This window comes from Lemur catta, chromosome 4, assembly GCF_020740605.2.
Source record: "Lemur catta isolate mLemCat1 chromosome 4, mLemCat1.pri, whole genome shotgun sequence".
In the NCBI taxonomy this organism is placed as follows: Eukaryota; Metazoa; Chordata; class Mammalia; order Primates; family Lemuridae; genus Lemur; species Lemur catta.
The window spans coordinates 19,365,588-19,622,500 of record NC_059131.1 but is presented as its reverse complement, the minus strand read 5'-3'; the positions used below and the strand labels follow the sequence as shown (position 1 = coordinate 19,622,500).

Genomic DNA, 256,913 nt, shown 5'->3' with positions numbered 1-256,913 from the left:
ATAAGAGAATATTACACTAAAAGTCCACATGCAATTATTTAACTTTTTGAAGTGGACTACAAGTGAATGCCAAGGTTGTCAGGAAGACCCAGAATATTTCAGGTTGAGGATGGAGCAGGTTGGGCAAAGGGACTAAAAAGTCAAAGTGAAAAGTATTTTAGGAGACTCCAGTAGCCTCTCTGTTTGAAGCAGAGTGTTAGTGTAACAGAGCACTGGAAGATGAGTCAAAGGTAATTTGAGATCTGATTGTACAAGGCCTTGCATGCCCAGGTGAGGACTCTGGACTATAATAGAAATTGGAGCTATTGAAGGTTTTGGAGCAGTGAGATTCTAGCAAAGGAAGATTTATCTGATGTGGGTATTGAGGGTTCTTTAAATAGAGAAGATACCAGAGGCAGAGACAATGGTAAAAAGCTATGATATTAGTATGTGCAAGAAGCAATGCATTATCCTATTACTATTCACTGTAACCCTGGAAGGTAAGTATTATCATCTCCGGTATGCAGATAAAGTAGCTGCAGTTTGGTGAAGCTAATTAATTTAGCCAAGGTCACAGGTGCAGTCAATGATAGAGCTGGGATTTGAAAGTAAGTCTGGCTGGTTCCAAAGCTCTGTAGAGGAGTAGAGTGGCAGTAATTCCTGGGGATAGGGCTCAGGATGAAGTACATAATTTGCAGGGCCCAGTACAAAAATGATTGAGAGTTTCAAGACAGTGATAGCAGAGCATTAGACTAAGCATCGAACCCCTCTGAGAGAAGGACCCTGTGTGACATCTATGAATCCAGCCCTTGCAGGGTTGGCCTTCCAGTTACTATGGCAACTTAACAAACCACCTGAAAACGTAGTTGCATAAAAGGATAACGTTGACTTTGCTCGTGAGAGCAGTCTGGGCAGGGCTATGGAGACAAGTACAATTTCTGCCCCATTCAGTGATGGCTGGGGTAGCTCGGAGGCTGGGGTTGAAGTCACCTGAAGGTTTGCTCCCTCAGTTGTCTGGTCATTGGCCTGGGAAGATTTGAGCAGCTGGAGTCTCCAAAGGCATCTCTGTCTCTGTGTTCCTCCACATGGTCTCTCCAGCACGGTGGCTTCAGGGATGTCAGACTCCTTCCATGGTGGCTCAAGGCTCCAGAGATGTATGTTGGCATGTCAAGAGAGGGAGAGGGGAAGGTGCGTGTGCGCACACACACACACACACACACACAGAGAGAGAGAGAGAGAGAGAGAGAGAGAGAGAGAGAGAATGAGCCAGAACCAGGCATAAGCTATGTCACTTTTATGACCCGGCTTGGAAGTCATGTAGCATCACTTGAGCAATTCATTAGGAGTCACTAAGTCCAGGTCATATACCAGGGAAGGTGAATTAGACTCCAGATTTTGTGGGAAGGAATGCCAAAGAATTTGTAGACAGGTTTTTAAAACCACCACAATTGGCCTAATGGTGAGTAGATGGGCAGGACCCAAGGGTGCTTGCCCTTTTTGCCAGAACTGCTTCCACCAGAGATTTATTTAAAAAAATTTTTTTTCTTTTCTTTTTGTGGCAGGGTCTTGCTCTGTCACCCCAGGTTGCAGTGCAGTGGCCTGATCATAGCTCACTGCAGTCTTGACTTCCTGGCTCCAGTGAGCCTCCTGCCTCAGCATCCCAAGTAGCTGGGACTACAGGTGTGCGCCGCCACACCCGGCTAATTTTTTCTTATTTTTTGTAGAGACGGAGTCTTGCTATGTTGCCCAGGCTGGTCTCGAACTCCTGAACTCCTCTGCCTTAGACTCCCAAAGTGCTGAGATTACAGGTGTGAGTCACCCACCACACCCTGCCTCATTCTTTGGAATTCACAAATGTCCTTGTTTTAAAGGCAACTGCTAGTGGATGATAACACATTAATCCAGGATGATATGTTTTGACAGCTCTGAGGGATTTCAATTACTGCATTGCCTCCTGTTGGCCTAGGTCCTGGCAGTGAACAGATGGGGAGGAGAAAGCTATTTGAGGAGATCCAGGTGGGAAGACGGGCGATGGGGGTGTGTGTGAAGCCACTGCAGAGTGGTCCAGGACAACTTTTGGAAGGAAAAAGGCCTTATTGTATACCAGGCCTTGCACTTTACATATCTCGTCTCACTAAGCCCTCACCACAGTCCTGCAAGAGGTGTTCTCCTCAGCCCCATGTTACAGATGGAAAACCTGAAGCACAAATAGTCACACAGCTAGTGAGTTGCACAGCCTGGCTTTGAACTTAGACAGCCTGAGTTTAGGGCCCATACCCTTAAACTTTGGCCTATACCAGCTATTTCTTAGCAATCCTGTGTTTCTGTGTTTTTCTCTTAATTGTTTTAACTTTGTATCTTTTCCTACTTATATATTTGCAAGCTTTAGGGGGAACAAGAATAAGTAAATCTGCCTTAAGCTATCAGCTTATTGATAAGATAGTGCCTTACATATAGTAGATGCTCAATAAATATTAAGGAAATGAGTAATGTTTATCCCTATTCTACAAACTTATGTTTGTAGAGTTTTTTCATCATTTTTGTATTGATTTCTAGTCTACTTTCATTTTGGTCATATAACATAGCATGAGACTGATTCTTTGATATTCATTGAGCCATGTTCTCTGGTCTATTAGCTACCAATTTTTACAAATATTCTGTGTGTGCCAGGTTTGGTGGCATCTGCCTGTAGTCCTAGCTACTCGGGAAGCTGGGGAGGGAGGATCACTTGAGCGGAGGAGTTCAAGTCTGCAGTGAGCTATGGTCATGCCACTGTACTCCAGCCTGGGCAACCCTGTCTCTAAAAAAACAAAAAAAACAAGAAGAAGAAGAATATGTATGTAATTGCTAAGGGATTTAAGTAGGGTTCTATACAGGTTCATTAGCTCAAGGTTAGCTCAACCTTATTAAATGTTTATTCAAATTTTCTACATTCCTACAAATTTTTTTTTGGTCTGCTTAATCTTTCAAATACTGAATGAAATATATTAAATTTTCTTGCCATAAAGGGAAGATTAGGTTTTTCCTTCTTGTAGTTGTGCCAGTTTTTTTCCAGGTATTTTGAGGCTATGTATTAGGTGCACATGAATTCAGAATTACTGTATCTTCCTAGATTAAATTTTTGCCATTTGTAATGGCCCTCTTTTACCTATAATAAAGTTTTTCACCTTAAAGTCTATTTTATCCGGTATCAATAAAACTATACCAGCTTTCTTTGACTAGGATTGCCTTATATATCTTTTTTCCATCCTTTTACTTTCAATCTTTCTGGATCTTTACTCTTCAGTTAATCTCTTAAAAACTGGATATAACTGTATTTTGTGTTGTGTACCCTTTGATTCTTAACTGATGAGTTTATACTATTTATATTTATTATCATTACTGATATACTTGGATATATTGCTACCATTTTATTTTACACTTTCTATTGTTTTTTTGTTTCTTTTTTTCTCTTTTCTTGCCTTCCTTTGGGTTGATTTTTAAAAATCCATTCTTTTTTTGGCTACTGATTTGAGGTTATACATTCCATTTCTTTTTTTTTTTTTTTTGAGACAGAGTCTTGCTCTGTTGCCTGGGCTAGAGTGAGTGCCGTGGCATCAGCCTAGCTCACAGCAACCTCAAACTCCTGGGCTTAAGCGATCCCACTGCCTCAGCCTCCCAGGGAACTACAGACATGCGCCACCATGCCCAGCTAATTTTTTTCTATATATATATTTTAGTTGGCCAGATAATTTCTTTCTATTTTTTTTTTTTTAGTAGAGACAGGGTCTTGCTCTTGCTCAGGCTGGTCTCGAACTCCTGACCTCAAGCGATCCACCCGCCTCGACCTCCCAGAGTGCTAGGATTACAGGCGTGAGCCACCGCGCCCGGCCTGTACATTCCATTTCTATGTTTTAGTGGTTATCCTTAAAATTTTAACATGCATGTTTAACAAAGTTAATCAATATGTCTATTCTCTTTCCAAACAACCATCTTTGCCTTATATGTTGTTGTTTTGCAATATTGTAGTTCAGGCCACCTTTTTTGCCCCATGTATTAACATAGTTATCATTGTTTTAACAGTCTATATTTGTTTAGATTTATTTACCCACATATTTTCTGATTTCTTTGTTTAACATTTTTTCTTGCATTTCAAACCTTCCTTCTAGGATCCCTTTCCTAAAATATATTCCTTAGAATTTCCTTTAATTACGGTATTCTGGTGGTAAATTCTCTAAGTTGATTATCTAAAGATTTTTTTACTTCGCCTCATTCTTGAAAGATAATTTTGTTGAGAATGTAATTCTGGAATAGCAATTTACCCTCCTCTTTGAACACCTTAAAATACTATATTACTGGATTCTGGCATTACTGTTGATGTTGAGGAATCAGCTGTCAGTCTAATTACTTTTCCTCTGAGATGATTTGTTTTTTCTTTCTGACTGCTTTTATGATCTTTTCTTTTTCTTTTTCTATGATTTCAGAGCAATAGGTCTAGGTGATTATTTCTGTTTGTTTAATCTGCATTGTTGTTTATTTAATCTGCATTCTGTTTATTTAATCTGGGTTGTTGGGCTTTCTGGATCAGCATATTAGTGTTTTGTGACCTGCTGGGAACAATTCACCTATTATTTCTTCAAATACTGTTTCTAGCCAGTTTTATCTATTATCTCCTCCATCCTCCATGGAGATCACTTTTGTTTTATATTTAACCTTAATTTGATATTTTCTATGTCTTTGACCAAATGAACTAATTCTGGATAATTTATTCAGATCTATTTTCCAGTTCACTAATTCTCATATCAGCTGTATCTAACCTACTTAACTCACCCATTGCATTTTTTGAATCAATCTTTTATTTCTAAAAGTTGTATTAAATCTATATTATTAGGTGCATATGAATTCAGAATTATAATTCCGAATCTTCAAATCTACTTGGTAATTTTTATGCCTCCTTGTTTCTTTCTCATAATTTCAAACTTCCCTTAAATTTCTTAAAGCATATTAAATATACCTACTTTATATTCTGTGTGTTATAATTCCAACATTTTTAGTTTTTCCAAGTTTAGCTTTGTATGCAGTTGTTTTGCTGGCTCTTACTCACAGTGTCTTATTTCTTTATATGTTTATAACTTTTTTGCCTGAGTTCATGTTCCTTGAAACTTTACCTATGGAAATTCTTTGAGGCCTAATTTGGAGTTGAGTGAGAGGATGTATGTTTTCCTCTGTCAGTCATCTGAAGATTTTTTTTCTCCCTTCTACGCAGGACCAAGGTCAAGATAGGCAAGATTCTTTGCTGCCCTTCTTCATAACAAATTTACTTTTTGTTCACCCTAATATTGAGAATATGTTGCTTGGAATCCCAACTTTATCTAGGGAATCTCCTATTAGTCTCTTCACACTGGGTGGGCCCAGGCTTTATCTCTGGTCTTCTTCACTGCACAAGCGCTCAAACGATAGCTCAAGTTCACCTGGGTTTGGTTTGGCAGATACTCTTAAGGCGAAAGCTGACGGCACCCTCACTTTTTCCCCGGATTACCATTTTCACTGTGCTTTTGTACTTTTGAGAATTTCTTGCCAATTCAATGCTTTTGAAAAAATACTATTTTTATCCAGCTTTGTAGTTACCTTCACTGGGACATGTCGCTGTATGTTGCCCAGACATACAGGGAGGTCTGGATGTCTTTCTAGTCCACTCTTTTACTGGGCTGTGTCCCTTTGAGGGTTGATATTGAGATCTCAGTTCCAGCTGTCTGCCTTGAATGGGCCCAAGACCTTGTCCTTTCTCCTGGGCACAGCTAAAACCCAAGGGTCTATGTTGCTAGCCAATGTTGGTGAACATCTTCAGGGCAGCTATGACTTCAGCATCCTTTTGGCCACTGGGGCTATAGATACCAACAAACTGTGTGTATTCACTATACCTGTTGGGGCCAGATGTATGCACAGAAAAATGAAGACAGGCTCTATGATTCTAGGTAGCTTCATCTTCTTGTGGACTTCCATGTTCCATTGCTGCTTCTTCCTCAAGGCAGCTCAAAAAGGCAGAATTTTTGTTTATCTTCTTATTAGTCAGTTGCTCACCTGCTCTACCCCCTCATCCCTTAGGAAACTGATGTCCACCCTGGTAATGTTCTGAATCTTGTTAGGGTCATGTAACTCTTAGACAACCTATTGAAAGCTATGGACCTTCCTCTAGGAAAATTCAGCGTCAGCAGAATGTAGGGTACCATGTTCTCTGCTTAGACCAAGCATCTGATGATTTTTCTTCTGAGAGATGGGTTTGGGGTCTCAGGCCTCAGCTTTGGTGGGATTCTGCTCCCTCAGGAACTCCTATTATCTGTATACTCCCCAGGACTAGGCACAGCTTCATGCTCTGTGTTTTGATTGATTTATTCTATATTTGACTGTTTTCATATAATTGAATGAATGTTTTTGACAATGGGCGTGTATGATGTAGGTCTAAGGGGAAGTTTCTGTTTCTTCCTTTATATTTCAATCTGATTTTCCTAATTGCATTTAGTGAACAGCAATTCCTGGGGCCACTGTTGTTCTGACCCTGATTTGTTGTGTTTTCTTTTTTTAATTTTTCTTTTTAAATTTTTTATTTGAGAATATTATGGGGGTACAAAGGTTTTGGTTACATGAATTACTTTTGTACACTTTGAATCAAAGTTATAAGTGTGTCCGTCACCCAGATAGTGTTCACTGTATATGTTAGGTGTGAATTTACCCTTTATCCCCTCCTTCCCCCTCCCACCTGCTTGATTTCTGTTGAATTTTACTACCATATGTACACATGAGTGTTGATCATTTAGTTCTAATTTAAAGATGAGCGCCCATGGTGTTTGTTTTTCCATTTATTTTTGTTGTTGCTGTGATTACCTTTGGGGTCTTCTTCATAAATTCTTTGCCTAGGCCAATTCTATAAGAGTTTTTCTATCCTCTTCATCTAGAATTCTTATAGTTTCATACCTTGGGTTTAAGTCTTGTTATCCATTGTGAATTAATTTTTGTGAGTGGTGAGAAGTGCAGATCCTGTTTTAGTCTTCTACATGTGGCTATCCAATTTTCCCAGCACCATTTATTGAATAGGGATCGTTTCCCCCATTGTATGTTTTTGTCTGCTTTGTCAAAGATTAGATGGCAATATTAGGATGGTTTTATATCTGGGTTCTCTGTTCTGATATATTGGTCTATGTCTCTGTTCTTGTGCCAGTACCATGCTGTTTTGGTTACTGTAACCTTGTAGTATAGCTTGAAGTCTGGTAAAATGATGCCTCCTGATTTGTTCTTTTTGGTTAAGGTTGCTTTGGCTATTTGGGGCCTTTCTGGTTATTTTTTCTAGATCTGCAAAAAATGACATTGGTATTTTAATGGGGATTACATTGAATCTATAAATCACTTTGAGTAGTATAGACATTTTAATAATGTTGATTCTGCCCATCCATGAGCATGATATATTTTTCCATTTGTTTACACCCTCTGAGATTTCCTTCCTCAGTGTTTCATAGTTCTCCCTGTAGAGGTCTTTCCCCTCTTTGGTTAAATATATTCCTACGTATTTTATTTTCTTTGTTGCTATTGTGAAAGGTATTGAGTCTTTAATTTGATTCTCAGCTTGACTGTTGGTGTATAGGAATGCTACTGATTTGTGTACATTGATTTTGTAACCTGAGACTTTTCTGAATTTATTTATCAATTCCAGGAATCTCTTGGCAGAATCTTTAGGATTTTGTAAATATAAAATCATATCATCAGCAAAGAGTGATAGTTTGACTTCTTTCCCCATTTGGATACCCTTGATTTCCTTCTCTTGCTCAATTGCTTTGGCTAGGACTTCTGGCACTATGTTGAACAGAAGTGGTGACAGTGGGCAACCTTATCTGGCTCCAGTTATAAGCAGGAATGCTTTCAATTTTTCCCCATTCAGTATGATGTTGGCTGTAGGTTTGTCATATATGACCTTTATAATATTGAGGTATGTTTCATCTACGCCTATTTTGTTAAGAGTTTTTATCACAAAAGGGTGCTGAATTTTGTCAAATGTTTTTTCTGTGTCTATTGAGAGGATCATATGGTCTTTGTTTTCGCTTCTATTTATGTGATGAATCATGTTTATAGATTTGCATATGTTGAACTATTCTTGCATCTCTGGGATGAAGCCCACTTGATCATGGTGGATTATTTTTTTTTGGTGGGCAGCTGAATTCAGTTTGCTAGGATTTTATTGAGAATTTTTACATCTACATTCATAAGGATATTGGTCTATTTTTTTGTTGTGGCTTTTCCAGGCTTTGGTATCTAGGTAACATTGGCTTTGTAGAATGAGTTGGGGAGTATTCCTTACTTCTCTATGTTATGAAATAATTTCTGTAGTATAGGTACCAGTTCTTCTTTGTAGGCCTGGTAAAATTTGACTGTGAAACCATCTGGTCCAGGATTTTTTTTTGTTGAGAGATTTTTTATTGCTGCTTCAATTTTGTTACTTGATATTGATCTGCTCAGGAATTTTATTTCTTACTGACTGAGGCTACTGAGGTTGTGTGTTTCCAAGAATTTGTCCATTTCCTTGACATTTTCAAGTTTATGTACACAGACATTTTTATAGTATTCAGAGGTGATATTTTGTATTTCTGTTATATCAGTTGTAATATCTCTTTTTTTGTCTCTGATTGAGCTTATTAGGGTCCTTTCTTTTTTGTTTCTGGTTAATCTACTGAGAGTCCTGTGGATTTTATTCATCTTTTCAAAGAACCAACTCTTTGTTTCATTAATCTTCTGTATAATTCTTTTATTATAGATTTAATTTAGTTCTGCTCTGACCTTAGTTATTTCTTTTCTTCTGCTGGGTTTGGGATTGGTTTGCTTTTCCTTTTCCAATATCTTGAGATGATTCATTAGATTGTTGATTTGTGATTTTTCTGTCTTTTGGATGTAGGCATTTAAGGCTATGAATTTGCCTCTTAGGATTGCTTTTGCTGTATCCCACAGATTTTGATAACTTGTGTTCCCTTTGTCATTTAGTTCAAAGAATCTTTTTATTTCTGCTTTAATTTCCTCCTTGACCCAATAACTATTCAGCAGTAGGTTGTTTAATTTCCATGACTTTATGTAGAGTTGAGTGTTTCTGTTGGAATTGATTTCGAATTTTATTCCACTGTGGTCTGAGAAGATGCATGGTATAATTTCTATTTTTGTAATTTGTTGAGACATGTTTTGTGGCCTAGGATGTGATCAATCTTAGAAAATGTTCCATGAACTGATGAGAAGAACATACATTCAGTGGTTTTTGGGTAGAATGGTCTGTAAATGTCTGTTAAGCCCATTTGTTGTAGAGTTCAGTTTAAGTCCCCCATTTCTTTGCTTATTTTCTGCTTGGAGGATCTGTCTCCTTCTGCCAGTGGGGTGTTGAAGTCCCTAGCTATTATGATGCTGCTTTTTGTCATTTTATTTAGATCAAGTAGGGTTTGCTTTATGAATCTGGGTGCATCTGTGTTAGGTGCATAAACATTTGGGATTGTTATGTCTTGTTGAATTGTTCCCTTCACCATTATCTTTGTCTTTCTTTACTTTTGCTGATTTGAAGCCTATGTTATCTGACATAAGAATGGCTACACCAGCTTTCTTTTGGTTTCTATTTGCATGGAATATTATTTTCCATCCCTTTACCTTGAGTCTGAATGAGTCCTTGTGACTTAGATGTTTCCTGGAGACAGTAGGTATTTGGCTTGTATTTTTTTTTTTTATCCATTCAGCCATCCTACATCTCTTGAGTAGGGCATTCAAGCCATTCACATTTATTGAAAGAATTGATAAGTAGGGTGGATTTTTGTTCATCCTGTTTAATAGAACTTTATTGCTTTGTTTTTCTTCTTGAGCCATTGTGGTATCTGGACTCTGACCTTTAGCTTTTGGGTTATTTTACACTGGTGGATGTCTATTGTCCTGATCCGTGCATAAGGCAGTTCTGAGTACTTCCTGCAGGACAGGTCTGGTTTTAACAAATTCCCTCAGTGTTTGCTTGTCTGAGAAAATCTTTATTTCTCCCTCATATAAAAAACTTAGTTTTGCAGGGTACAAAATTCTAGGCTGGCTATTGTTCTGTTTGAGAAGACTGAGAACGAGGCCCCAATCCCCTCTGGCTTATAAGGTCTCAGTTGAAAAGTCTGCAGTTAGTCTGATGGGTTTTTCTTTGTAAGTTACCTTTTGCTGCTTTAGGAGTGCCTCTGTCATGTTTACTTTGGCCAGTCTGATGGCTATGTGTTCTGATGATTGCCTTTTCACAGTGAATCTCCCAACGGTCCTTTGAGCTTCTCATATGTGGATGTATAGATTTCTAGCAAGGCCAGGGAAATTTTCCTCAGTTATTCCTTCAAATAGGTGTTCCAACCCTTGTGTATTTTCTTCTTTGCCCTCAGGGATGGCTATGATTCTTATGTTAGGCCTCTTTACTTAATCCCACGTTTCTTGTAGGTTTTGTTCATTTTTCTTGTTTCTCAGAACTTTTTCTTTGACTGGCTTGTTTAACTCAAAGTTCTTGTCTTCAAGCTCTGAGATTCTTTCCGATGCCTAATCTGGCCTATTCTGAAGGCTTTCCACTGTGTTTTGTATTTCTTGAATGAATTTTCATTTCCAGAAGTTCCGTTTGATTTTTTTAAAGATAATTAGATTTCCTTAGTAAATTTTTCATTCATTTCCTACATTGTTTTTGTGGTTTCTTTGTGTTGGGTTTCTATTTCCTCTTGTATTTCATTGAGCTTCCTTACAATCCATATTCAGAATTCTTCATCTGTCATTTCAATATTTTCATCTTGGTTGGAGTCCATTGGTAAGGAGTTACTGTTTTCTTTTGGGGGTGTCCTTTTGCTCTGATTCTTAACGTTTCCAGAGTTCTTTCACTGGTTCCTTCTCATCTGGCCTCTTGGTTGAGACCTGGGGGTGTTAGGCCTGGCTTACAGACCTGTCTCTGGGGCCCCTAAGATCAATCCCTGAGCATGCCAGGGAAAGGAGTGCTGGTCCTGAGTTGCCTATGGGGTGTCCTAGCAGGTTTGGTGTACCTCTTGGGTTACCTCTGACCTGCTTTCATCACCTCTTCCCAACAGTGTGTAGTGAGTTAAGTCCCCCAGCTTACTCTTGGTGATGGTGGGTGGTACTTGTGAGTATAAATTAGCCACACCCTGTTTGCTTGAGTTGGAAGATGCTATGATGAGCTATATCATTGTTCTCCCTGTGATTGGTGGATGTTTGTGTGATAGAGCTAGCTGCTGAGATGTTCTTTTGTGTCTGTGGCAGACTCTGGGGCCCCAGGTGGAGTACTTGAGTGCTGCAAGCTTTAGGAGGGACCCTATAGTTCCTAGGGGGTTTCTCGATCTCCACCACCAGAGGTGGGGGAGGAGCAAGGCAGTTTGTGGCTAGGCTGTGGAGCCTGAAAGGCTTTGCAAAGCCTCCGTAGGGCTCAGAGGTTGCTTTTTTGTGTGTTTTCAGTCTGTACCTGAGTTTAGACCTATTTCAAGGAGTCTGAGCCTCTTTTGATTTATTCTTCAGTGGGTGTTTAGTAAATACAGACTAACCATCTGTTTCCCTCTTTGCCTCTCTATTTCAGTCTTAGTCTTTTTGTGACTCCTTGCATTTCAAATCTAGCCTTTCTCTTAAACTCACTGAGCTCCTTTCCATCTGTTAAATGAATGGGCTGAATATGATCAGACATTCCAAAGCTGCACTTCTCTGAGCACTTTGGGGGCTGGCAGGGACAAGGGAGGGCAGGGACAAGGGAAATGGGGGGGGGACCCACCCCAGCACTGCTTCCACCACAGGGGGTCTGCTTTTATGTGCTTTATATACTAGAGCTGGAGTAAGATTCATTCTGAACCAAGTTCCATGGGGGATCGCTGATGTCCATGTGTGAGTCCTCCCTGAGCAGGAGTCCTGTCACCTGGGCCACAGGCAGAGTCAGGGAGAGAAGCTGTTTCTGTCTAACCCAACCCATCCCCAACACTCAGCAGATTCCCCTTCCCCCTGACTCCCTAATTCTGTCCTAGTTCCAGCTTCCGGAAGGATGTTACCTCTGATGATGAGAGTGTTAATGCTGCTGCTGCTGCCCCTGGGTCAGGCTGCTCCCAAGGATGGAGCCACGAGGTAACAGGATTATGCAGACAGGGCGGTAGGGTGGGAGCAGAGCCAGTCTCTAGAGAATCTGAGGGTGTGGTGGGCCCCTCTGGGAGGCAGGAGACTGGGGTGTGGCTCCCTGATATCTGCATCCCCCAACTTCAACCTGGTGCCTTGTGCCTGTCAGAATGCCACAAAGTGGGCATTCAGTGCATGCTTCTGCACCCACTTGGGAGCAGGGAGCTCAGCTCCAGTGTGGTGTGAAACAGGGAGAAGAAGAAGCTATGGGCCAGGAAAGGGGCTGCAGTCCTCTTACCAAGACTTTATAATGGGAATGCCAAAGAAATAGAGATGATTAGCACACTGTTTCTATTTTATGTGGACACCTTTCTAAAGATTTTATGTATTAATACATATCGTGGGTGTGCTGGGTAGGAGGGGAGACAGATACAGGAACAGCCGCAAGGACTGTTTGCAGTGACAAAAGTTGCTGCAGCAACCCCTGTCAGCTCTCTGGCATCACAGGTCTGGACTAATTTGGGCAAACAGGTAGCCCCATCCAGACCTGGGAGCAGTTTGGGCCAGAAAGGCTGACAAAGAAATCCTGAACAGATTGAAACCCCAAAACCAACATATATGCCCTTTGCTTGAACAAGTAAGAGTCAATCTTGTCATGGAGCAAACTGGGTCTGTATAAAACTGGGCAGTACCACTGGGCTCAGCCAGGGACCTGCCCCTTGGCTCCCAGCATTGAAGAAGAGGGGAGCTGCGGCCTGTGTTGTCCTGCCACTCCCTGGCCTGCTTTCTTGGGACTCCAATTTGTGTCTACTAGGTGTGGCCTCGTCTGGCCTCTATCAAACTAGATATTTTATTTGGGTCTTCACTTAAAGTCTAAGGCAGCTGCAAAAACAGGGCCCGAGGAGTAAGGTTTTGCTTTCAAGGAGGCCAGAAGGGACTCTTCCCCACAAGGTTTTTGGGACTTTTGTGGGAGCAACTCCCTTTGGGTCTGGGGAGAGAACTCTGTCGGGAGATCGGGGGTGGAAGACTGGCAGGCTGGGCCCTTAGGGAGGCTCTTTGCAAAGCTGCTCCTCCCTCCCTCCTCCAGGCTGGACTCTGAAGTGCAGCACCAGCTCCTGCCCAACCCCTTCCAGCCGGGCCAGGAGCAGCTCCGGTGAGTAGGTTGGGCTGGGCCCTTCCCTGCGTAGATCAGGCCCCCTGGGCTGTACACTCGCCTCTCTCGGACTGATTTTCCACTTTTCTGACAGACTTCTGCAGGGCTACCTAAAGGGACTAGAGAAGATGGAAGAGGAGCCAGAGCACCTGAGCCGGGAGCAGGGTGAGGGGCTGGGCTGAAGGGGCTGGTGCATGGGAGGCCCGGGCAGCGGGGGGGGGGGACACTGACCTCTGGCTGCCCATCGACTCCTGCCTTCTCCACTCGCCCCTGGACGCCTCTTCTAACCCAGCTTCTCTTTCCTAGTTCTCCTCTACCTCTTTGCCCTTCATGACTATGACCAGAGTGGACAGCTGGATGGCTTGGAGCTGTTGTCCATGTTGACAGCCGCCCTGGCCCCTGGAGCTGCTGACTCTCCTACCACCAACCCGGTGAGCTCTGCTGGGTGAGAACCCCGTCCTCCTCCTCGGGGCTTTGGTCTTTTGCATCATGACTCTTTTGGTGAATCTCCTGTAAAAGGAGGACTCAGAACCTGCATGGCAGGGATGCCGGGGTGTGCTGGGAAGGGACAGGGCTCCTGGGGACATCTCTGGCCACTGGAGACCCCACAGTGACTCTGTGCTTCCACAGGTGGTCCTGGTAGTGGACAAGGTGCTCGAGACCCAGGACCTGAATGGGGATGGACTCATGACCCCTGCAGAGCTCGTCAACTTCCCAGGAGAGGCCCCCAGGCAGGCAGAGCCCAGAGAGCCCCTTGCTCCATCTCCCCGGGAGCCACAAGCTGTTGGGAGGCAGTCCCTGTTAGTGAAAAGCCCATTAAGGCAAGAAACACAGGAAGCCCTGGATCCCAGAGAAGCAGCTGGGGGCCACGTAGAGACCAGAAGGGAGTCCTTGGAGCCTGTCCAGGAGGCTGGGGCCCAGGCAGAGGCTGAAGGAGATGCCCCAGGTCTTGGAGGGGAAGCTGGGGCCCAGGCAGAGGCTGAAGGAGATGCCCCGCATCTTGGAGGGGAGGCTGGGGGCCAGGCAGAGGCTGAAGGAGATGCCCCAGGTCCTGGAGGGGAGGCTGGGGGCCAGACAGAGGCCAGGGACAATGGGGAGGAAGCCAAAGAGCTTCCAGGGGGAACACTGGAGTTGAAGAACACCCCAAATGAGTTTGAGGTTCACAGTATTCAACTGGAGAATGATGAGATATAAACCTTGAGGATACAGGCTTGCAGTCCTCGAAGTCTCAGTGCCAGGACACAAGCCACTAAAGGAGGCACATGTGTTGGGACCACTTCTGTGTCCCCTTTTTGGCCCCAGTAGGTGTCAGGTCTTCTGTGCAGCTCAGGGAGACCCTAAGTTAAGTGGCAGCTTTAGGGCCCAGACAACCAATAAATGACTGAATTAATTTATCCCCCCAGGCCATCTATCTGCTGGTCCAGTCTGCCCAGACCCCCCCAGGGGCACAGGGGGTTGGGGACTGAACAGGCCCTTGGAGGGACAGGGGTTCAGCTTTCCCAGTGTGTCCAGCCCAGGGTGCTAAGACAGCGGAGTCTATAGCACCAGCCACAGCGAGCTGCAGACAGCCCTGTGAGGAAAGCTCGGTCTATCCCCGGGGCCCCGATACTCTCCTTTTCCCCCTTCACCTGGTGTTCAGACATCCTGTGCCCTCCGGATGCTCAGGGCAGATGGTCCCCATCAACCTGTATCTGCCCACCACCCCCAGAAATATTAACTACCATATTTTGAGAGTTTAGTACACATCAGGCACCATGTTGGGCATTTTATATATTATATGATTTTCTATGATCAGGCAGAATTGGCTCCATTTGACAATGAGGACATTGAGAAAGCCTGAGCTCAGTACTGTACCCTAAGGTGACACACAGCTAATTAAATGGCAGATTTGAATCCAGGTCCATCCGACTCTAAAGCCCGTGCCTTCATCGCATCATAAGGCCTTCCCCACCCTTCCCCAACTCCCACGTTGGAGTTGGCCCTCAGTTCCAATATGCCTTTGCGACCTGATCTCCCCGAGAGACAGCAACACTCAGTATCTGGGTCACTGTTGTGGCCGAGGCACCACCTTAACTACAAGGCAGTCTACAAGGGTGGGGCTTTCAGGCTCCGGGGCAGTCCACGGGGAAATATTTCTGGACTGCAGTTGAGGTAGCCACGTGGGCTCCCAGCTCCTGGGGCCATGGGAGTGGAGTCCACAGAGCACGGGGGCCCAGAGGAGCTTTCTCGTGCTGCTGGTTATGTGGAAGGTTCGCTGGGATGTGGGGAGCTGAGTGTCCTCCCCAGCCAGGAAGGCTCAAGGCCCACCTCCCGCCAGTGGCTGCACTTCCCCAGGAAGAGCTGAGCCTCCTGCACTCTGAGAACAGAGCTGGCGGCAAGCCTGGGGCACTTCCTGCTGCTCTGGCCCAGGCAGCTTCTCCTCTGGGCCTGGGTGGGAAGGTTAATTTGGGGAATGGACAAAAAGAAGGAGGACTACAGTGTCAAAGCCTTAGGAATCCCCAAGCAGAGAAGTTCAGATCTCAAGAAGGCCAAACAGAATGCCAGGGGAAGCTGACTCGGGGATAGATTTATTTGCTCTGAGGCTTCACAGGGAGAGATGTGTGGGAGACACAGGACACAAGCAGAGTCCTCCCCACACCCTGCATCTGCCCGAGGAGCAGGGCAGCCCAGATGCCAGGCTGGACGGAGGGGAGAAGGCAACGGCAGCAGTGCTGCCAGCCTCTGAGGGGCTGATGACCTGGTGCCTCCTGCACACACCTCTCACACGATGCCATCGAAGCCCTGCAGGCCACACTTCTTGCCGGCCACCTGGCAGCCAAACGTCAGTGCCTCCTGTATGCTCTTCCCTGGAGGAGGGACAAGTAGCTGTGTCAGCCAGGTGTTTGGGGCAGGGGCAGTCTCAGCCCTGTCCCATTCTGCTGGGGTACTCACCCTGGGAGAGGCTGAAGATGACAGAGGCATTGAAGGTGTCTCCAGCCCCCAGAGTATCTACCACGCGGGGTGGCGAGAAAGCATCCGAGTGGAGCAATTTGCCATCAGGGCACAGGGCGTCGGCACCCTCCTCAGCCCAGGCACAGATAAGCACAGCCCTGCAAGACAGCTCCCCTCAGCTGGGTGTCACCCGACTCACTCGCTCCCCAAGACCATGCCCTGCCAGGGCAGACCCCCGAATCCAGCTCGCCTCCCACCCCCAGGGCCCCTTCTTGGCGTCCCGGGCTCACCCTTTCCTCACACGACTGTACAAGCTCCTCAGGGCTTCCTTTGCCGACTGGAACCCCAAGTGCTTGGCCACGTCTTTGCTGACAAACACCTGTGGGCAGTGGAAGAGAGGGTGGCAGTCACCTCTAACTCTAGTCACTGACCAAGGGCAGCCTGGCGTTGCCCTCATGTTATGACCCCCTAACATATAACATGGCCACATAAATCCCCAACATAGCATCTTGCCGTCCCACGGGAAGATGTGTTTATATGTGCTTAAGATATGCGAGAATACAGCCTTGTAAATTGTGACACAAAAGCCCTGATCCATTCGTTCTAGGATCAATGGAATTAAAGCCCCAGAGAAAGCCTTGAGCGCCATCTTGGGGTAGACGCCATCCCCGCCAGGTCGCGCTGCGCGGGCTCTCAGGAACACGTTTCATTTTGTTTTTTCCCCACACAACTATGCTCTCTAGGTCTGATTTTTTTCATTTATAAAAAAAGCAGGGGGAGGGGGAGTGGTTCTAGAACTCCCTCAACACTAGCTACACATTAGAATCTCTAGAGCTAGTTTTAGTAAAAAATACCGAAGCCCTGGCTCTACTTCTACCAATCATGAAAACTGAGAGGGTGGGGCTCAGGCATCCATATTTTCCAATGAGCTGCCAAGGTTGAGGACCAACGGGCCAGTGATCTCCCACCAGCTCCAGCTCTGATGCTGGGATTATCTCCCAGATTCCATTTGCATCCCATTCTTGCTCAAATTTACCTCCTGCAAGTCTCCTTCCCACCCTCCCCTCACCCCTCTTGGCTCCCACAACCTGCCACCCACCCTAGAGTTGGAAGAAACCTCAGAGAACAGTTCTGTGCCCTCATTTTGCAGAGGAAAAGACTGAGGAGGCCCAGAGAAGAGATGCCTCCACGCAGGCTTGCCCTGCGGGTGTCTTGGCCCTGTCCAAGCCCTCTGGGTACCCCATACCTATGCACCCACCTGGGATGGAGACATTCTACTCCTTGGATACTGCTGAAGCCTGCACTGGAGCCCAGAGCTGGGGGTCTGTGTCTTTGCTTTCCCCCACCTTCCAACACCACCAAGCCAGAAACGGCCATTCCAAACATGGTAGGCAGGACAAGGGGACTCCCTGGATCCCTTTAAGAAGCAATTAGGGGCTGGGTGCGGTGGCTCACGCCTGTAATCCTAGCACTCTGGGAGGCTGAGGCGGGTGGATTGCTCGAGGTCAGGAGTTCGAGACCAACCTGAGCAAGACCAGCCTGAGCAAGAGTGAGACCCCATCTCTACTAACAAATAGAAACAAATTATCTAGACAACTAAAATATATATAGAAAAAATTAGCCGGGCATGGTGGCGCATGCCTGTAGTCCCAGCTACTCGGGAGGCTGAGGCAGTAGGATCGCTTAAGCCCAGGAGTTTGAGGTTGCTGTGAGCTAGGCTGACGCCACGGCACTCACTCTAGCCAGGGCAACAAAGCAACACTCTGTCTCAAAAAAAAAAAAAAAAAAAAAGAAGCAATTAGGCCAGGCTCAGCAGCTCATGCCTGTAATCCTAGCACTGTGGGAGGCCGAGCCAGGAGAATGGTTTGAGGCCAGGAGTTTGAGACCAGCCTGAGCAACATAGTGAGAACCCATCTCTACAAAAAATAGAAAAATTAGCAGGGCATGGTGTGGAGCACCTGTAGTCCCAGCTACTCAGGAGGTTGAGGCAGGAGGATCGCTTGAGCTCAGGAGTGTGTGGTTGCAGTGAACTATTATGGCACTACTGCACTCTAGCCTGGGCAACAGAGCAAGACCCTGTCTCAAAAAGCAAAACAAAACAAAAAAACAAACACATTAGCGGGATGTGGTGAGGAGAGGCTGCATGGGGCACTCACCACATCTCCATAGCCAAACAGCTGGAACAGCTCCTCTCGGGGCTTTTCCACCTCCACGGATACCCGGATCCTCTGCTCTGGAGGCAGCCTGGCATTGTGCTCGTCTATCCGCTGTAGCATCTTCACCTGCTCTGAGGCGTTCCGGCCCTGGGGCAGGACAGGGCAGCTCAGGACTGCTGGCCACTGCCTAGCTGATCCAGCTCATTTTTCCCTCCCTGCTGGAATTCTGGGCGAGGGGGGAGAGGGGCAGAGGGAGGCTGGGCTGGAAGTTATAAAATTTTAGAGCTGTCATGGACCTTGGAGACCTTATCAACCAGCTCCCTTATTTCATAGAAGAGGAGACTAAAGAATAAAAGATTTTTCCAAAGGACCTACAATAACTTAAATGACAGGACTAGGATTAAAACGCAGGACTTCTCAGCATTTCCTCCTACCCAGACCCCAGAACCTCTCTTGGAGTGAAGGTCCTAGTTCCCTCTATTTGGGAGCTGGGTCAGGCCCTCTCCTTCCTGCTCCCCCAGAGGTAATGGGTCAGGCCCTAAGCAGCCAGCTTCCTGTCAAGGCAGAGTTGGAGGAGATGGGGCAGCCCATAACACAGGAGGCACCAGACTTTGCTTGGAGCCAGCTGTGCCTACATCCTGCTGTGTGACCTTGAGTAAGTCACCCAATCTTAGTTTCCTCACCTGAAAACATAACGAAGAATGGAGAGAGAATGAGGGGGGTAGGATTCACTTATCTCTAAGGTACTTGATGGTTCAAAGAAACCAAGAAGGCAGAACATGTGAAGGGGGCTGGCAGGTTGAGCCCCTCCAAACACAGGTAGGGCGGGGCTTGCCTCAATGTGGATCCACTTGAACCGGGTCAGATCAACCTTCTCAAAATCCTTAGCTGAGACATCTGGCAGGTTCCTAGGTCACAAGATGGAAAGGACAGAGAAGAAGGGGCATGATAGGGTCAGGATTTCTAACTGGCTGCTGGGGACCTGTGCTTGGCATTGCCAGCAGCATGACAGGAAGCTGGATCCACAGTGCAGGATTCTCAGGCTCAGCTCCAGGATGGGCCCTGTCCCAGTTTGTTGGGGTGCCCCTGCCCGAGTTTGAGGGTGTGCTATTACCTAAGGGTAAACTCAACTGCAGTATGGGGTCAAGGGGCCAGCACTGTGCATCTTGGAGATCACATCTCCCAGAATGCACCAAGAGCCTGGGACTACATTTCCCAGAATCCCCCTTGCCAGCAGCACACAGCTCCCAGGATGCAGTGCCTGGCAAAGGCGAATCCTGTGCTGCGATGCTTGGTCTGGTCCCACTCTCTTTTGGCACCCCCGTGTCGGGAGCTTTCCTCTGGCACCCATGGCACTCCTGTCCTGAGTTTGGCAGCTCCCTGTCACAACCCTGAGGTCAAAAAGTAGCTGGCCCTTGAGGAAGAGTTTATGTTTGGCTGGCTTGGGCGTGGAGACCCAAGAAGGGGTCTGCCTCCTTGGCGGGTAACCTACACTCTATGTTCTGTAGTCGAATCCTTCATCCACCTAACTAGTTGCGTGACCTTGGCCTTTCTGAGGCTGCTTCCCCATTGGTAAATGAGGCGGAATATGCCTGGACTGGGGCCAGCAGACAATAAACGTATGTCCTGAAAGCTTCTCTCCCTCTCTCCCTATGAATACCCATGTTGTGTCCTTGATCAAAGTTGCTACAGATTGTTACTTAATGGGCAGATGACTAAGATTGCCCAATGTGAAGGTTGTGTCTAGCACATATCCCCACCCACTCACTGCTTGGCACATACACAGAGCCCAGGACTGTAAAGCTTGTCCTGGATGACCACCCTGCTCCCCAGGGGTCCAGTGGTCATGCTGGGCAGAAGGGATGGCCCGAACCCCAGGGCAGCTGGGCTTGGGCTCTCTGAGCCCTAACATAGTACCTGGCACATATGGGGTTCACAGTAAACTAAACCTCTGAGATCTTTCAGGAGGGAGTCTGCAAGGCATGAGAGGGGTCTAGGCCCACAGGGCCTCTACCAAGTAGCTTGTGACCCTGAAGGGATGGCCCATCCCTCCAGTTCACACCACGTGAGATGGCCCTGATCTGCTGACCCAGTGTTCCCCTTCCCTCTCCTTCAGCAAAGGCTGGAAATGGCTGTGGCATGTTTGGTCTGGCACCTTTGGGGGCACATCTCCTTTGAACACCCAAACCCGAGCTCCTTGGTGTCATGCTGCAGGCTGGCAACTCTGGGGCTGACCTTGGAAATCCCAGTGCCTCGCCCTCCCGCCCTTCAGCGCTTAAGAAGGGTTCAGTCACATCTCCCAGCCCTCTGTCCTAGGGACAATTTCTCCACATCCACACCCAAGCTGCTGATTGACTAATTATGGAGGAATCACATCATAAATTACATTTTATATAGGCCTGCCTGCCCATCCTTGGTGTTGACCAAGGCCAAGTCACCAGGCAGAGCAAGGCCCATCCCTTCCCACCTCACTTCTCCCCTAATTGGAAGCAATTCAGAAATCACTGAACAACTTGGGGGCAATTTCTGGTACAGAGGGCAGCAGTTAAGATGCCCACAGCGGCGAGTGAGGGAACTGATTGGTGGGTTGTGTCAGGGTGAGGCCAGGGGGCCTTACGTGTCGTAGAGCACAATGGTACGGTTGCCATTGGAGTTGTTGACGATGCAACAAGAGCTGGGGGTATCCCCCTTGCTCTGCCAGGCCACCTGAGACACATCCACGCCCCGCCGCCTGAAGTCAGCCACCAGGAAGCTTGGGGTGAAGCCCGAGCCAGGGAAAGGGGAAGGAGATACAGATTAGAGCCTACAAGTGACCTAGACCTCCCATGGGAGTGAGGAGGCAGCGCTGGAACACGCGGCCTCTGAGAGAAGGGTCCTGTTCTGGGAGTTTGGTGACAGCGATAGCAGCTGGCAAAGTGTAGACAGGTGTACAAACCTGTTGGAGTATAGGATGGTGCGGCTACCACTGGCCTCGTTGATGATGACCGTGGCGACGGGGACGGAGCCTGTGGTCTGAAAGACTGTGTAGCGTAGGTCCACAGAATAACGACGGAGGTCATCCAGGACAAAACTGCCAGGGCGGAGTAACCCGCGAGAGGTGCCGTTCAACAAGGATTTGGGGGACTGGAGGGTAGCTGGCAGGTCCACTAAGGACCTTGAAAGGCAGGGTACAAGCAGATGGGGCTAGGAGAGAACTGGGAATTGCAGTCTTGCCACAGACTGTGCACAGGGGCAGGAGAAGCAGGAGTGCAGAGAGAGAGACACTAAGGGACATGCTTTTCGGTCTCGACTGAAGCATGCTCCAACCCTAACTCTGTCTTTCAGTCCAATTCAAGCTGGAAAGGATTTACCCCTGCTCATAAGCTAACAAGGGTAGATTTAGGGCCTAGAACCTGTATGCTGTTTGAACCGGGCAGGTGGGGGCACCTGGCCTGCTTCATGCAATGCCCAGGCAGAATTAATCATTAATCACCAAGGCAACACTTTGCCCCCCAGCTGCCCTCTACGTGCTCATGCCATGGTGCTCTCCTCTCTGGAGTCCCTTCCAATCCTAATGCTGTGATTCCGCTCACTCTCCGCCTGCCTCCAGGATGCCCAGCCAGGAGAGGGTACTGCCTTGGTGGGCCTGCTCACCGCCCTGTCCTCTCCCAGCCAGGTGAACTCTGCCAACAATGAGCTGGCTCCCAGTGCCTGATGCCACTCAGTATGGGCTGGTGCCAGACTCTTTCCCAGAATGCGCTCCAAGCAGAGTGAGCCCAGGTGCGTCTTCTCAGGAAGACTGCCCCAGCAGGAGGCCAGCCCCACCCCTCCCAGCCCTCTCTGCAAATGTAGTTCTGTGCTCAAGAGCTGACAGTTATGCCCAGCAGCCCAGCCACCACCCTGTCCTTTCTCACTATGGCCAGACCCCACTTTCAGCAACACCAAAGCTGGACAATACAGATTTGTATAAAGGTACCAAGTCATGGCCCCATTCCTTGACTTACAACTCAAGGATCCTTTAAATAGTAGCTTTCCCAAAGAATCAGAAATATGGTTTGGTTTGCTAAATAACTGTGCACCCACAGTACCTGGCACATGGTAGGTGCTCATTAAGTTTGTTGAACACATGGGGAGAAATCTGAATGGCCCAGCCATCAGCATCATTGCTACGTAAAGGAGAGTCTGCCACTGTGAGCAAGAGCCACAGTCTTGCCTCCAGCTTGGAGGAAAGGAGCTATTGAAGCGGGTTAAGCACAGCCCTTGGCTTGGAGTCTCTCTGTCTCATCTCACAGGGCAGATTCTATTTGCTTCGTGCCAGTTCATCAAGGCAGGGAGTTTGGCTGTGGCTCGGGTGGTTGGGCTCTGGCAACAGCTCCTCTCAAACCAGGGTTCAAAGGGCTGCGCTTCACAAGCCAGCAACCTGGCAGCCTGCCCCAGTGCCCACAGTGGGCAAAGTGTGGGCCTCACCTCCTGATAAGCGCTTGCTGAGTCGGCAGCACCAGAGGTCAAAGGACTCTTGGGTTCCCTGCACCAGCCAACATGGAGAAGACACATGGGCCACTTACGGGCTATAGCCTTGACAGCTAGTGAGCTGGAGGCATGGGTTCTGCGCCCAGCGTTAGCATGTGGCTTCATGGTGTCCTTGGGCTGGGTACTCTTGCTGCTTCAGTGAATAACAGGGACATGAGCCCTGCCTCTCAACTCAGAAATAAACTTGTGGGCCTGGACCCGGGGACCATGAATGCTGGAGGATGGTACAGAGTGTCCCTAATTGCCTTTTGCCTCAGGCACAGCCAGGTTAAGGGACTTAAGAAGGGCAAAGGCAAATCCACCGCAGAGAGCCTGTAGGAAGCAAGGAGGGAGAGGTGGGGAAGCTTAAGCAGGCTCCAGAGAGCAGCCAGGAAGCAAGCTGTGGAAATGAAACCTTTGCCAGTGCAGCATTAACACCTGAACAGCAGATAAGCCGCCTGGGAGCCTGGTGCTCCACCGCACCCCTCCCACCCATTTCTGGTGGCCACAAACCATTTCTTATACCCTGCCCCACCCCCGGGGGTTGAGACATCCTTCTTCTCCCCCCACCATACAGGAAAACCTCCCCCTGGGCGCTCCCTCCTGCACTCACTCAGCAACATGGCCGGGGGCCAACGAGCCCATGAAGGCGCAGGGGGCTCCGAGCAGGGAGAGAACAGTGCAGGAGTTGGATGCGTTGCCTCCACGCTGCCATCTCTGGGATATGCATCTGCAAAGCACAGGACGTCCCTGCAGCCTTGGCAGGGTACTGGTCCCAGGATAAGCAGGGCCAACCACGGTCGTCTGTGTAGGGGCCCACAGAATGTAAGGGCCGGGGGGTCCCCTCAGAAAGCGCCTAGGCTGCTGTCCCATTTTCTACATGGGATAGCTGAGGCTCAGCCCAGGGAAGGGGCTTGGCCACAGCCAGGTCTGTCTCCCCAGCCCAGACTAAATTCAAGCTCACAGCAATTACTTTCAACACTTCCACCTGTTCTTAGGACAGCGGGATGCCACTCACTTGGGTCCATCACAATCTGAGGGCCACACTAACTCTGGGTCATCTCCTCAATGTCACCAACCCAGCTTTCCCCCATCAGAGCTGCTCCTGGAGGGCTGCACCTTCCTCCTCCTCCTTGAGAGCTGCATCTCCAAGGACCTCAAAGACGAAGTGCCTCCTCCCAAAGGTACACATTTACACCTGCTTCTGTCAGGAGCACCTACTTTGGTGATAACTGCAGAGTCATTAAATATTAATAAAGTGAGATAGGAGAGCAGACCCAGACACTGTCAGTTAAGAAGCGGTGGAGGTGAGAGGAGCTAACTTTTATGTCAAAAGTTAAAAAGATTACTAGCTTTTCTCCATCTTTACTGAAAATCTATCAAAAGGAAACTAACAAGATAAACCTGTAGGGCTTCACTGTGATCAAGAACAAAAATGATAACTTATGCACACAGAGTCAAAGCACTTAAATGACCTCTTATTTGTGCTCCAGTAATACTGTTAACAGTGTTATTACCTGCAAGATAAGAACAGTGGTGTTATATCTATTGTGCCAGTTCCCCCAAATAAAGATAATAGTAATTGCAGCGGCTTATAATAAAAGGAACAAGTACCAAAGAACCATAAATTCAGAGAAATAACTGAACTAGAATTTTTATGCTCAGGTCTAGTTGTACACAGATCTTAATCCTGAAGTTCCCATCAGCCTTGGGAAAAGGGTAGCATGATCTCATTAGGAAAAAAGATACTAATTTGTAAAGGGTCAAAGATTTTTCAAGCTGTGTGCTTTAGAGAAATTTTCATGGAAAGAAAGAAGGAGTCTTGAAGGCTCTGACTTAGTCAAGATCACACCAATAGTTAATGACAAAGCTGGGATCAGAACCCAGGTTTCCCGACCCCAAAGCCATTGCTATTGACTCTGCATTTTTAAATGAAAAGTTGTTAGGCCCAAGCTTTGATGAGGTTTCTAAGAAAGTGTATGGCATTTTACTCTGTGGAAGCCCTTCCAGATCACACTGATACTTCCTGTGCAGAAATGCTCAGCTGAGCATGGGGATGCTTTCTGGAAGGTTCTCCTCGGCATGAACTCTGGGAGGCACAGGCCGTTGCCTCCAAATGGCAGCTCCTGAGAGTGCCCAACTGCCCATCGAGCACAGAGACCCTGGGACGGGGGTGCTGAGACACCCAGCAAGGACAGGGTCCCCAAACGGGTGTGCTCTTCTGGGAGGCATACTAGAGTCCAGGAGCTGGGCTGCAGAGAAGCAGAGCCATGGGGCTGGGAGCATGGCAAACGTGGGAAGGGGCTCTTTAGAGAGGTGTCTCACTTAGCACCCACCTTCCTAACCTGCTCGGCAGCATGGGAGCTAGCAGGACCTCCTCCTAACCTCCTGTAATTAAGCTGAAAGGAAATGGGACATCAGCACTGGTAGAAAGGGGCACTCCAGCCCTTCCCCAGGCCCTCCACAGGCCTTGGAGAAACTGTCACCCCAAAATCTGCACTGCTTTCCTGAGAGTAAGCCCGACTCCTCACCTTCCTACCGTGTCCTGGGAAGTAGGTTAGGTCTACACAGCAGCACACCCTGTGCCCCTTCCACTGTCCCTGCTCCCCTGGCAAGGGGCTCTAACCTCTGGCAAACCAAAGCAAAGGGTCAACTCCATGAGATGGGAAGCAAAGGGACAGGGTGCAAAAGAGATGACAGAGGGCCAAAGAACTAAACTCTGAGTTAGGAGACTTGACTTACAGTTGCTGCTCTGCCACTAATTAACTCTGTGGCCTTATAAAACTCATCTGATTTTTCCAACTACTCAGCTTCCTCATCTATGAAAAGGATTTGACTGCTCCCTACACAGTTCCCATGCGCTGCTGGGAGGAGAGTATGGATAATACTTGGACTGTGCTTTGAGGGCCCAAAGCCTGGGGTATGCCCAGCTATCTCCTCTCAGTCAGCCTCAGGGCTGTCAGTGCTGCAGTGTCCTGCCACAGTTTAGTCTTGAACTGCTGCTTATCCAGTTTTGCTGAAACACCTGATAAATAAGGAGCAATTCTCAGTGTCCTGGGCACTCAATTGTGCCAAGGGCAAGCCAGTATCCTGCCCCACAGAAATGCCTTCATGGCATTACAATGTGATGGTGGGGCCCTTATCAAGAGTAAATGCAAGAACCAACAAATGACTCTTCAATTTCTATTAGAGAAATGAGAACGATGTTCTACCCTACTGCATATTGTTCATTGCAAAAAAGACTTCAGTTAGATTCCTTCTGGAATTTAGCACCAGGGAAAAGTTTGCCGTGGCTAATGGGCCAGCTGTCTCCATACCCTGTGGCATCTCCACATTTGCCTCCAGTGCCACTAAGCCCTGAGCTACAAAGCTCAAACCCCACGGTTGTGTATGTTCCTGAACAGTGTAGCTGTACATACCTCTTACCACAAGCTACCTCAAGTCTTTTTCAGAAATAGGTGAAAGATACATGTGGTAAGTAAATGTTGGTGAGAGGCAAGTAGATAGTCTTGAAGGTAAAAAAAAAAAAAAAACAAAACAAAACAAAAGAAAACTGGCTGGCACCTTACTAGCTGCGTGCCCTTGGGTCAATCACTTCATCTCTGAGTCTCTACTTGCTTATCAGTAATATGAGTATCCTGACTCCTGACACAGTCCCAGGGTTGAAACTGAACTTGGCCAACACGGTGCCATCCAAGTCCTGGGGCGTCTTATTAAAGGCCTCAATTCTTTCCTCTCCTGCTGAGAGCCCCCCAGCCTTCCCAGGCAGGGGGCGCCGGCACAAACGTTGGGCTGCAGGAGCCCTTGGGGTGTCCAAGGGGCCCGGGCGCCTCTACCTTATCTCCATGTCCTCCTTAGGGTACTTGTCCACCAGACTGATGACGTCCAGCACCACTAGCCCCACGCACAGGATCTGCTTGTCTTCCATGAGGCTGCTCCCGAAGCTTTCTGCCCGCCCGGCTGACGGGGTTCCTCCCGGGCTCTGCTTCTAATCCCACAGGATTGTGTCCCCGCTCCTAGGGGCTGCCCTGGCTCCTCCTACGCGTGCGGAGCTCCTCCTCTAGGGAGCCTCTCGCAGCGGCGAGGGGTGCGACGGGGCGGAGGGTGCAGGAAACGGTGTGGGGCCCTTGCTCCCGACGCCCACCGACCCAAGCTGGGCTAGGAAAACCGACCCCTAAGTCTTGGTGCCCAGCCTCCCCGGAGCAGGTTGCCTGACCCTGCAGATGGTAGCGCCTCCCACTTCTCGGCCTCAGTTTGCTCACTTATCAGATGGGCACAGAGCTGAGGCAAACCTCTCCAAAGCGCGGCTCGGCAATCTCGCGAAGGCAGAGAGAACATGCACTTAGAAACGTGCCCCTTGCCCTGCCCTCTCCTGCACCTGAGGTTCCGACTCCCCACCCTGGACCCGCGGGGTAGAGCCAAGCCTCTCAGCCGCAGCCCTGCCCCACCAGCCAAGCCGCGGTTTGAGCCGTCGCGGCTGCCCCGCCCCGAGAGGCCCGGCGGTTCCCAGCCAGGCCCTGCCTCCACCGCGGAGCCGCGGGTCCCGCTAAGTGGGCGGCGGCCGTCACGTGACGGGAGGCGCCCCGAGCGCCCCCTGGCGGACGCCGGCGGAACGAGCGCGGCCCGGAGGAGTTGCCGCGGGCCGCGCCTCCGAGCAGGGGCGGGCAGAGCGCCCGGAGCGCAGCCGGGCCCGGCTGCCGAGCGCAGCACGGAAGTCGGGGTCCCCTCCGTAGGTCGCCGTCTCTCCCCGCCCTGCCCCCTGTGTCCTGCTGCTGCCTACCCCTGACCACGTACTGGAGCAGAACTTTTTTTCTTTTTCTTAGAAAAAACCGAGTGTCTTTATTCCTGAATAGTTTAGTATGGCGGTGCGGGGCCGGCGCCCGCTGGGGAAGCCCGGCGGCCCGGGGACTCGGCCCAGAGCGCCGGCTGAGGGAGCAAAAGGTGCGAAGATCGGCTCCCCCGCAACCCGGGTCCCGGAGGGGATCCGGAGGGGACGGCGGTCAGACCAAAGTCTGGACGCGGACCTGGGAGTCCCCGAGCTGGCGCGCTCCGGGCGCCTGCGCTGCGGCGGGTCCCGGCGCGGCGGCTCGCCCAGGCTGGGTGTCCCGGATGGCGCCCCGTCCTGGGCGGGTCCCTGGGGAGCCCCGCCCCTGCTGGCTCTTTCGCCGGTATAGATAATTCGGGCGGGCCGGACTGGCGCCCTGTCTACACTTGTTCAAGCTCCAGGTCCCCGTAGAGCAGGGCTCCGCTGAAGATGGTGAGCGGCTCTTCCGAGTGCGCCAGCTGCCCCATGACCAGGTCGATGCAGACCGTGTCCCCGGCCTGCAGCGGCAGGATGAGGCTGAAGACGCCCAGTGCGCCCGGGCTGGGCTGGCTCTCGGCCACCGGCTTATTCTCCAGACCCTCGGGCTCATAGCCACCGGAGTCTATGCGGGCCACGCCCAGGTTGGAGCGGGACAGCACGGCCTCCACTTTCTCGTGCCGGTGCCCAGTCAGCACCGCGCTTAGCAAGTAGCGTCCGGCTAGTGGAGCTGTGAACACGCCTAGGGACAAGGATGGCAATCAGGAAGGGAGACAGTGACCGGGGCCAGGAAGGCCTCGGGGAGCCCGCCCAGAACTCCTGGAACAGAGAGGGACCTGCTGGGTCTCTTCACCTCTGTTCCACTAGAACGTGAGCGGCGGGGAATTTAGTATTTTGTTCGCTGCTGCACTTAAAACAGTGCCTGGGCAAGAGCAGGCCCAACAAAGATCTGTTGAATGAATGACTCTTCACCCTCCCCACCCCCCGCCCCAGCCCAAGCTGTGGTAAGAGTAAATAAACGAAGGAAAGAGTAGGGTCTCCTCAAATCAGAGAATGAAGATTCACATTGTCTGAAGAGGCTGTCTGCACAGCCTCATTCGTTTCCTCAATCGTTCAACCCAGCCCCCTCTCAGGTTTACCTGTCTCCGGATCATAGTAGCCTCCATCATTGAGCAGGACTCTGTCGAAGGGGACTGTGCCTGGCTCAGACCGGGGCAAACTCAGGGCAGCTGAAAATGCCACGCGGGGCACAGAGACTGCTGGTGCCCCCTCCACTCCTGGGTGGGGGAGGGTGGATGTTAGAGTGGATGCTCAGGGCAGAGCTGCCAGCCCATTTCCCCTCTGCATCTCTCCCCCCAGGGCTACCTGAGGACTTCCATCCTACAACCCCTAGTTCAGTTCTCCTCCCTCAAGAGAATCAAATGAGAGGAACTTACCCTGTTCACCCTGGGGACCTGTAGGAAGAGGAAAGGGTGCAGTGAGAAGTAGGGCAGCTCTCACTAAGTCACTCAGCAAACATCTGCTGAATCTCTCTTGCTGTGCTGAGTGCTATATGGACTTCAAAGCAGGAATGGGTGTGTCAAGAAAAGGAGGAATAGGTGGGGTCCATTCTGTTCAACTACTGGGCTCTGAGCCCTAGCCCCTTACACCCCAGGCAGCCCTTCTAGGCTCAGCTTTAGTCTGCAATATGACAGTGGCACCAGTATACCCAATCAGGCAAACACAGTGACTGTCCTGGCTCCTAGTCACTTTCCTCTGTCTTCCCATTACCAGCCACGTAGGACCCCAATTCCTCACCCCTTCCCCCTTCTCTGTTAAATACAGAGTGGAATGTCTAGCCTGGGGCTGCCCGGGGTGGGTGGGAGGTGGTGGCAACCCTGGCCACAGCAAGGATCTGAGCCCACATACCTGGTGGCCCAATGGGCCCCTTTTGTCCATCCTTGCCTGGAGATCCTGGAGGTCCAGCAGGGCCTGGGGGCCCCTGCATCCCAGGAGGCCCTGGGGGCCCAGTTTCTCCTGCAGGCCCTAGAGTGACAAAATTAAGTTTTTGAGAGCCATAAAAGGAGTTCCCAACAGACAAGGAAGGTGACAGCTCTGTGGGCAGGAGATGGATAAAACAAGTGGGGCTTTGCAGGTTGAGGGGGAAATGGGGACCCTTGCTGCCCATGCTGGACACCTGGCTGGCAGTGCAACATCCCACCTCCACCCACAGGCCTATGTGAGCAGCCAGAGGGAGGGCAGGGAGCTGAGAACTTGCATCATCTCTTTCAGACAAACTAATGTTTGGGGCTACAACTCATGCTGTGCTGAGCAAGGAGAAAGTAGATGAGATCGAGGTTAGGCTGTTGCGGGGGAGGGGGGAAAGAAGGGGCTTGAAAGGGGTCCCTCCATGCCTCCTCTTGTCCCCTTACCGGTGAGGTCCCTCAGGCTGAGCTGCTGTAGACGGTCCTCCAGGAGCACCAAGGAGCTGTTAAGGGCACCGAGCCGCCTGCCCAGGCCCGCCTGTGCCCCCAGCACCTTCTCCAGCAAGGCTGCCTGTGTCTGGCTGGTGCTGTTGGTTTCCCGAAGCCCAGCCCAGAGCCCAGCCACATGTCTGGAAAGGCCCTCACGCAGGCCCTGTAGTCCTCCGGCTACAGTGTCCAACCGCTCGCAGACTCCCTCAAGACGGCCCAGTCGTCCCTCTAGGCTGGGGCACTGGCCAGCCTGTGTGTGTCCCTCCTCCAGGCCTCGGAAGCGCTCCTCACTCTCTGTAGCATGCTCTGTGGCCTCTTGCTGCAGCCTATTAATCTCAGAAATGATGCGGTCCTTGGTGGCCCCCAGGTCAGCCAGATCAGCACCCTGGCCCTCCACGGTGGCCTGGAGCTCATGCAGTGAGTCATTGAGGGAGCTGAAGGTGAGAATAACCTCAGAGAGCTCTCCTTGCAGGGCCTGTAGGGCTGAGCCTGAGCTGCCCCCAAACACGCTGAAGCCATCCAATGGCCCACGGCTTGGCCCCCCAACACCTGGACCAGCCCCAGGGCCCCGTGGAGGTAACAGGGGGCAGGAGCAGCGCTCCACACCATCCCGAAGGCGGCCCAGTTCCTCTTGGACACCACCGCAGGCCCCACAGCCTTCGTCCCCCCGGGCCTGCAGCAGACCCTCCAGTTGGCCTAGGCGGGCCGCTGTGAGATTTAGCCGCAGTGTGAACTCTGCAGCTGTCTCATCCTGAGCATCCACGCGGTCCTGGAGCCGGCCCACGACCCCTTGCAGTCCCTCCAGCGTGGCCTGCTGGGCCTCCCCAGCTGCTCCCACCTTGTGCAGGCCTGAGCCCACCAGCTGCAGCTGCCCCTCACTGTCTAGCACCCTGCGCTCCAAGGCACTGAGGATCTCACTGACCTGAGAGTTCTGCTCCCCAGGGGCTCCAGAGCAGAGCTGCCCACATGCCTGCACAGCTCCTGCCACCTGCTCTTCCAGCAGATCCAGCCGCCCCCCCAGCTCCCCGCTAACATTGGCCAGCAGCCCCCCCAGCTGCTCCAGTCGGCCCCGGGCAGCAGGCAGCCACAGCCCACCAGGACGCCCAGGCCAACCCTCCTCCTGCTCCTCTGAGGGTCCCAGGGTGGAGTTGAAGCGGTCCTCCAGGCGAGATAGGCGGGAAGCTAAACTGGTGTAGCCTGGGGGATGGCCCCCCTGCCCGGCAGCTCCTCCCAGCTCTGTGCCTCTCCGTCCGCTGAGAACTGTCACCGAGCCAGCCACTACGTCCAGCCTGCGCTCCAGCTCTGCCAGTCGCCGGCCCAGCTCTGGAGGGCAGCATTCCTGAGGAGGCCTGCGGCTCATAGCCGACCCGGCGAGCTGCCGCTGCCGCTCCTCCACGGAGGCCAGTAGCTTCTCCAGCACTCGAAGCCGTTCCCTGTCCTCCTGCTGCTGCCGGCGGAAGCCATCCAGCCCTGCCAGGCACACAGAGCAGGACTCCTGCAGCCGCCGCTCCAGCTGCCGCAGAAGTTCCTCGCTGTGGCCAGGAGGGGCTGGGGCTGGGGCTGGGGTCCTGCTGCCACCTCCGCTGCCACTGCCACCACCACCACTGTGATGGTTGTTGAGGTGGCCCAGCTCCTGGTCGTGGGTGGAGACGCGATTGTCCAGGAGCTGCAGCTGGTGCTGGATCTCGTTGAGGGTTTCGTGCACTCCAGGGCGGGCAGCTGCATCTGCTGGCTGCTGCCTCCCATTGAAGGCTGTCTCCACAGCCCTCTGCACATCTTCTGCCAGGCGCCCACTCAGTCCCTGCAGGACCCCCCGAAGGCCTTGCAGCTCCTTCGTCAGGCTCTGCACTTGCTCCTCCAGCTGCTGCACCTTCTCTGACTCCCCAGGACCTGAGTAGAACAGGAGGCAGAGGGCAAAGGGGCTAGACCTGAGAGCTTAGGACCTACCTCCTAGACCCTGCTCACCCCAGCTCACCCCAGGCCTGCTCTGCCTCTCCTTTGGATAAGTTAGGCAAGAAAAGGAGACAGGACACTCCATTCATTTAACACTTTTAGGCCAGATTTGAACCATGAGTCTATTGTCCTTACGACAACTCCCCTGGGCAGATACCGCTAACTCTTCCCATTTTATACAGTGGGAAACAGAGGACCAGAAACGTTAGGTTACTGGCCATGGATTATAAGTTTAAATAAGTGGCAACGCCTACTTTGAAACCCAGACTGTCTGGCCACCAGGCCTGTGTCCTTTCCACCTGTCCAATGCCTCTTAACTTCTTGGAAACTGTTTCCTCCTCTGTGAAAGGAGAATGACATTATGTGTCTTCTGTCATAGGGCTGTCAAGAGTAGTAAAATGGGAATGTGGGGGAGACACGTTGGACAACTCAACAGCAGCTATTACTGGGCAGCACTTTCCTACAACACCACAGGGACAAACAGGGGTCTGTGGATCGTCAGAGAGTCAGCCAGAAGTTCCTGTTTCCATAATTACAGTTTGGCTATCTTGCTGGCAGGGAAACACAGCACATCCGGTGTGCCCAGCACACACGAGGGAAAACAAGCAACGGGGACTGCTGCATTCTGGGACCTGCAGTCTCCAGAGCCACAGAGGGGCCTGGGACCTGTAGTCAGGCGCAGTGCATGCTAGGACTTGTAGTCTCTACTGTCTATCCCCCTAGGACCACGGACCAGACTTCTCAAAGGAATTCCCCTTCCTCCCGCAGCTGCTCCCAGCTGGGCAGGATCTTGGCCACACGTGGGCATCTGTGAGCATGTTCTTGCTCTCCGCTTTCTTTTTCTCTCAGTCTGTCTTTTGGTCTCTCTCTGTCTCTGTCTCTCTCTCTCTCTCTGTCTCTGTCTCTCTCTCTCTCACTCACTCATTCACACACACACACACACACACACACACACACACACACACACACACACACACGGGGAATCTCATGGATCTCACCACCTCCCTTCTGTCCGTCTCTTCCCTGGCCCCCGACTGCCTCCCCTTCCCGCCCTACCCTACATGGCCAGTGCTCACCTTCTCCCCCCAGCCCGCTGAGGTGGCTGCCTGCACTGGAGCCAGAGAGGTTGGGGCGGGCAGGCCGGGGCGGGGGGCGTGGGGTGGAAGGTGTGGGGCCCAGCACTGGTGCAGGACCCTCGACACAGTCGTCACCTCCATAACCCTGACAACATCTCCACTCCATATCCGTCACCGTCTTGTAGGCCACACGGTAGCGAGGGCGGAGGAAGCTGCGGTACCTGGCAGAGGCAGAGGGAGGCTTTCTGATTCCTCCCTGCACTGTCAGTGGTCCTGGCCCCTCAGAGATGGGCAGCCACTGGTGGGCAAGGCCTGTCCCTCAGGCTGGGTCCCCCTTACTGTCCAACATGTGGCCTTGCTCAGTTGACAGCTGTCAGCTTTTTGGCCAAGGGCCAAATCCCTGTTCTTCCTCCCCTTGCCCAGTGCTGGAACCTTGAGCTTCTCTCCCAGAGGTGACCCATCCCAGAGAAGGCATTTGGGGGCTGGCAGGTAAGGTGAGTTTGCCCTCAGTATCCCATCAGCCAAATTGTTGCCTCAGCATCTGCTCAAAATGGCTCTGACAGCAGCCCCTGCCCTGCCTCTGCTACCTGCTGTGTACAAATTCCCTGAGTCTGCCACCCACCTTCCTTCGGCCCTGGCCTAGCTCCCACCAAGTGCCCATCCCCCGGCCCTGGGGACTCACATGATGCTTCGTGGACACTGGGGCTGGCCCCAGCCACAGGGCTGATAGTCCGGCTTGATGAAGGTCTCCACTCCATCCTCAAGGACACAGCTCACTGTCCGGGTCACCACATAGGCACACCAGTTCCTGTAGGTACAACCCAATCTGGACCCAAGGACGACCAGAGATACATGTCCCAGAGGGGGGCCCAAGGGCTACCAGAAGGGCTGAGGAAGGGTCAAAAGATGAAGGGCCCTTGGGGATCAGTGAGAAGGCTTTGGCAGGGGCACTCCCCTCCGCGCTTTCCTGTGTAGCAGGAGCAGATAAAGACTTTCAAGATGGGCAGAGGTGCAGAATGGAAAGCCACAGCCACATAGAAGTCAGTCCTCACGGCTATGGGGTCCTGGGGAGCCTCTGAATTCACACAATCATTTGAGTCCCTTTCTGGCTCTGTCTCAACCCTCAGCTTGGGCTGCCATGTGCAAGCCAGCCAGCAGGTCCCTGTGGGTAGTCCCCTGGATGTTGGCTTCCACCCACTCATCAGGGGAGAGGACAGGGCAGGCTGAGGTCCAGCTGAGGGTTAAGTAGAGAATAAGCCATTGATGAGCCCTGACCCCCTCAGGGCTTTCAGTTCTATGCTCTTGGCCCCATTCATGCCGGCCTCTGATCTGTGTCCGGCTGGAGAGGGGATGGGAGCAGAGCAGGAATGGTGTCAGAGTTGCGGATTACTGGATGGGGCCAAGGAAGCCCCAGAAAGGGACAAAAGGTCTGCCTAGCATCCAGGGCTGCTATAGAGCTGGCAGGGAGGCCTGGCCCATGACCCTCAGGGCACATTCCCTGGGATATCTGAAAGCAGGGAACTGTGGGGAGGATGTAGGAGCTGATCCCTTTAGGTTACCTAGGCCATGTATCTGTGCAGGGCACCCTGGAAAAGGCCCTGCAGGAAGGTGGGCATGTGAGGAGCCACCTGATGGCTGGGTTTCATCTCCCCATCTTCCCTGCAGTAGGGGACACAGCCAGGGAAGGGTAGCCAAGGCAGTGGCCAGCATACCCACCTTCCCAGCGCCCTTCTCACCCACCCCAGCCTCAGGCTGGGACCCAGACTCTTACCTGTGGCGACTGGCAGGCCGGGGGGCGCTTTGGGCCTGGGGGCCCCCAGGGCTGAGGGCCCCGCCACCACCCCCAGTGTAGAGGCTGTAGCCCCGAGGAGGATAGCTAGCTGCTCCCGCAGCTGCGGCCAGCAGGCAGCAGAGGTAGCAGCTCCAGAGGGTGCTGGGGGCCATGGTGAGGCGCTCGGCAGTAGCCCTCAGAGACACATCCCGGCCTGACCACTGGCGCCTCTGCCCGGCCCCGGGGGATGCCGCTCCGCGGGACAGCACGAGCCGTCCAGTCCTGTCCCCAGCTTCCTGCCGGCAGCCCCCAGCCACACGCCTCCTCCTTGGCTGCCTGGCCTGACCCCTCTCCCCCTCCTCTTTCCTCCTCAGGCTCCCGTCTGTCCCTCCCTCGGTTCCTTCCGCTCTCCTCTTCTCCACTTCTGAGGGGAGTTTGTTCTCTGTGCCCCTGGCCTCCTGCGCCTGGTCCCTGCCCCACTCAGATGCTGCTTCCTGGGCGTCCACCCCCTCGCCCCAGCTGGCCCTCTTCTGGCCTGCCTGTCCTTTTTTCCTGATGACCGGATCCTGGGGGTGACAGGGCTTTGCCCCTGTGGCTGTTCAGAGGCGCAAGAGTGGCTGCGGGGCGGGCCCAGTCCTCCTCCCTCCCTCGCTCACTCCCCTCCCCTCCCCCCTGTCTGGCTGGCGGTCCAGCCTCCCCCTTCCTCCCCCTACCTCTCCAACCATAGTGCGCCACATCTGCTTCTTGTTAACTCCGGGAAAGAGAGGGAAAAAAAGGAAAAACAGAGAAATGTGGAGTTGCCGCCGGGCTTGGGGCCAGCCTCTCAGATGGGCCACATGGAGCCTGGGCCAAAGCTGGGGAGGAGGCCCAGGGCTGGTCCCTTAGACAGGGAACGGGAGCCAGAGCCACAGCTCTCCTGGGGCTGGGGCAGGCCTCCCCTGGGAGAGAGGACCTGAGGGAGCCCAGAGAGGAGAGCAGGACGGCAGGACGGTGCAAGGGAGAGTGAACTTGGGCTCAGCAGGACATCACTCACCATCTAGCCCAGCTGCCTCCTTTTAGAAATTTGGAAATTGAGTTATTTCCCACTCTAGGAAAGTAACTTGTCCAAGGTAACACAGCAAGGTCAATGGTAAGGCTGAGCTCACACCCAGGTTGTGACTTGGGAGAAAGAAGAAGAGAACAGGCTCTTTCTTGGGAGAAAGAAGAAAAGGAAAAGGACTCCGTTGAGGCAGGCAGGAAATCCAGAGAAAAAAGAAGAGGAAGAAAAGGATCTGGAAATAGAGAGTAGTCTTCTATCAAGCAGTGGAGGGGACATGGGCAAGAAGAGAAAGAATGTTTCTTAAAGGACCAAATAAATAGGGGTCCCAGGCTGGTCTTAGTGAAGGTCGGCAATAACTGGGCGGGGTGTGTGGGGGTAAATTGGGACCTATCTGTACAGCACCAAAGGAAGTCACTCCCTAACCTGGAGGCAAGTCTGATGTCCTCTTTGTAGCAGGGCAAAGAACCATCAGGCTGACCTGAAAGCTTCTCCTGAGCTGTCCGGACCTGTCAGCATGGCCCCCTTTGCCATCTGGCCCTCAGCACTGTGTTTTGCACCAGAGTCTCCCACGTGGTGAGATGCTTGGGAGAGAGAAGCAGAGGAGACAGGGGGATGCTGTGTGCCAGGCACCGTGGAGGTGTCCAGGTAGCAAAGGCACTGTCCACTAAGGAGCAGCTGAGGCTGTTGGGGAATGGGACACAAGCCCCCAAACAGAGAACTGCCACAGGCACAGCAGACCAAGTGCCAAGGGGACAGGACAGGGGAATGATGCATGTTCTGGCTAAGAGGAGGGAAAAGATGGTTGACTGCTGCAGGTGCTCAAAGGAGAGCTGAAGGAAAAGATAGAACCTAAACCGGATTGGCGGGGAGGCAAGTGAAGAACAAAGATAAGGGAGAGATTTTAAGCTCAGGAAAAGTGGTCTGTCTTGGTTTCCTCATCTGTAATATAGGAATAATAGTAGTACTCTCCATCCTAGGTTTGTGAGGATTAAGTAAATTAATGTATGTAAAGCATTCCAGAACAGTGCCTGGCAAATGGTAAATACTCAATAAATGTTACCTCTTTTTTCTGACAGGAAGAAGTGGGACAGAGTCAGAGAGGTAAATTGTGGACAAATGAGGGAGAGGCCCAAATGACTGGTTAGGAGGTTGCATTACAAGTTTTTGAGGAGAAGAATATACACATATAAAGAAAGAAGAAGATATTGTTAGTAAGAACAATGAATAGGGTGTCGGAGCATATGAATCTAGTCCTGGTTCCGCCACTAACTAGTGTTATAACTAGTTAGTGAATCCCATGACAGCACTGGGAGTCTGTGTGTAGTCCAGGGTCCCTTCCAAATTCTGCACTGCAAAGTGATGCAAACTTGGGCTCTGGTGGTATCAGTGACCATGGAAAGGAAGGGAAAGTTGTGACTGCTTGGCCACTGCCTGGGTCATGAGGGACCAGATGAAAGGAGACACCAGAGAAAATTCCAGGGTTTGAGCCAGGATGGGGAAGTTGAGAAGAGAACAGGTTTCAGAAAGAAAGGTGACCTTAGTTTGGATACACTGAATTTAAGATAAGAATAACACATTCCAGTGGACATAAATGTCCAGGAGATGGTTAGAAATGTAGACCTTGATTCTGGGAACTATTTGCAGGGCAATAACTGGAAGGTGTGAGAATGGATGCCACCAAATCTTCAATGTGACTCTGAGTGATCTGCCTCTGATGTCCTATGGCCCAGAATGTGACCTGGATGGCTGGGAGAGATGTGGGTGAAAAGAAAGAGTGGTGAAAGTAAATTCTGGAATCAACAGAAATGGAAATTTGTGGCTGGCCCTTAGAAGCTTGAGGATCAGCAGACAGGTACACTTGAAGGAAATGATCACAGGAGATCCTGCTTTCAAAGAAGTTGTCAGTGGAAGGTTACAGCTTTGTCCCTGGTCTCTGTATCAGTTCTGGGCCCTAGTCTGGCTCTGGCAGAAAGCCAACCCGCTTCCCTCCAGATTGCCCCAGCTGCTGCTATAGGCTTGCTTTCTCTTCTCTTTCCCCTCTCCTCTCCCTTCAGGGGGCCTCTGGCAACCTAAAAAGTCATCCTAGCCATCTTATCACTGCCCAGTCATCACCCATTCCCTCGCCTGCCCCCTGAAGTTTAAAAATCTGTTGTACAATTCAAGTGTGTCGAGTAAAAAATGTTGGCTTTGAACTATGCTTGCAGTAGGTTGCATTTCATTTAGTCTTGTCATTAGGAGCCAAAACCTAGGAGCTGACATGAATGTTTGTGAGGTCACAAAGCAATCAGTGGCTCTGGGTTCACTGGGGAGGAACATTCCCATTGCTGGCTTGAAAGTGGGCAAGCAGGCTGCAATGGAGGTGAAGGCTGAGTAGACTGCAGTGGTGGCAGTGGTGGCGGTGGTAGTGGTATTGGCAGGCAGCCACAAATATCCAAAGCAGTTGGCAAGAGTTCCTGACACCAAAAAAGGCTAAGTTCCTGGGGCACCAGGACAGGATTTTATTTTACAACCTCTCCAAGATGGGGGATTTCCAAGGATAGAGTGCCAGTGGGAAATCTTGGCCATACTAGGCAACTTACTCATTCATTCAACGATCACTGACAGAGCAATGAGCTCATGTTTCCAGAGCCAGAACAGCCAGGGGTCAATAAGGAGCATTTTATGTGTAACCTCTCTGTCAGAGGACTGAATATTGGGAGGGGGAAAAAAGGTGGAATAATGTGAATTGGACCTTGGGTCATGTCAACCCAGATGGGAATCTGGGAAGCTTGTGGGGAGTTTTGAGCAAAAGCCCACCCTTCCCCAAATGCATTCACTTCCCTTTTCTTTCCAACCCTTCCTCCAGCTATAATACTTTAGAGGGTGACCTCCCTGGACTCAGTCCCCCCTTTCCCAGGTCTTGTTGGTTTCTCACTCCTGAGCCTAATCCTAGCCTCATGTCCTTTCCTTGAAAATGTCACACTAATCAGAGATTCAGCTCTACAAGTGCTACCTCCATCATCACCACAAGTGCCCCCAGGGTAAAGCTTCGCCCATCTCACTTCCCACACACTATTCTGTCCAAGCTTTTTTCAAGATTTGTCAGTTCTTAGTTGAGTCTAGTTCAGCCCCCGGAGACCATTTTTATTTCAGTTCTTCCAGGCACTAGGCCAAATGACCCATTCAAGGCTGATATAGACTCGCTGACCTAGGCACAGGAAGTTCTGGGAGATGAAGGACATTTCTGGGTGGTTCTAAAACAAATCCGTTTCCTCTTGTCACTGATCCTAGGACAGCCTATTGAGTCAACAGTCTGACATGGAATGTGGAATGGAGGCAAGAGGAATAGGTGAAACTGTCTTTAACCAATTGTGGAAACTTGGTCAAATCAATTACCTTTTGGGCCTCAGTTTCGTTCTTTATAAAATGATTTTGAAGGCCCCCTTCAGCTCTGACAGTCTAGGATACTATGCACCTGGGTCAGTTGGTTTTAGGACAGCCTTGGAAATCTGAAACACTTTCAAGGCCTTCTCTCATGTTCATTTGCAGTCTAGAATGTTTAACTTCCAGGGTCAGCCTAGGGGTAGAGCTTATTTTAAAAAGGGAGGTCTAGTTCTGATTCAACAGTAGACCTAAGTGTTTGGTTGGGCTTGGACCACTTCAAATTTCCAGGAGACATGAAGCATATTGATGTGTAATCCTTAAAATTTAGACCCTCACTCTCCCAGAACAAAGTTGGGAGCAGACTGCTCACTGAGGCATGCATAAGGGAGTACCTGTATGGGGTTTCATCAGTGTTATGTGTGTGTGGGGGGGGATGTGGGCTTGGGATTCTAAATATGAAACTTGGCCGGGCACAGTGGCTCACGCCTATAATCCTAGCACTCTGGGAGGCCAAGGCGGGAAGATTGCTTGAGCTCAGGAGTTCAAGACCAGCCTGAGCAAGAGTGAGACCCCATCTCTAGTAAAAATAGAAAAAATTAGCCGAGTGTGGTGGCTTGAGCCTGTATTCCCAGCTACTTGGGAGACTGAGGCAGGAGGATCTCTTGAGCCCAGGAGTTTGAGGTTGCTGTGAGCTAGGCTGATGCCACAGCACTCAAGCCAGGGCGACAGAGCAAGACTGTCTCAAAAAAAAAAAAAAAAGAAAAAGAAAAAGAAAAGAAAGAAAATAACCACCCCCCCTAAAAAAACAAACAAAAACCCCCAAATAAATAAATAAGGAACGTTTGGGAAACACTGGGTGGGGGCTAGGAATTAGATGGGGGAGGCCAGGAGAACTATAGACTACTAAAGGCAGAGAACGTGCTTAGGAGCCACTGGGCTCAAGCATGAGGACAAACTGCTAATGGTCCAGGCCACGCCAGAGAAGCCCATTTCCGGCTAGTGCATCCCCAGCTCAGAGCACACAGACAGCAAGTTGGTCCCCTGTCCCAGCCCCATGGCAGCTCCTGTAGAGTTTTCTTTGGCTCAGAGAAGCAGAGGCCTCCCCTGAGCCCCGGCCCCCCTTACCGCAAAGCAACTGGCTTCCATTACCCCTGACAGCTCCAGAGCAACAGCCCAGCCCCCGGCCCCAGCCTGGCTCTGTGCCGTTCCCTTTTATGGTGAAGCTGAGAGAAAGCAAGGAGCGAGGGGGGAAGAAGGTTCTGGCTGGGCATATGGTTGTACAGTTCCAGGGTGCCTCCTTCCTCGCCAGAGACCCTTGGTCCTGTACCTGCCGCCATCTATCTTTTTTCTCCTCGGCGACCCACTCTGCCCCGAACCCACGACCCCTCTTGCTTGGCCCAACCCTCCTTCTCCTTCTCCATTCCCCTCTTCCCCCTCCCTCACATCCGGGGGGTGATTTCCCACTTGGCCGAAGTCCTACGGTTTGAGTTTTGATTCCAGGAGGGTCCACCCTATTTCGACGCCCACCTCAGAGGGCGGGGTGGAGGGAGGGAGCCCGGGTAAAGCAGGCACCGGTCAGACCGCAGGCAGGGTCGTTCTGCTTGGTTGCTGTGGGTCAGAAAGGCTGGCGCCGGAGAGAGGAGCACTCGGCAGCCCCAGGCCTGTCCCCATTCTACACCGCCTCCCACCTCCCACCCCCGTCCTCGCTGCCCGAGCCAGGGCGGGAACACTGAGGGCAGGACCCAAAGGAAGCACCTGGCTGGGCCGGGCCGGGAAACGACGGGTGGGCAGCGGTTCGGGGGGCCGGGGCAGGAAGGAGGAGTTGGAGCCGAGTATCCCGCCCGGCCCCGCCGCCGCACCCTCGCCCTAGCCCACTCCTGCGCTCGGGGAAAACGGCCACCGCAGCGTCGCTAACCCGGTCCGCGGCCGCGCCAGCTACGGCCAGCTGCGGCCAGCTGTGCGGTCCCGAACCCCGCCCCACCCCTGGGTCCGGCCCTCCCACCGCAGCCCCGCCCGAGACCCCGCCCTAGACCCGGCCCCCGGCGAGGGCGGGCGCGACGCGCGGAGCAGGCGAGACGGCGGGCTAGAGAGGCCGTTCGACAGCGCCGTCCGGCCGGAAGAGGCTGGTTTGGGACTGAGCTGGCGCTACGAAGTTCCGGCCCGGGTCTCCTACCTCGGGCTTGTGCGCAGACGGCGTTGGAGCCCAGTGGAGCTGATCAGGTGAGAGGCACGCAGGCGCCGTCCCAGGGCCAGCGCTGCTGTGGCTGGCCCGTGGGGGCGAGGACGGGTCCTTGGGAGGGCGGGGAGTGTGCCGGTCCAAGGCTCAGTCCCTCCTCTTCTCCGCAGGATGATCACGGACGTGCAGCTCGCCATCTTCGCCAACATGCTGGGCGTGTCGCTCTTCTTGCTTGTCGTTCTCTATCACTATGTGGCCGTCAACAATCCCAAGAAGCAGGAATGAAAGTGGCGCTTTTTCCGCCCCAGGTAATGGTCCGGGGCTGTAGCGCCCAGCCCCCAGAGAGCCGAGTGGTGAGGCCACAGAGTTCGAAACTTCAAATCAGAACTTATCGGGCCAAGCATGATATAGTCCAGAAGAACTGGGCCCTTTATCCACGTAGAGAGTGCCTTGCAATGCCTCGCCCCCTCCTCCTAAATTGCTCCCTGCTAGAATGGGAGTGGATTTCCTAATCCTCCGCAGTACCCATCTTCTTGTAGTCCCCAGTAGGTAGATGCCCAAGTTCGGGGTAGGGTTACAAGGAGGCACTGACACCGGTAGGAACAAAAGTACTGAGGATACCCTCCAAATTGAGGATTTGGGCTCTTCACTTAAATAGCCCTCATTTTCCCAGGTTGTTTAAGCCTTATTTAGGCAGAATTTTTTGGTGAGGGGGTGAAAGATGTAGAATTGTATTTCCGTGTTGAGGCCAGGGTGACTGATTGAGGGTTTGGCTACTGTAGACCTAAGCCATATGAGAAAGGGGTGGGGGGGACCTGGGAACCAACTTTAAGCGTGGGTCAAAAATGTAAAGGGGAACAGGCTGAATGGGAGTTGACTCCCGAAGGATTCCCCAGAGGAAAGCTGCAGCATTTTCCTTACCTCAGGTCTTTCCCCCTCTTTTCTAGGGTTCCAGGACATAGTCTGAGGCAAGATGGAGGGTGTGAGGGGCCTTCACACTTCACCTCATCCCTTCTGCCCATCACAGCATACAAAGCAACTACACCTGGATTTTTCCAAACAACTTTTATTTCCTCAAAGTCTTCTTGAACCCTATGGAACAAGAAGCTGCCACTGAATAGGGCCCAGCATAGGGGCTGATTTCTTTTCTACTCCCTCCCCCCAATACAAAAATATAGATAATACTTTTTTGTGGTCCCAAAATCTTGTGCTGTGGAGGGAGGGAAGGGGTGGCAGGTTCCTGTTTTGTCCTGTCTCAAGGTGATGCTCTGCAATGCCTCAGACAGTGTGGCTGACATTCCAAGGAGTTATGGTTGTCACATGGAATCAGCAGCTGAGGGAGGGGACTGGCATATTTCTCACTGTGTTTCCCCATCTTAGGGCTATATCCTGGGCATGAATGTAAAGGCATTATCAGACCCGGGGAGAAACAGTCAGTAGGGGAGATTTAGGGACAAAACAAACCTCAGGTTGGCCCAAGGGCCCCCCACTGTAACAAATCCGGGATGGGGAGTCAGACAGACTACAGGAAATAGGAGAAAAGGCAGGGGCAGAGCGGGGCCGTGGGGGCCTGGCCTGAGGCAGCCTGCAACAGAGAAGAGAGAGGAATCAGGGTAGTGAAAACTCTGCCCCTCTTCTGGTCTGTTAGCCAGGGGCTGTCAGGGGAAAGGTGGAGAGAGGTTAACAAGGGTAGGGATAGCCAGGGTGGTTACTGCACAGTGGTCTGCTGCTGGAACCAGCCAGCTCCTAGGCCTTAGGCCCTAACTAGAAGTTGCTTTTTTGTCTTTTGGAGTGAAGACTGAGGCCATGGTGGGAAAAAAAATCAGGGACTAAATTCTTAATGAAAGTATATTTAGTCTTTGGGGTCAAAGGGAGTAGAGAAGGAAGAAAATTATCTGAGTGGCAGAAATGGGAATGAAGGGCTAGAAGTGAGGGGCTGAGTGAGGGACTGGACCCTGATGCTCACCCTGGTGTAGCAGAGCGGGGTCCCGGCTCCGGCTCACTGCTCTCCCTGGTCCGGGGGGTAGGGGATGTGGGGCCTGAAGAGCCTCTCATCCCTCTGCAAGTCGGCGGTGAGCCCCGGCCCAACCTGGGCCTAGCCTGTGAGGACAGGGGGTGGGCTAAGCGCCTGGATTTTTCCATGAACTTTTTGCTTCTAGGTTTGCTTCTAGAGTTTCCATGCACAAGAATGTAGTATAGGAATCAACAGAAGTACTAGGACCTTGAATTCCTGAGTACTGTCTGATGGGGTGAGGTAGGATAATAGCCAGAGGACTCCTAGATTCAATTCACAACTGTGCACTCCGAGTCTTAACTAGGGGTGGCAAAAGGATCCAGCATTTAACCTCTGTGGCTATCTCCATTTAATCTCCAAGGTCTGGCTGAGTACAGAAGCAATGTGTAGAAAGATGGTAGAGGGTTGGTAGATGTTCCTCAGAGCTGCCTATGCCTCAGCCCCTGCCAGAACAGCTTAAGCTTCACCCATGCAGTCAGCTTCTGCCTATATTCAACTTTAGCTAACCTAGCATGGGGATCTGGACTGAAGTGGAGTTGGTGACTGTTCCTAGGAGCAGCAACCAGATATGTTACCTGGGGAATCCGGGACCCCTCCTGGCGGAAACTCTCCTCGGGCAGGTCTGGGCAGAAAGAGAGGAGAAGCTAAGGGCAGGGGCAGGGAAAGCCAAAGCTAGCAGGCTGAGGTTGGGGTGCATCTGGCAGGGACACGGGTTGGAAGCAAGCAAGAGACCTGGCTGGTGGGGATGGTGGGAGGAGGGGGCACTGGACAGGCATGCACTCAGGCACCAGAGCAGCTGATATGGCTGGGGGTAGAGCCTGTAGAGAAGTGCTTAGCATTGCCCCCCACCACTACCCAGAGGAACAGCGCCTTGCTGGGTTCTGTCAGAGTTGTTATGCTAGGGACTGGGGAAGATCCAAAAATGTTACCTGCAATCGAGTCCTGATGCAGGGGATTCGAGCTCCAGTCCCTAGCAGACCTTTCCCAATCACCATGACAGCCTCTGGCTTGTCCCCTGAGGACAAGAGTGAGCGGCTGCTCCCTAGACAACAGAGGAAAGTGGTCATCAGGGTAGGGGCCACAGAGAAGAGGTAATTTCCTTTAGATCAGGGTTTCTCAACCTTGGCACTGCTGACATTTTGGGTTGGATAATTCTTTGTTGTAGGGAGCTGTCTTGTGCATTATAGGATGTTTAGCAGCATCCCTAGCCTCTAACCAATATATACTATTTCCTCTGCCACCTCCCCAGTGTAACTACCAGAAATGTCCCCTGTGGTGCAAAATTGACCCTGGTTGAGGCTCTAGTCTGGTCCAAGGGGTGGAGCAGCAACTTGGGACTAGAATCAGAACCCACCCAAGCTTAACTACCGTGTAAATTTACAGACTTTAGGGCCTACCCCAATCGTACATTTAGCATTTAAGGATCACGTCAGTTCTATGCAAGACTGGTGGATTGATTACACCCATTGAGAGTCAACAGGTTGGGAATAGCGGGGTCAGAGTGAGGTGGAAGATGTTGGACTGGAGTCTTAGAATCATTCCCATCCAGTCCTTTACATGGCTGGGTGTATAACTTAAAAGGAGAGTAGACAGCTTAAGTTTTGTGTGAATGATATGGTTACACACAACATTCGCAGTGATGACAGATGGAAGGCCTATGCTTTTTTTCATTCTCCAGTTTTGCTGCCCAGCTCCTGGAGTCAGGGAACTTGGGTAAATAGCACTTTGCAGGTAGAAAAAGTCCTCAGGTTCCTCAACTGTAAAAATGAGGATCAAATGAGATCAAGTGCATAGAGCAGTGCCTGGCACATAGTAAACGCTCAATAAATGTAACTATTATTTTATTATACAAAGACATTCATTAAATTCCAGCTTCCTGTACAAAAGCACCAGTGTTAGGGGTTTAGGATACCAGGAGGATAACTGACGCCCCTGGTCTGAAGTGGCCTGCATTATATCAAATCAAGAAGGAAGTCCAGGTCAGGTGGCAGTGTGGCTGGGGGTTGTTCTTCAAGCCTAGTCAGGAGCCTGGTCTATGCCCTGGGAGGTAGGTAAGGGAAGAGATAGGCTAGTGGGTACAGACCTGATAAGCTGAGTGGATTGGGGAGTAGGCAGGAGCCCAGGCTGCGTGAGGGGGCTGGGCCAGAACTAGCAGGACCTGGGGATGGGGCCAGGCTGCTTGCAGTAGGGTGATGGTTCAGTGGCTGTTGCCGTCGTCTCCTGTCCTGGCTTCGGGGCTCTGAGTGGAAGGGATACAAGCAGATAAAAAGGCAAATAAGTGGGGCACTGAGAAAGCATTCACTGACCCACTGGCTCCCCTTGCTGAGAAGGTACCTGTTTTCAAGCTTGTCATCAGACCAGCATTCCTCTTCTGAAGTAACTGTAAGATGGGTGGAAAGACCTAATTATCCAGTTCTCAGCCAGCCATCATCCTACCAGTTCATTCTTTTGGCAAAGAAGTTACTGAGCTTGGCTTCTAAAACACAGCTTTCTTAGGTTCTCCTCTTACCTCTTACTGCTCCTCTTAACTCCCAAATCTCTCTCTAGCCCTCTTCTGAAATCCAGCTATAATTGTCTACTGGACATTTCTCTCGGAAAGTCCCCCACAACCAAAACAACTCATTCTCTCCCTTCCTTTCATTCTTCCTTCTTGGTGGAATACCTAGCTGCTGGAAACTTTTGTTTCATCTTTCTACTCCCTTACATTTAGATTTGTGTTTAATCAAATCCTGACAATTCTACCTGTGCATTCACCCGAGTTCTTCCTTTATTCTCCCGCTCCCTTGTCATTGCCAGTGTCCAGATACAGGTATTTAACTCATTCAGACTTTTGAAGAAAATTCCCTACTGGTCTCCCTAGCTTGAATCTCTTCCCTCTTACCAGCTATCTTTTTCACACAGGTGCCAGAAATTAGTATTCTAACAAAGAAACCTGATCAAAAATCACTGTGGCTTAGGCAAGGGGGAAATACTGAAGATCTTTTAAAGGATAAAGTCTAAACCTTTTAACATGGCACCTTCAGAGCCCTTCCCACTGTGGTTCCAGACTACACATCCTTTGTAGGATGCCGAGAGAAAGAACAAACAAGAAAGTGAGTGAAAGCCTGTGGGACATTTGCAGGTTCTAGTCAGAAACAGTGATAAGAAAGAAGGTATGAAGCAAAACAGGCAAATGATATAAAAAATGTCAATGCAATATGGAGAAGGGAAAGATACTAAGGGACTAACCCAGGAGTCTTGCCCCTAATGAGAGTTTCAGGATAGGAGACAAAGTCTGATTGAGGAGAGAGGCCTGATAGGGAAGGCATACGGCCTTTAAAGATGGCATTTCTCTGAAAAAAAAAAAAAAAGGCATTTCAATCATCACTTAAAAAGACCATCTTAAGACCTGGACAGGCCTGCCTGTAAATTTGTGAATGTGAGTACACAGCTTCGTTTCTCATGTTTTGACTTTTGTCCCCTGGTATAATCTAGGCCTTCTCAGTCCCCATTGAGATAAAAAGTAAAAGGAGGAGCCCCAACGCTGTATTTCTTGGTTCTGAGCTATAGAAACAGCAGCTTAAGGCTGAGTGCAGAAGTGGTATGTGATCAGTTCTGCTCCCAAAGGTTACGAGATGGTATTTTATGGTAGTCACCTATAGGTTCCATTTTGAGGGAGGCAGGATAGTATTGGGGTAAAGATCTGAGAATGTGAGCCATACTGACCTCTCCTTGAATGAGTTAGAATGAATACTCCAAGGTCTTACAATTTAGAGGAGCAGTTATTTGACTCATGCCTAGGTCCTGTATCATACCCCCTAAACATCTCTGGAGCTGTCCCTACATGTAGTGCCCCAGATCTTATTGAATCCCTGGGAGGATCACAGATCTGATTTATGCCCTTTAAGGGGTAGAAAGGTGAGACAAGTATTTGCCTTCTAACTTCTTGCCTTTTATTCATTCAGTACATATTTGCTGATCACTTAATACATGCCAAGTACAGTGCTAGGTGCTAGGGGAGTAAGATGTGTTAGGAGACACTTGGAGCTTTTGTTTGCAGTGGAAAAAGTAAATGTGGTGATGGTGATAGAGGCACTCCTCCTGTGTCCTGGTGACCCCACGGGAACCTCCACTCACCACTAGACGTTGTCTGCTCTATCTAAAGTTATCTGTCAGCTGAGCCAAGGCATTGCAGAGGCCAGGAAAGAGTTTTAGTAACCTCAAGTTTAAGTGACAAGAGCTGGGAAGGATAAGAGCAGTGGTGATACGGTGACAGCTGAAGGCTCCTGCTTTTATACTTTAAGTACCTTGTCTTTTGTATCAGTACTCTACTGGGTAGGCTGGAGGGCCAGGGAATAAGTTCCAGTTACTGAGTAAGGACTAGGATGACACAAGTGAGGCACCTAGGGTGCAAAATTGAAGGAGGCACTTGTATGACCCCGACAGTGAGTACTTTCTTAAATTGTGTGTCCTAGGTGCCTCCTGTGCCTCCCCTACTCCTTACTTTGCTTTAATCAATATATAACTGCAAAAAGGAGTTGCTGGTTTACCTATCACCCTCTCCCCAGCAGGCCCTTCTGTTAGCTGTTTGCATCTGTTGTTGCACAGTATCTTGCAGGCTTTTGACTTCCCTCACTCCATCACTGGATTAGCTATTCTCCAATGCCCTCTTCCTCCTCTGCAGCAACAGCAGCTACTGATAGTACTGTCTGCCCTTCTGAGCCAGGTAGATGGGAACATAACTATGGGCCTGGGAAGGGGATATTTAGAACATGTTTTGGAGCTGGGGAGAACGAGGTAGAGAAGATCCTGGCACCAAGGTCAGGGGGTGCTAGGAGTGAAGACTTACTCTGAGCTCTTCTAGTCTCCTGTTGGCCTTCTAAAGTGCCATCCTCCCAGCCTTTTGGGATAGAACCCATCAGACTGGTTCCCTGAATCTCTGCCTTAAGCTTCTGGCCAGGCTGCTTATATCTTTTCTGAAATTCCCTGGATAACCCAATATCATGTTTTGTTCTAGCCAATAAAGGATAGTCATTAATTAAATGTATAGTTAAATGTGATATATTTTTATACATTACTGGAAAATTTCTTGTAAATAAATTCACAAGTAAAAAAAAAATCCTTTGACGAATCATAATCCCTATTTTGGATTTGAAAAGTACAGCTGGTTTACAGTTCGATTTCTGAGATATGGGGATCATGTTCTTCCTAGCTTGGAAAACAAAGTATGCCTAGATGTGGCAGAGGCCAAAAAGCCAGATGTGTAGAACCAGGAAATGTCACAAAACAACAGTATAGGCCAGATCACACTAGACAAAGTGTTTTCCCAAGTGTTGGTTGAAGATACCAAGTCCAAATGCCAGTCTGCATTATGGCCCCTATCCCAAACCAGGGCCGATTTCCCATCCTGGGGTCAACAGGGATTTTAAGAGATGAAGCTGCAAAAATCAGCACCAGCAAATGCCCAGGGGAACATAGGAGTCAAGATTACTTGGATCTCACCTTTCAACCCCTTATAGTGTTCCTGTTTGGTATTATTAGTAACCCTTGTCTTGACCCCTAGACTTTAGAGACAGAGTTTCCTAGTCCTTACAAATATTTATGCAAGTCCCTGGGGTGTCTCTGTACTCAAGCCAGCTCTCTTTTTCTGCTTCTAAACTCATTCACCTGGGGACCATACCTTCTCTCAGTAAGTTTTACCTGGCTCCCCCATATGTGGATGACTCCTAGATCTCTAACCCTGTCATCTTGCCTTTTCTATAGTTCTATCCCTTTTTGCCTGCAGGGAATCTCCTTATAGATAGTCCATGGCATCCACGCATGTCTGAAATAGATAACTCATCACTTCTTCTTCCAACAAATATCTTAATGTCACTGTGACTTTTTCCTTTAGCTTGTAGACTTGAAGCCCTCTTAGTTCCTCTCCTGTCACCGAATCCTGCTGTTTCTGTTTCTAATACTTGTATTTCTCTCTCCTTTCCAGGCCCCAGTACAGCCTGTTGTCATCTCATGTGTAAACTGCTGCAAGGTTCCTACCTCCCTTTCCTGTCCAATATGTATATTTCACAGAAAGTCTATTACTTTTGTTCCCATTACTCCTAGAAGCACACAATTGTTATCATATGTCTCAGTTAATTCTTTATCCTTGTTCTCAAAATATTTCAACAACTTTTCACCTCTCTTCACCTAATTTCCTTGGTAAAGGGCTTGGTCTTTTGCATACCACCTAGTATATATGCTTTTTGTCTTCTCTACCCACCAGCTCTGTTCCTGTTCTGGCTGTCATTTCTCATTTCTGGAATGTTTTTGTCAAACCATATACTACCCATTCTTCAAAACTGTTTCTTAGCTGAACATTCTTTGGCTAGTCACCCTTGTGTTTACCTACCACAATAGCTCCCGAAGTCCCCTGGATGTTTATAATATGTGTGCTTTTATGTCATATTTACTGTCCTGTTTCCCCTATTAAGTGTCAAGTCAATCAACCAGGAAGTACTCAATATTGACTATGTATATTTTCTATTATTTATCTGGGGAAATAACAGAGAAACAATACATACCCCTCACCTCAAGGAGCTCAGTGCAGCGTTTTGTATTGGGAGAGGGGCAAGGAGGATGTCAATAAAATACTAATTAAGAACTGCCTAGAATCTTCCAGTGACAACCTAGAAAAGGCTCTTTACTATTTCCCTTTTTAGTCAGGGAAGGAGAATTTGTGGTGCTGATGAAGGAGTTCCAGAAACTACAAGTTAAGAGCTAGGAGAGGATGACCAAAAAGGAAAGAAAGGAAAAGAAATAGAAAAACTTTATCCAGATTTAACATGAGAAACTAGGTATACTGGAGCATGAAAGGACATAAATTTGAATAACTTAACAGCTGTGCAATCTTGGACAAGCCACTCTTAAACAGCCTCAGTTTCTTCATCAGAAAAATGGAAACACCATCCATCTCATAGAGTCCTTGTGAGGATTAAATGAAATTGTATATGTAATACTGTCTTGTTAATTGTTAAATGCTATTTAAATGTGAGCCATTATTACTGCTTTACTACTCTCTTTCAAATGCAGTAAACGAAAGTGTCCTTTCCAAGTGAAGATAGAATCTCAAAGAATGGGGCTTGGAATATAACAGAGATAATCAGGTTGCATAATAGTAAAAACCATTGCTTTCTCCTCTGTGGCTTCTGTAACTAGTTGAGCAACTGTGCCCACTGCTGGAAAGGGCTAGACTGTTGCATTCTATGCCTAGAATAGGAGCTGTCTGCAGTTCCATTTTTCTCTGGAAGAGTTGGATTCCTTCTGGTATCATATTCTGAATAAGCTCTGAAGCCAGGAACAATTTCATCCCATGGAGACTACAGATAAGATTCCCCATCATTCTACAGTGCTGCAAGTTGGATTCCAAGAACATTCTCTTACACCGTCCCCACCTTAAACTGCTCCCAAGCAGACAGACATTGTCCGTCATGTGGAGGCTGGCTCCACGTCTCTGTTTGGCACTGCATTGACTGATGTTTTATCCCCAGAAACTTCCCTGGCTCCTACCATGCGCTGAAACCCAAGATACCCAGGACTCCCACCTGAGGCCACAGACTGCTCTGGAGTCATGCCGCAAGGAACACCAAGGTCGCAGGAGAGGCTGCAGATTCTGCTACAAACTAATTTTATTGATTCACCCCTTGGTCCCAGGCCAAGTGTATATCTTCAAGCTCTCACTTCCCCCAGCAGTGCCCCAAACAACCGAACACATGTTGCAGGGGCTCCCAGACTGGCTTACCTCTGACAGGGCCCAGCACCTGATGGTTGACCTTTTGGGTGCTAGAGCCCAGGCCTGGCAGCCCTGCAGGCCGACTGCCATGAAAAGGAAAGCTGGGGGAGTTCTTCATCTGTGGAGAATTTTGTTGGCTGCTGCTGCTACCACCAGCACTTGTGCCAGTGCTAAAACTTCGTGCCCGGCTCAAGGTATTTTCAGAGCAGGAAACAGGCAATCCACTGCAAAGAAGCAGATGCCAGTTAGCCCTGGGCCAGGAAGGTTGTGTCCCAAGGCTTTCCCCAGGGGCTGATGCTCAGTGAAGCTTCACCTCTGGGGTAAAAAGGCACAGGGACCCATTCTAAGTGAGAAGTAAGGAATTCATGTCCGTGAGTGAGGTATCTAACCTGGGGCTTACCAGCTAATCTCAGAATGTCATAAGGGCCATCCCTTAGCAGCTTTATCTCCCAATGAATTGCCCTCTTACTGCCTTGGCACTGGCCCTTAAACTCCCCTCAGTCATTCACAACCACTGGAAGCTGAGGCCTGCCCTACCCCGACCAGTTATATTTGATCTTGTGCAGGGCTCTGGAGCAAGGAGTTCCCTAGCCTACTTTTCAGATATCTTAGAAGTATGTAGCTTCAGGAAAAAGAGAAGAGGATCTCATTCTCAAAATATGAACGAATCTTACTAATTTTAGTTTACCCTGAAAATATTCACCACATGGTACTTTTAGGAGGAGGGAAAGGATACAAAAATCCCTTGAAACTCCTAGCTCTAGAGCCCTGTCCCACTTTCCTACCCTTTCTCCCTTCCATCCTGCTGGTCTTACTTGTGACTTTTGGGTGGAGTTCGAGAGCCCCTCTTCTTGTTGACACCCACATTCATAGTGCTGCTTAGGCCTCGGCTGTTGCGCACATGTTTTAGCATCCAGGCCCGCAGGTTAGTGAGGCTGCTGTGCTCTGACAGCACAATCCGAGGCCATGGATTACAATCTGCCATGTCCAGAGCTGCGATGGCCATAGCTCGTCCCACCTGTGGGGAAGTCCAGTCTGGCTCAGCATCTTGGTCCTCCAGTCTAGGCTGCTGTGTGGGAGTGGGGTGCACAGCACAGTGGAAGGGAAGGAGAGGCCAGACCTAAAATTTGCTCAATGGGAACCCTAACCTTTATGCCCAGGCTGTTTATCTCAAGTGGATTTAGAACTGTTCCCTAAGCCATTGCCCATTTTAAGTCCCTCATCCTTTATGAACAGGGGTGGGTATGCTTTCTGTCTGGCACCATGAAGGAATTCTCCCAGCAGAAGGGGTTTGGCTGTCTTCTGTAACCTGCATCTCTTTTTACTCCTCTGATGTGTCCTAGGATAATGGAAATTATTGAGACCATGCTAGTGTGGGTGCTTTTGAGCCCAGGACTGAATAAACCTGATAGGATGAGGAAGACAAGCTCAGAGGCAAAGAATCTGACTTAGATGTGCTAGGGGATTTTCTGTGGTGTGGAGTCAGAAATAGTGCCTATTCATCCTCTTAATACTATTAGAGTCAGAGGCATACTCCTGTTACTGAGGAAAGTAACCAGAGTGGTGAGCCATCTCTTCACAATATCTTAGAGTCAGGCAGAGGAGTGAAGACCTTTCTAGACTTGGAGGTTCCCCCTTTTCCACTTATCCCATGTATTCATACCTGCTCAAATAGTTCCACAGTGTATCTGGAGGGGAAAGCCGGCGGGGGAGGAGGGCTGGCACGCCCATTGTCATGGCAGGCAGCAGGGATGCTGTTTACTGAGCGTCCAGTGTTGTAGTTGCATTCAAGTGTGTAGCTAAGACACAGAGACCTTTATCAGTGTCCTGCCTGAACAGACATCAGGACACAACCACAGTGGACAGCTTAGATAGTCTAAGAAGGTAATCACTTGGAAAAAAGAGAATGCAAATAGAAAGTGCTAATAACCCCCAGCAACTTAGCAACTACCTTGGCAATATACCATATACCCAGGAAGTCCCCCAAAAATAGAGTCCTAGACAAAACACAATAATGGTAATCGTGAGGTTCTCTTTTGAGAGGACTTAGGCAGTCCCCTGCCTCTTTAACATCCTGGACTGGGTATTGTTTTCTTTAGGGAAGCTACTTAATCAACTATATCCCAGTTTCCACCCAACCTGTGAATTATCCCTGAGGCTTTGTAGATTGCAACACGGCCGCTTCCCTCTTTAGACTGGCCATCTCTACGGTCTCGGGCATACATGTTCTTCTCTGAGAAATTACAGCCCTGGAAGTCGAAGTGGGCTGAGTTCAAGGAGATGAGCTTTGGATATAGCATGTTTTCCACCTATTTGGGGAGGAAAAAGCCAACTCAGAAGGAGAGACAGAGAGAAAGAAGGGACAAAGGTCAAGGAAGAGATGGCAAGCATGGGACACAACAGATACCATCACAACCATCTAGTAGTTAACGTTTCTTGAATTCTCACTCTTGGACACTATTTCTAGGTGTTTGGAAGCAATTCCACTTTCTTTTAAGTTCTTAGCTTCTTCCTTTCAACAATGCAAAATTTTCCTTCTCCCCTGGATTTCCAAACTCTCACAAAGACTATGATACAGACAGCTTGACCCTCACTGAAAGATCATGATGTAATGACTGGGACACAAGTCCCTATGCCATCTCTTCTTGGCCCTTCAAAGCTCATTCAGGAAGGTAGGCCTTCCTGCTGTAAGGCTACCTTCCCTCTGTTCATGCCCTAACCCTTATCTCCCAACCTGCAACACTTCCCACACTCACATGACATTTGTAGCCCTCCTACCTGGGTGTTCTCATCACTAAAGCTGTTTCCATACATGAAGCAGCCCCTTTTGGAAGCATGTCCATGCAGGTCCACATAGTAAGCAACCCCACTCTCTTTGGGGGGAATGGTATCAGGGGCTGGCCCCTCAAGTTCAGTAGACTGTTGTGGCATAATCCACATACTGCTGGGCTTCTGTTCTGCTGGCTCTGTCTGGGTCCAAGCCTCAGGGTTATCCCCATCAGATAAGCACCCATGGTGAGTTTCATTTTGGAGATTGTTGGCTTTCTCAAGGTCAGAAAGAGGACCATCACAAGGGATATGGGGACTGAGGTGGTGCTCAGAGGGACTCTGGGAGTTCAGACGAGAATGCACATGGTGGTAGAGAAGCACAGCTTTAGCCCCATAGATGGCTGGGTGCAGGACGGCATCAGGCTTCAAGTACTGACGGTTCAGATTCACTCCACGTGAGTCCGTGCTGTAGGAAAACAAGGACTGAAGCAGAGTCTAGAAGACTGGGCAGTGAAGAGACATTAGAGTAGATGAAAAGGAGACAGAGGGAGACCGACTTAGCAAATCAGAGGCTGAAGTTGCATTAGGAAAGAAAGAATTGAAGACAGGCCCCCTGCTTGATCTGCTGTCACCGTTACCATAGAAACCTACAGATAGCTTCCTCTACTCAGATGGGCCTACATTCATCCTAGTTTTGCTCCTTCCCAGGAGTGCCGGTAGGTGGGATCTGCCTTCTCAGGTCACTGGAAGATGAGATGGGTTTGCCCTTGTTAGGATGCAAAAGGATTGGGAACACAGGAGAAGCTAGAAGGCTGACAGTGTTTCACTGAGATGCAGTACGTGAGGGGGACTGGGAACAGTCCAGACGGGTCGGGGAGGCCACTTACCGGTAGTGGCCCCGGACCACACCATCAGGGTTCAACATGGGAATCAGCTTAAAGACAAAGAGGCGACGTAGGGTTTGGGCCCGTGGGTCATCAGGTCGAAGGATGAAGTCCAGAAAGCCATTGAAGACGAAGCTAGATGGAGTCTCCCCAGGGTGTACCCTACTGCTTAAGAAGAATATCTGAGGTGGAAAGGAGAGCAGACATTAAGTTAGTTATTCTATAGTCCTACTCTGACAGTATATTGGGGGAGGGGGACATGGATGAGGCAGAAATAGCCATTGGATTTCCAGCTGGCTGAGTCTGCAAGTAGAGCAAGAGCCATCACCCTTGCCTCGGGTTGCAGGCCAAGGCTGTGTCCAAGATGCCTAGAGATAAGATAGCCGTAAGCTATCAACAGTGCTTGGAACCAGAGAAAAGCCAAAGAACTACCTTTATGCTATTCCCACTCACCCTCTTGCCTGTGAAACGGAATGGTCGGGGGGTGCTGGTGTCAGGAAATAGCTGCTCTAGACGGGGCTCTCGATCTTCTCGAAGCCCATGGCAGGAAGTAATTGTTAGCAGATCCACACGAAGTCCATCCAGAGAATAGCAAAGGAGCTCCCGGTGGTAATAGATGGTATCTAGGGGACTGTAGGGATAAAAATCATTAAGCCAGAAGTCCCTAAAATATCCAGCAAGAGGTGAGCTTTGCCATGACCTCAGAATTTATAAAATCTGATCCTTCATCCTAACCTTTGGGGCCTTACAGTCCCCTACAATGGTAAATGAGGCTAATGATTTGGGTGGGTTTGCATTGCCAGAATGCAGAGTACAAGACAGGATAAACTTACTGTTTTTTCTTCAGTTTGTGGTTCCCTAGCATAGATTACTTTGTGTAGACAAAGAGAATGGCCCTCTGTGGAGGCAGGTAAAACAGTTGTGCTGAGCAATGGCAGTGCTGGCTAAATTCTGAATAACTGATGGGAGCTGAGATAGTAAAAGGCATGAACTTGGCAAATGAAAGAGTGGAGTGTAGGTGGATGTACGCTGAGAACATGGTTACACAGAAATATATTTTTCAAAGGCACCCTAATACCCACATTCTGTATGGAGAAAAGACCGAGGAAGTGTTGGTTCAGAGCTCTTAGGGCAAATTCCAGAAGTAGCAGAGGTGCTGTCTGATCCAGGACTATGTGGCAGGAGTAAGAATGGGGATGGTACCTGCTGTGGGTAGGGTGGTTCTCCGGAAAGCGCTGGTCTAGCTGGTTTAGCAAATCCTGGCAGTCACTGTAGGAGAAGGGGTAGCAGAAGGCGAAGAAGGTGGTGGCCCCACGGCCCTCCACAAAACGGTGAACAAAGGATAACACAAACTGTGTCTCTGTCATCTGAGGAGCAGAGGAGGAAGAAGGAGGCAACATGCCATCGGTGTCAGAATGGAGCTTCTACTGGGGCCACCGGAACTAACCTCACGCCCTTATCACCTTTGCCAACTTCCCTCCCTCTGATACTTTCCATCTGACAACCAGCTCCTTCTAGGCTTCCTGAGGCAGGGGCTCATCTTGGACTCTGGCTAGCACTCAGGGAAAGCTAAAACCAAAACCTGGTGTTCTGCCTGCCTCTGTATCAAAGGCAAACTCCTCTTTACTTTCTTCTCCACTTTCAGCACCCAGGTCTTTCTTTCCTCCTCGGGGAAAACTTACTTCAAAGGTAGGCCGGTCTCGAATGCGTTCCCACCGTGGCCGGGTCGGCAGTGTGCGCACGAAGGGGGCCATGCCCTGGGAATACAGCTTGCTTTGCTTGTTCATGTTCATAATGTTGATCTTGATGAGTTTTCCTGGAGTTCCTCCCCGGACACTGAAGTAGAACCATGACCTGAGGGCCAGAGTGGAAGAGCTAGGTATATATGGGAGGGCTGGCAATAGGATCTGTGGAAGAGCTGGAGCAAGCCAAATTGGGAAAGGACTATTTAGCAAGGAGGGAAAGAGGCAGGAGGGGTTGCAAGAGGAAAAGTAGTTTGCTGGTATGAACAGGCAAGTCAAAGGGCTAACTGAGGCATGGGTTTGGGGTCTTGGACATTCCCTCTCTTTTCCTCCTTCCACCCTCCATTTCTTCCCTCATACCTGTTCCCATTCTCAAATTCTGTTTCAGCACAGTCTGGTCGCGTCCACACGTTGAATTCATAGTCAGGGGACGAGGCAATGCCACCAGTAGGGGCTGATGCCCCACCTCCTATCCCTTCCCCATCACTAGACACAGATTCCACCTTCTCCACATGGGCTAGGTTCCCCGAATCAAAGCGCGAACTGAACAGCAATCCTCCACAGCGCAGCTCCATGGTGGGGCTGGGAAAGCATCCTCCCGCTCCACGCTGGCCCTGAGAGCTGGGGAAAAATGAGGGTGGGGGTAGGGAGGAAAGAGAAGAAAAATGGAAATGAGTTTTTTGGGTATCTGGATAATTGAAAGCTATTCTTATGGAGTGTCCCACGAAGCAAAAGGCGCTCTCTCCCATAGAAAACCGAGTGGCCTTCCAGCAAAGGTAGAGAAATCAGCACTTTGTCCCCCACACTAAGGGATATAACTGACTTAAAGGGACACCTTTAACTACATCTTGGCTGTTCCCAAATCAAATACTCAGTGACTTAACTATGTTGAGAAACACAAGACTCTAATAAGCTTCTTTGCAGCCCAAAGATTAGAGGATATAATCAGAGAGGTCAGATTTCCCAAACCTAGCCAAGATACACCCACAACACATGGCCACCTTTAGAGATGGGCCATTCTGGATCTCTGTTTCCTAGATTCGCTCTGTGCTTTCCAGCGCAGGGTAAAGAGAAGAACCAAGTTTTTAAGTTTAAATCGGTAGCTTCCTGTCTTTACCCCTGTCCTCACAAGTACTGACCAGACGTTCTTTTGATCCTCCCCCCAGGAGCCCTGGAAGGGCTGGTTCTTCCTTTTTTTGTTCCTACCCTATGCCGACTAGAAAAGCGTGGCCTTCGCCAAGCCAAAGGAAACTGGGCAGATGCCACCTGCTCACCTAGCTACTGAATTCCAGTTAGGGCACCGGTCTATACAACCCCCTCCCGCCCTGAAAGCACTGGACCCCTGCAAAAGCTACCCTGGTAGTTGTGGGTGAGCAGTGGGTGTTATAGGCACCCCTAAAAAAGGTGGGGTGGTAGAGTCCCATTCGGGGGCAGGGGGGTGGCTTCTCGACCCTCCATTGGAGGGCTCTCACACTGACCGGGCTTGCCCTGGGTAGGGTGGGGTTGGGAGGCAGGGGAGGGTCGAGACAGACTCACGCGGAGGGGGGCAGGAAGGCAGGGCCTGGGGGTCAGAGGTGAGGCCACAGGAGTGGGGGTGAGGCCGGGGAAGCGCGCTGAGGGGCAGGGAGGGCGGGTTGGCGTTCGAGAGGGTCTCGGGCTGAAGGGGCTGAGAGAAGGGGGCGGGGCCGGGGCTGGCGGGGCCCGCAGTAACGCAGAGCCCCTCACCTCTCTCCGGGCCGGTGGTCCCGCTCCCTTTCCCGCTAGCGAGGCGGCACCTCGGGCCCCGGCACCCGGGCCCTCCACCCGGGACCCAAACAAAACCCGAGCTCCTCGGTGCCGGGACCCCGCTCTGCCAGGAAACAAGAAGTCTCATGCCTATTGGCCGCGGTTGCAGCTGGCTACCCGCCCAGTAAAGCTCACTACCATTGGTCAGCACGCAAGGTTCCTCGCACGTTAGTGGGTACCAGAGCTAGGGCCTTTTGGGGCCCCTGGCGGGCTGGCCCAGCCGGAGGATTCTAGCAGCCGCTTCTCCTAAGACGGTTAACGGCCTGCCGGGAGGCGGAAAAGACAAGGTGACCGAGGGAGAAACTGGAAAAGACTCACCTGTGAAATAAAAGGACATCGTGTGATGCAATTCATTGCTTAACACCATCCCTGGGTACATAATGAAACATTGTAACTGTGGTTCAGGCGATTTCACTCGCACTGTTCAGTGATTTCGTGAGAGGGCAAAAACCGAGTGGAGGATGCGGGCATCGATCCCGCTACCTCTCGCATGCTAAGCGAGCGCTCTACCATTTGAGCTAATCCCCCAGCTGGTGTGCCTTCTCTTCCCTTTACCTTACGGTTGTTTTGCGATGTCTGCAGACTGGGGATCAACAGTAATTTAGGGTATTTATTTAGCAGAGAATACTATAAGCAAGATGTTTTAAATAGGCATATAATAATACACCTAAGCAATAGCAATAAAGGCTAATTTTGGGACACATGTTACTGTATCTTTGCATCTAACGCACAAGAGAGCTTTACTGTACACTACTCAGTATACGTGTCTTACTATCAGTACTACGCAAAGTCAACAGGCAGCCTCTAAGCGCACCTCCCCATGGGATAATTGGATTAAATTGAGACAAAAATGTCGCACGAAGTCCTTCGAGCCGGAATCGAACCAGCGACCTAAGGATTGCCGCAAACTCACCCACTACAGTCCTCCGCTCTACCAACTGAGCTATCGAAGGCTCCGCTGTTCTCGGGCCCTCCTGATTGCCCTCTAATGCTTATCGAGGCGCATTCTTCCAGGGATTAAGGGGTTTTAAATTTGACTCCCACTTTTTCTAGTTATAGGAGCCTGCCAGGGCCGGAGCCCCTTTTATCTCACAGAGCAGAGAAAGCTGGAGACGGAAAGGCGAGGAAAGGACGCTACCAAAAGACCCGGTTCCCAGCTCGGAACGAAGGAAACAGGGCTTGCGCTTCTCGGACATTTCCCTGCTTTTTACAAAGCGCTGCCAGCGCGCGGGCCGTTTCCACAGGCTGGCGAACGCCCAGCGAGTCGCCCGCGTCCCGGAGCCCCAAGGCGGCTTTCCCCCGGGCGTGCCCGCGCACACTGGCTTTGCGGCCGCAACGCGCAAACCCCGTTTGCAAAGCCGATGGATCACTTTTGCTGTCCTGACGTGAAGGACATTCCTTCAACTAACGACCGTTTCATCGGCATCTATTCATCTCGACTAGAGCGAGAAAGACACAGGCCACCGAGCGCTCGAGGCAGCAGGGCAGCGCGGAATCCGGCAAGTGGCCCCGGGATTCCGGGAGCGGCCGGCGTGGCCGCGAGGCCCGGGAGGTGAGGCGGCGGCCCGGCGGCTGCTATGCGCCGGGCGTGGGACCGCGGGGCTGGAGGACAGGTTTTCCCGCCCTCGGAAGTGCTTACAAGCCAAAGGGATTCCTCTGCAGCAGGCCTCGGGATGGACACCCACGTAGGGTCGGGGTCGGGGCGGCCCTGCAGTGCTGGGCACAGGCCACTGGTCTCCCGTGGGAGTTTATGCACAGGTCCGCTTGCCCTCGGGCAGTCGTGGGTTCCCCAGGGCCAGGGAAGGGTCTTCTGCCTCGTTTGAGGCCCCTCCCCTGCCGCTGTGGATATCTAGATGTCTTCCGTGGGGTCATGGACTGACCCCATATGGGTCTTCCCCCACCTCTGTCCCTATCCCGCTCACACCTTCACCTCTGTTCCACGGGCCTGCAGTGTCAGTCCACAGCCCTTTCCCCACCGCAGCTACTGGGTTTTTAAAACAAAGAAGCAAACCTAAACCCAAGTCCACTGTGAAGCCTTGCTTCGTAGTCTGGCGGGGTGGGAGTGCGGGGAGATCTGGCCTAGGTTTCCAGCTCTTGGCCAACTGCCTGTGCTACCTCGAGCCACCTTTGCCTGGGCAAATCCAGGTCGGGTGATGGTTTCGCACCTTGCAGCTCCAACGTTTATTGGTTTCTCTCAGTCTGAGCTTGAAATCCAAAGCTTTCTGCTAACACAGAGCACAACGCGGCTTTCTCCCTTGTGACCATGCACAAAGCAAGAAGTTAACATCTTCCCGTTGATTTCTTGGTTTAACTTCATTCTGCTGGTGCAAATGCTGCCACGGTGTCAGAGCTGTAGCCTGGGGCGGTATTTCTTGGCACGGCATTTACTACTGTAAGTGATATATTCATTCTCTCTCTTTCTCTCTTTCTCGAGCTGGGAAGCAGAACATATTTTATTATTTTGCCTTTTTAAAAATTAAGGTGAAATTCACATAACATACAATTAACCATTTTAAAGTGAACAATTCAGTGGTATTTCGTACAAGGACAGTGTTGCTCAAATATTACCTCTCTCTAGTTTCAAAACTTTTTTTTTTTTTTTTTTACCACCCCAGAACACCCTGGACCCTTTAAGTAATCACTCCCCATCATCACTTCCCCTTATCCCCTGGCCACCACTAATCTGCTTTCTGTCCCTATGGATTTGCCTATTCTGAGATCTCATATAAAAGAAATCATAAAATATGTGACCTTTTGTGTCTGATTTCTTTCACTTAATATGATGTTTTTGAGACTCATCCAAGTTGTAACATGCATTAATACTTTGTTCCTTTTTATGGCTGAATAATATTCCATTATATGTCAGTCCATGACCCCACCGAAGACACCTCGACATCCACAGTATGTACAATATTCCCTTGTAGTATGGATGTTCTACAATTTGTTCATTCATTCATCTATTGGTGAACATTTGAGCTGTTTCCACCATTTGGCTGTTATGAATAATGGTGCTGTGAACATTCATGTACAAGTTTCTGTTTGGACATATGTTTCATTTCTCTTGGGTATATACCTAGGAGTGGAATTGCTGGGTCAAACGGTAATTATATGTTTAACTTTTTGAGGAACCACTGAACTGTTTTCCACAGTAGCTGTGCCATTTTACATTCCCACCAGCAATGTATGAAGATTCCAGTTTCTCCACATCCTTGCCAACACTTGCTTTCTGGGTTTTTTAAAAATTATAGCCAATATTTCAGTAAACTGAGCTCAACTAATTATAAGCATTTTCTATGTAATTTAAGATACTTTAAAATCACTATTTTTTTCCCTTTATGGCCATCATTTACTAAAACTAATCATTGAGACATTCTTATTGAAAGAGCTAAAACATTTTTCCCTGTAGCTTGTAGCTGACCCTCTGATAAAGGTACGTATATGCTACACGAACACAGAGAAGCTATCTGGGAAAGGGGAAGAGAGAGAGCGAGAGAGGAAATCAGTTTCTCAGTGGAGGTAGTGACAGAGCAGAGCTGAATTTTGAAAGATAGGTAGGATTTACGTTGAGTAGAGTGGACATCAGGCAACAATCGCTGGGAGATGGAAATGTAGGATCCTGGTCATGGTGACAGGACAAAAGATGAAAACTGAGCAGAGACCAGGGCAAGATGGAACTTTCATGCAGAAATAATTTGAACAGCAATTTCTTATGTGTTGGAGTCCTCGCAATTCTAACAATTCTGTTATTAATAGCAGTTGTATGAAAATCTGGGAAAATCACCACGTGATGGAGAAAGTTTAGCTAAACAATAATTTAGTAAAGACTGATTTGGCACCAAGGTAGGGGCTAACACTCATGAATTAAAGTGTGGACTTTAATACTTTGGTTATCAGTTAAAATCCCTTTTTAAAAATAGGAGATGTTGCAAGTGAGTTTGAACGAATAGGTATTTGCAAGATTGAATAAGATCATACAGCTTCAGGGTCTAATTTAACTGATAAGTGATCCACTCTTGATCATTTGGGCTTCAGTATTAGAGAGAAAAGTCCATTCTTCCATCATAATTCACTTACTTGGTTCACATGAAATCTTTTAATCATCTTTGAGTTGTCATATGCAATTGAATTTGGCCATGACTGCCATCTTCATAATGTGAAAAATGGTAGAAAAACCCGTAGAAGTGTTTAAGAATTTATTCTAATATTTGAGAGGATTTCAGTATTCTACCTTTACTTAAAAGTTTTGTATTGAAGTTGCAAGTCTGGCCAGATGATGAGATTTGAAATAATCCAAGTATAAATTTCTTTTATGTTGACAGGTTCATTTAATGAATTGAATCAGTTAATGTACCATGTAGGGAATATAGTAATATAATTCATCTATTTGGTGCATGAGTGACCCTGAATTTTAAACATTGTGAAATCACCATTTGAATAGCCATTTTCCATCTTTTGGTTTCACCATAATTTATTGAAATATTTGTCTTCTTTTTGGACACTTAGTTTATATTCAAATTTTCATTATTAATACCACTACAGTGAATCTTCTTGTACATAAATCTTTGTCTATATTTCTGCTTACTTCTCTAGAATATATTTTTAGGAGTAGAATTACTTGGTCAAATAGTATGAACCTTTTAAACCTTTTGATAAATATTGCCATATTACTTGCCAGAAACAATATACTAATTTCTATCATGGCATTTACTGAGCATATTATCATTAAAAAAAAATCTTTGTTGATATGATGGACAAAAGTAAGTGGTATCTTATTTTAAATTTGTACTTCTTTACCAATGAAGTTGACCCTTTTCCAAATCTATTGTTCATTTGCATTTCTTTTATGAATTATGTCTTTTGTTCATATTTTTATTGCTGTGTTTAATACTTCTCTTATTGATTTGTAACAGTTCTTTAACATTAAGGAAGTATTTGTTATATATTTGCTGCAAATATTTTCCTCTAGTTTTTTGTTCTTTAAATTTTCTTTTATGGTGCTTTTTGAGATATATGTATTTAAAATTTTTGTGTAGTGACAGTTTTCATTCACTTCCTTTAAGATCTTTTCCCACTGCTTTAAAATTTAGAAAATTCATCCCCATGTGAAGAATAAATATTCACCTTTATTTTCTCCTTTTAAATTTTTAAATATTTAACTCTAATCTATTTGAAATTTATTTAGGTATGTGAAATAAATTTAAAAACTAAATCACTTGTTCTCAATTTTGACTGTACATTGGAATCACTTGGAGAGCTTTTAAAAATGCCAATGCCCGGGTATCACCTCCAGAGATTTTGATTAAATTTATTGAAATCCAGGAACATAGTATTGCTCTCTATTTATTAAAAATATCTGATCTTAGTAGTTCTTAGTATTTTTATTCTTGTAAATCAGGAAGGTGTACCTTTTAAGAGCATTTAAGAATTTTGTACTTTTTGTTGCTTTTTTAAATGGAATCTTTACCTCATTTTATTCTCCAACTGGTTTTATGGGAAACCTTTTAATTTCTATATCTCATATCCAACTAATTTACCACTTGCTTATTTGTTCCAAAAGTTTTTTTAAAACAGTAACTAGGAATAAAACCCTTTCATCTGCAATTGATTTTATGTACTGTTCTACATTGTTTATTTGTTTTTCCTGCCTTATTGCTCTGGCTAGAACAGCAATTCTAAGAATGCTTTTGTACTCTTAAAAATTATTGAAGATCATGAAGAGTTTTGGTTTATGTGAATTACATCTATCAATATTTATCATATTAGAAATTAAAAGTGAGAACATTTAAAAATATTAATCAATCAATAGCAGTGAAAACTCCATAGCATTTTAAATAAACAATAAGCATATTTTCAGAAACAAAAAACTTTGATGAGATAGGCATTATTTTACATTTTTGCAGATCTCTTTATTATCTGCAATAATATCGCTGTATACTTGTGTCTTCTGTATTCAATCTCTTATTTTTTGTTGCTTTGGTTGAAGTATAAAAAGAAAATCTGATTAGCCAGGAGTGGTGGTGCACATCCATAGTCCCAGCTATTCAGGAGGCTGAGGCAAGAGGATTGCTTGAGCCCAGGAGTTTAGGGTTGCAGTGAGCTATGATGATGCCACTGCACTCTAGCCCAAGCAACAGAGTAAGATCCTGTCTCAAAAGAGAGAAAACAAAACCTAGTTTTGCAGATACGTAGTTGGAAAAGGAAAGAGATAATTGTGGACATTCTTCTTTGTTACCACATCAAATTTCAACTTTCAACATCTTTTACCTTAAAGTGCATTGGTCTGTCCTGTACTTTGAATAGATCTTTTACTTATTTTGCATTATTTTGCAATATCATGCATTGGTCATTTGGAAAATATCGGTTGACTGAGCTTTGCAGATCTCCTAAATGTTGACACATTTTATTATTTTGTATCAAAAAATCACATTTATGAATGTTACTGCCCATCTTATCAGAAAAGGTTTTAGTGTTAAGAAGCTGCCAAGCTAATGGAGAAAGGTACAAGTTTTCCAAAATTCTAATTTTATTTGAAAGTTCAAATTCTATTATTGGCAACAAATACTATCAGTTGTTTTCCTAGTGAAAGGCTTACTATGTTCATTAAAAAAATGTCTGTCAAATACACACATAGTTTGTCAGTTGTCCTCTCAATTAAAAATAGTGTTCCAGGACATTATATATTGATAAAAGGGTCACTTTATCAAGAAGATATAACAATTATAAACATATATGTGTGAAAAATAGAGCCACAAAAGAAATGAACCAAACATTGACAGAATTAAAAAGAGAAACGGACAGTTCTACAATAACAGTAAGGGCCTTCAGCATCCTACTTTGCAATATATAGAACATCTAGACGGAAGTTCAATAAGGAAATGGAGGACTTGATCAACACTACAAACCAACTAGACCTATCAGACATATGTGGAACACTTCACCTAACAATAGGAAGAATATACATTCTACTCAAGTGCACATGGCACATTCTCCAGGATAGACTACATGTTAGGCGACAAACCAAGTCTCAATAAATTTAAAAAGATTGAAGTCAGACAAAGTACCTTCTCTGATCACAATGCAATGAAGCTAGAAATCAATAACAAGGAAAACTTCACAATTCACAAGTACGTGGAAATTAAACTGTTAAGCAACCAATGGGTTAAAGAAAAAAAACACAAGGGAAATTAAAAAATACTTAGAGATTTATAAATGAAAATGAAAACACAACATACCAAAACTTACGGAATGCAGTGAGAGCAGTGCTCAGAGGGAAATATATAGCAGTATATGCCTACATAAAAAAAAAGAAGACAAGGTCTCAAATCAATAACCTAACTTTACACCTTATAGAACTAGAAAAAGAAGAGCAAACTAAATCCAAAGCTAGCAGAAGGAAGGAAATAATATTAGAGTGGAGTTAAATAAAATAGAGAATAGAAAAACAATAAAGAGATTTCATGAAACCAAAAGTTGGTTCTTTGAAAGGATCAATCAACAAAACTGACAAACCTTTAGCTAGAATGATAAAGAAAAATAGAGAAAAGACACAAATAACTAAAATCGGAAAAGAAAGTGAGGGCATTAGTACTGACCTTAGAGAAATAAAAAGGATTAAAAGAGAATACCATAAACAATTATATGACAACAAATTAGATAACCTAGATAAAATGGACAAATTCTTAGAAACAAATTACCTAGAAGACTGACTCAAGAAGATACAGAAAATTTGAAAAGAAATATACCAAGAGATTAAATCAGTAGTCAAAAACTCCCAACAGAAAGAAGTCCAGGATCAGAAAGCTTCAATGTGAATTCTACCAAACATTTAAAGAAGAATTAACATCACTCCTTTCAAACTCTTCCAAAAAATAGAAGAGAAGGGAACACTAGCTAATTCATTCTGTGAAGCCAGCATCATCCTGACAGCAAAGCCAGACAAAAGCACCACAAGAAAATTACAGATCAATATCCTTATGAATATAGATGCAAAAATCCTCAACAAAATATTAGCAAATTGAATCAAACAGCATATTGAAAGGATTATACCATGACCAAGTGAAATTTATTGAAAGAATGCAAGGGTGTTCAACATAAAAAAACAGTGTAATATAGCACATTAATGAAGTCATATACTACATAGAATGAAAGAAAAAAAAACACATTATCATCTCAAATGATGCAGAAAAGACACTTGACAAAATCCATCATCCTTTTATGATAAAAACACTTAGAAAGCTAGATATAGAAGGGAATTTCCTCAACACGATAAAAGGCATTTAAAAAAACCCCACAGCTAACATCATACTCAATGGTGAAAGACTGAAAACTTTTCCACCTAAGCTTGGGAACAAGACAAGCATGCCCACTTTCACCACTCCTACTCAACATTGTACTGGAAGTTCTAGTCAGAGCAACTAAACAAGAAAAAGAAATAAAAGGCATCCAGATAGGAAAGGAAAAAGTAAAAACTATTCCTATTTGCAGATGATATTATCCTACATATAGAAAATCCCAAAGAATCTACCAAAAAACTATTAGTGCAAATTCAACAAAGTTGCACAGTACAAGATCAACACACACACACACACACAAACCCCAATTGTGTTACACCAACAATGCACAATATGAAAAGAAATTAAGAAAATAATATCACTCACAATAGGATCCAAAATGATAAAAACATCTAGCAATAAATTTAACTAAGAAGGTAGAAGACTTGTACACTGAAAACTAGAAAACATTGCCAAAAGAAATTAAAGAAGCCCTAAATGAATGATGGAAAGATATCCCAGGTTGATGGATTGGAAGGCTTAATATTGTTAAAATGGCAATAATGCCCAAATCTACAGATTCAATGCAATCCCTATCAAAATTCCAATAACTTTTTTTGCATAAATGGAAACTGCAATCCTCAAATTTGTATGGCACTGCAAGAGCCCCCAAATAGCCAAAACAATATTGGAAAAGAAAAACAAAGTTGGAGGACTTTCTGATTTCAAAACGTACTACAAAGCTACAATAACCAAAACAGAGTGGTACCGGTGTAAGGATTGACTTATAGACCACTGGAATAAAATTGAAAGTTCAGAAATAAACCCATATATCTATGGCCAATTGATTTTTGACAGGGGTGCCAAGATCATTCAAAGGGGGAAGGAATAGTGGTGGGACAACTAGATATCTACAGGCAAAAGCATGAAATTGGACCCCTACCTTATGCTATATACAAAAATTAACCCAAAATGGATCAATGACCTAAATATAAAACTAAAACCATAAAACTGCTAAAAGAAAACACAGGGGTAATCTTCATAGACTTTGGAGTTTTGGCAATGGATTCTTAGACTTGACACCAAAATCACAAGCAACAAAAGACAAAAAAATAGATAAATTGGACTTCATAAAAAGGCCAGGCACGGTGGCTTGTGCCTGTGATCTCAGCACTTTGGGAAGCTAAGGAGGGAGGATCACTTGAGGCCAGGAATTTGAGGTTACAGTGAGCTATGACTGGGCCACTGTATTCCAGCCTGGGTGACAGAGCCATACACTGTTTCTCAAAATAAATAAATAAATAAATAAATAAATAAATAAATAAATAAATAAATAAATAAAATAAAAACTATTATATGTTAAAGGACATTACCAAGAAAGTGAAAAAGAAACTTACAGAATGGGAGAAAATATTTGCAAACCATATATCTGATAAAGGTCTAGTATTTAGATTGTATAAAGAACTCTTAAAACGGAACAATAAAAAGGCAAATAAATAACCAATTTAAAAATGAGCAAAGCCTCTGAATAGACATTCCTCCAAAGAAGATATCCAAATGTCCAGGAATTACATGAAAAGATAACCAGCTTTACTGGTCGCTAATGAAATGCAAATAAAACCACAACAAAAGACCACGTCCACTCACTAGTTCAACTCTATCAAAAAATGGGCAGATTCTCCCAAGGCAGCATTCTGTTCCTGGATAAATATCCACAATGCCAGGTCCCTCAGCAGTGTGCAGAGAGGGAGCCAAACCACCCAGAGGAAAATAACAAGTGTTGGGGAGGACGTGCAGAAATTGAGACCCTCGTACGTTGCTGGTGGGAATGTAAAATGGTTCAGTCACTATGGAAACAGTTTGGTGGTCCCTCAAAGAATTAAGCATAGAATTACTATATGACCCAGCAATTCCACTTCTAGGTATATTCTCCAAATAATTAAAAACAGGCACTCATGCAAATATGTGTACACTTATGTTCACTGCAGCACTATTCACAATAGCTGAAAGGTGGAAACAAGCCTGAATGTTCAGCAAGGGATGAATGGAAAAACACTGTGGTATATATATATAATGAAATATTTTTCAGCCATGAAACGGAATGAAACACTGATACTTGCTACAACTTGGGTGAACCTTGAAAAATATTCTTCTAAGTGAAAGAAGTTAGAAATGAAAGGTCACATATTGTATGATTCTATTTATACGAAATATCCAGAATAGGCAAATCCATAGAGATAGCAAGTAGATTAATAGTTCCCAGGGGCTGAGAGAAGAGGGAATTGGGGAGTGACTGCTAATAGGTGTAGAGTTTCCCTTTGGGGTGATGAAAATGTTTTGAAACTAGATAGAGGTGATTATTATACAACATTGTGAATGCACTAAATGCCACGGAATTATTCACTTTAAAATGGTTAATTTTATGTTATGTTAATTTCACTTCAATTAAAAAAAATATAAGGAAGGTGTTCCATGAAAAAAGTGACTAGTTCAGCTTGGAACTCAAACAACTGCATACAAGTGCTTTTCTTTGAGGCAACCACTATACTTCAGTATGCAGAAATGCTTTATGCAGTCTTCCTTTCTTCACAAAGAAATTTAAAAATATATGTTTTAACAAAAGTGATAAATTTTACTGCTTCATCAAGGACATTCCTAAGTGAAACTGGGTTTTTAAAAATAATGTGGCCGGGCGCGGTGGCTCACACCTGTAATCCTAGCACTCTGGGAGGCCGAGGCAGACGGATTGTTTGAGCTCAGGAGTTCAAGACTAGCCTGAGCAAGAGCAAGACCCTGTCTCTACTAAAAATAGAAAGAAATTATATGGACAGCTAAAAATATATATCGAAAAAATTAGCCAGGCATGGTGGTGCATACCTGTAGTCCCAGCTACTCAGGAGGCTGAGGCAGGAGGATCGCTTGAGCCCAGGAGTTGGAGGTTGCTACGAGCTAGGCTGACGCCACAGCACTCTAGCCAGGGCACAGAGTGAGACTCTGTCTCAAAATAAAGTAAAATAAAATAAAATAAAATAAAATAATGTGAATGTGTGATGGTGAAGGATCTATTAGCACACTTTGGTGCCACTGCCTTGATTCATGCTAACGTACTAGCAGTTTTACTTGCTTTTGCACCCAAAAGAGCAAATGTCAACAAAGGCAAGTGACATCTTAGTGTTACTATGAAAATAATTCTGATTTCTTAGAATCCCAGACAGGGTCTCGAGGATCCCCCAAGTCCACTGACCGCACTTTGAGAACTGGTAGTCTAGAATGTTCACATGATGTTTAATAATGATAGTGATAGTAGGCCCGCCCAGGTTCATGACTTATTAGAGTCACAATAACTTCATAGTCATCACTCTCAGTAAGGATTTGTCCAGCTAGCATGGCCGTTGGCCCTGGTTTGGCTTCTAGGGGAATCTCACTTAATGGCCTTCTATTATTTAGGTACTGAGTGAACTATAGAGAGAAATTTTAAATTACCTCCTACCGACTTCAGGAATTCTCCTACCGTCATCACATTGGGATCTTATTAAACCTATTCTTCCTTCCACCCCACAGTATGTAAAAAATATAATTTTCTTCCAATAATTGTTGATCTGGACTGGTGACATTCTGTAAGTGACATCTGACCATATGTGAAGACTAAGCGACTCTTTTCTTCATAGCTTTAACCCTGCAGACACCCAGGCCCAAGAGTGGACAGTATTGCTTTCCCTCTAATGACCCAAGAAAACATTTTTAGGTGCCACTTTCAACCCCACTGTCTTACTCCCTACTGAATTGGACAGATTCTTCCAAGGCAGTATCCTGTCCCTGAATAAATATCCATAATGCCAGGTCCCTCAGCAGCATACAGATATGGAGCCAAATCACCAGCAGAAGTGGCTGTGGGCCCAGGAATTATGGAATATGTGGCCCAGGGAGAACACGGTAAATGTACTATCAAATCCTCATTTACATGAAGCAACTTTTAGTTGAGTTTTCCTTTTTCAGTATAGTTTTCTAACCCTGTTAGTTCTGTGTGACTATTAGAAACAAGAGTTAGAATCTCACTTCATCTGAATCCCCCTCTCGTTCGGGACCTGGAACGTAAACCTTTTTTCTTTGGTGGGAGGCACTATAATTTAAAATATGTGTGGTAACCTCTTATGGAGCTGTCTGAAACAGACTGGATATCACCTAGCCTTGCAGATGAGATGAGCTGTTAATAAATAGCACCCACTCATATATCTGAACAGTATCTGTGGGTGAAGGCTGGGGTATTTGGGAATATACTAAACTATGAAAGGGATAAAGGTTTTATTGTAAATAATGGAGAAGATAATAATTAAAACAATTTTAAAAGTCACAGACTGGGAGAAAATATTTGCAAAAAGCATATCTGTAAAAGACTGTTATCCAAATACACAAAGAATGCTTAAAACTCAACAATAAGAAAATGAACAATCCAATTAAAAAATGGAGAAAAGATCTGAATGGACACCTAACCAAAGAAGACATACGAGTGGCAAATAAGCATATGAGAAGACGCTCAGCATCATATTTCATTAAGGAATTGCAAATTAAAGCAACACTATCTTTATCTACCTATTAGAATGGTGAAAATCCAAAATACTGACAACACCAAACGCTGGTGAGGATGTGGAGCAACAGGAACTCTCATTCACTGCTGGTGAGAATGCAAAATAGTACAGCCACTTTGGAAGACAGTTTGGCAGCTTCTCACAAAACTAAACACACTCTTACCATATGATATGATCAAGCAGTTGTGCTCTTTGGTACTTACTCAAATGCATTTGAAACCTACGCCCACACAAAAATTCACACACAGATGTTTTATCTTTTTTTGTCCTTTTTTTGTTTTTTTCTAAATCATCCTGTCTCTGCTGACTGCAGACAGATGTTTATAGCAGCTTTACTACGAATTGCCAAAACTCAGAGGCAACCAAGATGTCCTTTGATAGGTGAGTGGATAAACTGTGGTACATCCATATAATGGAATATTATGCCGTGCTGAAGAGAAATGAGCTATCAAGCCATGAAAAGACATGGAGGAAACTTAAAGGCAAATTACCAAGTGAAAGAAGTCAATCTGAAATGGCTGTCTACTGTATGATTTTGAATATATGGCATTCTGGAAAAGGGAAAACTCCAGAGACAGTAAAAAGATCAGTGGTTGCCAGGGGTTCTGGAGGAAGGAGGGAGGGAGGAATGGGTTGAGCATAGGAGATTTTTGGGGCAGTAAAAAGAAACTATTCTATATACTGGTGGATACATGCCATTATGCATTTATCAAAACCTATAGAACGCACAACACAGATAATGAACTCCTAATGTAAGCTATGGACTTTTGGGGACAATGATGTGTCAATGTAGGGTCACTGATTATAACAAACGTGCCACCCTGGTGTGGGATGTTGATGGTGTGGGAGGCTGTGTGTGTGTGTGTGTGTGTGTGTGTGTGTGTGTGTGTATGTATGCACGCATGCGTGCGCAGGGTGGGGAGAAATACATGGAAACTGTACTTTTGCTCAATTTTGATGTAAACCTAAAACTGCTCTCAAAAAGTCTATTAAAAAATTCACAATTGATGTGTTAACCTAGTAAAAAATTGTATTAAGGCTCACCCAACAACACCTTTGAACTAAATGTTTTTATTAATGGGCAGAATATTTAATAATAAATATTCACTCATACCCTGAATGGCGGAAGCTCCCTCCAAGTTCCTTCTTATACCTCAAGTCTAGGGCAACAAAACTGCTTGGTATAAATGGAATACCAAGACCTTTGGGGGGCAGAACTGCGAAGCGTATGTAGTAAAAAGATACATCATTTTTTAAGTGTCCACTGGAATCCACTTATCTATCCTTTGGGAGACATAAGACATCAAAATGCTCAGAGGTCATCCAGCTGTTGAAATGTCTGTGATTGACAACTGGGCCGTTCTGGAATAGGGCAGGGCAAGCATGCCTGTCTCTGTGGCAGACACTCCACCCTACGGTGGTGGCATTTTGAGAATGGACTGGCCATGCTGCAGGTGTGAGCCCAGCCACATTATCCATCAGAGTAAGTCAGGCCACCCATTAAGCTGCCCTGCTCTAAAACAGAAGAGTCGCCTGGATACAAATAACCAGAGGAATATGGACACTAACTTGAGACTTAGACAAATGGGAAGATGTATTTTAAAATGAATCGTGTATTATTTTCAGGAACGTACAAGAACTGGTAATAACTAAGGTCGGTAAGAGATAATCATACTCAAACTGTCCTTCAGTTTTAGGCATGTTATCTGTTAAACTTCAGCTTTGTCTGAAACGGTACAATGTCCAGATGTGACTCTCTCAGGTGCCAGCTCCCTTCTGTTCTTCCCATAACATCACCACCAGTAACGGTGTGGCTGCCCTGCCTGCCAGCACGAGTGCACTGGCTAGCCCAAGACTCCCGTGTTGGCAGCTCTGCAAACGTGAAAGGTCTGGATGTCTGGTTTTGCTTTAATGGAGAGTAGGTGCAGTGTTGGACTAGTCCTCTGACGGGAAAAATTCTGGGTAATTTCAACATTGGGTCAAAAAATTATCAAATAAAGCCAATTAAGTTAGTGTCGGTGACCCTGTGAGAGGCTACGGAGACCCCCACTAATCTAAATTGATAAAGGAAAATGTTGCATACAGGACTCTGCTGTCAGAAGTTAAATGAACTCAGTGAGATAAATACAGTACACACCTTAGATGCCAACACAGCACTCATGGCATTTTCCCAGTTGCTTAAGGACTCAGCCTAGCAGCCTCCAACTCATCACAGGATGGAGTGTCATTTTCCTTGCCTTGTGCTGTTGTCGACCAAGCCTCACAACTGCCCCTTTTCTCCCACATCCTTGAAAACAGCCCAGTTCTCCCGCCTAGCAGTCCTAGACCTGGGCCCTTTGCCAGGAAGGGTTCCTTTTCTCCAGGAAAAATGGTCACGGTTAACTGCCACTAGGAAAGCAAGGGGGTCTGCCCAACATGGGCTAACTCCCAAGATGAACAGTAGCAAAAACAAGAGATGCTGTCGTTTTTGTGACCTCACTATGTGTCCGAGTTTTTCTACACTTACTACTTTATAATCTCACCACTGAAAAAGCCTCAGGGCACCACGTGAGAGGGAAAGTGGTAACCGGCCAGGGTCCAGCGGATCAGTGTGGGAGTTCACCAGGGAAACAGAAACCAGCCCTTGGGTGGTGCAGTGGACAGCTTATCTCCAGTACTGCTTAGACTTGAAACATGCAAGGAAATAAAGTGGAGGTGAGAACTGAAAAACTAGTAGTTATCTGACTTATTATAGTCTCATATCAAAAATAAAAAGGGACTTTGGTGATAAACCCTGGACTTGCATGTCTCTTGCAGTTCTAAATCTTTCACTCACTGCCTTATAAAACAAACCAATTAATAAATTAAGGTCCTGGCAAGGAAAGGACACCCCCCGATCATTGGCCAAGAATTCCCCTAGGAGACTCCCTCCTGCTTTTCCAACCATATAGCTATCAAGGTGAACTTTGGGATATGCATCACAGTGACAAGTCAGATGATATAATTAGAGGAGCAAGAGAAAGTGTCTAGTACCCCCAAAAGGCCAAACTTTAGAATGATGGATGTGGGCTTTCCCTTCCAGCAGCTCAGTTATAGCCAGTGGCCATAATCCCCAGGACGGTAGGGGCCCGATATTTTGTTGTTCTATCCCTTAACCACGGAATTTCTGTAAGATGCAGAGAGGAATGCCAGAAGTCAATCTGTGTCTTTTATTCTGCCTAGTAGGCACACCCAAGATCCATATGCTGAACCTCTCAACAGGCTGATGGAAAGTCTCCTGGGCCCAAGGCACACAGCTGCCTGGGCTCTGCTCTCTAGATAGAGGGTAGCGTGGGCAGTGGAGAGTAGCTGAACCTTGTGGCAGAGCCCTCCGGCAGGAAGGGGAATGGAGAGCTGAGGAAGTAGAACTCTGATGGAGGGGGAGTGAGGGTACATTGGGCATTGTGAAGTGACGGGCACTTCCACCCAGTCCCTGTGTCCACTGACAGCCAAAGCCAGACTGCGGGTAGAGGTAAAGCTGCTGTTGCCCAACGTGGTGCTATGTTCTTCTGGAGGTCCCTTTCTTTCTGTTGTGGCTAAAGTTGTGACTAAGATGGGAACAAGAGGTGGGTAGTCTGGAAGCAGGAATCATTTGCCAGATGAATACAGAAGCCATTTGCTGGGAATCTCTTTTTTTTGGATATGAGCTGTTTGGGGATTTAAAATGAGATAGAGGGCAGTTGGAGAGCAGCAAGCAAGAGTGGAACTGTGAGACGCTGCCAGCCCAGGGATGGAGCTGGGAGCTGTGTGCAACAGGGCCAGAGAAGTGTTCAGTGGAATCGCGAGTAGGTGGCTGAGAGGTCACTGGGCCCAGTACCCACTGAAGATGTAAGAACTGGGGCAGAGGCAGCTGGCCACTTGCCTAAGAGATAGAACTCAGGCACCAAGTAAAAAAGACTCCCATGCAGAACTGCCACCCGCTGCCCCCCAGCAGTCTCAGATGGCCTGCCCACACAGAAACCAGTGGCCAGGAGGCAGAGCCTACTGCTGGGATATCATGGCGAGTGCCCAGTCCAAGAATGCTACTGTGATGTCCTGCAGGCAGAGCCAGGTCCAGTGGGCGGCCTTGCTGAACTGTGTTTTCACGCAGTCCCAGGTCACCTCACCTCTGGAAGGAAAGCACAACATTTTGGCATGTGCCTGTGTGAAGCTGTGTCAACTCACGAGGCTGCTGCTGTGAGTGGGGCAGAGTGGTCAGGGATGAGCAAGGGGAAGGGCGTGGGAACACTGGGGATCCTGCTGGAGCCCTAGGTAAAGGTCTCACCTGCATGCCTCATGGCAATGCTCCTGGGCCTGGGCCAGGACCTCAAGCAGCAGATGCCACAATGGCAGCAGCACGTTCTGGTAGAGAGGCAGGAGCAAGTCCCTCAGATAATGGAGTAGCTGGTTGAGGGCATCAGACAGCTGGATCTGTAGCTGGACCATGGAGAATAGTTAGGGTCAGAGTACCCAGGGGAATGCATCCTGCTCCTTAGGACCCCATCCGTGTGGGGTTACCCCTTCCCAAGAACTCTGCCCCTGGGAAGGCAGGCCCTTTTCTGCCTCCTTGTCTTTGGCTTACCCTCTGAGAGAGGCTGGTGAGGCTGTCACCAAACCAGGCAAGGTGGGAGGCACAGTGGGTAGAAAGGAAGCTGACTGTGGCATTGGTGTGTGCCCAGGCCAGCTGCAAGCTGGGCTGCACCATGGTGAGCAGGTGGGAGCCCCAGGCCGGCAATGCCTCCTCTAGCCAGCTGTAGGAGAAGAAAGAGAGGAGAGAAGAGGGCGCTGAGTTTCTTCAGGCCAGCTTGGCATCCAAAGAACAGCTAGGGAAAGTGGAAGGGTGGGGAACTACAAGCACTTCCTGCTGACTGTCAACACCTGGCCCAGTCACCCTTACCTCCCTGACATCTCAGCCTTCTCTCTCACACCTCTCCTCTCCCCTCCCTGGGAGGAGCTCACCTGTAGGTTTGCAGGCCATAGGAGTAGAGCTTGGCACACGCTTGTTGGCTAGCAGGCAAGACACCAGATGATCGAAGCAACCGGCCAGTGAGGGAGGCTGAGTAAAGGGGGCCTCTGGTGAGCTGGGAGATGACTGGGGAGACAGACACTATGGGGCCCCAGGCAGACACTGTGAGGCAGTGGGGCCGAACTCTGTGTGCTCACAGGGTTGCAGAGCCGGCTCCAGTCTTCTCTGGAGCATGCTTGGAGGAGGCATGCAAGGCTGGGGGCTGGGCCAGGTGAGCAGGAATGGGGCCACCAGGTAAAGCCCTGGACTCTGGTGTCAGGAAGCCTCGGGTTGAGAGTCTTGCCCTTCTACTTACTAGTTGTGACCTAAAGCTAGTTGCTAATCTTTCTGAGTCTCAGTTTCCTCAGGAGTTAAAAGGAGATAACACCTACTCACATGATACCATGAATATGCAAGCATTTCTATACTGCAAAGTACTAATCCGATCGGAGTGATAATGTCTTATCTGTGGACAGAAGAATCTATCTGAAGTGTTTACTCTGCAGTATTGAAGACTCATCAGGACAAAGGTATGTTGGAGGGGGGCTATAACCAACTCTGTACCCCACCACCATGCCATCTTCCTTGCTTACCAGTTGCAGCTTACCCTGGAAAGAGCTGTGTGACCGGAAGTCATGGCACAGGAAACCTATGGCAAAGACCAGCAGCAACAGGAGTAGCCGTGCCCAGGGCAGCCGGGGGCCCTGTGCCTGCTGCAACAGGCCCTGGGGGGAGAGGGGAGGAGACAGTGGTCAGAAGGGAGAGGGGCTGGTCCCTGCCTCGGAAGGCAGGCACACCTCAAGCCAGGCCTTCCAGGAGCGTCAAGCCCTCACATTATCCTGGAGGCAGCGGGAGGCTCCACAGACAGGTGGGGCAGAAATGTGACACAGGCCCAACCCAGGATGTGCTGAGGCAGAGGACCGTGTGTGGGTTGGAGGGGGCTGGGTGCCAGCACCTTGCAGGCCAAGTCACAAGTGACGACATCCTGGTTGTTACAGTTGCCCTTCCTTAGCAGCTCCTGGTTAGTAAGCTTGAAGGACTGAATGGTTTCTTGCAAAGACTTCTGCACCTATAGCGTAAGAAAGGTCTGGGTTGAGAACGTAAGATCTAACCCATGAGAGAATCCTGAGCCTCCACCCTGTTTCATTTTCCATGCCAAGTGCACCCACAGAGCATGTTTTCAGGAAAGGGAGGACAGTGGCAGAGGGGCATGCACTCAGAACCCAGACAAGGCCCAGCTTGCCTGTCCTCTCAGCTCCTCACCTTCTTGGGAATCTGCTCCCAGGAGCTGAGCAGGTGCTCCAGCAGCAGGCTGTGGGGAGAGCACAACCCCTTCCAGTCAGGCGGCTCGCATGGCACCCCCATCCTCCCGTCCTGGCTCCTTCAGGCTGAAGGACCCACCCCACCCACCCACAGAGGAGCAGCTTCCTAGAGGCCACGTCAGCAACGTTCCCACTCAACCTGAGAGGCATGAGCCCATAGAACAGTGACCATGTTCTATGCATAGGGACAGGGCAGCCTCAGACCGGGAAGCTCCTCTGTGCGGATCAGAGGTGGGTGACCCCCCACCCCAGACCCCCACCTGCCTGGACTGTGACAGGTGCTTGGGGTACAGCTGTCTCCAGACGCTGGCACTGAGGGGGTCCACAGTCAGGCACTCGGTCAGGCTGCCCAGGAGCTGCATGGGGGGACAGAGGAGGACACTGCTGTGGCCATGGGGCTGGTGGAGGGGGAGAGTGTTGAAAGATCAGCATCCTCCCCTGAGTGAGGCCACCCAGGCAACACATCCACCCTAAGGGGTAGAGAAATAGTGTCAAGACTCCAGAAAGCTCTCTAAGAGAGGCTGTAAAGGGAGAAGCTGGGGCTCCTGAGCTAGAGCTTCAAGCTCAAAGATCACATATCTGCAAGTGACAGGGCTTCAGACACCACCCAGACGTGAATGCGCTGCCCTCTCTGGTCCATTCTTCTGAGGGCAGAGGTGAGTGAGCAGGGCAGTGGCTGTGAGGAGCCAGCTCAGGACATGCCTAGGGAATGGGCTCTGAGAAGGCAGACAGAAACCACTGCCGCTGACCCCTGGGAAAGGGAAAGAAGTCTCCCACCATTTCCTCACCTCTTTCTTCATCTCAGGGGGACAGCTACGGGTGGCTCTGGACAGGAAAGAAGGGAAGTAGGTATGCAGGGTAGAGTCTGGCTTTGCTCCAAATGCCAGCACCTTCAGTCGGGGGTAGAGCTGACACAGCTGCTCCTGCAGGCTAGGGTGGAGGTGGGGAGGAGAGCTGTGTGACATGAGCCTTTTGCCTGCTTCAGAGCCCATGCCCTGCCTGAGGGGTAGAGTTACTAAGGGCCTTGTGATGGTGCCAAATCTTTTTACTCAGAGACGCCTTAGAAAATCTGTTGAAAGCCACAGACCCTCTTCCTAAGAAAATACCCACAGGCCAATCATACCCAATGGTCCACAGAGTTCCAAGGGTTCACTGATCCCTAAAACCTACCTTTGAACTTCCAGCTAATGAATCTGAGAGCCAGGGTGGCTAGGGAAGAAGCAACAGGAATGTACTGCCTGGTCCTGCCCCTGACACTGGGATCCCTTCACAACAGGTGTGCCCAGAGCAGTCCTACCTGGGTGTCAGAGAGTTGTTGGGCATATAGGCAAAGTCCAGAAGTGGGAAGAGGTCCTTGGGGCCAATCATGCCAAAGCCCTTGGTGAGGTTAGGATGCATCCTACAGGGGAGAGAACAAACAGGCTTGCTGGAGACCATCACTCAGGCCAGCTGTTTTGCCCGTGACCCCAGCTAAGCCAACATCTAGGAGAAAGGGCATAAACTCCACCCACCCCAGCCCTCAGTGGCTCCCTCCTTTCCCTTCCTCACCATCACATTCTGAGGTAGGAGGGGCTGGTCCTGATTTTCCTCACCCCTACAGAGACCAGGATCACAGCATCCTACTTTGCTGAAATAGCCACTTGCAGATACCCTGGGCCTTCCCTGTGCTGTCCTCCCATTACTCACAGGAGCAGCCGATCCAGGTAGGCGATGGCAAAGGGAGATAGAGACTTGACGCCCAGCACAGGCAGCATGATCCCCAGCCACACTGTGGAGACAAAGGGCAGGGAGGAAACCTCAGGCTGGCACCCACTGGGGACACTGAACAGGAGCTTCCAGGCTCCTGGCTCCAAGTGCATCCCTCTTTCTTCCCCATTTCCTTGTTACCTTTTAGTCCCTCAGTGAGGTTGGCAAAACCTGCTTGACCCAGGGCCCACATGATGGTCAGACACTTTGCTGGTCGGCTCTGGTGGGACCTCAGCAGCTCCAGGAACTGAGGAGACCGGTGGGGAAGGCAGGTTGGGATAGGGCAAAGAACCAGGAGCCCCCAAAGCCAGGTGGCAAGGGAGATGTCAACTGGGAGAGGAGAGACAGGCTGAGCGAGAGTGGAGCACTACGGCAGCATGGTGTAGTGAGTCTGAGCATGGGCTTCTCCTATACTCTGCCATTTACTGGTTGACTGACCCTAGGAAAGTTACTGAACCGTGGTGTGGCTCAATCTTTCCATCTATAAAATGGAAACAACAGTAGTACCTACCTCATATATATCTAAAGCAGACACAAAGTAAGTGCTAACAGTATTACCTAGTAGTACTAGTCTTACAGAGTCTTCCTCTATCCCATAACTGCCTGGCCTCCCCAGTTCTAGCCTCCTGGGGTCCCCACCACCCAGAGCTCACCTTGCCCAGGTTCGTGGTGGCAATCTTGGGCTTGTCTTGCAGAATGGCCTGGATACAGATGCGGTAACCGTGTAGGGACTCCCCTGGAGAGATATGTGTACTCAGTTCTACTCACAGTACTTGGCATCCCAAACCTGAAATCTCCCTTTTGGCAGTGGTGAGCCCAAAGACCTGGCCCAGTGAATCCTAACTTCCTTCTCCCTTTCCAAGGAGTGTCAAGATCAGCACATTTCTCTACTGGAAAGAGAACCACTCAGCCATGCTGGAAGCAGGAAAAAAGGAGTAGGCTCCCAAGATGGTTATCCCATGTGGCCCCTCTCACCTGGTGTCTTATCCAGCTCTTGCAGCATGGTGAACAGACAGTGGTCAAAAAAGAGCTCCAGAGACCCTGATGCCTTCGCCAGTAGCCCTCGGATAATCCCACGCAGCTCGCGGCTCACCAGGCTGTAGGGATAATCTGGGGCCATGGGCCTCCACATGAGTGCTAGACCAGACCCCGTGCCAGCTCTGAGAACTCTGGTGCTCTCCCTGAGAACACGAGTGGAGGCAAAGGTCCCAGCACTGAGGCTGGCATCCTCCCTCTCCCAGTGAACCCCAGAAACATTCACAGCCATGATGATCTGAAAACAGCTCAAATCACCCATGTAAATCAGGACAGTGGGGGCACTGGACTCTATGACTAACACACAGCCTCTTTAGAATGTTCTTAAACTTGTCTGAGCTGAGGGAGTTAGGAAGACTTACCATGAGTATGCTGGCTCAGTGTGGGTTCACTTAGAGGAGCTTGTAGCTTGTAGTTGAGATAGCTGGCCAGGTCCTTCAACCACACGGATGGGTTCCCAGAGAACACGCTCTGGCTCTTGTCCAGTTCCTTCTGCAGAGCTGCCACATCCAGCTGCCACGGACATCCCCCCACCCCACCATGATAAGTTGTGAGTGAGGGCTAGGCAAATGGGGTAGGGGTGGGAAAATGGTTGAACTAGGTGGTGGTAGGAAGAAGGGTTTCTGTTTTTAAGCATAAGTACGTGGAATGCTGTAATTTTGCTGCATCCAAATCTTTAGAAAGTAAGGAACAGGGTAACTGAGGATGCTGATCTGAATGCCCTATCCTCTTAGGCCCTTCACATGTTCAAGGGGAAAACAGAGGACAAGATAGAAAATGAAAGATCACGGCTTCCATGGGACAGGGAACTACAACCTGTTTCTCTACATCCTGGTGTTCCTGGGTCTTCAAGGCTTTCCTCTCATCAATCTATGTTTCCACATAAACTTCCCATTTCCTTTCTATTTTAAGTGTCAACATTCTGTTCCCTTGGGGTTTTCATCTTTTCTGGAACTCCTCTCAACCGATAGTGTCCCAAATCCCACAGGTCCCTCAGTTGCTTGTCCCTCTTGCCCTCCTTTCATCTTCTCTACACCTCAAGCCCCCACTCTTGCCGTGCCTGAAGACCAGGCACACTCACAGCTTTCAGCGCTTCCTCCAGGCTGCGGAAGCGGCCCTGCTTCTGGTTTTGGTTGGTGAGAGCTGCCACCTTCTTCGGCTGCTTCTTGTTCCCTGGTTTCTTATGCTCCACAGCAGGGGGTGGAACCTGTTCCTTATTCTGCCGCTTCATGATTTTCTCAAAGCCCCGCTCATAAAGAGTGCTTGTGGTCTGGATTGGGGCTGGGTGAAGATAGGCAGAGAAAGGGGGGCCATCCTTGAGTCCCCAGGGCCTCACAGTAACAGCGGTCCCTTCCCCCATACTGTCCCCTAATTCATCTGCATAGAAGAGCCTCTCTCAAAGCCCCTTCTTGCTGGACTGCTTAAGCAGCAGGGCAAGGAGTCAGTCCTTCTGGTTGCTTTTCATCATCACAGCTTTTGAGTCCATAGGCTCTTTCACAGAGATGGGGCAGTTCTTTATTAGACAAATCAGAGTATGTGGGAACTAGGAGAGGGGTGGGATGCAGAGAACTGGCTTCTTTGGTAGGTAGCTACTAGTCTGGGAAGACAGGCTTTTTCCACCTTGGTTCTACCCCAAGGCCTCTAGATTCAGACATGCCAACTCTATAATCAACAAGTGGCAAGCTTTTCCCACTCCTCTGGGAAACAGGTGCCACCGAGAATGTGTGGAGAATGTGTGGCGGGTCATTTCTCCCAGCTGGGTCTCCTGTCCGTACGACCCCCACCCCCTGCTGGTTACTTAAGGAGGGGGCACCGTGCATAATGATCCAGGATGCCTCTTCCCTCTTCCCAGCTCTCAGACACCTGCCCAGAGAGACCAGCTAGGGCCTGGGACAGCTGGGAGGCTTGTGTGCGGTGAACTGAGCGTCTAAAGACCGGAATCCTAATTCCCTCTGACACGTGATCCTAGGCAAGGTGTCAAACTTCACTGGGCCTCAGTTTACTCATCCGTGAGGTGAGGACGGCAACCCTCCCTTGCGCTGTCTGCCTCTCGTGAGGCTCCAAAGAGACAGCGTAAGGGTGGCGCTCGGGGGTCAGCATGCGAGCTCGCGCTCGGGGAGCCGGGCGGTGTTCTGCCCTCCTGGGCTCTAAGAGTTGCTCGCTGCTACCCTGCAGACCGGGCCCGGGGTCGGCGGCGGCGGCGCGGACCGAGCGGGTACTCACGGGTCGGGTCGTATTTCCACACTCCATTCGCCTCCCCGAGCGCCCGGCGGTTCCCGCCGCCGCCTCGATTACCGCCGCCGGCCGCAGGCCGCCGGCCCTTCTTCACGACCTCCCAGCGCCCCCAGCCCGCCGCCTTGGCCGCCATGGCTCCGAGCCCACCCTCCCGGCCACCTCCCGGTTCCGGTCCGGCGCCGGCGCCGCGCTCTGCCACGTCTCCTAGCAGGCCGGCGCGCGGCGCCCGCCGCAAGGCAGCCTGGGACTTGTAGTCTCTCGGCGTTGCCAGGCTCGTCCTGGGGGCGTGGGGCGCGGGGCGTGGGGGCAGAGGCTCCCGTGGGGCAGAGACTCTCTGCAGAACTTCCTGAGCCCAGGCCAAGAAGCTGGGATGAGAGGCGATTGCGTTCCGAAAACTTTTATTGAGCACCCATGTGAAGGCCACTGCATTGAGTGGGTTGGTGGAACTGTTTCCATTCTGCTTTCTTTTCTAGCAGCGCTAGAAGGATGGAATGGAAGTCATTCTCCTCACCTCCTGGCAGAGTTTGAAGATTAAATGCTTTCTTCCTTCTAGGAAAGTGCTGGTTTTTCTATTGCTAGTGATTAAACTTTGGATTTAATGGGGTAGACAAATCTATTTGCCAAAGAATAAGGAAAAGGATGGGGCTTGAGGGAAAAGGAAGTGTTGGGGGCCTGGGGTCTGGCGGGAAGGAGGTGAGAGGTGGAGAGTCCTGATGGGAGGCCGAGAAAAGTCTGGTGATCTGGGACAGCCAGGGTTGGGTTTCCCCTTCCAGACAATGGGAAGGAACCACTCTGTCTCCCACCACAAGAGTTGATCCCAAGTTCCAGATGTGCCAGGGAAGTAGTGCAGAGCCCCAGACCTGAGGAACCACACAGACAGGTTACTGCTCAGACGCCTCGTGGAGGGCCTCCCACCATGCTTTCAGTATGGTGTGAGACCTCAGAACCTTGAAACTTCCTTGCAGAGGAGAATGTGGGAAGGTGAAATGAAAGTGATTTATCACAATTAAGGAAATGTCCTGTTTTGTGTACACCTATGTGTGAGGATGAGATTCATACCTGCCATACTGAGGTATTATAGTAAGAACTATAAGAGTCCAAAGTCCTACAGGATGAACAGCTGAGGGAGTGATGAATTCCTTAGGAAGGAGATGGAAAAAGGCTTCCTCAGAGAGATGGCAGTTGAGATGGGTCCTGAGCAATAGAATTTTCATTGGTTAGTGATCAGGGTTGGTGGAGAGAATACACCAGTTGTGTGGATCTGTTGATTTAAACAAATGCCTAGAGGGTGGCAAACTGGAAGTAGTTCAATGTGACAGTGCATAATGGGATTTTGGAGGTGATGAGGTTGGAAAGGGATCTGAGCCCCTATGACAAGGCCCTTGCCTGCCAAATCTGGACATTATCCTTCGGTCCCTGAGAAGCCAGAGGGAAGGTGGTGGCATGATCCACTGTTTTCGAAAGGTAAATGAGGCTGTGTGAAGGATGGATGGGGGAGGGGAAAGGCAAGAGGTAGGAGATGACCAGCTCTTGCTGCCTTCTTCTGCCTGGCTTCCAGCCCTGACCGTGGTTAACTTTGCATCACGTAGCTCTGAGATAGAGGGCTTTGGCCAAGAACCATATCTGAGCTGATCATTAATCAATTCATTTTTCAGATCTCAGAGATCAGCAACAATATCCTCTCTTTGTTCGATTCCTTCTGTGTCACCTGTATGATCCCAGAAGAGATCATTTTTGGAAGAGAAATGGAACTGGCTTTCCATAGAGGCAAGGGAGGGGGCTGCTAGATGGAGATACATAAAAGGGGAGGGGAGAGACTTTCTTTTCTTTCATTGGAATAGTCTGGAAGATCATCAGTTGTAACTTGGCATCTAGGGGATGGAAGTCATTTATTTACTTATCCAGCAGCATTTTCTAAGCACCTTCTCTGTGTCAGGCCCTGTGCTAGGTAGCGCTGGGGGACACACCTCACTTGCTTGTGAGGAACTTGAAGCCTGTGTGGGAGGCAAATGTATAAACAGAAGAATACAGTTTGCCCTCTTAAGTGTTCCAGAGGACAGATACACTTAGTATGAGGTACCAGGAAGAGGTGGGGGAGAAGGTAATGGCTTTATATCCCTGAGCTCTAGGCGTTCAAAGAGCAACCTTAGCCACTAGCCATGTACATGGGCTTGGGTAGGTCCCCCATGGGGCTTGAAGACCCAAAAGATGTTGGGTCAAGGAGGACAGGTGGGTGTCTAGTGTGGGGACATGAAGAACAGTGAGCTCACTGAAGCACTGTCCCACGGTATTACTTTTCTATTGCTACTGAAACAAACTGCTACAAACTTGATAGCTTAAAACAACATGAATTTGTTATCTTACAGTTCTGGAGGGCAGAAGTCTGACACAGGTCTCACTGGGCTAAAATCAAGTTGTCCGCAGTGTTGTGTTCCTTTCTGGAGGCTCTAGGAGAGAATTCATTTCCTTGCTTTTCCTAGCTTCCAGAGGCTGTCTGAATTCCTTGTCTCACAGCCCCCTTCCATCTTCAAAGCCAGCAATAGTGAGTTGAGTCACTTTCACATTGTATCAGTCTGACCTCTTCTATCTCACTCTTCTACACTTAGGGACCATCGTGATTATATTGGCTCCATCTGGATAATCCAGGCTACTCTCCCTATTTTAAGGTCAGCTGATTAGTTGCCTAAATTCCATCTGTGACCTTAATAACCCTTTGCCATGTAACCTCACATATTCCAGGGGTTATGATGTGGACATCTTTGGGAGGAGGCATTATTCTACCTACCATACCCACTTCACGATCAGGGTGAGGTCTTGACCTGAAGATGAAAGCTGGGCAATGAAGAATAATTGCTTTTTCCTTTTATAGTATCTACCTGTAATTATGGAGGAAAAGCCTTTAAAAATTAGGCACAGGGTTAAAAATCATCAAGATAAATAAAAGCAGGCAAGGAACTTGTTGGAGGAGAAAAACAGAGATAGAGTCAGGCCAGAAGGATAGATGTATGTGGGGGTGGGAGTCAAAGGGAGGAGGAGTGAATGAGGAACAAATGGACACGAATCACTCATTAAAGTTTGTATCTGGAGTCACTGGAGAAATGGTGGTAGTCTTGAAGGAGGGCCATGGGGTGGGGCCACAGAAGAGACACAGCCCCAACTATATCTGGGTCATACTCAGGACAGTGAGGAAACATCTACCAGGGCTGGCCTGAAGCTAGAGGAACACTCTGAAGGTCACACCTGAGCAGTCTTTGGGGGTGAGCCCTGAACCTCGAGTCAAGAGGTCAGAATTCAAGTCCAGGTTTCTACCACCTTGACAGAGTCATGCACATGGGTCTCAGACTCTTCCTCAGTAAATGAGGGGCTGGCCTAGGTGACCCCAATGCTCTCACATTCATTTCAGCACTCTTGGTCCCTGTCCGGCTTCCAGGACATTGGTTATTATGGCCCTTTGTCAGGCACACCCCAGGAATGGCGCTGTGTGGATGACATGAGACGGTTCCTGATTCCCTGTTCCCACTGGAGCTTGTCCTATAGATGGGATTGCTTAGGCACTACTGTCTTTCTGGGCTTCAACACTCAGAGCTGCTTGCTTGTTGTCATCCTCCCAGCTCTGTCACATGAGCCCTTGTCCCCAGCTGTATCACTGTTGTGAGCTGTGTGAGCTTTGACAAGGGGTGGGGACAACATGCAGTCCAGCTGGCCCAAAGGAGATGGAAATGAAGTCACTGTTGGCCGGGCCACCCCGTTACATGCAGCCACTTTACTGGGCTTCCTCTGGTCATGGCCAGGGCCCCAGCGAGTTTTCCTCCTCAGGGATTGGGGTTTGGGGCCTTACCTTGGAGCCCTGTCACCAGTGTTGGGAGATAGGACTAGGTCAGCCTCTGGGCCTGCGAGAGGCTGACAACGGGGCTGTGCTGCACAGCCGTCACCTTGAGAGAGAGGGGCGCACAGGAGGCAGAAAGCATTGAGACCCAGTCTGTGGCCCAGTGGAGGCAGACATGGCATGGACTTTTACCACACAAGTTTATTTAAATAAAAGTGAACACGTATGCAGGCTGGTGCCCGAGGCGCAGGGATGGGGAGGGGGTGGGAGGCAGACGTACAGTAGGTCCAGGCAGAGTCTGTGTGGTGTGAACCAGGCTGCGGGAAGGAGCGGCTGGGGGCCTTGGGGCAGTGCTGGGCTTCAGCGCTGGGGACAGGGGCCTGGGCAGGGGAGCCTGGTGCCAGGAGGTCATTTCTGTCCCTCACATGCTCCCCTCCCTTCTCCCTGACCCCAGGGCCTACAGCACCACCTCCTCAGGCCCCCTCTCCCTCTCCTGACATCAGCCTTCCCTCGACTACTGGGAAATCAAAAGATAAAATAAATAAGAATTGGTGAGTCCTGCCCCAGCCCCCAGCCATGGGGAAGGGAAGCCAAGCCAGGCACACTGCCCCGAGCCCGTGCTGTTGGCCCTGGAAAAGAACAGGTAAAGTGCAAGGAAAATCCAGTAAGTAAAAATATACCAATGACTTTGTCAAATATACAGCTGCTGGCTGTCAGGGAGCAGGTGGCCGGCTTGGGTGGGTGTCGGCAGCACCCTAGGAAGTGTTGGCCGACACAGCACAGGGACAATGGAAATAAATAGGGATGGGGAGTGGGCAGGGGTCTTGCCCGCTGGGCCAGTGCCACTCAAGGACAAGGACGGGCCTCTGCCTGCTCACCTGCCCCACCCCCCCCAAGCCCCGCCCACCCCGCTCCCGAATGCTGCGGCACTGACACAGAGCACCGGCCGACCTGGCTGTAAGGAAAGGATTATAATGTGGGGGTGGGAGCAGGGAGGGGAGGCACGGGAGGCCGTGCAGTCAGCCAGGGCCGGAGCCACCCTTAGTACTCGTCCTGGTCTTCTTGTTGGTGTTCTTCAATCTCATCGTCCTCAGGGGGTGCAAATCCTTCCTGGAGGGTGGGAAGGGAGAGGGAAGTGGTGGGCCAGCAGGCCAGGCTGAGGTGTCAGGTTCTATAGGAAGCTGAGGACCAAGGGGTGTGTAGAGCCCAGGAGCCCCGAGTTCTAGTCTGACTATCCCTGCTAATGGTACTATGTGACCCTGGGCTGGTGACTTCACCTTTCTCCCCTCATCAGCGGAGACCTGATTCTTGTTCTCCAAGGTCTCTTCTGGTCCTCTCCTGCTTCTGGTCTTAGGGCCAGGCCAGAATGAAGAGTGTGCAGAGGGCCCAGGGCACTAGTGGGTGGAGGGGAGCTCACCTCAGTGGCATAGAGAATGCCAATGATGCCTGAGATGACAGGGCTGTTTTCACTTTCATGCTCCTGGCAGATGAGCTCGATGTCACGAAGTTTGCTGAAGTAGAAATCACGCTCCTTTTCCAGCCCATCCACAGTGAGCTTCAAGTCCAATAGCTGCTTGGGGAGAAGGCAGTGTTCAAGCCAGGGGTCCCGGCCTCACACTGCTCTGCCTGCCCTCCTCGTGTCCCTGCAGACACCCCAGGGGCCTGGCTTTTGTGGCTGCTCTTACCCATCCCACTCACCTGTTGGTTGAGTTCAAGAATTTGGGCATCAGTTTCATGGCCCCCATTTCGGGCTGATGGGGGATTCTTCCGGAGGATGCAGGGTGGGGCCACATTGCTCAGTCGGCCAGAGGTCTGCATGTTTTTCGGGCCTGTGGGGGATGTCCTCTGTGGAACTGCCCAGAGGAGAAGAGTCAGGTGAGGTCATGTGAGGCCACAGTGCATGTGGCAGGAGACAGCCTGGTGTAAGGACTGCGGGGACAGGCCCATGCGACAGGCAGGCACTCTCACCCCCTTCCCCTCCCAGCCACTCAGGAAGGGCATCTACACGTAGGCCCCAAGCCTTGGCCACGTGGGACACTACAGCAGCTAGGCAGCCCTATAGGGAACTAAAGTAAGGTGTGAGGTGCTGGGGTGGGGAAAGAGACAGCCCAAGGGAGAGAGAAAAGGGAATAGTGAATTTGGAGAAGTGAGGCTGGAGGGGTTTGGGGCCCTCTTGTACTGATAGGCAGAGCCCGATGAAAAGCAGCTGGTGCAGGGTCTTTCCTACCAGAAGCCCCAGCCCAAAGCCACCCTCCCTGGGGGCGACCTCAGAGTCTCCTGACTGGAGGATATACAAGAAACCTGGCTCCTGCCCCTCCCAGCCCCTGTCTCAGGATGGGCTCTGTTCCCCTCTGCTGGGCTGGACTGGGTGTCTATGCAGCGGTCGCCGAATCAGGGACTGGAGCTCCTTCCCAGCACAGCCGGCATGCTGTGGCTACTTGCTGTCTAGGCCGGCACCTCCCTAGACAGAGCGGGCTGATTCTAACGCAAAGCAAGCAGGCAAGTGGGGCAGGCCCAGGCGGGACAGCAGCGTAGATGGAGGAGGTGGCTCTGCTATGACGGGGTCCGACGCGGGCTGGGGCTGCTCCTCTCCTTTCCCTTCTGGGACCTAGACAAAGCCTCATTTCTAGAGACTCATCCGTGGAGGACGTAGGGCTATGGGCTTTTGGAATGGGGGAAGACATGATCCAGCTTGGCAAACTCCTGCCCCTGGGCATCCAGTGGGCCAGGGCAAGAAGGGGCTGTGGTGCTGGCACCAGGCCCTTAGCCTGGATGGACCTGGATGGGGAAACCATGCCACCTTACTGTCCCACCATCTAGAGGCAAACAAGTTAGCTCGTGCTATGAAATGAAGTGCCCTGGGCCTCCGGCTACCAGCTGCCACCATCACTGGTGCTGGTGGCTCTCCTCTTAGAAAATTTTTGGAGCCCTCTCACCCCCTATTGTCACTCCCCCGGTCTAAGTGGGCAGCAGGCGGCGTCATCTGAACTCCGTGATAACAGTCTCCTCCAGGTGGCAGGGCCGGGCCGGTGGCCCAGGGGGCACTCATGGCTGTAGAGCCCTGCCGGCCCGGCCCCCCACACTCCCTCCCCCGGCTCGGGCACGTTACCTGCTGTGCCAATGAGTTTCTTGGATTTGTTGAAGATCTGATCACCTGGGTTAGGAGGTGGCGCTACGTCCTGGCCCTGCCGCGCCAGCAGAGGGTTGTAATCCTTTCCATCATAGTTTGCGTCAAAGAATTTCTTAAACCACTGAATAAACTCAAAATTATCTTGGAATTTTCCTTTCACTAATTTCTCTACAGGAATGATCTGAAATAGATCACATAAGCAGAACACTTTAACCCCCTCCTGCCATAGGGCCGCCTTTCTCTGTGAGAGAGCCACTGCTCTCAGGAAAGCCAGCCCCTGGGCTGCGGCGTCCTCCACCCTCTCCCCCGGCCCCCTCCCGTGGCACCAGAGCAGACCAGTAGGCTGGCAGGCCCTAGCCTGGATCCAGAGACAGGCCTTTCCTACAGGCACAGGAAGAACTGTGTGGGGAGGCACCCGTGGTTCTGCTGCCTGTATGTGGGCCGGGGTCTCAGGACCCACAGCCCTGTGGCCCTCAAGGCAGGACAGTGAGCAAAGAGACTTTTCTTGTGCTCTACAGAGAAATGGAACTTAATAGCGGCAGTACACAGAGCCCCAGCATCTGGGATGGGTAGGGTCTGGAGGGGAGGAAGGGAAAGGAATGTTGTCATGATGGGATGTCAAGTGTTATGGATTTTCCACTGTGCCTGGAGCTGGGGGAACACATTCCCTCGGAGAGTCGGGAGGTGGAGAGAGGCGTGAGCACTGGAATGATCCCAGCAGCCCCTGTGGCCCCAGGTGGCAGGCCATCTTCTTCCCCAGGGTCACACAGCTCCTCAGGGCCCCCCGGAACACAGGCACCTACTTTGTCAACACCCATCTTCTTGAAAGCTGCTTGCAGCACCTTGAAGTTGTGGATGTATTCGTGCTCTAGTTTGGCCTGGAACTTCACCTTCCTCAAGTGCACACAGCCAGGGAAGAGCATGTCCATGAACTGGCAGTAGGCTGCCCCTGCGAGAAGCACGGCCGGCTGAGGGGGGGCTTGCTGGGCTGCTCTAGGTCCCTCCACCAGGCCCTCAGCTGGTCTACTCCCCCAAACCTGCTCTCCTCTTCTCTTTGTCCTGGGGCTGCGGCCAGTCATATTTTTAGGATAGACATGGCCAGAATCTCCCCAGCTTTCCAAGAATAAGAGCAATGACTGTTTATTGAAGCATATCATATTCCAGCACCATACCATACACTTCACATACATAGTGTAATCCTAACAGCAATGCCAGTTAGTTGGCGATACTATCTCCATCTTATGGTCGGGAAAACTGAGACCTAGGGAGGTATAGTGACTTGCCCAGAGTTGTGCCTCCAGAAGAGGTGAGAGGTGGACCCAGAGTGGCTGGACCAGACCTTGTGCTGTTAACCTGTGGCTTCGCTGCCTGTCCTGGCCCTCAGTTCCCCACTCTCCCCCAGCCCCACCGCACAGCCCTTCACTGTGCCTCTCTCACCTTTCACTTTCCCTTCTTCCATTTCCTGACTTCTACTCCAAACTGTTTGACTAGCTCAGGCTCTCCAGCTCTCCTTGATCTTAATTACAAGCTATGGTCAGGCACTCCATAATGTTTCAGTCAATGATGGACCTCATATATGACCGTGGTCCCGTAAGACTATAATACCGTATGTTTAGATATGGTTAGATACACAAATACCATTGTGTTACAAAATTGCCGACAGTATTCAGGTTTGTACCCCAGGAGCAATAGGCTGTAGCCTAGGTTTGTAGTAGGCTATTCCACTGAGGTTTGTGTAAGTACACCCGACGGTGTTCCCACAATGACGAAATCACCTAACAACACATTTCTCAGAATTATCCCCACCATTAAGTGACACATGACTGTACGTTCCCTGCTGTGGCCGCTCTGCAGTCCTGCCTTCCCTTCCTTTCCCTCCAGCAGGGCCTCTTCCCCCATCCCCTCCTCCTACCTGAACAGAGCTGTTCTATCTTGGTATAGTTGAGGTGCAGGGAGTCATTGACCCACGCAAGCATATCATGGCGACTCAGATTTTCACTGGTCACAGATGTGGAGTACACATTGACGGCCATACCCCAGCTGCAAAGAAAGAAGAAAGGCGAGGTCAGCACCTGGCCCTCGTGCTGTTCTTTAGCTGTCGGGAGAGGAGGGGCTGCATGACCCCTGGGGAGGTGAGAAGCATTCCTTCCAGCACCCGCCTTGCAATTTAGCCCCCAAAGAAGGGGTCCTTATTCATTCTTTAAATATTTAATGCATGTCTACTATATGTATGCTAGATGAACTGGTGGTTCTGAGTTAACTGAGATATGGTCTCAGCCTGCCAGGAGTTTATAGACAGGCAAGTGCCCTCAGTAACGAGCACTGGGAAGTAAAAACAAGCACACACAAGTTCAGGGATGGCTCAAACAACGACATAATTTCATATGCTTGGCAGGGTCAGTGAAGGCTTCAGAGCAGAGGTGTTGGAGCCTGAAAGGAATAGGAATTTTCCAGACATAAAAAGGGATGGGGTGGAAGGGCATTTCAGACACAGGACTAGCAAGAACAAAGGCACAGCTCATTCCAGAACCGAGTTGTTCTGCAGGCCTGGGGAGCAGGTTTTTGTGTTGGGTGTGGCACAATGAGGCTGGCAGGGACAGATTGAGAGGGCTTTGTTTACCATGAGGAGGCGGCTGGACTTTCTGTTTAGACCACAAGAAGCCATTAGAAGATTTTAAGGAGACAGTAGGTTGACCAGATTTGTGTTTCAGAAAGCCAACTAAACTGCCTCTCCTCTGACTTCAGACTTCATATTCCTGTGGCCTGTGGCCTGCTGGCTGACCACAGGCACCTAATCTCCACTTGTCCAGAACCTTCCCTTCACACAGGCTTCTCTCCTTTATTCATTACCCCAGTGGATGTCACCAGCAGCCACCAGTCACCCAAGTTAGAAACTGGCAGGGTCAACTCAGACAGCCTGTTCCCCTCATGCCCCCATGGAGCCATTCCTCAAGTCCTGGACCTGCCCCTCTATCTACCCTGCTCCTCTCACCCTCAGAGTGTATGCATTCCTCACTCTCTGCGGGGGACTGTTCCGGAACCCCAGATACCCAAATCATGGATGCTCAAATCCCTTATGTAAAATGGTGTAGAATTTGCATATAACCTAGACACATTCTTCCATATAGTTTAAATCATCTCTAGATTACTTATAATATCCAATAAAATGTAAATGCTACATAAATAGTTGTTACACTGTATTGTTCAGGAATAAGAAAAAAAGTCTGTACATGTTTGGCAAAGGTGCAATCTCCCCCTTTTTTCCCCAAATATTTTCAATCTGCAGTTGGTTAAATTTGAGATTGGCTGAATCCACGGATGGAACCCACGGATGCGGACAGCTGACCATTGTACTCTCTCTCTAGCTCAGGTTAGCAGCAGCCTCCTAAAAGGCCTTCCAGCCTCCAGCCCCTCCCTCCTCCTAAGCCATCCCTGAATTGACTGTGGGCAGAATCTGCCTAAAGGCAGGCCTGGCTGCCCCACTGCCCAGCCTCAAGCTCTTTTAGCCAGGAGTCACACAGGAGACACCCATTGGCTGAATTTGCCCTGCAGACTTTGACCTGTTTAGCACTCAAAGTGTTGGAAACATTTTTAAATTAGTGCCTAATATTTTCAAGTTGGTGTGTTTCATACAAACAGTTTGGGGTTTCTGGCTTCTTTTGGAGATGCTGAGTCCCTGTTCCCGCAAGGAGAGCAACAGCTGGAGCTGAGCCAGCCGGCATGAGCGCCTCCCTCCCGCCCCGCCCCACACAGACGCCAAGTGTCAGCTGCTGATGGTCACTGACTTGCACTTTTGAGAGGGAAATATTTCTTATGATTAGGTCTTTATCAGAAATAGAGAAACAGAACACAGGTCAAAAGGACTGTATTCCGAGAATCGTGAGAACTCATATTTCTGGAGTGAATGAATTTTCTCCAGGCTTACGATGTAAAGTGTCTCTGCGAAGTAAGAATACACCCGGCCCACCTCCCTGTTCCCTGTAGGCAACTGCTCTTACAATGTGATCCCTCCCTACCACTTATCAAACTCTTAAATGGACCCCATCTCTTTAGCCTTCTCCCACTTTGCTCCCCCAGCTGGGAGCCATAGGCAGCTCCGCATTCGCCCGCTGTCCCCACCCCAAAGTCCATGCATTCTCTGCTCCACAGTTCTCAAACTGAAGTCCGGGGACGGCATCACTGGGGTAAAATGGGCATCAGCTTGTTAGAAATTCCAATTCTCTCGCCCCACCCCAGACCCTACTGAATCGGCATCTGCCTCTGACCGAGATGCAGGGAGGATGTGCAAGGCGCGGTCAGGTCTGGGAAGCACTGCTTTAGAGCGGGGCTCGGCATGGCATCTGCCGGCCTGTGCTCCCCCCACACCCCCACCCCGACCCCAAGCATATATAATAGAACCTCATTATATGCACATTTAAATGGATTTTTTGAAGAAAAATCATGAGAGAAAACTCTTTTATTCCTAGTCCTTCCTCTTCCTAAAAATAAACCTTGTCCATCATTGTCCAGGGAAAGGGAGGCCAGGCACGGCCAAAGAGCCAAGAGAAGCAAAAATTATTGTCATGGGAGCCTCTAAGGACTCAGGACCTGGCAATGTCAGAGATTTCTGAGGGTAATTTTGACTGTACTTGAGTCTCCTCTTACACAATGGCTTTCAGCCCACTGCCCTGTACCCCGACCCACATGGTCCCCACTGGACTGTCTGCCCCCCATGTCAGGAAGTGCCTTGAAGCCAGGAGTAGGGTATCTGGGCCTGTCACAGGCAAGGTGTTCAGAAAATCTGCTGAACGAGTGACATCTCCTCATGTCCTCTCTTTCTGAATTGTCTTTCATTACCTTCTGGCCTGGGTCCTCCACCCCCCACTCAACCTTTAGGACTCTGCAGTGGAGTTGTCATTGTGTCCAGGGAACCTTCCTTGAACCCCTCTCTGAAGATATGTTCCTACAGCACCTGAGCACAGCCCATCACGGCATTCTCACATTCTCTTGAGATCACTTGTGTCTGTCCCTTGCCCCTGACTGTAAGCTCTCCAATGGCCAGGCTACGTTCCATTCACTTTTGGGTTCCAGACCAATTCTCAGTGAACGACAATTGCCTAACCATGTGGCTGGAATGGAATTGCAGAGACTGGGGTTAGGAGAGTGTTTTCGAGTTTCTGGGGACAGACCTAAAGTACCCAGAGCAGGAGGAGTGGACGGGGGTGGATGGTCACTGAGCTTGCGAAAGAGGCAGAGTGGGCTGGGTCAAGGGAAGGGCATTTTATTTTGATGAGTATTTATTTTGTTAGAGACTGTGAGAAATTGAAAAGATTTGCCCTTGTCCTGAAGGAGATCATAATCTTAACTGGAGAGACAAACACACATGAGAGCAGTATAACCAAATGCCCAAAGTGTGGTGAAAACAGGAAGTGCTACAGTCAGGAAGGAGAGAGTGTGCAGTTAAAGAGAGATGGATTTGAATGGCCCCAAAGTATTAATATAAGTGGTCAGCCTCTGCCAGGTCCCTGGGGGTCTGCAGAGGCCTGCCAGGAGCTGGGTGCAGAGGGCACAAGCCATTCTGGCAACTGTCTGGAATGACTATCCGGGTATGAGCTTTCCACAGGCTCAGACTCTTTTCTCCAGGAAGCCTTGGGGCCCCCTGGGGCACGTGATTGTGGCCTGGCTGTGGCTGACATACTGCTCGGCCTCCAGGGTCTGGGCTGGTCAGGGGGGCTTCTGAGGGTTGTCTTGGGTTGGCCCTGGGTGTTGCTGAGCCGCTTTAGGGATTTTGTTCTGTTTAAAATGTGTGAGTTTCAAGGGCGGATTATTGAAGAAAAGTGGAGGTGATGGTTCTAGTCCAAACATGCCCTCCAGTTTTTCACTGAAATCATTTGAGCTTCAAGGGGTCTTCCAGTCTGAAGGCAGCTTTCCTGGGGGTCCACAGGACTGGACCTGCTGATGGTTCAGGCCCACTGCACACGTTCCAGAGGTTCTTTACTAGGAGAGCACCTTAGCTTCTCCTGCAGAGGCTTTTCAATAGGCTAGAGTGAAGCCCAAGCATGTGTATATAATATATAAACTTATTATACATTACATGTAATATAATATACATGCTATATAAATTTCTTATATACAAATTTATGTATTATATATATACACATATATATATATATTTGATACCTCAGGTGATTCTGGTGCACAGCCAGGTATGAGAACCACAGCCCTCATCTAATACATGTGCTTAGTTGGGATTTCCTGGTCTGTGTTGCCATGGCATAGACTGGGATGTTGGCATATTTTGGCACCTTCCCAGGAGAGAAAGTGTTAGCTCTCTTCCTCCTTGGTACACAGGAAAAATCTCCAGTTTCCCTGGAGCTTAGAATACAACTAAAGACCTTGCTCTCTGGGCTCCAAGAGTCATCAAAAATTGTACAGCTACTTGAAGATGTCCAAGCCTTCTAAGCTTGGCCACAAACTCCCAGTTCTATCAGTGTCTGATGATGGGAAGGCATTTTCCACACCTTTGATCAGTCTGATTCTAGGGTCCCACAAGTGGCAACAATGCCTGTAAGAAGAAAGTTGGAAAACATAGCTCCTTTCAGGGAGCAGCAATCAATCATGCTGTCACCCCCTAGGGGGCTTCTGGGGAAGGTGGGCAGCTGATACTAGGAACAGAGCCTTAGTATCCCTCAGGACTGGCTCAGGTCCTCCCAGGTGGTGCTTGTCTCTGTTCTGGCCAAGGTCCATCTGGCTCAGGAGCACTCATCCAGGGCACCCAGGGGTCTCTGCAAAGAGTCTCTGCCACACTTGCTAGAGCTGCATGAAGGATCAGCCTCCTCATTTCCTTATCCCTCATTATGCTGTGAAAGGCAGAATGCCCTTTTAATTTTCCTCTCCTAAATTTGGCTGTGTAAATAGAACTAAACATGGCCAGCAGGTGGCACCCAGGTCCTGAGCAAAGGTCCCTTTAAATGTTTTCCTTCATCCTCAAATTTCCCTTTTCTGATCTCAGTTTAGAGAAGGGAGAGTGCCTAACTTTGATCTAGTCCCCATACAGGAAGCCAGGTTCAGTCAAAAGCTGGTGATGTGAGGGAAAAGGGTGCGTGGAAAGCCTACTGCTGGCCCAGATGTCCCCTAAGAGCTGGGCTGGCTGGAGTAGCGTAGAGCATTGGGTCTGCTCTAAGATTCTGGACTGAACTAAACCAGCCTCCCTATTCCCCAAAGCCACAAGTTGAACTCAACTGGTCTAACTTCTGATGGCCTTTTGAACTGGGGGTTGACTTGGGCCTGGACTGGAACCAGACCAGCTGCGGGGGCCAGAGGTATAGAAAGCAGTTGCCTGAGCATCCGGCTCCAACTGGACCAGCGGCTTCCAATCACAGCAAAGACACAGGCTGAGGAGATGCTTAGTGATGATACACCTATTCCCAAGACTGCCTTCGCCTCCCTGAGAGAATGGTAGGTCACCACCCAGAGGGGGAGACTCTGTCCCAAGAGATGCAGTCACAGGGTCTCCCAAGCCTGTTCCCATGTTTCTAGCATCATCTTTGGCACATGGTGACTGTCAGGGGAAACAGACCCTGATTGGGTTATGGCATGCCACTATCCAGGTTGGCTGGAAACCCCACTTGAAGATCAGCCTGAGACTTGTCCTTGGGATAACTAGGCCTCTCTGCAGGGCCTTGACGCCTGCTACCAGGTCTGGAGTCAGGGGAAAGAAAAGCTGAGGTTTAATCTGGTGACTTTGCCAAACCACTTCCTATGCTAGGACCATAAGGTTCATGGTACCTCCACTGGCAATGGGGAAGGTGGATGCAGCTCTCATTGGGGGAGGGGAAGCTTCTGGTCATTCTGCACACTGAAGCCTTGAAAAAGGGTCAAGACCAAATCTCGCTATCCTCAGTTCCTTCCCATACACATAGGACAGCACTTAGATCTAGGCACTTATATTCTTAAATCATAAAGATGACCAGTAACTCTGCATAACTCTGAAATGTCAGATTCTCATAGTTAATAACCTTATCAACAGCCTAAATCTCATTTTGGCATTTTGTTTTTAAATCTTCATTGGAAATCTGTCTTCTACAAATATGTCTTGAAGATAATTCAGGGGGCCCCAGTCTTCTCTAATTCTCTAGGGCTCCTTTTACTCCAACTTCAGCCCAGTTCTGGCTGGTCTCCGGAAGAGCACCCTGCAGTTCCCAGGCCTCCACCCTCTGCCCAGCATGGCTATAAAAGACACGGCAGTCCTGCAGGAGGTGGCAGGGATGCCTCTGGCAAGCTGCAAAAAGGCAGTACTTTAAGAATACTGGATCTCCAGTCAGAACACTTGAGTTCAAATCCTGGCTCTACCATGTCCTAGCTGTTTGATTTTAGGTCTCAGTTTCCTCATCATAAAATGGGGAGAGTGCCAGTTCCCAGTTCATAGAACTGTGATGAGGATTAAGTGAGCCACATATACAAAGTGCTGAGCGCACAGCCTGGCATACAATCAATATTCAATCAAGTGTTATCAATATCACTGGGGCAGACAGTGAGAATCTGAGGGCACTTGGGAAGCAGGCGCCTGACACACAGCCACGTCTGGTCTCTAAGACCATGGGATGGCCAGTCCAGAAGGGAGACAGACCACAGAACTGCGCTTTTCTCTGCCCCTTCTGCCTAGAGACAGCCATCTGGACTTCCTGAGCTGGGCTCTGACCACGATTCCTCCCCAACTCCAGATTTCCCATAGGTTCTGCATTGTAGATGCCATCCTACCAGCCAGGAAAACTGGAACAGACGCTGTGGGATTAGAAGAGAGAGAACTCTGCGGAGCCTGCCAAAATATTTCCTGCTCCTGATGTGGGGCTATGCCAATTGTCACTGGGCTACCCCTTCTTGCCCAGGCCCGGGGGGGCTGAAGTCACCTGTTTGGAAAATCTGCAAAATTGCTACCCTTGCCCCTGTGGGTCACAGATACAGGTTATTCTAAAGTTGCACAGAAGCAATATGTGCAGGCAGGGATGAAGGGTTCTGAGGGGCTGGAGGAGCCCTGCCAGCGGGTCACAAAGCCCTGGCAGATCCAGCCAATCACCTTCTTCTCATGGACAGGCAAGGACCTGACTCATAGAGAGGCTCAGCCTCTCAAAGCTGGACTAGTCAAAGGTACAGATGGGGCAAGTGGAGTAGTTCCAGGGCTGGCTGGGGCACCAGATGCACCCACTACAGCAGACCTAGGACAGGGGTCTGGACGGTTGTAGGTTCAGGTAGGGACTAGAGCTTCTCCAGGATTCTCTTCTCATCATACTTTTAAGACACGTAGCTGTCCCCTAATATCCTGAGCCCTGGAGAGGTCGCAGCCACTGGAGTCCTGGACATGTCCTGCTGAACAATGATCTCAATTCTTACAGAAGTTTTCCTGGGCTGGTCAGGATGATGCTGCCAGGGGAAGGAGTCCTCTGGGGGAGTTCTTGCGAAGTTGCTCTACCTGATCATAACTCCAAGGGTTAATGGAAACCCAGGAGTGTAGTAAACAGAACTCCTTCTCATTGCTAAAATTAATCCATTTTAGTAGGGGCCATCTAGGTGGGAAGATAGAAAGATAACACTTTCTTTGTAAAGGCTCTTCACTGGAGATCTTTAAGTTCCTCAATCACCTACTTTTTAAGTCAACAAATGTCCACAGAACCACCCATCAACCCGAGGCCCCCAGCACCTGTCTCTTGGAGGCAGTGTGTTGGCGACAGGTTTGATGGCAGAAGGTGTGGGTTGGCTACAGGCTTTGCCACTCACCGCCTGTGAGATGTTGGGCAAGTAGGTGAAGGCACCCAAGCCTGAGTTTTCATGTTTAAGGAGTCAGAATGATGGTATTATTGAACATGGAGGTGTTGTGAGGATAGTAAGAGATACTGCCTATGGGAACCAAAGGTTCATCATCACCCTGCCTTGGGGGCTGAGCAACCTTTACCGACAGAATCTTCAACATATCAGACTCAAGTTCTTTCCAGCACCCTGAACCAACTCCCCACAGACCCTCTGGTCAGGGTGAGAGAGCAGAGACAGGCTGGGCTCTCTGTTCTCTGCTCCCTCAGGCAGAAGGACAGAGTGGTGCTTTTGGAGCTATGCTGCCCCTTTCTCTCTTCAGTTAGTACTAGCTAGGGGCTTGGTACACACACAATAGCTGCCCAATCCCTATTGAATGAGTGAATGAATGAATGGGGAAGGATAAACTGGTGTGTGGGGGGTTCCAATGGCAGGTGGGCTCGGTCAAGGTGGTTTTCTGGTCTCCTGAGGAGGTGCTGTTGGCTACGTGAAGAGAAGGGTGCAGAACAGAATGTGAGCTGCACTCTGGCTGTGCACAGCCAGATGCTGCACGAAGCCTTGGGACTCTCAGTAAGAAATTTAAAAATCTTCCTCTGATGTATATATTCCTCATAGCAGGGTTTTAGGATGGTTCTGAGGGAGGACCTGGTGGCCTGCACTGGGTGGTGGGCTGCAGGCCCATCTCCAGCTAGCCTGAGCACAGAGAGGGAAGGGAGCTGCAGTGCTGATGGGATGTGCTGGGAAGAGAACATTCATGTTTCCAGCAGCCTGGTGAGGCTGATGTCTCCTTAACGGCAAGGTCAGAGCTGAACCCAGGCCATGTGAACCCAAATCCCGTGCTCTTGGCATAACACCACTGTGGGGCAAGAAGAGCAATTTCATTTTGCATGGTTCTAGAACAGGGTGGCTAGCTCTAATTTAGCTCTCTGAGAATTAGGAGGGAAAGGAAATTTCAGAGGTTTTTTTTATATTTCTCTTTCCAAGCTACTGCAACACCGCCTCAATCTCAATCAGCAAGTGTTTACTGACTACACACCATGTGCTAAACACCCTGTGAGGCACTCTGAGGACACGGGATCATTTTAAAGCATGAGTCTTGTCTTTAAGGAGCCTTCGGTTGAAGAGATAAGAGTGATTCATAAATAACAAAGAACCCCGCAAAGCAGGCTACACGAAGTGCTGAGCAGTGAAAGTGCATTTGGCTTTTATGTCCTCGAGGCACATGCAATGGATGAGTGGGGGCTCAGCAGTTACAGGGTTTCTGGAGGAAGGGGGCACCTAATCTGGGCCTTTACAGATGACAGGATGTCAGACAGTAGTGAAAAGAAAATGGGAAATTTGGGATATGGGAAACATGTTTATTATAACTTTTATTTTTAAAAAGGAGCATAAGACCAATGACTCAGTCTTGGAAGAATGTTAGGGGATGCGATGAAAGGAGAAGAGGTAGGACAGGGAGCCAAGGGAGGGGCCGGTTTCAAAGAGGTCATCTGCCTGTTGAATGAAGCTACCAGATCTAAGGTGGGGTCATTAAATTGTGCAATAAGAAATGGTGACACACTGAGTCATTTTGTTGGGGTGTGGGGACAAAAGCTAGACCTGCAGACAGTTACAGAGTCCCAGATCATCTGCCCAGGAGAATGCTGGAAGGGGAAAGCAGGGTTTGTCTTCAAGCATTTCAGGTAGACTAGTGAGTGACTGTCTGTAGGGCAGAGAATGTCTTGATTTTTTTAGTTAAATTTTGAAGCGAAATAAAGATTAACATTAGGCGTGCGCTCTTTATCGCGACATCCTACCCATCCTCCTTCAGACTCCATGTCCTACCCTTAAGTCTTAGATCTTATCTGTCCAAGGATGCTCACGAGTGCAACCTTGTGATCTTTCTCTTTCACAACACTGTGTCATGAATGAAAAGAAAAGTGGGAAAAAATGTTGATATAATAACATCTTAACTAAGTTGAATGTTTTATTTTTTAAATATTTGGAGAATAATGTCTTAAATATTGATTTACTGTTTTGTTTAAATGTGGTTAGTCAGAACCCTTTTTGATCTTTAGTTTTGTGGAAAATTACTGTATTAAGTCAGGGAAGAACAGACAAAATTGATTCCTAATTACTTTTCAGAGCCTCAGATCACTCGTTCTCTCATTGCCATTTATGGAGTGTGTGCCAGGCACGGGGCCTATAGGCAGGAATGGGACCCAGTCTTGGCCCTTGAGGAATTCATGGACTCAGGTGGGAGGTGGATAAATGAACAAAATAATCAAAGGGCAACACATTTCACTCCAACCCCAGATACAGGAAGAGCATGCCACTGGAGCAACCCTGCTTCCTGGGCCAGGGATAGCTTCTTAGAGGAAGCAGAGTTTGACCTGGGCCTTGAAGGAGAATTCATCAAGAAAATAAGAGTCAAGAGGAAAGGAGAATGTATGGGGAGGGGGAAAAGGACTGCCGATAGTTCATCCCAGAATGCATGCTGGGGCAGAGGAGATGTGGTTAAAAAGGCAGTCCCCTCATCAGGAGTGCTGTACATCATGGTTAAGGAGTTATTTTATCCTGAAGGGAAACTCACCAAAGGGTTTTTTTCCATGTATACAATATATTTGTAACAATACAAAATATTGGTAATAATATATAGTTAAAATAATTTCCAAATCAAAATTATAGCAAATGAAATTACAACATTTAGAAACTACATTTAATTTATAATTCTTCAGAGGCTTTATTTTATATTATCCTTTCCTGTAGAAATTGAAGAGATGCCCAAGTGGTGCTGCAGAAATCAGCACCCCACCAATTTTTCTGTAAACTTTTACTTTTGAAATAATTTTAGACTCACAGTTGCAAAACAGAACAAAGAATTCCCAGGTATCCTCATCCAGTTTCCTCCAATAACATCTTACATAACAATTATTAAAACCAGGAAATTCATATTGGTACATTTTTAACTAAACTATAGACCTTATTTGATTTCATCAGTTTTTACATGCACTTTTTTTTTTTTTTGGTATACAGCCTATGAAATTTTATCACATGTATGGATTCACATAGTCACCACTCTACCAGAAAACAGAACTGTTCTACAACCTCAAAGAAACGTCCTCATGCTACCCCTTTATAGCTGTGCGCTCCCCCTACAACTCGAACCCCTGGCAACCACAGATCTGTTCTCCATCACTCTATAATTTTGTCATTTTGTGAATGTTATATAAATGGGGTCATATAGTAACCTTTGACTTTGGATTTTTTTTCTTCTTAGCATAATGCCTTTGACTTCCATCCAAGTTGTTGTGTGGATAAATAGTTCTTTTTTATTGCTGAGTAGTATTCCAAACAATGGTACATGTATGGATATACCCCAGTTTATCCACTTATTCACTGAAGGACATCTGGGTTGTTTCCAAGTTTTGGTGATTACAAATAAACCCTATGAGAACTCTCCTCAGTCTTCCCTTGTTTTGTCCAGAGAGTCTGGCTTTGGGAACTGCAAATCTCATTGGGGTTTGTAGTTGGAAGGCCCAGACCTTTGGTTGGAGGAGGGGTTAAACATGAGGTACACAAGCAACTCTTTGGATTCACTGCTCCCAGAATTATGGCTTTGTCTCAGTCTAACCTAAGCCTGTACCCTTGCCTCAGAAGACTCCTTCTTATATGCATTTACACTATCACCCAAATCTGTGACCTTATCTTTCTAGAAAGCATAATTTCACCAAGGATAATTTAGAATTTTACTGCCCAGTTGGAGGAATCTTTGAAATGAATAAAATTGTTGGAGAGGTACTTTAGAACAAAAAGGGAACAAAGTTTCAAACATGCAGTTGTTTGCAAGATTACTGGGGCTAAATACATAAAGGTCCAGAACGACTCATCTAAATTTCTACCCAAACTTGCCCAATAGCCTCTAAACCAGAGTAAAGAATGATTAAAATAAATAGTAAAAATCTGATAGAAAAAGGACTCATCATATTTTAAACAAGTCCTTCTAACATCTCTACCCTCCCAGTCAAAAAACCCAATGCGAGGGATATATATTTGCTCAGGACCTTGGGGTCATAAATAGAATAGTCACTGGGGCCCAGAACCAAATACTCTTTTATCTCCAGTGCCTTCTGAGTCTGCATATTTTACAGTTGTAAATATATATTCTGCATTCCTTTAGATCAAAATAGTCAATATTTACCTTCTCCTGGGAAAATCAGTATACCTGGATTGTTATGCCCCAAAGATTTACTAAGGCCTCTCCTACTTTTTTTTTTTTTTTTTTGAGACAGAGTGTCTTTGTTGCCCAGGCTAGAGTGAGTGCTGTGGCATCAGCCTAGCTCACAGCAACCTCAAATTCCTGGGCTCGAGCCATCCTCCTGCCTCAGCCTCCTGAGTAGCTGGGACTACAAGCATGAGCCACCATGCCCGGCTAATTTTTTCTATATATATTTTTAGTTGTCCAGATAATTTTTATTTCTATTTTTAGTAGAGACGGGGTCTCGCTCAGGCTGTTCTCCAACTCCCGACCTTGAGCGATCCACCTGCCTCGGCCTCCCAGAGGGCTAGGATTACAGGCGTGAGCCACCGCGTCCGGCCAGGCCCCTCCTACTTTTCACAAGTCCTCAACCACAACCTCAAGGGCCTCAAATTTCCCTGTTATTTTATTCATATTTGATACATGGATGACCTTTTGTTGTGTTCTAAAGATGAGGTAAGCTCTAAGACTGATTCCAGCTATCTACTATTTTCTTTTAGGAAGAGCATAAGGTTTGCAGAGAGAAGTTCCAATTGTGTCAAAATTCATTATGCAGAACATAATTTACCCCAGGGAGGTAAATATTTTACTTCTGACGGACAATAGCCCATTCAAAACTTTCCCAATTACTCCTAAGACACTTGAGAAGAATCCTAGCTAATGCAGGTAGTGGGTTTCCAACTTTTCTGATATCATCACACTAATAACCAAGAGCAAACTTCTTCCTTTGGAATCTAAACATGAAGAGGCCTTTTGTAAACTAAATCAGTCCTTCAATAACCTGCCACTCTGGGCTTGCCAAATTAACATATACCTTTCTACCTATTTGTACATTCGAGATATAGATAAACCTTTGGTGTTGTGACTCAACTTCATGGTGAAGGAAACCAGAATGTGTCACCCCAAAATATGCCTCTTTGCCATCAAAATTATTTTTGAGCTAAAGGCAATTAAGAAGCAGCAAACAGGAAGAGCTCTCTCTCTATCCTCCTGCATTTCTTTCTCAAGACAGGATACATTAATAAATTTTCCTTTACTGGAGATGGCTCTTATCAGCCCAGAGATGGCACCAGAGGAATCGACAAACAAACCTTACTCTATTAGCTTCTTCCCATGTATTTACCTTCCCACAGTTTCCCACCTTTGGAAGCCTAAAATTGCTTTCCTTTGTCCTGTCATTTCTCTACAAATTATTGTTCGTTGTTGAGACAGAATTTGAAGCCACTGCCTTGAGTTACCTTTCACTGAGGTTTTCCCTGCATGATGTGTGCTGCATGTGTTAATACACTTGGTTGTTTTTCCCTTGCTAATCTGTCTTTTGTTACAGAGGTCTGCCCCAACGAGGAACTTATGAGTGTTGAGAAGAAATTGTGTTTCCTCCCTGACGATCTGAATCATCAGACATCAAAAGACTACTACATCGGCTGGTCCGAAGGTAGTGAGTTATCTCACTTGATTGTTCACAGTCAGTTACAGATTGAACTCTTTGTTCTACTACTTTCCCCCCTCCTCACTACTGCACTTGACTAGTCATAAAAAAAAAAAAGACTACTACATCTCTCCTGACCTAGTGGCAAAGCCTACTTGTCTTGTCTAATAGCCACAGCAGTTAGGCTAGCAGAGGCTTCCACACACTTAGTTTTAGGGTCTTCTTTAAATTTGATGATCCTTCATGCTGTACAAAATTTGTTGCTCACTGCAAATACACATTTCTCAGCAAATAGGCTTAGCACCAATAAATCCTGTTATATTCTCCCTCATGTACCTCTGTTCATTGTGGTAATACTTTGAATCCTGCCACCCTCCCTTTAGATGTTATGTTCTCAGTGAGACCCCTTGGCCCATTGGTTTCAGCCCTAGGAAAAAGAAATTGTTAGATAACTTAATTCAAGGAGGAGAAAAATTGGACCTTAATTTAGGAACCCAAACCCTAACTACTCCAGGGGAATTCAGAACTGCTTCATTTTCTCCTCATGCCTTTTCCGTTCATGTTCCACAAAAGGTCTAGAAAGTAAGGAGAATCCTACTAAATGTGGAACTGATGGGATTTGCTGCAGAACACTCTAGGAAGTGAGAGAGGGTGGTCAAAAATGACCCCAGGGTTTCTTGCCCAAGCCACTAGGAAGATGGAGAAGACTGCAGGAGGAGCAGGTCTGAGCGTAGCATGAAGACCAGGTGCAATATTATACTGTGCACACTGCAGAAAATAGTTAAGGATATTAGGAAACATTGTGTTTCATGGGGCATAACATTCCATCCTATTATTAAATCATTCTCCACTTGTTGGACATTTTTTTTAGGCTAGTCAAGTGAAGCAGTGGGAGTAGAGAAGGAAAGTTGGACATTTTTGATATTTAAATAGTTCTGGAATGAATATCTTTGAACATTCAAATTTTGTCTAAATATATGACTACTTCCTTAGTCAGAGAATTACTGGGTCAAAGAGCATGACATATTTTTTCAGGCGTAACAGCTTTCAAAAAAAGCTGTACCTTTCATTTTTTCCCCCAGAAATTTATCAGTGCTCATTTCAATACTCACCAACATTGAGTATTATTATTTTTTAAAATATGGGGATTTAATAAAATGATTTTTTATTCCTTTAAATAGTGTTTTTTTGATTACTAGTGAGGGAGAACATATTTCCATGTTTATTACCTATACATATTTGCTCTTCTGTGAATTGTTTTGGGATGTAGGGTTTGAAGACCCATAAGCCATCCTTGTGGTCATGTCTAATAAACATCTGATGATGAATTCTCACCACTCATACCTTCTACTGAAGATCTAGCATCCTGGGATAAATTTTTACTGACCCCAGACATATCCATGGCATTTACTTTTTTTTTTTTTAAATCCTTGATATTCCATGTAATTTATTCTAAGCATACGAGATATTAGAAAATGCCCTTATATGAAAGTTTTAAAGATTCACCTAAGGTAAATATTAAAAGAAAACAAAATACTGTTGGCATACTCCAGCTATACTGAAATGTATTTTGAGATGGAAAAAGTGGAAGTTCAGTAAAAATGGGAAAAATGCACATTACCAGAGAAGTAAAACAAAGCTAGACATTATCCAAGCTACTCCCCCCTCCCATATTTTTGCCTAGAAAATGGGGGTGAGGCAAAAAGGTTAAGAAAGGGAAAATGACTTAGGATTCCCAAGATTCTGCTGAAAGTAGGGGAAACAGAGAATTCGGAAATCAAACTTTTATTGCACTACCAAAATAGGTAGGTAGCCTTATGGTGTGTTTCCTAAGAAATATACTGGCACGCTGAGCCATGTGGATGGGCAGCCTGGTGCATGAAAAAGGTGGTGAAAAAGACTCCAAAGTACCTGACTCCAGCTCTGTGTCTCATGATCTTCCGGACACTGGGCAAAGGTGGCCTCTCTCGGACTGAATTTCTTACTATAAAATTGAAATGCCTTTTGGACATCACTGTGTGCATGGCTCACATGCACAGGCACTCTCAACAGACAGATAACTCATGGGAGAAGAAGTGTAAATAGCCAACAAGCACCTGAAACATGTTCAACTTTACTAATAATTTAAAAATATCTGTGCTGCCAGACTGTTATGAGGGTTAAAGCTAACCCAAGTGGAGCATCCACACAGAACCTAACATTAGTCAATTCAGGTTAGTGATGGTTATAGGTCAGAGGTTGTTGATGCAATTCTGACAGTCAGGGAAGTTTTAAGTCTTTGACATAGGGCCAGTAACAATGAAATCAGGTGGGAGAAGGAGAGTGGGGACTGTGATGTCGTTATATTAAGTAAGTTGGGTGTGGGACTGATTTTGTGGGTATCTTACTAAGGCAGCATTCTCTAGAGGGAAAAGTGAGGATTTGGGTAGAAGCTGTGAGCTGGAAGTTTGGCAGTAGTGACTGGCCAGGGTACCATGATCCTGGCTTTAGCTGGACTGACAACAGGTGCTTCATCAATTTTAATTTCTCTTACTTTCTCTTCCCTAGTGGTGGTGATAACCAATGGAGAAGCATAACACCATATCCTACAAGGAAAGCTCACAGAGAGCTGAGTTTTCTTAAGACAGTGTTTCTTACACTTTGGGGGTCACATCTCAGGAGGTCAGGGTAAGGTCCTGAAGGGAGCACTGGAATAGAAACCATACCATTTTCCTCCTGGAATCAGAATTCTGGAAGTATCTTGTTCTTATTTTAGATGGGTGGTGGTTTTGGCCTATGTTCCTGCACTGAGCTTAAGTCTTGCTTGGCTTTGGCATTCCCTCACTCGTTCACACGTGACGATAAGCCTACACGCAGAACACTTAGGCACCACTACATGCAGAGAGGCCAGAGGGCTGCAGTGCAGGGGCTCCTTCTCTTGCCCATGGATGAGTCCTCATTTGGTGAGAAGGGCTGCACACAGTGGCTAACTGCTCACCACCTAGTAAGTATTTCCAAGCGTGATGATGCCTGGGGATCACTTACTCTTTTGACCACCTCCCCAGGAAGTGGTGGCATGTCATAAAAGCAGCTTAATACAATTAAAATGTTCCCAGAATTCCCAGAATCTACAGATAGTGTCTTCTCAGCCTTCTCTCTGTTACAGATTATGAAGTACACCTGTAAGTCTGCTGTACCTGAGGTAGATCAGTAAGAGTGATGTGTGAGGATGTGGGGAGTGCTGTTTTAAAAGAGGCCAGATCCCATGTGCATCTCAATCTAAAACAAGCCAGGATGGCCTTGAATTAGGACTGAGATGGGACAAACGATGACTTCACAGTGGCCGAAAGGACTTTCCAAACAAGAATAGAAGAGTGTGGTGCATGCTCACAAGAAACACCGCAAGTCCTCTGCAATGCCCTTGGGGACGAGGACCTGCACCGGCCTGCATGGGTGTGCAGGACAGCCTGCAGACCCTCAGCCCTGGGCAGCAACGGAGAAGGGTGGGGTCTGCCTAAGGCTCTCAGGGTCCCTGCTCTGGGTTCCACAACACCGATGGGCAGTTTAGAGTCTGTTCAGGGCTAATACAAAGTTAAATCCACAGTAATTGTAGCAAGATAATAGCTCAATGACAAAACAAACAAAAAATTTTTGAAGGGTGCAGGGAAATGGGCTCTTTTAAACACGACTGACTGGTGAGAGTATAATTTAGTACAGTCTTTTTGGAGGGCAATTTGGTTAAAAAAAAAGATATTAAAAGCCTTTACATTTTATTTTATTTTTTATTTATTTATTTTTTTGAGACAGAGTCTTGCTTTGTTGCCTGGGCTAGAGTGAGTGCCGTGGCGTCAGCCTAGCTCACAGCAACCTCAAACTCCTGGGCTTAAGCGATCCTACTGCCTCAGCCTCCCGAGTAGCTGGGACTACAGGCATGTGCCACCATGCCCGGCTAATTTTTTCTATATATATTTTAGTTGGCCAGATAATTTGTTTCTATTTGTTAGTAGAGATGGGGTCTCACTCTTGCTCAGGCTGGTCTTGCTCAGGTTGGTCTCGAACTCCTGACCTTGAGCGATCCACCCGCCTCAGCCTCCCAGAGTGCTAGGATTACAGGCGTGAGCCACCGCGCCCGGCCACATTTTAGATACTCTTTGTCCTTAATTCTACTTCTAGGAATTTTGTACTAAATCAATTATTATGAGTACGTACAAAACTCTAGATATAAGCATATTTATAATCACAAAAAAATGAAAACAACTGAAATGTCCAGCAATGAACTGTTAAATAAATCACGGTACATCTATACTATGCAGCTGCTTTAAAAGCAGATATTCAGCATATGTAATGACTTTTTGGCACCGTCGTCTGGCTGACTCAGCACCCATTCCAACACCCTTCTTAACTGCCTGTCTCTAAAATACTTGCTTTCCCAGCTTTCCTTGGAGTTAAGAGCCACCTTGAGACCATGAGGGAACATAACAGCCTAAGGGAGCTGGAATGTCCTTGATGACATCCTTGAGCTGTTCTACTAGCCTGGACCTCCTACTTCCACACTGTCATGTGAGTAAAATACCCCATTGTTTGTTCAAGCCACTGTTAATAGGTTTGGCTGTTACCCTGTTTCAAAACAGAATCACAGCTGATAAAGACATGGGGATAGGGTCACAGTCATGAGCCGCATAACAGGTCAACAATGGACTGCATATACTATGATGGTCCCATAACATTATAATACTGTATTTTTACTGTACCTTTTCTATGTTTAGATATATTTAGATACACAAATGCTTATCATTGTGTTACAATCGCCTACAGTATTCTGTATAGTCACATGCTGTACAGGTTTGTAACCTAGGAGCAACAGGCTGTACCACATAGCTTAGGTATGCAGTAGGCTATGCCATCTAGGCTTAAGTACACTCTATGATGTTTGCACAGTGATGCAATCGCCTAACAATGAATTTCTCAGAATGTAACCCCATTGTTAAGCGACGTATGTCTGTATATATACCACAGGCATAGAAGAATAATGGGAAGGCATAGAAGAATAATGTGAGGGTATATTCTAAAATTATAATTGCAGTTCTGTCTGACAGTAGGGTCATAAAGAATTTTTATTTTCTTTCTTGGGTTTACCTGGATTTTCTAGATTTTCTACAAAGAACATATATTATTTTTGTGATGAGAAAAAAATTATACATATACATATGTGTGTATATATATATTTATATATATATTTCATATGCACGTGTGTGTGTGTACTTTTTTTTGCTCTGTTGCCCAGGCTGGAGTGTTGTGGTGCAATCATAGCTCACTGCAGCCTCAATCTCCTAGGCTCAAGTGATCCTCCTGCCTCAGTCTCCCAAATAGCTGGGACTACAGGCACGTGCCACACGCCTGGCTAATTTTTCTTCTTATTTTTTTTAGAGACGATGTCTCACTATGTTGCCCAGGCTGGTCTTGAACTCCTGGCCTCCAGTAATCCTCCTGCCTCAGCCTCCCAAAGTGCTGGGATTACAGGTGTGAGCCACTGTACTCGGCAAAAATATATTTTAAAAAATTAAACAAGGTAGAGAAGTAATGGCAGAAAGTTTGTGGTCAGGCAGCGAGAAGTCCTTGACAACAGCTGTCAAAATAACCACTTTAAGGCTTCTGTTGCTTATTGTCCAGGCGATTCAAATCTCCATGCTAGTTCTCTCATTTGAAAAGGTCCCACTGGCTTCTAACCAGGGCCACTGAGGTCCCCCTCCACCATCAGGGTCCTTGCAGCAAGGATGGCCTGGGAGGCCTCAGGGGCCCAGAGCTCCTGCATCTCTCTCCCCTCTCCAGGGGGCCTTGCCTCCCATCTCCTCTTCCTGTCTCTCACTCCCTGCTCTCCCCTAAGCTGCTTGGCAGAATCAGATGAGATAATCTATCTGAAAGTACTTCATACATTATCAAATTTAACAACTGACAAGTTATTTTTCTTGTAACTTATCTCTTTTCCTCATTCATTTCCTTCCTCTTTTTTTTTTTTTTAAATCTTTCACTCTTCTTCTTTCTCTTCTTCCCTTACTTCTCTTTCCACTTCCCTCCTTCCACCTCAGCTGGCCACAATAGAACAAGAACCTACTGGGTCTCCATAGCCTTGTACCTCTGTCAACTCTCACACGACCCTGTACTGAACTTATCTGTCAACTGGCCTCTCTCCCTTGCTGAGCAGTGAGCCGTCTGAGCAGGGACCGTGTCTTTCAACCCCCAAGAACCTTTCATAACACCTGTCTCGCAGTACTCACCTGGTGAATGTTTACTTGTTATTACTGGAATTTCTTTTATTGTTTTATATGGAGAACCACAATACTGACACAAACACACACACTTATTTGTAAAATCAGCCATCCATATAATAAGTGGAAATTTGTTCCTTGCATCTTAAAAATGAAGGTCTTATGGGCTGGGCATGGTGGCTCACACCTGTAATCCTAGCACTCTGGGAGGCTGAGGAGGGCGGATCATTTGAGCTCAGGAGTTCGAGACCAGCCTGAGTAAGAGCGAGACCCCATCTCTACTAAAAAAAAAAATAGAAAGAAATTATCTGGACAACTAAAAATATATAGAAAAAATTAGCCAGGCATGGTGGCACATGCCTATAGTCCCAGCTACTTGGGAGGCTGAGGCAATAGGATTGCTTGAGCTCAGGAGTTTGAGGTTGCTGTGAGCTAGGCTGATGCCACAGCACTCTAGCCTGGGCAACACAGGGAGACTCTGTCTCAAAAAAAAAAAATTAATAAAAAAAAATGAAGGTCTTATGAAATCATTTTTAAGAACCAATAACTGAGAAAGATAAGTAGTTTGGAAAAAACAATTTTTTCTTCCATACTGAAGTTTTAAAATATTGAAAAATATACTCAGAATTGAAATAGAAACATTAATAATGATAATGTGGAAACAAATATTTTATAGTAAGATATTAGAACTAATCTGTATTTTAAATCTGTATTATCCACTAAAATGCTAAAAAAAATCTGCAAGGATCCAGGAAATTGCACTTCAAAAGTGCATTTCGAGTTGGTCTCTAATCCTACCTCTGGCCAAGCTGTCACCAAGTCACTGACTTTTCTCATCCATCTTGTCCCTTCCATTTCTCACGGACATCCTTGTCTGGACTGTTGCCATTTTATGACTGGACAGCATTCCTGCCTCTAGTCTCTATTCTTTCAATTTTCCTTGCCCCTCATTGCAAGACAAACTTTCCAAAAATACTGCTTTAATTACCCTCCCTACCCCAACCTCCAGTAGTGCTTTCTATCTATATAGATTCTGTAGGATAAAGACCAAACTTCTTGGCCTGTGTTCATAATTTCATTCCTCTTCCTTTCCCCCCAACCTTTTTCCTGATGTCTCCAATCCACAACCCTTCAGCTTCAGTTCGATTGTTGCTGTCTCTCCTGCCCCATCCTAATATGAATACCTCCTGCCTTGAATGGTACCTGAATGCTCTCCGCCTTCTGAGGCCAAGCTTGTGTTCCTCCATTTCTATGAGCGTTAGCTGACCAAATCGGGATCCCAAATTGCTGACAGGCTATGGGAAGAGGCTAAACCACCCAAAAGAAATACATACAAGATTCTGCATTTGGATCTTTAAAAAAATCAATGGAAGGAAGATATTTGGCAAAGATATAAGGATTTGCAACACTGTGCAAAATACACAAAGATTTTAAACTGACAGGAGTTAAGTGTGAGCTGCCACTGTGATGGGACTGACGAAAGGCCACACTGCTGGAGGCTGGGGAAGAGGGCTGCACTGAGCCCCCATGATGTGCCTGGCCCTACTGTGCACTGTATTTATCTCACCTGAACCTCTCCACATTGTGAGGTGTGGATGTGCTAAAGGTATCATTAGCCCCGCTTTACAGGCTTCATATCTACTCTTTGCAGACTACCATTAAGTAACCCTGACTCCATGCCTTCCCACTGCCCTCCAGCACTCTCCCCACGACTGGCACCTGCCCGCCTTTCCAGCTCCACTCCCTCTTCCCACTCCATGTTCCAGCCACGGGGAGCCACACCAGGCTGAGTCACACCTCTGGTCTTTTTGTTCACACTTTTCTTTTGTCTGAAATGCCTTCCCTTCCGTGCTCACCTACTCTCAAGACTCATCTCAAGTGTCAACTCCCCTGGAAAGTTTTCCCTGAGGTTAGCCTTCTGGGTGCTTCTGCAATACTGTGTGAGCATACTTCCAACACAGATAGTACTCACCATATCTGTTTCTTCCACTTCACTAGGAGTTCTTGAGGACTGCTATTAAGTTTTTGCATCCCTATTGGCTAGCATAGTGCCCAGCACATGGTATGCTCTCAGATATTAGCAGAACTGACCTGAGGCTCAGAAAGCTTAAGTAACTTGCCCAAGGTAACACAGCTAGTAAAAACAGAACTGGTTTGAAACTGGATGTCTGATTATAAAGTCCTTCTAGAATGAGGAAGGCGATAACATCGCTCCCTTCTGGGCTTGCCAGACCACACCTATAATATTCAATTCAGTTCTGGGCAGCAAACTTCTAGAACAACATCCTGAAGCAGGAGCTTGTTTAGAGGAGAGTGACCAAGACAGTGAAAAGAGTGAACATACTCCAATCCAGGCCATGTGAGAATCTGCTAGAGAAACTCAGGGATTACTTTAGGGAAGAAAAACTCAGAGTGACATGAGAACTGCCTTTAATTACTTAAGGGCTACCCTGGGAAGAGTAAGGATTAGACTTATTTTCTGTGACCATAAGGGGTAAAACTGTGACCAAAGTGTTGAAGATAGAGAAAAATAGATGTTGACCCATTGGAGAAAAACTTCTCCAGCAGACTTAGTTAAAGGCAGCATGGGTACCCCAGCAAGGGGTAAGGTCTCACCTCGGTAAGTTTGCAAGCTGCTGACACCCTGTGGGCATATCCTAGTTGGGTCAAGTCCTAAACTGAAGGCTGGACTAGGTGAGATTTTATTCTTAGGTGACTTCTAAGGTCCCTTCCAATAGATGTTACAATTCTATGATTCTGTCTTCTTTGATCTCTCTAGCCTTCATCAATCCCTTATCCCTGTCTAGTGAATTTTATGAGTTTACATAATTCATTTGGTAATTAAGTATATACATATTCTGTCACACAGCATGTAAGTTACCCATCTATTCTTTATACTTCTGCCATTTAATGTTTTTTTCCTAACATCTTCCCAAACAGATAATAAGTATCTTTGGATAACACATAACTCCTGCCTTCTTAATGTGTCATCTGTTTATTATAGCTCCCCAAAGGCCCCAGAGGCAGGAGCTCTTCCTCTGGAATCCCCAGATTCTAAGAAGACCAAACACATTGGTAAAGATAACAGAAGAAGCAGAGGTGATGGGCAGGCATGAATGGGCCAACAGGCTGGACATGACACTTCCCTCTGCTGTCTTTCCACTGTTTTCTGTGGCCTGAATATCAGGGGTCCTCAGAGAATGATTAGTGTCTCCTGGGGAGCTTTTTCAACACATGCACCACACACACCCCTCTCTAGAAAGAGACTCAGGTGTTTGAAAAAGCTCCTATCTGGATTTGCCTTCCAACCTGTTTGAGAACTGCTCTTCCTCCTCACTCCATCATTAAAGAAAAGCCTGCCCTTCCTTCTCCATGTATTTTTTCAATTATAAATTTACATCAGCATAAACTCATAGGTCATTATTTTATTCAAAGGGTTATAGTACATTACTATTGTTTGTTTTGATGCTCAAATTGTCCCAGTACTGGCCAGTGGGAGCCCCTTTCCAACTGGCTCCTGTGTCTTTTTGACACATCCCATCATTCTTTGAGAAGTTCCTCGCTTTCTGGCACAAACTTTTGTTCCAGGCTCAACTTGTATCTTCCCTGCCTCAGTTTTGGAACAAGCCATTTCTCTAAGGATTCCTAGTACTTTTATGGGAGAGTAGAAACCACTTTTGAAGACTTAAACATCATATTAATATTTAGGATAAAAGAAGACTGCAGCAAAGCCAGGCAAGAACAAGAAAGAGCCCCCTCTGTGATTATGACTAATAAGTAGGAGTTGGCAAATTATAAGCTAGATAGCCCCTTTTTTGGCTAAAAAAAAAAGTTTTATTGGAACACAGCCACACCCCTTCATTTACCTACTATCTATAGCTGCTTTCGTATTACAACAGCAGAGCTGAGTAGTTCTGACTTGAGACCATATGGCCTGCAAAACATAAAGTATTTACTATCTACCCTTACAGAAAATGTCTGCCAATCCCTGCTAACAACCAACTACATGTTATAGACAGGATTACCTGCCATGAGAAACAGTGTGATTTGGAGATACTGTAAATAAAGCCATATGTAAATAAAACTAGATGTCATAGGGCAGCACCTACTTAAATTTCATCAAGGTAAAATAAGCTATACACCTGGAAAACTGTAATATATCATGATGTAGAATCTGGTTGTCATGGCAATTATGAACAGAGGGTATTGTTATTACTGAATCTAGAAAAAAATGATGCCTTGAAAGTAAAGTAATTGGTATTCTGATCATTAGGATGGACAATGTCTCCTTTAGTACAGAGAGAAGAATTAATCAAGCTTGACTATGGCGTGGATGACATATCATTTCCTAACATCTTCCAACTCTATTTTCTCTGACTTCATTCTCACAAACCAAGCTCTGATTACCTCTCTGATTTTCAAGGTACCATGATACAGAGAAGAAGTATATTCCTTGCTGTATTAAACTGACTTTCTGGTACAAATGTGCCTTAGCAAATAAATATGTCCATTTTCTCAGGGCTCAGTGACCTTACAAAGAGCTGATCATTAAATTATCAGATCAAAAGACCTTAGAGCTGTGAGCCCCAACCCTTGGGCCACAGACCAGTATAGGTTTGTGGCCTGTTAGGAACTGGGCCGCACAGTAGGAGATGAGCAAAGCTTCATCTGTATTTACAGCCTCTCCCCATGGCTCACATCAGTGCATAAGCTCTGCCTCCTGTCGGATCAGCTGTGGCATTAGATTCTCATATGAGCTTGAACCTTACTGTAAACTGTGTATGCAAGGGGTCTAGGTTGCACGCTCCTCATGAGGATCTAATGCCTGATGATCTGAGGTGGAGCTGAAGCAGTAATGCTGGTGCTGGGGAGTGGCTGCAGATTATAATTAGCAGAGAGGTTTGACTGCACAGTAAATGTAATGTGCTTAAATCATCCCCAAACCACCCCCACCCAACATGATCTGTGGAAAAACTGTCTTCCATGAAACCTGTTCCTGGTGCCAAAAAGCTTGGGGACCGCTGGTTTAGAGGCTAGATGCAAAACTGTGTCAATTTCCTTAGAACATGGCACACAATAAAACAGTCAAGACAGACTGTCATCACATTTCTTTCAAAGTAGGCAGATGAAAAAGTATGCTGAAATGTTGGACAGCTCCCACCAACAACAATTATGGATCAAGCCAAATCCTAGGGTGTCCTGGAAGCTTTCTTTGATGTCAGTGTTCTCAGTCAGTCTCTGTCCTGTGGGAGAAACCCATCCTAGGATTTCCCAAGAGAGCATGGTTCTCAAGATATACATTATGAGTCCTGGCTTTCCTGCCAGAACTTATGGACTTGATCAATGGTCATGACCAAGCGGGGCCCACAGTAGTGGATCAAGGACCAGAACTGCCCTATTTCCTAAATCCAGCAAATATCAGAGTTAATAGGGCTCAGAAGGAGGCAAAGCGCTCCTCAGCGGGTCTTCACCCTGGCAATCTCATGGATCAGTAAGTCACAGCCACACCAAGAGCTCAACTACCACCTGAAGTGTCCAGAGCCATCAGGCAGGAGCTACACATCCTTCTGATCTCGCCAGTACTTTCCTTCAGGAGGAAGCTTTTCTGTTCCTGGAACAACTTATTTCTGTGACCTGGAGAAAGACTTAGGCTCTGAGTAGAGAAACTGGTGAAATACGGTGGGGGACTCTTCGTAATTTTGATACCAAACAGCTTGAAGTGACTGATAGAAGAGATGCCTGACAAAGAGCTGAGAAAGGAGCTATAACAAATCAGTTTCTGGTTTTATTTTAACAATGTCCTAACATTTTAACTTGTTAGGGTCTTCCAGTTGCAACATGCATAGTATTTCCAGAGAAAGGAAAACTGGGAGCTGTACGATCCCTATGGTTAAATTGAAGCTAAGGAAAGTGGCAGAATATAAAAAGGGCATGAAAGTTCAACATATGCAACAGAAAATAAAATAGAGCCCTGGATTTCTCAGGAGAGAAGCAATACATTATGGAATCAATGCTCCATGCAGGGAATGGGAGGGTTTGAAGTTGTCTCCCTGCTTCTGGCCTACATAGTATTGACACAAGGATACCAATGAGTAAGATGCAATTGATCCTTATTTGGTCCTAGTTTTATGGGACTTATACCACATTTCCATTATTAAAGCAGGGTATATTAAAACTATAACATGAATTCAGGGGCAGGGATGAAGCAGTGTCTCGTATTTGTCATTTTTAAATTCCAAACACCTAGCAGGTGTTTAATGTTTGTTGAGTGACCTGTCTTTTCCATCCCTCAAACATGCATCCTAACTGCCTAGAATAGGGTCAATATTTTAAAACATTACATTGAGAAGGAATGCTATGTTTCCCCTAAAATATGACTTTAAAATCACATTTTTGTCAAAATCCATTGCTATAGTTTTTGGATATAAATATAATAAATATGAACATATTTCATTTATTCTTTTCCCATAGTTATAGGAGTAATAACAGTTTTGATTTCCTAAAATCATGAGATTAAAAATTATATACATCTAATTTCTCCTAGGAATTTGGCACAGAAGATATGTGTGGGGGGTGGTGTGGTGGTGGTGGTGAAGGACAGGGAATCAATTTTCATATGTGTATCCTAAGGAGATCAAGGTGCAAAGTCTAGTGTGATTTATGACAGTTATTCCAATAAGGGAAGGAGAGGAGGAATGCCCAGTGCTTTTGGTGGAATGGAGAGAGAGCACAGACGGTTGTTACCTCTGGAATGCTTCAGAATTTGAGAGTCTGATCTACAAATGTTAAGACTGCAAGTGGATGCCTAAGAAGTTGCCAGGGCCTTTCAGAGAGACCATTTAGGCAGTCTCATGACTGTAGAAGGGATGATGGAGATAGAAAGGAGGTACTAAGGAAAACTGTGAAAATAAATCTATTTTATTTAGGTGAGGCTCTATAAAGTAAATGGAAAGTTTTATTCTGTTTTGAAAAAGAGTAGGGATTACTTTGGAATAGGCAGACATGGGTCATAAAATTGAAATTGTGACTTTAAAAAAAAGTGAGTGTCAGTGACCCACAGACAGTTTGTAGTCATTGCCAGCCCCAAAGTGCTCTTTTCCCTACTATCACTGTCAAACTCTTTCTTTCTGTGGTGGAGGCTATAGGCAGTATTGCTCTAACCACCACTCTCACTTCCTGCTATTGTGCTTCTACTAGGACTAGACATGCCAAATGACTACAGGCTGTGCCTCGGTGGCAGACTTGACCATCCACAGGGCTATCAACCGAGCCTCCCCAGAATCTGCTTGAGATCTCTTAAATTCAGCAAGTATGTGCTGTGCACCCACTCAGTGTCAGGGACTGTGCTGGGCCCTGGTGACAGGCAGATGAATAGCACGAGGCCCCTGCCATTAAGGAGCTCACAGCTGACCATTGGAGGGAGACACAGGCAAAGATAACATGATATACAAGAGCTATAACAGTAATCTATGCTTCCCTGCTAATTATTTAAGCAATTACTCTCTTGGTAATTATTCCAATTATTTATAAATTTGAAAAATTACGAAAGTAGTACACAAATTCAAATAATACAGATGTGTATAAAATAAAAAGTAGTTTTCTGTTACCAGGTATGTGTATCATTTAGACCTTTTTATATACATATTCAAACTATATACACACATTTCTACAGTTGTCTAAAGAAAAACAGAATCAAAATATAAATATTCTGTGACTCTTTATTTTTCCTCTAAAAATATCATGGTTACTTTTCCATGTGGAGTATAGAGATTTGCCTCATTCTCTCTGATGGTTGCACAGTATTCTTGTGTATCTGGGAATAATTCATTCCTCTGCAAAAGTTAAAGGTTTGAGCAAGAGGTGATGTGTAATCTGGCCTCGAATGAGGAGTAGGAGTTCATTTAGTGGAAGAAAACACAAGAGATAATGCTTGATGCCTGCATGGGAGGGACTAAGTGGAAAAGCTGGCCCAGGGAGCAGGACAGCGTGTGACAGTGGCGTGGAAATATGCAGCCTCTTTGGGAACCACCAGCAGTCCGGTGAGGACATCCTGTTCCTCAGACTTTGTTGTGCATCAGAATCACCCTGGAAATTTCTTTCTTTCTTTCTTTCTTTTTTTTTTTGAGACAGAGTCTCGCTCTGTTGCCCAGGCTAGAGTGAGTGCCATGGCGCCCTCCTAGCTCACAGCAACTTCAAACTCCTGGGCTCAAGCAATCCTTCTGCCTCAGCCTCCCGAGTAGCTGGAACTACAGGCATGCGCCACCATGCTCGGCTAATTTTTTTCTATATATTTTCAGTTGTCCATATAATTTCTTTCTATTTTTAGTAGAGATGGGGTCTTGCTCTTGCTCAGGCTGGTCTTGAACTCCTGAGCTGAAAGGATCTGCCGGCCTTGGCCTCCCAAGTGCTAGGATTACAGGCTTGAGCCACCGCACCCAGCCTGGAAATTTCTTAGAACTGCAGCTGCCCCATCCCCTAACTCAAGATTCTGATTTAGTAGGTTGGTGACCCCAAAGTCTTTGATCTCAACCATGACGCTAGGCTGCCTCTCCTTATACGATAGTGTGTATTCACACCATTCTTCATAAAACAAGTGAGGCAAATGAAGGTCCAGAGAGTCCCCATGGCAGCAGAGAACATCTTGACATCCTTAAATTTTGCATCTCAGTTTTAGTCTTCCACCACCCTCTCCTACATCAACTCTTCACTTTGTAGTTTTATATCATCTTTCATCTGAGAAGTTCAAAGTATTCCCAACACTGACCTCATGATTGGGCAATGGGAACAGGTAATAACCTCATTTTACAGAAGGATAAATGGAGGCACTGCCTTTCCTATCATGGTGAGTCAACACCGAAGCTGAGAACAGAATTCAAGCCTGCCTTTCATTCAGTTCATGATATTATTGTCCATTTCCCTGCAGTGCACAGACTCTGGGTTGCTTTGCTCTTTAATTGAGGCAGTGCGTGGAAACCATCCTGCACAGCGCCCAGTTCATGCAGAGACAAGTCATTTCTTTCCTTCACCACAACCGAGCAAGCAAACGGGGACTGCCCAGGGCTCTGGAGCTCAGTGGGTGTTTCTTGATGTTCTGCAAAAAAGCTGTCAGAAATTCCTCACAGTCTTTTCTACTTAGGGTGTCAAAAACTTCAGAATGGCATCACACAATGAAAGAGGCAAAGATGGTTGCATCTCAAGACCTAGCTCTTGCACCAATTTGGGACACAGAGTGCTGGGATTAGATGGCTATTTATGAAAAAGTTGAGATGGTGATGCTGTCTACCTGACAGACAGCAAGAATGAATGATAAACCTAGGATTTCACCACATATAGAGGTGCTGACCTGGTGTACAACTGTTTCCTAAGTCCAAGAGGATACAAATAGAGGTGCCAGATAATTTTTCTGTCAAGGAGTGGCAGGGGTCACTTTTGGCTTTGGATAAAGCCCTTCAAGCCAAGATTGACCCTATTTACCTCAAGAAGGAAAACCCTCATGGGGCAGAGGTTCTCAAAATTTAGGGTGCATATGAGTCACCTGACTGGTCTATTACTAATGCAGATTCCTGGCCCCACCTCCAGAGAGGGACAGATGTGGGCTGGGGCTTAGGCGTCTGCATTTTTCACAGGCTTTCTTGGTGAGTCAGTAGTGTGACCACACTCGAGTGGCCCTGCTCTAGAAAACACACACAGAAATTTCCCATTTACCAGCGCTGCTCCTGTCACTGTTAATCAGGCAGTGGCCTGACCAGTATTAAGCTGAGTCATGGCAAAGCATGATTTTTTTACAATGTTGTTTTCCCTCATCTCCGGAAGCTTCAGTCTTCTTTCTGGTTGGATTCCAGAATGTTGTGATGGGATAAATCAACTTGGGAAACAAATATAAGATTATGCTGAAAAAAATTTCAGCGATGGGTCACAGCTATTAATGACCACTTAGCTAATTGGTTTCTTCTGCCAACATTTTAAAAAGCAGGTAAATGTATGCAGTGTTCTTCTTGATGATCTGATATGCAAATTTTAAAAAAGAGCTAGAGACTAGGACAGATATTACCCCAAACCATCACAGAATGCTGAGACACCGGAATGTTCCTGTATTTAAAAACTGTCAAGGAGGAACCTCCCCTTCCACCAAGTCAGGATGCTTGTCTCATGGAAGATACTGGTATCACGTCCCTGTGGCCGCTCAGACCAGTGGGCCAAGAGACATACCATGTCACAATGGCCCTGGTGGTTAAAACCTGCCTCCAGCAGGCCTGCCTGCCTATCGGGTGCTATTGGTGGTGTTTAGAGAGGTGGCCCCAGGAGGATGGGTTCTTTCTGTGTCCCCTATCTTGAATTTCATGCTCTAAATTAGAGCAAATATCCAATAAGCTTCTTTTTAAAGTGAAATTCGCTAATTGGAATCTGTCTCAGACCTGTTATAAAAAGAGGAGCTGAAGCAGAATTAAGCCATTAACTATCTGGCAAGGTTCCGAAGCATTCACCATAACTTCTCATAGTATTTCACAAGCATGTAGGAGGTGGCTGCTTGCTGACACCTTTGTCTAATGCCTTGTCCTAGAAATGCATTTGGGTGGTTAGGAACACAAACATTTCTGTGCTAAGAGACTCTTATCTGATCCCTTTATTGGTTGTCAAATCTATTGTTTGAAATTCTGCAACTTTACATTCAACCATGGGAAACTTTTTCAAAAGAGGCATGAGTGTTTTCTAGCAGATAATTTTAACGTTGAGAATTAATTCTCTTCCCCAGTTCCAACTCTACCTCTTTGAAGTCAGCATGCCTTTCATCTGTAAATATGAAAATAAACATAAGTAATTAATGCTTTCTCATCCTCTTCAAGGAGGAAGTTCAATTTACCTCTGAGGAAGCAATCATTCTTTTTTAGAGCTAGAGAGATGGGCAGGGGCAGAATAGGAACTCTGCTTTTGATCGTCTTGATGTAGACACAAACTTTCTCAAGTACAAGAGCAATTGTTACTGCCCTTCCGAGTTCTTACCTCTGGATGGAAAAGTGTTTCAGACAGTGGCTCTTCAGCTTCTCACCCTCCCTTCTCACCAACACTCCACAAGAAACGCTTCCATCTTCCCTAACATCTCCCACAGGCCCTATAACTCTCCCATTAAAATGAACTTGCCCTATTACCTCTAATTCCCATACCATGTATATTTCTTGTGATTCATCCTTTGGATCATCTCCAGTTGCTGGTGTCTCTACAGGCACTAGCTCTATGACTGATGGCTGCACAGAATGCCCTTTACTGGGCTAAAGCAAGGTGAGTGCTGTAGAAGACCCCTGCTGCCATCATCTCACTTCAAAGAACTTCATCTTGCCTCGCTCACATTCATACCCCCATCTCTCTACCATCTCCTCTATGTTTCAGCTTCTCCCCTCACACAGTCAAAGCATCTCCCAGGGGTGAGTTCAAAACAGTTCCCTGACATGTTATTTCAGTTTCTTGGAAATAGTGCTACTGGGGACAAAACCAAAACCAACGTTATCTGGGGCAATGGGAAGTGCTGTCTATATTGTATCTTACACTGGGACTTGAAACAACTGCTGGAAAAACTATAAATGGATATGACTCTAACTTAGTTAAAAGATTTATAAGACTGGAAGACAATGCAAGTAATATGTTCACTCCAGTAAACAGCAATGGTAGCAACAGGTTTTCTGTGTGGAGGGGCTTAGGGTTGGTAATCTGGTGGGAAGAGGCAGATAGACAAAGGTCTTGAAGTTGGCATTTGCAGAATGAGCACACATTTGTATTTGGATTGTATGTTTACTTGGGGCAGTTTTTGGAGAGGGGGCAGTGCTAAAGCCCACCTAAGCCACCTCTTGGTGCCAATATTGTCTGAGTGATAGAATTACAAGTGGTTTTAATTTTTTCATTTACTCTTTTCCTTCCCAATTTTTCTATAAGTGAAAAATAGTAAGATTCCATGTTTTTAAAAATAAATGTTAGTATATGTGTAGGAAAAAAATTTGGAATATTCAACAAAATAGTGGCAGTGATTCTCTTTGGGGGACAAGGTTATGGAGGACTTCTACTTTCTGACTTACGCATTTCTGTAATGTTTTAATTATAAAATAGTTAATTTTAAAGGCAATTTTGAATTATACTTATCCAAAACAGAGATTTTTGATGATTACACCAAAGGCATTAAACACACAATGATCTTACAAGTTTCTCTGAAAATATGAGCAATGTTATAGTTATTTTGAGAATAATATGTAAATACATTTAAATTCATGGGAAAGCTAATGCATGCATACAAACATTCTTAGGGTGAGAGTGAGACAAGTGATACACAAATTCTCAAGAGTGTTCTTCAGAGGAGTAACTGCGGACCTGGTAGTCATTTGAGGACTGCCTTTCCAAACTCCAAGTGCCCAACATGGGGAAGGGACCAGAAGTGGGAGGCAGTGCTACCCAGGGACAACCTGTAGTCAAAGGCGTCTCAGTTGTTTCTCTTAGTGTGCCTCCTGCCTTCAACAACCCACTGTGGCTTAGGTGTCTTGGAAAGCTTCTTAAGGAAGCTGACAGGCAGCCTTAGAATTAGAAGAGGCTATCCATTCCAGCAAACCAAGCTGAGAGGAATGTATAAATTAAGATGTTTCAGTTAACAGTTCTGGGAGCTCTAAAGCAACTAGTTATCCTCTAGTCCCTCCCAAAGAAGTCATCTGCTCTAGGCAGCAAGCAACATGATTTCTACAGAACAACTGGATGCTGACAGAACCATCTGAGTTCAAATGATGAATTTTAAAGATAAACGCACTAATTGGATCTTCTTAAATATTCCTGACAGGGTCTGCATTATCACTGGCTTCCCAATACCCTTCAAGAGAGCATCAGAGACATGAGTCCTCTTGAGTTGTAACCTTCTAACACATCCTGGGACAGGTCTGGGCCAGAGCAGTACTTTGCCAGATCTTGCACATGGAGACTTCCAGGCCATGAGAAGTCCCTTGAGCCACAATCAGAGGCTTGTTATTAATACATCTGGGAAGGTACAGGGGGCTCATTCTACCTGCTGTTAGCCTGGCTGGGTTCAGAGATACCTCAGGAAGAAAACCAGTTCTTGGAAGGAGTTGATGGGCAGGGGGTTGGGGGAGGGTACCACGGGGAGAAAAGGAGTTCTGGAGCCTATGCTTGGAACCCATTGGGCTCTGGGATCAGAGTGTCTAGTCATCCATACCTAGGAGAGTAGGAAATCGCCCCTACACTAAACATGCTGATTTTTTCTTTATGTAGGCACAGATTATGTAGTAGGTTCAGTCTCTGAATGTCTCCGGCTCTGTCTTACTAGAAAGTTTTTTTTTTTAATTTAATTAATTAATTAATTAATTTGAGACAGAGTCTTGCTCTGTTGCCCAGGCTAGAGTGCCGTGGCATCAGCCTAGCTCACAGCAACCTCAAACTCCTGGGCTCAAGTGATCCTCCTGCCTCAGCCTCCAGAGTAGCTGGGACTGCAGGTGCATGCCACCATGCCCTATTAATTTTTTCTATTCTAGTTGCCCAGCTAATTTCTTTCTATTTTTCGTAGAGATGGGGGTCTTGCTCTTGCTGAGGATGATCTCAAACGCCTGACCTCAAGCGATCCTCCCGCCTTGGCCTCCCTGAGTCCTAGGATTACAGACGTGAGCCATTGCGCCTGGCCTTCACTGGAAAGTTAACTCTGCCCAAGTGAGGCCTTATTGGAAAAGACAGTGGTGGTGGTGTCTTCCTCTCATTTCTTCCCATTTCCCTCTGACAGGAGCTGGTTTGGGCCTTCTCAGTTTCCAGTGCCACGCCCAATCCGGAGATTGAGAAATCAAAACATTGTTTTTGCTGGTACTCTCATCCATTAGGGATAAACGTGAGGGCTTTTTAGTTTATTATTGCAGTCACTATCCACTCACTTCTAGGAACCATTTCACAGAACTAAGGACCAAAACATAGCTCAGAAATCCATTCATTCAGCAGTTATTTTTTGAGCTCTAACTACTGCTAGGTCTTATATGGTCCATGTGTCATGGAACTTGTTATCTAGTAAAATGGATAAACAGTAATAAAATAATCATACAAAGAACTACATAATTATAAGTTGCTGCTATAGCTGCTATAGCGCATTAAGTGCTACAGAGGAAAAATACAGGGATAAAGCAGTGGATCTCACTTTTTCAGTAAAAAATATATTTTACATTATATATATATATACACACACAGAAAGATATATATATATATATATATATATATAATAAAACAAAAGTTTCATTAAACAATTCTTACACTCTGATATTTTCTGGTCTAATCATTTTCAAAATTCTGGTTACAGCCCAATAAATTGATCTCACAGCCCATTAACAGTTGTGATCCACAATGAATGGTTGTGATACACAATTTGAAAAACCCTGTCATGGGGCCCTTACCTAACATGGAGTTGGGGTGGAAGTCATGGAATGCTTCCCTGAGGGAGTGCTACCAAGACATATGAAGTTAACAGTAAGCTAAAAAGGTCAGGAAAAAATGTTCCAGGTAGAGGGAAAAGCATATCCAAAGAAACTGGGATTAAGGAGGAGATGTGATTTGTTCAAGGTCCTGTAACTCCAAGCCCAAGTCCCCCAGCTCCAAGTTCAAGATTCCTTACTGCACTGCAGCCATCAGTTGTAGTCTTCCTCTTCATTTTACCTAATTATGGGCCAAGGGCTAATTATTCTCACCTAGCCTGACTAGGAGAAAAAAAGAAAAGAACGGTGGCAGGAGGCTATGTTAACAAAGAACCCATTTAATTCACATGCGACACAATGCACTTTAGCTCCTATCCTACCTGGCTTGAGGCCTGGACTGCAAGCTGTTTGTTCCTTCCCGGTAGGGACTGGCAGGGAGCCATACTTCTGCCTAGGTCCTGGCTCTAACAAAATGGCATTTACAAAATGTCCAGGCAAGGTTTAGACTCAATTTAAGGCCCTGGAAAGAATGCAGCCCCAGCCTTTTCATTTCCTCATGCTGATGCCTGCACCTGACCTTCCACCCTTTCCCCCTATTCAGCCCCTCACTATCAGCCCCTGTGACTGCTTTGCATGGTTAGCTGTGTAAATGGCTTCAGTTGTGCAACATGAAGGTAATGTGAATCCAGTGGGTGAAATAAAAGCCACAACGAAGAGGTCAGACAGGGTCAGGGTCAAAGTGGATGATCTAGGAGGACATGAGAAGGAGAGGGGTCCGAGGAGGCAAGGGCCTCCGGCCAAGTTTCATAACAGGCAAGACAGAAGCAGGGCTGCTATATATAGTTGTATAGTGTGTATATGGCACAAAGCGCCTAGCAGAGATGATAAGTGAGGGCTGGAACCCACACTCCACTCACAAAACTGCATTTCTAGCAAGGGGTTGTCTGCCTGGAGGAAGAATATCCACTCCCAGAGGCCAGAGAGGCATGGCTCAATGGGGCATCCAGTCAGAGAGTTGGAGACGGTCAGATCTACACAACAGCATATCTAAGTAGGAGGCCAAGGGACTAGCCTAAGGACGGTTGGCTCCTCTAGCTCCACTAGCCTAGGGACAGCTGGCTCCTCAGGTTTGAAACACTACTGAAGTGTGGGTAGATAAGGGCTGGTAGTTGGGCACCACTCGACAGTGACAAGCCGAGGCCACAGGAGCTACTGGCTGACAAGCGGAGGCTCCTGATAGCCTGAACACCTTACCAAGCTGCACTCCACGATCTCCTGCATCTTCACTTCTTCCTCATCCATCTCAAAGCAACCCAGCCACACTCTGAAGGCACAGCCCTACTCCTGAGATTTTAAATATTCGCTTAAAAAATGTTACTGGTTACACATGCCCATGTGAAAAACACCCAAACGCTATACAAAGATAAACAATTAAAAGTAAAAACAGCCTCTGCCAAATTTTAAAATTAAAATTAAATTCTTCCCCTGTCAATAACCTTACTGCTCATCCCTCACATTCCAAAACTGTTTTCTGTTCTCACTGGAGCCTGTAATTCCTCGCCTCCTCACTCTCGCTGACTACCAGCCTGGCTTAGATCTGAGGCCCTGCCCTCTACCTCTGGCCTCAGGGACAGCTGCTTCACTGCCATCTTAAATTCTGCCTCCTCAGAAACCTTGTCCTGAACATGCCAAGCAACGCCCCAGTCTTGGTGCCCACCCCTACTGCTTCTCCAGGCCAGAGGACTTTAAAGACTTAGCCCATTATGAATTCATGGGTCCAACCCAGCCCTCACCCTGCAGAACAAGACTTTCATTCATCTCTCCTATGCACAGACTCATTCCTCACTGTGGTTAATTCAGACCTTCAAGACCTCAATCCCCCACGGCCATCCCCCCCCTTCCACCTCAGCAAGTGGCCTTGGCTCTATTTTACTGAAGAAATGAAGGTCTTTTCTTAGCAGGAACCTCAGTCATCTCCCCTGGACTTCATCCTGCAAGTCAGGGGTAGAAACAGCCATACCTTCTCCTCCTGAAAGTTAATCCTTCCCCAGTATCCTAAAGATTATTCCTTTTTGCCCCTTTTCTCTAGTGTACTTGGACTATTTTCTTCAAATAACTCCTTTTCCTTTCTGCCAATAAACATGCTCAGACCTCCTTCTAATCAAAAATCATTTTAAGTCAATACCAAACTCTTATTCTAATTGAAAGTTGGTTGGATCACTGTAGAGAACAATGTATAACAAAGCTGCTTTTAAAAAACACTGTGCCCTTTGCCTCTGTAATTCCACTTATAGAATATACCCTGAAGAAATAATCTACCAAAGAAAAAATGTCACTTTTACAGTAAGGTTCAGAACAAAGATATTTACACTTGTAAAATGTTGGAAATACCCCAATTGCCCAATAACAGGTTGACGGTTAAGCATATTTGGTATCAATATCATGGGATAAAAAGAAAGAATGAAATAATTGAAGTTACAAATATATGGATTAAGCCGGGCGCGGTGGCTTACACCTGTAATCCTAGCCCTCTGGGAGGCCGAGGCGGGTAGATCGCTTGAGGTCAGGAGTTCGAGACCAGCCTCAGCAAGAGCAAGACCCCGTCTCTACCAAAAATAGAAAGCAATGATTTGGACAGCTAAAAATCTATATAGAAAAAATTAGCCGGGCATGGTGGCGCATGCCTGTAGTCCCAGCTACTTGGGAGGCTGAGGCAGGAGGATCGCTTAAGCCCAGGAGTTTGAGGTTGCTGTGAGCTAGGCTGATGCCACCGCACTCACTCTAGCCCGGGCAACAAAGCGAGACTCCGTCAAAAAACAAAAACAAAAACAAAAACAAACAAATACATGGATTATATTGATATAGAGAAATCTTCAGGTGAAGTATATTTTAATATATAAAATATATATTTAAGAACACTTATTATAATTTTATGTATGTTTGCTGATAAAGAATAGAATTATTTTATGACAATAAAAGTTTGACCCTATTGCTGTTTCTTTCTTTTTTTTTTTTTTCCAGAGATAGGCTCTCACTCTGTCTCCTAAGCTGGAGTATAGTGGCATGATCGTAGCTCACTGCAGTCTCAAACTCCTGGGCTCAGGCAATCCTCCTGCCTCCTGAGTACTGAATAGCTGGAACTACAGGCACGAGCCACTGTGCCTGGCTAATTTTTTAATTTTTCGTGGAGACGAGGGTCTTGCTATGATGCCCAGGCTCTTCTCAAACTCCTGGCCTCAAGCGATCCTCCTGCCTTGGCCTCCTAAGTTGCTGGGATTACAGGTGTGATCCTATTGCTTCTTTTGGCTACACTTTTCTTCCCTTCCCTGTTGCCATTCTCTGGTGGCCATCCATTGCCCCTATTTTTCTCTACCAATTTCCCCCTTAACCCTATTCAATCTAGCTTCCATCTGCAATGTTTTACTGAACTGATATCCTGAGCAATCATCATGACATTCTTCTAGTTAAATTCTCAGGTATAGTTAAAGCAGCAGCACTGAAGCTCTCTTCTTGACATTTCCTCTTCCCTTGCCACTGAACCATCCTAATTTCCCCACATCTCACTTTTTCCCAAACTATGGACAATTATCAAAGCTTATTACTTTGGGCTCTGGTCTTCGCACTCTGCACTCAAAACCTCTGGAGAGAGCCCCTTGCAGGAAAGCCCGCCCTCCTCTGCGTTACTGACGCCCACGTCTACAGCTCCATTCCCAGCTCACCTCAGCTTCTGGTTCTATGTGGTCACTCCACTTGGATAGCCCCATTGCCACACCCCATTGTCCATTGTTTCTAGTTTTCCATGTCTAACACTAAACTCAACCCCAAACTGTCTCTTCAAACTTCCTAATTTTTGGTTAATGTCACCAATATTCTCCAAAACTCAAAACCAGCTTGCACCCTCGATCTGGTCAGGGTGCTGTGGTTACATCCTCGCCACATTTGCACCACGGCCATTCCTTGCTGATGACTGCACATCGCCTGGCAGGAAGCCTCTTCGGAGTTCTGTCCCCTCACAGCCTGCTCGTCTTCAGGGCAAGGGCAGTTCTGCTTCCTTCATGATGTCTTTTCCAATTACTCCAGTTCACAATGATTCTTTTCCTCTCAGAATCCCAGTGGAATTTAGACTCTGTATTGCCGGTGGCACCCAATACGTCGTTCTTTTCATTTCTCCTGCCGACTCTCTTACTCAGCTGTCCTCTGTCGAGCTCCCGCGTCATCCTGCACACCCAGCTCCAGTGTGTCTCGCTATCTGAAGTCTTGCTGGCTCTCACAGCCCAGGGCGACTCTTCCTCCTGGGCTGCCAAAGCACCCTTTCCCATTGCTGATGGAGTTTCCATCCCCTTATGTTGTAGTGATGTATAATTCTGTGTTCAACTCTTCCACTAGGATGTTAGCTGAGTTCCTACGTATGTCTTATATACTATGTCTTATACCATAAAGCACTAAAGATGTGTTCCTGACATGCAACATTGTCATATACACTTGTGTTCCACACATCCGTCTTATCTTCCACACCAGACTACACTCTCCTCCTGGACACGGGTTGAGTTTCATTTCTTTCATATCCCATAGTGACTAATAATACAAAACAGAGAAAGGACTTGGTGAATACTTGTTGAGAATATACTTAGAATAAGGCCTGGTGATGACAATATGCACATTTATAAGAATAATCTGTAAACCTGGAAACCATACTTTCTGGGGAATATAAATCTTACCAAATTGTCTCAAGACACTGTACCCTGCTAATTTGGGGCTGGCATAACACATCTCTGTACTTAGCAGTGGTCCTGTCACTTAAGAGTGATAATAGGATGCCAAAACTAGGAGTTTGCAGTACCCATCTAAAATCAGAACAAATCAGCATCCTTGATAAGTGGCAATAACCTGCAAGGAGGGAGGGGTGTGAGGTGGCTAGCTGCCAAGAGTCTGGTGCTGCAGAAAAGTCTGGCCACACAGGACCTATTACACCACTGCAGATAAGCCTTCAGTCAAACACTCCTCACATGGGAAGGGATATTTAATTTCATCTAGTGGTCCAAGACCTGCCCCTTTCACATGGCAATACATATATGAGTCCCAACTACAATCTTGTCTACTAAAAAGCAGCTAAGATTTCATTTCTTACCAGTTAGTAAATACCATTAAATTACAAGGTGACCAGGACAACAATGTCCCCTAGATGACTGGCTGGGCACAGTGGTTCACGCCTATAATCCTGGCATTCCCTGGCGGGAGGACTGCTTTGAGGCCAGGAGTTCAAGACCAGCCTGCACAAGAGCAAGACCCTGTCTCTACAAAAAATAGAAAAATTAGGCGGGTGTGGTGGCACATGCCTGTAGTCCAAGCTACTTGGGAGGCTGAGGCAGGAGGATCGTTTGAGCCCCAGAGTCTGAAGTTGCAGTGAGCTATGGTGACACCACTGCACTCTAGCCTGGGTGATAGACTGAGACCCTGTCTCAAAAAAAAAAAAAGATGGGATGACTCCTTCTCCAACAGTCACTCTCTCCAAGTGGTGGAGCTCCTCCAGCCAGCCATACCCAAAGACTTGTTCACTAGTAATTCTAGGCAGCAGGAAAGGCCTCCACCCCATCTGGGACAAATGTTTGGGTAGTCAGAACCATTTGGAAGAAGAGGCACATCCTGCTTAGCAAACATTTATCGCAGCACAGGCCAAGCTGTGTGACAGGCCATATGTCCCTCAACTCTAAGTCCCAGATCCCCAGGAGGAAGCCAGACGCACACCAGTGCTCAGAGTTGGGCAGACTCCACTGCTGGCAGAAGGCAGGTATCAGTCCACTGGCCTGGGCCATAGGGGCGATGTACAGTGTGTGAGCGGATGGGAAAGCTGAGGCAAGAGGACAGCTGCTGGGCCAGCCCCTGCCGACACAGTCAGCAGCTCCATGTACCTGGCTAGCCTGGTCCTGCAGAGGGCTTCTGCCCATCTGGTGGCCACCCAACTTTCCCCATCTCTAGGGAAAAAAAGGGAGTCTCTGAGCTGATGGCTGAACAGAATGTGACAAAGGGCACAGGGGGGAAAGAGGTTATAGCAGGCCTGGGCAGAACTTTTTAAAACAAACAGTTCAGACAGTACACAACCCCAAACATGAGATAAAGACTCAAAAAAAAAAAAAAAAAAAAAAAAAAAGGCCCCCAGAACACTGGAGAAATGGGAATCCAGAGAATGTGAAAAGGCACAGGGGAAAGAAAGCAGCAAAAGTTAAGAGGCAAAGAAGACTACCTTAAGATCCACTGTCTTTTCATAATTTTTTTTACCTCTTACTTGAATTGAGAGATTTACTTCATTTGGATGAATGGACTATGAAGTTTCTAGGCTGTGTTTTTAAGTCACATGTCTACACAATAACACTTCAGGCACACTCTTGTTCAAAGAAGAAATGAAATACCATCTAAAGAAACACCTCTGACAAGTGTTCAGCATTGATCATGACAATAGTGAAACCAAATATAATCATTAAAAATTAATTACCTTGTGATTTTCTCAGAGACTGCCCTACTACATGGAATCTATTAGTTACTAGTTTTAAAATGTTGTAATTAAGTTATAGTTGATTAACGTAAAAAAGCTTAGAAAACACTGAAAGGCACTAAGAAAACAAGCCATTCATTTGTAAGCCCATTACGCAAAGATAATCACAATTTGGCTTATGCTTTTCTAGTATCTTTTCATACTTTATAAATATGGCATTATCCTCAATGTACAATTTTGCATCCTGCTTTTTTCGCTGATTATATAAGAAGTACAGATATCAATAAATATTCTTCTACAAATGTTTTTAATGCCTGTGCAGTATTTTATCTGGGTGACCTGATAAATCCCCAGTTGTTGACTCTTTTGGTTATTTTCAATGTTTGATATTATTAATAATGTTGCATTAATAAAAATCCTTATAAAAGCATTTTTATATACACCTTTGATTTTCTAACTATTCCTAGAATAGCAATTTTTGGTCTAAGGATATATATCCTTTTAAGGCTTTTGATACATACAGTCGAAACTACTAGACAGATTTGAAGCCACGCTTCTTGCTCAGTTATTTTGAACATATCACCCAAGTGGTATGTATCTCCTATATATAGAAAATAGTTACAGCAAAAAAAAAAAAAATCATTTTGCATGGAGTCAAAACATTTTAGACAGGCCAAGTCCTTATTTACTTGAGGCAAACGAAGCATCCAGAGCTTAAAATACTGATGTTATACTAGTTGGGTAACAACATCTGGTCAGTTTAGCAAAATTGGTAGGGCATGGTGCTAGTGAAAATAAGACCTGGGCTTAGGCTAATATTGGTCAGCCAACTCTACATGGAGGAAAAACCCTCCTTGGCCACAGGATGCCTCACCAACCTTGGCCAACTGTGACAAAAATTTGTGCTCTTAGTCAAAGGGAAGATTGGGTGATGGAATGTGAATTACTCAGCATAACCCATCCTAACTCCTGGGTAAGCAACCTAAAGCACATGGCCAAATGATAGGTGTGTCATCTTTCTATAATAAACAGGACATCCAGCTAGAAAATACAGCTGGTCAACTTATGATAAAATCAAAAGCCCAACAATCCTCAACGATTTTATCATAGTTTACCTGTGATCCCTACCAGAAGCAGTTAACAAATCACTGTGTGAAAGGTGTGCTGTACCAGCTAGATCTGATCTAGAACTCAGCTACCAGAACACAGTGTGCCAGCATTTCAGCAGGGCTCCCTTTAAACTTCAAGCCCTCTTGACATTAAGTAAGAGGCATGCATTTTTCATAAAGATCAGATGCCATTTTCATCAATAGTTGAAAATTAAATTAGCTTATTATAATAGTAATGGTTGCTTCAGCTGGTCAAGAGAAGGGGACTGAAAGGACTAAGTAGAGGTAGTGAGGTATGTGGTCAGCTAAGTTTCCTGGGCTGCCCAGGAAGCAGCTGCTTTGGAGGGTCCTACCCTGACTCAAGGGTCTGGTTTGGTGCAAACTGCTTTGGCCTGCTTGAAGCAGTCTAATCCTTTCTGTCCCATGCATTGGAAGCTCCAAGTAAGTAAAGGCATTTGCTTCTTTTGAACCAAAATGCATTTACTGAACAATTTACTATTTGATCTTCATTAAATCACAAAAGCATACCTGCTTCTTGTAACAAGTCAAATACGAAAGCGTATAAAGTCAAAATTCCCCTCTGAGTCTCTTTTCCCTTCCCCACACCCAAATTCCACCTCCCAGAGGTAAACACTGTTGTATTTATCTTTTCAATCCTTAGATGTCTATACATGGATATTTTTCTTCCCTAATGAAATTTATCTAGAAATTTAAATTCATTTGTGCCATCCCACCTGAATGGCTTGCCCTGGCTCTTTAACTGCTCGGTGGTCTCTGCCTTGAGCCTGTCTGTAACTGCGTCCATCCAAATGACCTTCCTTTCCCTCTGAGGTTTTCCTCCTAACATGAATAGCTCCTCCCCGCTGCCTGGATCTCAAGGGGAGAAGCTGATCTGATCTCAAAGGTGCAGAAGCTGATCTGAGCAAAGTCACAGAACTACACCTCTAACGGCACAGGAGTGAATGAAGGCCATGTGAGCTCTACTCACAAGCAAGAGCACAGCAGCTTTGCTATTTCAAATTAAGATCACTCCCCAGACGGGCTTCCCCCACGACACACCCAAACACACCAAGTCTGTGCTCTCCTAGAGCTCCTGTCCTGACAGTCTTTCAGATAACCAGGTCAGCTGAATCCACGGAGAAAAAGGGGCATTTCATATACTCCTATTTTGGCAGTTGAAATAATACCTGTGCCTGGTCTTCATAGGACAAATCTCTCTGTGCATGTCAAACATACCAAGAGGGATGCCAAGAGATGCAGGCTACCGAATTGAGGCTCCAAGATAGACTTAAGTTACAATAAAATTTTGAAAGCATTATTTGTTATTTCATGTTAGTAAATATAACGATTGCTATCTCTTAGTAAGCAAGTACTCTACATACTTTCTTTCATTTAATCCTCCCAACAACCCTGTAAAACAAATGGTTATTATTCCAGGCTTACACACGAGGAAATTGGCACTCAGAGGTTATATAACTTGCCCAAAGCCACACAGCCAGGAAGTGGCAGGACTGGGATTTGAACTCAGGTCTGTCTGCTACCAGAGGTCAGACTGCCTCACTTTCCTCAGGATAGGGCTTAGAAGTTTTTACGGTGCCAGGAACTACAAAAGGTTACATTCTGAGAGCTGGGAGATAACCCAGCAGCTGCCCAACCTGTGTGCTCCTCCTCTCAGCCCCCTTTCTGCCTCTCCACCTTGCTCTCTGGAATGTGGCAGCCTCACAGATAAGAAGAGAAGACCTGAAATACCCAACTTTACATTTGCTGTTAGTTGATGCAAATTGAAAAAAAGAAAAACCTTCCTGAAGTCAAAATATGTGAGGAAAATTATTATTTTTAAGGTGGCAAGAATAAATATTTAATTAGACAGTTTGACACTAAATTTTGCCTGGCTTTGCAACATCTCAGATGATAAAACAAGCCCTTGTCTACAGGGCTAATTACAGACTATAAGTCAATTTTATTAAAACCCCTTGGATCATTAAATATGAGGGATGAAACAATGTGGTGTTGTAAAGTAAATCTAGTCTGGAAATCTGGAAATCTAATCCTGACTCAGCCACTAATAACCAACACCATTCATTTGCACAGTGTACACAGTTTACAAAGTGTTTTTACATACCTTCTACATCAGTTGGGTGACCTTGGGCAAGTCACTTAACTCTTGGTGTCTCATGTCAAAATCTGGAAATGAGGACATTAAACTATACCATCTAGTGTCCTCTCCAGCTCTAATATCCTCAGGGAGGAGGACACATGGCCTTAGGATCTTTACAAATGTATCTGTAAGCAAATCAGGGCAGATGCATCCTGGTTTAAAAAATTTTTATTTTCTGTTCGGCTTCTGAAAACTATTAGTTGGCCAAATTCAGGGATAGCTCATAAGATGTTTGCTGCCAGCTAGTTGGCTCAATTTCTGGAGAGTACCGTATTAAGACCAATCATCTTACAAACACAACCCCGTAAAGTGGGGTGGCTTGGAGGAAGGACTTAAAGAAACCCATCTTCACAATGCATACACTCTCAGGATGGTAGGTCAGGAATAGCATCATCACACAGGAATATTATAAATACCATGCTTTCTCAATTCTAAGACACACAATCCCTCCTTCGCGTCTTGCCACTTCCTGACTGTTTTAATGTTTCTAAAATTAGGATGCACCCAGGAATCAACACATATATTTTGATCTGGTAGTGTTAAATTATTTTACCTAAAAGCTGTGGGTAAATTGTTGGTGTATTTTAGGATTAACAAAATACAGTCCTACAAAACTACAACATCCATTACATAGATTTAGGTCTAACTTGGTTCAAATTGTGTCCCTCTCCCTGATCTTTACAATGACATTCAATAACCGTTGGATAGGCAATGTATAAGACGAGTATTAGCCCTGTTTCCTAATAGTAGCAGTTTAAAAGGCATTCCATCATTACCTCATAAAACACTGGTATGGATTTCAAAGGCAAATTAATCCATATAAAAACCACTCTAATGCTCTGAAAACGTACTGCCCCACAGCAAACTGGAAAGGAACATTTTACTCACACTCTCCTGATCTATCTAGCCTTGACACATTTTCTTGCTTCTTAATTCACAACCCTCCACCCCAGTAATATCGCTGATTCCCAAAATACACTCAGCCCAGGAGGAGCAGCTCTCCAGCACAGCTGTCTGCTCCTACCCTGCTCGGGTATTTCGGTGAGCTATGTGACACAGAGAGGACCACACAGAAGGAATGTAACTCTCAGGCCCCACAGTTTCCCTTGCACCACAGGCAGGTGCATCCCGCCAAACCCCAGACTGGCATTTGAAACAGAAGAAACTGCACTGCTGGATGGGGGCTGTAGTTTTCCTGAACTTCATCTCTATGTTTAAAACTAGGGCGACAGCCGTCCTTGCTACTGTAAACTAATCTGATGGGCATGGGGGCGGGGATTGGCTCTGAGGCGGCTGCCAATAGGCCATGATTGGGCAAAGTTAAGGGGCGAAATAGTTATTTCTCACTGTTTGCCACCCCAGAAACTCCAAATGAATGGCTCCTTCTCCATGATTTTTAGAAGTGGACCAGCCACTCCTTTCACAGCCTGGAGTAAAAAAAACTTGAAGCCTCTTTTACAGCAGAACTGGCTTATATTTACACATATTTTCTAAAAGCACACTAAAATCTGGAAACCAAAAAAAAAAAAAAAAAAGAATCAAAGGAAGTTGGCAAGAGGTTCACACACAGTAGTTAGGAGCCCTCGAGTTGAGGCATGTTTATTACATGTTTATTAAGAGCTGCTGTCTGTGGGCACCAACTCTGACTTCAGCTCAGTTTCTGGAGGAAAAAGAAAACTGTTTGGGACCATCCTCTGTTCCAAGGTCAGTGATTGCAAGATGGGCAAGTAGATGGGTAGCAAACACAATCCAGGGAATTCTCCAAACATGCTAGAACCCCTATCAAGTGACAGCTCCCACAAAGACACACAGTGGCAGCAGGCAGGGTGTCCAGGCCTCACACCTACACCATGCAGAAACCTCAATTTTTCTCCTTCCTCTCCAAACATGTCATGTTAAAACTCACTATTACCCAGTTAGTTACCTCATGGAATTTACAAGAATACTAGATCAAGTCCTGCCAGAATCCCTCAATATACAGTGAGCACTTCCTATGGATATCAGGCCTGTATCCAAACCTCACATTATACCAAGCTTGTACTGCGTTAAAAAAAAAATGCATTTAAAGAGTACTACAAAATGCTTATTCACAACACCACACCGGAAGCCCAGGAACTTGAGCTCCCCAAATGCAACATTTTCTCCCCTCCGTCCACTACCTCTACACACCCTCCACAGCACCAGCCAGGGCAGTAGTAGCTCAGCCCACTGGAAGGCCACCGTGCACTGGCGGCCGATGTTCATTAAACGGTAGCTGACCGTGATGGGGCTGAACCCCTCTCAGCAAAATCTATTCTGAAAGCCCCGCAAGCTCTTAGCAGCCAGTTAGAACTGTCCAGACCTGCTTCCCCAAACCAGCCGGGCAGGAGCGTGTAGGTAAGCAACCTGAGGCCCCAAGGTCTAGCAGAATGTTCCCCCTCCCCCAAGTCTCCCCTCGCTCTCTCCCTTGTCACTCTTGCTGGCACATCACTGGGGAAAACCAGAGAGGCCGAGAGATGTCAGGGCCCGGAGGAGTAAGAAGAAGGGAGAAGGGACAAGGGCGGGCGGGAGGTAGTTTGGGAGAAAATATCAGTCCAGGGCAGAGGTGCGGCAGCGCCACATCTAGTGGGGAGGACCCCCCAAGGTGGATCCGGAGGGAGGGAGGGAGGGGAGGGGGAGTGGCTGGGGAGGCCTGGCCGCCGAGGCCGCAGGGAGCCCCGCGAGAGGGATGGAGGGGAGTTGGCCCGTGGGGGGAGACGCGGCTGCGGGGCGGGGGTGCCCGGGGGGAGGCGGGGGCGGGGGGAGCCCGGTTCCCCTCCCCCAGCCCGGGCCCGGGCCTCCAGCTGACTCAGCCTCACGGCGTCCGTCGCTTCGGCCGGGACTCACAGTGCGCGAGGCGGCTCCGGCGGAGGCGGCAGGGGAGGGGATAGGCGGCGGGGGCGCTGCGGGTGCGGCTGCGGCTGCGGCTCCAGCCGGCGGCTCCCGGACGGAGGGTCCTAGCAGAGGCCGCCGCGGTCTCCGGCTTCAACGCACAGAGACTGCGGGGGAAGAGAGCACTGCGCAGGCGCGATGCGGCCACCGCTGTCAGTCCTAGCGGGGCGGGGCCAGGGCACCCGCCGTCTCCACGGCAACTGGGCGGCGAGCGGAGGACAGCCCCTACCTCCACCTTGTCTTAGCAACTAAGGCGGGAGGTGGGGGCGACGAGAACAGTCCCTCTAGGTTGCCATAGAAACGAGGAGAAGAAACTGCCTCATAAATGTACGGCGGTACCCAGGGAACGCTCTTACCTTGTCACCATAGCAACTGAGAACAGCCCCTTCCTTTTTCCTTAGCAACAGGGTAACAATTCCTCCACCCTGTCTAATCACAGAAGGAACAATCGTTTACCTCTCAGTCCATAGTAGCTGATGACGATTTTTTATTCTTTTATGGCTACTGCAAAGGAAAAAGTGAAGACTTTTTTCTTCTTTTTCAGCGACATGGGAGAGCTAAGGCTGGGTTTTATCTCCTCTCCCAGTGTGTGGCTTCCAATCACAGCCTGCTTCTCTAATCCCGCAATTCAATTTTCTCTACCTGGGTTAAACATTCTTTTTCGTCTCCTATTAGAAAATCTACACCTTTATTCTTAAATCGAGCTAATAAAATCGTCGATACCCGGATCACTTGAGTGTTTAATCCACCTTCTTTTCTGTCTCCCGGTGCCAACAACTCTTCTTTCTTCATCTTGCCCACTACGTGGTTTAGATTTACTTCCTCATAACTAGCTCCCGCTTTGACATGTCCATTCGTGTTCCCAAATTCCCCATTCTAGGTGTGCTTTTATGGATCTCCTGTATTCTTCTAGATCCCTCCTCTTCCTCTCCATGCTTGTCCTGGTCCACCACCCTCTGCCCCAGGCTCCAGTGTGCTCACTCTCACTATGATTTCATAGTGCCAAGGAGGAGAACTTTGGTTTCTGGCTGTCCCTCCCTCAGCCCCAACTCCTGTGGATGAGTTTCAGTCACCTCTGTACCCACCTTGTACATACCTCCTTTGCTACACACATCTTGCAGAATTTTTTTTGTTTGTTTACACGTCTGTCTCCCCAGTCAGACTATGTGCTCCTGGTGGAATTCTGTCCTCTTCATCAGCTCCCTCAACATCTTGCACAGACTGTGACACACAGTCTAATAAATGTTTATGGAATTGAATCAAGTGGAAACAGATTTTCTTTCTTTTTCATGTTCTTTGGCCTAACTGCCTTAAAGTCTCAGTCAGCGTTTTCCTTATTATCTTTACACATATTTTGTCTCTAAGGACTATTCTATTGTTATAACTCTCTCACCCCTTGGCTCTCCATCTTAATGCCAAAACTCTGGTCACCTATTAATTGAGATTCTGGCATTCTCCATTGCCTGAATCCTTACCTCTAGTCATTCTCCCTTCTACACTATCCCAGATGTTTCCACTAAGGTAAGTTTCCTCATGGGTACCAATGTCCCCTCCACTTTCAGTATAAGCCCTTCATACCTTACCATTCTGTCATTCCCTAACCCAGCTCTGGTCAAACCTCTTGGTGACTATCACAGGATGCTGCTGAGCTTGTTGACATCCCAGAGATGCTGCATTCTTTGAGTGATTCAAAAGTAAGAATTCATAGCTTAGCATTCTCCTCCAAATCTCCCTGTCTAGCTTCCACAGATCCCACCCCAGGACTATTGGTGTCAAAGCACCCCGACTGAGCCCATTTTCTCAGGGAAAAAGGAGAAGGAAGAATATTACAAATAGAGTAAGAAAAGTGAGGGACACAGCACATACTCTCTCCTCTCATTTACAGCATTTCTCAGAAAGGAAAGGGCTCCTTGTAGACAATAATTCCCAAAACAAATCAAGTGGTTAGGAGAGTAAAAACCCAGGCTAGACTTTTTCCTTGCCACAGAGTTGGAACACTGAAGCTATTCCTAACTGCATCTACAGGGTATCTGGGTGCTACAAGGACAATGGGGAAATCTTAGACGTGGTTTATCTTGCTTCCCAATTCTGAAGTTTTAGCTCAGCTCCGTGGTTGCAGGTGCAGACTTGGGTGGTGTAGACTGTCCTGCATAATCCTGAAAAGAGACTATGATCCTTGTAACCCCACCCCTTTATCGCACACGAGGTAGAGGACCATTCCCCAAAGAGTTCCTATATATCCCTCACCCAGATTCTCTGCATAGTAACATTTCACCATGTGCCAGTTATCTATTGCTACCAAACGTAATCATGCCAACTTAGTGGTTTAAAACAACAACCATTTCATTATCTCCATTTCTATGGGATGGGAATTCAGGAAGAGCTCAGTTGGATGGGTCTAGCCCAGGGTGTGATTGCTGTCAGATGGTGGCTAGAACTTACACAGCGGAGGGCTGGCTGGACAACTCTCTCTTCATGTTGTCTCAGACCTAGTTTGGGCTTTCTCGCCACATGGTGGCTTCAGAGCAGTTGGACTGTTTACGTGGTAGTTGAAGGTTTCAAGGATGAGTATTCTAGTAAACAAGAGGAAAGTTGCCTCCCTTTTCAGAGTCACTTCCATTGTGTCTTATTGGTTGAAAGAAATCACAAAAGCCTACCCAATGTCAAGGAGAGGGAACATAGACCCCATCTCTCAATGAGAGGAATTTCAAAGTCATATAATAAGAGTATGTAAGTGGGAAATATTGTTGAAGCCATCTTTGGAAAATATAATCTGCCACATTCTGCCCTCTAATCACAATTCATATCCTACTCAATGCAAAATACATTCATCCCATCCACCAAGACCCCCAAGTCTCATTACATAACAGCATCAGCCTAAAGACAGGATCTCACTATCCAAATCAGGTCCTGGTGTGGATATGGCTCCTCGGGTCCAGTTCTTTGGGTAGAACCCCTGAGTCCTCTTGATCTGGAGATCTGTAAAGAGACACATCACCTGCATCTTATACACCCAACACAAAATCGTGGCGCAGGCATTGGGTAATTGTGAACATTCTCATTTCAAAAAGAAGGAAAACAGAAGGTGGGCCAGCACTTGTTAGTTCTGAAATCCAGCTGGGCACATGTTGCCAATTCCTTGATTAGTGCTCAGTCATACTCCCATTTATTTATATCAGTGTGGCTAGACATGGATTTTGTTCCCCAATGGGTTACAATTCTTTCCTATGATTATTTGTTTTCATGCCCAATTTTGTTACAGATTTGGTTAGTGGAAGAAACTTCAAGCTGTCTCCTGTGTCCTTTGGGTTTGTACCCACCATTCTTTGAGCACTTCTTTGCTTTCTGGCACAAGATGCTCCAGGCTCATCTTGTAACTCTCCTGCCCCAGCCCTGGAATCATCCACTTCTCCAAGGAGCCATGGATCCTCCTGACTTTACTTTTTCCAATTTTTTTTATTGTGTTAAAAAACACATAACCTAAAATTTACAATTTTCAGATGTACAGTTCAGTGACATTAAATACATTCATAATTTTGTGCATCTGTCACCACTATCTATTTTCAGAACTCTTTTCATCTTGTAAAACTGAAACTCTGTACTCATTAAACACTAACTCCCCATTCCCTCCTCCCCCAGCCCCTGGCAACCACCATTCTCCTGTCTGTCTCTATGATTTTGACTTCCCTAAGTACCTCCTAAAAGTGGAATCATAGAGTATTTGTTTTTTTGTAACTGGCTTATTCCACTTAGTATAATGTCCTCAAGGTTCATCCATGTTGCAGCGTATATCAGAATCTCCTTCCTTTTTAAGGCTGAATAATATTCCTTTGTATGTTTATACCACATTTTGCTTACCCATTCATCCATCAGTGGACATTTTGATTGCTTCCATGTTTTAGTTATTGTGAGTAATGCTGCTACAAACATGGATGTACAAACATCTCTTCCAGACCCTATTTTAAATCCTTTGGGTTATATACCCAGAGGGAGAATTGGCAGATCATATGGTAATTCTATTTTTAATTTTTTGAGGAACCGCCATATTGTTTCCCACAGTGCCTGTACCATTTTACATCCCCACCAATTTGTTTACACCCTCACCAACATTTGTTATTTTCTGTTTTTTAAGTAATAGTTATCCTAATAGGAGTGAGGTGGTATGTCATTGTATTATAGTTTTGATTTGCATTTTTCTAATGATTAGTGATGTTAAGCATCTTTTCATGTGCTTATTGGCCATTTGTGTGTCTTCTTTGGAGAAATCTCTATTCAAGTCCTTTGTCCATTTTTTAATTAGGTGGTTTTTTGTTATTGCTGAGTTTTAAGAGTTCTCTATTCTGGATATTAATCCCTTACCAGATATATGATTTGCAAATATTTCTCCCGTTCTATGGGTTGCCTTTTTACTCTGTTGATATTGACTTTTAATGTGCAAAATTTTAAAATTTTCATGAAGTCTAGTTTGTCCATTTTTACTTGTGTTGCCTGTGCTTTTGGTATCATTGCTTGTGCCTTTGGTGCCATACTTCTTGATGTTCTTTTTTCCAGTCTCCCTTGCTCCCTAAATCTGTCCTTAAATATTGATGATTCCCAGAGTGCCCGTCTCACTTTACCTCTCTTCCAACTCTATACATATTTGCTGAGTGGCCTCATCTATTTATATGACTTCTGAATCTGTATCTCCATCCTAACCAGCTCTCCCAGCTGTCAGACCTGTATATGTAATTGCCCTCTAGACATCTCTAACCCTATTTTCCACAGGCACCTCAAACTCAATGTGCTTAAATTAAATGTATTTACCCTCCCCCCGAACCTACCCCTCCTATATTCCCTATTATTGCTAATGGTGTCACTATCCAAGAAAAACCTGGGGTGACCCCTAAGCCACCTCTTGTCCCCAACTCCCAGGACAGTTTTCTAATGCTATTAATTCTACTTCTTAAATGTCCCTCAAATCTGTTCCCTTCTTCATCTCCTTCACCTTCGCCACCTCTTGCCTGGGTTATTGCAGAGCAACCCACCTGCTCTCTCTGCCTCCAATGTCTTCTTCCTCTGACCCATCACCCACACCACTGCCAGGAGGCTCGTTCTACAAGATAAATCTTTTCACATACTCCCCTGCTTAAACCCACATGGCTGTCCTTCTCAAAGCTGCTGAAGAAGCCTTTAGGGATGGGGGATTCATGTAAGGAAATAGGATGGAAGAGCTGTAGGATAGTTACATCTTCCTCAATTTTAACTTTTGGAGATTCAGAAAAACATTGTTTATATTATTAAAACAGACATATGATGAAGTAGAATGCAAGAATCACATGATTTTAAAGACAAGACTTTTAAAGAGAGTTAGAGCTCAAGACAGGATGTTCTCCACCCCCATACCTGTTCTGCTTTTGGGGTACTTTAGTGGAAAAGTTTGAGAAACACTGTCTTAAAGGATAAAAGTTCAGACTCCTTCACATGGTGGACGAGCTCCTGCAATCTGGCCCCTGCCAGCCATTTTTGCTTCCCCTTCCACTCCCTTTATGCCCTACCCCACCTCATAGTTCTTGCCATATGTGGCAGCCGCAAAGAACAACCACTTGCAGTTGCCCAAGCAAGCGGCTCTGTTTTGTGGCTGAGACTCAGTTACAGGTCACCCCTCCTTTCCGTTCATTAGGCAAATTTCTACTAGTTCTCCAAGATCAGCTTTTGTGGCACCGTCAAGGATCTCCCCAGAGAACTAACTCACTTTTTCCCTTTGGTACCAGGTCCCTTTGTTATGGTCCCTCTTTGCCTTGGATTCTGTGTTTGTTCACATCTTCCCCACAGGAGGGCCTCACAGTCAAAGACCGTAAGTTATCTGCCTTTGTATTCTTAGCATCTTGGACTTTGTGTTCTTAGCACCTTGGACTAAAAACAGCCAAGCAAGTTGAAAAAAATCTGATCTTATTGCACTTTCCCCAGGGTGACTGGGGAAGCCAAGGAAGGGGATAGAGTCTAAGAGAGTGGGTTAACTCTGCTCCTGGGGGTGCTAGAGTTTATAGGGAGTATGCACGGGAGCCCTGGCCTGGCTGCGAGGTGGAGGCAGGGAGGTGCTACATGCAATGCTGGTAACTGTTATTAACTGTGTTCATTATTCATTTGAACCTAGGTAAAAGTGGAACAGGGCACTAAAATAGGACTGATTCCCACAATATAGGAAACACTAGACATGGTTTTGAACATTTACAAGAGACTTGTGCAAGCAATATGTAATTTTCATCAGGAATGAATTTTAATTACATGCCTTGAAGTGGAGGAGTCCTTATTTAGAAAGTGCATCAACCCTCCACCCTGCTGGAGTTGCACAAACACTGGGTTCAATACTTCCTCGCTATGTGACCTTGGCCTTGGCTTTTCTGATCTGTGGTTAAATGAGATAATGTCTGAAAAAGGCCTAGCAGTGCCTGACGTACTGTAAATACCCAATGGTAATGAGCATTAATAACCAAAACACTCATTAGGGTCAAGAGGTTACATGACCCAACCCCCAGTTATACCTTGTTACATTATACAGGAGCTAATATGCCAATTGAGAATTTGCAAAGGTCTTAAGACAAACATCCTGTGAATATTAATGACCTCCTGTATACAGGATAACCAGCAACTCTAGACCAGTGAATTAGATTGCAAGATGTTGCTCTGCATTCTGTGGAAAACACACCCCTTGACGATCAGGTACATGTCAAAGGCTTGGATTAACTTGGATGAGTTCAAGGTGGTCTCAGGGGTCAGAGACTGTCCTTTTTTTACCCTGCCCAGCTTTTGCAGCTGCATCTATTGTTGCTGGTGCTCAGAAACTGTGCTTCTCTTCATAGCAATCACCACCTCAAACTTCAAGGGCCAATCCTTGCAAAGGCAGCATAACATAGAGAAGTTAGGAGCATTGGTTGGGAGTTAGATGGGCTTGAGTGGAAATGTTAAGTCTACCACTTGCTAGCTCTATGGCAATCTATTTAACTCAGTTTCTTCATCTGTAAAGTGAAGTTAATAATAGTAAATACCTTGGAGAGTTAATAGGATTAATTGAGGTCATGTTTATCAGGCACTTAGGATAATACTTGGCATGTTATGGGCATTCAGTAAATGGTATCAGCTATTATTTCTATTTAAGAAGTGAAGTGTTACATCCTTTGTAGAGACCTTCCCAAAGCAGGTAAAGTTCATTGCTACCATGGCAATTTTAGTTCTCTCTCTCTCTTTCACAGTATTTCTTATTTCTAAAGGAGGAAACTAGCATTTATTCAGCTCCTACTATAGCCAGGCATGAGATGCATAACATTTCCTATAATATCCCTGGGCACCTTCTGAGGTTAGTATTATTCCCATTTTCACAATAAACAACAGAGGCCCAGAGAGGTTAACAACTGGCCTAAGATAATACAGCTAGTGAACATCAGAAGTGGAGCTGGAATTTAAAGCCAACATCAAAATCCAGACTTCTTCCATTATCCCATGCTTCTTATACTTTCTGGACTATAATTATTTACCAAATATCTTTCCCCAAACTCACTTCTAAATGCAGGAGCTGCAGTTGATTCATTTTTGTAGTGTCTAATGCATGCCTGGTAGATGTTCCATAAGCATATATTAAATGGAGGGTGGAAAAATCACTTAAGTAAACCTAAGCTAGAATTGCCAGATACATATAAGACACTTGACTTAAATTTGAATTTCAGATAGACAACAAATACTTTTTTAGTACAAGTATGCCACAGATGCTATTTGGGGCATACTTAAACTAAAAAATTATTTTTTATCTGAAATTTAAATTTAATTGGATATCCTGTATTTTTATTTGCTCAATCTGGTGACCTTACCCTAAATTCTGAGATTGGCCTTGAAAGGGACAACTTTCTCAACAGAGCTCCAGATGGGAGAAAGGCTTCTATGGCCCGTCACTCACACTCAAGGCTGACCTGACCCTGAGCTGCTCGAGGGGTTGGGCTTCAGGCGTGGTAACCAGGACACCTCTGCCTTGAGCCGTACCTGTTCACACCGTAAACTGGAGAGGCAGCCACTGATGAGGTTAAAGCGCCATCTGGAGGCTTTTATAGGTAGTAGTGTGGCCAGGGGCCATCCCATGGACCCAGGACTTAACGGAGCAGAGAAAGGCCAAACGAGGCAGAGACAAGGTAGAAGAGGAGGCAGGCCTAGAAGTAGACAGGGGCAGAGGAAGCTTTACCTTCCTGGCATTTTCAGTTTGCAGCTGCTGCTCCTCTGGCCTCCTTGGGGGTGAAGGCACTTTCCAAAGGAGGTTACTGTCAAGTGCTTCACTTTCCTAGAATCTTCTGTCTCTCCAGCTAGCTGTTCCTGGCTCTTCCTCAGGCTGGAAGTTGTTGCTTTAGGAGAAGCATCATGACCTGGTCTGGCTGAGTGTGTTAGGGTTCATGCTTAAGTGTGGTTTTTAAAATTTGTACTCTCCCCTCTCAGCAGTTCATCATCCATCATTATCTTCCAAGAAATAACAGTCTTTAACTTTATGGGGCACTAGATAAAGGGAATTTCAGCCCCACTCCAATCTTAAATTAATAACCCATAAAGTATACAGCAAATTACTTGCTGTACAGTAGGTATTTAATAAGTGTTACTCTCCTTTTCCTTCTAGATCGGTGGGCCTGCTGCCAGGGAGAATGCCTTGCCCTCTACCTCTGAATTAGCTTCCCAGGCTCCTGTGTGGAACAAAAGGCTACCCTTAGCACCTCCTTCTTCCTCAGCTGGGAGTTCAGGCACTTAGGGCAGTCTTCCCTCCCAGTTGTTCAATTAACTGATCTTCCAAGCAGGTATTGCCTGCCGCATCTCCAAAGCATCCTGCCAGTGGCCGGCCAGATTCTCATCATCTCCGGCAGCTCAGGGTTCAGATCCTGGGGCTGGTCATGGAGAGATTAATAGGCTGTGGCAGGTAATCCAGAAAAACAAAAACAATGGAAAACATGTAAGGGATGCACCCATGGCAGGGGAAAAGGAGTCAAAAAAGATTGAGGGGCTGGGAAGCAGACATCTCAAGGGGAGATGAATTGCTAAAGTTGTGGCTCCTTCTCACTCTGAGGAGCCTCACTTGACAGTCCCCCTTCATGCCTTGCCCTGGGGGTGGAAGAGGTTATCTGAGAGCCAGGGAGGTTCACAGTGTCTTGGAGAACCCCAGGGAAGGGTTGTAGTTCCTCTGCTCAGGGAGGGCCCACCGTGGTCACGTAACAAGCTGGCTGGGATTCTCTACTGTCCTCGATGTAACTTGAAGCTGTGGAGGGAAGGTGTGATGGCTGCTCTGGAGAAGTCCAGGTGTGACTCCCATGTACACGCTGAGTTCATCACCTGCTCAGGTCGTTAAGGGTTAGAGGGGCATTGTGTTTGCTTCTGCAAAGCCCTGTTGGTCCCTCCCTCTGCATTGGTGGGCACTCTCTCTGGCACCTTAGGTCGGAAAGCTCCATCCTGGAGGCTTAGTGCCACATTTTAAAATGAGGATGAGTGGCATAGAAATAATGCTGTGTATTGACAACTGAAAGAATGGAAATTGTTTGCTTAGAGCAGTGGTTCTCAAAGTTCGGTTCTCAGCACACTTGGGAACTTGTAAGAAAGGCAAGTTCTTAGGCCCCACACCGGATCTACCGAGCCAGAAACTCTGGGAGTGAGGCCTAGCAAGCTGTGTTTGAATAAGCTTTCCATGTGATTCTGGTGCATGCTAAAGTTTGAGAACTACTGGCTTAGAGGAAGCATGAGTAAAGTGGTAGGAGTGAAGTCCGTGATAGTATGCAAGTATTAGAAGAGCTGTTAATGAATAAGATTGTTCTGTGTGCCCCCAGAGGAAAGAGATAGGACAAAGGGGCACAATTTGCAGGGAGACAGAATTCAGTTTCAATTAAAGAAGTAATATTGAGTAAATCGAGCTTTGGGGAGGTGGGACAGTACACCTAGTGAAGGCTCAGTTTTCTTGTGGTCATTGTTTGCATGATATATATATTTCCATCCCTTTACTTTCAATCTATTTATATTCTCAAATCTACAGTCTATCTCCTGTAGATAACATACAGTTAGATCTTTTAAAAATCCAGTCTAACAATCTCTGCCTTTTGATCAGATTGTTTAATTTGTTCACAGTTAATGTTACAATAGTTAGATTTATATCTGCCATTTTTTTTTGTTTTTGATGTCTTGTCTTTTTTGTTCCTCTATTCCTCCTTTACTGTTTTATTGTATTTATACTTATTCTTAAGTTGATGGCCCTAGCTTCTCGACCTTCAGGGATATTTCAGATCGTACCTGAGCCACCACATAGCTTGATCCCATTCCCATTTTCCAAGTTGTCTCTACTTATTTTCACTTTTCTAGGTCACTATCAGCCACAGCCCAGGCAGTAGCCCAATTTAGCTGGGAGAATGAGTGGAGGAACCCAGCCATTGCCATCTTCTTCATGGTTTGAGTCTGGATCTGGTTCCCTTCCAAGCATGAAATGCTGTTGGTCCCCCTGCCCAAATGTACAATACCCCCTCTTCTCACATCTATTTTTTGTTCAAAGACCAGAAAACCTGTGGCCCTGTGGCATCTACTCTCCTTAGAGCTATGTTTTCATTCTGTCTGTAGTTCACAGAGATGTTTTTATTATTTTTAATGGACTTTGCATTTCTAAAATTTTGCAAGTACACTCTCTATTTGCTGGGTGTCTGTAGTTGGGGGCATAGAGGGTTTCCATCTTGACTGGAAGACTTTCTTTACTTCTATGTAAAGATCATGACTAAGGTGCTCAAGTTGCACAAGTCTCACTCTCCATCAATGGAAAAAGTACTTTGCACTTGTACTTCACATGTATACATCCCTTTACCTCATACTCTAAAAATTTACATGTACGTGCACATTGATGACAAAGTCAGCTGCTCCATCTTAAACAGTGCTCCACACAAGTATAGGAAAAAAGTTAGACAAGATGATATGTCCTTTAAATTTTAAGTTTAATGTTGAGCAAAAAAGCCAGAACAAAGAGTATGTATTGTATGATTCCACTTCCATGGAGTTCAAACCAGACAATACTAATAGATGGTATTAGAAGTCCAAAGAGCAGTTATCCTGGTGGGGGACAGTGACAGGAAGGGGGCACAAAGTGGGCTTCTCAGGTGCTCTGATGTTCTGTCTCCATCTGGGTTTTCACTTTATAAAAATTTATCAAGCTGGAGACTTAGATCTTATGCACTTTTTGTATATCCATTACACTTGAAGTAAAACATCTGAATTGAGAAAAAGGATACATCCCAAAGCACAAACTCAAACCTTTATAACTTAGAAAAGAGACATCTACCAGGCCACACTGGGGAAAAATATAACAATAAAGCCTGGCTGTTGGAAAACTCAATGTCTGAATCAACCTCAGCAAATCCCACATGTGGTGGCTAAAATACCCTTAATGGGGCCTCCAGTTTTTCTTTTCTGTGGACACCAGTTCTGCCAGACGACTGCAAGATGGGGGTAGGCCCTCGAAGCACTGCCACAGAAGTCTCCTTCCCTTTAGGGCCCCCAATACCCGTGGTCTCTCCCAAGAGAAGTTGCTCTCCAGTGGCTTCTGCTCTCTAAGCAGTAAAGGGATCAAAGACTGTCCCCAGGAGAAGTCTATCTTACTGACACTAACCTCTCCAGTGTCTGGAAACTTGGCATCATTGGGAACTGATCAAAAGCGAGTAACTCCCTTCAGGGTACACCTGGACTACAGAACTTCAGAGGATAATTTCAAATCAAGAGTTCCAATAAAGCAAGAGACAATGAGCAGATGATGAAATTTAAATATGCATAATTGTAAGCAACCGTTTTTAGTATGAGGCGATTTTGGGTTTACAGGTAAGGAATCTTTGTCTTCAAAGGGGCTTGAAGGCTGTAGTTCACATAACCATGTTGTCAATCTATCCAAAGAAAAATGGCGTTCAGAACTTTCAGGGTCTCAAGAATGATAGTTTGCTTTTAATAATAAAAATATGAAGAATTTGCATTTCAAGGAAAATATTCAATGGATCTGTGTGATTCTAGCTAGAAAGACAGTATGATAGCATGAGTGTATTTCTGTAGAACTAGAAACTATGAAAACCAAGATTTTTTAAACCAAATTTTTAGCATAGTCTTAAACTCAAAAAGAAAAATTCCTGATAGAAACAGGTCACAGGCCAAAGAATAATAAAAGGCAAAGACCTTTCTAGAAAATTGAAGTTGACTTAGGTTTTTCCACCCTCATTATTGGTAAGAGAATCATTTATAATTCTTATTGTTTTAAGATGTCATTTTTCAAATTTGAGAATTCAGTATTAGCTGCCTTTCAAATTCCAAAGGTGATTAAAACCTAGTGTATAATGAAGCTGAGAAATTTAACAAGTTAATTTAAACAAACATAAAATTTTGTTTTCTCCCTTTGAGGTGATAAATCAATGCAGAATGAGAAACCAGGGATTTTGGATATGGCATCATTGATTTCAATAAGAATTTGAGTTTCATAGCTAGAAAAATTCCAAAGGAGAAAAAATTAAATTTCTGCACTAAAATTAATAGCTAAAGTTTTTTTAAATGTAAAATGTGGGATTTTGATAATAGTGTAGGATATTGCTACTGAAGTGTTAAAATTGGAAAACCATGTCGTTTTACCAAATCATTCAACAAAACTCACATAATCTGAAATTATGTAAATCAATAGAGAAGTTTCAACTTAACTTTCTGGGTACCTTAAAAGAATAATATCTGGTATAATTTCTGAACAATTGCTTATTAATTTTACCTGGTTAGTCTCTGTTTTTTCCTAGAATTTCTGATTGGGTTTTGGAAGTTTGAATTCAAATAGCATTAAGGTAATGGATACTTGTTATTCAAAGGCTCCACAAAGTCAGTGTTATGTAGTTAAAATAAAACTACTCTGTGTTTGCATGTAAATGTGTGCACGTGTGTGCGTATGTGTGTGTGTGTGTGTGTGTGTGTGTGTGTGAGTATAAAGGCCTAAATTTTGACCCACGAGTAGGATTTCAGATAAAACCTCAAGAGCTTGTATTTATGAGACTATTTCTTATTAATCTTGTGGCATTCTAAGATACTGGTATCTTCTTGGTCCCCCATTATCAAATTAAAAATTTTATAACTGATCCTGAGTTTTAAAAAAAATTCCTAACTGGGAGAATCATTTAACAAACACCTGAAAAACTTAGTATAAAAATACATAGTATATTTAGTCGCTTAATGAAGTTACTGTAAAAAGAAGAGCTTATAGCTCATAAAAGGGAACCATAAAGTTCAAAAATTTGTAACAGACTTTAGCCAGGTGATCAAGGTCAACATCATCATTAAAGGTCATTCTGACAGTACACACCCTTGATGCGAGGTGATGAACACAGCACTTCTATGGTCTTCCTCCTAAAACTCCTAACAACCACCTAACCATTTGAGAAAAACATAAGATAAATTCCAACAGAGGAGTATTCTACAAAATATCTGAACAATATTCCTCAAAACTTGTCAAGGTCATCAAAAACAAGGAAATTCTGAGAAACCATCACAGCCAAGAAGGGCCTCAGGAGACAATTAAATGTAACGTGGTGTTCTGGGTGGGATCCTGGAACAGAAAAGGGACATTAGGTGAAAACTAAGAAAGTCTGAATCAAGTACGGACTTTAGTTAATGATGATGTATCAATATTGGCTCACTGATTGTAACGAATATGCCATACTGATGTCAGATGTCACTACTAGGGGAAGCTTGGTGGGGAGTGTATGGGAACTCTGTACTATCTCCAAGTTTTCCGTAAATTAAGACTTTTCTAAAAAATAAAGCCCATTAAAAAAAGCTAGAATTTAATTTAAAAAAAGATACAATTTAAGTTAAAATTTAAAGAAACTTTAATATACAAAAGATCTAATTTATTCAAAAAATTTACATGGAGGCAGAATTCCCTTGGCTAGAACTGATGCGTATGTATCAACCTTGCACTAATAACTATGTGCTCAGTTGTTGCAGACGACCAGATAGCGGTGGAGTGAAAACGTGCTACACCAGAGATTTGGGCCACTTGGGCGGCGCTGGCAAGCAGACTGTTCTCGCCTCCTCTGGGAGTGGACTTGTCATCAGGAAAAGACTTGAAGCTAAAGCCCAGTGAGAACTGAGAATTGGCAGAAAGGATAGAATTCAGAAAATAAAGGTTTTAAAGAATCAAACCCATAGTATTAAAAATTTTTGTATTAAGAGGGAATCTGTGCATATTTGGCATTTTATGTATTTCTGTAAGAAAATTTTGGCCTGGTAGAGCACCTCATAACTAATTTAAAATGTGTAATTTAAAAGATATGATTTGACGTTGAAATCTTACTAAATTTATGCTTAGCATCGAAACATCTAAGAAGACTAACTCACTATATTTATGTTTAATTTATTAGATCGGTAATAATTATTTTGCACTTAGGAAAGGTACTTAAAAAGGAAATAAAATTTTAAATGTCATTTAAAATGTTGTAAGTTATTTAAGCTCATAAATGGAATCAAAGGCCCTTAAAAGCAAATGACAGAATTTAGTGGACGAAACTTTTAATGGGATTAATAAGGTCTATAAGGTCCACTGGAAAGCTTAGAAAAGCATCCCGAGGCCTTCACCACCCTGTGGAATCCACGGTGCTGAGACTCGCCAAGCCTCCAAGAGCTTGCTGTGGCATCTGGTCCCTCTAGGTATAAACATGTTGTTTGTAAATCCAAAAGGGGAAGAAAGTAAAGTACTCAGCTTCCATCCTCAGACAGTACCAAGTGTCAACAAAATGCCAGATTCTTTAGTGTTCTACTGGAAAAGCACTAAGCGCCTTTTCAAACATACGTTATCACAACACTGTCAAACAGACGTTTATTAACTTAGGACTCTAAGGTCTACTGCCCCTGCATGTCATGAGGTTTCTTCTTCATACCTGGGGTGTCTGTCATGAGACCCTCTGTCCTCCACTGACCACAGGCAATTCTAAGTATTAAATTGCCCTGGTTTGCCCCGGACAATCCTGGTTTAAGTCTATTGCCCCATATAATTATTAATAGAGCCCCCATTCACTCTCACCCAGCTTGCAGCTGTACATATAAGTCAACCTGTGATTCTCTGATGGCTGCCTAGCCTCTGACTGGTTCAGGTTTCCCCAAATGCAGATTCTCATAAATGATCAAGCCTTATTTTAAAGTCTCAGTCTGTGGTCTTTTAGTTTTCTACAACTACATACATACAAAGGCATCCTGTGTCTTCCTGGGTATCTTTTATTTTTTCTCTGTAGGCTGCTAGATGCCATGCACATGGCGTGCCAGATGTGCGGCCATGTTATTTTCTTTCATCCAAACACTTACAATGGATTTTTGGCAGTTAATCCAATTCTGGTGTGCTCCCGTGCTATGGGAAATAGGGTAACAGAGACACTGGCTCAATACATCCCAGGGACTTGGCATCCATCTCAAGCTGGCCCACAGTGCTCACGCCTGGCTTAGAAGCCACCAGGGCTTGTACACACAGCCCATTTCATCACAGCCAAATGCATGGTCCCAGCCGCAGTGCTTGAGTATTTCAGTCACATTTGTAGATGGGCTGCTCATTTGATGAGCGTTCCCCTGCCACCAACAATATTCCCTCTTCAGGGTTTTGAATTTTGAGGTTAGGAAATAAGTACAAGTGACCCCACAGTACTAAAAGCAACAATTTCATTCACTCTTCAGTGTGATCTTATGAGGCCCTAGTTCCAGCAGCAAAGCGCTCTGCTGAATGGAGAGAGGGCTGTGGGCTTCCAAAGTGGCAGCCAAGACAATCGGTGACTCAAGGTATGTGGGAGCGGGAGTAGTTTTTCCCTTTTGTATCTAATGCTTCCTCCTAATTATTTCTGTTTCAGATGACTCAGCAACCTTGTCCTGGGGAATCTGCCACCAAAAACCTTGGTTCTGTTCCCATCAGAAATTCTGGGAAGAAAAAGCACGGTGAATCGCTCAGGAGAGAGGGCTGACTGGTAGCTGTTTGCCACTGAGGCTCCTGTCCCTCAACATATTTTTTTAATCTCCAGACCCTACTCAGGTGTCCCAGTGAGCTGCCACCCAATGGGAGTGACGAACAGAGCTGAGTTTTCTTAGTACTGAAGGCTCGCCCCAGCCACGGTAGACATCCCCTGCCAGACTCCCTCTTCTTTGAAGAAACACAACAGAGACCAAGTGAGAAGTAGCTACAGTTTAATACAAACCTGCACCAGAACACAACGTGTCGGGCTGTTTTGTTTTTGCCTCAAACAGGTGGCCAAAGCACAGGACCATGTGTCGTCTTGGTTGACACAATCTTAGCACCATGACATTTACAGAAGAGTGGGAAATCGCTGGGCGCTGGGGAGCTGGCGGCTCCTCTCTGACCCCAGGCTGTGCCTGCCGCCTCAGGAGCTGGAGGGGCTTTGGGTTTCTGCGTGGTTCTGCGGCTTCCGGGTCAGTATCGGAAAAGCCCTCATCACGACACTGGCTTGACAGAGACCTACTGTGGACTCCTAGCACTACGCACACGCACACACACGCACACACAGTAGCACAATTTTCTGGCAACTTAACCCCACAAACCTAGAGAGCAGCTAAGGCAAGAACAACAGTATTTATTCAGCAAGTACAAGACCAGTTTGAGAGCTGCATTCAGTGCAACCAGAGACCCTTTTTATTCCAACCAGGAGGCAGTGACGGAGCTGGTGATGGAGCTGGCTGGAGCTCTGCACGGGGCACGGAGTGGGTGGTGGGGGATGGCCGCTCACTTGGCTCCTTGAACCTCCTGATTTCCATCTAGAAGCTCCTGGGTGAGGGTAGGGTCTATGTAAGGGCTAGGGGTGGATGAAATGCAAGGTCTACAGAGGACCACTCCAAGATGTGGTCTCCCAGCGCCACGATCACGCATCTCTTGGGTGGAGGCACTCAGGGAAGGTAAAGCTGTCTTGGCCCAAGCAGGGACACTCTGCCCAGATGGCCACCACCACTGCTTGGCTCTTTGGCATCTGCCCAAGGCTCATGACTCAGCGAGGGATGAAAGGGATAAAAGTGATGTGCACTGCACCAGGAGTCAGCATCACAGTTTCTCTCATCCATGGTAGCTTTCCCAAGCCTGAGTCCCTACCTCCTGTCCCCATGGCTGCCACCTGCCATGAGCCCCTTCCCTGTCTCTGTTCCCTGGGTTACCACCTCTGTCCTCTCAGCCCCTGAGTGAGGAAAGTGGAAGTGAAGGGAGAAGTGAGGGTGTGGATGCAGCTCAAACCACGTGGCAAGCCCCCAACATGGGACTAGTCTTGGCTCGAACAAAGAATATGCATTAGTTTGTTTACAACAAAGATGTTGAAAAATCTATCTACCTGTGCAAAAGCAGAAGGCCTACCAGGGAGGTAAGTCTTCTAGTTGGTTAAATCCTCAGGTAGGATCTACAATAGATGTCACCCCGTGCCGCCTCTCCACAGTGGGGGCAGACAGCACGGATGCTTCTGGGGTCAGAGGGCCTAAATTTTGTGGGCTTCAGTTTCCTCATCTGTAAAATGGGAAGAATCACACATGCTCCATCGTCATGAGGGCCAAGTGAGAGGCCATATAAGAACGTGGTCTGAAAACAGGGAAAGCACTATAGAAATGTGCAGGGTATGACCATCAGTCAAGAGTCCAGGAGTCTCATGCAAGCCTGGGGTGCTCAAACCATATGTGCAACATGAAATCACTTCCCGAGGGGCAGGCAAGGCCTAATAAGGGGAGGCGGCTGATCACTTGGGGTGGATGGAGATCACCTAGCCTCTAGTGTTTCCATGGAAACATCAGTGGAGGTACAGGGGCAGGTAGGGCCCAACTGGACGTGGGAGGAGCTGAGGCCACAGCCGGTGAGGGCGTGGAGCTGACTGCAGGAGACCACAGCACCTGTGCAACAATGCGGGTTCTGCAGCCGGGCTCCGCGGGCCTGGAGTCTCCCTCCCTGGTGTCTGGTGAGCCCCTCTCCCACTCCCCCTCTCTCAGCAGGCATGAGGCCTCTTGCCAATCACACGGAGGAGAGGAGCGCTGGGCCTCTGTCCAGAAGGGGGGAGCTACAGGAAGTTGTGTGTGTGTTTGCGTGTGTGTGTGTAGGGGGGGTGTTAGTGCTGGGAGTGACCAAGGACAGAGACAGGCAAGGTCACCCTGCTGCCTGTAGGGCCAGCATCTCCAGGGCTGGCATGCCAGGCACCCTCTCGGAATGTGGGGACCTAGACTGGGAGGGAAGGGGAGGGGAAAGGCCTGGGCCGGGGCCTCTGGCAGCCCGGAGGACCCCAGGTGGGGAGAAGAGGGGCCCGTGAGGCAGCCCCCACCGTCTCTGCCCTGTGCTGTCTGGTTGGTGTCGAGTGCAGCATCTCCTAAGGACCACATCTACTCCTGTTGCTATTCTATGCTAGTGACACGAAGCACCGTTATTTTTCACAGGATGCACAAACAAGTCAAACCAAACCACTGCGCAAACCAAACGTGCAAAACAAAACCATTTACACGCGCCTGGCACCAGCCTTGCGCCCCACCCAGCTACCCTTCTGGGCCTGTGACTCCCAGAGGGCGTGGGTGGGGAGTGGAGGAGGCTGGCAAAGGGCACAGGGTGTCCCAACCACACCCACACCCAGGGTGTCCCAACCGCACCCACACAAGGCCAGAGGTGAGTCGGGAGGACGGGAAGTCCTGGGCATGGCTGGGAAGCTGACGCCTGTCTGACTTGGGAAATGTCACCACGGGGCCTAAGGGAGTGGGGGAGGAGGCCTTGACTTTTCAAACACTCTGCTAAAGTGCTCTGGACAACCGGCAGGTCAGCCAGGGGGCAGGGCACTAAAGTCTGGGCTTTCCCAAAGCCAGCGCATGGAGGCAGCGTGAGAGGAGGGGCTGGCCAGGGCTCTATGCAGTGGGCTCTGTGCATAGTGTGGGCTTCCTGGGCCCCAGAAAAGCCCGCCGAGGCCAAGGCAGGAAAGGACCAAGCAGGAGGAACACATCTCAAAGTGCCTGTTAGGGTTGGCTCGAAGCACAGTGAATCACATTTCAGACATGGGAGGGCTCCCGGGGTCCTGGGGCCCCCCTCAGGTGGTGTGCTGCCCAGCCCAGCCTCTCCTGCCCCCTGCAGCTGTGGCCGAGGGTGCGCGGGCTGGCGGCAGTGGTGCATCCTCACGTGGGGGGCTGGGCAGTGCCTTTACCAAATGCCACTTGACCTGCCTCCGGGGGGAGCGAGGATCCGAGCCGAAGCTCGCTTTGGAACATGGTCATCGATCTGGGAACCTGCAGGGAAGGAAGCACAGAGGGTGAGCGGGTTCTTGGGCCTGGGTGACAAACCACAGCCATCATCTGCTGGGGGCTCACTATGTGCAGGGGCTGAGTTAAGCCCTGTGTGTGTGTTATCTAATTTAGTCCTCAGAATGCCATCCCATTTTACAGATGAGGAAACTGAGGCTCAGGGGCTTAAGTCAGTTGCCCTGTGTTACAGTGTGTAAGTGCTAGAGCCTGGATTTGAACCCAGGTTTCACTGATTCAGAGCCTACGTTATTAACTGCCCCACTATGCCAACTTCACTGCTCCCCAGCCTGGCACACGGCCTCTCGCCACGCATGCAGGCCCTGCACCAGCCTGTTAGCCTGCGGGCCCTGGTACGTGGACCTCAGTGAGTAAGAAAGACAGAAAAAAGGGAGGGTGCTCTGTTGTTTTAGAAAATCAAAGAACCGTATCTGAAAGGCCCCACATCTTGAAACCCCAAAACTTAGTAAGAAAGGGAGGGTCTGGTGACCTGGAGGGCACAGTGGGACACTCCTCAGCCTTTCCCATGGATAACAGACAAGATCTGCAGTGGAGGGGTTGCTGTGTCTGAGGGGCCTTCTGCCCAGTCCTGGCTCTTGTGTGGGAACAGAAGAGGCCACTGGCCAGCGAGGGCCCCACGGCTCTGGGGTCTTGCTGCTGCAGGGACGGCCATGTCCAGGCAGCTGTGGGAGTCCCTTCCTGCGGGGCTGGCAAGGCCTGAGCCTCCAGGAACAAGGCCTCTATCCAAGGGTCCCTTTCTGACTCCTGGCATTCAAGTCCCATCATTGGTGGGAGTGGCAGCGGCCCTCAGGGTGGGGGCCATTATTTCAGCAATGAGATTGGCTCTGAGAGGACCCCTCCCCCCAGGCTACCAGCGCCTCCAACAGGAACCTCGTGTCTTCTGGGCACAGGGGAAGCTCAGCAGGCAGGCCCCGGGCCCGCAGCAGCCCCTGGTTTCGCCCTCTGCCTCTGCCTCTGCCTCTCGTCTGAGGATGGTGTGTGTACAGGTCTCACCTCCCCAGCACATTCCACACGCCGGGTGCATGGACCTGGCTCCTGCTTCCCCTGCTGTGCCTGCTCGAGCCCAGCCTTAGAGCCAATGCTCCGTCCCTCTCCTGGCCAGTCCTGAAGGCGGCTCAGCTGTGTTCAGGGACACCCAGGCTCTCTACCCCTCCAAGTAGTGATGACAGTTTCCACTGAAGCTGCCTGAGGCCCTGGTCTCTGCTTGTTCTCCACTGAGGGTCCCCGTTTATGAGGGAATGACCCCCACCCCTCAAATCCCGCAGAGCACCTGAGATATGTGTTGTTGACAATAATAAAATCCCTGTGCACAGACAGCCACCACCTAGAGGAGCCCAGGGCTGGGCGTGTTGGTGGGAGGGGCAGGAAAGAGCAGGTCTTGGCATTAAGAACTGGGATAGGACATTTCCAAGGAACTCAGATTCTGTGGATGGACTGGGGCCAGGACATGACCCAAGGGACAGAAAGATAAGAGAAGAAACTGGGAATCAGAGGTCACGAGAGAAAATATTTTACTGCAAATTAATGAGGTCAATATAATATAATTCCCAGTGAAAAAGAAGGTGACCACAGGGCAGGGGTGGAGCTGAGTGTGGAACAGGAGGGAGGACAGGGATACAGAACAGCAGGATGGGACGCTGCAGAGAGGCTGTGAGGCTTGGGCTGTGGGGGGTGGTGACAGGGGGAGTCAGGGTGCAGTCCCATGAACCACACAGGGCTGACCCTCTTGAGCTCAGATCACCTCTGGGGCACCCCTGTGTGCATGGCCCTCAAGATGTTTCAAGGGACAAAAATATCTGAACTCAAAAACCATGGGAGAGCCATGGCCTGTTGGAGTGGGTGGTGCCCATGGACAAGGAGAGCTCCCTGTCCCCACTAATACTGGAAACAGCACTCGTCAGTGGACATGGGCTGGGGGAGGGAGGACATGCAGGGGAAAAGCAGGACTAAGTCCCACTGCCTGGGTGGGCCCTTCCTCCCCCTACCCCTGCCTTTCCTCCCCTGCCTGCCCCTCCTTCCTCCTGCCACGCCCCGGCTCTTACCAGAGAGGCTGAAGCTGGATTCATGAAGGTCCCGCATGCCCCCGTGTCGGGTGACCGGCCGGGTAGGAGTGTCTGCAAGTGGCGTTCCCATCTCTTTTTTCCCAGGATGCACAACAACAGCGACATCCCCCAGGTAGGGTGTGCGGTCCACTCCCCTAACCTTTAAGGTCTAGTGAGGGATGGAGGAAGAGCAAAGGGAAAGGATAACACTGTCAGAGCCAAGTGACATGACTGCAGCCTCCTTGGTGGCCAAAAGGACTGTAGACGCTGCCACTCTACTCAGGACCCAAGTAACTGCAGGCGACAAAGCCTTCTTACACCTTGAGCCCAGAGGCTGGAGAATTCTTTTCTTATACCTCCTAAATAGCATGTGCATGTGTGTGCATGTGTGTGCAAGTGTGCGTGTGTGCGTGCGTGTGTGCACATACAGAGAGGACATACCCACTGGTTCCCAGTCAGCACGGGTGGAACCCTTACCCAGGTAGCAGGCAGATTCCTGAGGTGCTCAACCTTCCAGAGCACCCCCCTACGCAGAGCAATGTTATCTCCTCCCTTAGGTTCCCAAGAGGCCACACCCTTCACTGCGGCCTGACAACTTTGTGGGAACAGAGGCTAAACGTAGCCCACCTGGAGAGGAGAGTCCCCCAGCAGCAGGGGGGGTATACCGGGTAATTCTGTACTCACAAAAGCAGAAAAGTTAAGAGCCTATGTTCTGCAAGAGCCTATACTGCCTGGGCTCCAATCCCAACTCTGCCACTTGTAAATTGACCTTGGCAAGTGACCTAACTTTTCTGTGGCCATTTCCTTATTGGAACAATAATATAATAGTACCTACACAAAGAGTTGTGTGAGATCAGATGAGCTAATATATTTGAAGCTCCTAGAACTGTACACAGATACAACACGGAAGTACCAGCAGTCATTACTACTGCAGAGGTCGTTTACGGCCCTGCGCCATGTTAAGCAGTGCTGCTGCGAGGAGGAGGGAGTGTGGAGTGTGCTGGAGTGTCCGAAGGAGCAGTATAGACGATCCACTCACCAGCACCCCTCAGGGACATAGGCTCAACCTCCTTGTTACTCGACACTTACTGAAAATCTTGTTGAGAGAAACAACAGATATGGAATGTTCTTCCTAAATTTTTTTCTACCAACTTATTTCCTTATTTTTCCTCTCTTAGATGTGGGGAAGAGAGGAATAGCCAACATTTCTTAAGCAGTTCTGGGCTAGTGCTGTTCTAAGGACTTTCCATGTGTTAATGCATTTAAGTCTCACATGACTTTATGAGGGAAGTGTTGTCACTAACCCATGTGCATAGGTGGAAGCTGAGGCCCAGAGGGGTTAAGCAACTTGCCCAAGGTTGCACAGCTGCTAAACAGTGGGGCCAGGTGTCAAGCCTGGCTCTGGAGCTTGCTGGTTCAATACCATAATGCATTTCACAACCTCCGGATGCTACAAAAAGAAGGGAACATTGTATTTATTACTGATTCCAAGGCTTACTCAGCCTTTCTCCAAAGTTGTGTCTTGTTCTTAATAAAATACCTTCCCCATGGATCTGTCGTCTTTTGACTTTGCCAAACTTTGTATATTGTTTTGCAAAAATAACCCCATCTGCTTCAAGGGCCTGAGTTCTTTCTAGAAGTCGTGAGCACAGGCACTGGAGAGCAGATGACCTGGTTCCGTGCTCTCGGCTTTCCACACCAGGAAGATGGCTTGTGTAGCTTCTGGGCTAGCATCACCTCAACTTCGCCACCAGAAGAAGGGCTTTCTCCCTCCGTTTCTTCAGCAAATTTCCTGGAAGTGCTCGGATTGGGCCAGCTTGGGTGGCATGTCCCACATCTCCCCATGGTTGACTGGATGAAGATTAGAAATTGGCAGCTTCACTACAGCCCAAGGTCGAAGTGGAGGAAAGAAGCTGTTGCTCAAAAGGCCAGACACACTATTCCCAGAGTAGGCAGGTTGCCGGGTAGACCAAACAGATGTTCAGCACCACCCCCAGTGGGCGGAAGTTCAGGCTCCTTAAACTAAAGACAGTTAAGGACTAACTGGTCTAACCAGGCCCTCACATATGCAGTAACTTCCGGCTCTCTTGCAGTCAGCTGAAGTGCTGCATTCACAAGAGAGCGGGAATCTCTTCACAACTGCAGCTTTTCCTTTGTAGTACGTCTGGGAACAGGTGGGTAGATTTCCTACCCAATGTGAGCTGCAAAGCATCCAGTCTGTGCCTTTTCCTCCAACCACTCCTTATAATGGCCACGAGCTCTGGGGAAGCTTCCTTCTGATCGGGTCCTGGAGCTGTTGTCCCCCACGGTGGCTGGCCCAAGCAGTGGTCTCCTGTGAATTGCTATCTACCTGACATTTTTGTGAGGCTGGATTTTCGAGGCTTGAACCACTTTCTCTGCCCTCTTTTGACCCTATTTCTGGACTTAAAGTATCATTTTGGGATGGCCACAGACTGTTGGCAGATATTCTTTTTTTCAAACTCAGATAAAATTCATATAACCATAAAATTCACCATTTTAAAGTGTACAATTCAGTGGTTTTTCGTATATTCACACCATCACCACTGTCTAATTCCAAAAGAAACCTCATACTTAATAGCAGTCACTCCCCATTCTCCCCCTGTCCCCCGAGCCCTAAGCAACCACTAATCTACTTTATATGGATTTGCCTCTTCTAGACACTTTATATAAATGGAATCATACAATATATGGCCTTTTATGTCTGGTTTTTCACTAAGCATAATGTTTCAAGGTTCATCAAGTTGTATGTAGCGTTTATCTGTACTTCATTTCTTTTTTTTTTTTTTTTTTGAGACAGAGTCTCACTTTGTTGCCTGGGCTAGAGTGAGTGCCGTGGCGTCAGCCTAGCTCACAGCAACCTCAAACTCCTGGGCTTAAAGTGATTCTACTGCCTCAGCCTCCCGAGTAGCTGGGACTACAGGCATGAGCCACCATGCCCAGCTAATTTTTTCTATACATATTTTTAGTTGTCCAGATAATTTATTTCTATTGTTAGCAGAGACAGGGTCTCGCTCAGGCTGGTCTCGAACTCCTGACCTCGAGCGATCTACCCGCCTCAGCCTCCCAGAGGGCTAGGATTACAGGCGTGAGCCACCGCGCCCGGCCTGTACTTCATTTCTTTTTATGGCTGAAGAATATTCTGTTGTATGGATATACCATGATCTATCTACTCAACAGGTGACGGACATTTGAGTTGTTTCCATTTCTTAGCCTTTATGAGTAATGCTGCTATGAACAATCATGCACAAGTTCATACATGTGTGGACATATGTTTTCATTTCTCTTGCATATATACCTGAGAATGTACTTGCTGGGTCATATGGTAACTCTACATTTAACTGCCCAACTGTTTTCCAAAGTGGCTGCACCATTTTACATTCCTTCCGGCAGTGAATGAGGGCTCCAATTTCTCCACATCCTCATCAACACTTGTTATTTTCCATGTGCTTTGATCAGAGCCACCCTTTGTCAGATACTCTTATGGGTGAATACATTGCTCTCCCAGCTCTGTCTAGCACATTCTGCAGGGGTAGGGCTGAGGCCTCCTGTGCATCGTCCATGTCTGGGAAGCCTATTGGAGATTTGACCGTCCACCTACCTGAGTGGGAGCCCTGGGTTTGCTTTTGGATTTCACAGTGCAATAACTGAAGTCACACTTTCTTCCAACAGCCCAAGCCCGCTCCCCCACAGCAGGCCCACTCTGGACTGCTTCGACTGTTGGCCTTAGTTTCTCTGAAAGCTCTGGGCCTTCACATGTGGAAAGCGTGCCACAGAGTGGATCTTTTGTGTTAATATGCCTGCTACTCCAATGAGGTAGGTAATGGCTTTTTAAACACCAGTTCTACTACCCCTTACTAAAGCAAGAGTGGAAGGGAACCAGGCAGTGGCTATAACTCCAGGGGCACCCCCAAGCCTGCACAGCAAGAGGAACGCAGCGGTCAACACAGCGGTCACCCTCACTCACTCACAGTTCCCTCTTGTGCCTCTGGGAACTCAGGACTCCCTGTTTGCCTGATCATTTAAAATGCTATCTGGTAATCAAAGATGGGGAGTAGAAACCAGCATTTTCTGACTGTAGCATTCCCTTTCCCTGCCACACACTGTCCTTTCAACACTGGATAGATGGCAACAGAATTCAGGAGAAAAACAGAGTGACAACACCTATGAGATTTAAAACAGTCGCATTTAAACACATTTAAAACAGCCCCAGCAGGGGCGCCAACCTCGTCCCACACGTCTTCTCCCACCCTGGCCTTACCTTCTCTCTCTGGACCAGCTTCTTGTAGACAGTATCTGGGAAGGACCTCAGGGGACAGAACTTGCCGGTGCCCTCAGCACACATGAAGACACCGTTCTCGTACACGACGCGCCCGCGGCTAATGGTGACCAGCGGCACGCCATGGCAGCGCATGTTCTCATACAGGTTGAAGTCTCCTCCCTGCACCTGGGTGCTGGCCGAGATGGTCCTGGCGGGGAGGCAATGGCGGGAGAGAAAGCTCTAAGGAGAGATAAAGCTGTCGCAGCTCAATGGGAAGGGACGACCCCCAAAGGCTGGCTATCACGGACTGAATTGGTTCCCCTCAAAATTCTTATGTTGAAGTCTTCCAACCCCCAGTACCTCAGAATGTGACCACATATAGAGATGGGGCCTTAAATGTGATAATTCAGGTAAAATGAAGTCATATAGGTGGGCCCTAATCCAGTCTAACTGGCGTCCTTATCAGAAGAGGAGGTTGAGACACCAGACGTGTGTGCACAGAGGAGAGGCGGCTGTGCGTAAGCCAGGGTCAAACCCTCTATGCTAGAAGCAGTGCAAAGATTATACGCTTTTGGAGGTCTGTAAAATCCCAAGTCCCTCTAGCCCTGGACACTAGCAGCAAATTTTACTTTGTGGCTTCTGGGTCCCACACCACCACATCGGCGTCAGCCCCGGGGATGACGCGGCCCTTGCGGGGATACAGGTTGAGAATCTTAGCCGCGTTGGAACTGGTGACGGCCACAAAACGGTTCTCGTCCATCTTTCCTCCAACCTGAAACATGGCGGAAGCATCAAGTCAACCAGGCTCCGAGTGTGTGCCTCACACCCCAGTCCCCTCTGACACCTGCCTGAGGGCTGTTAGCTTAGTTGGGCAGAATAATGGTCCCAAAGAGGTCAGTGCTGTGGCCACCAACTCAGATGAGCCACCACGCTTGTCCCCTGTGCTCACTTCCGCCTTTCTCTTTTTATCTAGCAACAACGGTGAGTGGGCCCTTGTTCCAAAAGGCTGCCTACCTGGTGCAAATCTACCTCCTGTTTGTAAAACCAGCTCTGCTCACGTGCCCACTATGGATGAGTCAGGTGCTGCCCTGCATCTACAAAGGGTGATATAATCTGCTCTGGAAAAACATCTTATTGCCCCACCCATGGAAGCACGAGACTCTCTTCCAGGGGGACTTCCCCTCATGAGCTTAGTCTTGAGGACTTCAAATCTTTTTGGGGCTCATACTCTGTGTTGAATCTAATCCACGATAGATCAAGACCCAAAACACTTATTCATGGGCAGAATGGGTGGTGTTCAAATGAAGTCCCAGGCCCCATCTTTTTGAAAGCAATTACACAAAATATATCAAGAGACTTAAAAATATTCATATTCACCTGGGCCAAGAATCCACTTCTAAGAATCTGTCCTAAGGAAATAATTAGAAATGCTGACATACCCTCATGAACAAAGAGGTTCTCTACAGCATCATTTGTAAGGGCAAAAACTGGAAACAGCCCAAAGTTCCAAACATCAGAGAAGGATTAAATAAAGTACGGTACTTCCATGGAGGAAATATTATTCAGCCATGAAAAAAAGTGTTTTAAAAGAATTTTTACTGACTTAAGAAGACACTCAAGGTATACTGTTATATGAAGAAAAAAGATAAACCCAGTTATTAAAATAATGTACATGCATAGAACTAGAAATAAATACACCAAAATGTTAACAGTAGCTTAATTTTTAGGCATTGATTTATGGGAATTTTTTTCTAATACTTTTTTTGTATTTTCCAAATTTCTATAATAGGTCTTACTACCTTTCTAATCAGGGGAAAAAGACCTTTTTTGTTTTGTTTTTGTGTGAAGCAAAAAGCTGGGCTTGAACCAGCCCTTCTAAGAATGGCTCTTTGACAGGATGCGGGGTGAAAACTCCGGCTAGGATTAGAGCGGGGAGGGGTCTGGAACACATACCACTCCTCTCTCCCAGATGACACTCATGCGGTCCTGCACGCCACTCACTCCGTGTGGGATCTTGGTGAAATCCTCCTTGCCCATAGCCTTCTGCTTCGTGGTGAAAGGCCGGTGATCTGATGCCACAATGTTCAGAGTGTCACTGGGTGGAGAGAAGGACATGGCCAGTAAGGGGAGGAGAGGCCAGGACCCCAGAGGATGGGAACAGGCACAGGGAAAAAGCCTTGGCTTTGGAACAAGGCAAAGCTGATTCCAATTTCAGCTCTGCCACCTAGTAGCTCCGTGACCTCTAATGAGTTCCTTCATCTGCGTGAATCTGTTTGTTCATCTACAGAATGGCAAAACGTGAGGAGTGTGGTACAGACCGTCCATGTCACAAGAGACTTCGGTGAGAACCTTTGGGATGGCAATTTTTAAGAGTTAAAATAGTGGGCAGAGAAAAACCGAACTTAGGGTTTAGCTACAGTGAGACGGTGGGGGTGGTTTCGGCATCACAGAATCATGTGCTGACTCCCTCTTGCTGGCTCCTGACCCCCACCTGCTGGCCACGAGCATTCACAAATTCAGTGTTAAGCTTTGCTAAACAACTCAGACCCAAGCCTTCCTTGGATGTGGGGGCTCTAATGGCCCAGAAGGGGAAGGAGGGACAAGGCAGAAAAGCAGCCAGACTTATAAACCAATGGTGGTATGCAAGTCAGTCAGTTCATCCCCGAGCCGTCCGGGACCGTGGTCCTCAGACGGAATTAAGGCTGTGGGTGGACAAGGCACAGCCAGGCCCTGGAGGGGCTCCCAGCTAGCTAAGACTTAGGGCAGGACTGTGACAGAGGGCACATGGAGGCAGACCCTCTGCCAAAATGAGGGAGGCAGGCAGCTGGCCATGAGCGGAGATCTCTATAGCCCAGGCTCAGAGGCAGCGAGGGGCAGAGGAGAGAGGATGCCCACTTAGCCAGGACTGGGCCACCTTGGGAAGAAGAGCCCTTGGAGGGCAGGGAGGGGCTGGCTGGAGCAGGGGAGTCAGGTGGGAGGGGCACAACTGCCAGGGCCACACGGTGGGAGCCCTGAGGGTCAGTGAGGAGTCATTTGAGTCTGTAGGAGGCACCACAGCCTTGTGAGTGTGTGTGCACCATCTAAGATGCCTGCTTTGGAAGGATAACCTGGGAGCAGAAGGCATTATTTGACCTGGTGAGGAAGCATATTCTTGAGGCTCTCAGACGACAGCCAGTCAGGCTACACACCGGGCTGTCCCCACAGGGGCCTGGCAGGACTCGACAGTCACAGCTCTTGCCAGATGACTAGCGTCTCTGGCCAAACCCGCAGTCAGATGACTTAGCTCTTCCTGTGCTGGTATCTTCCTGGGCCAGAGAGGCTGCTCCGGGCCCTCTCGGACACTCTGTGGAGAGTCTGCCACAGAGCAAGGGGTGTGTTCTAGAGACCCCGAGGGCCTCCACATTCTGGACCTGCAGAACCCACCAGAGATGGATGGGTTTCACTTGCTCCTTGGGGCAGGTAGGGACCCCGAGAACAACAGGCTCAGCTCCCATTCTTTAACCAACAAGTCTTACTGAGTACCCCACTTTCTTATGAAAAGCTCCTACACAAGTAGGTGCCCCCTAAGCAGGAGTGAGTGAATATGATCACGTTCCAGGCTTTTGAGGTCTCCCAGCACTGCCCTGAATCTGGGAGACAGGAACACCCATCCAAACTGCTTAAAGTTTAAAATACGACTGGCTTTGTCAAGTACTTTAAAACTTTACAAGTTCAAATAAAAAAATTTCTGGTCCCTTTAAGAAGTCAGATTTTAAATAAAGGACAAATCCTTATATCTATGGATTGTATGATACATCTTATTCCAATATAGCCTAACAAATCACATCCTAAAGTAGATAACTATGAAGGAGCTCATATTTTCTTATAGACACGAGTTGCATCTCCTGAGTCTACTCGAATAGACTGTTCATCAAACCATTTTCTTTAAATTGGGATCGAATGGGAAAAAGCAGTGTTAGAAAGAGAGGAGCTGGAGGAAAGGAAATCTAGAGAGAGCAGGTGGGGGAAAGAGGGAGAAAGTGGAGAAGAAAAAGGGAGAAGGGGAAGGAAAGAAGGGAGAAACCTACGAAAAACGTACAAGCACGGAGAGGAAATGTGGGAGGCACGAAAAGAGAGAGGCGTCAAGAGAAGAGACGGAAAGGACTCTGTATATTCTAGGATAAGTCAGAAGCCACATCCTACAGCTCCCCACTGGGCTTTAGAGTAAGACATCCATGTCCTTATAAGTCTGAATGACCACTGTTCACAGTTTTGTATATGCTCTTTACTCCTACACTTCAGAAGTTCTCACTCCAAATCAAGTGGTCACAGAAGCCCACCAGGATGGCAGTTATCTGGTGAGCTCTGGGGAAGGCAATAAAAGCAAGATAATCCTGTGGGCACAGTGAAATCAATCCTGGGTCAGAGTTATTTCCTTGGGCCTCTATGACCTTCTTAAAGATCGACACACTCCCTGAATGGCTGTGCCATGGGGGCCACAGCAGTCCTGCTCAAACCTTACTTGGCCAGCAGGCTCATGAGGTAGGTTGAGGTGTTGGTGTCCAGTCTCAGGGGAGGCACCGTGACGTAGGCGGCAGCGTGGGACCAGTCCTGGTGGTAGTAGTGTAAGCCTGTCAGTGTGGCATGTGCCGTGGTGGTCTCGGCCAGGACAACTTTCCCTGGAAGAAGCGTCAAAACCATGATCAGGAAGCCACTGAACCTGAGACATGGTTGGTCTGAGACTCACATTTTACAGTGAAGGAGCTGAGATCAGAGACAGGAAGGGACTTGTCCATGCTCACTGGGGCATTTGAGAGCACAGCTGGGCTGAAGCCCAGAGAGCTTCCCTGTTCCCCTGCTGACTCCCCGCAAGGAGAAGAGAAGGGCACAGGCACCACGGCCAGGCAGCACCGAGTGGTGCTTCCGGGAGTGCGGTGTGGCTAGAGCATGGTGTGTGCAGGGTGCTGCTGGGAGACCGGGCTTGCTAGTGGGTGGACAGGCACGCAGGGCCGAGAATGCCATGCTAAGGAGCAGTCTGGGCTCTTCTCTGAACAGGCAGGTGCTGTGAGCAGCTTCAGAGAATCACTGGGGGTGGGCTCCACAGCAGAGCTGGGGGCCAGGGAGACAGGAGGTGGGAGCCCAGTCAGCAGGCTGCGACAACAGTCTGGTGGGACCCTACGAGGGGCTTCGGTGAGGGGAGAGATAGGGGGTGGGATCTAGAGGGGGACGCGGTGTGAAGGCTGGGATGCCCTTGCATCTGTTTCATGCTCCCAGGTTTGTGACCGTGACTTCGTGTCTCCTATGGCCAGGCCCTCACCAGCACCCTGGGCTGGGCTACAGCAACTGCAAAGCCTTCAGGAATTGCCAGGCGACCGGCAACAGGAGCCATACAAGTGCCCCTCAGGCTCACACTCAGGGTTCCAGCGTAAAGGGAACCTGGGCCCACACACTGTTCTTTTTCCAGGGACTTCCCAGACACCCCCTGAAAGGCCCAGTGGATCTGGTCAAGATTTTATGTGACTTGCCATGGCAACCGCTAGTAAAACCTAAGGGGCCAAAAAGACACCAATTAATGAGTGAGTTTAAAACTTGGAAAATTGTACCAGACCGAGGAGAGGTGACAGACAATTCTGTGAAGTTGTTATGCATACAAACATGCAGAGGAAACAGCTCAGGATCTAGCCAGACTAGTGTAGGGGGTTCTGAGGAAGATGGTGGTAGAGCAAAGGGAAGGGCTGGCTTAGGTCCTGGAGCCAGGGCCAGGGAGTGTACACAGGTGGTGGACCTTGTCATTCCCAGTCCGATCACATCATGTGCACTGCTCACCCAAGCCTAAGGACTCACCTTGCATCTTAGCAGCTGCGATAACGTCACCAGCCGAGATGCTGGACACGTTGACCAGGTAGATCGGACAGTGAGTCTAGACACAGGAAACAGCAGGAAGTAGGGAGCATCGGCCCATAAACCCAACAAGCACCAAAATAACCCCAGCAAAACCAATCCTGGCAACAGCACCTTCCCCTGGGTGGCTCAACCCCACCGTCAAGGTGACAATCTTATGCCGGGAATACAGGGCTGGCAGCCAGAGCATGGCTGCAGGCTGAGCAACTGCATGAAGCAAGGAGGCAGCGAGCAGCGTCCAACACCAGCGCCCACCACAAGGCCAAGTGTGGGGCAATGATGGGTCCAGACTGTTGAGTCTGAACTTCATATTTTCTCCCATCCAACACCCATGACTGCAATTTAAAAGGAGGGCTTGTGTTTTCTATTTTAATTTACTATTCATCAACGTGATGACCTAGAGACAGTCATGTATCATATTCTACATCTAAAATTATGACATCTGCAGCCTGAAGGCTGGTTATCAGTAGACAGAACGTATCCTGGAGAAGAACAGAAGATAAGCGGGTCAGGGTTCAGAGTGTGGCCAGACAAGATCGACCCTGCGAGTGAACACCTGCATTCTAAGACTGATTAGCTTTTTCTCTACTAAGCTGTGCAACCATGGTCGATGGCTTAACTTCTCTGGGCATACATTTGAACTAAACTACAAGGAGCTGCCTTTTTGTTGTTCAAGTCTTTCCTTATTCTGGGGTAAGTTTCTATTAGGAAGTAATTGATAAAATAACTATTGTCATGACAATGTCCTTGTCCAGCTGCCAGACCTATAAAGTGCTAACAGGAAACTCTGTTTCCCCAAATGTTATTCTCGTTACCTCTTTGCTTATCAAATTGGGAGGACATAGAGTTTAGGAACTGGCCTGAGGTTTGATGCTATTAGCACAAGCTTACTGAGTAATTCTGAGATCAGCTGGACCTACAACCTCTCTGTTTTCCCCTGGCTGTTCCTAAGACGACACTTTCTTGCTTACATCTTTCAAGAGAGCCCAGGCCGTTCCAGAGGAAAGGTTCCCAAGCATCCGTGCTCATTAGGACCATTGGGGGGCTTGTTAATACACAGGTTGCCGGGCTTCACCCCCAGTTGCTGATTCAGTGGGTTTGTGCAGGGCCTGAGAATTTGCATTTGTTTCTATTTCTAACAAGTGATGTTGGTACTGCTGGTCCAGGGACCACATTTTGAAAACCAACAGCTCTAGAGAAAGTAGTTCAGATTATCCGAGTAAATGGCACCTTTAATGGTGGTTTAGAAGGAGAAGTGATCTTTGTACAGTGTTCTATTATATATAAAGTGCTTTCCGGCCGGGCGCGGTGGCTCATGCCTATAATCCTAGCACTCTGGGAGGCCGAGGTGGGAGGATCGCTCGAGGTCAGGAGTTCGAGACCAGCCTGAGCAAGAGCAAGACCCTGTCTCTACTAAAAATAGAAAGAAATGATCTGGACAGCTAAAAATACATATAGAAAAACATTAGTCAGGCATGGTGGCACATGCCAGTAGTCCCAGCTACTCGGGAGGCTGAGGCAGGAGGATTGCTGAAGCCCAGGAGTTTGAGATTGCTGTGAGCTAGGCTGATGCCAGGGCACTCTAGCCAGGGTGACAGAGCAAGACTCTGTCTCAAAAAAAAAAAAAAAGAAAAAAGAAAAAAGTGCTTTCCCTTCCTCTGCTCCTTTGATCCCCGCAACCAATCCAATGAAAAGCAGCATAGCATTCCCCCCTTACCCACGGCTTCTCTTTCCGTGGTTTCTGTTACCCACAGTCAATCAAGGTCTGAAAATATTAAATGGAAAATTCCAGAAATCAGTAATTCATAATTGTTAAATTGTGCACGGTTCTGAGCAGTGAGATGAAATCTTGTTCCAACCCCCTCGCTCTGCCCAGGATGTGAAGCCTCCCTTTGTCCAGCGTATCCACGCTGTACACGGTCCCTGTTAGTCACTTACTAGCTGTCTCGGTGATCAGATCGACTGTTGTGGTACCAGTGCTCGTGTCCAAGTAACCCCTATTTTACTTAACAATGTCCCCAAAGTGCAAGAGTAGTGATGTTGGCATATTGTTATAATTACTGTATTTTATTATTAGTTATTGTTTTTAATCTCTTATTGTGGCTGATTTATAAATTAAACTTTATCATGAGTATGCATGTGTAGGAAAAACTTACAGGTATGCATGTATATTGTGTATATAGGGTTTGGTACTATCTGTGGTTTCAGGCCTCCACTGGGGGTCTTGGAACGTATCACCCACAGAAAAGGGGGGACTACTACACTATCATTGCAGTTTCATATTAATATAATAAAATAGTGTATCGGAGTGGCTGAGGAACTTGCATGTGGTCAAAAAGCATATATTTTGGTAAAGGCCAAAGCCAGAACTTCGGTGCCACATCTCTTGCCTGATCCACCACCACACTCCATCAGCACTCACTACCCTCAAGAGGCTTTACCCTGAACCACACCAGGGAAAAACATGTGAGAACAATGGCCCAGCCCAATGGCGTAAGTTTAAATTATGGTTCTTTAAGCAAACAGGTTCCAGTTGCATGAGGCTCTGTGGTCCCTGCACCTTCCCTCCCTCCCTGGGGAGCCATCTGCACTGGAGCAAGCTCAGTGGGGAGGAACAGAGAGCTGGGAGGGACAGAGCGCTGGGAGGGACAGAGCGCTGGGAGGGACGGAGCGCTAGCAGCAAGAAGGATGCACCCTGGAACGTCAGCATAACAGCGCTGGTTCAGCAAACAGTCCTGTGGGCCAGGCATGGTACTGGCACGCACAGCAGGATGAGATTGCATTGCAGAGGCTGGTGTCTACTCCCAGAGTGAACAGTGGGCTACTTACCCTGTTTGCAATGGTGATAACACGGTGAGTAGCCTCAGCTTCCAGCTGTTAGAAACAAACAATAGGGAGAAACCAAGCTTCACCATCTCCTCCAAGCAAGCCCACACTTGCCTGAGAGCCCACTGTGTAGACAGTGCTGGAATATCTGCACCCACAGGGGCTGGCTCGGGGCAAGACCTGGGCAGCAGCGCCAGGCTCTGACCACCTTGGCTCACACCTAGAGAGAATCCTAGGACTTAGATGCCAGGCACATCTTTGCTGGATGCTGCTCAGGGCTTAATTAAAAGACAATGAAACAAAATTAAATAAATAAAAACCCAGAGTCACATCTCTCCCTGTTTTCTGGTACATTCTCTGCACAGCCACCTCAGAACTGCAGAAGGAGCAATAGTGACTGATTTCAAGCTGAAAATTAGCCTTGATCAGGGAGTCTGAGCCTTGGCACTACTGGTGCTTTACGTTGGATAATCCTTTTGGGGGGTCGTCTGTGCACTGTGGGACGTTCAGAGGCATTCCTCGCCTACTAGATGCCAGTAGCATGAGCCTCCCCCAGATGGGACAACCAAAAATATCTCTAGACATTGCCAAATGTTCCCTGGGGAGCAAAATCTCCCCTGGCGTAGCCCCAGGACCCTCTTCTTTAACCAACAGATGATGATGGTGATAATTATTGCTGTAACCACCACTACAGCCAACGCCTGCTGTCTCCCTCGTGTTACTTAACAAAGAAAGCCCCATGCTGTGGCCACCGCCTGCCCACTCCTGCTCTCACAGGCACCCCCTCGGTGCACTTGTTGGGCCTTTTTCTCCAATTTGGAGGTGTCAAAACAGGATCTGTGCTCAAGGGCTCTGACAGACAGGGACAGATCAGGGCAGGGGTAGGTGGGACTCCCCAGCCGGTCCATTGTGGGCCAACTTGGTTCCTGAGCGATGGCAGTGCCACCACATCCTGCATCCAACTCCTTGTCCCTCACGGACATCCAACCAATGCTCCGCATTTAAGGCTTTCTCCCCACAAATGGTAGAGAATGTCTCAACAGGGTCACAGGGCAAGAAGGCACTACTTGTCCAGTGTGGTCCCTCCAAGGCAGAATTATTTAGCAGGGAGACTGTGGGGAGTTTGTGTCAACGTCCTGCAAAACTGTGCGCAATCAACCAGGGGGCAGAAGGAGAACGGGGCCTTTAGTGACCATCTCGGCAGTAAGGGGGAGGGAGCATGGACACGTATGTCTCCTGTCTCTGGAGGGAAGGGTCCAAAGCGTTCCTCAGTGCGCAAAGGGACCTCATCCCCGAAACGCTGGGTTCCTGGTTTGGAATTCCTTCTCACGCCTAAAGGCCTTTCAGTCTGTCTGTTGTCTCCTGACTCTGTGTTGGGCAAAGCACCGATGGTGTGCCGACACTGCCTCCCCCAGATCCTGGAAATCAGAATCAAATGGGTGGGTGTGGGCCCCCCTAATTGTCTCCTCCAAGAAAGCTCAAGGCCAAGCTGGTCTCAGCATGGAGGAGCTTTCCCTGGCAAGCTTCCAGCTGGGAACTTCTCCCGTGGAGAAAGGGATACAACTTATATCTTTGATGTCTCTTCCATCCTAAAAGATTCCGTGACTCTACATGAAGGATATCGACAAAGGACACAGAGTCTTTCTCACCTCCTCTGGGCGGCTGATCTCGATTCCTTCTGGGCCTGTGATACCCAAATCTAGTGCCTCCTTAGCGCCCTGAACAACAGCAAGAGAAAAAAAGTTGAAAGATTCATAGAGACACTGAGTAAGGAAACACTGGGCCCAAGGGACAAAAATCTGCCAGACACAGCCTGTTCCAGCAGGCTTGCTACTCTTATCAGTTCTGGAAGGTTCATCTTCTAAAGAGGGGAGGGCACGCACAGGCCTGTGCAGCAGGGCTGTCCTGATTCTCACTTCGAAATGACTGGACGTATCTTTTTCTCTTAAAAATACAGCTCAGTGACTGGCCAGTGGGCCTGGGGCACCAAAGGCAAGCACTCTCGATTGGTTTGAAAGTCAGAATTTCCTCACTGGAAATCTAGACAAGTCTCTAGGTTCCAGCAACTCCTGGGGCAGCTGTTACCCCAAGACTCAGGAGTACACAGAGGCTCGTCTTTCTTGGTCCAGTGAACAGATTTCCATAATACCTCAGCCCCCCTGCAGAGGGAAAGCAAAGTGGAAAGCTGATTCTTATTTATTCTGTGTGTCAAATGTCATTAAAAATATGTCTAAGAAGTGCTCCAAATTCTCTGCTATAATGGAATTTAAATATCATAGCACTAGAACTAAGACATTATCACCTAAGACTTAGAAATCTTTTTGAACCATAAAGAGGTGTTTTTTTTTTTTTTTTTTTTTTTTACAGACAGTAGAAAAGTTTGGATTTTCTGAGGAAGATTTGTCATCTGGGGCATTCATATCTTACACTTTGTCTACAACTTGTTTTATCTGAACCCTGTAGGATCAGTGAGGGGTCAGGAATTCCCCTGAGAACTGGCTCCATCGTTGCCCCCCCATCTGACATTCTCTATGGCACACTTGCCTCGGCCACCAGCTCCCCGTTTTCAGCATGGACGCGGGCAATCGCCCCAATGTCCTTGCAAGCGTGAAACACTTGGTACAGCTCACTGTCTCGAAGCATGTACAAGTCCTTGTAGGTCATGAACATCTGGAACGAGTTGACACCCTTCTCCCTCACCAGCGTCTCCATTTCAGCTTTCACCTGGGGAACAAATGCAAAGGCGATGCCATGTGAGCACGGACACTCAGGGAACCGACTGGCAGGAGCTGGCCCTGCATGCAGGAGATGAGGGGCCCGCCCCAGCTCCGTTGGTTGAGTCACCGTATGGCCACCCACAACCTCTCTCTCTCTCCTCCCACCCCACAGGCTGCTGTGAGGTCACCTGAGCAAGGGATGCAGAAGTCCTTTGAAAATTGTCAAGCATGACACCATTATAGGAACCATACTGTTATGTTATAGGCACGTTTCTCCTATCACATAGGCTTGGCCTGCGTTTCTGCCTTCCAACCAGCCTTAATGATGAACACAGGATTAATGATGCTGTCTCCTGTGGCCTGCTCCCCCAGAAACCATAATGCGAGCAGCGTCACAGAGAAGGCACACTAATGCTAAAAGTCCAGAGAAGCTGAAAAATTGAATTTAGGAACAAAGCAAAGCACGAACAAAGCTATGGGAATAAGGATATTCATCCCAACATGAGTTATACTGGGGGAAAAAAATGGAAGCAGCATTGGTCTGACAATGGGAAAATAACACCAGGTTCATCTACTTGATGGAGCATTCGGTGGCCATTACACTGACGGCCACGAAGACCACGCAGCAAAATAGAAAATGCTCACACTTCAGCAAACAAGTGCCTCTGTGAAAGCAAGCACGAAAAGCGACCGGGAAGAATAAGTTACACTAACAGTGGGGATTGTGTTGGGTTATTGGATTATGTGCTTCCTTTCTTTCCTATTTTAAACATCTGTAATTAGAAAAATTTATTTGATTATTATAAAAAATAATTTAAAATTCTAGACACATGAGAGTCCCCACAACCTCTGGGAACTGAGGGATGGCTGGCCTGGCCTCGGCGTTGCTGGGAACCTGAGTGACCCTCTGTTCCAAGCCAACTCCAGGGCAAGGGAATGGAGAGGGGCTCAGAGAAGGGGCCACGCACCCAGGAGGGTGTTCAAAATGGAGACCCCCCCATCTGACATTCCGTGCGATCTGCACCTCTGGCCCGGTACCAGGAAGGGGGGCCTTCATGCTGCGGGGATCAGGGAGCCCCCAAGGCCTTCCGTAAGCACCATTCAGGGAAAATGCAAGAGACTGGGTGAGCCCCCAGCTCAAGGCTAAAACCCGGGGGCAGCAGTACAGTGAGGAGTTAAATGGCCATCTTGGAAGGAAGTCAGGCCCTTAGACCAGGGTCTGTGACTGAAGAACTTTGTACAACTTCCTGATGCTTGTTACTTTTATGATTCCGGGGCACCCACCAATGTACTTGCACATGGAACTTAATAAATAATTGATGGCAGAATGACTATCTAGGCTGCTTCCCTGGGGTATAAGCAGTAAAACTCCAGAAACAAAGCAAAACCCAAATGCCTGTATATCTGTTTTCAGGAAGAGCAAGGAAGCCGGATTCCGGGGACAGGAGACTAGATTCAGACCCTGGGGCCTGGGTGGAAAGGCAGAGGCCAGGGGAACAGACACAAAGAAGGTGCAGAGGCTGGACTGAGGAAGGGCTCCGTGGAGCAGACTCAGCTGTGGACCAGGACAGCCTCAGGGCTCCTCAGAGCAGGAGCTGGGCCTCAGTAGGGAGGGGGTGCCCCTGGGTCCGTTCATACCAGGTGGTGCTGAACAAGGACGAAGCCCTCAATTTGGAGAGCTCGGCTCAGTGCTGTAGACTCTCAGTATGAATATGACAGTCCCTCTGCACCAGAGCCTTGCTCAGCCCACTGCCCAGCAGCACTGCCATGAGGTGACATCTCATGTAAATATCAGGAGATGCTAAGCACCTTGTCGTGAGAGCAAGGCCTGGCCTCTGGCCTTGGACTGTTTGTTGCAGGGCAGGGCTCTATGTGCTTGCTCTAAAACAGGCTCCTTAAGTTAGGAAAGACAGCCCATCCACGCCCCTTATGGAATCCCAAGCGTTTTTAATTTTGGCACTGGGGGAGGGCACAGTGTTGGTGGGAGGTGTCCCCCACACAGGCAGGAGGGCACCACACCCCAGCTGGCTTAGACCAAACAGCCCTGCTGCCACGGTGCCGCCTTGCACTGTTACCTTGGGTGCCCACCAGGTGATCCCCACATGGAGGGCGTAGTCACAGCAGACTTTGGGGTCAGCCAGCCCCCGGCACTTCTCATAGGCATCCACGAGGGAGGTGTCCTTGTCGGGTAGGACGTGGCCGATGATCATGGTGGTGCCTCCAACAAGTGCTGCCTGAGGGAGAGGGGAAAAGGCAGTCTCATCACAGCTCTGCCTGCACCCAAGTCACTGACATGGTGACACACGGTCCCCAGGGGTACATTCAGGACAACCACAGACCCGGCCTCACAAGAGGCTGCAGCAATGTTTGAGAAACTTTCAGGAGCTGTCCAGAGGTGTGGGAGCCAACAGGTGACCTTCATCTTTACTCTGGGTGACAGGTGACCTTCATCTTTACTCTGAGTCCACAAACCTGCTTCTTCCTCAGCTTGGGGTTCAGCGTGGCACTTTGGAAAACCTACTTAGTGTGTCGCCAAGCCTAAGGCCAACCCCGATTTTCCCAATGAGGAGATTCTCTCCCTAAACAAATTCTAGCCAATTCAAATATATAGATGACATATTAAAATGTCTATATATAATGTACTGTAACATAATATATAATATAATCTCGTATAATATAATAATATAGATGACATAATCAAATGTCTATAATATTTACTAATTTAGTTACACACATATACTTAAACCATAAAGTGTAAAATGTCAATTTGGATGTATTGTTTGTTTTATTTTCTCAAATTTCATGAGGCGATTTTATTCAAACTTTTCACATCCATCTTCAATATCAGGGTCTTTGTCTTCAGTTTTTCTCAGCTATCTTGAGACAGAGTACTTTTTAGCTGTATGTATGTAGTGAAAATTCACCCTATTCACAATCTTTGCAAAATACCTCTTTAAAAAGAAATCTTTAAAAGACTTCACTCATAATCACAAAGTGTATCCCCAGGAAAGATTATTCAGTCTGTATTAAAGATTGCCTCCCACCAACTTTTTAAAAACCAATTTGGCCAGGTGACTTCCATGAACTTCCAAAACTGGCATTGACCAAAGGCTATTTCAGGCTAATGTGTTGTTCCCAAACAAAACTTTGTCATTAAAATTTACATCAGTGAGAGAGTCCCATAATATGAGTCTTTGTGAGGACTCTAATATAAGGCGACTCTTCTTTCTGATTAAAAATAGTTGAAAAAGTCCTGTCCTCCTATCTGAATCCTTACAGTGGTTTGGAATCACAGCTCTGGGTTTGAGTCCCTGCCCTGCTGCCTCCTAGCTGGATAATCTCAGCCGGGTCACTGATCTTCGCTGAGGCGCAGATTCTTTACCTATACAGGTGGGGCAGCTTCCTCGTTGGACAGCTGTGAAAGTCAAGTAAGACGTCATTTATGGAATGGATTTGGTAAAGTGTCCTAACGTGGGTTTTCAGAACTTTGCTGTTTATCTCTGTTTTCTGTATGGGAGAAAAAGAACACAATGACACTGTAATGATTTCATGCTTCTCTATTCAATTAAGTCCTTGGTCACAAATCAGAAATATTGCTGGGGAATAAGGGGCTGCAAAAAAAAAATTGGTTCAGTGGCCCAATAGCAATTAAAGTGAAAAATTTTCCAACCTTGATTTTTCACTGGCAGGGCCAGTGACAATATTGCCTATGTTGTCCTATGGAACTTAGTGGTCTGATTTCTTGCATAGCTTAAAGCGACCAACAGAGGGTGGTCTGTGGTTGCACGTAGGAGATAGGACGGGGGCAGCAGAGAGTCGGAGAGAAGGGGAAACGCAGAGCAGATTGTAGCTTTACTAGCAGCCTTCTATTTCTGGCCTTGCTGGATAGCGCCAGGCTGATTCACCCTCACAGCAGGTGGTTGTACTCTATTTTGTCCTGAAATGCATTTCTTGCTTTTACACGTGCATACGGGGGTGTCTGACATACTGAGGTTTTACACACTCAGTTGTTTTATTTTTCTGTGGTTCTAGATTGCTTTACACCCCCACAGTACATCTGCCGCCTTGGATAGAAAACAGGAACCTGGAAACAGCACAGTGTGATAAAAGAGCCAGGACCATTCTTTTTTTTTTTGAGACAGAGTCTTGCTCTGTTGCCCAGGCTACAGTGCCGTGCCATCAGCCTAGCTCACAGCAACCTCAAACTCCTGGGCTCAAGCGATCCTCCTGCCTCTGCCTCCTGAGTAGCTGGGAAAACAAGCATGCATCACCATGCCCGGTTAATTTTTTTTTTTCTATTTTTAGTTGCCTGGCTAATTTCTTTCTATTTTTAGTAGAGATGGGGTCTCACTCTTGCTGAGGCTGGTCTAGAACTCCTGAGATCAAACGATCCACCCTCCTGGGCCTCCCAGAGTGCTAGGATTACAGGTGTGAGCCACCATGCCCGGCCCCCAGGACCACTCTTAATACCTGCAGGTCCCAGGGCAAGAGTAGAAAAGGAGGTCCAAGTGCTGAACCTCTAAATATTTAAAAGTTATAGTTCAAGCTAACAAACTGTTACACAGAATATGTTCTATCCTTCTACTCTGTCGAATATATCTTCATAATGACCAAAAGGGGCCAGGCTTAAATTCAGAATTCTCAGGGTCCTTGCAACTGTGAGCTACACTGCAGGCAAAGTCGGCCTTAGCCTCTGTGCCTGCTCCCAGCCCACACCCCCCACCCTGAATTCATCCTGCAGCCCATAGGTCTAAGCTCTGTCTACCTCCTGCAAAATGCTGCCCATGGGCCCAGTGTGCACCTACTGGTGGTCTGTCCTCCAGGAGGACAGTTGCAGATTTGTGTAGGCCCTGGAAACACGCTCAGGGCCATCTGTCAGGGAATCCCAGGGACCCAGAGTGTGGTCTAGGACTGGGCGAGTGGGCTCTGGGCAGACACGGCCCCGGGACCCATGGGGCAGGGGTACAAGTTGTTGGAGGGCCGAAGGAGGGTCTCCTGGAGTCCAGAGCCCAGGGCAGAGGCTAGTCTTGCCTGGGTCTAAGGATGGGAACTGAAAAGAGTTCTGGAAGGAGTCTGAGCATCCGGTGGTAGTTTAGACTTTCCCACCTATGGGCTGTAATCCAGGAGCAGCCATGTGCCCCCGAGAGGGTCAGGTGGCACTGGATGTGAGAGCATCGGTAAGCTGGGAAGGGCATAAAAGGATCCGGAATAATTATTACTGTTGTCACCCCAGGCCTGAAAACAAGAGTGTCACAGCGTCAGGAAACTCTGCCCCAGCTGTAGGCTCCTGAGCCCACAGCAGACATGGGATGCTCAGCACCTGTTTGCTCTCAGGCAAGACACACACTGAGCTGGCTTTTCTCATATGCACAGGTCCCACCCACGGGATGACGCTGACAAACTCAGTCCTCACAGGAATGCGATCCCACAGATGTGACAGATCTTGTTAGCGTCATTTCTACAGCCTTATAGAAATCTCATTTAAGGATTATGTTTAAGAATATGCGACTGTTGCACGTTCATGACTTTTTATGCAAAAATGGTGCTGGTTAAGTACGCTGTGGGAGACTTTTAATGGAAGTCAGTAAAAATGACGTTCATGGAAGCCAAGGCATAACGTGGAAAAGGGTTATACTGTAACGAACGAACAAGGCAGGATTCAGGATGCTCAGAACTATGTTTAAACATACATACCCACACACAATGAAAAAAAAATGGAAGGAAACAGATCAAAACATCAATAATGGCTGTTTTTGAATGATGAGATTCTAAGTAATCTATTTTTTTTCTATTTTTCCAAAACTGATTTAATAGAATATATTACTTTTTTCTCTTTTTTTAGAGACACGGTCCCACTCTGTCCACCCAGGCTGGGGTGCAGTGGCATGATCACAGCTCTCTGCAACCTCAAACTCCTAGGTTCAAGTGATCTTCAGCCTCCCGAGTAGTTGGGACTATAATACAGGCACACACCACCATGCCAAGCTAGTTTTTTCTTTTTTGTACAGATAGGGCCTCGCTATGTTGCTCAGGCTGGTCTTGAACTCCTGGCCTCAAGTGATCCTTCTGCCTCAGCCTCCCAAAGCACTGAGGTTATAGTACTTTTATAATACACATTTAAAAAATAAATTTGGAGGAAGCTAATACTATAGTATTTAAAATTTAGTTAGCCATGATTAATGTGTTTAAAATACTTTATTTTAAAGTTAAGAAATATTTCAAAGACAGAGCAGAAGTATAGAAAATAATAAAATACATACCCATGTACCCACTACTCAAATTTAACAGATATTAACATTTGCGCCATATTTACTTCAGATGCTTTTAAAAAAAGAAATAAAATATTTCTGATACAACTAAAGCCCTCCACCCTATTCCCATCCTCTCTTCCCTGTAGATGGTATAAATTCCTCCCTTCTGTGTTTTTATGCTTTTCTATGTTTGTTTTGTAAATTTAAAAAAACTGTATACAAATGGTATCTATCATGCTGTCTATATTCTTTTGCAACTTGTTTTTTTGAAACTCGACTTTTATCTTTAAAATTTATTTTTGTAGATTTATTTCATTCATTTTAATTGATTCATTGTATGAATATTCCTTCATGCATGTATTCATTTCGGAGCTCACACCCATTTACTGCTTCCCACGGCGCGCGAGCATTCTCACTCACGCACATGTGAACGGAGCCCACATTCAGGGTGTCCATTGCCAAGAAGTAGAATCGCAGCTTCGTGGAACACGCTCATCTCCAACTGTACCAGACCTGACCGTGGAACAGCTGGTCTCACTAGGGCCTCCTCAAGTCTGGTGGCTCATTAAAATTGCCCATTCATTTATCAACTTGAGCCCTTAAGTTATATATATATAAGCATATTTTTTATGTATGTCTAGCTAAGCATTCTCTATCATGTATTCGGGCTTTTTTTTTTATCCTGAATGTAGGACTTCACATCACTACTAAATTAACAGGGACATCAGGGCCATTGGTGTAACCAATAGACACAGTATCATTATACACATTTGGCAAGATACTAAACATAATCTTACTATTTCAAAGTGTCACCATTATTTTTTTTATATTTTAACATATGCTGGGTAAATCTGGATTTATCTGATGCCCAGTAATGCCATCCCCATTAGTTCCCCAAGAAAACCCAATATACTTAATGGTAATCCAATTTTATGACACAGTTTCCAGGCATACACTTGGCTAAGAGCAGGAATCTATATTCGAACTCAACCTAAGCCTTTTATAAATGCCATCTTTATGCTTCAGAAGTTCATCAGACCAACATGGGGCACATGGAGGTCTCCATACTGACCAGAGACCTGCCCAACAACTTAGAAAGATATTTCAGATCCTTGTGCCTATTTAGCTATGATTTATATTTGCTGACATTACAGAGCCAGAGAGAATAATGTACTGGTCCCTCCTAGCTTAATCAGGACAAAGACCTTTGAAGAGTCACTCTCCTGGCATCTACAGGACTGCAACTCCAGTCATATTTTGCTGAGCTTCCGACAGCAATGGTCACCCTCCCCTCTGCCACAAGACTTGCCTTTCTCGCTCCAAGGCCAAGAACCAATTGGTCAAGGCACAAACTTTGTGCTCTGCTGTGGAGAATGCACTTGGGCCAGAGCTAATCCATGGGGTTTTTCACTGAGGAAGGGAGAGAAACTTCCTAGAGCATATTTTCATCCTGATGTGTGTGTTTGAGGAGGGGACTGGAATCGGGAAAGTAGGATCTGCTACTACCTGGGTGTGTACAGATCAAGGGTAACTCAATCTTTAAAAAGGAACAACACTGCACTGAGACTCAAATGACAAGTGCTCGGACGTGTGTATAAACTGGTAACTGCAGTGCAGACATCTCTGCGTCTCTTCATGCTGTTGGGAAGCCATCACTTGTCCAGGTGGATCTACTTCTCTTGCAATTGCTGAACCACTTCCTTTTCTTTTCATGTTAAAATTATCTTCCATCTTTTACTCACACCTTCCCCAAGTGAGAAGAAAAATAGAGAATAAAATAAGAGAAAAAATAGTAACCAGCTCAGTGGTTTCTCTATTGTTCAGGGCAACTTACTGGCCCTCTGGAGCACCAGCTCTTAGCACCACGATGGCTTGGGACACGAACAACCCCCCCAAAAAGGCCCAAGCATGTCATCAAGTGGGATGATGCATCCGTGGTACTTGGAACCGTGCCTGGCACACAGGAAACACCTTTCCCATCCTGAATCCCAAGCCCCCCAGCCACGGCCAGCTCCACGGGCATGTGGCGTGGAGCTGCACAAGGCCTTGCACTTAGGAGGGCTCTGTGCTTGCTTTAATGTTCTGCTGTCACTGTCTTGAAATTCTTAATAATTTTTTAACAAGGAGTCCCACATTTTCCTTTTGCAATGGGCTCTACAAATTATGTAGCCATTGCTGCCACCAGCTCATCACCTACGCTGGCCTGATCAGGCTCTTAACAGCTGACCACTAGGCTTCACTGTCATCTCAGCCAGCTCACGCAGGGGCCTGAGAATACCTGATCACTGACCCTTTCTCTGATAATTCCCTTCAAGCATGCTGAATGCTGACCACCACTCCATCCTCTCTGAGTCTCCCTCAACACCTTCTATCAAATGCCTCTTAAGAAAGCACCCTCTTCTAGAGCATCCAGGTGATGCATGCTTAGTTCCCTGAGGCCAAGCTCTCCGCCCCTCTGGCTACATACAACCCTCAAGCCTTATCTTGACTGAGAATCTGCAGCCTGTTGCGCTAATCTTGCAGCTGACAGGTTTTCTCTAAATTGCACATATGTAATTAATTGCACTCTTAAACTTCCTTTCACTTTCCACTCCTGCCTTCTGGGTTTACACGTCATCTAGGGCACGGTCCAGCTTCTTGACCTTACAATGCTCTTACTCTAAGCATTACCATATCTAAAACTCACACTTCACTCTTTCAACTTTCTACAGAGGAGATAACATTTGATCCACACTATATTTAAGAAAAAAACATTTCTTCATACTTAATCTGCCTGCCATTATATAAATATGAATGCTATATTTAGTGGCAAAATAGTATAGTGACAAGAATCGGACTTTAAGGCAGGCAAATCTAGGTTTCAATCCCAGCTCCATCACTTACTAGATCTTGAGCAAGTTATTTCATCTCTTTGAGCTCCATTTCTCCATTTGTAAAATAGAGATAATAATACATGGAATTACTATGATATTTAAGTGAGAAGATGTATGTAGAGCACCTATCCCGGTGCCTGCATACAGTAGGAGTCCCACTAAATTGTCATGACTGACAATAGGCATAATTTGTAGGTAGAAATCACATGCATACCATATGTCCTCTGTTACGTACATCAGATGCTCCAAAAGAAGAAACATAATCACCTTAAGGTGCTTAGAGTCCAACTGGCAAACAGGACCAAAAAAAAGTTCATTTTTAATAGAAATGATTTCAAAATAATACGAGACTACAAGGCAGCATGAGATAATATTCCTAATGATGACGGAGAGCATCAAGTTCAAATGGGAGGAGAGGTCATGTTAGGATAGGAAGGCTGTGGGCATGATATGACCAGGCCAGGATGCTCCAGGGCAGCAAATGGTGTGGTGAAGTCAGGGGTGCAGCCAGAACACGGAGAATAGACCTGTTTGGTTTGGGCCGAGGCAGGTCAGATTAGGACCAAACTATGTGGACCTAGATTAACCTGGTTTCCACCAGATTGGCAAAGTCTGTCAACTCTGTGTGTGGAGGTGGCGGTAGTGAGGGAGTTTATGGAATGTGGGGTTTAGGAGCACATTTACAGGGAGGACTCTGGCCACACTCCCATCCCTGGACACATCGAAGGCCCACGAAGGGAGGCTGTCAGGGGTGGACCCCTCGTTGACCTCTGCAGTTAGCCACGTGCAGCCACTGCAGGCTTCTGGGCGGAGGAAGAACGTGCAATTGGCCTTAGGAACACGATGCTGCCTGCAGTGTGCAAGCTCGACGGCAGTGCTGGGCTGACGCACCTGAATTTGGGGGCTGGGATGGAAGGGACGTGTGTGAAACATGATTCCTGGAAGAAGAAACAAGTTTTGATGACAGATGAGGAGGTAAAAATAAACAATGGGGGTGTTATACTTGAGTGGCTGAAAAAACTGTTTCCTGAGAGGGAAGATCAAATTTAGGGGGGAGGGAGTTTTTAGACATATTGAGATAGAACTGATTAAGGGACATTCAAGTGTTGATGAAAATTGCTAATAACTAACATTACCGAGCACTTTCTGTGCCTATTTTATTCTCCCCCAAATAGGTGCCATCATTATCCCCATTATTCAGATGAGGAAACTGAGGATTGACATTCATATCTTTTAGGCTAGGAGGGACACTTCTTCCCCTCCATTCAGAAGGGGGTGGATAAAGGAGACAGTCAGAGGTGACACAGGGAGCTGAGAGAGTGCAGGCCCTTTGTCCCAGACTTCTCAGTGAAATGGGCAATGAGGCCAAAATCTTGGATGGAAGGTATTGGGGAAATCAAGAGTACTGTTATGGATGAGGTCTAGGGAAACCATATGAGAAATGCCCTGCAGTGTCAACAAGCGAGGCAGTAACGGGACTTGGCTGAAGTTAACGTGGCATTGCAATGGGGGGGAAGCCAGGCGTGGGGGCAGAGAAAGCAGGCTGGCAGTCGGGCACCCACGGGTTGGGGATGGCTGACAAAGCGGTCTAGGCAGAAGTCCAGCACAGCCATGAAATGGGGAGGGGTCCCAGGGCAGGCTAAGTTTGGATGGGGCTTAGAGTGACATTTGCATGCTTAAGTTTATTTGAAATGCAGTTCAGTTCTGACGGTGCCTGGAAGCAGCTGTAATGGTGGGAGAAGCCTGAACCTTGGAGCCTGGCAGGCCCTGATTCAAGTTCTGGCTGTATCGCTTAGGAGTCCTCTGGTCCTGAGCAAGTACTCCTCGGCTTGGGTGGATGGGGGGCCACTCCCTGCAGCAGGTATCCCCTGGAAGAAGAATGGGGCTGTGGTGGGAGACGGGGAGCCCAGCGGTCGATGTGTTAAGTCAGGCCTTGGGGCATCCAAGGCGAGGTGTCCCGGAGGGAGGTGCACAGGTGTCTGGGCTGTAGCTACAAAGTGGGAGTCACTGGTAACAGATTACCCAGGGAAAGAGGGTGGGGAAGAGGAGGAGACACTCTGGGAGAGGACCCTGAGAAGCAGCAACGTAATGCAACATCAAGATGAAGACAACAGCAGGAAGGAGACAGGGAAGGAATTGCCAAGAGGCAGGAGGAAGCCCAAGCTGGCATGGCGTTATGGGAGCCAGGCATGGAAACTCCCTGGGCTCACTGGCGTCAAGACGTGAGCTGTCCTTAGAGGTTAAGATGTAGGCCCTCCCCAGGAGACCTGAGCTCCCACTCCCCACAGGTGAGAAGACCAAGGCACCTTTCGTGTCTCAGAAACAGTGAACACATCTGCTTAGGAAGCCCCCGATTTCAGCCTGCTCTGGCTCCTGCTCCGCAGGTGGACAGACTCCAGGCGCACATCACACTGCCGGTAGCAGCACTCACTGCTGAGAACGGAGAGAAAGGTCTGTGGTTTGGTGTGAAATGCCCACTTCCCCTCCTCCCTTCAGCCTCATCAATAAAGAACAGGCCTCATGGCCAGCTGCAGGGAGCAGCCAGTCACACGGGGGCCAGGGGGCTGTGCAAGGGTCCCCGCCCCCTCTTCCCTTCTGTCACAAATAGTCCTAAGTACAAAGGGAGCTGGCTGCACGGGCAGCAGCACTGGTGGCAGAAACACCTGCCAGAGCCTGGGAAGGCTCATTGCAGAGGACCCCACAGGGAAAGATGGGTGCACGGCAACAAGGGGGTGCTCCCCTACAGAAGTTTTCACATGAAACTAGACCCAGAAAGAATCTCCTAGAAGGCTGCAAACCGGCCCAAGGACCTGGTCCCTCTGCCTCTGGTATGAAGTGCTCTAAGAGCGGTCATCAGTGCAGCAAAGCACTTTCCCCATCTAATCTTTACAACCGCCATGTGCGGCAGACATTGTCATCCTCTCAGCTGTTGAGAGACCAGCCACGGCTGCGATCCAGGTATTTTTATTCCAAATCTCACACTCCTCTGGAATACTGAGAACAGAGAACAGGTCTGATGCTGCTGAAATAGTAACTAAGCACAGAATTGAGGCGATATCAGCCCAGCTTCAGGGTCTCCCAGAGGGTGCACTTAAAATAGACCACTGATAAGGAAGTGCATATATCAGCCATAACATGTTTTTCAGTTTGGAACTAGGACCACATGAATAGCAACTGGTAGGAGAAATGTAAAAGTGTGTGTGGTTTCCATGCTGAGACATCATGCATACTTCCACAGTTCAGACATTTCCTTGAAACCCTGGAATGAATTGTGTTAATTCCCAGACACGGCAGACTAGCAAGTCCCAGGGATACAGAAGCAGTGACGTCACTCTCACTGAAGTCAACAGGCCACTGTGGCAGTAGCTCCTGGGTTTCACTCACTTTTAGGAAAAAAATTATCATTTACTGATGGCCTACTATGTGCCATGTTCTTAATATATATCTTATTTGATCCTCGAAATGACTGTAATGGAAAGCAGGGACTGGAACAGGTATGTGTGTACCTGTGTTCACTGCACTCACAGCCAAAAGGTGGAAGCAAGCCAAGTACTCACTGGCGGATGACGAGATCAGCAAAATGTGGTACATGCACACAATGGGATATTATTTAACCTCAAAAAGGAAGGAAATTCTGACACCTGCTACAACATGCATGAGCCTTGAAGACATTATGCTAAGTGAAACAGGCCAGTCACAAAAGGACAAATACTGCACGATTCCACTCACATGAGGGACCTAGAGCAGTCAAATTCAGTGACAGAAAGTAGAATGGCGGTTGCCAGGGGCTGGGGAGGGGGACAGGGAGTTAGTGTTCAGCAGGTACAGAGTTTCAGTTGGGGAAGACGAGAAAGTTCTGGAGATGGACAGTGGTGATGGTTGCACAATAATCTAAAAGTACTTAATGCTACTGAAATGTACACTTAAAAACAGTAAAAATGATAAATTTTATGTTATATACAATAACATAAAAGCTCAGAGGAAATCCCACAGCCAGACTGAAGGAGGGTCCATCTGCCCCCAGGGTCCCCGGGTTTTCGTTACATTATGCCACCCCAGCCAGAGCTTGGGGGAGCCCTGGCCTGACCACGGGGCGCCCGGATCCACGATTCCTCAAAGCCCGGAGAAAAGCCCAAGTGAAATTAGACCTAACTGCAGTTTAGAGACAGAGGAGTGGGCGTGGCTAGGGCTTGAATTACAGGGCTAAAACTGAGAATTGTGCCAACATTTAAAATGATGAAACGAGGAGCTCCAGGCTTCTCTCTAATCCAGAGTGATTATCCTCACTGCCGAGCATCCCATTTAAATTCATTGTGCTCGATACAAAGCCACAGTACCCAGCCGGATGTCTCCCGACATACAGTTGCCATGGAGACTGGAGATGATCCTCACAGGCACTGCGTGGCAGAGGGAACGTGGCTGCGGGCTTCTGAGGACCACTCCAAAACAGAGCCACGCAGAAAGGCCCTTTGTCACCTACCTCCTTAGCAAAGTATCTTCTAACCCCAAAGCGGACCACAAGGATGTTTATTTAAAGTCCAGGCTGCTCACAGATAACTGAGAGGAGGGATTCAGCCGTAACCGAGCGAAGAAGCATGGAATCCCACTCGCGCTCCATCCCTCGTCTGCTTCAACGTGGCGAGGTCCTCATTTTACCCCAGATCTAAGTGGTGACAGCACCGTAAACCTGCTGAAGTAGCTGCCAGGAAACCTCCCTGGAAATGTGCCATCTTGAACGGGGGCTGGAAGCACTGGGAAGCAGACAGGCCTGCCCAGCGCTTACGAGCTTGGCGACTTATGTCTCGTCTCTGAGAGCCAGTTTCCCACCTGCAAAGGAAGGACGATAAGTCTGCCTGGGAGGGTGGGGGGGGGGGCTTCAAAGATCAAATGAGTGATTCACGGATATAGAAGTACCCTGCCAGGTGGGCCCAGGGCCCAGGGCCCAGGCCTGACAGCTCAGGTATACCTCTGCTGCAGAGGGGGCCAGGGGGATGGAGGCTAAACCTTAGGTCCTGCGAGAGCCATGTGCTGCCATGTGCCAGGTGGGGGTCTGGGTGCCAGAGCCCATCAGGGCCTGAATATGCCCCATTCTGAGCACTGTATTTTCCATGGCAGGAAAAATATACTCTTAGATGGCCACCAAGTCTAGGGCTTTGAGATTAGAGCCAGAGTGCTTTCCCAAACACAAGTCCCAGAGTACGCTGTGCCTGGCAAAGACAGTCAAGGCACTGAACCAGAAAGGAGAAGCTACAGCCCAGGCTGGGTGGCAACAAAGGCAACCGCAGGAATGGAAACCTGGCAGAGGGCAGGGGAGAGGACAGTCATGGCTCAGTGGTTAGAATTTTAGTCCAGGAAAAGTTTTATCCCGATCTAGTCCGCTCGGGACTGCCCAGCCTTTCCCTCTTCTCTACCGACTCTAAATGTAAGACACAGAGGAAGCAGAACGAGATCTTCCCATGATGTTGTCACAATTTAACTTAGACATGGATTATATAAAGACAATACATTTACATCAATATTTATAATCATGTCATAGATTTCTTTCCCCTCCAAATAAGCTGAGAAACTTTTAAAGACAATTCCTAACTTTTACCTAACAGGGAGGTACTGCCAAGGACTGGGAATGTTTGTCAAGTGCTTGGTTAATACATTTGGTTCATAGTTCTTTAAGGGGTTTAGAGCCTGCACTAAAAATATCTGCTTACAAGGACATAAAATAGCCAAAACAACTTTGAAAAAGAAGAGCAAAGTTGGAGGACTGACAGTGCCTGCTTTCAAGACTTATTGTAAAATTATAATAATCAAGAGAGTGTGGTATTGGTGTAAAGACAGACAAACAGATCAAAAGAACAGAAAGGAGAGTCCAAAAATAGACTTACACGTGTATGGTCAATTGATTTTTGGCAAGGGATAATCTTTTCAACAAATGCTGTTGGAACAATTGGATAGCTGTATGTAAGAAAAGTTAAACATAGACCCTTACCACATACCACATATAAAAAATTAACTTAAAATAGATCATTTTCACCTAATTGCAAAAGCTAAAATTATAAAACTTCTCAAAGAAAACACAGGAGAAAATCTTAGTGACCCTGGATTTCATAAAAATTTCTTGATTACAGCACAACAAATAGCATGAAGTACAAAAAGAAAAAAAATCAATAAATTAGACTTCAAAATTAAAAACTTTTACTCTTCAAAAAACACTATTAAGAAAATGAAAAGGTAAGTAACAGACTAGGAGAAAATTGCTGCAAAACATATATCTAACAAAGTACTCATAACTCTTCTATAAACTCTTATAATCCAATAAAAATAAGGCCAAAAATTCAATTAAAACATGGGCAAAAGGTGTGAACAGACACTTCACCAAAGATATATGGAAGGTAAATAAGCACATGTAAAGAGATTCAACATTCGTCATTAAGAAAATGCAAATTAACACCACACTGAGGTACCACTACACATCTATTAGAATGGCTAAAATGAAAAAGACTGACTACAACAAGTGGTGGCAATGACATGGAGCAACCACTGGCAGGAATATAAGCTGTTACAACCACGTTGGAAACCAGTTTGGCAATTTCTTAAAACGCTAAACATACACCTAACCATGACTGACACATTCCACTTCTAGGTAATTACCCAAGGGGAATAGAAACCTATGTCCACATCAATGTTCATAGTAGCTTTATCTGTAATAGCCAAAAACTTAACAATACTGAGAGAAAGAAACCAGACAAAAATAGGAATGCATATTGCATTATTTCATTTACATAGAAATGCTAGAAAATTCAAGTTAATCTATAGTGACAGAAAACAGTGTTACCTGGGGGCGGGGTTATAGAGATACAAACTTTGGGGGCTGATGGATATGTTTGTTATATTCATTGTGGTGACTTCATGGTATATACATATGTCAAAATGTATCAAACTGCACACTTTAAAATGTACAGCTTATTGTACATCAATTATACCTCAATCAAGTTGTTTTAAGAAAAAGGTATCTTCTCAGGTTACCTAACCATGGCTTTCTTCTTTCTATACATACCTTTCCCAAGGGTAGAGTTCACCAGTGTATACCAAGTTTAATTTCATTTTAAAATATTAATTGAGAATACTGTGGAGAGTTTAAATCTAAACAGTTAAGTTATTTATGGATCAGGGGTTGGATTTATTAACTTCTGGGTACTACCAGCTCTAAAATTTTGTGTGTGAGTGTGTTTGTGTGTAAGTGTGAGTGTGAGAAAGTATTAAGTGTGTGACTCTGTGTGTAGTATGAAAGAGAAACTGGTCAGTAAAGTTCTCGCGATAGTTGGCCCATAGTTTTATGCAGTCACTAATTAAAGATCCGTATAGCTCTTAAGTTTCAATGAAAAATAAAAATAAAAAAACAGCAGATGGAGAGAAAAATGTGGCTGGCTGCCATGACAACACGAGGGACCAATGAGGCTGAAACTACCCAGGGGAAAAGATACAACACCTACACACATTTCTACCTGTTAACGAATACTCTAAGACATGCACCTTATGTTCATCACAGAAATGTGGCAATTTCAAAGGCAATCTCGGTGAGGTTTGGGAGTATAGATATTTTCAACTGAGATACGGCCATATTCAAATGTTTCTTGAAATATTAAACAAATATGCAAGCTTTGAGAAAAGAAAAAGAGGAAGAAGAAAAAAGGAAGGAAAATATGTCATTCATGTACAATATATATCATTGAAGTACACACAGAGTATAGGATATATTTTTCTTCTTCCTTTACTTCTTTTTTAAACTCCAGAGGATGAGTACAAAGGAAAGCTTCCTGTGCTGGGTATGACAGATTTCCAAGTTCCTCAGGCTCAATCACAGAGGGTATATTTGTTTCTATTCTGAACGAAAGCTTTTAAAAGTGCAACAATCTCTTTGTATAGATAAATTCTTTGCAAATACTATTCAAGGACTTGAGGAGCTGCTTGGTCATCACAGGAGGTTTTTTCCAGCACTAGATGTGCACGTTTATAAGGAAATGATAGATCTTAGTTTCAATTCTAAAAATTTATAAGAAACAATAGCCCTCCTCACTTGCATTTGTTCTCTGAACGGTCAGCCTGGCCTACATTCTGGCCTGCCAATCGGTGTAGACGTAGAGTGAGAGTTGCCTGCAAGGTTTTGTTAAGCAAGATAGTTGGTTTGAAGCAGGACATCTTTAAATAGCTCCTGATGCCTGCAGAGTTTAGAACTGGCTATTTCTGCTTCTAGGGAGAAACAGAGAAGAAAGAAAATTATCTAGACTTCATCACCATTGCTATTACACTCTATTTGAAATCTAAAACACACAGAGTCAACTCTAACAGTAGAAATGGAATCCAACTTTTTTAGTTCCTACTTGATGCTTAACAGTTTAATGTGTATGCTCATGAGGAAACTGTACAAATGGATTGAAGGGGTAAATCTTTGATCAACATGATCTGTTTATTTATTTAACAAACACTCATACAATGCTTCATAAGCATTGAGTACTATTTTAAGTTATTTACAAATAGTAACTCAGTTAATGCACATAGAGTTACATTATAATTGCCATCTTCTAGGTAAGAAAATAGAGAGACAGAGCCGAATAACTTGCCCAAATCACACAGCTAATGACTATGGAGATGGAATTCAAACTCCAGCAGTCACAGCCCCAGTCTGTGCTCGTGAGGACCACGCTATGCTGACATTCATCCATTTCTTGGATGTCTACTACTTGTTTAGAGTTACGTGAGTTCTGTGGTGAGTTACAAGTTAAACACAAGTTGTGGTCTCTTCCCCTTCAAAGGGCCTTCAATCTTGCTAAGACACACTTAACACAGGAAATGATTTGAAAGCCCCAGGATGGGGACAGCAAAATCACATCGGGAGGTGCCCAAGGGAAGATCCCCCTGTAAAACCCTGGGAATGAGACGGGAAATCTCACCCGGGATTAGGGTCTGCTATATGGCACAGCTGACTTTGAGCAAGGGAGATTATCCTAAGTGGGCCTGGGCTAATCAGGGGAGCTCACGAAGGGCACAGGTTTCTTCCCGGTGAAATAGATTCTAGCCAGAGATTGGAAACAGGAGAAGGATTCGAGGTGAGTCTGTTGCTGGCTTTGAAGATGGAGGGTGCAGGTGGCAAGGTGTGCCGGCGGCCCCTAGGAGCTGAGATGGACCTCAGGCTGAAAGCCAGCAAGGAAACAGGGACCTCAGTCCCTGAATCGCAAAAAACTGAATTCTGCCACAGCCACATGAGCTTGGCAGAAGATCCTGAACTCGATGACAATGCAGCCCAGCTGACACCTTGATGGTAGCTTGTGACACACCAAGAAGACCACCCAGTCACGACATGCCCAGACTTCTACCTACAGAACTGGGAGCTAATAAGTGGTTGTTTTAAAGTGCTAAGTTTGAGGCAATTAGTTACACAGCAGAAAACTAATATACCCCCTGCAAGTGGACTAGCTCCCACTGGAGGGGTGGAAGGGACGTCCTCCAGGTTGCTGGGGTGGGGAAGACACTTTACAAAGCCCTCATAGGGTTCTTTAGACTGTGGGTGACTCAGAGAAGACAGTGGAGCGAGAAGCCCAGCTATTCTGATCTCCACCGGCACAGCCAGGCTGGAGGGTGGCAGAGCAGCAGGACGGATGGGCACGGAAAACAAGCCAGGGGTGAGGACTGATTCCCAGAGAAGGCCGGCCAGGGTGCCCTGCTGGCAAAGCCCAGGGACACGGCAGCATGGTCACTTGCATGGACAGCGGAAGAACTTCACGGTGAAGCCAAAGTGGGTGGATCTTTCCTCCAGGGACCGGGAGACTGGAAGACAGAGCAAGGCCAGGTCTGAGGTGGTGGAAGTAGGTAGTCCCAGGCTGGGGGCTGACAGTTGCTTATTGTGTATTCTGCACCAGGCACCGCGTGAAGTGTTTGTCATGCGACACTTCACTTAACCCTTACAGCTACCATTTATATGTGGTACAAACTGTCTTGCTCCAAATAACTTTGGAACCCAAGGTTACTTCTGCAGGGAGGAGTGGTGTTTCATAAAGCTGTCATCGTGGGCAGGCAGAGGGTGCACTCAGCTGTCTGCCTGACGCATGTCAGTTCTGAGCTGCCTTCATCTGGTCCAGGCAAGTTTAGAGCCATGGAGTGTCAAGGGAAGTATTTGCATGCAGCCAACCAAGAGGTCACAGGCTGTCTGAAAGGGGTGAATGCCCAGTCCTGGGGTTCCAGGAGACCCCGAGTGGGGTGGTGAAAAAGGCCTCGGACTGAGAAACCTGCACTCCAGTCCAACTGTCTCTGGGACTTGGGGCAACTCATTCATCTTGTCTGGGTCTCCTATCAACGAGAGGGTGGAACTAGATGATTTCTAAGGAGCTGTCTGGCTTTTTACAGGAACAAAGAAATATGTGAACTTGGGAACATCAATTAATCAGCAAGACCATGTGAGTCTGGATCCCTGCAAGTGGGAAGTGCTGCTGCAGAGCTTACAGACTGGAAGGATATTTTGTCCACAATTAAACAGAAATGGACAGAATGCTGGAGTCAAAGAAGAAGAGGAAAGAAAGTGAGCAGCATTTAAAGGTTTAATTCTGGGCCAGATGCGGCGGCTCACGCCTGTAATCCTAGCACTCTGGGAGGCCAGGGTAGGAGGATCACTTGAGGTCAGGAGTTCAAGACCAGCCTGAGCAAGAGCAAGATCCTGTCTCTACTAAAAAATAGAACAATTAGCCAGGCGTGGTGGCGCATGCCTGTAGTCCCAGATACTTGGGAGGCTGAGGCAAGAGGATGGCTTGAGCCCAGGAGTTTGAGGTTGCAGTGAGCTATGATGATGCCACTGATCTCTAGCCTCAGTGACAGAGCAAAAAAATGTCTCAAAACATAAATTAGTTAATTAATTAATAAAAATAAAGGTTTAATTCCAAGAGAGCAAATTTCAAAGATAAAAATAGCAAAAACCGTCCACCCAATGGATAAATGGGGTCCTTGGTAAGGATGATGGCAGGGTTGAACACCGAAGGGAATTTATTTATGTCTTAGCTGGGCATCTCTCAGGGCCCTACCAGATAGGGTCCCAGCCTCTGCAGCAGGAGAGGGGAAGGGAGGATCAGGACCCTCCATAAGGGACAGGATGTGGCAGGCTGTCTTGGTCTATGCCACTGAATGTCCCCTAGGCTGATCCCGTGTTGGACAAGCACTCTTTGGTTTAGGATTTTGCTTCCCCTGTAGGTTGACTATAAGGAAAGTTCTGCTGATGCTACTTTTGAGTTTGTGGGAGGCTGTATCTGTGATTGCATAGCCCCTGGCACAGACAAGAGGGGGTCTCTGGGCCCTCAAAGAAGAGCACCAGCCCCACCTGGACTTCTGTTTGATGACATCTCTACCAGTGCCAACTTCTCTCTCTTCTCTCTCTTCTCCAGGCCAGGGAATCTGAGCAAGCACAGGGGCTCTAGGCATCTGTCTGGGGTTTGGGGGCCCAGCTATGAGACCCTGGAATGTGAATAGAAAGAGAGAAGCAAATACATAAGACCAGCAAAGGCAAGGCAAGGCAGGCCCTGGCTTCCACAGGGGATCCAGATGTTAGCTGTGGCAGAGCACCCCAGGCACGCGACGGTAGAGCCAGGGTGCTGTGCCATTCAAAAACCACCAAGAAAGTCCCTTAATAATCTGCCTGCCAGTGGTTAGAGTCACCAGGGATGATGGGGGAGGAGACAGAGCTAGAGACATTGATTTAATTGGTCTGGGCTTTTAAAAATTACCCAAGTGGTTCTAATGTAATTCTCTTCCAAGGGTTTGGAATCATTGGTCTAGACAGCAGTTCTTAAAATATTTTTGGAGGAGACGGAGGCAGAAGAGGCACGTAGGAAGCTTTTTCAGCTGCACATGCCTGCCCCTTCTATCAACACCTTAGTGAAGGGGCTGGTGCCTAAAGTTTTAGAAATCTGATTCTGGTATTTCCACCTGGCCCTGCAGAACCATGGGTGGGTGGAGCTGAAGAGCCTATAAGGGCCAGGTGCAGTGGCTCACGCCTGTAATCCTAGCACTCTGGGAGGTTGAGGCAGGTGGATCGCTTGAGGTCAGGAGTTCGAGACCAGCCTGAGCAAGAGCGAGACCCCCCCCCCCTTCCTCCCCCCCAAGTTCGAGACCAGCCTGAGCAAGAGCAAGACCCCATCTCTACTAAAAATAGAAAGGAATTATCTGGCCAACTAAAATATATATAGAAAAAATTAGCCGGGCATGGTGGCGCATGCCTGTAGTCCCAGCTACAGGCATGAGGCAGGAGGAGGCTGAGGCAGGAGGATCGCTTAAGCCCAGGAGTTTGAGGTTGCTGTGAGCTAGGCTGATGCCACGGCACTCACTCTAGCCTGGGCAACAAAGTGAGACTCTATCTCAAAGAAAAAAAAAAAAAGAGCCTATATGAACATTCTTTATTCTGCAATACTAGATAGGTAGCAAAGAATAAATGTAATTTCTACGTAAGTTAAGCAGAATAATAATATAAGACCCCAGGACCAGACAGAAATCCTGGACCTTTATCAACACAGTTGGTGTCACTGGGCTTCTGTCCTCACCACTGCCCCTATGGAGATAACCTTCTAGGATGGGGTCTGTATTATCAGCAAGCAAGTGGTACTGGCTGGCACCTTCCATAAACCCTGGTTCTGGGCCTGGGGAGGGCAGGACCTGCAGGTCAGCGGGGGTCGGGGAGGCGGTGCCCGGGGCAGGGAGGAGGGTCAGGTGACCTGGCCGTGAGAGGGGAGCCAGGCAGAGCCTGCCACAGAGCCTGCCACGGCCTCTGAAACAGGCGGAGGCCAGAGAGGCATTTGCTAAAGAAGTGCTAGAGAGAAATCCCTGTAGACCGAGTACAATGGAGACCCAGATGTTCTCAGAAAGGCCAGGCTTTCAGCTGTTTTGTTTTTCTAGCCATGGCTGCTGCTGCCAAATCAACAGGCACAAAATAGCCGAGGGGGTGCAGGGTTCAAGGCCCCATGATCTGTCTGTCAAGAACGAAAAGATGCAACTTGATCTCTCCTTCTCTCTTGGTTAATCACTCGAGTGAGCTTTTCCTTGAGATTATTGTTCTATTATAAACCCAGATGCTTAAAGTGAATCAACCTTTCTCAGAGTGTACTAAGTAGGTCAGCGGCGGTCTATCAGGGTGCACAGTCTCTGCACGAGCGCCAACGGCAGTGTGAATAATTAAATCCACACGTCCCCAGATCAGTGTTTCAGCAGGAGAGCATTTCCTCTCCCCAGGAGATTTTTCAGGAACTAGAGGCAACAGGAAGCCAAAGCATTTCATGAGGGGAAATCCAGGTGTGGAGGGGAGGGGTGCAGGGGCGGGAAGTTCGTTCTTGGGAGGCTGGGAGGATGTACTAAAGGGCTCCGGGCAGAACTGGGGCAGGGGCTGCGTCACCAAGGCAGGCTCAATATGAGGGCTGGTGCATAGGGACACGGTACGATCTTACTTAGGGGATGGATATAAAAAAGTGTCAGTTTAGGTGACACCAGCAGCCAAGATACTTAGGGTCCGTGGCCTCTTAAATTCCCCACAAGTAGGGCCTGGCATGGATTGGGGATCCCGAGGCAGCCTGAACCTTCAGGAACGGGAGATCTGGGGCCTTTAATCGCACAGGAGCCCCCCCATGGGTGGGAAGCTGGAGAAGATCAAGAGGTACGCATCCTGCACAAAGATACACGCGCACAGCTTCATCAGCTATAACGAGCTGATGGCTCTCTGGGGAAAACCTGCCACTCTTGGCTAATGAGGCCCCAGCAGATGACAATGGGGAAAATAAGACAAAGAAGGCCATCCTGCCCTCTGCAAGGTTGGAAGTCAGCATTATGACAGTGTGGCATCTGACTCTGGATTAAAGGGATCCCAAAAGCAGGGACAGTAACCAGCAAGCTGCAGTTTTTGGTGCAAGGCCTGAGCATACTACAGAATGGACCCCAGCACAGACAGGTGGGTTATCAGTTTGTCACTGTTAAATACTGTGGCCTACTCTTACTGCTGGGAGGATAAATTGTTGCCAGTCTGGGAAACTACTTGGCATCATCTATTAAAGCTGAACATACGTGTACCCTATGACCCAGCAATTCTGTTCCTAGGGATATGCCTAAAAAATGTGTATGGACGTGTTTGCCAAAAGACATGTACAAGAACATGTTCACAGTGACAGTGTTTGTAATGGCCCCAAACTGGAAACTACCCAAATGCTCATTGATAAATAGATAAGTAGTATGTGGTATATCACACAGTGGATAGAATACTATAAAGCAATGAAAGTGAATGTATTACAACAACATGCAACAAGAATGAATTGTGTGTTTTTTTTTTTTTTGAAACAGGTTCAGAAGGTAGAGAATGAATATTTGAGCAAAGGAAGCCAACACAAGGGTACACACTGCTTAATTTCACTGGCATAAAGTAATAAACAGTCAAAATCAACCTATGATGAATATACTAAAAACCATTGACCTGTATACTTTACATAGGTGAATTGTATGGTATTTGAATTATATCTCAATTAAGCTGTTATTTTTAAAAAATCTATTAGAGGTCAGGGTCATGGTTGTCCTTGGTGGGGACCAGTGACTGGAAGACTGGATGCTGGTAATGTTTGGCTTCTTCACCTGGGGGCTGGTTACAAGTGTGCTCAGCTGTGACAATTCTGTATACTTACAATTTGTGCACTCCTCTGTACATATGCTACACTTCAATAAAAATGACAACAACAATAACAACAAATAAAATAGTTTGTTGTGTTATGAGCCTGGCCTGGCTCAGCACGTGGGGGTGAGGAGCTGGATATGCCCACTCACTTCAGAAAGGTCCCGAATGCCACCAGGGTACCCTGCAAGAGGACCCTTAGTTTATGAGAATGGGGCTCCCCATTTCATTATCAAAGCATCACTTGCAGGGCCTGAGGGAATTCACACAGGAGAAGCAGAGAGGATGCCCATACGACCTGTCTTCCCTGGGCTCTGCTAGAGTGGGAGGTGTAGCCAGATGCCAGAGTGTTAGGCCATGGGGCATCCTTGCCTCCACACAAGCTGGGCAATGACTACTGTGACTCCTCACAGCCCAGTTTTCCAAGGGTCTAGCTGCAGCCCTTAGATTGGGAAGAGGATGGTATCTTCAGGGAGACCTTAAGGGGCATCTGTCTGAGGTGGGCCCCCAGGGCCAGCCTCTGCCTGCGTATTTACAAGGTAGCTAGTTCCAGGTCAGTGGCAGGCTCTGGAAAGCAGAGGAACACGGCCAGGCCTTGCCCCCAGGGAGCCCATAGGCTGATGTCCCAGGAGAGGCCTGCATGTGACAGATCACTATATGGAAGAGGGACGACAGCAACAACACAGGTCTCTGGAGAACATAGGAAAGGTAAAAGAACCCATTTGTGGCTCTTTTTGCAAAATGTAGTTTCCTCCTAATTCATGTGTTTCACAGGTCGGAATTTTTGTATTTGGCATTCAGGCACTTATAGCAAAGCAGCTCAGGTCCAGCCTGGGAACTGCTAAATTTTGTCCATGATAACTCACTCTGAAAAGAGAACCCACCACCAGCACTTTTCAAGCCATTTTTAAAGATAATGAACAAGGTAGTAGAGATAATAGAAGCTAGCTAATTGTCTACAAGAGGCATATTTGTCTTTCATAGTCTTCATACATACAGGAATCCATCAGTCCAACACCCTTCTCTACACAATAATAAACGCCAGTTTATTCTCTTCTTCCTCTAGGTTTCTATTACATGACATAAAAACATAAGCATAAAATCAGTTCCCAGCCTGGGTACATGAGTAAGTGATGTGATCAGCAAAACAGGCCTAAGTGCCGCCTTTTCCATAATTGTGGCAATCTATGACATTAAGCCAGAAATACCTACTCTAGTTGCCATAGTGGCCCCCTGAGATGCGCTCCTTCTGCTAGCAACACAGTGGAGGCACTTGGCTCACACGGGTCTGGTCTGGAGCAGCAGAATAAAGATGCCAAAGAGGAAGCTGCCTTCAGCACACAGGAGCATAATTACCTTGGTCCCATGGTAGAAGTCGTCCACGCACGTGGCGTTCATGAAGGTCTGGTGGAAGTGGGTGCTGGTGTCTATGCCTCCGGGGATCACCAGTTTCCCGGTGGCGTCGATCACCTTGGCCCCTCCGGGGATCATGAGCTCGCGGCCCACCTGCTGGATGACGCCGTTCTCGATGTAGACGTCAGCCTCGTGGGTGCAGTCATCGTTCACCACCTTGCCTCCCTTGATGAGAATCCGCACACTGGCTGAATTGGCAAGCATGTTCCTACAGAAGGTGAGGGGGCACCAGTCAAGGTCAAAGTCCCTTCTCACTGTTACCAAGGTCCCAGCCCTTCCTGTCAGAGCCAACCACTGTGGTCCGGGTAGGTGAGCAGAGAAGGGGAGGAAATTTCTCCACAGCCTGAGGAAACTGGTCCCACAGCCAGCTCCGCTCACAACCCTGCCACTGGCCTCCCAGTGGGATGTCCTGGGACTCAGGACACAGAGGCAGTTTAAGGGGGAAGCTGGGGCCCACAGAAACATCATTTATTACCCTTCCCAAAATGCCATGTGAGTTCTAAAGCCTTCTCACATCCACTGTCTATTTTACTCCCAAAACAACCCACGGAGTTGCAGTTTACAGATGAGAAAGCTGAAATTGCAAGTAGTCAGGTCAAACCCACACATCTGGTATAACCAATGTCTCCACTCCGTTACACAGTGTCCTGAAGACACCAGAGGGTCCTGGGGTGTGTTTCAGAGAGCCGAATTCTCCACGCCTCACAGCTGTCTAATTCACGACATTCTTTCACAGGATTCTACTTCATTCATGCTCCTGTGTTAGGCTCAAGAAGTTTCCTACCAACCCTGAAGCTCCGCAGCTGTATGCACGATGTGCGTATCTGAGGAGTTTTTGAAAAGCGCCTATGCCCAAGCCCCATCGCCAGAGATTCAGATTTATTTGGTCCAGATTGAGCCCTGAGCATCGATAGTTTTCAAAAGCTAGAGAACTCTACCATACATTTAAAGAAGAATTAACACCAATCTCATCCAGAAAGCAGAAGAGAAGGAAACCCTTCCCAGCTCATTTTGTGAAGCCAGTATTAGCCTGGTACTGAAGCCAGACAAAAATAGTACAGAAAACGAAAACTCCAGAGCAATATCCCTCATGAATACAGATGCAAAATCCCTAACAAAACATTAGCAAATAGAATTCATCAATATATGAAAAGACTTATACACCACACAGGTGGGGTTTATTCCAGGGAGGCAAGGCTGGTCCAATATTTGAAAGTCAGATCAACATAATCCACCGTATTAACAGGCTCCTGGGAGCGGCAAGGAGCAAGTATGGGAGAGGTGGGGGAGCCACTGTGGGGGCCTAGGAAGTGAACGGGGTGCACACAGGAAAAGGGGTGGGTGCCAAGGGCAGCTCAGACAGCTGTGGTCATGTGAGTTGATGAGAATTCCATCCAGGGAGCACACTCTGGTTGGATCTGCAACTCTCTTGACCCTTAGGTATCTGAACAGAAAATATTTGCATTTAGACTTAGAAAATGTAGGACAAATGACCAGCAGGAGGGAGATTACACCATTGCAGTGTGTCTCTGGGGCCAAAAAGCCCACCTGTATACTGAGAAAACTTCTCATTCTTCAAGACCCAACTCAGTTGTCCCCTCTTCTGAGAAGCTCTCTCTGTGCCGTCACAGGATCAGTTTCTTCCACGGCACTAGACTCTCCACCTACGGACTAAGGTCCCCAGAGGCAAAGTCCTATCAGTCATCTTTGTCCCCGACCCTTCCTCATTGTCAGCATCCAGTACAGGACACTCAAAACTGGTGAATAAATGAATGAATAACCCCATCTACTTGTTGCACCCTAACACAATCAAAATGGTCTAAAGCGCGATATTTGGCAACTCTGTGCCCAGACAACAGTCATCTCTCCTAACACGGCATATTGCTGTGAACAGAGGGAAGGAAGCAACATATTTCTCTCATCCAGCTAATTTCACTTTGCCTGGCACGAGGCAAGTTCCAAGAAGGTGGTGTCCCAGGAGGAAAATGCCTTGGGATCTCTTGCAGGAGCACCTCTCGTAAGGACAAAGGTCAGATATCTGGAAAGCTTAGCCTGCTCTCCTGGACGCAGCTGGTTCATTTCCTGCCAACTTGGCCAGGCTGGAGAGCATGGAATCTCAACTACACTTTCTTGGGATAAGCTACACCTCAACCACCAGGTTCTCCTGCTATCAGGAAAGGCTGGCCCTCATAGGCTGCTGCTCGAAGGAGTGCTGGGACACAAGGCAGGTGGCTGGGAGTGACAACTGTGCTCTGTGACCATCTGCTCTCTGCAGGGTATCACTCTGACCTCTGGGGAGAAGAGACCCTGCTCCCCTAGTGTGGAAGCCACCAGGAAGTGGGGAGGATTGGGCTGGAGAGACTGGGGATGATGGAACAGCCACAGCCACAAGCCACTGTCTGGATCTGGGATGAAGCTGAACATATTTCAGGGGACCTTTTGCCTTAAAATTTGAAACAGGAGTTTTAATTTCATATGCAATAATAAGGAAATACATTTGGCTCTAAGGTAATGGCCACAGCTACTCTGGCCAAAGGAAGCCCAGAAAGTCTGAGGGATGCACTCTCTCTCTCTCTCTTACAAAGACAAGCCCAGGTGTGACTACAAAAAGAGAGGTCCAAGTTCTCCGTTCACGTTAGAAGAGGGAAATGATGGTAGTGATAAGGTTCACTGAAAGAAGACACACACCTAATCCTCTGTGCAAATCCTCACCTTTTAAAGTAGCTTAAAGGTAAGAAGGAAAATAGCAATACTCAGGCTACAGAACTGCTCACAGTCATTACGTCGATGCTGTAAATGACAATACTGGTTTGCTCACATGCTCACGGCACACGCCTGGCAGGTGGAGAACCTGGAAGTGACTTACTGGGTTTTCTTGCCTGATCTTTGACGCTGGAACAAAACCAAAGGCATCATCTTCACTAGAAATAAGAGCTCTCAGTAAATTAACACGCCGTGCCTGGCACTTTACATGCATTTAATCCACAGCAATCCCACCAGGTGGGAACAAAGCAGCAAGTATTAGCCCCACTTTAGGAGCAGGCAACAGAGGTTTTGAATATAACAGGTGCCCATTCAAGGTCACACCACTTCAGGGGGAGGATGGGCTTCAGGCCCAGGTCCACCTGACTTAAAAGACAGGTTAATAGAGTTAACTCTGGATAGCAGAGTTACAAGTGATTTTTATGTTCTTCATAGTTTTTTGTATTTTTCAAATTTTATACAATAAATTGTATTACCTTTTCTAATCTGAAAATATATGTTCAAAAGCTTTTTCTTTATGCAAAAAAGAAGCCAGAAGGAATCCAGTGTGACTCTTCATTCAGGAGCAGCTGGCTCAGTCCCTCCCTCTGGCATCCTCCCTGGGAGGAGATGGGCAAGGGAGGGGGAGATGGAACTGCCGCCACCAGCTCTGAGACTTACTCCCTTTCTCTAGAACCCTTGGGCTGCCACCACCACTCAACCTGTCTTTTTCTACTTCCTTGCTGGAAATCCCTGGAGGCTAACCTGGCTCTGAGGGTGCTTGGCCCCCCGGGGAGAATACCCCCAGTCCAAGGAGCCCATTCACACAGGCCTGGGCCCTCCTGCAGATCCGACTACACTGCACTCCTAGGGCCACCGCAGAGGGAACACGTTCTCAGAACTCAGAGGACCCTACTAATAACATTAACTAACAATTATTGGACACCTACTATATATGGGGCCCATCATATACATTATCTTATTTAATCCTTACCATGCCCTGAGATAGGTACCATTACTGTCCCCATTTTTGCCAAGAGGAATCTGAGGTTTAGAAGAGCTAAAGGAACTTCCTCGAGGTCACGCAGCTAGTTATCCAATAGATAGAGACTGAAAGCCCATTTGTCTGTAGAGTTATTATGGACTAAATGTTTGTGTCCCCCCAAACCTAACCCCCAGTGTGGCTGTATTTGGAGATGGGGCTTCTAAGCAAGTTTGTAGGGTTAAATGAGTTCATAAGGCTAGGGCCCTGATCCGAAAGCATTAGTATCCTGGTACGAGAAGACACCAGAGAGCTCTTTCTCTCTCCATGCACGTGCCGTGTGAGGACACAGTGAGAAGGTGGCCGTCTACCAGCCAGGAGGACAGCCCTCACCAGAACCTGACCATGCAGGAACCCTGACCTTGGACTTCAAGACTCCAGAACAGTGAGAAAGTAAATGTCTGCTGTTCAAGCCACCCATCTGTGGTATTTTGTTATGGCAGCCCAGGCAGACTAATACAGGTTCCTGCACTCTTAGCTTGAGCCAGTACAGAAGGAGGGGGTGAGCCAGACCCCAGACCTGAAGCTGCTCAGTGGAGCTACTTCATGTAAATGATGGCTCAGACTTGAGGCCATCCCGCCTCTGGCAGAATCCCAGCCTTAGGCCAGGCCGGGTAGGCTGCTGTCATCAGAACTGCCTGCAGGGCTTCGGCCTCTAGGGGTTACCAAAGCCTTAGAACATTCTAGGCCTGCACTGGTCTGTTTGGAGAATAACAGCACAGTTGCTTAACACACTGCCTAACCCTGGTGCTTGTGGAGAATGTCTTTTTAAAATAAGCATTTGTGTGCACCAAAATATTCTGTAACTTCTCTCCTTTCCCCTGGAGATAACTCTGAGAAATACACATGCCCTGCTCTCAAGAAACTCAGTCTAGTGGGCGAGAGAGATTCAAAGAACTGCTTTACAAGGTGACTGAAGTGTAAAGGGGACATTTCTTGCCTAAAAACCTAAAACCTAACTTCACAGGTATTGGTTTGAACTGGGTGTCTCTCCCTGCAAAGCAGAGAGCAGAGCTGGACCGGTGAGACCAGCTGCTTGGGGATGGTAGGAAGCTTGTTTCATCAATGTCCTCCCCACACATTTCTGCACTTCCAAGGGGTATAAGTCACCAAGATGCCTAACTCCTTCCAATCTCCCCAGCTGCTGACTGTTGACATTCATTGTGCTCCTCACCTCCCCCAGTAACCTCAATAGCACCTCATTCCTACAGCTTCCCCAGTAGTCTCTGCTGAACTAAACAAAGGGAAGATGGTAGTGGAAATTCTCTGTTGTCTGTGTGCATGTGTGTCCGTTATCTGTGTGCATGGGCGTGTGCCTGTTGTCTGTGTGCATGGCGTGTGCCTATTGTCTGTGTACATGGTATGTGCCTGTTACCTGTGTGCATGGTGTGTGAACATAATGGAGTTAGTGGCGTGAATACAGGAAAATCCCTCAAAAGGAAAGAGGTTTGAGGGCAGTTGTAATAGGCTCCTAAGTGCCATACTGCCACCAGCTACGACTCTCTTTCCCTCTGCGATGGTTGTGACAGCATATCCAGAGAAAGCATTCTTGTCAGAGGTTGTGGTCAAAAAGAAGTAGAAGCTTCACAGAAGGTCAGTATCAGTTTTCCTAATTTGTGATGGTTCAAGTCACCCACTTTATTCCAAAACACAAAAACTGTGTAGATAGAGCCCATATCTGGCCCACTGGCTTACTAAATGCTATGAACTGAATGTTTGTGTCCCATTCGTATGTTGAAGCTCCAATCCCCAATGTGATGGTACCTGAAGGTGGGGCCTTTGGGAGGCAATTAGGTCACGAGGGTGAAGCCCCCGTGAATGGGATTAGTGCCCTTATAAGAAGAGACAGGAAGGAGATCTCTCTCTCTCTACCACGTGAGGACACAGTAAGAAGCCATCTGTCTATAAGCCAGGAAGAGGGTCATCACCAAGAACCAAATCAGCTGGCACCTTGGTCTTGGACTTTCTAGTCTTCAGAACTGTGAGGGATAAATTTCTGTTGTCTAAGCCACCCAGTCTATGGTCGTTTTGTTATATTAGCCCAAACTGACTAAGACATTACACTACACAGAAATGAGTGTTATAATCAAATCATCCCTAAGTAACAACTGGGCCTTAAAATAAATGACACCTCCTTTAAAGACTTCAGGGTATATTCCATATGCTCATATGTTCCACCAAAAATTTTGATCATCCAGCTATTTTATCTGTGGAAATGAAAGAATTCAAAACATGTCCGTCTTCCCTGGCAGAAATGGGAAAAATTCCAGATAGTTAAATGCCATTAGGAAGAATAAATCAGAAGTATGGAATTCTAGAGCTGCATAGATTATCAAGTTTATGCCAACTTTCCCTCCAGCCCCTGGACTTTATCAACAGTGACCTTGAACTGAAGGGAACCAGTCCAGGACTAATGCAATGGTGTTACCCTGCAAGTACAGGGCTCTTGGGAATTTCACAATTTATTTGGGGAAATAATGATGCCTTCTACAGCAAGACGGTGGATATTTTTGATATGTCAAGAATTATCCAACTGCACACAGCTTGCCTCCCCCAATTTCTGATTCTGTAGCATGGATTCCTCATGTTCCCGAACCAGTTACAGATTAGAGCTAAGGTGATGTGCAAGCTGGGAACAGGGACTTCTGGGTGGGGGTGGGGTGGGGGACAATACTATAACCAGGGAACATAGTCTTTCAATGAGAGAGCCTCTTCATGTTTAAAATAGTAACAGTTATTGCTATCCAACAACTGCCTTGCCAGAAAACAGAAAAGTCCCACCCCCCTAGCCTGTCACTTTTCCCTGCTGTTCAGTAGTTCCAATGCAGAACTGCATGGGAAGCATCTTGCTGGGTGGACAGACAAGGTTATGGCAGCTGCTGCTTCTTGTTCATGAAACGCACACACCCTGCGCTCCTAGAAGGCACACAGTGTTAGTACTGCCAAGGAAATGCCAAGTCCAACACTGTGTTTTGGAATTGTCTGCTCTGTCATCACCTTCCCCAGCTCCCCCAAGCCTGTAGGGAGGTGTGAGACAGGAGAGCCTGCGCAGTCTGTCCCGCACCGCTGCCCCTGCCAGCAGCTCAGCTGGAGGGCACTGGGGGGCTCTGGGGCTTGGCACAGACACGGGGCCAGAACGGGGCAAAGGGGACCTTTCTTGCATAAAGACCTTAAAACGAACTTGATAGGTATTGGTATAAGACATGTATTTCCTCGTTTTCACAAGCACTGGTTTAAAACTCACATTTCTTCTTTTGATAGAATCCACAGAAAAATACCTGATTTTACAGATAACCAGTCACTGTGATATCAAAGACACGCAAGAGGAGGCCACACACTGCCCTGTGACATGAAGGATCTGTGGCATTTAAGCCAACCCTAATGGAACCTCGAGGGGCAAGTGGGGACAGCTCAGGTCACGGAGGACACAGGTGGGTGGGCCTGGCTCGTCCTAGCTCCAAGCGATAACGTTTGTTAAAGGATCAAACACACTGCAGTTGTGTTTTGAAAGGAACAACGAAAAGCTGCAGCTATTTTTCTTCTGATCATCACAAAGGAAAGGGAAACAGTAGGCTGGCACTTCACAGCCTTCTCAATGAGAGAGCCATCCCTAAAATGGGGTGGGGTGGGGGTGCTGGCACTTACAGAACCCTGGGGTCACTCAGGGAAGGGATTCTCTTTGAGTTGAAGCATGGCAAATCAAAGGTTCACAGAACAGAACACAAAAGCCAAAGGGAAGTTTGAGGTGAGTGGGAAATGCCAAGGGTTTAAGTTAATAAATTTAATTTTAAAAAAAGTAAATTGCTTTCTACAGAGTAAATACTACACGGTGCTTAACTAATATTAAAGCATAGGATAATTTTATGATTAATTCTTAAATGTTCTGATCAACTATTGAGTAGATTTAAAATATTTATGATATACATGTAAGGTACACAGAGCAATGGCAGAGACCTGTGACCTCAGCATGTCATTACCATTCATGTTCCCACACCTCGTTCGTCTGACCCCAGGTCCTGCTTCTCAAAGGTAACCAATTCCCTAGTCCATTTATATGAACCAATAACAATTAGGTGACAAGTGAAAGAAAACCAGAGATCACAGCTGTTTCCGCCTTTCCTGACATCCCACAATCAAACTTCATCTGTCCTGGGACTGAGTTCCTCACACCCCCAGTTCTCTGCTTTCCAGAGTGAGCAGGCATCCGAAAAGCAACTGTATGCTAATGAGGGAGGAGGGCATTTTGTTATCATCCAGATGCTCACTAGACCATTCTACTGCGATGTTCCACTGGCAGCCGAACTCAATCTGTCCCAAATCAAGTCCACCACCCCAATAACCCCATCCAGAAACCTGGGACTCTTCCTAGATTCCTCTCCAACCTGGGCTAGTGTAGACATTCAGGAGGGCTGGTCTGAGCGGTGGGCCTGATTTTGGTCACCTGGGAATTTTGTTTAAAATGTTTAGAGAGATTCTGGAAGTGAAACCAGCCCTGGGGAGGGGAATTGGGGAGAGTGAAAGGACAGGCCCTCCATCTTCCATCTGGGGTCCAGGCACCTCCAATGGAGGACGTGGACACCACGGACCTGGACAGGAAGACAGATCGGTCAGGCAGAAGAGAGCCTATGGAGGCAGACACCCTGGGTCCTGGTCCATAGCCACAAACAGGTTTCTATACCAAACTGGCTGGTGAGGAGGCCTCCCCATGTCCCACCAGGCTCCACTTCCATTAACCCAGGGGCTGAGCAGGATGAAGCCCATGGATGGCAGGTGTCATTTTAGGGGAAGGCTGGCCTGAGGTGTTGGTAATTGGGGCCCATCTGTACCCTACCATGAAGCATGTGCAGCCAGAAAATTGCCACCACCTTTGTCACTGCATGGTGGAGAAGGAGAGACCAAGGAGGGCAGGACTACAGGTCAGAGCCCAGCACCAGGGCAGCCTCTTCCAGGCAGGAGGGGAAAGGAAAGGGAGCCAGGATCCTAATCTGCCAAGATGGTGCACGTGAATATGGTGAACAAGGGCCTGGCCCTGAGAAAGTCTAGAAAAGGAGCTGCTGCAAGTGAGCATCAAGAAGCAGTCATCTCTCGGGTCCACCCCAAGCAGGAGTTGAATGAAGCAAATAGCTTCTGAGAAGGTGTGGATAAATTCTCGGAGGTGAATCCTAACAGGCTGAAATCAAGTCAGAAGTTTTAATCCCGTGGGTTCATCTGAAGTGGCCTGGCCCGACGAGCAAACGTCAGTGTGCAGAGGGCAAGTGCCAAATTCCAGAGGATTAGCTGTGAGAGGGTGGTAAGGAACAGGGCACTGACCACTTGTTCAACAAGATTAGCTCTAAGACTCGGGAGAGAAAGGGGGCAGTTGTCAGGAGCCAGAGCTGAGTGCGTGTGGGTGTGGGCGTTGCTGGGATAGAATGAGCTTAACGGTGTGTTGATGCTCATGTGCCCACGTGTGCCTCCACACCCACGGTGCACAGCACCAGTCCTGGGCATTTGGAAGTGCCTCACTTACTCCTGGGGCCAGCAGGCTTCTTCACTTGCAGCTCGGGGAGGCCGAGGACCAGCAAAGGTGAGTGTTAATATGAGTAAATCCCACTGCACGAGCCCAGCTCCTCCAGGCATTGGAAGGGCAGACGGAGGTGTGCGCCAACTAAAGACAAGGATGCCTCACTCCTGACTGGGGCTTTGACCAGGGAAGACCAGCAGAGTCACCATCACCACCACCTAGCCTGGCCCGCTCCACCCCCGCCCAGCGCCGACCCCTGGCAGATTGCTCAGCCCTGCTGTGCCTGCCGTGCTCGCGCCAGCTGTCTGCAGGCCCCAGAAATAATTCCATCAGCTCCTCTGGAAGGACAGCAGCTGCGGCTCAAGGGCCTCCGGCAGCCCACAGGGGGCTGCTTCCTAGAACACAGGCCAAATGGTGGAAGGGGGCCAGCTCCCCATGGCCAGGGAACAAGGGGGGCGGGCAAAGGACTCTCTCAGTTTGAGATCTCAAGTCAGGGGTGGTGAAAGTACATAGCAGGAGGAAAGAACGTCTCTTCCTAGCTATTAAAGTATCAGGAACCTGGGCTGCCTAATAAAATTTGGATTGGGGGTAGAAGAAATTGAGCAGGAATACAAAACTCCTACTTTTTTTCTCCTTTAAACTGAAAATTAATATACAACATCTTACAAACAATAATTGAGGGAAAGAAGTGGATATAAAAGAGTAAATACAGTATGATTCCATTGCCCTGGCACAGTGGCTCACGCCTGTAATCCTAAGCACTCTGGAAGGCCTAAGGCTGGAAGATCGCTTGAACTCAGGAGTTCGAGATCAGCCTGAGCCCTGAGCACCAGTGAGACTCTGTCTCTCCTAAAAATACAAAAAATTAGCCAGGCATGGTGGTGTGCAGTGAGTTAGCCTGACACCATGGCATTCTAGCCTGGGTGACATCAAGAGACTCTGTCTCAAAAAGAAAAAAGAAAAAAGGAATAATTCTTTGCAAAACAAAGATTATAAGGAGCACATCTTACCACTATACAGCTCAAAAAAAAAGTACAATTTCATTCATATAATAAAAATAGGCAAAAGCAAATTATAGTGTTTGTATCTAGTAGCAAAACCATGAAGAAAAACCAAGAACTGATGATGATCAGGAAAGTCCAGATGGTGGTTATCTCTGGCAGGGAGGGGCCCTGTCTTGGGGGAGGGGCCCATGGCAGGGGGAGCTTCCTGAGGGCTTCAAATCTAGTCTTTTACCTGGGGGGGAGTTACACAGGCATTTGCTTTAAATTGTTCTTGAAACTGCACATATATTTTCTCCACTCTTCTGTAAGTATCACATCAAACATTTAAACATTTTAAAAATAACTTAGAATGATGGCATGCCAGTATAGAAATATATGTCAAGTATTATTACAACCAAAATATGCACACAAAACAAACCAGAAGAGAATAAACATCAGTTTGTGTTGTGGGATGATAGGTGATTTTCCCCCTCCAATTTTCCAAACTTTCTACATAATGTTATATTGCTTTTATAATTAAAAAGAAATATTGTGCTTTAAAATCATGCAAGTACTTTTATATTGTTTTTTTAAAAACTGAAACAAGGTGAAAAACATTCCTGTTGCTTTTCAGGAAGTCCCGCCCTTATCGTGCCACTTTCTGGAAGGTTTCCTGAAAGGGCCAGGCTTTAGGACAAACCAGTCTCCTTTATTTTGATCTTGAACTTAAAAAGATTTCAGAAGGGCACAAGCTATTCCCTTTTTTTCCCCCTCAAGATGTAAGACTCCTTCAAAGAGGTACCAGATATTTCATCTTGTGCTGAAAATGTGTTTCCAGCTCTCTCTCTCCAAGGAAGCTGCTTTTACCCACCATTCACTTTAAGCCAAGAATGCTTCTGCCCGATCAAAGGCGCCTTACTCCTGTGCCTGCTTCTGCCCGCTGCCTTCTCTTGGACCTGACGAACCTCCGTCACTGAGGCAAACAGGGAGTTTTATCCCAGTCCAGAATTCCTGGGCCCGAGAAACAAATCTCATCAGTGCTTGTGGAAATGCGTGACTAATGGCACCAGCTTGGACGGCAAAGGCAGTCAGGTGCGTGAGCCACTGTGAGCTTGATCCCGAGACGCCTGGGCGCATGCGGGAAGCCCTGTGCCCACCATGAGTGACAGGCCAGTGGGCTCTCTTAGGAGGCTAAAGAAAGGTCCAGGGGTGAAAATGACCAACTTCTCCTCTCCTGGGACAGCGATGCCACTAGGCCGATAGAGTCTGGATTTCAGGGCCCTGTTTTGGAGAGAAACCCCGGGGAGTGAGTGGGGATGCAGAGGGGGTGTGAGGAGGAAAGGAGGGGGACCATGAGTGGGGCGGTGCCCAGGGCAGCAGCCTTGGCCATGCCCTGCGACTGTGAGCCATCCTCACTGCTTCAGACCCATTTTCTTAGCTGTTAAATGGGCGTCAACACCGTTGGCACAAATAAATCTTACAGCAGCCCCGTGAGGTAATGAAACATTATTGTCCCCATTTTATGGCTGAAGAAGCAATGGGTTGGAAGCATGCTGATTAGACCAGAGCTCCTCGGGAGCCGAGCCTGTGCCTTATTTCGTCCTTCTAAGGGCCTGGCACATGCAGGAGGCTCATTAAATGCCGGCTGAAGGAAGGCTCGAGCTGGAGAATTGTGAGGATCAAGGAGGCAGTGTGCAAGCGCTGCGCGTTTACAAAGTGCTAGCCCCAGGAACAGGTTATTAGCTGCCAGCGACGGGAAGGCAGGCCTCTCAAAAGAGAGCTCTGTGCTGGTCGTGGGTGTTTGGTGCACGCAAGGGGCAGAGGAACAAAGCAGGCACTCTCCACGATGGAGAAAAGAGAAAGGGCAGAGGTAAGCAGATGTGGGCTGAGAACGGCAGGCAGACGGGTTGCCTTGGGGCCGAGAGGTGGGATGGGGAGGAGGACGCAGCTCAGAGTCAGGGTAGAAAGTCAAGGGCGCACAGCAAGAGGCTAAGGCTCTAAATAAGACGTATGTCACCAGGAATGCCCTGGCACAGCTAGAGCAGACCCGGTAGGGTCATGGGGTAGAAATGTGAGCTGGGGGCTGGTCTCTCTGCCTCTTCACCTGGCACAGGCTACAGGAGCCAGGGAGGGCAGTGACAGTGGTGAGCCAGGAACGAGGGTGCAGGGGGGTAATTAGGTGGCACCCATGGAACAGAAATGAAGGAGCAGAGCTGAGAAAGGATGAATGCTGGGAGCACCAGGAGTGGCAGCACGGGCGAGCAGAGCAGAGAGCCAGTGTGGACAGGTGTCCAGGTGGGGCCCCCTGTCCAGGGCATACCCGCAGCTTGTGGAAACCTAATAATAAAAGCTGATTTCACCTTCTCTCTCTAGGAATTCTTTAGGTCAGTCAAGAGGTGACAGCTGACCCAAGCACCCAGGTAAAGGGTGGGGGAAAGCAGAGACCTCACTGAGGACTACATGCGACCAGGACTTTTAACATGTGGCATGTCCTGGAAACTGCCACACAACTGGCTTTGGAGGGGGATATGCTAACTTCACTTGACAGATGACAACATGGAGATAATGACTAGGCAAGGTCACACCGCTTCATGGAAGGGAGGAGTAGAGGTAATTCCAAACAGAAAATAATGCAAGAATCCAAAGGACTGTGCTAATGGGTTAACATTTAGATTCTCCTGTTTGCTGAAGGTTTGGGAAACATCTCAAACAAATCACTGTGCTCAAGCACTGTCAGTTGTACCTACCAAGTCTGTGTCTATTTCTCCTCGGCCCTCTTTGTCCAAACCCACGGCCTCAGTCCAGGCCCTTATCCTCTACCTGGACTCTGACATCACTACTACAAGGGAACTTCTCATTGGTCTCCTGGCCAATTGCTAAAATGCAAATCGGACCAGAGGCAGGAGTAGCATCTACTACACAGCACTGTACTAGGTGCCACGTACTGAACCAGCTCTCAAGCGGCTTACAAGTTCGTAGTGGAAAGAAATGCATAAACCAACATTTCAACAGGAGACAGGGAGCTGGAAGTGGGGGAAGCACCTGGCCCTGACTGGGAGGGAGGACTGCTTTGCAGAAGTGCTTTGGAAGTGAGCCTTGACGCTTGCTTAGGAGTTCACTGGGAGAGGGGGAGAAGCCAGGCAAGGGCATTTCAGACAGAAGCCACATGGTGTGAGCTAGCTCGGTGTACTCGGGTGCCTGGTGTATTTGATGCACAAGGGTCGAAAGTGGGCAGAGGCTGAATCCTCCAAGCCCTGGTGGGACATGCCACGCAGAGAGTGCGGACGAGATGCTGGGTACAGTGGCAAGGCTCGCTGGTGTCTTAAGCAAAGAAGTGGCCATCAATAGATTTGCATTTTATGTAAAAAAGAGAAGTATAAACTACTAGAAGAAAACACAGAAGAATATATTTATAAACTCTGGTTGAATTAGGCTTTTCTTAATATAATCCAAAGCCAGAAACCATAAAAAATAAGATTGATTTAGATATGGGTATATAATAGTGAAAAACTGATATAGCAAAAGATACCACAAATCACTTTTAATAAAGACAAATAAAAACTGGTTTGACATGTTTGCAACATACAACCAAGGATTAATATCCATAATATGTAAGAGCACTTATAAATCTAAAGAAAGACAAATACTGCAATAGAAAAACCAGGCAAAGGATATGAATAGGCAACCCACAGGGGGAGGGGGACGTAAATAGCTAATAAGCAAATGAAAAGATGTTCACCTTTATTAATAATTAAAGAAATGCAAATCAGAACAATGAGATTACATTTTTCAACATTCATAATGGCACAGATAAAAGAGACAATGCCCAGAGCGAGTGACAGCAGCATGCACTCTTACACACTGTTAACAGGAGTTCAAGTTGGTACAATCTTACCAGAAGGAAAGCTGCCCATCTACATGAAAACTTAAAATGTGCATTTCATGTCTAAGAACTTCTTCTAAATAAATAATACAAAGATGTATTATGAGGGTATTCTGTTGCATTGTTGTTTATAATGGCAAATATTTTGAGGTTTGACAATAGGAGGACTATTTAAATAAATAATGGTATATTCAATAGAGGGCTACACAGCCATTGAAAAGGATTATGTAGATGTCTAAGTACTGACATGGAAGGTTATCCATGATACAGCACTAAGTGAAGAAAACTGGTTACAGAAGAGAACCCATGGTATACGTATCTATTTGTGTATTTATGTAAGTGAGATTTCATATATATGTGAATATGAAATCTCACATATATAAATGAACTTTTTGCATAAAGCACTGGGAAGGTTATTCACCAGACTATTAACTGCAGTTGTCCTAGAGAAGGGGAAGTGCAGTGGGACTCAATCTCTTGGTACCATTCAATTTTTAAAATATTGTTGTAAGAAAGTAGCTGTGGAAAGCTGGAGTACATGCCGAAGACATTGGTGCTCGGGCAGGCAAATGCACTAGCAAGCGAGCAGCTCTTGAACATTTATTTAACAACCATTAATCTGTATATCTAATGCCTATCAGATCTCTCTACTTTGATATCTTGCTGGCCCTTCAAACTCACATCCACAACTAAGCTTATCATGCTCTGTCTCCACCTGGCTCCTCTCCCAGTGTCCCCATCTCAGCGAAAGATACCCCTACCCCACCCCACTCCAGGACCAAGCCAGCAGCAAGGCATCATCTTCAAGAAGAGGGCAAATGATAGGGCCACCTCCACGAGAGGTAGCAAATGGCCCCCTCCCTCCATTCTGTTCACCAGGGTCCTGGACAAGTCAGCGTCTTCTCAAATGGCTGTAAAATAGGGGCAGAACACCCTTTATAACTCGGCCTATCTGGCAGTATGGAGAGATGAAGCAATTGATTGGGGTTCAAAAGGCTTTTCCTGATGGTTGAGACTGAAAAAGTACAGATACATTGATTCACTTAAACAAAAAGAGGTAATGAGCCTTTGCTCTGAGCCGATGTTGGGCTGTGTAGCACCTGCTGAGTACCTTCCGAAAGAGATGAATAAGTCTACATCTCTTGAAAGCAAGTAAATGGGAGGAATAGAAGTCTGGTTGTCTGCCCATCTAATTCATCCAGAATGCCAGCATTTCCTCCTTTGCTTGTCTACCTGCTCCTGCTAGGAAGGGTGGAATAGTAACTGATGACAGACACCAGCATTCTTTCTATAAATACTTAAAATTTATCCTCCTTCTATTCCCGGAAGGGCTGGCCAGATTCCTTTGGTTCCCAGTCTCTGGTAGCCTCCTTCCCACCCCCAGGCCACCCCCAGACAAGGCCAAGGACCAAACTCTGAAGGTGAGTTTAGAACCCAACACACTGAGGCTTCAGGTTGGGACAGCTGGCGCTGGGCAAGCCCTGACTGTGTGCTCCAGTTCTTCTCTTGCTGAGGGTCATACCCCAGAATCCCCATCAGATCCTGATCCCCTAAGCCCAAGCTCTGTTTGTAAAGGGCCCCGTATTTCTTTCCCAGGGGGCTGGCACACCCTTTTTTGCTGCACATCACCCTCTCCTGGAGTCGAGGCCTGCCCATCTGTGACTGCACACTCTCCTGACACCAGCTGTTTGCCCTCCCACTGCCCGTGTCTGTGCTCCTGCCACTGGGCTCTCCTGCCTGTGTTCAGCCGGTTACCCCCCGGCTGTTGTCTCTGCCATCGCAGGTGTTTTGCCCAGCGGAATGCAGGTGGCTCCAGTGTCTGTGATGAGTTGTCCTCTCACCCTACCCCACCCATTCCAGCCTAGCCCTTCCCAATCCACCTTATTCTGTTGTGGTTAATCAAGTGATCCCCTGCTTTCTGAGAACTGGAAGAATGAGGTGGCTTATGATATTAAAACACATTAATCTCATTTATAATGGCATCAAAAAACAGGATGAATTTAACAAAATAAGTGCAAAACCTATAGAATGAAAACTACACAACATTGTTGAGAGAAACTAGAGAAGAACTAAATAAATGAAATATACTGTGTTTGTGGATCGGAAGACTCAATGTTGTTAAGGTGTCAATTCTTCCCAATTCAACACAACTTTAATCAAAATCATAATAGGCCTTTTTGTGGACTATCGATAAACTGATTCTCAATTTATATAAAAATGCATAGGGCCTAGGATAGGCAAAACAGCTTTGAAAAAAAACAAAGTTGGACTCAAGCCAGAAATCCACAGCCACAACTCTCCCGCCTCCCAGAGCGCAGGTCTCCCTGCAGGGCTGGGCCTCCCGGGACACCCGGAAGGTGCACGTGGAGTCAGACACCTGTGGCTTTTTTCTTTTTTTAACCTGATGTCAAGACTTACTATAGAGCTACAGTAATCAAGACAGTGTGGTACTGGTGTAAGAACAAACAAATATATGGATGGTACAGAAAAGACAGTCCAGAAATAACCACATGTATATAATCAATTGATCTTTGACAAAGGTACCAATGTATTTAATAATTCAATGGGGGAAAGAGTAGTCTTTTCAACAAATGATAACAGAACAAGTAGATATCCAGGAAAAAAGTGAATTCAAAATAGATCACAGACCTAATCATAGATGCTAAACTATGAACTTCTAGAAGAAAACATAGGAGAAAGCCTAGGATTTTGGGTTAGGACAAAAAAAGCATGAACCCTAAAAGAGAAAACTGATAAATGGAACTTTATCACAATTTAAAACCTTTGTTTTTCAAAAGACACTGTTAAGAAAATGCAAAGGCAAGCCATAGACTAGGACAAACACTTGCAAAACATGTATCTGCTAAAGGATTTTTTAGACAAACACACACACACACACACACACACACACACACACACACACACACACGCAGAGATCTTATAAAGGATTTATATCCAGAAAATAAAGAGAAATCTTAAAACTCAATAAGACAACGCAATAGAAAATGAGCAAAAGATTTGAAGAGACACGTCACAAAAAAGACACAAACGGCAAATAAGCACATGAAAAGATGTTCAACATCACTGATTATCAGGGAAAAATCAAATTAAAACCATAATGAAATTCCTCTCTATGCCCATTAGAATGGTGTAATGGTTAATTCTGTCAATTTGACTGGGCTAAAGGGTACCCAGATAGCTGGTTAGACATTATTTCTGGGTGTGTCCGTGAGGATGTTTCTGGAAGAGACCAGCATTTCAATCAGTAAATTGAGTGAAGAAGATTCGTCCTCAGCAATGTGGGCAGGCATCATCCAGTTCATTTAGGGACAGAATGTTTATCATGAAATATTATTCGTTTTTTGATTTTTTCAACCACTTAAATATGTCAAAACCATTTGCAGTTTATGGGCTATACAAAAATAGGCAATAAGACGACTTGGCCACCAGACCCTCATTTGCATACCCCATCTGTATCTATAGCAGGGCTTCTGAATCTTGGCACTCTTGAAATTCATTGGCCAGTTAATTCTTTGTTCTGGGAAACTATGCTGTGCATTGTAGGATGTTTTACAGCATCCCTGGCCTCTACCCACTAGATGCCAGTAACACCTGCCCAGCTGTGACAACCAAAAGTGTCTCCAGACATTGCCTTACGTCCCCTGAGGGCACTGGTCTCTAGTGACAGATCACCGGTTGCCTGAGGAGGTGGGGTTTGAGGGGCTGGAGGTGATCATGGAGAGGAAGGGGGATTGACTACAAAGAGGCAATTTGGGGGATAATAGAAATATTCCCCATCTTGATTGTGGTGGTGATTATGCAGGTTTGAAACTCTGAAATGTACACGGAAAACAGTTATGTTTGTTATCTATAAATCACACCTCAACAGTGTTGATTTAAAAACAACAAAAACACATTTAAAAGAGGATTGCTGAAGGGAAATCAGAAAGCAAAGAGATATAATTTAGTAGGAATTTAGCACATTTAAGCCTCCTGGCACTTCAAGCAAAGGGTGAAATGGTTTGAGAAAGGGAAACCCTTGTTATTGCTGGATGAAAGGGAGGCTCTGATTCACTCACCACAGAATGTCAAAAAGAGGTTTCAGAAGGACTGTTTTAGAGACAGCAAGTCTGCTCTATATGTAGATAAAAATTCTAGAAGGAACTTGTTGGATTACTCTTTAAGCAAAATAAACATATATTTGACTGCAGTTTTGCAGAAAGTGCAGAAATATTTTTCCAATGGCCATTTTTAATACAGAACAAACATCAATAAAAGCTGAGAAAATACCATTAAATTTTTAACTCAGCAATGATACTTCTGTGGAATGATATCGTCCAATTATAAATTTGCATCTGGTGCTCTAACCTACCTGACAGAATGCAAATTATGTCTTGTACATCCTTTAACTGGAAATGGAAAAGCCACCCCAGATATCATCTAAGCCAAACTCATGCTTCCTGCTCTCCTCTCCCCTCAGCCCAGTGTTCCAAAATTGAGGAACACATGCACAGGTGATTTCAGGAGGCACATGTGCCCAGACTGAAAGGACATTGAACTATAAGAGAGAAGGCAGTTCCCTTCAGTTCTCTTTCTGCACGTCTGATCACATCAAGAAAAGAAAGCATCTCAGCTGGTGGGTGTGTAGCTCCTAATACCTCCCACTTGCTAATTTCCCTTTTTAGCAAAGGGAAGAGCAAGCTCTAGTTTCTAATTGAAATTTAATAATATTGTAGTTTTCATTGTATTTATGTTTCTAGTTATCTATTTATGGCACATATTCCCATTTATGGTGTTGGATATAATGTTTCTTTTAAAAATTTAAGTAAAAAAGGTAAATCTATTTAAAGAATAATATTAAGCAAACAATCTTATAGATGGCATTCTATAGAAAACTGATAAGGAGGTATATGCAAATGACTCAAGTCAGGAGACAATGTGCTAGATCAAGGATCACCAAACTTTTGTAAAAGGCCAGAGAGTAAATATTTTAAGCTTTGTAGACTGCATTCAGGGGCTCTGTCACATATTTTTTTTTCTTTTAAGTAGTCCCTTAAAACGGTAAAAAGCATTCTTAGCTCACCAGGCCATAAAAAAACTCCCCCGACCCCCACACTAAGAGCTTTGCTGTTCAGTGTGGTAGCCACTAGCCTTGCGTGGCTACTAAGCACTTAAAAGGTGGTTAGTATGACTGAGGAATTGAAAAATTTGAATTTAAATAACCACATGTGTCTATTGGTTAAGGCAATGCATAGTGCAGCAGCTAGCCAATGATTAAGAAAATGTACTGTTAACTATTATATAACAGGCATAAAAGACAAGCACAAATGAAAAGATAACTCCCTCTCAACCTTGTAGTTTTGACTCTCCCTGCCTCTACCAGTTCATCAAGAGTCATCAATAAATGACATTTTGATGGCAAGCTCCTTGACTTATTTTATAAAGCTAATATAACTTTAATATCAAAGGCTAATAAGGACAGTACTAAAATAATAAACATTTGGACAAGCAAATAGAATATAGCAGTGTATCAAATGGATACTGCAGTTTGACCTGGTAGAGTCTATTCCATAAGACAAGGACAATTCATAATCATGGAAGTTAGCAACATAATTCTTTACACATCAACAAATCAATGGCGAAAAACCAATCAAAATAAATAAAAGCTGAAAAGACATTTGATGAAATGCTATTCCCCCCCCCTAAAATTCTAAGAACAGTGGAACAGAATAAAACTGCTCAAGTGTAATAAAGGCAGGTTACCAAAAATCAACAGCAAATATCATTCTAAAGGGTGAAACACTAACGTCATTGTCATTATAATTAGAAATAAAGCAGGGATGCCTTCCCTGACCACTATGATTAAACAATGTTTGCAAGTTACCAGAAAATGCAGTAAGAAAATTAAATCCTCAGGATAAACATGAAAAAAAGATAAATTATGTTATGACCATATACCTAGAAATCCTAAGAAAATTGGTAAGATAATGGATTATAAGATAAATATAACAAAATCAGTACTTTTTATATAATACTAGCAAATAGCTAGCAAGAAATAGAAACAGGAAAAAATGATGTATATACAATAGTGAAAAACACTGTAAAACACTTAAGCACAACGAATAAAACACTAAGAATAGTCCAGGAAAAGGCAAATCTATATATCGTGTTCTCTATTTTGATCTATTTTGAGTGGTGGCTGCCTGGGGCTGGGAATGGGAATGGGAAGTGACTGAAAATAGGCCCAAGTTTCTTTTTGGGGTGATGGAAATTTTCTAAAATAGATCATATGATGGTCATACAATAAATTTGTATGACACTGTCAATATCTAACCACCAGTGAATTCTACACCTAAAACAGGTGAATATTATGGCATGTAAATTATACCTCAATACAGCCTTACCAAAAACAAACAAGCAAAAAAAACTCTAATGCATAGATGGCTTATCTTGTCAAAGATAAGATCCAAACAAAACGAAACAAATATATTCTTAGATGGGAAGACCTAATATCATAAAATGTCCATTTACCCCAAATTAAGGTATAAATATAATGCAATTCTATTAGAATCCCCAATGTGTTTATTTTTGGAATGGATAATAATGAAATTGAAAAGAATCAAGAAAATTATGAAAAGGAATAGTATGGGGTAGGTGAAGGACTTCCTTAGTAGAAATCAAAATCCGCTCTCTGAAATTGCTGTGGTTAAAACTGTATGGTAACGACATGTGATTAGACAAATTGAAGAGTGGCACAGAATAGAGTGTTTGGCAGCAGTTTTCAATTAAATCCAACAAAAGTGATAGTTCAGTGGGGACAAATGATTTATGCAATAAATGATGTTGGCACAACTGCCTATTGGTCTAGAAGAAAATTAAATTGGCTCCCTACCTTACAGCATATATCAAAATCCACAATCCATATGGAATTTATTTAAATGTAAAACATAAAACCACAAAAATACTGGAAGACAACCCAGGAAACTACATGCACAACCAAGGAGTAGGGGAAACCTTTTAACTCAATCTGGAAACCCAGAAACCATAAAAGAAAAGACACACTTCTGAGTTTATAAAAATTTTAAAATTTGGTAAAGTGAAAGATACCATAGAAATAAAGTCAATAGATACATGATAAACAGCCTGGGAAAACATGTGCAATGCAGTGCATATCACAGCTGGGAGCTCTTACATATTGATTGGAAAAACACAGCCAAGAGAAAGATGGGCATAGGAAGAGAAAAGAGCCTCATTTTTTAAAAGAGAAAGAAAAATATCAACAATTAAAGCAGAATGGACAATGTGTGTGTGTATCTGAATGATGACATGCATGAAAGGTGTCACCAAACCACTAACAGTGGCTACCTTAGGGTTGTAGGACTTTAGGTGCCTTTCATTTTCCCCTTATACATTTTCTCCTGTATAGTATTGTTTAAATTTTTCACAGTGAATATGTACTGTTAATAGAATCAGGAAAAAAGCAAAAAAAAATCATTTTTGCTGAGGCAAAAATTATCTGCTCATCCTTTAAGACCAGGCAAATGGACTGAGCACCCATGATGTGCCATGCTAGGTACTAGATGTTCTACATACTTTATTATTAATCCTCACAGCAACACTGCAGGGTATGAGGCCAATGGGGTTCAGAGAGGTTAGGTAACTCGTTTGACATCACACAGATTCTTAGTAAGTGTGGAAAGGCAACACTTCAACATAGTGTTTAACTCCCAGATGTTCTCTTTCCTGCTTTTGCATTGCATTCTCATTTAGGGGCCATGCTGTTCCCAGGGCACCTACCCTTTGTCTGGCCAACCAGGTCCCTTCACTCACCATGCATACAGACACCTACCAGGTGCCCCTCACTGTCCTGATGGTGAGGTTCAAAGTGAATGCTACAGAATCCCTGCCTTCAGGAATCTCAAGTCTCTATCTGTTAGCACTTCAGTCTGTAATTGCTGGGAGGGGGAGGGAAGGACTATGTATTACAGATATTTCTGTGTTAATACTTGGCACAGGTCTCTGCAAATGTTCAATTCCTGGACTACTACTGTGGAGTTTAAAGCACACAAAAGAAGCCCTGAGCTATGACTTCCATGCTCTCCACTCTCTTTTCACCCTAGAGTCTTTCTCATGGGCCACACCCATTACCGTAAAATTTTTATACAATAAAATATGCTCTAATTATTTCAAGCTCACTATAAACGTAAAAACAAACACAAAGACCTATCTCCACATCTTAACTGAGAACAGAGACTCTACAGTTAGGAGGAAGAACCATGGTTATATGCTATTTGTTGGCTATTTGGAGCATGAAGGATGTGAACAAAGCTTCCCAAAGAAAGGATGAACAAGAGATGTTATTTTCATACAAGTCTAAAATGAGAAAAAAGCCATGTTGCACGTATGCACACAATTTTCTTATTTAAACACATATAGAAACTAAAGTAAATATATTTTTAAAACTTGTCATTGGACTTGTCACTGATTTTAATTGGGAAAGAAAAATTGCTGAGGGTGGTCTGGAGGCTCAGGGTAACGGAGGGGTCTGTGTCAACTGATGTAGATAAAGACAAGGTCTCCTCACTTCCCACCCTCTCGGGCCCCCTCCTTCGACCGAGCAGCCTGGACTTCCCTCAGCACACAGACCCCAGAGGGGAAGAGCCAGGAAGAGATGGAAACGGCAGAGGGGGATGTGCTCAGTTGCCCCTAACCACCCTGAGAATCTGTCCCCCTTTCCCCTCTGCCCAGACCTTCCTCCTCCGACAGGCCAGCCAAGCAGATCCCTCCAAGTCCTTGGACCTGTCCTGTGGTTTCACACCCATCCTCTGCCTGGTGTCCTCTTCCCCAAATCCTGTCCCAACCCCCCATCAGTGAGGACCTTTGCTGCATCCCAGTGGCTGGGAGGTTTCTCTCGGCCATGCTGCTTACACTCTACCACGTCACTGACATTGCACAATCTCCACCTGCAGTGTGACGAGCCTTCTTCAAGGCCAGTGCCTTGGTCCACCTTTTCTTCCCGAGGTACTCAGCTAGTGCCTGGCTAGCAGCAGATGCTCAGAGAACGTTAACCATCTTCCCCATTTTTCCCATGATCTACTCAAATTACCCTACTTTGGGATTTTAACCAGCTCTGGATAGAAAGGCATCTAGATGCTGTCAGTACTGTCTAGGTCTGCCCCTTTCAGACTGGGGCGTGGCATGAGTGAGACCCTTCTTCCTGGGCCTCTGGTTTGCCTAAATTCTTAACTGCATGTAATTTCCAAAATTGCCTCTATCTTTCTATTAAAACGAAAAATGGTATAACGTGAACTGGAGTGCAGACATTGTATTAACATTTTTAAGATTAAAAAAATGAGGCTTCAACGGCCACAAAAGGCCACATCCTGCATGATTCTATTTATATGAAATGTCAGAATAGGCAAATCCAGAGGGACAGTGAGTAGATTGGCGGTTGCCAGGGCCAGAGGGGTAGAGAGGAGATGGTGGGGAAGAAATGAGGAGTGACTGCTAATAGGTATGGGGTTTCTTTTGGGGTAACAAAATGTTCTAAAACTAGAATACGGTGATGACTGCACAACTCTGAACACGATAAAGACTACTGAATTATGCACTTAACATGGGTGAACTCTATGGCATGAAAATTGTATCTCAAGAAAGCTGTTCAAAAAGCCTTCGAGGATATTTCCAACTTGCATCAGGATGCCTCAGGCCACACCCACAGGCTCCTGGGGGTAGGGGCACCTTTTCCTTGACCATTCCGGACAAGCTTTAAGAGCAAACCCTTTGGATTAGAATGTAATCCTCCAATAAGACAAACTATATGAAATCGAGTGGCATCATCTTACTATAAATAACTATTCAAAGACGCTGTATTTTAAAATAAACTCCTCCCCTTGCCTTTCAAGCTAGTGATGTTGGTTACAGCCAATTACATTAATAATAAACAAGGTACAGTTTTGTTAAATGTTTAATAAAGTACCATAAATACAAAAAAAAAAGAAGAAGAAGAAGTAATGGGAAAGAATAGAAACTCCAGCTTGGTCTGCAAGTCAAGAAAACAGGTTGCCAGGAGGACATGTGGAGGAACAGGTCCGGGGGGTATGTCAAGACTGTCCCCACCACTCCTGGTCAGCAGCTGAAACTGAACTGGTGTAAAGGCGGACGAGTGCCTGGAGCCTGGAGCTGGTTCTGGAGGCTGATCTGGAGCCCTCGCATGGCAAAGGGTGCACGGCAGGTATGGCATGGCTGGGCAGTGAAGGACGGGCCAGGCAAGGGCATGCAGGTGGCTGGCTCGGTGTAAAAGTAAAGGGCCATTGAAAGCTGTGCTCCCCACATGGGTTCCGAGGAAGATGATCATGACGGTGGGTGGTGGGGAAAGGGGAACCTCTCCTCCCCCTGTGTGGAGAGAGGCCCTCAGAGTGCACGTGTCAGATGTTACAGAGTCTACTCCAAAAAGAAGGCTCAAAGGGGACGGAGCCTCAATAAGTCCCCTCCCCACCACCAAAGTCAAACACTACAAAAAAAGGGACAGGCTGAAACAACTTCGGGAATAGGCTGCATATATCGAAAAGAGCCACTTAACTAAGTGTTGACCACCCATAAATGCTTCTAGTAAATTCCTCTGCACAGCTCCACCCCAGCCTCCCTCCCCACCAACTTGGGCAATACAGCCTCCCCCACGCTGTTGGACCTCTGCCACACCCGGCCAGGTGACTTCCATCAGCCTTGTCACAGTCAGGAACACAGCAGCCCTCCGCCCCACTCCAGGCAGAAAGCCAGGATCAGGAAGGGACAGTAGCAGGAAGGAAGAGTACAGACTCAGAAGGAAAATGATAAACAAATGAAGCAATGGACGCATGGGGCAAAATGGGCAAGGAAAATATGGACTACAAACAGTGCAATTATCATATCATCTCCTAGTTTATTGGCTCTGACCCAGTTATGCCTATAGACCCAAGTAAATTATTAATAGCAACTTCTCTTCACTCCCCAAAGTGCTCTGCTTTGAAGTATACATTATATGACCACCCAACTGAGAGCACTTCAGCCAATTATTGTGACATACATTCATGAAAAGGAAGAGAAATAAATTCAACTCAACATATTCTTTGATAATCAACTTGGTGAGAGTCCTAGAATCAAGTGCTACAGAAGAGTCTTCTATTAGTTTTCTACACTGTGTAACAAATTCCCATGAACTTAGTGGCTTAAAACAACCCACATTTATTTCCTCACACTTTCTGTGGGTCAGGAGTCCTGGGTCCTCTGCTTAGAGCCTCACAAGGCTGTAACTGAGATGTTGGATGGGCTGTGTTCTCATCTGGAGGAAGCAACCATGCTTCCAAGGTTGCTCAGGTTGTTGGCAGAATTCATTTTCACATGGTTGTAGGCTTTCAGCCAGAGGCCACCCTTAGCTCCTAGAGGCCAACAAATTCTTGCCAGGTGGGCTTTCTCAAAATAGCCACTTCATCAAGCTAGCAAAGAGTGTCTCTAGAGTGAGTTTACTAGCAAGACAGGGTCTTATATAACATAACCACATAAATGACATCCCCTCACCTTTGCTGGATCCTATTGGTTAGAAGCAAGTCACAGATCCTGCCCACACTCAAGGCGTGAGGATTACACAAGGGTGTGAACACCAGGAGTTAGAGATCACAGCTGGGGGGCAGAGGGATGAGTCTGTCTTCATAGTCCTCAGAAAACATGTCCTCAAGTAACCAAAACACAAGGCAAAATGGAACGAACACTATATGAAGGAGCTCTTTCTATAGGAGGATCTAGAGGCCTCTTAACCCATTGTGCAAGACCAAAGACTCACCAGATATTCTCTCTGATAGAGCTCACTGGAAGTTAAAGTGCCCTGGAGGGTCCTCCTCTGCGACATGACTGAATGTTGCCTAAGGGTCTTTTGGGCCCCAATATCCTACGATGACACCTGGCCCACTGTAGGTGCTCAATAGGCACCTGCTGTCTGAAGGAAGGAAGGAGCAAGCAAATGCACACACTACTGTGACAAGGTCCATGGTGCCCAGTTAGCATTTCTCATCTTCTGCATCCTACAATTTAAACCAAATTTTCCCCTGAATAAAAATGACTACAAGGGAAAATATCGGAAATACTATTTGTTAATCAGCGGTAATGGGCCATCCCCACTTCCTGATCCCTGAGCCTTTTTTTTTTGAATGGGCAGCCAAGAAAACAGCCTGTCTCGTCACTAGGCCTGAAAGCCCAATTGTGCATGCTTGGGTCTTATTTCGGGGGCTTGCACCTGGGGCATATTTTAGAATATAAGCCATGCAAGTGGGCCCAAGAACTTCATGCCCCTCAGGTTTCTTATGTCTCTGACTGGGTGGGCCAGAGCCAGCCAATTATTATTATTGTTGAGACAGGTAAAACATATACATGATAAACATTTAAAACCATGTAAATTGCGAATTGTCCTAGCCCCTCCTCCAAAGACAAGCACCATGGTAGGTTTTGTTGTATTTCCTCCCAAGGATGATCTACACATATTTAAGCATGTATATATATATATACATATATATATATGTGTGTATATATATATATATATATACACATATATATATATATATATTGCAGTACATAAGGTATTATATTAAGGGCACATGCATTAAATATTGTTCTGCATTATTTTCTTCCCATTCAATGATATATATTAAAGATTGTTCTACATCAGAACAAAAATATCTGGCTTATTCTTTTTTAACAGCTGTATAGTATTCCTTTGTAAGGATGTATCATAATGTATTTAATTTTTTCTCCAATGATCGGCATTTATATCATGTTTAATTTTTTGCTGGTACAAAAATAATAGCCATTCATATTTTCCATCACGCACATGTGCCTATATATCTTTGGGATAAATTCCTAGTGTGGTATTGCTGAGTTAAAAGGGATTTGCAGTTTTAATTTTGATAGACATTGCCAAACTGCAAATCTGCCAGTTTTCAGTGGTCAGGAACTGTGACAACTCAGCAGCAACACTAGCTGCCTGTCACAGAACATCAAAGCTGTCAGACAGCATCTAGTCTGCATCTTCTCATTTTACAGAGATGGGAAGGGAGGCATTTTGATAAACTTCTCCTATGTGTTATTAACTCAGCACCAATTATATTGCCCAGCTCATTTCCATTTGATAATCACATACCTTTGATTGTTTTTATATACTTTGCTCTATCTCTAAGCACCTAGCACCTAGCTTAGCACCTAGACAATACCATTAGCTACACTTACTGAGTGCTTACCATGTGCCCACTAAACTTGGTGCACCTTATCCCATTAGTCCTCCTAAAAGCCCATGAGGATGATATTAATATCCCTCTAACCCACAGTGAAACCAAGGCTTAGGGAGATGAAATGACTTTGCCCAGGGTCTCTCGTGCTTAGAAAGTAGCAGTCAGAATTCCAACCCCATCTCTCTCCCATGTGCTAGCTCATTCCCGGAAATCACACTGCCCACTGCACGCACTCATGAACAATGTGCAGGCTCGAGAGGAGGTTCGAGCCTATCTCAAGTAACAGCACAGGGCAAGTTAAGTCCATCACATTCACTGGCACAGTTACTGGGCGGTTATTAAGCCCCTCTCACGTGCCAGGCAGTGCCAATATCCATTTCCATTTCTGACTATTTGCACTCTATTCCCAGATATTCAGAACTTAACTAGGGATTGGTCACTCCTCATAACCGTTTCATCTCTCCATGACATGGAGACCGTTTAATTGCTCTCACAATGGCCAGCTTCAGTTGCTATCTGCTACTAAGAGATGGCACAATTTTACAGAATTTACTAGTGAAGATCTGCTTTACTTAGAATCTTCTGCCCTCCAAATTATTATTGCAGGTCCTGTTAATGACTGATTATCTCAGACAATTTTATTCCTACTTTTACACAAATTCTTTGATGACTAACTTGCCAACTAAAGCTGATTAGAAAGCATCTCTGATCAGGGAATTTTGTGAATTTAAGTCAAGGAATTAACACATATTACTGCACTTCTCTTCATGTGAGAACTATCAGGCACTATGGGTAAAAGTACCCCTCACACCAAAACAATTTTTTTTAAAAAAGACAATTTCTATTCTTAAAAACATATTATCAGCTGGATATTAAAGTTATGCATGTGATGTTCACAAAAATATGGACAAGGATTTTCAGGGCTGTACTATCTAAAATAATTAACAACTTGTACATAACCTTAATGTTCATCAGTAAGTAAAGGTTTAAATAGAATCTAATAAATTCCAACAGAACAGCAGGCTGCCATTTAAAAGCTTACATTTGTAAATTTGGTAGAGATAGGGAAAAGTTTTTTCTTTTTTTTCCTTAACATCATGTGGAAGAACAGAATACGAACCAGCAGCTGTGTTGTGTTTACAACTCTTTAAAAATGTTGTAACTATATGGACAAGGGCTCGAATGGAACAAGCAAAAGTTACAATAGCTGGAGTAAGAAAATGGTCTATGGGTGGTTCATAATCGATTAACTATTGGAGTATTAGATTTATACATTTCAAAATATGAAAATTAAATCTTATGATTATAAAAGATATGAAATTTCTGAGTGCTTAAGGGACTCAGAGTTTAAGCAGTAAATCTAGATTTTAAAGATATGTGAAGTCTGAGTTCACTCACTTGTTTGTATGAAGATAAATACCAAACATGGTAGGCCACATGAGAAGAAAAAAATCTTTTTCGGGAACAATCTGGGCTGTGAGTGGGTCTCATAAGGGAAAACCAAGCCAAGTAAGGAATTCATCACCACCTTGTCCGGCTCCATTACCATCATCTTATACTTATGCCCAAATCACTGCCCTTGATCCACACTGGCCATGTCTCTCACTGCCGTCTCTGCTGGGCCACACCTAGCCATAGACGCAAGATGGTTTCCCCTCATAGCCACGGTCTGAAGGTCAGTGCTCACATCTGATGCCTCATCTTTATTGCTTTTCATTAGTTGTACAAGTTCTTTCTCTTATAATCCAATTCAAAATTGCTATTTGGCACAATACAGGAAATATGAAATAGTTAACAATAAAAACCACTTGTTAATCTTGCCCAAGACTGTCAGGACATCTCTGGAACTATCTTTAGACTATTGTTGCAAATACAGTCTAGATTCTCTATTTTCTGTAAGAAACAAGAGTAAAGAAAACTGCTATAGCAAGACTAAAGCTGATGCACACCACTAGTCTAATATGTATATAATTTTTTTAACTGATAGGCTACTGTGGAATCCAAGACACAGCTTAAAGTTCTACTTTTTGGTGAAGAGTAAGAGTTTGAAAACAACCTCTGATCAAAACATAACATCACACCAGTCTTCAAGATTTCTAAAAATAGTTTAATCACCGCATTGCATACCTCAGAGGATTTTTTTTTAAATTTTACTGTTAATCTTACTGTTTGGCACAATCTGCTAAAATGGAACATATGTGCATCCTCGACCCAGTAATTCCACTCCTAGGTATACACCAAACAGAAACACACAAGTGTTCACCAAAAGACACATACCAGAATGTCCATAGCAGCGCTGTTCATGAAAGCCCCAAACTGGAAACTACCCAAATACCCATTAATAACACAATTAATAAATAAATTTGGTACATTTATACAATGGAAAGCTATATAGCCATGAAAATGAGCAAATCAACTACAATAGTAAGAGGAATCTCACAAAGACAACGTTGAGCAAAAGAAGCCACTCACAAAAGAGTATCTGATGTACGATTCCATTTCTAAAAAGTTCAAAAACAGGCAAAGCTGATCTATGCGGTAAACAGTCAGGAGGTGGAGGAAAAGGAGTAACTGGGAGGGACTCGGGGCTTCTGAATTCTGGAACTCTTCTGTGTCTTATTCGGTGATTACACAGGTATGTTTAAGTTTATGAAAATTCATCAAGCTAAACACTTATGTTTTGTATACCTTTCTTTGTATCTATTATATTTCACCAAAAAGTTAAAAAAAAAACTACACCCTTAGCCACTCTACCCAAAAGTCACCAATTTTACATATGTGTATTGCCATGTGGCAATATGGCAAAATTAAAACAATCCAAGTAACTTCATTAAAGTTGAAAGGGTTTCACATATGTTGGAAACAAGAGCAAAAAGACATTAAATGAAACAAAATTTTTTAAAATTTTATAACAGGACAAATATATGAATCCACAAGGACAGAAATCTGTTTGAAGTGGTAACAAAGATGAGAAAGGAGGCGACTTCTGTGTGAATAGTGGATCTAGCTCTGCAGGACAAAGGGAAGGACAGGACCAGACAAAAGAAGGGAGAATAAAGATCTGAGGCCTGAGAAATCAGAGCCAGCCCGTGCAGATTCGAAATCAACAAAGGGGCAGCCTAGAAATGTACACGGGAATGACACAAAGATGGTTTGATTGAGCACTGGGCACTGGTAATCTGTGGGAGACGCACATTCACAAGGAGTCCAAGCAGTGACGGACCCAAAGAACTCTGCCGAGCCACTGAAAGTGGACAGATGTTGGGTGGCGACAGTGACACCTGCTCAATTTAGAATGCAGAAATTCTCCTCTTTTTTTTTTCTTCAAGAGAATCTTGAAAGTCATTCACAAAACCTCAGTCTTACTTGGGCCAGATGACATTAAATTTAAATGTCGTGCCACAGGAAAATTCTGTAAAATACAATCTAAAATCATTTAGTCATTCTTCGAATATTACCTGTTGAATGCTTACTCTGAGCAATATTTTGTGCCAGAAACTACACAGATGAAAAAGCAGGTCCAAATTCTGCTTAAATAAGGTGAGGCACACCATTTTGTAACAGGATAGCCCATTGCTAAATTCTTTAGTTTATGTAAATTTTATACCCAATTCATAAGGTTCTCAGCTTAGGGTAGTGTTTAAAGGCACAGATCCTGTGATGGTTAGTTTTTTGTGTCAACCTGGCTAGGCTATAGTACCCAGGGATACGATGAAAGATTTATCTAAGTATTGCTGTGAAGATGTGGTTAACATCTACAGTCAGTTGACTTTAAGTAAAGGAGATTTTCCTTGACAATGTGGGTGAGCCTCATATAAGAAATTGCAGCCTAAGAATGTAACATCAGCTCCAGCCTGAGTTTCCAGCCTGCCCTGCTGATATTGGGCTTGCCAGCCCTTGATATTGACATAAACCAACCCTGCTGGTTCTGTTTTTCTGGATAACTCTGGCTGATATAGACCCTAACCAGATGCGTTGGGCTTGAGGCTGGCCTCTGTCACTCTCCTACCTGGGTGCCCTTGGGTACCTCTGTCGCCTCATCTGTAAAATGAGGATAAAAATAATACCTAACTGGTAGGAATTAAAACCCACTTCCCCTACCCCCGCCGGCACAGAGTGTTCTGAAAGTGTTTGTGAAATAAGTAATTATTTATTTATTTCGCCAAGTTGTATGAAATTCTGTATTTCTTAGCTGGAAAACTTGAGCTATCTTTATTCCCAACAATGTGCCATCAACCAAACATGATCACTCTTTCCCACACCAAGAGAACAGGCTTGGAACAGCAGCTCCTTGCCAGTCACAGGTGTACAACTGTTCCTTTAGATGGTGTGGGAGCAGGGTGGGACGCCAGGCTAATCCCACACACAGGGATGACTCAGCAAAGCTGAGGTTAGAGCACTTCTGGAACATTCTTAACTTCCAAGTTCTCAGCTGCTAAAAACATCTGTGTTTAAAAAGGCTACTGGGGGAAGGACTCAGCACAGAGCTATTCCTATTTGCAAGAGCAGAAGTTTCCGAAAGGGGTCCTAATCATTCCTTCTGTTCCCACTGTTGATACCCTACAGCAGCACCCTGCCCTGGCCCCTTGGGATGAGATTAAATGGGGGAATCAAAATGTTGTTTTTGTGGACACACATACTGGAGGGAGGGAAGGATGATAATTATGATGGCGATAACTAACATTTATTAAGCACTTCCTGGATGCCAGACCCTGCTCCCAGTGCTGTGTATGTCTTATGTATGTATGAACTCATAGAAACCTCAGAACCACCCCAGAGGTAGATACACCCATCCTCATTGTACAGAGGAACAAACTGAGTCCCTGAGAGACAAGTAACTCCTGTAAGGACAGACAGAAAAGTGGCTGAGGGGGAATGTGAACCCAGGCTCTCTCTCCTGTGCACATGGCCTCTGAGCCTGGACCAGGAAGTAGGGGGTCCAGAGGTGGGGGGAGGAGGGAGGCAAGGGACAAGTACAAACCTGGGCTGTGATTGTTGGGGGTGCTCAACAGGCTCAGGGTAAATCAATGCTTAAATCAATTTATTTTAAGTAAAACAAGTTTCAAAGACTGAAGTAGAAGAAATCATAAACCATGTTCCTTCAGGAATTTCTTTAGTTGAAGTATATAAATTGTCCCCACTTTTTTTTTTTTTTTTGAGACAGTCTCGCTCTGTTGCCTAGGCTAGAGTGCAGTGGCATCATCACACTGCAACCTCAAACTCCTGGGCTGAAGCGATCCTCCTGCCTCAGCCTCCTGAGTAGCTGGGACTACAGGTGTGCACCACCACATCTGCCAAACTTTTTCTATTTTTTGTAGAGACAGGGTCTCCCTCTTGCTCAGGCTGGTCTCAAACTGCTGAGCTTAAGCAATCCTCCCGCCTCAGCCTCCCAGAGTTCTAGGATTACAGGCGTGAGCCACTGCGCCTGGTCTCCACTTTTATACAAAAATATCAACATGCATAAAAGATTCATACTATAACATTTGAACCTTTCATCTGAATATAAAAAAATTTAAGGGAAAGTGATTTTGAAATTATCTCTCATTTGTTCACTAGCAGTGCAATAAAATCAAACACCCACTTACTTGAAAAATGGTAAAACATACTTAATTCTTATTCGCTTTCATATTACACCAATTTCTCCCTATAGGATTTCACATTGGCAACAATGTTCTGTATTACTCTTCTTCTACAGGATACTGTGAACTAAGTCTTAGAAGAGTTTTTTGAAATATTTTCTCTAGCTCAGAAAACAAAAAAGGATACACAGGATCCAATTCTATCAGAAACTGGTAAATTTTTATACCAGGAATACTGGGTCTCAGATATTCTAGTCTAATACTTCTCTGGCTCTCAATATTATCCTAAGCCCTAATTTAAAAGAAAAAGAACTGTAAAAACAATTTGCCTCTACCCCAGAGACGTGCCCGAGTCATGATGTCCTTTGGCCTACAGTTGCCCGTCGCAAATGCAGGACTGCACCAGATCGTGGGTCAGAGGTGCTATCAAGAGGGGGAAATTCTCAGATTCCATGGCAGAAGACAGAGAGGTGGAGGTACCTCAAATGAAGTCTACACCAAGTCCCCACTCCTAATTTTGACCAATTGTATAAACTCACCCTGCCGTGTGTCTGATAGAAGCATGCAGCACGTTGAGAATAATGTCAGGTCTTCAAGTGCCATGAACATCTATGTGTACCTAGCTGAGGTGCCTAAGCTGAGGTGCCTAAGCTCAGGGGGTTAAGAATGGCACCCCAGAATTCTAGGAACATAAATTCCTTCTGTGGGGCCACCTGCCTCTCCCCTTGCTGGGTTCTATCTCCCAGGCATTCTCACTGGAGCAGCCCCAGCAGAAAGTGGGGGGCTGTGCTGCTTTCTCTCCATCTTCCCTTTAACCCCCACTGGGTCATCCCGGCATTCCTTGTCTGTGGACTCCCCATATGAGGAACAGACTGGGTTGGATGTTCACAGAGTACTTTAAGAGGATTACGCCCTTTTAAAAATCCCTAAAATTATTACAAAAAGAATAAACCAACAAAGCACTCCCTCCTGAAACTTTTCCCTTTGGGTAATAACATGAAAACATGTTTCTCATTGGAGCTCTTTCACAAGAAAAATCCTTCACTGTCAAATTTCTGGCTTTCCAATTTTGGGATTCCTAGTTTTTATGTAGTCTGGATGTATGTGTTCAAGTGTGTGTGTGTGTGTGTGTGTGTGTGTGTGTGTGTGTATAATTTAGTTAAAATGTAGTTAAAACATCCAATGAGCAATGTTCCAGCTAGTCCTTCTAGACCAGTTTTGTAAATTCTGAGAGGCAACTCCCTCTGAGTTGCACCATCCTTTAAAACCAGCAAGACATGGCCTACTGTTGATTTCCTGTGGCCAGTCAAGACATCCAGACAAGAAGCCTGCAAGTTGGTAACTACCATCTGTCCTGGGCAAGAGCCAACAGTCACATCACAGTCCCTAATGCACCAACCTGGTTAAGAAAGAAACTTCTGAGATTTCAAGGCTGGGTTAAGAAAGCCAAAGGCTCATCGGCTAACTTAATGGCAAAGGTAGGTGACATCGATTAGTTCTATTATGATCAGTAATTTAGCCAAGTTTCCACCCGTCTTAGAACCTAAATGCTTCTGTCTTGCCTTTTTTTTTTAACAAATGACAATTTCAAAATAATAAACCTTATGCTAAAAATCCACATTTAACTTATTAGCTAACCAATTATCAAAGCAAACATGTAAAACAAAATTCTGGCTTTTGGCTGTCAGTTCACGTGTCAAGACATTGCAGCTCTGACTTGCAAGGTGTTCCGACAGCTGGCAAGAGACTAAGTACATCGAACGTCCAAAGATCTGCAGAATCCCCGTTTTCTGCTTCAATTCTGTTCATCTGCTTTCCCACGGGCAATCAGCCACCACCTATCATGGAGCCACCCCAGTTTTAGGTCAGCAGACAATACGAGCGAAATCCGCAAACGACGCACTGGCTTGGGTGTGGTCACCGGCAAAGGGAAGCCCTGGTCCCCTGGCTGCAGGCTCTAAAGCCAAGAGCCGCACCCTCGGCAGGGCATCTTCATGACCGCTCCTCCCCAATTTCGCCACAATCCGCACCAGCCCTGACCGCTCCCGCTAGGAACGCGCCGGAGTCCTAGACGTGGGCCGCCTCGGCAGACAAAGCCGGCTGCTCGGGGAACCCGCTCTGCACCGAGGCGACCTCTGGCCTCTGGGACTTGCGTCCCCGCCCGGCAGCCCCGCGCCACCAACCACGCCGCGTCTCGGCGGCCGGTCAACCGCACGGGGCAGGCGATGGCGCTGCGGCCAGAAGGCACCAGAAGCCGGGCGGCGGCTGTCTGCCGACCCCACGGGCTGGGGACCGCGCGACTCCCACCTGGAATCCCCGGCGGGGCCGGCTGCCCCAACGCAAACCCCAAAGAGACAGCACGTGCTGGGAGATTTCTCCGGGAGTATTCTCGGCACCAGGAAACTCAACACTTGCGTTCCGGGGGACCCTGGCTCGTCGTCTGGCGGACACCAGTGTCGGCTATTGTTCTCCGGGTCTCCCTGGCGGGAGGTGTCCCCCATTCTGCCGCCCCGGCAGCATCTGCCGCTGGGCAAAGCCTTTCAGCTCCTCGAGAAAAGGGCGTGCCGCGGCGCTGCGGATGATCACAAAATCCTAAACGAGTCCCTACGGCCTGGTTTCAAGCCGGGAGACAAAGCTCCTCGCCGGGCCAGCTCAGCTGGGTCCCGGATCTGCAATCCAGGGTCCCTCCAGCAGTCGGAGGACCACGCCCAGCCGGTCACCTGGGCCGCCGGGCCACGGCCTGGAGCTGAGGGTCTTCAGGCCCAAGACCCGCCTCTCAGCCGCCAGCCCCTTTCTCCGCCGGAGCCCCCTCCCCCAGGGGACCCCTCCCCCGCACGTGCGGGTCTCCTCCTTCCCTAGTCGTCCCTCCTCAAGCCCAGGCTGGCTCCACCCGCCTGCAGCTCCCTCCCCTCCCATTCTTCACGAGACTCAGCCTCGCCTCGCGCCACCTGCACCGAGCTCCAACCCTCGCTCCTCAGACCCGCCCCCCTTCCCCTTCCTCCCCAAACCCTACTCCCCACTTCTCCTTCCCCCCCAGCCCCAGTCACCTGTTCCCACCCAGCTCCCCCAGTTCCCCAGCCATCCCCCTCTTTGCTCAAACCAAGGCCTCTGCCCCCGCCTCTCCCCTACTCGGCTTCTCTCCAGCCAAGACTCCAGCCCTCTCCCCAGGCCCGGGGCGTCGACGTCCCTCGCCCGCCGAAGTCGATGCTGCCGGGCGGGCTCCCGAGCTGGGCTCCAGCGAAGGGACCCAGCCAGGCGCCCGCTCTGGGCTGGGCATCGGCAGGAGGCCTTTGTGGTTCGAGCAGGTGCCTCGGAGGCAGCAGGCGTCCTCCGCGGGGGTCTGCTCTGTTAGCTGGGCGGGTGCAACGGCCCGCCAGGTCTGGTTCAGGCTGGGCAGAGCCCGACCCGAGGCGAGAGAGCGGAGGGTGTGTGTCTGGGTAGTGTATAGGGACGGGGGACAGCGCTGATTCGGGGACCCCGCAGGACGGGCCCGCAGCCAGAGAAGCCCCCGCCCGGCCTTCCAGCGGTTCACTGCACCTGGACCCACTAGGGTAGGGCGCCACAGTGTGCTAGGTGCGAAACCTCTTCAGCCAAGTCGCGTCTTCACCCTAGTTCTTTGCAATCCACGAACACATATTAAACGCCTACTGTGAGCAAGGCTCCGCACGGCGCTCTGTTGGGCGTACAAAGAGGACCCGATTGGCGCGCCCCAGCTAGCCCGATGGCCATCTCCCAATCCCAAACCACACATCCCCCCGCGTCGCCAGCAGCTGGGCCCCTAGGCGCACTCGGATCCCCGCCCTTTTGTGCGCCTCTCGGAGAAACAGAAAAGGGGAGAAATGGATGTCTTAGCCCCAGGAGGGTAAGCCCACCGCCCCCACTGCCATCACCCACTCCTCCAGGATGCTGAGGCTGCGAGGGTCTGTTGGTCGGTCCGTCTCTCCGTCTCGCCGCGGCGCCGGAGCTGCGGGTGCTCGGGGCGGCGGCGGCTACAAGCACGCTCGCTCGGTGGCCGCCTCAGCGCGCCCAGCGCCGGAGTCCGAAGTGGCTAGCGGGGGAGGGGACGCGGGTGGGGGCTGGGAGCGGCCTCAGCCAATCACCGATCGAACGGCTCCTCCCCAGCGCTCCCCACCTCGCTCTAGCAGGTTAGGGGGAGGCGGGGACTGGCGGCATCCCGCGTCCTCGGCGCCGCGCGCGTCGGCGCCTTGGGACTACAACTCCCGAAAGGCCCTGCTGCAGGGCCGGGGTCCGAGAGGGGACAGAGGGCGCGGCAGGAGAATACGCTGACCCTCTTCGTGCCCTTCGCCGCGTTCCCTTGAGTTTCCATGGTGACTCAAGACACTTCACAAAGCCAGAACGCGCTGATGCACTGGTCCCCAGGGAGGGCCACGGGGCGGGTCCTGAGGCCACACTGCCTCCCCTCCCCCTGCAGAATCCCACCGGAGGGGCTGAAACAATGCCGCAGCCGCCTCTCCCAGAGCCTGCCCTGCGCGGTGGGGCCCGGCTGAGGCCGCCTGGTTCGCGCCAAGCCCTGGTCCGACGCCGGCGAGATTGCAGGATGGAGAGGGCTGGGGTGGTCCTTATGGGAAAACTCTTCTCAACGTACAAGTTGGACAGCCACTGAGGGCCACGTCAGGTTGCATCTGCGCCCATCGAGATCGCGAACCCGGAGCTAATTCTTTCGACGGCGAAGATGTTGCCCCGCGCTGCGCTGGGGCTTCTCTGTCCAGAGCGCTCGGGCCCAACTGCCTGTCCTATTTCTGGCATCTCCTTTCAGAGGACGGTGAAGCCTCTGGAAAGGTTTTATAACCCAATTTACATTCTTCACCTTTTTCTTCACGTTTGAAATATATACATAATTTACCCAAAACAACAAACCTAAAAAAGGAGAGGGAGGATCATCACCGCTTTGTCCTACCTCCCTAGCTCACCCAGGCCCAAGCCATTGCCGTAGATCTGTGTTGTCTTCTATAGTTGTAATAATAGTTTAGATGCCGTTTAGTAATTTGGCTCTTTTCCCTTAACGTCAGGCCAAAGGCGTGGCGACGCGGTGTTAACATGCGGCCTCGCGTCTTCACCTCCAGCCCCAACCTGGGTCGCCGCGGAACCCTCACCCTGGGTCTCCCGGGAACCCTCGCCGGCTGCCACAGAAGCCCCTCCCTTCCTGGGCTCCGACAGGGTCTGGTGGGGGTGAGGAGTCCCCGGCTGCTTCCACCCACAGCCATGGCCTGGTGAGCTGGTTCTCTCTGCAGGGCACGTTCAAACAAAATGGTGCTTCACTATTCCCGGGGTCCCCTCTCCCCTCTCAGTAAAATCTACACCGGCGCGGGACCCGCAGAGCCCGCCAAGGCGGCGTCCCGTGGGCCACTTTCTCTGCTGTTCTTCCCCGGCTAGGCTGGCACATAGGGGACGCAGTTCTGGATTGCCCTACTGGGTCTCCGCTTGTTCTGCTCCCCCTCGCTCCCCTCCGCAGGTTGTGAGTTGATGCAGGGAACCCTTAGATGAATGAGCCTAGGGCCCACCCACAGCATCCCCAACCCAGAGGAACGCGGGATGTGGCTGTGAAAACTGGTCCTGTTTGGGGCCCCATAGACTCTCCAGGCTGGCCAGGCTCCGCCCGCACCAGGGATTTAGGCAAAATGGATTGAGCCTCCGGGAAGCGGCGTGGAGCGCCACGCGAGCTCCTGGCCGCGGAGTTCGCTGGCACCACTGTCGGCGGTGCTGCGCTTTCTGCCTAAGGGAGAGGGAGTCCTCTAGTGGCAGTAGATGTTTTCTGCAGGTTAGCAGGCCACACATTTGGATTCTTGCTTCTTTGCTTTCTTGGGCTACCTCACCTGGTCAGAGTAAGGGCTCTGCCTTATGGTCATCGGTCGGGGTGAAGTGCAGTTGGGCAATCATAGCTCATTGTAACCTCCAACTCCCAGGCTCAAGTGATCCTCCCACCTCAGCCTCCCAAGTAGCTGGCACTGCAGGCGCAAGCCGTAGTGCTCAGATGATTTTTTTTTTTTTAAAGATGAGGTTGCCCAGGCTGGTCTTGAACTTCTTGCCTCAAGCAATCCTCCTGCCTCTGCCTCTCAAAGTGCTGGAATTACAGGCATGAACCACCATGCCTGGTGGCTTGGGACATTGATAAATGTTACATGTAAACCTGAGGTTGCAAATATCCTCAGTACTTGATTTTAGTTAGTTTTTTTTGCTTTTTTGTTAAATTTAGGTTCTTTCCTGGGAAGTGAAAGAGCATAGAGCTTGGAGTTACACATCTCTGAGTTGGAGTCCTGGCTTCCCCCACTCTCTCTCTACCTTGGGAAAGTGACTTATTCCATCTGACCCTTAGTCCCCTCAGAACATGAGGGTCATAATACATTCTTTTAGCCTTGTGAACATTACATGAGGAAATGCATGGGGCATAGTGCACTGCCTGGCATATAGCAGGCACTCAACAAATGTAGCTATTGTTATTATTTATTTATTCAGCAGAAAATGGTTATCGGACAGTGTGATGGATATAAGAATATGTGACACACTGATAGCCACAAAAAGCAATATGAACTTCCTATTCCCAGATCATATAGAGTAGGATTTCAGATGAGAGAGAAATCAGTTCTGAACAGACCATCAGAGAATAGAGGAGCTAAAATGCGGATTTCACCTGGACAGTTCTAAGCAGAGGTCTAAGACTGCAGGGTGACAGAGGAAAAGCTTGTGGGAGACAGCTGAGAAGCCCACCACGTCTTGAAAGTCAAGTCCATGAATGGAGGTGGTGGGAGTAGAAAGGGCATCATAAGGTAGGCAGGTGTTGGGGTCAGACTTCACGAAGCCCGCAGCTACTGGTTTATATGAGTAAATGTGTTCTGGGTTCCAAATAGCCTTACCAAACTTCGGATTAAGGGGTAAGATAAGGGCTACCATGCAAGGAGGAGCGAGGAAAATCACACTTTCTGAACTTCTACTGTAAGCTAGTGTCTATTCGGTATTTTACAACGCATCATTTAATCCTTACAACTCCACAGAGCAGGTGGCACTGCTCCTTGCTTACAGATGAGGACCTCCAGACTTAGAGCGGTTAAATAACTTGCCTGGAAAGTCACGCTGCTCCAAGTACCAGAACCGAGATTCCAAATGCCGTCTGCCTGATCCAAAGCTGAGGCCTCCCTGCTCCAGCACGCCCTTCCCTACGACCCTCCAGAAGGCCGAATCTCCAGTGCGGAGAGAGACCGTGACGGTGAACGGCTCTCAAGGAGAGCCTGTTGCCAAGCCATTGGCACCCAGACGGTACTTCTTCTGCAGTTCAACCTGCTCCTCCTCCCAGTGTCCTCTGGGAAAGGGGCTCTCTAACTCTGAAGAACTGTGTATTAAGTTTCCCGCTCAGCCTTTTTTCCTCCTCATATTTCTCAATAACAACCCTGATGTGGGGAAAACATTGTGAAGTCTACTCAGCCATTAAAAAAAAATTGAATTGTGAGCCAGCAGTTAAACCTCTATATTCAGGGCAGTGCCACAGAGCAGAAGCCAAAAAAGGAGCAAGAAGACAGATAAATGGACATGGGGAGAAAGAGGGAGAGAGAGGGAGATGGAGGGAGAGAGGGAGAGAGAGAGACAGGACAACAGAAGCATGTAGATCTAAAGACATGGAGAGATCAGGTATACAAGCAGGGATAGCGGAGAATGACACAAGGAAGCTTCCAGACTCCAGGGCTGTGACCACCCAGCCTGACACAGAGGGGGCTAAGGAGGGTGGCAGGGGGCCATGTTTGAAAACATCAAAGTAAATTCCAATGGCTTATCACTACCCTTGAAATGCTGATGAGCTCTCCGAAAATTTAAATCATCCCTTCTGGTTCAAGGAAGTTTTTTTTTCCTTTTCTTTTCTGCTTTTATTTTTAAATTGCAAAGCTTAATTTTGAAATAAAAGTTTATCTTCTTTTGGAACTAGAATGGCCACAAACCAGCATAAAGGAGGAATTGCTGGATGATTCCAGCTGCCCTGGCCTCACAGCAGAAATCTACAACTTGAAATTCGCATTTATTTCACAGGCATATAGAAATTCTTTAAGCCAAACCAACCTAGAAGTTGCATGGTCTCACAACTCACAACGCCGACATTATACAGATGAGGATAATGAGGCTTTGTTCTGAGCCCTTTTCTCCCTTAACAAATAAAATTCATTGGAGTATTAGGAAGAATAATAATGAGGACAAGAAACACAACTCAAATATAAACAATCACTTTCAGAGAATAAAAGAGTTACTTAAAGAGCCAGATCTTTAATCATCTTTTTGTCCCCACCTGTCACACGGGGCAACACAGGCTGCTTTATTAAACCCCTGCTGGTGTGAGGAGCTGAGAACACCAGAAAGAGTCCCCTTGCCCATGCCCCCGAGTTGGCTTTTTATTTATAAAATGAATCCAAAGAAATGAGACAGTAAGAAATACCCACTTCAACCTTTACCTGATTTTTTTTTTTTGGTGTTCTTTTATGAAGCCAGCCCTTCTGTTGAGCTCATTTTCTTTGCATTAATCAGAACTTGTCTTAATAAGAATTAAAGCCAATGTGTATTGAGCGTTTTGTGCATACTTTATGTACATTGTTCATTTAATCCCACAGCACCCCTGTGAAAAAGATACCATGATATTCATTTTATGGAAGAGGGAAACAGGACCTCAAAGGAACTTGTCCAAGGTCAAACAGCTCAAGGGGGCAGAGCCAAGATCAAAATCCCAATTTGACTCCAAGTTCCATGTTTATTCCATTAGACCGCACTCCCTGCTACTGAACATTATTCCATTTACATTCGCCCTTTTCTCAAGTCTATTATGGTCATTTTTAATTCATATTGTAATTTTCAGGGTGGTGGCCACCCCATCCAGCAGAGCACCTACTTTTGGAGGTGTTATGTGGATTAATAAGTCAAATGTATTCTAGTAAGTTCTCAAAAACTGTTAGCAATTATAATCATTATTATCCGTTCAGTGAAACAAAAGTCCATAAAGTGTCAAATTACAGTAGACAGATCATAGTTCTAGTAGAAATAAAAGAACTCTACTTGGCTTTACCATACACTGAATGGAAATAGTCTTCGGGATCCTTGTCAGGCCCTGCCTAGGAACCTTGACCCTCCAAACTTGCTAGATGTTTGGCCAGCTTCTTAACAAGATCAATCCAGGAGTTGTAACTGGACTGAAGTCCATCAAATGAGCTGTGGAAGTTTTGTTATGTGTGTCCAGAATCTCAAAATAGAGCCCCACCTGTCTCCCTCTCCCATCCCTTTCTGGCAAGGATACCACATGCTCAGACTGTTGTGCCTGTCATTCAGCATGCCACACTCCCTAAAGAGGGCCAGGCCACCCAGAGCCAGGGAGTCTCCCGTTAGGAGGGTGAAAACAATGACTCTCAGCCCAATAATGGGTGTTTTACCCCACATACCTGTAGTGCCAGAGCCAGAAGGTGAACAAACACATTACCCCCTCCAACTCACCCCAGCTTTTTTGTCTTGGGGAGGAGAGCCTGTGCTCAGGCTGGCTACAATTTAGGTATTATCTGAGACATGGCAGCAAATGTTTGTGCTGGGAATTGAGCTCCCTTGAGACCAGGCAAAGTGCCTGAATATCAGATAATGCCTTAGGATACTGGATCAACTAGGATAACATTTAAAACATTGCCCAGCTTTTTTTTTTTTAATCCACCACTAAGAGTTGCATTGCCCAGCTTCTTGTTTGAATTGAATATAAAGCAGTATTCTATCAATGCCAATTATTATTGTCATTATGATTTGATCTGAGGCCTAAAGAGTCACCAAGTTTGGCTCTCTTTTTGTGTGTGTGGGGGCATTCTTAGCAGCCCTTAGCCTTGAAATTATGCATCATCTGGATTGATAGACACATGATGGGAGTGGTTTATAAAGTCTATCATTCCCTGGACTCCAAGTACAGAAAAGATGAGTTAAAGAATCAAGAAGTTTATTGAAAACCCTTCCAGATTAATACTGGCATAACTTTCTCTGAAAATAAAGATTTAAGTTTCAAACTGATTTAAGATAGAGTAGCAGGTTCATTATTTCTATGGGAATTCTTCCTCTTGAGTATGTAGGGAAGAAAACGGCCATTCATTAGAAGGAAAGTCAGAACTGTGATTTGATGGCCTGGGAAACCCCAAGAGTTCTGAAACTGGCTGGTAGGGTCAGGCAGTAAAGGATGATCAATTTGTAGTTATGGTTCAAAGAGCCATCTTTTTACCCTACTCCTTGTGGAGATGAAAATTCTAGAGTTTCTGACTTTATCTCCTGAAAAGCCCTGATAAGGGAGAAACATAGAGCTGTCCAGATTTCTAGTGCTGAAACTTAGTTATTGTTCTCATAGTAAACGAGGAAAATCAAATTAGAATTTACTGTAATATGGAGAGGGTGTCAATCTAGATAACAAACAGAGAGAGGCTCTCTAAAAGGAAAAGATATGTATTTGAGAGTAGAGTATTGCCATGGGAATACACATGCTGTAGTAAACTATGTGTGTATTCAGGGAGTTAAAGGAAGACAAAAGTTTTTAAAGGAAAAATTGAGGAGGATTACATAATTATTTTGAAATTATCCTTGGCTACAAAGATCAGTAACAAGTGTGATGCCAGTCTGAGGTTGGATGGGCAGTTGCTGGCAAGATGTCCTTGCAGAAGTATTTTGCGTGTAAGGTTGCAATGACTTTTGGGCAAGGTTGTGGTTTTACTGGTTTGTGATAGTTTTTGTTATCATCATACAAGTGTGAGAACCTCTTCTTCATGGCCTTCCCTGGCTCTATTTGTCAGGGTTTTTTTGTTTTTCTCTTTGTTTTTTTAACATTAGTGACTCCATTTTGATTCTGACAACTTTCACAGAAAAAGCCCCAAGGATGAGGCCTAATCTTGTGTGTAGAGTGTTTTATTTACCTAATAAATCTTGCGATCTTATTCAACTCTTTAGGTAGATTTCTGCCTAAAGAATAGGACCCCCTGCCCAATAGCTAGCATGGAGAGGTGGGATTCATACTGTAAAGTGCCATCAGTGGCTTGCTCTCTTTAGAAAATGCATTTATATTAGTCTCTGTCAACTTACCCTGGGAGAATAGCCCACACACTCCGTGTAGGTCTCTCAGCCTAGCTTCTGGACCAGCATAAAGAGGTTCTTCCATGTCTTTTTGTGGCTTGATAACTCCTTTCTTTTTATTACTGAATAATATTTCATTGTATGGCTGTAACACAGCTTGGGTATCCATTCATCTGTTGAAGGACATTTTGGTTGCTTCTAGTTTTTGGAGATTATGAATAAAGCTGTTATCAACATTCATGTGCAGGCTTTTGTGTGACATAGTTTTCTTACCCACTCAATTGAGTAAACATCCAGGAGCACAACTGCTGGGTCATACAGTAAGACTGTGTAGCCTTGTCCTGCAAACTGTCTTCCAAAGTGGCTGTACCATTTTGCACTCCCACTAGCAATGAATGACAGTCCCTGTTGCTCCACATCCTCTCCAACATTTGGTAATGTAAGTTCTTTGTATTATATTCATTCTTATAGGTGTGCAGTGATGTCTTATACTTCAATTTATAATTTTCCAATGGTAAATGACGTTGAGCATCTTTTCATATGATTATTTGTCATCTGTATATCATCTTTGTTGAGGTGTCTGTTCAGATCTTTTGATCATTTTTAAATGTTTTAACCCTTTAGAAAAGAGTTGTTTGCTTTCTTGTTGAGTTTTGAGAGATTTTGCATATTTATGTACAAGTGCTCCATCAGATGTGTTTTGAAAATAGTTTATATTTTACATTATATCTTCTTGGAGAATAGACCCATTTATTATTATGTAATAAAGGTCCTCTTTATCCCTGATGATTTTATTTGCTCTGAAGTCTTCTTTGTTTGAGATTAATATAGCTACTTTATAAAAATGAAAAAGGTTTTTTAAAAAGTAATGTTAGTTGGCCAGGCATGGTGGCTCATGCTTGTAATCCCAGCATTTTGGGAGCCTGAGGCAGCAGGATTGCTTGAGTCCAGGAATTTGAGACCACCCTGGGCAACAGAGCCTCCTCTCTACAACAACAACACAAAAAAATTAACTGAGTGTGGTGGCACGCACCTGTATTCCTAGTTACCGGAGAGGCTGGATCCTGGGAGTTCAAAGTTGCAGTGAGCTATGATCAAAGAGCCACTTCTCTTCAGCCACAGAGCAAGATCCTGTCTTGAACAAAACAAAAAACAAACAAAAAATTAGTGTTAGCATGATATATCTTTCTCTAACTCTTTATGTGTCTTTATATTTAAAGTGGGTTTCTTATAGACAGCATATAGTTGGGTCTTGTTTTTTTAAATTCACTCTGACAGTCTCTATCTTTTCATTGGTGTGCTTAAAACATTCAAATTTAAAGTAATTATCGATGCATTTGGATTAATATCTACTGTATTTGTAACTGTTTTCTATTCATTGCACTTGTTCTTTGTTTCTTTGTTTCTTTTCTTTTTTTCTTTTTTTGAGACAGAGTCTCACCCTATTATCCAGGTTAGAGTGCCGTAGGGTTGTCATAGCTCACTGCAACTTCAAACTCCTGGGCTCAAGTGATTCTTCTGACTGTGTCTTCCAAGTAGCTGGGACTACAGGTGTGCACCACCATGCCTGGCTAATTTTACTATTTATTATAGAGATGGGGGTCTCACTCTTGCTCAGGCTGGTCTCTAACTCCTGGCCTCAAATGATCCTCCTGACTGAGCCTCCCAAAATGCTAGGATTACAGGTGTGAGCCACCACGCCCAGCCTTAACCTATGTTTCTGACATACAATTTTCTTCTCTCTGAAGAACTTGTTCTTTTTTTTTTTATTTCAGTTTATTATGGGGGTACAAATGTTCAGGTTATATATATTGCCCATGTCCCACCCATCCCCCCTGAGTCAGAGCTTCAACAGTGTCCATTCCCCAGACATTGCACACCGCACTCATCATGTAGTTTCCCTCCCCGTACCCCCAAGGAACTTGTTCTTTTAACATTTCTTGCAAGGCAGGTCTACTGGCTACAGATTCCTGCAGTTTTTGTGTTTGAGAAAGTTTTTAATTCTTTCTTACTTTTAAAGGAAAATTTCACTGAATACAGAATTCTAGGTTAGTGGTTTTCTCTTTCAATGCTTTAAATATTTCACTCCATTCTCTTCTTGCTTGCATGGTTTATGGTGAAAGGTCTAATGTAATTCTTATCCTTGTTCTTTTCTGGGTAGGATGCTTCTTTCTCCGACTTCTTTCAAGATTTTCTCTTTTTCTTCAGTTTTCTTCAGTTTTAATGTGATATGCCTAGGTGTGGTGTTTTTGTATTTATTCTGCTTGGTGTTCTTTGAGCTTACTTGATCTATGGTTTGTTGTCTGTTATTAGTTTTGGAATGTTCTCAGTCATTATTACTTTAAATATTTCTGCCACTCTATTATCTCTTTATTTCTTCCCATCGTGTACATGTTGTACCTTTTATAATTGTTCCACTTTTCTTAGATATGCTGTTTCTTTTTTTAATTCTTTTTTCTCTTTTCATTTTATTTGGTAAATTTCTATTGACATTTTTACAAGCGTGCTGATTTTTTCCTCAGCTGTCTTCAATCTACTGATGAGCCCATCAAAGACATTCTTCATTTCTGTCACAGTGGGTTTTTTCCTAGTGTTTCCTTTTGATTCTTTCTTAGAGACTCCATCTTTTTGCTTATAAGATCCATCTGTTCTGGCCTGTTATCTACCTTGTGCATTAGAGCCTCAACATATTAATGACAGTTATTTTAAATTCCCTGATAGTTCCCAAGTCTCTGTCATGTCTGAGTCTCATTCCTATGCTTGTTTTGTCTCCTCAGACTGTATTTTTTTTTCCTGCCTTTTAGCACGCCTTATAATTTTTTTTCAGATTCATAACTGGCACAGAACCTTATAATTTTTTGTGGAAAACCAGACATAATATATCCGGTAAGAGGAACTGAGGTAATTAGACTCTTAGTGTGAGGCTTTATGTTAGTTTGGCTAGGAGCTGAGCTGTGATTAATGCTTGGTATAGCTGAGGTGCCAGAGGCTTGTTTCCTCTAGTTTCCTTGTCTTTTGGATATTGCTGTTGTTTTTCTCCTCTGATGTCTTTGAGTTTCCCCTAAGAACTGCTTAAATAGTGTCTGTGATCTTTAGCGTTCTCTGTTTGTCATCACTGTTGTCATGATCCTGGAGCCCTGTGGATGCGATGGTGAGGTGTCAGAGTGGGAAAGTGTTCTATGATCTTATGATTAAATTTTGAGTTGTTTAGTGGGCTGGAGTCCCTGAGCTGCTGTGACCCTCTGGGTGAACTCTGTTACTCACTCACTCTGCTCCCATTCAGTTCTGGACTTCAGGAGACTCAGAAGCTCCAAGGAGGCTGAACTCCAGCAGCTCCACAGATACTTCCGGTTTTTTAAATAAAGTGCCCCCTTGTGGTAGAAACCTGCAGGTCTTTCTTGCCTGCACGCATAGTGTTTCTCATTCCCCAGTTGGACTCAATTTTCTACCCTGATATCCCTATCTATTATCTAGACATTCACAGACTTTAGTAAATTAAATGGGTTTCCACAGAGCAATAACATTTGTTTCTTTTTTTAATAAGTTTTTCTGACTAATATTTACTGAGCACTTACTATGAGTCAGGTGCTATACTAAACACTTTACCTGTGTTTATTTAGGTAGTCTTTATAAGAATTCTCTCAGTGGCTACTCTTAGCATCATTCATTTATAGATGAAGGATCTGAGATCCAGAGAAGTAATGTAATGCCCCAGGTTGAGCTAAGTGGTGATGTTGGGCTTAAACTCAAATCTACTTCACTCCCGATCCTAATCCTGTTTAACTTACTGCCCTTTAGCATTTTAAAGCATGTTGCAGAGTTGACAAGCTGACAGGGTTTTACCTTTGCCACAGATCACTCACTCTGAAAAGCTTTCCAGCCCCAAACCAAAATTGTCATTCATACGGGGGAGGGGGTGTGGGTGGGAGAAAAAGTGCCTGTGCAGGACACAGAAGGCTGTGTCCAGTGTGTCCCTCCGGAGACGGCTGCTCCGTCAGCCAGCAGCATTTCCAGGCACACGACTGTGGCAGCTCTAGCTCCCCATGTCTCTTCAAGCTCATTCAGCGAGCTCAGACCAAGTTTCCAGGGAGTGGGTCAAATGCCAGAACAGGCTGGCTGAGGTGATAACTCAAGCCAAGACCCACAGAGAGATGTGAGTAACGACTATGGAGCAGTCTTTTTTTTGCAGGAACTGAAAAATAAGTTAAAAATATTTAACAGTTTAATATAAGCAAAAAAAATAAATGTGTGTAGCAGCTAGCACAATGCCTGGTACCCAGTAAGTGCTCAGTAAATGTCCGCTATGATAACAACAATAATGTTGATGGAAGGAATCACCATCTACTGCAGCTACTTTCAGGGTGGGGGTGAGGTTCCAGAGAACAAATGAGTGTCCTTAACATGCATATTTTCCAGCGTTCATCTCCCTCCACCCCAGATACTCCATCAATCCTGCTTCCAGGCAAATAGCTGACATGTCATGCCCTGAAGATGTGCCCATACACTTTGGCTTCTCTGTGTAAGGTCTCATGTTGACCTTACTTTCTGGAATTCTCTTCCCTAAAACTCTCCAACCAGCTACCATGACCCAATATAAAGGTTGCCTTTTTTGCAGGGATTTCCACAGTAAGAATGAACTGCCCCTCCTCTATGCCTTTGTTGTTTTTAATTTTTCACTTTTTTTCCCATTAAAAAGTAATAGGGGCCTGGCACAGTGGCTCACACCTATATTCCTAGCACTTTGGGAGGCTGAGGTGGGAAGATTCCTTGAGGCCAGGAGTTCAAGACCAGCCTGAACAAGAGGGAGATGCCGTCTCTACAAAAAAATAGAAAAACTAGCTGTGTGTGGTTGCACGTGCCTGTAGTCCCAGTTGCTGGGGAGGCTGAGGCAGGAGGATCACTCAAGCCCAGGAGTTTGCAGTTGCAGTGAGTTATGATGATGCCACTGCAGTCTAGCCCAGGCAACAGAGTAAGACCCTGTCTCAGAAAAAAGAAAAAAGAAAAAAAAGGGGGCAGATGGACACATTTGAAGCTCTGACTCAGGTGGGGCAAAAGCAATATATGTAACCTAAACATTTGTACCCCCAAATACGCTGAAATTATAAAAAAGTAATAGGGATCTTCAGTTTCAGCTCTTACATGTAAAGAACTTGGGAGTCATCATGTCCATCCTCACAATAGAAAAGCTGAACAAAGTGAACATTAACTTTTTTTTAGATCCATCTGAGAACTGAGGTCACGGGGCAAACCACTGCTTTGAAATCTGGAGGAAGAGGTGAGTACAGAGAATCACAGCTGAGATCGTCTTCCCTGAAGCAGGAGCCACGGGAGCCAGTGACTGGCAGGAACACTTAGGCGGGAATTGACCAATGGCTGCAGGCTGAACTTCGGCTAGTTTGAGAATTAAAAACCCTGGGGCCTAGCCTTGCTGGGTGGCCCACACTTTCATGGTTTTTACCTCCAGGAACTCCACCAGGTTCTCATGGAGTATTTTTATTAACTGCATGTCACACATTTACAATACATTCTCCTACCAATTTCCGTTGCATACTCTTTCACTACCTCTTCGTATGAGAAAAGCATGTGTGCATATGCGCGTGCATGCATTTGTGTGTGTGTGTGTGTGTGTGTGTGTGGCTTAAACCCATGGGTTTATTTTTCTTACATAACAAGAAGGCTGGAACTAGGCTAATACTGGTGTCTGCAGCTGCTCTGGGATGCCACAGGCTTTTTCTGGTTTTTGGCTCCACCATCTTTAGTTCTGTCCCTTTATCTTCAAACTTGTTGCCTTCTAGTTGCAAAATGGCAGCAACAATTTTATAATAACATTTGTTACAGAGAAAATAGAAAGATAATTCACTTTTTTATAGCACAGTTCAACGAATATGCATGTTCTTCATTTAATTCTTTGCTATCCACTTCACCCACTGTCCAAATACAGGACAAACAGTACCATGGAGCTCAGTTTCCCATTTGAAGACAGTTAGGGTGTTTAGGGGGGAACTCCTCACAGGACCATCTGGGAGCTACTCTAGGTGTGGCTCCTGGCTTTTTTCTGATTATGACAAAGGCTCCAACCTCTCCTCTGAAGAGCATGAAGTCCAACGTCAGTTTTACCCAGTGATGTCCAACCTTCCAGCCAGAGTGGAGGGAGCAGATTCTTGGGTCACCATCTGGCATCCTGGGGCGGAAGAACAGACCTCCTCCGGCTGAGAAGCTGCCCACCAGGCGGAGGCTGAGGATGGTGCAAATCCTGGTTCTACCTGAAAGGAAGCCTGGCTTTGCCCAGCAATACGCAGGGTCAGATCGCTGACAGTGGGTAAAGGTAAGTACTATAAGCAGCTTTCCTCAACACAGCCTCAGCTGCTCTGGTGGAGAAGGTTCTCGTGAGCAAACAACACGAACGGCCAAGACCAAGTGCATATTTCCGTGTACTGGTTTCGTTCTTCACACTTTCCTATATTAACAACGTTGACAAAGAGGACACAGGCTGAGAGGTTGAGTCATGTGCCTGAGATTAGTAAACAGTGGAGACAGGATTTGAACCCAGGCCGGACGCGGTGGCTCACGCCTGTAATCCTAGCACTCTGGGAGGCCAAGGTGGGAGGATCGCTTGAGCTCAGGAGTTCGAGACCAGCCTGAGCAACAGCAAGATCCCCATCTCTACCAAAAATAAAAGAAATTAGCTAGGCAACTAAATATAGGAAAAAAAAATTAGCTGAGTGTGGTGGTATGGCCTGTAGTCAGGAGGATTGCTTGAGCCAGGAGTTTGAGGTTGCTGTGAGCTAGGCTGATGCCAGGGTGCTCTACTCAGGGCAACAGAGTGAGACTCTGTCTTAAAAAAAAAAAAGAATTTGAACCCAGACAATCTGGCTCCAGAGTTCCTAAACATTGCCCCAGACTTGGCCAGAATGGGGACCTATCTTCACCATGGCTAGTGAGAGAGATGTGAGAATTGACACTGGGATTCCCCAACAAGTGTTCACAGTGGTTCATGCTCAGTGTGCTTAAAGGCACAGTAAGTCCTAACCCCTGCCTGTAGGACAGATACTACGTGAGGAAGGAACAGCTCTGGGGGCCAGGATCCTGCAGGGACCTTGGGTGTGTCCCTCATCCCTCTAGCTGGAGGATGGGGCACTGGGGAATAAAATAACCCCCAGGCTCAGTGATTATCACTTGGAGAGGTCCAGGGGAGTAGGGAAGTTATACTCAAGGCCCAGAATGGCTTATAGACTGGCCCCATGAGGGCCAGTGGTCAAGAGAAGCCACAAAGACATGTGCAATGGGACCTTGACTTTCAAGGGCTATTTGACCTGTACCTGGTCAAAGCCTGAAGGAATGGAAAGGAGAGAAGAAAGGAAGGTGATATTTACTGAGCATTGCTGAAGGTCCCAGGCCTGGCTGCTGGCAACATTCCATTTTCATTTCATGATGTGAGTTTAATCATCTTCCTCAAAGCCTTTGTTATTCTCATAAAGACGTGGGTTAAGAACAACCCCAGGTATCACTCCAGACAGATAGATACCCAGGAGAACCTGGCTTGATATTGCATCAATATTTGCTCATAGTAAATAAAATTCAAGTTAGCAGCTTTTAAATTTCTCTTTTGTTTTTCCTTTAGCAAGAAGCAGAATATAAGTTGTCTTTTTAAAATTACATTTTATTGATTTCTTTTTATTGCAGAAGTAGAACGTATTTGCTGTGGAAAATTAAATTGGATAAATATGAAAAAAATTCATAATTTTACTACCCAGAGAGAATCTGTAAATATTTTGGCATATATCTGTCCAAAACTTCTTAGCACAAATTTTTTTCATAAAAAATGAGATATTAAAAATGGCATTTTTTTAGCCTAAGAAAACTTTCTGTGTTAATTCATGTCATCATTTTTATCAGGAAAAATTACAAAGGACTTTGAAATGGGGAAAATAATTACTGGGTATGCTTTTGTTGGCATGCTAGACAATGCACTGCCCTATCCAATAGGGAGTCCAGGAACTACATCTGGCCACTAACCAACTGACCATTTGAAATATGACTACTCTGATTAAGTTGTGCTATAAGTATAAAATACACAATGGATTTCAAAGATGTAGTACCAAAAAAAAACCACAGATTGCAAATAAGTATTTTTAATACTGATTACATGTTGAAATGGTACTATTTTGGAGATACTGGGTTAAGTAAAATATATTATTGAACTTAATTTCATCTGTTTCTTTTTGACTTTTTTTTTTAGCGAACTCAGTTTTTCTTTCACTGTTTCTTTTGACTTTAAAAAAAACATGGCCACCAGAAAATTTGCAGTTATATTTGTGGCTTACATTATATTTCTTTTTCTTTCTTTTTATTTTTTTATGACAGGGTCTTGCTCTGTCACTCAGGCTGGAGTGCAGTGGCACAATCATAGCTTACTGCAGCCTTAAACTCCTTGGGCTCAAGTGATACTCCTACCTCAGCCTCTTTGAGCAGCTGGGACTACAGGTACACTTAACCACGTCCAGCTAATTTTTTTATATTTTGTAGAGACAGCATCTTACTGTGTTGCCCAGGCTGATCTCGAACTCCTGGCCTCAAGCAATCCTCCCGCCTTGGCCTTCCAAAGTGCTGGGATTATAGGCGTGAGCCACTACACCTGGCCCCTGCATTATATTTCCACTGGGATTTCTAGAGGACTTTTCTGGATTGTCTGATACTATAGGAGTCTGTGGCATTCATTGTCTTTGAATATTTTGCAACTCTGTAGATAAAAGAAGTTCCCTTGTGGAAGGCTGATAGTGACGCAAATGGTTCCTGTTTATGGGAAGGCAAATGGGTTTTACCTGGTAAAGATGAAATTGATTTCTGCCCTGTGTGAGGAGCCAGTCTTGCCCTATCAGCAACTATTTGCAGCTTTCCCAGTGGTCTGTGCTCTGTCCTTTGGATTCTTCTTTCAACCAAGTTTTACAAATTATGAGTTCTGTCATTAATTAATGAGTTAAATCTTTGATGCATGTTTATTCTATATTAGTATGAACTAATCATGAGAGATAGGATTTTACCATTAAAACAGATTATCCTTTAGTAGTTCTAGAGGTCGTACTAAGATGCCCAGTGAATTCACCTGACGGAGACAGGTAGTCCATTGCCAGAGAAGCTCACCTCATGGCTGCTTAAGACTATCCCTGTCTTTTCTTGGCTTTCAGAGTGACCCCAAGGGGCAATAGAACTTTATTCTGCTTCTCTATTCTGCGCCCCCACCCCTCTGCCCCTTTACTGATTTTGTATTTTGCTTTTGTTTCTGGTGTGAACATAGCCGATGTTATTCCCCTGGCAGCAGCAATAATCGGAAATTTGGATTTATGACCTGAGCGTCTGGGAATCTCTGTAGGTAGATGACAGAAATTACTCTCTACTGGAGGAGAGATGACAGAGAATTTTTTGCTTATTTATTTATTTTGAGCTCAAACCAATTAAGAGTATCCTGCCCACTGGAAAGAAGAACAGCTCTTTGAGATTAGAACCGGTGAGTTTTTGTGTTTACTCTTGATCTTCAACAAAAGCTGCAGAACAGATACTATAAGCTCTCTACGGGGTCTTATATTAACAATAGTTATATTTTATGTCATCTTGAAGATTGTTGCCAAGATTTTTGGGCAACTTGGACTAAAACTAAATTGAGTTAATTGATAATCATTGGATACTTGATTTCCAAATGAGATGGAATACTGAAACATTGATCACTAAGGTCCGTTGATCACTCGTGCTTGTTATGTTTACGTGTTATGTAGAGGTGTTATAGAGAGGCTATCTCTTTGGAGAATGTTAATAAAGGTGTTCAGTTCTGCCACTTTAGGAAAATGTAAAAAGAATGTGTCTAGCTATACAAAATTGTGTCATATGTATTTAGAATCGTGTTTGTTTGCAAAAATATTTGTGTATGACAGACATTTCTCAATTATCCAGCACTCAATTTTCTTTGTGAAATAGAAGTTAGTTACTTTGGTTAAAAGTTATAATTAATATATATAGTTGAGACTATTCTAGGAGCAATAATAAAAGAGAAATATAACTGTGCAGGTGCTTTTCTTCCCCCAAGGAAATAGAGTAGTTTTTCCTAAAGTAGCAGTTCTCAAACTTTTGGTCTCAGGACCCCTTTACGTACATAAAAAATTATTGAAGACACCAGAGAATTTTTGCTTATGTAGGTTACATCTATTAATAATCCCCACACAGAAAGTTAAAACAGAATTTGTATATATTTATTTCTTTGAAATGAGCAATGATGAAATCATTGCATGTCAATGCATTTTTGTGCAAAGTAATTATATTTTCCCCCCAAAATATGAGAAAAGCGGCATCATTTTGAACTTGCAAATCTCTTTGATGTCTGGCTGAATAGAAGACAGCTGGATCCTCATAGCTGCTTCTGCCTCCAATCTCTTGCCATGTCACATGTCACGTAGCGTCACTCAAAATGAGAGGGAAGAAAAATGTCTTAGTATGATTATGAAAATAGTTTTGATGTCATGAACCCCCTGAAATGATCTTGAGGGCTTCATGGGGGTCCTCCAGACCACACTTGGAGAACTGATGTCTTGTAGTAAAGTGTGAGTTTGTTCCAGGATATGAAAGACAATAATGAAAGACAAAATTCAGAAAGTGATTTTTATTGGCCTCAACATATAACAGCTGAGTCCGAAAAGAAGTTATATGAATACATAAAATGCATTAGCATATGGAATATGTTAACATTTTGGCAAAATTCATTGTTTTCTTGGTTTTGCTTACTTGATTTACTGATTAATGCCTTCACATATAAGAAAAAAAGGAATTCTTTATCTCTGTGAAATCTACCTACATATAAGGGATTCTGTGTCTTACCAGTATAATTTTCTGTGCTTTATGGTGATTTTATTATGTCCTTGATTATTTAAAAATAAGAGAAAACAGACTAAGAACAAAGTTTTCTCACTTGTGAACGAGCTAAGATTCTTTACAGTTCTTTACAATTGCATTGCCTGCTATATTTATTTTTAAATGTTTTATTATTATTTTGATTAAATAGGTAACCAATTATAGTTTCCTAGTCACTTATGATCTTAGGTTAATCATGTGCCCAAATCTCCTCTGACAACTCTTTATTTTTTTCCTTCCTAACTCAGACCCTAAATTTAGAAAACAATGAAATAAGATTTTCAAGATGTCTTTTATACCTAAAACTATCTTTGAGACAGGGCACCCTGGCATGTCATAAAAAATTTGTCTGACTTTCAGCTTGAGAAGAGAGGTACTAAAAATAATTAGGTGTGTTTGATGTGTTACTATTCTGAGTTGCATAGGAAATGCATAAATATTTCAGAAATTGGTGTTCTTTATGAGAAGTTTCTGGAAATTTTTCAATGCCCTCATTGTTCATAATGCTTTCATTCTCAGGAAAAACACTCATCAAAACTCTTGTGAATAGTTAACGAACTATGTTTCAATAGAGAATTTCATTCTTCTCCATTGTGACTTTATGGTAAAGTAATAAATTAGCTACAGCCATTAAGAATCTGCCATCTGTAGATAGGTTTTGTTCTGCCCTGATGCTTATTGAAGGCTCAGCTCTAAGCTACAGGCCAGAATCCACGTCTCCAACAAAGGACAGACTCAGAGTCTTGTGGGAAAGAACTGTACCAGGTGCTTTAAACTATTGATATTTTAAAGAATAGACTCTTGGGTACAGACTGAGTTGAAACCCCTGAGACAACTTGGAGACTTTATTTATGGAGGCAATGCTTACAGAACTCTCCCAGGAGGACTAGCTAGTATTGTACCCTCCCTACAGGGTCCCAGCCCTACAGATAGGTGATAAGGAAGGTCACCTGTAAATCTGGCCAGGACTTAGCAAACTTTGGGACCTTGAGAAGGGAGGAATTCATCCAAAGTTCTATGTACTAGAGATGAAACAGTGGAAAAATTTTGGAGGGAGGATGGTTGGATTCCTACCCTCAGATGAACAGACATAGAGGTGTTAAAAAAAAGTCCAATCGTGGATTCCCAGTGAAAACTTTCAGACAGATGTTAATTCTGTGGCCTTAGATATTAATCAATGCTGTATGACTTCAGGTTTGCAAAGCAAACTCGAAGAGGATTATGTGATTAATTAACACTCATGTTGCACTTATGTAAATCATTAGCCCACATCTAATGAGACTAGTGTTTTGTGTGTTGCTATTAAGAATAAGATTATTATGATCACAAGAGGGTGGGGGAAGGCTGTCAGGAAAACAATGGAGGATACTTTTTAAAT

General features: G+C 46.5%; 8 protein-coding genes and 2 non-coding genes across 26 annotated transcripts in view; 2 read left to right on the top strand and 8 right to left on the bottom strand.

Annotated features, from left to right (window-relative positions):
* The window catches only part of CGREF1 (cell growth regulator with EF-hand domain 1), a 16,059-nt gene extending 1,431 nt beyond the window's left edge, over nt 1-14,628 (top strand). For both annotated transcript variants that reach the window (XM_045549244.1, XM_045549245.1), the window contains exons 2-6: nt 11,997-12,093; nt 13,169-13,234; nt 13,329-13,399; nt 13,541-13,665; nt 13,865-14,628. In XM_045549244.1, the coding sequence (XP_045405200.1) occupies nt 12,014-12,093; nt 13,169-13,234; nt 13,329-13,399; nt 13,541-13,665; nt 13,865-14,428 (906 nt within the window). In that variant the 5' untranslated portion in view covers nt 11,997-12,013 and the 3' untranslated portion in view covers nt 14,429-14,628. The remainder of the gene's footprint in view (nt 1-11,996; nt 12,094-13,168; nt 13,235-13,328; nt 13,400-13,540; nt 13,666-13,864) is intronic.
* A 1,152-nt stretch (nt 14,629-15,780) lies between these two features.
* KHK (ketohexokinase) lies at nt 15,781-27,293 on the bottom strand. Of its 3 annotated transcripts, XM_045549240.1 has the most exons (9): nt 26,646-27,280; nt 23,423-23,539; nt 21,257-21,391; nt 20,939-21,073; nt 19,157-19,229; nt 18,322-18,468; nt 16,456-16,544; nt 16,166-16,323; nt 15,781-16,080 (listed from the first exon to the last, which is right to left on the bottom strand). In XM_045549240.1, the coding sequence occupies exons 1-9, from the start codon at nt 26,735-26,737 to the stop codon at nt 15,995-15,997; spliced, it is 1,032 nt and encodes a 343-aa protein (XP_045405196.1). In that variant the 5' UTR covers nt 26,738-27,280; the 3' UTR covers nt 15,781-15,994. The 3 variants fall into 3 exon arrangements, with proteins under 3 accessions (XP_045405196.1, XP_045405199.1, XP_045405198.1); XM_045549243.1 differs by lacking the exon at nt 20,939-21,073 and having other exon boundaries at nt 26,646-27,293; XM_045549242.1 differs by lacking the exon at nt 21,257-21,391 and having other exon boundaries at nt 26,646-27,277.
* Nucleotides 27,294-27,594: 301 nt separating this feature from the next.
* On the bottom strand, nt 27,595-35,478 carry EMILIN1 (elastin microfibril interfacer 1). 3 transcript variants are annotated; one of them, XM_045549237.1, is made up of 8 exons: nt 34,864-35,478; nt 33,775-33,900; nt 33,093-33,313; nt 30,022-31,953; nt 29,519-29,635; nt 29,047-29,064; nt 28,750-28,887; nt 27,595-28,352 (listed from the first exon to the last, which is right to left on the bottom strand). In XM_045549237.1, exons 1-8 carry the CDS (start codon nt 35,034-35,036, stop codon nt 28,015-28,017), a joined length of 3,063 nt encoding a protein of 1,020 aa, XP_045405193.1. In that variant the 5' UTR covers nt 35,037-35,478; the 3' UTR covers nt 27,595-28,014. The 3 variants fall into 3 exon arrangements, with proteins under 3 accessions (XP_045405193.1, XP_045405195.1, XP_045405194.1); XM_045549239.1 differs by lacking the exons at nt 33,093-33,313; nt 34,864-35,478 and having other exon boundaries at nt 27,596-28,352; nt 33,775-33,898; XM_045549238.1 differs by lacking the exons at nt 33,093-33,313; nt 33,775-33,900; nt 34,864-35,478 and adding an exon at nt 32,271-32,529 and having other exon boundaries at nt 27,596-28,352.
* Nucleotides 35,479-41,323: 5,845 nt separating this feature from the next.
* On the top strand, nt 41,324-42,625 carry OST4 (oligosaccharyltransferase complex subunit 4, non-catalytic). Its single transcript, XM_045549236.1, has 3 exons — nt 41,324-41,485; nt 41,612-41,749; nt 42,389-42,625. Exon 2 carries the CDS (start codon nt 41,613-41,615, stop codon nt 41,724-41,726), a length of 114 nt encoding a protein of 37 aa, XP_045405192.1. The 5' UTR covers nt 41,324-41,485; nt 41,612; the 3' UTR covers nt 41,727-41,749; nt 42,389-42,625.
* On the bottom strand, nt 42,492-58,493 carry AGBL5 (AGBL carboxypeptidase 5). Of its 9 annotated transcripts, none has more exons than XM_045549227.1 (15): nt 58,323-58,493; nt 56,958-57,218; nt 56,538-56,709; nt 56,059-56,222; nt 55,309-55,486; nt 54,859-55,037; nt 53,981-54,437; nt 53,342-53,511; nt 52,866-53,001; nt 52,018-52,271; nt 51,212-51,426; nt 45,539-45,835; nt 44,385-44,497; nt 43,408-43,541; nt 42,492-43,026 (listed from the first exon to the last, which is right to left on the bottom strand). In XM_045549227.1, exons 2-15 carry the CDS (start codon nt 57,170-57,172, stop codon nt 42,855-42,857), a joined length of 2,856 nt encoding a protein of 951 aa, XP_045405183.1. In that variant the 5' UTR covers nt 57,173-57,218; nt 58,323-58,493; the 3' UTR covers nt 42,492-42,854. The 9 variants fall into 9 exon arrangements, 8 of the variants coding, with proteins under 8 accessions (XP_045405183.1, XP_045405185.1, XP_045405184.1 ...); XM_045549229.1 differs by having other exon boundaries at nt 45,539-45,694; nt 58,323-58,468; XM_045549228.1 differs by having other exon boundaries at nt 52,018-52,220; nt 58,323-58,468.
* A 344-nt stretch (nt 58,494-58,837) lies between these two features.
* On the bottom strand, nt 58,838-58,910 carry TRNAA-AGC. Its single transcript has one exon. It is a non-coding gene; the product is annotated as a tRNA-Ala (tRNA).
* A 335-nt stretch (nt 58,911-59,245) lies between these two features.
* TRNAY-GUA lies at nt 59,246-59,335 on the bottom strand. Its single transcript is given in 2 exon segments — nt 59,246-59,281; nt 59,299-59,335. It is a non-coding gene; the product is annotated as a tRNA-Tyr (tRNA).
* A 15,077-nt stretch (nt 59,336-74,412) lies between these two features.
* On the bottom strand, nt 74,413-82,805 carry TMEM214 (transmembrane protein 214). 3 transcript variants are annotated; one of them, XM_045549224.1, is made up of 17 exons: nt 82,567-82,805; nt 81,425-81,624; nt 80,706-80,856; nt 80,284-80,418; nt 79,962-80,044; nt 79,450-79,555; nt 79,249-79,330; nt 78,860-78,961; nt 78,351-78,492; nt 77,827-77,918; nt 77,504-77,552; nt 77,196-77,309; nt 76,848-76,965; nt 76,195-76,327; nt 75,818-75,986; nt 75,521-75,672; nt 74,413-75,364 (listed from the first exon to the last, which is right to left on the bottom strand). In XM_045549224.1, exons 1-17 carry the CDS (start codon nt 82,709-82,711, stop codon nt 75,238-75,240), a joined length of 2,100 nt encoding a protein of 699 aa, XP_045405180.1. In that variant the 5' UTR covers nt 82,712-82,805; the 3' UTR covers nt 74,413-75,237. The 3 variants fall into 3 exon arrangements, with proteins under 3 accessions (XP_045405180.1, XP_045405182.1, XP_045405181.1); XM_045549226.1 differs by having other exon boundaries at nt 76,195-76,291; nt 82,567-82,768; XM_045549225.1 differs by having other exon boundaries at nt 75,521-75,666; nt 82,567-82,754.
* Nucleotides 82,806-86,587: 3,782 nt separating this feature from the next.
* Nucleotides 86,588-138,366, bottom strand: MAPRE3 (microtubule associated protein RP/EB family member 3). 2 transcript variants are annotated; one of them, XM_045549223.1, is made up of 7 exons: nt 138,283-138,366; nt 91,447-91,574; nt 90,338-90,483; nt 89,514-89,715; nt 88,103-88,257; nt 87,822-87,974; nt 86,588-87,514 (listed from the first exon to the last, which is right to left on the bottom strand). In XM_045549223.1, exons 2-7 carry the CDS (start codon nt 91,565-91,567, stop codon nt 87,446-87,448), a joined length of 846 nt encoding a protein of 281 aa, XP_045405179.1. In that variant the 5' UTR covers nt 91,568-91,574; nt 138,283-138,366; the 3' UTR covers nt 86,588-87,445. The 2 variants fall into 2 exon arrangements, with proteins under 2 accessions (XP_045405179.1, XP_045405177.1); XM_045549221.1 differs by lacking the exon at nt 138,283-138,366 and having other exon boundaries at nt 89,559-89,715; nt 91,447-91,569.
* Nucleotides 138,367-154,917: 16,551 nt separating this feature from the next.
* On the bottom strand, nt 154,918-237,576 carry DPYSL5 (dihydropyrimidinase like 5). Its single transcript, XM_045549220.1, has 13 exons — nt 237,461-237,576; nt 200,522-200,786; nt 177,443-177,601; nt 175,195-175,374; nt 174,300-174,368; nt 172,654-172,698; nt 169,768-169,843; nt 168,446-168,602; nt 165,898-166,039; nt 164,574-164,716; nt 163,945-164,152; nt 159,666-159,834; nt 154,918-157,590 (listed from the first exon to the last, which is right to left on the bottom strand). Exons 2-13 carry the CDS (start codon nt 200,780-200,782, stop codon nt 157,505-157,507), a joined length of 1,695 nt encoding a protein of 564 aa, XP_045405176.1. The 5' UTR covers nt 200,783-200,786; nt 237,461-237,576; the 3' UTR covers nt 154,918-157,504.
* Nucleotides 237,577-256,913: the final 19,337 nt, after the last annotated feature.

Coding starts and splice junctions, on each gene's coding strand:
- KHK (XM_045549240.1), bottom strand. CDS start 26,737: ATGGAAGACAAGCAGATCCTGTGCGTGGGGCTAGTGGTGCTGGACGTC. Junction 23,540..26,645: donor AAGGAGGACATGGAGATAAG/GTAGAGGCGCCC, acceptor TGTGCTTTGCAG/ATGCATATCCCAGAGATGGC. Junction 16,324..16,455: donor TACAGTCGTGTGAGGAAAGG/GTGAGCCCGGGA, acceptor GCTGTCTTGCAG/GGCTGTGCTTATCTGTGCCT.
- EMILIN1 (XM_045549237.1), bottom strand. CDS start 35,036: ATGGCCCCCAGCACCCTCTGGAGCTGCTACCTCTGCTGCCTGCTGGCC. Junction 29,636..30,021: donor CAGCCTGAGGGACCTCACCG/GTAAGGGGACAA, acceptor TTGTCACTCTAG/GGCCTGCAGGAGAAACTGGG. Junction 28,353..28,749: donor CTACTATGATCCGGAGACAG/GTAAACCTGAGA, acceptor CCTTGTCCCTAG/GCGTGTTCACAGCTCCACTA.
- OST4 (XM_045549236.1), top strand. CDS start 41,613: ATGATCACGGACGTGCAGCTCGCCATCTTCGCCAACATGCTGGGCGTG.
- AGBL5 (XM_045549227.1), bottom strand. CDS start 57,172: ATGGAGCTGCGCTGTGGAGGATTGCTGTTCAGTTCGCGCTTTGATTCG. Junction 56,223..56,537: donor GAGACCGGCCTACCTTTGAA/GTAAGTTTTCCC, acceptor TCTGCTCCTCAG/ATGACAGAGACACAGTTTGT. Junction 53,002..53,341: donor GCCTCAGGGATAATTCACAG/GTTGGGTGGAAA, acceptor TCTGTGTCTTAG/CTACACACTTGAATGCAACT.
- TMEM214 (XM_045549224.1), bottom strand. CDS start 82,711: ATGGCGGCCAAGGCGGCGGGCTGGGGGCGCTGGGAGGTCGTGAAGAAG. Junction 78,493..78,859: donor AACAACTCTCTGACACCCAG/GTAGGACTGCTC, acceptor CCTCCACCCTAG/CCTGCAGGAGCAGCTGTGTC. Junction 76,328..76,847: donor GTCACACAGCTCTTTCCAGG/GTAAGCTGCAAC, acceptor CTGTCTCCCCAG/TCATCTCCCAGCTCACCAGA.
- MAPRE3 (XM_045549223.1), bottom strand. CDS start 91,567: ATGGCCGTCAATGTGTACTCCACATCTGTGACCAGTGAAAATCTGAGT. Junction 88,258..89,513: donor GAAACTCATTGGCACAGCAG/GTAACGTGCCCG, acceptor TCCTCTGGGCAG/TTCCACAGAGGACATCCCCC. Junction 87,975..88,102: donor TTCTTGAACTCAACCAACAG/GTGAGTGGGATG, acceptor CTCCCCAAGCAG/CTATTGGACTTGAAGCTCAC.
- DPYSL5 (XM_045549220.1), bottom strand. CDS start 200,782: ATGCTTGCCAATTCAGCCAGTGTGCGGATTCTCATCAAGGGAGGCAAG. Junction 168,603..169,767: donor CGCAGCTGCTAAGATGCAAG/GTGAGTCCTTAG, acceptor CGCTTCTTCCAG/GGAAAGTTGTCCTGGCCGAG. Junction 164,153..164,573: donor TGGGACCCAGAAGCCACAAA/GTAAAATTTGCT, acceptor CCTCCCCGCCAG/GACCATCTCGGCCAGCACCC.